Raw genomic sequence first — 287,565 nt, forward strand, 5'->3', positions numbered from 1 at the left:
TCTTTGTTAATGTCTTCCTTAATAATGAGTGATCTTTGCATTTCTGGAATAAACCCCACTTGGATGTTCTGTATTATGTGAAATTAGACTATAGTTTTCATTTTCTGTGTGAACTTAAAAAGTTTGTGATGAACGCTATACTCACTTTATAAAATGAATTGGAGGGGCTCCTTTTTCTGTGCTTTGAAAATTTAAGTTGCATCATGATTCTCTGATATTTAACAGTTTGGTAAAATTTCTTTGTGAAAGTATTTGTGCTTGGTGCCCTTTTGGGGGACATACCTATTCAACTGTTTTTCTATTTTTCTATAGTAATGGTCTGTTTAGACTTTCTGTCTCTACAAGAAGTAATTTGGGTAATGCATTTATAAAATCCACTTCATCTAAAGTTTTTAAATCATTTACTGAGTTGTGTCTTATGATTTTAAAAATGTTTTTCTGTTTTGATAGTTATTTTCTCCCATCAGTTCTAATTTTGTGTATTTTCACTTATTTTCACTCTTCTTGATTAGGATGGTTAGAGGTTTGTCTATTTTGTTGACTTTTCAAATAACCAGCTTTTTTCTTTATTAGTTCTACTTTTAAATAACTCATTTTCTGAGTTTGTCTTTATGAACCCTTCCTTCTTCATTCTTTTTGGCTTATTTTGTTCATTTTCTAACATCTTGAACTGAGTGTTTGATTCGTTATTTGTCATTTTATTAACGGCCTTTTCATCTCTGATTGGAGAAGTATTATTTACCGCATTACCTTATTATGTCTTTTGCCCGTATAAGCGACTTCTCCAATCTTATCTGAGGCTCTGTCGGTTTGTGGGGCTGAAAGCGAGAGGTTCAGAGCCTCAGAGAAGGATGTGGTTAGTGAACCAGTCCCACCGTGCGGAGGGTTTTACAGAGGGTTAATGTGCATCACAGGTGTAGCCTTCCTAATGGCCTTCAATTCCACCCCCAAGGGGGGCGCGATCATAGCCCATGCGCCCTCTTTCCTCGGCGACCAAAACAAACAGCTCTCCATTTGTCCTACCGTCTTCTCTCCCCTCTGGAGCTCATATGGTCTCTATTTTTGCATCCCCCGCATTATACTTTGTGTCTTTCTGGCAGCCCTTTCAAGCGGCAAGAAAAGAGGAAAGGAGGGAGTGAAAATAGGAGAGAAAATATTTCATTCCGTGGTTTTCTAGAGGCGTCAAGGAAGTGACTCCAGACTGATTGGAGCGAAAAGGTCCCAGGACCACCAATAAGGGCTTTCCGTCTAGAATGCAACTTACTCTTTTAGCAAAGCATGTCATAGGACCTAGATTTAGGTTCCAAATTTAAGATTTCGGAAATAAGCGAAATTAGGTAGATTGGACTTTAGCTTGATATTAATTCTTGTAAAACCTACTCAAAATGGCTATGTTGTGTTTTGTATATATTCCCGAGGGCGCAGTTGGAGCGAGGGGGTGTAGCTCAGTGGTAGAGCGCGTGCTTAGCATGCACGAGGCCCCGGGTTCAATCCCCGGCACCTCCACTTTTGAAAGTTCTTGTTTCTCTCCCCATTTTACTTTTTTTCCCTGCTCAAAAAGAAAGTAAACCGATTTCGCAACTATTTGCTATCAGTATTGGCGCTGCCCTGTTTCTACTTCTCGGGTTTGGCAACACCCAGGGTGGCTGTGAAAGGAGGAAAAGATGGAACGAGAAGACAAAGTCTGGGCCCATCCAGCAGCTCGAGATTCCGGAACAAAAAGCACGTCACAGTATTATTAATAAAGCAGGAAAGAAAAGATAAGGATGGGAAAATTTAACAAAGGAAACACATGGTCGCAAGACAATTTTTCTTAGTTTCTTTTGTTTTCTGAGCCGTATTGGCCATGATCAGACTGAAGGTTGAGCAAGAAGAGAGCGTTCCAAAATGGGACCTCGAGAAATTTATTTTCATCAGTGGATGTGGAGAAGTCACACTTAGGCAGCAGTAGCTCCATTGGGAATACATTGAGCAATACCTTGGGCTGAAGATTTCAGAAGTCACAGATTAATTTCCAGTTTTGTTCTGTCTTTACTCTTACCCGAGAATAGGATTTAACTAGATAATTTAGATGATATACAGAAGTAATTTTATCTGAGACTGTTGCACCCTCTAACAGAAAGGAATTTTCCAGACCCAGGGTCAGTGTGGTCCTTGGACCAAAGGAGTTGGTGGTACCTGAGAGCTTGTTAGAAATGCAGGATGTCAGTTCCACCCCAGACTTACTGGACTAGAATCAGCATTGCGACAGGATCCCCAAGTGTGTCCTTTGCACGTGAAAGTTTGAGAATCACTGGTTTGAGTGCTATGATGTGGACTTAAAGGGTATATATTATAAATATATGGTTGTATTATAATTTTTTGCAACTTCCTACTCTAATGTAGAAAAAACAATTGCAAAAAATGTATTTCTATTGTTGAACAATTTTTGTATTCTAATAATTGACACTGTTTCCCCTCTCATGGTAATATGATATTTATTAATATTAATTCTTTGACTCAATATACATAATTGAATTAGATGTGAAGTTTCTTTTTAATAAAAGTTTTGCAAGTTTTGCAATCAAGACGGTGCTAGCTTCCAGTATAAACTAGGAAGTTTGTTTCTGCTCGGCAACATCTTAAATAGGATAAGATCTTTCTCGAGTTAAAATGCCTTCACTTTGGAATTTACCTCTTCAAAGGAAGAATAAGAGCTAGCACTCAGGAGCCGGATTTTCTTTAATAGGAGTAATAGGTCATTTTCGGTTCTGTTGACATATTTTTCTCTCTTGTTTTCAGAGTACAATTTTACAATGTCATTTTGCCACTTGTATCTACTGTGTCAGGAGAAATGTATTCACATGCTCCAACCATAGAAATTCATCAAGTTGCAAAAGGCAAATAGACTAAACTTGAAAAAGAATATCATGAATTCTTACCATTGCTTTTACGTATTATATTAGGGCTCAGGTCCAAATGGAGCTTTTTTTTCCCTTCCAGCCATAGACTTCTCCAAGGAAGTTCACCTCTGAAATTTAAGGGAGAAGAGGATAGAGTGGGAAAGCCAAGAACTTAGTATGAGAAAACCATAGGAAATATAGAGTGGAAATTTCAAAAAAATTATATGCCAATAAAAGCAACATGTGACAAATGGAGGTACTTCTTTGAAGGCTAGCTGTGTCTAACTTTGGCCCAGGACAAAAAGGGCTCATTTTAAAGTACATTGTAGATGAATTCTGGAAATTCAACTATGTTTTATTTAGGGGCTCTATCCTTCAACAAGCTTTTGTTTAGCTTTCTTCGGGGAGGAATCAAAGATTAAGGACCTCTGAGAGGAAAGGGGAGGTGGCCATGTGTGTGACACCCTCTGTGAATGTGTGAGAGGTCACAGTTGGGCAGGACCATTGGCTGCATAGGAATATGGACGCAGACAATATCCACTAGGCCATGCAGTCACTCTGACTCAAAAGGCAGTGATTTATTTTTTTCAAAGACATATTTAATAGGAGAATAAAGAATACTTAATCCTTTACTGCCTACTCTAGGAACAGTTTCTTCATATTCAATCAAGGTGGGGAACTTAGAGCAATATGACTAAACCTCTCTGTCCAGGTCAACAAATCGAGATGTTGTAAACACCAAGCATCATGAGTGTTAATTCAAATTCCAGAGCATTACATAAAATCTTTTTACATGAATACTTTATCCCTTTTGGTCTGTCAACTTTGTGTGTGTGTGTGTTAGCTAACAGCTCTACTGTGTCACATAATTATTCTTCTAGTGGTGGGAACAATTAAGATCTAGTCTCTTAGCAAGTTAAATGTTTACAACACAGTTTTGTGGTCTGTAGTCTCTGGACTGTGTATTAGATCTCCAGGACTTATTTGTCTACTAGTTGCAAGTATGTGCCCTTAAACAACATCTCTCCAATTCCCCACCCCTCAGGCTTTGGTAACCACCATTCTACTCTGTTTTTTTTTGTTGTTGTTGTTGTTTTTAAGATTCCACATATACGGGCTATCATATAGTATTTGTCTTTCTCTGTCTGACATCTCACTTAACACAATGTCTTCAAGACCCATCCATGTTTCTGATATATAACATCTTCTTTACCCTTTCATCCTTGTCTGTCATTAAAAAATGGCACCCAACCAGTTACAATTTTCTCCCTGGTTTTAGATGCATTAGAAAAGCACTTCATACATCTGCTAATTGCTGATTATTTTCACAGAAAATTGATAAACAGTTTTGGTGTTCAGTGTATGTTGGAGTAAACAGAAAAAAACAAAATGAAGCCAAAACTCCTTGTAAGGAACTTCTGTTATTGTAACTGTAGTTAGGCTTCTCCAATTTCAATGACTCTGGAAACTTTCATATTTGTGCTTTCACACTCAAACAGCCTAGTGTAATAATTTCCTACTCATCCTCCTGGACTCTCTCTCTCTCTCTCACACACATACACACACACTCATATACTAGAGCTTGCAGAATTTTGTGGGTGCCTCTTCCCTAGCACTCAATTTCAGTGAAACCTGCCACTTCTGTCTCCTCCTATCTATTCTACCAGCCCCATGAGCCAACTGAGAGAGAAATTCTGCCAAACCAATAATGTCCTCTCAATTCCAAAAGATATTCAATGATATATTTACTAGTATAGGCAAAGACATAAGATGAATGAGGAGGATATAACACATACTAGGAGTCTTTCTGGGCCTTCTGTGGAAGTTTCAAGGCCATGATGCTAACCAGTGCTACTGCTAGGGTTCAAGATCAGACTAAGAAGCATTTTTGTTTGTTTGCTTTTGTTTTTGTTTTTTGGCTTTGCACAACTATCAGTAAAAGAGTTCCTGATCGCTAAATCTCAAAGGACGTTTTCAGTTCTCATTCTGCTCCCTCTCTGTGTGCTGTGTCTTCTGAGCACTGCCACTCCCGTGTATTCATATCAGAGCGCTGAGCTGAGTTCACTGCGCTACACTGACAGGCGGGAACCTATGGATGGATCTGTTAAATTCAGCACGTCCAAAACCATCTCCTCCGCATAATCTCTCTTCCATTCCGAGGAAGGAGGAGGAGGAGGAAGAGGAGGGGAGGAGGAGGGGGAGGAGGGGAGGAGGAGGGGGAGGAGGGGAGGAGGAGGGGGAGGAGGGGAGGAGGAGGGGGAGGAGGGGAGGAGGAGGGGGAGGAGGGGAGGAGGAGGAGGAGGAGGGGGAGGAGGAGCTCCCCAGGGTAAAGGCCTGGTCCGGTGGTTAGGACTCCGAGCTTTTGCTGCCGAGGGCACAAAAGAACAATAGATCTCTTTTTTGCTTTTCTTCCTGTTTCTTGGATGACTGGGTTCTCTTATGTGCCTCCCACTTTGTTTCTTGCTCTGTAAACCCAGTAGGTATCTCCAATCTGTGTCTAGATACCTATTAACTTGCTTTTAATCAACACTTCTTTCCATCCCTGAATCTGCTGTTTAGTGTGTGCCTTGAGCACTATTCTCCTAGACTATTCTATGAACCTTCCTAGTTGCCATCAGGATGTAATCAAGATGAATAGACTGTTGGGAATGAATCGCTGAACGAATTGCCGGTGGTTTTTATTTTCACCTGGGGTTTTCCCATTAAAATCTTGCCCTTAACATTCCTGTGGAGCAAACAGCAAATAGCAAGAAGTGTTTTATCCAAGGAAAAGTTCGTCAATTTTCTGACACACGTTTTCAATATTTTTCGTTCCACTTCAAGTTTTATTTGATAAAGAATCAGTATCACCCACAGCTCCCTGGCCTTCTCTATCTTAAAGCAGTCACAAATCCTGCTCCGACACACAGTACTGCTAAAACAACAAACACGGCAGCTGGGGAGATGGGACCACAGAATACAGTGAGATATTTCTTGAAGGACCTCCACCATCCTCCCAGGAAGGGGGTGTAGCTCAGTGGTAGAGCGCGTGCTTCGCATGTACGAGGCCCCGGGTTCAATCCCCGGCACCTCCAGCTGTGGGCTTTCAGGAAGCTATGAGATTTAACTGTTCTTTTTCCTGATTCCTTTACCCATTGCCTGCTCACAAGAAAAGTAAACATATGATCTAAGACGTTCATTTTAATGCTGCACTATTTAGACTTCATGAGCCTCAAAACCACTCAAGTCAGCCGACAGAGTAGAAGTCTATTAGTTTCCCACGGAGGCTATAACAAATTACCACAAACTTGGTGGTTTAAAACAACAGAAATTTATTCTTTTACCCTTCTGGAAGCCAGAAGTCCAAAATTAATATCACTAGACCGACATCAGGGTGTTGGCAGAGTGCTGCTACCTCCAGAGGCTCTAGGAGGAGAATCCGTTCTTGCCTCTTCCAGCTTCTGATGGCAGCTGGCATTCCTTGGCTTGTGGCAGCAATACCCCAATCTCTGTCTCCGTGGTCACACTGCCTTCTCCTCTGTGTGTGTGAAATCTCCCTCTGCCTCTCTCTTTTAAGGACACTTGTGATTACATCAGGCCTACCCGGATAATCCAAAGTAATCTCTCCATTTCAAGATCTTTAATGTAATTGCATCTGCAAAGACTTTTTCTATATAAGATAACATTCACAGGTTCTGGGGATTGGGACCTGCTATCTTTGGGAGCAATTATTCAGCCTACTATTCATAGGATCCCCTAAACCCAAAACAAGTGTGCCATCGTAACTTTTCACCTTGGCTTCTATTTTCCACTATTACTGAGAGAAGAGAAAAAGGAGAAGAAAATAAGAGGCTTGAGGAAAAATTGCTTTAGGTTCCTTTGTTTTATGTGAAGTTTTAGGATGAGAAACAGAAAGTCTTCCCTCTGATTAGTCTCTCCATCACCAAAAGTTTAGTCCAAAAATAAACTGGAGAATACTAGTTGAACAAGTGGGTGTTGCTACCGGGAAGGACAGCTGTCAAGAAGCTAGAGTCCTGCCAAACATGAACAACAACAAAAAAGAATCAGCTTTACACGACTCAGCTTACACATGCCAAATTGCTATTTTGTACTATCCAATTTCCTTTTATTTTGTCACTCATCCATTGTTCCTTCTTTTCAAATCTCTAAATAAGATTATGCCTGGAAATGTCAGTTAACAACAAATATGCTACCATGAAGAAGTGGCAAGAAAAAAATTCTTTTGGTATGTATGTCAAAATGGAAATTATTCGCTGCCAAAACAAGAAGACATGTAGTTCACAAATGTCTTAGACATTTTCACTGTAGCGAAAAACCAGCCATTTCCTCTACTGTTTCCTGCCCATATAATCACTTCTGCTTTGCATTTTCCAGGCACTCCTCAAAATTTCTAGTCCATTGATGGCCCCGTTAAAGGGCCATTATGGTTACAAATCCATCACTATCTCTGCCCATCTTCACCGCTGAATATTAGAGAGGGAAGGGAATTCTGTCTCCCAGCTTTACTCTTTCTTTCCCTCCTCACCTCTCAGCTCTGAGAAAGAAATTCAATCTCTTTCAAATGTCCTTAGTTGCTTAATTCACAAGCAAGGAGTGTGAAAGGAAAAGAGAGCAAAACACCGCTAAATTCTAATATAAATTGGGAAATTTGCATCTTTGTCTCTGCTTAGCAATGTTTTCAATATGATGGGAACCACTTAAGAAGCACCTACTGTCCAAATCTTGGGATCATTTCAGAACACTGGGTTGCCTCTCCCTCAATAACCAAAACCTGTGGAATATATAATTACTTGGACAAACAATATTTTTCTAAACTATTTGAGAACAATTTGCAGATATTATATCTTTTTCTCCACAAATCTTCTTATTATACACTTCCATCGTAATCTTTTTATTTTATACATTTAATATATATTTCTTAAGAGTAAGGGCATTTCCTTACCACAGCACAATGATCAAATTCAGGAAATTTAACAGTGATAAGAAGTCTTTTCTAATATACAGTGCATATTTAACTAATTTTACCAATAAAATACTTTATAGAAATTTCTCTCCCAAACTAGGGTCCATTCCAGAGTCACATATGAATTTAGTTACTCCTTAGTCTCTAATCTGGAACGGTTTCTCAATCTTGCCTTTTGTGAGATTGATATGTTTTTGAAGAGCACGTGCCAATGATTTTGCAGAATATTCTTCAATTTATGTTTTGATTAGACTAAGCTCAGGTTATGAACATTTGGGAGGAATATCACAGAAATTATGTTTCCCTCTATCACACCAAGGGGCATGTGATGTCAGTTTCTCCCATTGTTAGTGATGTCAGCTTTGATTTCTTGGTTAAAGTTGTGTCTAATAGGTTTCTTTCCCCATAAACTCATTCCCTCATAATTAATAAGTAATCAGTAAGGGATACTCTTGAGACTATATAGATATTCCAATCCTCATCAAAAGTTTACCTATGCTTTTAGCACTGATCTATGAATTTTGCCAGAGTCTATTATTATTCTGATGGTAATTTTATAACTTTGTTACTACCTCTGCATTTATTAGCTGGCATACCACGGTAAGGAAAAATTTCTCTTCTTCCATATTTATTCATTTAAGTATCCAAGGATGGTAATCTTTATTGTCATTATTCATCTCAGACTGCCCCAGATTTGACCAGTGAGAGGCCCCTTAAGTTGGTTTCTGGATCCTTTTGAATTGTCCTCGTGATTTTTTTTGTTTTTGCGGTACGCGGGCCTCTCACTGGTGTGGCCTCTCGCGTTGCGGAGCACAGGCTCTGGACCCGCAGGCCCAGCGGCCATGGCTCACGGGCCTAGCCGCACCGCGGCATGTAGCATCTTCGCGGACAGGGGCACGAACCTGTGTCCCCTGCATCGGCAGGCAGACTCTCAACCACTGCGCCACCAGGGAAGCCCTGTCCTCATGATTTTTGAGCAGTTATATTCTAGCACAGAGAGATCACTTAGGATCATCTTGTACTCTCCCTCATCCAGTCTTAGAGTCTGTGAATCCTACAAGTAGCTGTTTCCTTTTAGTGGGGATTGGTATTCAAAAATCAAGATATGGGACTAGCATTGCTTATTGCTACTGAGGTATTAGTTTTTCTAGGCCCTGTTAGCAGACAGATCTGGAAGGAAAATGACAGATACACAAACAGGTGTGCACGCGTGCACACACACACGCACACACACATATTTCATATCCAGAGCCAACAGGGCTATTCGTTACTTACCTCCTTCTCTTACAGTGAGAGCCCTGAATTCCAACAACAATATATGTGTTCATTTTCCCAACCACACAAAAGTAAATTCACACACACACACGCACTCATAAAAATAAATAAAATTCACACAAAATATCAGAATTGACATACCCTTAACACTACAAAAAATAACCCTGCTACATAGAGGTTATGAGTTGTTTGCTTTTTTTTTCTTGTTTTTACAATTGGGATAAAGTACTGTGTAAAACATTTATTTGGATGTGTTCTTTCTTTTTCTCTTGAATGAGGTTATGTTATCCTTTTGAAATGCAGTTAGATTTTTTTCTATTCATATTCAATTTTGCACTAGTTTCACACACACTTGAGTCAGTTTTATTTTTTGACTATGTAAAACATTAATGTTTCCAAGAGTCAAAAGAATTCAGAGAGTAATATTCAGATAAATTGTGGGAGAATGTTGTGTCCCGTGACTCACCCAAGTGATGGAATGGAAGCACAATCCAAGCAATCTAATCTGATGGGGGCCCAACTTTGTGATCAGATTCTGATCACAAGCTGGCCATGAATCAAGAACAGTGCCTTTCTTTCTACCATTAAGGTTCCTTTCTCCTGGAGTAGCAATGCCTGAGAGACGATAAAGTGTAAGGAGTTTAGAAATAGCAGAATTGAACTTAAGGTGGCTTATTTTGATAACTTGGTCTTCAAAGACACAATGCTGGTCACTAGAAGGTCACAGAGAGTCTTTTGAGAAGCTGATAAGAGTGAGGGGGTATAGCTCAGTGGGAGGGTGTGGGCTTAGCATGTACAAGGTCCTCAGTTCAATCTGTAGGACCTCCACTTTTGTATTTTCTTCTTACCCACATACCCTAAGAACTCTTGCTTCCTGAAATATCTTTGTCAAACTCAGTTGTCTTGGCTATGGCAATTCTTTCTTAACCTTTTTGGGACACAGGGAGGAATTGTGCTCCTTCACTAAAGTTATCTGTTGTTTGCTCTATTACTGACTGCATCTCTCCAAGCACTCTCAGCAATCACTAGCACGTGGGCCACTGTCAATAGGTTTTCCCAACCACCCAATTTCCAGTTGTATGGAATCTGAAAGCCTTAGCAAACGCGGGTCTGTGTGGCCTAGTGGACAAGCCATCTGATTCCTTGTCAGAAAGTTAATCACTTAAGTTCTTCTATGGTTCTTTTATTCTAGCTCCTTCCTAACCAGGATGAAGGAGGCTGAGAAGATTTCACTAAAATATTTCACTAGATTTCACTGCCAGTGGTTGATGACGGTGTGCTGGTGGGCACTTTTTGTCTCAGAGCCCCTCAAACTCTGGAGCTTACATAAAAGTCATTTAACTACAAACAAATGACAAACAAGGAAAAGATAGCAGTCACCTCAGCAGAAATCTGTAAAGGGAAATAGTACTTCTCTGGGTGTTCGAAGAAAGTTTCCAGTCTGAAATGGCAAACATTCTGAACTCTGGGGTCCAAGATCAATCTAGGGGAAAGTTCATTTCTTTGTTTCCCACAAATAGAGAAATAGCTCTTATTCTCCCAATCCCAACAGATCATTTCCAACCTTACTCTACTTACTCTCCAGGGACACCCTCCTTCCAAACTACTGAACAACCTGTATCTCCAGATCAGAGCTCTTTGCACAGCTTCAGATTCTGGTATCACAATGCCTAAGCAGAAATCCACAGGATACACCGTCTTTTTTTTTTTTTTAACATCTTTATTGGAGTATAATTGCTTTACAATGGTGTGTTAGTTTCTGCTTTATAACAAAGTGTATACATATACATATATCCCCATATCTCCTCCCTCTTGTGTCTCCCTCTCACCCTCCCTATCCCACCCCTCTAGGTGGTCACAAAGCACCGAGATGATCTCCCTGTGCTATGTGGCTGCTTCCCATGAGCTATCTATTTTACATTTGGTAGTGTATATATGTCCATGCCACTCTCTCACTTTGTCCCAGCTTACCCTTCCCACTCCCCATGTCTTCAGGTCCATACTCTACATCTTTATTCCTGTCCTGCCCCTAGGTTCGTCACAGCCATTTTTTTTTTTTTTTTAGATTCCACATATATGTGTTAGCATACGGTATTTGTTTTTCTCCTTCTGACTTACTTCACTTTGTATGACAGACTCTAGGTCCATTCACCTCACTACAAATAACTCAATTTCATTTCTTTTTATGGCTGAGTAATATTCCATTGTATATATGTGCCACATCTTCTTTGTCCATTCATCTGTCTATGGACAATTAGGTTGCTTCCATGTCCTGGCTATTGTAAATAGCGCTGCTATGAACATTTTGGTACATGACTCTTTTTGAATTATGGTTTTCTCAGGGTATATGCCCGGTAGTGGGATTGCTGGGTCGTATGATAGTTCTATTTTTAGTTTTTTAAGGAACCTCCATACTCTTCTCTATAGTGGCTGTATCAATTTATATTCCCACCAACAGTGCAAGAGGGTTTCCTTTTCTCCACACCCTCTCCAGCATTTATTGTTTGTAGATATTTTGATGATGGCCATTCTGACTGATGTGAGGTGATACCTCATTGTGGTTTTGATTTGCATTTCTCTAATGATTAGTGATGTTGAGCATCCTTTCATGTGTTTGTTGGCGATCTGTATATCTTCTTTGGAGAAATGTCTATTTAGGTCTTCTGCCCATTTTTGGATTGGGTTGTTTGTTTTTTTGATATTGAGCTGCATGAGCTGCTTGTAAATTTTGGAGATTAATCCTTTGTCAGTTGCTTCATTTGCAAATATTTTCTCCCATTCTGAGGGTTGTCTTTTTGTCTTGTTTATGTTTTCCTTCGCTGTGCAACAGCTTTTAAGTTTCATTAGGTCCCACTTGTTTATTTTTGTTTTTATTTCCATTCCTTTAGGAGGTGGGTCAAAAAGGATCTTTGCTGTGATTTATGTCATAGAGTGTTCTGCCTATGTTTTCCTCTAAGAGTTTTATAGTGTTTAAATGTTTACATTTAGGTCTTTAATCCATTTTGAGTTTATTTTTGTGTATGGTGTTCGGGAGTGTTCTAATTTCATTCTTTTACATGTAGCTGTCCAGTTTTCCCAGCACCACTTATTGAAGAGGCTGTCTTTTCTCCATTGTATATTCTTGCCTCTTTTATCAAAAATAAGGTGACCATATGTGCGTGGGTTTATCTCTGGGCTTTCTATCCTGTTCCATTGATCTGTATTTCTGTTTTTGTGCCAGTACCATACTGTCTTGATTACTGTAAGTTTGTAGTATAGTCTGAAGTCCAGGAGCCTGATTCCTCCAATTCCATTTTTCTTTCTCAAGATTGCTTTGGCTATTCGGGGTCTTTTGTGTTTCCATACAAATTGTGAAATTTTTTGTTCTAGTCCTCTGAAAAATGCCATTGGTAGTTTGATAGGGATTTTTAAAAAAAATCTATTCTTGTTTTCAGCCACCAAAGGGAAAACCAAGCCAGCAAACTGCTAAACATTCAGAAAGCAGAAAAGCAGTCTCTTTCTCCATCTACAGAAGCCAAGAAACCTGGAGGTCTTCCATAATGCATCCTCCCCTTTTTTTATTCTCCAGAAGCTGTAACTGTCCACCAGGCAGTCACAAACCACCTGTACAGCCAATCTTGAGGTCATCCAGTTGACTTGTGAGGGACTCATCTATATTGTTCTGTGCCTGTACTAGGAGTGAAGAGACCATGGCTTCGTCTGTAGGTATCACCGACTGTTCAGTGACAGTGACTTTCCACAACCAGAGTCTTCAGACCCTCCTTTTGAAGCAAGAGCATCGTGTGAGGAGTAAAGGAGCCTGTTGCAAATGCCAGGAAGAGTTTCTTCAGGAGAAAGTTGTGTTTCAATAAGCTTCTAAGAGTTACAAATATGTGCAGCTAGCAAACGGGAACTTTCTCAATTTTTTGCTTTTCAAGCAAAACCTTAAAAAAAATAAGATGCTTCCACAGTCTCGGTTGTGTTCAACCTCAAAGCTGCCGCTTCTACTGTTGACTCTGGTCCCACCGCATCCACGCCCCCAAACCGGGGCATCCCTGCAGCTTCCAAACTACCAGTCCCAGAGGTTCCCGAATTTCAAACGAAATCTCACCCTCACGTTCGTCCCCCAAAGCGCTCAGCCTGTCTATCCAGCAATGGAGAGTTGCGAGGCACTCCCGAAGCCAGAACAGTCCTCGACATAAAGAGCCAAATCCTTTTCTGGGACAAGCCTACCTCCCTTGAGAGAAAAAGATCTCATCTCTTCCCTCATACCCAGACGAAGCCACGGAGAGACGTGGAGCTTAGACACCCCCCCACCACCTCGCCCCATCAACTTCCGCTCACATCCTAATCATTTTGAGGATGCTTTTCCTTTGCCCACTTCCTCTCTGTCCCTTTTCTCCTTTTCTTCCTCCACTTCACCCCACCCCGCCTCTTCCCTCTTTTGGCACTCCTCTCCTCTCTACTGTGTGCTCCGGAATGAAATTTGCACAGTAGCTTAGCGCACTACTAGTCGCATTTACACACATTTTAATCTCTGTATTGAGACACTCGTGTGTAGCTGATATTTTAATTTCCACATTGCTTTCTAATTTCTTTCCTTATGTTCCCAGATCAGCCTTTCCCCAGCATAGGCTGATGCTTGGTCTGGTGGGGGGCTAGGTGCATGGCTGGGGCTAAAGCCCTGGGTAGATAGAGAAATGCTGGGGGGAGAAAGAATCAGTAAGAGAATCTAAAATATTTTTAGTGGAAGTCATCCAAAGACTTGCATCCGAATTTCCACTCACACCAAATTTTGGCTAAAGGCAAAAAGCTCGACCCTTTCAGAATTGGAGATTGAGATTTCAGAACCTGTCCAGATATACACAGGGGTTTATTAAAACTCACTGAGCAGGTGGTTCTTGGGTGCTGTCCTTTCCTCATTCCAGAGATTATTATTTCTGAAATCCTGAAAGCCCCTGAAATTGTTTCTATTTTGTTTAACAAAAGGAGTCCTATGTCCTGGCACTGTTCACTTCTTATAAAAAGTTCCTAATGCTCACAGACAGGTAAAATACAATTCTTAGCCAGGCACCAGTCTGCAGACCACAATCTGAAAAGCACTAATGAGATAAGATGTACTGGAGGTGATGAGGTATCCAAGGAGATCCTTTTTCTTCTTTTCTTGTTATTTAAATTGAGGCTTAATTAATGTAAACAAAAATGCATGAAATTTAATGATTCAGCTTGATGGGTTATTACGTATGCACACACCCATGTAACCAACAGCTCTGGCAAAGATACATGATTTTTCAGCCCCCAGCTGCTTCCTTGTGCCTCATCCCAATCAATGCCACTCTCTGACCTCTATCACCATAGATTACTTTTTCTTGCATTTTGAAATAATATAAGTAGAATCATACAGTATGTACTCATTTGAGTGTGGATTCTTTCACTCAATTTTTAAAAAGTTGGATATATCCATATTATTGCTAGTAGCAGCAGTTCTTTTTCATTGCTTGGTAATATTCCATTGTATGAATACTGTGCATCACAACTTTTTAATTCATTTTACTGTCAACGTACATTTAGAGTGCTTCTAGTTTGGGGCTGAAATGTCTAATGTGGTCACTAGCATTCCTATATTTGTCTTTCAAGGGAAATACTCATGCATTTCTGTTGGGTATAAATGCAGCTGTGGAGTTTTGGGGGCATAGCTTACATGTATATTTAGATTTAGTCAGTATTTCCAAATAGTTTCCCAATGTGTGTGCACCAGTTTACGGTCTCATCAGCAGTTGTGTGAGTGAGTATTCCAGTTGCTCCACGTGCTCAGCAGCACTTGATATTGTCAGTTCTCTTAAGGTAATTGATTCTGGTGAAGAGAAGTATTATTTCATTTGGTTTTTAAATCTACATTTCCCTCATAGCAAATTATGTTGGGCACCTTTTAAATTGCTTATTGGCTATTTTGGGTATCCTCTTTTTGTGAAGTGCATGTTAATTTGCTCTTTCTTAATGAGATTTTAGTCTTTTTCTTAGTGTTTTGTAGAAGTTCTTCACAGATAATCGTCTTTCGTAAAACATGAGTGTTGAAATATCTTCTCTCAGACTGTAGTTCATCTCTTCTTAAGAAGGAGAGGACTTGAAAATTTTTGTAAGAATAGGAAAGAGAAAAAGAGAGAGAGGTTGAAGTCAGAAAAAAAAAAAAGTTCCATCTGGAAATCTTTCCTGGTGGTTGCAGAAAAAACGCCTCCAGGCAGTTTGCTGGGGCGGGAACCTCGGAAAGAGCTGATAGGATTAAATGTGTTAAGAGCAGAAACGGTGCTATTTGGCTTGCGACCCTTACATTTCTCCCAGTGTAGCAGCTTAAGAGGATAGGGTTTAGAGGTTTAAGAAATGAGTAGGATTTGAGGCAGTGGCTTTTCTATCTGGCTAACTAACTACCGTACCTTTGAAGACCCCCCTCAGAAATATGGTTACTATTTCAAAGATGATCTTCACGACCTTTCTGTCGTGAGAGGTGTAGTTCAGTGGTGGTTTATCCTTTCCTTACGAGAGGGCTGGAAACCATACACGTGCATCTATTTTTCTCCCTTTACGCTTTGCTTGCTCACACGGAAATAGACACATTATCCGATGGATTGCCTTTAAATGCTTCCGGTTTCTACTCTCTGTGTCTCCGCACTAACAACCACGTGTCAGCACAAGGAAGACAAGGGAAAGGAAGTGACTAGAAGAAAAGAATTGGTTCCTTCCGGATTTCCTCAAGCCGAAGCAAGAAGCCCGTCTCCATATTAACGTGCCCAATAATCCTTTTAGCCTTGTCATTGAAGAGCAAGACAGAAAAAGAACCGAAAGTCGAGGCTCGATAATTTCATTTTGAATTGCCTTAGTTTTCTGAGCTGTCTTTGAGTAGTGGAGTAGCCGAATCCATTTCTCTCCCTATACTTCCCTCCTCCTCTACCAACCCATCCAGTCTCCTAAAACTGGATCCTATTTTTAGACATGGATTTCAGGGGAGCCCATATACTTTGGGGCGAACGAATGGGTGATGTTGAACAAAATAAGAGTAGACTGGCCCGCACAAATGAAAACTTTAAATTTTGGGAGAACAGCTAAGCCAAGTGTTCCCAGGTGGCCGAAATAGCTCAGTTGGGAGAGCGTTAGACTGAAGATCTAAAGGTCCCTGGTTCGATCCCGGGTTTCGGCAGTAGTGTTTTACTGTGGTGTAATTTATTAACCCGTTACACGACAGTTATGCCCCAATCCCCAAAATCCGTATATAACTACAATTTTTACGGCTTTTTGCAAGCGCGATCAAGGTGTGTGTGTGTGTGTGTGTGTGTGTGTGTGTGTGTGTGTGTGTGTGTGTGTGAAGTGTCTTCCACGAAGTGTTTCCTGACAGCGATATTTTATTTAAAGTTTCAAAACCTAGAAAATTATTTTCCTAGGAGCTAGGAAATTCCAATATGCTACATGGCCTTGCACTTACAATTCATTTCTGCCTTTATGTTGTGTGTGTGCGTGTGATCTTTTTAATCACAAGAATTGTTGTTGGTGGTGGTGGGGAAACCTGCAGAAAAAAGAACTACTACACTGTGTAGGTGTATATATGTGGGTGTGGTATATGCAAGGAAAAATTTCCAATCAGAAAATATGGGTTTGTATTTTGAGTCCACCCCGTTTTTAAACTGCTAGAATAAGGAGCTTTGTTGAACATCATTGAACTTTTAAACAATTACAAGAACATGCAGAGTTTTCTTTTTGACAAGACATTCATTCCTTCAGCCTTCCACCCCTGTCTAGAATTTGCACATCTTAAGTTATTTCTGTTTTGTTATCCAGGAAAGAATGAGAATAAGCACTTCTTTAAGAATTATTCTGTTGAATTTTCACAAGGGAACCTAGAATACTGAAAAATGAAAGCAAATGGACAGTAAAGTCGTCAAGACTCAGGTACCAATACCCCATTTTTTCCTTTTAATTTTGACTTTATTTCTTGAAACTCTTTGTTAGGGATAATAGGTCACTCTTGTGTCATTCTGAATTGTTTTCTTCTTTTCAAATTTCTGTGTCAGTTTCACAGTGTCTGTTTTCCACCGACAACTCTTGGACACTTTGAAAGAAGAAAATAAAACACTATTTCAACATCAGAACTGCATCAAGTTGCAAATGGAAAATTGGTACAAACTGAGAAGCAACGTCAAGGTAGGGACATTCGCTGTACAGGAACTTGGCTTTAGAAACTTATCCATTAACAATCTATCCCTCCTCAATTCAGAAGCTTGCATTTTATTTCATTAAGAAGTATCTGATTGGACAAACAGCATCATTGAGTATTTTATTGCCTAACACAGTAATGATTCTGTTGAAGTGGGAGGTCTAGGGTAGTTCACAAAACATAATTAGCCTCACATTCAATATCTAAAAAATGAGGCTAATGATGTCTATGTAAAAAGGGATACTGTAAATACCAAAGGAGATCATGCAAGTGAATGCTTTCTGTCATGTCCACACATAGTAGGAAACTGGTAGACTGTGCTCTATATTCCTTGGTTCTGGTGTTCCCAGAACAGCATCTAAACATGTCATGTCTTCTGTAGCTAGGGATGTCAAATAGCAATATAATAAAGCCATAAATGAGTCACTTTTGTAACTTTACATTTTCTAGTAGTCACATAAAAAATAAAAATAAGTGGTCTTCATTGAAGAAGAATATTTAAATAACTTGGTGTATCAAAAACATCATTTAAATAAATAGTCAATCAAAAAATTATTAGTGATATAGTTTACATTTTAAATATCATATTAAGTCTTTGAGGCCTGATATATATTTTCCACTTACAGCACATCTCAATTTTTAAGTGTTCAATACTCAAAGTGGCTAGTGGCTACCATTTTGGACAGTACAGGGTTAAACATACACATCATAGATTTTCAGATTTTCTGAATTGAGTATATATGGCATGAGTGTGTTCTGTCACTCAATTTAGAAGTTTAATTCCTGATAAGAATTCTGTATTAAATGAATCCATAGTCTGAAGATGGCTATAGACTTTTAAAAAATTGAAGTATAGTTGATTTACAATATCATATTAGTTTCAGGTGTACAACATAGTTACTCAACAATTTTTATAACTCTAAATATTTAATTTTAAAAATCCCCACTTTGTTCATGGGGCAAAAAGAAAAAAAAAAGGCATACCTTATTATTATGAATTCCTGAGACCCCAATAGACATGCAGTTTTCACCAGGTGTAACACAAAATTATGACCAAGCAGTGGTTCTGAAAACCTTCTTAATATTGGAAAGCATCATAAACCTAATATTTTACAACATCAAACAGTCAAGATATCCTCCTAAGCACTTCATGGGCTAAAAATTTCATGAGCCAACTGAAAGAACAAATCTGTCAGACAAACCATATTCTTTCAGCTCCAAAAGGAACTCAATGTTATTTTATGAATATTGGCAAAAGTCCATAAATGAGCAAACCAGAAGGAGAAAGGGTTAGCCACTGGAAATCTGGTGCCAGGAAATGGGTTCTCTTGCAGTCTTTTTATATATTTCAAAGAACACAGCCTTAACCACAATAAATCCCAGGGTTCAAGAGATGTCCGGGAGCAAATTTATTTTCCTACGAATATCACTAATGAGAATACTTTTCTGTCTTTATCCATCCTCCACATAGTTGTATCTACTGATCACTCACAAATCCAAATCTGGAGGCAGGGGTAATTGTGTGATTTCACCATGTAACATTCTCACAAGTGTGCACCACATAGATCTTGAATTTAACATGAGCAAGGCTTGCCCATCTTCTCCGTCTTCCAAACTTCCTCCCATTTCCAAAAGAATTTTTAAAACCTACCCCTTTTCTGCACTTTCTTCTGTTTGGTAATGACATAGCTTTTTTCCCTCCCTAAATAAATGCATGAACAAACAAACAAACACATAAATAAATACTTTTTTTCCCCTTTATCCCTAATGTCTTGCGGCTATTTGTCTTTGGTCTCGCTCTCATAATTTAATATTCCTCTCCATCCCTGAAGCTGTTGTTTCATTCATGCCTTATGAATGCTTATGAAGAAGAGATTTTGGATTATTGGCGGGGCCTGCTAAATTAGCTGGGTGCCTAGATTAGAAAAGAAAAAGAGCCCCTTACATTGCAATGTTGAATGCATCGTTCTAGGGTTTTTTACTGCGTGTGGCTTTCCTCCATCAAATCTGGTCCTTAATATTCCAATGGAGCAAACAACCAAGATCATGAAGCATTTTAGGCAGGAAAGAAGCTGAATTTCAATGGCCTTGTGTCTCAGGTTAAGACATATCTGGAGGAAATCAAAAGGTCCAAAAACTGGGACTTGATTTGATCTCTTGCCAAGCATAATAGGAGACCCCAACTATGTTTTAAAGCTATGGTGTCAACTTCTTTTGGTTATCTGACACGTGTTTCCAATCTTTTGCCTTCCACTTCAAGTTCTATACTCTAAAGCATCAGTATCCTTCTTTGGTTCCTCTACCACCTAGACACCCAAGGATCCAGAGCCTCAGGAAATAAAATTTATTCCCAAAGAAGCATTATCAGGCAACCTGTCGGGGAGGGGGTGTAGCTCAGTGGAAGAGCGCATGCTTTGCATGCATGAGGCCCCGGGTTCGATCCCCGGCATCTCCAGGCCTTGGTTTCACTTTTCCCTCAAACCTCAAGGAATGCAGCTTTTTTCCCCGTTATATAGTCCTGTACACATACAAAGTAAAAACATAACCCAATGGATTCTGGTGAAGTCCCTCCTCTCTTGCTGTGAGCCTCGACCTCACCAAGACGACTTCAACAAGCAGAAGAAAGACAAAAAGGAAGTAGGAGAAAGAACGGGATGCCAACAGGAACAGTCTCGAAATCTTGGCCCTGAGATTAAAGTCAGGACAACCTACACACCGGAACTATCTAGAGTTCAGACTCTGAAAACCATTTCAAATTAAATATACTTGGTTACTGCCTTACCCCTCTTATCTTCCATGTCTTGCATTCCAAGCTCAACACATTAAACAAACAACAACAACAAAAACACTCACTCCTACGTATAGTTCAGATGGTGAAGTCTAAAGACAAAGGCGGTCCCTGTTTCTACCTTGCGCTCTTCTCCTACCACTAGCACGTGGGGATCCGGACACTGTGGCCTCCCTGCCGCGCGGGCTGAAACCTCCAATACCACCGGGATACACTAAAATCAGAAACTCAACCGCAGGACTTCTCTCAAGTGCTCCAACCACGGAAAGAGCAGCGAGGCTCTCTGAAAACCGCGACAGTCGGACAAAACGAAGGGGATCTTCTTTCGGGAAAGCGGTCTCAGCTCATTTCTTTTACCGGGAATGGGCCTGCTTGTTCCCCACGTACCCAGAGGAAGCGCCGCAGAGACGCGTAACTAACCGCCTCTCCTCCCATCTGAAACTAACGCCAACCTAAGCACTCGTCCACTTTTTCCCTCCTCCACCTTCCTGTGAAGCTGCGGACTCCACGCCTGCCTTTCGTTATCGTTACCTGTATTCTGCTCTCGCACTAATCTCCCTCCTGGTGTTAACTTTCCCAAAGATATCAGCCCACTCGTCTTGGAGTCTCTAAAGCCGAGAACTGCCAAACCTGGCTGACTTTCAGAATCATCGGGGGGAGCTTTTAAACAAGGTCGATTTCTGGCTTAGCCCATCAGAGATAATTCAGAATTTCCTCCAAACCTAGTACCTGAGTTGACTGTCGGAACAAATTTTGGCTGAAGGTGGGAAGCGTCTCCCCTTTCCACAGGGACAATGGGATCTCAAGAACTAATTTGGCAACCGGCGAGCTCATTTTGCACGTCGGGCCCAGCGGCTGAACCTCCCCCCTGGTGTTCTTTCATTCAAGAAAAGGATTCCGTATATACTAAGAGGGGCAAAAATCGATGCAGCATCCTGCTGTCTGTTCTTGTCCCCAACTTGGTCTCTGTGCGTCTCAGAACCAGAGCTGCAAAAGCCCGGGAGACAAACCGATGCCGGATTTCCCAACCATGGTGCTGGCCCAGGCGTTGACAAGGGTATTGTTTTTATTAGTTTCTTCCTTTTGTTTGCCTTAGGTTTCTTCTGCTCTTTTTCCCCTTGGCTATCTCAGTGAAAACTTAGATGACTAACTTGTGATTTTTCTTTTCTTGTATGCACTGAGTGCTATAAATTTCCTTCTCAGTGCTGTTTTAATAAGTATCAGAAATTTTTAGTGCTGTCTTAGTGTATCAGAAATTTTGATACATTGTATTTATATTTCATTCTATTTATTTTTAAATCTCCATTGAGATTCCTCTTTATTCTGTGGGTTATTTAGAGCTGTGCTGTTTAGTTTCCAAGTGTTTGAATATCTGCCTCTTATCTTTCTGTGACTAATGTGCACTGTGGTCAGAGAACACACTGTATCTTTCAATTCTATTAGATTTGTTGAGGGTTATTCTATGTCCCAGGATATGTTCTATCTTGGAATACGTTCTGATGGATTTGAAAAGAATCTATACTCTGCTTGTATTGGATGAACCATTCTATGTTGATTGGATTCCGGTGGCTGATGGCATTTTTCAAGTGGATTTGCATATTTTATCTTTCAGTTTTATCAGATTTTTTTTTTCCTTCACATATTTTGCAGCTCTGTTGTTTGGTGCATACGTATTTTGGATTACTATGCCCTTCTTGGTAGATGGGCACTTGTATCATTATATGATGTCCTTCTCTGCCTCTGATAATTTTCTTTGTTATGAAACTGACTTTATTTGACATTAATATAGCTACTCCTGCTGTCTTTTTATTGATGTTTGCATGACATGCCTTTTTTTTTAATCTTCCTAACTTCAAACTGCCTATATATTTACAGGTTATATTTGAGGTGAATTTTTTTGTAGACAGACAGCATATAGTTTGGTCATGTTTTCTAATCTACCCTGTGGGTTTAATTAGTGCATTTAGGCTATTTACATTTAATGTAATTATTGGTATGTAGGGCTTAAGTCCGGCATTTTATTTTTTTTGTTTTCTGTTTGTTCTCTGTTATTCTTATTGTTCACTTCTCTCTTTTTTTGTTGCCTTTTTATGGACTACTTGTATATATTTTGGAATTCCATATTCATTTATCTATACTATTATTTATTGTATCCTTTTGTGTAGATTTTTAAAAGTCATTACTGTAAGAATTCCATTATAGATATTTAACTTAGACTGTACTGGTGTACCATTTTACCAGTTCATGTGAAATGTAGCAACCTTACCTCCCTTTCTGTCACTTTACTATTCCTCACTTGTAATATGACTGTCTTAACTATTTCTTTCACATACATTTAGGACCACATCAGACAGTGTTATACTTTTGCTTCAACTTTCAAACATAATTTTAAAAGCTCAAGACAAGGAAAGTGTATTGTACTTACCATGTTTTTTTCTTCCATCCTGATATTCAATATTCCTTCTCTATCATTTCCTTTCTGTTTGGAGAACTTACTGTAGTCATTCTTTTAAGGTAGTTCTCTGGCAGCAAATTATCTTAGTTTTCCTTTATCTGAGAATATATTGATTTTCTTTTCATTCCCGAAAGATATTTTCTCTGGATATTGTATTCTGGATTGATAATTCTGTTCTTTTTTTTTTTTTTTTAATAATTCTGTTCTTTAAGCCCTTGGAAAATGTTGTACCACTCTTTCTGACCTCTATGTTTTCTGATGAGATAGATAGCCGCTGTCATTTGAATTGTTTCTCTATACGGGTAAAGTGCCATGTGTCTCTGGTTTCAAGTCCTTTTTCTCCCTTTGTTTTTAAGAGTTCAGAAGTCTTGGCTGATTTTTTTCCCCAGTCAACTGATGAAAGAGACTCTCTTCTAAAAACCACATAAAATCCATATCTTCAGGTCAGCAATCCCTATTCCAAATGACTTCCCAAGACTGTCCCTTGGGGTTGGTAAATTTATCATGTAATCATTTCACACCTATAAAGCAACCACATAAAATCCATATCTTCAGGTCAGCAATCCCTATTCCAAATGACTTCCCAAGACTGTCCCCTGGGGTTGGTAAATTTATCACATAATAATTTCACACCTATAAAGCAATGAGCAAAGTTTCAATCAGTGTAAAATCAGGATATCATTTCCCCCAACTCTTCCTGTATGAATAAAGATATAAAACAGAGGTAGTACGCCTGAACAGGGACTTGAACCCTGGACCCTCAGATTAAAAGTCTGATGCTCTACCGACTGAGCTATCCAGGCCCACAATGTTAGTTTTTCCCGTAGTATCTTATCTATCTTCACACATTTGGACAATTCGTTTTATCCTTCATGTATTAGTTCCCAAGTCAGATTTCTTGGATTTTCCTCATTGCTAAGAAGATTCTGTTTGAGAGAGATGTTATAATCGTTAGGAACATTTTCCTTCCTCTTCTCTTCTTTGTCTTCCTTCTCTAGGTTTTCAGAACCAGAGATGCTGCATCCCCTAGACAAAGCATTGCCAAGTTTCAGACTACATTGCTAGACAAAGAGGGTTTCATTTCTTGCCAAGTACCTCACCTAAATTTCTCCAGGCAACACTCACTATTTCTGTTTCTCTCCCTCTGCATTGTCTTGTACATATTTCTTGCAGCCTTTGTAGACAGAGGGAAAGAGAGTTGAAGGAGGAGGAATTTGAAGATGCAAGAAAGTGTTCCATAATGGGTCCCTTTCTGTTGATGGATGAAATTGCCCCCAAACATTCCTTTGGCAAGGGAGTCTTGGAGCTGGCTGACGGGAGGGTGGGAACCAGGTGGAACAGCTCATGCTGGCCAGGCATTCTGCCCAACGTGGTGTGGATTTACATTCTTCAGCTTCTACAGGAGCCAGTAGCTCTCCAAACAGGAAAACAGCAAGGGACCGTTATCCAATCTATGCTTCTCATTGAACCCATTTCAAGAAGGAAAGGGGTTTAACTAAAACAATTTCATAGGAAACAGCAGAAGGCATTTCCTTGGTCTAACCAGACTCATTCAGTCCAGGCCCTAGCTCTTACCCCCCACTGCTCCTGTTTGAGCTTACAGACTTTTCTCCCTGGAGGATGCGCCATTGTATCTTTGAGATGGAACAGGTCAGAACGTACCAAACTCTGAAGCTCCCTCTCCTTACACTATCATCATCCCTTCATTGCAGACTTTACTTTTTGGCTCATATTTCTCCACTGAACTTGCATCATCATTAACTTGCATCAGACTTAGGTAAGAAAGCCTTCAAAGGCTGTGTCACTTCTGATCGCCTCACCGTTTATTAATTTTAAGTAACTGTTGTCAGGAACTTGATGCAGTTTTATTCCCTTTGGGTCAGGAATGTTATTAATGAGATCTTCTTTCCAATGAAGTTAGAAATTTGAAAACAGAAACCTACCACGTTTCAGCTTTCAGGTTTGAATACAGACATTTACCTACTGGCTACGTGGCCTAATGGATAAGGCATCTGATTCCGGATCAGAAGATTGAGGGTTCGAGTCCCTTCGTGGTCGTTGCTTATTGCTAGGCAAGAAACGGAATCCTTTTCATTTGACTTTCTAAGGGCTGACCTTGAGAAGAAAACCTGAAATGAGGCAAGAGTCTTAAAAAACCAAAATTAGTATGCCCACTAATTACCGATACCTTGCGTTTTGTCACTGGCATCTAATCACCAGATAATACCCAGTAGTGAAATACTAATGCATGTATAGTTATTGATACCATAATGACCCTGGATTTTCTGGCTCAGAATCCTTCTGTAGAACTGGTAGACAGTGGCCAAGAAAAGGATAGGAAGGGGAAGAAAAGTTGACTGCAAACATTCCTCTGGAGAAAGCTGGGTTTCAAAGACTTTCTATCTAGGAGTTAAGAATATGTGCTTGGAGGGCTAGGGGAGATACTAAACCCTGAACATGCACTTGCAGTCTGGACCCTCATAGTGAGAGTCTGATGCTTGTCAACTGAACTATCCAGCTCAGGAATTCAACTTATCCTGAGAATTTATTCAAAGCTAATAAGTGGATTATTCTCTAACCTTTCTACTATTTGCCTTCGTTATAAATACAGGGCACCAATATTTGAGAAATTCACCTGGCAGAGGGATCCTCCTTCTACATTCAGCATAGCTTCCTACTTAGCAAATCTGAACAAACTTGTAACAGGTAGAGATTGAATCAGTAATCAAAAACCTTCCAACAAAGTAAAGTCCAGGAGCACAGGCACATTCAGCTAAACTGCAAGACATAAGATTAACACACAAAAGTAAGTTGTTTTTCCCTACACTAGCAATGAACAATCTGAAAAGGAAATTTAAAAAACAATTCCATTTACAATAGCATCTGAAAAAATAAAATACCTAGGAAAAATTTAACCAAAGAGGTGAAAGACTTGTACACTGAAAACAACAAAACATTGCTGAAAGTAATTGAGGAAGAGGGGTAGGGAATTTCAGTGGGAAGCATCTCTGTTCCTCCATCTACTGTCTATTTCATGACTCAAAAATTATGAGACTCAACAAAAATGTCTGTCAGGTTCTTTATTTTCCCTCTTCTTTCCATCTTTTTTCCCTGTTCTGAAGGTGAACTTCCTCTTAATGTTGGGGTAGGCCTCTTTTTCTTAACTGCTTTTTTTTTTTTTCTTTTTTGGCTTCATAGTGTGGATTGCAGGGATTGACCCTGCATCCTCAGCAGTGAAAGTGCAGAGTCCTAACCATTGGACCACCACGGAATACCTTGGGCCTCTTTTTTTTTTTTTTTTTTGGTGGAGATTTAGGATGGACTCCCCCCCCCACTTTTCCTCTCCCATCCCATCTTCCTTTTACCAAAACAACCACCCTATGTGGAACCAAGGTCTATGGAATAGAACTGGAACAGCTGTAAAGGCAATGCACTGAATCATTGGTTTTCTTTTCGTATGAGCGGGGAAATCATGAGAAAATGAATGAAAAGGTGCAAGAAGGATTGGGTTACAGAGTAAAGAACACACATGGAATTACAGGGGTTTTACTCAAGACCTTGTATGTGGAAGGCACCTGCTTAACACTAAAAATCACCTTGCCCTAGAAATTCTTCATAACATATCAGTGTCATTTTTGGATGGTTTTGAGAAACCTAAAAGTTGGCAAGGGAAAGTCCACTGAGATAAATTTCACCAATGTAAAAATCATTAAACTAGATCCTCTCTTGCATCTCTGGTTCAATATTCTGGAACAGAAAAAGTATATTAGGCAAAACTAAGGAAATCTGAATAGATTGTAGATTCCATTTTTAAAAATGTATCAATTTGAGTTCATTAACTTGGCAAATGTATCATCCTACTGTAAGCTGTTAACAATATGGGAAACTGAGTGCAGGGTATAGGGGAACTCTCTGTAATGTCCTCTCCATTTTTCTCTATATCTACAACTGTTCTAAAGTTAAACTCTTTTTATAAAATAAAATGATCTCTCTTTTAGATATACAAGAGAAGAGAGCATTTAAAAGGATTTAGAACAAAGGTTTTGCTGCAGAGAGTGAATGCATTTCTAACAGGGCTCTTGTACTGGTTAGCGCCCACATTCAACAGGAGGGTGACTTATAGGACCTATGCCACTGTCTGATTTCTATGATGATTTTAAATAACGTTCAACAGAGGCTAAAACAAAAGAATAAGCATGTGATTAGTAACGTGCTCCAAATGAAAGCTGGCTTCAGTAGGCTTTTGTGTATGTATGTATACATGAAATTATGGGGAAAGTGAAAGAGTCCACACCAGAACCGGGTCGTGAATCCTGGGTCCTCAGACTAAGGGCCTGATGCAGGTCCAATTGAGCTACCCAAGAGTACGAAGGTTTCAGTAAGAATCTATTCAAACCAAAAACGTTTAGTCACTGCTTAACCTTTTCCTTCCACTCTTTCCCTTGTATTTTAAAGCCAAACACGCTAAAAACTAGTTGATGGCAGTTGAAATGCCCAAACACAAAACTGCGTTTGGAATTTGTTTCTAAACTCAACGCTGCATCAGGATACTTATAACGTCGACTTTCTAAAATCTCCAATACCGGGGTTTACTGCTCCAGAGATATGCAGCCACAGGTGCGCCCTTGAAAATGCTCAGCCTGTGTTTGCCGTGACAGAAAGTGGAGCAAGGCACTCTCAGAGTCACAAAATCTTGGGCAAAACGGGACGTATCTTTTTGTGGGACACACGCTTTCAAATCACTTACCTTAGGAAGGAGCCTTCTTCTCTTCCCGAGGGCCTGCAGAAAGTGTAGCAGAAATGCCAGGCTTGGTCACTTTCTACCTCCGAGCCTCTCCATTGAGACCCATCTCCAAACTAGTCCTCTTCTATCTTCTTCCTCTGCTGCCTCTTTCTTCCCCTTCATTGGCTTCATCCTTTTCCCTTCCAAGAACCAGGCCACTCTCCCTTCTCCAACACCTCTTCTGCTTATTCCACTTCCCAGCCGCTCGTCTTTCTAGTATGGTGATAGTGTAACCCATCCCGGTCGGTACCTGTCCTCTCCTCCCCATTCCCTCTCCTGACAGAAGGTTTAGGATTTCATCCAAAAATCTTACCTAGCTTAACAGTCGCACCAATGTTTGCCTAAAGGTGGGAGGTGTCGACGTTCTGCGCCCTGGGTACTGATGAAATTTTCAGACTTGTCCAGGCATAGGGAAGGTTTACAGACAGCGAATTGGTTTCGCAGGTTGCGCGCAGCTTCCCTTGCGCTCTCCTCCTTGCGCAAATAATGTGATGCTGTAACAACGGGAGCGCCCACATTTCTACTCTTACCTCTGTCTGCCGCCACTCTTGTGTTGTCTGCAAAACCAGAGCGATAGCGTCGCCGTAACAAAGCTGCTGTCATGTTCCGAGTCCAGATGCCGAATGCAGTGGTTTGCAAGAGCACGCAAGACTGCCTGAGACACATACTTGTCGCTCTTTGTTTCGGTCAAGTATTGTGAATTAATTCACCTCTTGTCTTAACTTCACACCTGGACCTACATTCCCTCGGCTGCACTCACGGAGCGCGCCTTTGTATCCCCAGCGCTACGTTTTGCATTTTTGGCAGCTTCGTGGGCAGAGGAGGACTTTCTAAAGAAGGGAGAATCTAAAGACATAACAGAAGATTCAGTTCTGGGACTCTCCCTCGTGGTGGACTAGAACTGACACAAGAGGCAGTTGGCTAAAAGTTCGTGATGGGGAGGAGGATTGTGGGAAGACCTAAGGGTTTTTCGGTCCAGAATGCATTTCTCTTTTTCCTGACCTAGCTGTGAGACAGGAGTCAGTCCAGAGGTTTCAGAAACAGAGGAACTGAACATAATGGACTTTGGCTTGCCAACACCGTCATACAGTGATAAATAAATAACATGGGATAATAGGAAAATGAACTTACAGTGGTGGGGGGTGTAGCTCAGTGGTAAAGCGCGTGCTTAGCATGCATGAGGCCCTGGGTTCAATCCCCAGCACCTCCATTTGTCCTCAACTCCCTCACAGCTGAGGTCCTCGGTTTTCTCTGTGTAGACCTTAACTTTTGTATCCTTCGGTTAATCATGTGACTATGGGCCTTGACATTCCTTGGATCTCCCAACCTGACTACTTCAGTACAATAAAGCCAGGAACCAAGTTAAGTACGGAAACTGCTCACTCAGAATCAGTCTCCTGAAGGCGGAGCACCGAGTATGCCACGTAGGGTCCATTCTCCTTTGCTGCATTTTTTTCATTATTATTAAGAAGCAGGGAAGAAAAAGACAGACTGAAAGAGAAAAGGGGGAAGGGCGCCTTTGGGAAAATTCTTTTAGATTACCCCTCCCACCTCCCATCCCGTCTTCCTCTCAGCTGGTTTGTGTCAATGGACAGGCTGCGGGCTCCAGAGGAAATTTTCCTTCTCCTTTTCCTTTCCCCACTCGCCCCTGCGCTTTCACCACACACCGAACCTTGGTTGGGCAGCAAAAGGTCGGTCCAATCACCAACCATGGAGCTCTGTGTTCCCAGGTTTTTCTCGGTGAAGGAGTGTTTAAGATACTGTCCATGGGAAAGACGCTTCTCACGAAACTCAGAGGCTTCCAAATCCGTAGTTGAAAAAGTTATTTCCAGTGTTGGAAAGGGCAGCTAGTCTCTCTCAAAGCCAGACTCGGGCAAAAAGGGTTGCTCCTTCCTGTGGCACAAACGCTTTTAAGCCCGCTTCCCTTAGGAGGAAGATAACCTTCTGGTTTCCTGCATCCCTAGAGGGAGCAGAGGAGACAGAGGCAACGCGGGCGCAAATTACCTCCCGGGCCAAACAAATAGTGGGCATCGTAAAGACCTAGTCCCAAGCCTTCTTTCGCCCTTTCCTCTTTTAGTTCCCCCTCCCCAACCGCAGCCACCTGCCTCCTCCTACCCCACCCCACCCCCATCCACTTTCTTCATCACCTGCTGCTTCACCTTCTCCTTCACTTTCCCTTCCCGTCTCTCCTTTCATTCTGTTTCACCACTTCCTCCAGGCTAGTTGTTTCCAAGCAGCTCACTTCAGTTCCCGCAGCTCCACTTTCTTGATTAACAGTTCTCAAACCTGGATGATCAACAAAATCATCTGGGGAGGCATTTCCATCCTATAGATCTCCACCCCACCCCCCGATCCCGTGATTCTGAGTGCACTCAGGAGCTACAAGGTAGAAATGGGCATACGTATATTTACAAAGTTATCCGACGATTTCCCAGGTTCGGGAACATTGCATTCTAGTCTAAAACCTTTTATCTCTGTGTTGGTGAGTCGCTTCAGGCTGCCTATATTATTCATCAAGTTACTTTTAAAAGTCGTTTCGCCTCTAAGCGCCCACTTCAGCGACTTTCCAGAGCCAACTAAGCCTCATTCGGGCTTTTTTTTTTTTTGAAGGGGAGGAGCAGAGGAGGAATGGAAGAGTTGATATATATGTAATTGATTCCGATATTCAGGAAAATACAGATTTCCCACTCGTGAGAAAGAGTAAAAGAGAAAACACAATGATTTAGGATTACTCCTAAAACTCACCTTTGGTCACCACAGATTTTGGCAACAGGAGGAAAGTGTCTATTCCTTGCATCTCTGTGATGGCTGAGGTTTGAGTATTTGTCCAAGAGCATCGGGTTGGAGCGAGAAGGTTCTTATAAAAGTTTAATTTGCTTCGCCGTTCTTGCTTAGCCTCCGAAGTGTCTCCCTTAAGCGTCATTGTGGATCTCAGAAACAGAACTGCACAGTCCCCAAGACAAAGCCACTGAGGTGCAGGGCTCCAGAGTTTGGAGTTTCGCTGGGCTCCAGAGTTTGCTAGAGTGACCTGTTTTCTCTTTCCAGGGAACTTTTCAGGTTCTGCTCCTTTGCACCCTTGTTCTAGCATTTCCAGCTGGGGTTGACAGCCAGAAGCATTAGAGGTGCAGGGCCCCCCCCCCCGATGTGATGACGTGGGATCTGCCTTCTGGTGGAGGCCACCGGGAGAAGGAATTCAGAGTTCCAGCCTGCAGCCACTTGAGTTAACATGGGCTATGCATGGCCATGGCTGAGGGTTCACAGCCCTAGGGTTTAGATACTCCCTTCTCCTGGAAAAACGGATCCAAAATATGTATTCCCTCATGGGTTACAGTGGCCAGAGTACTGTTCTTTATGGGGACTTCTTATGTCTCATGGCTTTTGACAGCTGCCTGAGAGATTCCCTAAGGCAGAAGGAGGGCTCCATGCTAAATACAGTGAGGCTTAAAGAGCAAAAGGAATAATGTCCTGTGAAGCCATGTTTGGCAAAATGGGAAAAGGTGGTCTAAGCTGTTTTTCACTGCTTTGTCTACTCTCCCATGTTAGAAGTCTAGAGAATGAGAGTGAAATAGAAGGAAAACTCATTCACTTAATCTTTGCCCTGAAATGGTTTAGACAGCAGCTTGACAACAACATACTTGGATGGAGGCAGCCCAGAGATAGCCCTGGTAGGAAGAGAGCTTAGTGGCTTGGCTGGTTTGAGCATCTGTCCAGGGTTTGAGTCCCAGAGGAAGCTGAGCTTGTGACTGATCCCTGCTTTCTCTTGATCTTGAAGGACCTAGGAGAAACATGATTTTAGTTTCTCCAAATGAGAGAAAATAGATGTCAGTTTAAAAATTTTGACTTCACGTTTTAAAACATCCTTTTCAAATACAAAAGTTCTCATGCAAAGGTTTTGGTAAAGAAAAATGGAACCGTTTTTGTGCATTCACCCAACACTCGACTTGCACAGAGAACAAAGTGCAGAGCAATGATATTCTGTAGTTTGTACTGATTCTTAAACGAGTTGTTTCTGTTTGTTGTTTCTGTTTGTTTGCTTGTTTTGTTAAATACAAGCAAATTATATATCTATTCTTACTTCCACCCAAACACCTTTGGCCACATCTTCCTCTGGGACATCAGTGTGGTGTTACATGAGGTGTTGTTAATTCATTTAATGATTTAAGAACAGAAAAGTGAAGTTCAGCGAGGAAATGTAGAAGGTAAGGAATCTAAATCCGCTGTTTGCAGGGTTTCTGAGATTTACTTCAGCTAGGTGTTTTGGTTGAGGGGATGGTGGGGAGTTAGTGGGTGTCTTCTAGTATATATTTTGTGTAAATTTCCTGTGGAAGTTGATTTAACATGGAATACAAATGACTGTGCTGCCCAAACCTAGGATCTAACCTTTAAAATCCATTGGTCACTTGCTCATCTAAGCTATTCCAGCGAGCGTGAGCTAGTTCTTCAGTCTTCCAAATCATGTTTTAAACGTTCACGTGGCAAGGCTTTGGTAAATGTCACCTTACCTTGGGCCAACGTCCACCCACCCACTCACCAAAAAATACTTGGGGTCTGTGCCCTGCACCTCCGTTGCTTATCTCAGATTCCCTGCTCCAGGGCCCGTGGAGTAGAAATGGTATAATATCGAAGGGAATCCATTGGACTACGTATTTTTTTAAATGGGAGCAGAGGAAACATGGCAAAATGTATGACAAAAATTAAAGGAGAGGATGAGGAAAAACCTAGATGGAGGAGCCGGGGGTTGAACCCGGGACCTCGTGCATGCGAAGCACGCGCTCTACCACTGAGCTACACCCCCTCCTGCAGGAGCTCCTTGGGGATCATTTATAAAATACTACTTTTATTTTGAGATTGGCTTTATTTTCTAATGGAGAAAATCCACTGGGTTAAATCCCACCATTTGTGAAATTACCAAACTGGATATTGTCTAGCGGCTTCACTCAGGTTACAGTCCGACTGACACAGTCTCTGATTCTAGGACTTTCCTACTTCTGTTAGCCTGCTGCAAGGTCCACTCAGAAGAAACTACGTGAAAATTACTTTCTTTCGCCTGGAAAAGTCACGGATTTCCAACACAAATCTCCAGCAGTACTGGCTCAGATGAAGTGCTTTTCAGCCCAGAGGCAGCCGAATTGAATTCCACATCAGGTTGGGTCGGATGACGGCCAACAAACATCCTTTATCCAACTGACACTCATTGTTTGCTCACGCATCACCACATGTTCTGAGATTGTTTTCAGTTCTGGTTCCACATCTCCCCACCTCTTGAGGATTATGTCTACAAAGGATTTCAGGGGGAAAAAAATCTTTAGTTCTATCAACTAAAAAAAATCTAAAGTTCTATCAACTTAAAAAAAAAGCTGTCATGGGAATTCCCTTGGTGGTCCAGTGGTTAGGACTTCACGCTTTCGCTGCCGAGGGCGCAGTTTCAGTCCTTGGTGGGGGAGTTAGGATCCTGCAAGCCACGCAGCACAGCAAAAGAAAAAAAAAAAGAAAAGAAAAGAAAAAGAAAAAAGTGACATTTTTCTAGACTGGGGGAATGAAAGGACAAACACAAGGCAGCGAAACAACATTGGGGAACCTAGCAACTGTCAAACTGCTTTCCCTGAAGGAACCCATTATCACAGTGGGAAAACCTGCAATTCTTCAGAACATGAAAATTCGAGGAGGTCCTGGCTAACTCAAAGCTGATAGTATTGGCCGCGTGGGAAAGAGCAGAGGTAATAGCTCTTTTCTCGCTGGGATGCTTTCAGCTTTGTGTAAGGCCAATGACCTCCATGAGTCCAAAGCCCTAAACTATACTTCTTTATCATGATCTTCATATGATACTGATGGAAGTAATCCAGGAAGCTTTTCATTTAATGGCTTGAAAATACCGGACTTAAGTGTTTATTGGTGAAGGCAGGGACGACTGGAGGCACGCAATTCCAATTCTTCGTGCCTTAGCCTTCTAAGCCCTTTTCTTGAGAAAGTGAATTCAGAAGCATTTGTATTAGGGTGACATGTTACAGGAAGGAGAATTTGTTTTGACACAAACTGTGGGCTTTTCAAATCATGGGGAGGGAATCCTGATTTTAGTTCAGCCTTTTAGAGCTCTTCCAACTAAGCTATGTTGACCAAATCTCTACTGTCATCATCAGCACTAATAATTTTCTCCACTTTCAAGTTTGGAAAGCACAGCAACCCTTGAGAGATGTTGTTCCCTTTTTCCCTCACTTTGAGAAAGTTGGTGTTTGATATCCTGCCACATGTGGTAATTAGTTTCAACTACTAGCAACAATGGGTGTGGGAGGGAGTGAGGAGAGAAAATCAGTGGGTAGGTTTTCTGTTCCTCAGTCTTCAGTCTTTTAATTGACATAGGCAGAGCCGAGAACACAAAGGAATCCATTAACAAAAATTGACTATGAACCTCTTTTCCTTTCCTTTGTATCTTTTTCTTTCCTTTTCCTGGGTAAACTGTGATATGGAACAAAAGGGAGCATGGGCTCACTCTCTTATTTCTTCTTGTCTTACTTGTGATGCAGTTAGGTTGGTAGATGCCAGAGTCATAGAGTTGAAATAGATCAGCTTAAAAGCAATCTTTTGGGTAATGGATTTACTTTGGATGTGAGCGGGGAAAAAAATGACTAAAGAATTTTTTTTGATGGGGAAATTTGGATGTGTTCTTGAAATATAGTATTCGTGAGGAAAGGGAAAAGCAATAATGGAGTCCAAGATTACCTGGATTCTCCTGCATGCTTAGCTTATGCTCTAACAGTGAGCTACACAACCAGATAGACCCTATACTTCAGTAAATCTATAACTGATGATTGCCCTGCTTCTTATTGAGGAGTCATTTTTCCTTTTCCCCTACATTGTTTCCAACTTTTATTTGGAAGCCAGATGGAACTTGGCTTTCTTCTAGGAAGGTCTTTAGAGCATGTTAGGGTGTTCCTTCACTTCTCACATCCTGCCATTGGCTTCAACTAGCTTCTGAAAAGCAGGACCTTGAGGGGCAAATCCAGGGTAGCAATAGAATGAGAAAGTCATAAATGTATACAATCCAGTGATGTTTTGCTCTGTCTTAATCTAGACTGAAAGACAACTTCGGAGGTGCTTTCAAGGGTCCGCTAGACAAATAAAACAGTGAATTGAATGACGAAAGGCAAGGGAGAAATTTGATGTAACATGGTAGAACAACACAGGATTTGGACTCTTACTGGAGTCCAATACTTAGTACTTAGGTACTTACAGGTAGATTGGATTATGCAGACAGTGATGCCTTTCACAAAGCTAATAAAAACAGGGGAAGTGGTGGGAATTCTGTTTGTTGTTGTTATTGGTTTGTTGATTTATTTTTGCGTCAGGAGCATAAGACGGGGTAATAAAGGGGTAACGTTGAGTTTGGGTTTTGGTATGACATATTTTAAATGCCTACAAGATGGCCTGTTGAGGATGTCTACCTACACACATTATAACCTGAATCTGGAATTCTGTGGACATCTCTGAACCTCAAGTTTGGACAAGTATGTGGCTAGGAGTAGAAAGACTCCGAAGAGTAGGTAGAGTGAGAACTTAAAGTTATGCATTCAGACATGTAGGTAACGGGACTTCCCTGGCGGCCCAGTGGTTAAGACTCGGTGCTTCCGCTGCAGGAGTCACGGGTTCAGTCCCTCGTCGCGGGATTAAAATGCTGCGTGGCACGGCCAAAAAAAAAAAAAAAAAAGACGAATAGATAAGGAGGTTATTGTTAGGGCTTGTGAAAAACAAAGAAATGAGATTGCTCCTAGGCTGATCTCATTCTTCTTTGATTTATACTGGTTATTGTTATGGTCCTAAAGTTTCCTTAGAAGACCAATAAAAGTCCCATTTTCTGCCATCAGCTTCCACGTAAAGTGATTATCTCTGCAGAAATTGTAGATCTCTTAAGCTGTCTGTAAAAGGAAACAGCATCAATTCCACCAGTCCCCAAAGGACAACCTTTGAGCAGAAATACTGTCCACGGGGTCTGGTTTATTGAAAAGGAACGTCTCCTGCCTCCACCGCACCCACTTGCTGCTGAGCGTCTGCTTCTCAACGTTTTGAGAATTCAGTGGAAAGGATGGGAAGGGAACAAAGAGATGGCTGACTTTTTAGAAACCAAGACCTCCCCATTACTTGAATTTATCTGAAAGTCAAGTGTTCTCTAGGGCAGGGGATGAACATCACTTTGTCTCCAAAATTAAAGCAGGTTGGTGGTGGGGCTTTCTTTATTTTGTCTTTTTCTGGGCTCTTACTGGAGAAACAGAAGTCCTTGTTCGAATTCATGTGTTCTATTCCAGGTATGTGATAAAAGTTCATGAATAGTTGTGTGTCTAAGGCATTTGGTTTGCAGTTCAAAGTGTTTTTCCAGGGACGGTTGGAATCCTGCTCACAGCACCCTAATTTTTCACGTGGCTACTGTCTTTAGGATTAGTTATTCTGGCCAAAGAAATTGCACACAAGTTTCTTTCTTTTTCTTTTTTCCCGTCTTTGGATCTTCCTTCTCTTAAGTAGTATGGTAAAATGGTAGTTCAGGTGAAAAAGCTGGTTAAATTGGGGACATTCGCGGATGTGGAATAAGCCTGTTCTTTTTTTTTTTTTCCTTCTCTTGTTTATTCCTTCTGCTGTCCCAGCAATCATGTTTACTTTCCATGTGAGCAGGGGGAAAAAAGTGACGAAAGGTGGAAAAGTAGGAGAGCAGATTCCGCGGGGCTGAAGGAATGTAAAAATATAAAATATATTGGGGAGCAGAAAACAAAGCGCTCGTGGAGGTGCTGGGGATTGAACCCAGGGCCTCATACATGCAAAGCATGCGCTCTACCACTGAGCTACACCCCCAAGTAGTAGTAGATTCTTTTTTTGATATATTAGGAAATATGCCCATTTTCCGTATTCTTTGGCAAAGCTATTTTCTTTTGTCAGAAAATTTATTCTGTTAACTCCACTATTTCTACAGTTTTTAAATTAGATATTTTTGGTGGATGTCTATGCTCAAGAATAGTAAATTCTAAAAAAAAAAAAAAGAATGGTAAATTCTAAACCCAAATTTTTACCTTTCCTGCTCGTGGTTTCTTCTCAGCCGGTTCAGTCCTCTCCAAGACCTTCTCACCTGGGCCAAAAGACAGAGTAGATGGAAGAGCATAAAAGAAAGGAAATTATCACCTTTTATCATCACTCGAAATCATCACAGGAAACAAAAAACTGATCCCACGTTCACAAAAATTAATCTGTTTCTCAGCATCTTTGAAGATTATGCAAGAACGAACAAAAAGAAGAAAAAATAAGGGACTCTAAGAAATTAAATTTTTTTTCTGTAATTTTCTGAGCTGTGTCAGAGTAGCAGAGAGGCTTTCTAATGAATCCCTATTACTTCTCTTCTCTCTCCACCTACCATCCCACATTGCCAGGAATTGGATGCAAGCACCATACATGGGAGACATTCCAAACTTTTGGGGGTGGGTAAATATATTGGACAATTAGCAACACTTGCAGAGTCTGAAACATTCTAAAAACGGGTTGAAAACAATCTCAGTTTTGAAAAATGTGTCAGAGAAGTTTATTCTGAAGGGCCCGAAATAGCTCAGCTGAGAGAGCATTAGACTTAAGATCTAAAGGTCCCAGGTTCAATCCCTGGTTTCGGCAAGTCTGAGTGTTTCAGCCTACAGCCGGTAGGAGGGGCAATCTTAGCAACTCCCGCGACCTAGTACGTGAAACTCCAATCTTTAAATTGAGGTCTTGTAATTGATATCACATGAGCAAAGGAAATGTCCGGCATTTCTTGCTTCTCCCGTATGCGTACGACTGCAATGGCCTGTGAGTTTTGAATTTTGATTCATCTTTAATGAATAGTAAAATTCGTTCTTATAATTTAGAATGCTATTTTCCCTTAATAATAATGACATCAAATGGCAAAGTAAGAAACACCATAACACGTCGAGAGAGCGAGGAAGAAAAAAAGCTAAATTTATGTTTTATTATCTTTACCGGCATCTTTCCCTGTTTTTTGGGTAAGGGACCCAACATTTTCATTTTGCCCTGGTCCCGTACATTATGCAGCCGGCCCTGACCAACATTAAATCGACATTCTATGCTTTCACAAATTTCTTGGGCTAATTACATCTTACCTCCACACCCACTCTCAGTCTTCCCACACACCTATCATTGAATTATAATCTCGAGCACTGGCGAGTTTCGTATTAAAATCCACGCCCAGAGTCTACAGTCCCTCTCTGAATTTCAATTCGTTGTTCTTAATTCTTTACATGAAATTAGGATTGGAATACCTGAGATAACATTGCAAGGAAAATCCCAAGGGAAGATGTGGTTTGTATTTACAATAGGAAACATTAAGAAAATAGGCAGTACACTAAAATCAGTCCTGCTCTTTGCTTTCTTAATATAGTCCTGCATTGTGCGGATGTAACAAAATCAGTTCCATTTTGTTTCCAAAGCCGTTGGAAACTACCTATTAATGGGTGGCTGGTAGGCTGCTGGTAGGAAAAACCCCGCCAAAGTCGAATTTTAAGAGAGCAAAAGATGCATTCGGAGAAACAGACAGGTCACACCTAGAGAGGCCCCGCTGGGATTCGAACCCAGGATCTCCTGTTTACTAGACAGGCGCTTTAACCAACTAAGCCACGGAGCCCACGCTGGGAGTTCGTTAGGGTTTTCTTCTGTCAGAGAATGCATTTGTATTGCTGTATTTCGGAATAGGACCTGAGACGGGAACTATATATTCGTCTCTTTTAATAATAAGACATCTTTTCGTGGACTTTCATACTCTTGGCTTTTGACTGGGGTCAGAGCCACCCAACCAATGAATAACAGCTTTGACCCAAGCGTTATTCATCCGTCTTTTTTCCTTTCGCTCTGTATGACCTCACTGTATTTGGCGTGGAGCCTCGATACTGCCTCAGGGAAACTCAGGCAGAAAAGTTCAAGCAAGATAGAAAGGCAGAGACTATGCGTAGATTTCCTCAGAAAGCACTGGGACACTGACTTTGGTAAACCGCAAGGAAATCAATATTCCGAGTGAACTATTTTCTCCAGGAGACGAAACTAGCAAAACCATAAAGGCTCAAAATCTACCTCGTCCACCTGTGGTCAGGGTTACTTCAACCTCTCCGTGCTGGCGTCTGAGAGTCCCCACGCTTCGCCGCGGGCATCTGGGTTGGTTTCTCCTTCTCTGGAAAAGGCCCTGCGCTACCAGGCCTTTCCCACATCTTTACACCGGTATCCCTGCCCCTCCACTGCTCCTGTCTGGCAGAACCGCGGCTGACAAAGCTGGGCAGAAACTTCGAAGTGGAAAATAAAGTTGCCTCAGGAAATAAAGGTCCAGTTGGAGAGAGGACACAAAACCGCCAGGAGCTAAATGAAGATGAGACAAGGCAAGACAGCCCCTGCTCGCAAATCTCTTGGCCCAGCATGTGATCGGGAACCCTGTGGTGGGATCCTAAAGACCTGGTTCTGAAAACCTCAGAATAGACTGTCCCATCAAATACTGCGACTGTGTTAAGCAGTCTTCTACCAAAAGAAGACAACAGGAGGGGGATGATACATGGCTTGGGGACATGACCTGAAAATGAAAAGCAAATTAACTTTTTGTCACACCCTTCATGCAACTGAACAATTCCCCAAACCTTAAAACCAATAAAGCTCAAAGTAGACGCTATTGCCTTTAGCCAAATTTTGACCTGTCAGTCAACCCAGATACGAATTTAAGATTCTTTTTTTTAATTTTAGGGTAATCCTAAATCATTTCATTTTCTGTCTTACTTTGAAGTTTCATTCCGACCTCTCTTACGGGTGTGAGGTCCTATCTTCCTAAGGACAGAAATAACATAACTAACTCTCCAGTTCCTCTGTACCACAGGTCAGTTCCCCTCTCTGCCCATTAACAAGACAGAAACTCAACTGGCTCTGGGGATGTCACTGGAAATATATATGAAAATATATCAATATTTCTTAATATACACTTAATATTAAATAAAAATTTAAATATATTAACGTTAATGTTATGATAAATAGCAAAGTCAACCACAAGCAACCTTCCAAGGTAGAGAGAAAAAGGTACATAAATGTTGTAGACAAATGTCAGTAGTACCCAGACCTGGGGAATGGCTTGAGAACTTGATGAAAGTATAGATTCCTGGGCCCACCACACAACTCCTAAATGAATTAAAAATAAGGCAGGAATCTTTATAATTTAAAATCTTCTTCATATTTTACAGATGGCCAGCCAGGTTAGAGAACCACCATTGGTCTAGAAATTTAAGTGAGTGGAAGTAAGACAATCTGGTGACAAACTTCATCTGGAAGTGGTGGTTAGGGAGGGAGAGGGGTGGGCAGAATGATTCCTGGGTTCTTGAAGAAAGGTAGGCAACAGAGGTTGAGGGATTTACCATAGTAACTTTTTAAAATAATCAGGCTTGGCTTAGAAACAATAGTAATGAGACAGTTTTTAAAAAGAGAGAATTATAAAATTTTGGGCCGGGGGGGAATGATGATTATTTGCACATGATAAAAAGAAAATGAAATAATGAGCTTTGATTCCAAAAGTTTAATGCTGACTTCCTTGGAAAGTAACCACCAGTCTTCAAAGCTTGTTAATGGTTCCATAAAACTCCTTTTATTTTGGGTCTGTTACCCAGATACCAGATTCTAATATTGTCAGTAGGGTGTTACAATTCATTCTGTTGGCATCTTCCTTATCTGGCCAAAGAATTATCAATGATTAAAAAAAGCTAGCTGATTTGTTGTCTTAAAATTTTGTAACAGAAAGGTTAGTTTTTAACAGTTTAATGCCACAACATGAACTCAACCCCATTGGGCAGCCTGGAATGGAGCCCCACCTATGCTGAATCAGAACTTCCAGCTGTCGCTCATGCACTATCACATTCTGAGATTGTTCTCAGTTCTTACTACACACTTCACCTTGTGAGTTTTGTTCCAAATAGCATCAGAACAAAACTTCAGAAATGCACCTACTCTTCATTTTCGTTTGAAGGAGGGCAATTTTTAAGAACAGATACGGGACAGCAGAGTAAGAGTGGTAGAGAGAACAAAGCCCTCACATTCCTTTCCCTCTGAGAATGCAATGACTGACAGGAAAGATTGGCACAGAAATTCGAAAGAATAAAATTAAATAGCTGAAACCTCTGAGATGGGATCACTTTTGTCTATGCAGCTGATGATGGCCATTTTTCCCCCAAAGCCTTTCAACTTTAGCTGCTGGCTTCTCCAGTGTTTTCTGTGTGATTTTCTGACATGTACCTGGCAGGGTTTCCTTAATATATTTATATATGATGACAAAGCATGGAATTTCGATTCCCCCCATTTCAGCCCCCTAGACAATTCACTTCAAGGATGGAGGAGGGTGTCTGTGGTCAGGAAGCTTCTACATGCGAATTGGGAAAGAATTATTGACTAAACATGACCATCGCCACCATACTATGGGAACAGGTACGAGTACTCTCATGCTAAAGGATCTCTCAATCTAGCTATTTCAGTCACACTAGAAAACTCTACACTCACTGACTCAAACACTCATTTTAATGAATTGAGGTTTGGATAACAACAGCATTCTTATGAGAAGTGGATTTATTGTGCAACGTCTACCCATGCAGGTAGAACTGAGATCTGTAGACTTCAATGTCTGGTGACTGCACTGAGTTGCCCTCAGTGGAGCCTGGAAGATAAGGAGGGAGTGGAAGAAAATTAGTGGGCAGGCTTTCTGCTCCTCAGAAACCTGTCTCTCAAGAAAGGCACAGCTGAGAAAATAGGGGTAGGAAGTTGTGCATGGTCCTCTTATATTTTTCTCTTCCCATTCTCCCCCCCTCCCCCCTCCCATCCTCAATTATTTTTGCAAATGAATCATTTACTGGCTTGTGAATGTGCATTTGGTATGTTTACTGTCCTGGTGAACAGTATCTTCCTTTGTTATCCCACTCCACGCAGCCTTCCTTGTTCTGACACAATCAGGTTCGGTAATGGACTCCAAAGCCCTTGGGGTAGAAATGCTTGAGTGCTTAAAGCAACCAACTAAATTAGATAAGTAGTCTCCCTTGAATGTGAGCAGGAAAAGATGAGTAGAGAAATGCAAAAGCAAAAGTAAGAAAAAACCAAAAAAAAGAGAAGAGGTTCTGACATGGTCAGGAAAATGCAGCTGTGAAATGCGAGCATGGAGATAGGGAAGATTAAACCTAGGACTTCTTCCATGCTCCGTAATCTCGCCACAACTCAGCTACATCCACCCGGACATGTGGCTGCTGAGAAAAAGTTTTTGACTAATTACCTTCCTTTTCTGGATGTCTTCGAGGATCTAATAGTTGGCAGAAGAGTTTAGTCTGTTCAGTTCCTTTATTTTGTGAAGCTCCTACTCTGAATCTGGTCTTGTGGCTACATCAAGAGAAGGGGCACTGCAGCCCAGATGAAAAGACACTTGGTCTTCCCAAAGTTAGCTGGCTCTGAGGTCTGCTTGCCAAGGGACTGCCTGAGTAGCAGTTCCATCCACCCAAAGAGAGAAGCCCATTATGGAACCTACCCTTGTATCTTCAAATGCTCACTCCTTCAACTTTCTTCCCCTCTGCTTACACAGCCGGCAATAAAAATGAGAAACATAATGCAGAGGGATGTGAGGAAGAGTAGCGTGCTTCCTTGAGAATTTAACTGCATATGGGGAAATTAGAGACAAAGGATGAATTCACAATACTTGTGGCGAAATGAAACACTTCCGTTTCAGGCAGTGACATTTTCTAGTGGATGCTACAGCTCTGGTTCTTAAAGACACAGAAGACAGAAAGAAAGGAGGAGGAAAACAAAGTATTCCTGAGAGCTAGCTATTATAGAGTTTTTTCAAATGGAGTTTTCTCTGCAATGAAGAGAATGCAGAGGAGATTTCCACTAGGACAAGATCTACCAAATGAATTAGTTGTTTATATGTGCAGTACCAAGATCTATAAGTTTGGGTAGTTCGCTAGTTAAGCTTTCAAATTTTTAGCTGGGGAAACAACGTTCGAATCCCTAGCAGTTTAGTATTGCAATGTTCGCACTTGTTCTGTAGTTATTGGGGAAGGCGGGGCGGCCGGGATATGACTCCAGTTATTTTTAACTGGCAGAAAGCAACTGAAATCTTGCCTGCTCTTAAAGTTCTGAGTATTTGCATGGGATCCTTTACCCTAGTGGCTGATAAACTATTGCCTGCGAGCTAAGAATGATTTTGGAACGTTTCACGAATTTGCGTGTCACCCTTGCGCAATGGGTCATGCTCACCTTCTCTGTATCTTTCCAATTTTAGTATATGTGCTGCCGAAGTATGTGAGCACCGTTTTTTATTTTAAAAGATTGAAAAATAAAACGAAGGATAGTATTTTGTGACACGTGAAGTTTATATGAAATTCAAATTTCGGTGTCCATATATAATATAAAGTTTTATTCGAATACAGCAACCTCATTCATTTACACATCATCTATGTCTGCTGTCGGGCTACAACAGGAAGTACTTGTGACAGAGACGGTACGTGGTAGCTTTTTCCCTTCCCACTGCTGCTGTGCGCAGTACACATCACAGTGACTCAGTGATCGTTCCTCGTTTTTCAGTGTCGCACACATAATATTTTATTATTATTTTTTAAAGTAGCAGTGCTTACACATCACTTAAAAACAATAAACGTGGGCCTCAACTGCGAGCTCCTGCATGGCTGAACTATGGCCACAGCATTGTGTTTATTGTGCAATTAGGCTTTAACATACTAAAGGAGTATGGTGTATCGTGAGCATCATTTCGTATTCACTAAAATGCTAAGCTTGCCGAAACCCGGGATTGAACCAGGGACCTTTAGATCTTCAGTCTAACACTCCCCCAACTGAGCTACTTCGGCTAACCAAAAAAATGACTTCTTGACTTTTCTTTTTAATATTTAGATTATTTTCAACTTCGGTCTTTGGAAGGTTTCAGGTTTCTTAAGTATGGCTCTCTAGTTGGCCAATATATTTGCCCACCCAGGAAGACTTGGAATAAATTGTCTTCCATGTATGCCAGTTGGATCCAATTCCTGGCAGCGCGGGATGGACAGGTATAAAACAGATTTTAAAGAGAGGTGATAATGAGGGATTCAATGGAAAGCCTTTCTGCTCCCCTGCGTCCTGTGACTTGACCCAGGACACTGTTCAGAAAGTAAGGGAACTTAAAGGCAATATTTTTTTGGATCCCTTATTTATCTCTTCTTTTTGATCCTTTCTCTCTCACAATCTCCAAAAATGCTGAGGTATGGAATCCAATAACGCTATAAATTTGCTTAAAGAATGCAATATACAGGTTCATTACCAGAATGCAATATACAGGTTCACTACCAGTGTATATACAGGTTCATAAACACTCGTCACAGTACTCCAACTGGCAGGACAGCAACTGTCACAAAAATTAGAAATTTTAAAATGGCATATCTCATTGCAATAGAATTTCTTCACACACACAAAAATGTTTTTAATGAAGATGAGGTTGCAACCAAGTCATTCTATAATTGGCTCCTCTGTAAGTCATGCAAGGAAACCATTTATCACGGAGAAGTAATTACAGAGTGTTTACTTGTAGTAGCCAAAGAAATACATCCAGGGAGTTCCCTCGTGGCCTAATGGTTAGGAATCCAGGTTTTCACTGTTGTAGTCCGGGGTTCAACACCTGGTCAGGGAACTGAGACCCTACAAGCCACAGGGTGTGGCCAAAAAATTTTTAAAAAGTCTAGAGAAAAGAAATCTAAGACCCCGCTGACTGAGCCTTGAGGACATCAGGAGCAACATCGAGTTGATTTTAAAAATAAGCAAATGATCTGGCATCATTTTCTTTGACTCTTGATGAGTCAGTCTAACAGATGTTACTGACATTATTCAGTAGTTTATTCAAGGAGTCAATGTCAGTTTGAAGTGACTGAAGAAATAACCTACATGAATAGTCTACATGGAAAAACTCCAGGTGAGACTATTTTGTGAGAAGTTGAACAAAGAGCAATTCATTACAACCTGCCACAATATGTTTCAACCGGTGGTGGTAAAATTATGAAGGGAACAGAAAAAGACTTAGTTGAACAAATTTTAAAACTTGTGAGAAAGATAACCCTACAGGACCTCTTTGAATTTTGGAGGCAATATAGAGTCTTCCAGACCTAATAATGTAATGGTCTTAACAAGTAGCCTGGAAAGCTACCAGTTTTATTTAAAGCCCAGAACAAGAGAAAGTTCTGCAGTAGGTCCAGGCTGTACGAAAGCTACACTATCACTTTACCTGTATGACCCAGCAGAGTACTCAAATGTCTATGTAAGACAGAGATGGTATTTGGAGTTTTTGGCATTCTTCTATTAGTGAATCACAGGGCAAACCTTTGGGATTTGGTGCAAAACTATGACATCCTCCTCAAATTTTTATTCTCTTGTTAAAAAATCGTTTTTGGTCTATGTTATGAGAGAGAATAAATGCTTGGGCATGAGTCACTATGAGACTTGAGCTTCCAGTCGTGACCTACTTGTTCTCTAATCCATCTAGCCATAAAGTTGTGCATGCACAGCATCATTTCATTATTAAGTATAAACAGAATATATGAGCAGGGCCGACACACATGAGTCATTTGCATAGAAAAGTGGCTTATATTCCCATGGCTCCTACACTTGGTACTTTATCTCCTCAACCCCCATTCATAGCCTCATAGTGAGTTCCCTGTAACTGAGGAAGAAAAAAAACAAAACAAAACAGGACTGGTTTATCAGTAATTCTGCACCCTATGCTGACGCCACACATATGTAAGCAGCTACCATAGCACCTGAAGGCCAGTGGTGAAGGTAAATCCCCCCAGTGGGCATGACTTCACGCAGGGCACGTGATTGTTCATTTTACTTGGAAGGACAGATAGAGCAGAGGGATCCACGCTAATTCATGACAAGTGACTAATAGTTTGGCTGGATGATTAGTACTTGGAGGGAAAATTGCTGAAAAGTCATGACAGAGAGGTCTGGGAAAGAAACAGAGGGATAGATTTTACTAAATGGGCAGAAGGATAGATTACTAAATAATCTAAGGATTATTTTCAATGTAGATGCTCTCCAAAGAGCAACCTCCTAAGAGGGGGATCTTAATAGGCAGTTGGACAAGATGACCCGTTCTCTTGATGTTTGGAAGCTTCTCCTTAGCCGTCACTGTCCTGTCCAATGGGATTATGAAAATATTGGCCACGGTGACAAAAATGGAAGTCATATATAGCTCAGTAACATAGACTTCTGTACACTAAAATAGAGCAGATTGAAACCACTGCAAAATGACTAAACTACCAACATACTTAAAACATAAGTAACATTAACATCATAAAATGAAATAAATTCAAAATAAAAAGAGTTCTGTGAAAGGAAGATTGAACTAAAATGTCAATAGGAGTAGATGTTTAATATTTTTCATAATTTCATTAGTGATCCAAGGGATTTTTATAAAATGGCACTTAATTTAAAAAACTATGACTGCCAAGGCATTATGAAAGGTTGCATCAAAGATACTAGCTTGAACCTGTTGCATGAATATATGGCAAAATAAAATAAAAATAAAGTGATTCAGTATTGAGGTCAAGGAATATCAAGAAAGAAGTTTCGACATTAAGAAGAAATTGATTGTCATACCTGAATCTTTATGACCTTACTTTTCTTCTCCTTTCAGTTTTCAGTATTCTAATCTCAGTGGTGAACTAATCCTTCATTTAAGAATGCTTAATATTGTTCTTTCTGGAGCCCTTAACATATGGACATTCCAGACAAGGCAAAACTCTACCAGTGATGGTATGCCAGTTGCAAGGGTATTTTGTCAGTAAGGAAAATGAGAAGGCTTGGGTAGTTATTAAAATGTCCAGTGATGTTCAGGTATTTTCCTCATGTCACCAGGTTAATAAAGCAGTGAAATAAAGATCGCCTAATGTCAAATAGAGTCTCATACATATACACCATACATAGCACATTGACACACACACAGTGGAGAAGTTCTTCCTTTATGGGTCATTTCACAGTGTCTTGTGACTGACCGTAACAATATGCACCCCTCCCCCCAATGCACAGACACACAAAGAAAATCTCAAAGTAGGAATGAATGAAAAATGTGTTGCTGGGCTTCCCTGGTGGCACAGTGGTTGAGAGTCCGCCTGCCCATGCAAGGAGTACGGGTTCGTGCCCCCATCCGGGAAGATCCCACATGCCGCGGAGCAGCTAAAACGTGTTGCTAAGTAGTGTGTTGAAATTTCTTACCCTCCAACATTCCTAGATTTTTCCAAGTAAACTTTAGATTTTCATATTTAAATCTGTAAATTAAATCACAACCAGAATAGATCAGTTAACAAAGCAGAGTTGATTATGATAGTTCCATTTGGATTCCAAGGTTGGAAAAAACAAAACAAAAGCAAAATTTTCTTTATAAGAAAAGGGGATATATTTAAAATCTGGGAAACCAGCTCATTTTGCGGGCACCCTCATGATTATGTGTGTGTGTATTCAAAACAGAACAACAGCTAAAACGCTGAAATCATTGATGATACTGAGGGCAATTAAGGTTGAGAAGCCTGAGCCAGAGACTAAATTCTGCAGTGAAGGGGAAGGAAATGACGATGGGGAAGTGACAGGAACAGGGGAAAATAGAGCGCCAGAGGAAGGTATGTTAGGTATGTTAGGAAGGTATGCGTATCTGAGGACGCTCCAGGGAGGATCTGTAAGCTGCAACTGACTCCTCTACCGGCAGGAAAAATGTCTTTAATACAATTCAATTATACTGTAGATTTCAAGAACATGATCCTAGAACATGTTTGGCTGAATCACCAGATACAAGGGATGGGCAGACGTAGTGGGTCTCAAGTCTCTCTGACAGAGTGGAAGGAGTGTCTTCCGTGGAGACCTCGACTTTACAATGGCTCGAAGTAGCTTGGTGGGGCGCTTCTTTTACGAGACATTTACCTTGGGTGGAGTGCGCCCCCTAGAGTGCATGTAGGTTAATTTCAGAGAACTACTGGAGATTTTGCACGTCTAGTCAGCCAAATTTATCAGGTAAGAGAGATGCAATGTTCCCAAACTGCTGAAATGAAACTTTTACAATGGCCAATCACTTTATGTGACTTGGCTTTTTGAAAGTGGCCAATTGTTTGCAACAAACAGTAAACTAACATAAATCAAACCATTCACCTCTTCTGTGACCAAGAATAGCCTTTCTCTTTCCCTCAAACCTCTTGCTTTGCATTCAGGTCTCCCTCTACATTTTTCCCTGGTTTAGGTGAGACACAAAAACTTTTTTACTTCATAAACTGGATTGTATAATCAAATTCATGTTGATTCATCAAAATCATTGTTATTAATAGGATCACGAAGTTAAAACTACTTGTAGGAAAAGGTGGAATCATCCCACAAGTACCAAGCAACTATCCCAAATTTCTGGAGACCAGTATCCTAAATCTGTGTTCTCTGATGTTTCCAAAAGTGCTTAGGACTCCAGCTGTGTATCTCCTTTAGCAGCCTTTGCAAGAGGTGATGCTCTCCCAAGCATACCCAGAGTGAGAGTTCAGAACAAGTAGAAGGAGAAAAGAAGTTTTCCTATACTCTTTTTACTTCTTTCCTTTGGGATCTAAACAGGACAGGACAGGACAGCAAGTCTGTGTGGTGAATGAGTATCTCCTGCCTTCTCAGCTCAAACCTGGCACTGATGAACATCCACTCTCAAGCTTTTAAGAGAGGGCAAGGACTCAAGAGAGTGGCTTGCTTCTTTGGCTGGAGCGTTCTCTCCTATAGCTGTCATCATGGCCAGCCTCATGTGTCTGTGACCAGTGCATTTCAGAGAGCCTTGTGGCCAGCAAATTATGCAGCCAGTCTGTCCTACGTCTCACTACCGGAGAATCCTGTGCTCTTCATGCCAGAGAAGGAACTTTGTTCCCCAAAGTACTAGAGCAGGTTGACTTCAGGTTTTCTAGCCTCTTCATTTTAAACTTTCTCCAAATCCGGGAAAAACCCCGTTGAACTGATTCCTGATGCTAGTTTGATGAAAGGTGGGGTGGGACCATGGTCAAAGTGATTTTCCCGCTCTCAGAACTCTAATTTTCCCCAGTAGTTAATTTTTGTGTAGTAAAGACTGTAGCCAACATAGGAGTGACTGCTCAGTGACTAGAGTGGATGGCTTTTAAAGGTGGACAAATAAGTTTGAGCAAATCAGCATGAATTATGAGTGACGAAGAAGTTTCAACATGTAAGAAAACCAGGGAATAAGAAGAAAGCCAAGGACCAAAGAAACGCTGAACGAGATGTAAGATATTCCAGCTGGAGGTGCCAGGGATCGAACCTGGGGCCTTGTGCATGCTAAGCACACACTCTACCACTGAGCTACACCCCCTTACACTTTTACAAACTTGGCTGAAGAAAATTTAATGGCAATATCTATCTGCATTGCTTTTTTTGCGAACTTGAAATTGTTATCACAAAAATCCTTTATGCACAACACCATTATTTCTGAAACTCCTTTCTTTCATTCTCTTTCGCGGTGACATGAGGAGGAAAGCAACTTCATGCTAGGCAAAAAGTCACCGTTCCTAGGACTGATTCACGCTTGTCAACCTACCCCCAAAGACCCGGCTACACAAAACTTGAATAGAGGAAGGCAAAGAAGAGCCCTTTCCTGACCCTGTCTCCCAGAAGAGCCTAGAATCAATGACACTCAAAGAACAATGAAAGGAGCTAGTCCCATATCTTAATTTCTTAATACAGATTTCCACTAGAAGGAACCAAAGCTCCTGGAAGAACTTGTTGTCACCAGAGGGCTGGGACAGAAAAAGTACAAGATGAGCCTAGAATATCTTTCTGAGCTAGTATGTAAGAACGTACTCAAAGATAATTGAGCACAGTATTTATGAGTCAAATCTTGGAAACACTGAGCATTAAAATGAGTAATAAACAAAAAGAATATAGTCTGGATGGATAAAATAAGAATACTTGAGTTTATACTGATAAGAAAGGGAAAGAGAAAGAAAGAAAAAAGGAAAGAGAGAGAAAGGAAGAAAGGAAGGAAAAGAAAGTTTACCCTACGTAGTATGCCAATTATTGTGTGGAAGAAATGACAGCACCATCATTTTCCACTGTCCTGTGATGATTGATTCAGGCAAAATTCATCAATCAGTGCCCAAGCTATGGGTGACAGTTTGATAAAGAAAGATGTATTTATCAAAGTGTATTTATCCTCACATATTTCTTATGAAAATGGTAACTTGACCATTAAAAAACTCAGCAGAGAAAACCTTACCCCAAATTATCAGATTACCTTCATCATAATGGGGACACTGACATCATGTACCTCTGATGAGATAAACTGAGAAGGACACAGCAACACTCCTATTGTATTCTGACCAAAATGCATCATCATCTGAATCTAATCAGGCAGTCAAACCGAAAGTGAAACACATTATACAAACCAACTGTAACATGCTCTTTAAAAATGTCAATGAACGAAAATATCATGAAAGACAAAGAAAAGTTGAGAAATGGTCCCAAATTAAAGGAGTCTAAAAATACATTAACATAAATGAAATGTGTCACCCTGGAGAGGTCCTGGATTTGGGAAAAAAAAAATGGAGTAAAGGCTAGTATCGGGACAATTAGCAAAATTTGTGTATGAGGGGTATAGTTTTGTATCAATATTAAATTCTCTACATTTGACAATTTTACTGTGCTTACATAAGGGAGTGCCCTGAAAGGATACAATGAAGTATGTTGGGGTAAAAGGATATGTTTGCCAACACTGTCAAATGGTTTAGGAAAAAATCTGTGTGTGGAGAGAGAGAGCAAGAGAGAGAGCAAGAGAACCAATGAATGTGGCAAAATGTTACAATAGATGAATCTGGATATATAAGATAGATTTGCAACTGTATTTTATGTTTGAAATTATCTCCAAAAAAAGCTTTAAATATTCCTCCTTTTTACAACTTCCTTCCTCATTGTGCCAAAATGCTGCCAGAAAGACATAAAAGGTAACGCATAGTGATTTAAACCATAGTACTGTGTGTGCTACCTCTGGAAGTTTAGACCTTGATGGGGAGATGGGAATGAATTTACAATATCTGACCCAAATGTGGAGGAGGGAAGGTGAAGAACACTTCGTGTTGGCATAGGATTTTGGTGGGTGCATTCTCTTTGACTCTTCCTTTAGGTAAACAGGAAACAAGTTCCCTTTAACCTAAGTGAAGTAGCCTGAAAGTGTTTGTTCCACGTAATACTTGGCTTGTTTTTTCTAAGCATGTCAAGGTTTGCAGAACGTCTCACTGCTCTTTCTTTCAAAACAAGACAAACAGTACATAGGAGGGCATGCGTGCAGTTGAGTTTTTGGTTTTGGCAAATAGTCACTGGTATTTGTGGCGCTAAAGAGAGCAGTAAGAAACCACATTTTCTCGACCCCATTGTAGCTGTGAGGAGACCCTTTTGTTTTAGAAATGGAATCTGCTGACACTTTTGAGCTTCTGTACCTAAGATTTGTCTGGAGTGACTATTTGTTAGCACATTGGGTTTATAAAGCAAAAGAAAGGATAAAAAATATAGGTTAGGCAGAAACCTAAATTCTTTGAATTGCAGAGGTTTTCATAACAAAATGTCTTTAATCCTGGATAATTTGATGGAAAATTAAATTTTCAATTTGATGGTTCAGGATTTAGGTCTTGTTTTAGAGCCTGGTAGTTTTTTGTTTATTTCTTTGTTTCCCTTACTTAGATATGAGCCAAGACTAGTACAACCCAGCTTTGTTCTGGAGAATCTTGTCCATGCATTTACCCTCCTGATATGGAGCTCTTGGCTCAACAGGAATACGAAGAGCTAGAAACCAGAGTAACATCTATTGACTTGCAGTGGTTTATTCTGTTCTACTGTAGGGATATTGTTGATTTAAGGAAGGTTCCTTACAACATTAAAAAAGAAACCTCAGTATTGCTTTTAAGGTTACAAATTTAGAGAAATGTAGAAAGTAACTAGGGAGGAAAAGATATGGCCTGTAAACTGGAAAGTGCCAGTAAGATTTTTATTTTACAAATCATTGATAATTCAGAAATTTGAACAACTTCTTCCTAGACAAGATATTGACTGGTTTACTGGGTGTGAGTGAGGAGGTGGCCAGCATCAAAGGATCCCCAGCTTTTTCTCTGAGGATGGTAAGAATGGTTATGGTGTCTGTCAAAGAACTTGAGGACTTCCAGAACTTCAGTTTGAATTGAGAGGCCAGTGGTTCAAACAGATTACTCAGACACTTGTTGAATTAAAGTTCTAAAATCTCATGTATTTTGGCTAGAGTGAGACTCAATACATTCATTGTGAGCTCATTCATAGAATAATCTAGAGCCATTTTGTGATCATCAATGTTGCCTAAAAGACTGGCGAGCTAGAAGACACAAGAAACCACAAAATCTTGAAAATAGGGCAATTATCTCTTGATTTCTGTCATGGCTCCATTGTTTGAATAGGCAGGAAGCTCTGGGAGGAGGAACTTTTTTTTCCAGAGCACACCAGGAACTGATATCAGCTTCTCTGCCTTCTAGAATATGGTGGGAGAAAAGTTGAGAGAACAAAAATGTGGCCCATGTTTTTAGTAGGATGATGTTTCCTTTAGTTGAAATTACCTCAAAGTTCGATGTTCTTCGCTATAGAGAACATACATTGTTTTACCCCTCAAACTAGAGGAATTAGGATGGGTATTTCCACTTTTTTCTTGTTTAATGCCCTTTAATTTATTGGTTTCAAACTTTTCCCAAATCTAGGAACAAGTGCACTTGAACTGAATCAAGATGCCTTTTCCCACTGTGTGATAGATAATGAGCATCACTTACTGCCAGGTGTAGGAAAGTTTGAGTTTTGAGCATTGAAACTTGGTGGGTTTCCCAAGGGAAACTTGAAATCCTGCTCACAGAACCCTAGGTTGAGTTCAGACTGTGGCCAATATGACACATTTATTTTTTCATACTTTCAAAATAAAAAAAAGGTGCTTGTTTAATGTATCTAAGGGCAAGAAGCAGATAATAGTAATAACAATGGGTTACATTAAATGATTATATCACCTCCTTGATAAACAGACTCCCTAAGAGATGAAGTAATTACTTGGCCACCAGTTCACAGCCAACATGTAACAGGGCAAGTTTCAATGCCAGGCAGATTTGCTTTAGAACACCTACTCCAGGTCTTTTCTTTAGAGATGGAAATTCTGAAGTCAAAAGACCACTTGAGATTAGTGGCTTTTGGATTTATTCCTCTTTGAAAATGTCATTATCACTCATAGGGAAAGAAGTGGTGCCACATAATCATATAATGTTGAGCAGTTTTCAATTCTTTGGGGAAATTGGGAAGAGAGAAACGAATGAACTCATAATACTCACCAGGAAATAAAATACCTTAAGTCCAGCAATATGGTCTGCAAACCCTGCTGTGACATTTTGTAGGGGATGCTACAGCTCTGGTTTTGGACACCTAAAGGAATGGAAGACAGAAAAGAAGGAGGAAAACAAAGTAATCCTGAGAGCTAGTGATTACAGTATCACTTTCAAGTGGAATTTTCTCTGCAATAAAGAGAATGCAAAGGAGATTTGCAACTAGGATAATATCTACCAAATGAGTTAGCTGAATGTATATCCAGTAACTAGATTTATAGATTTGGGTAGCTCACTAGGTACACTTTTGGAGCTTTTAAACCGGGGAAACAAAGTTTGAATCCCTAGGGGCTCAGGTCCTTCTGTTCGAATTTATTCTCCAGTTATTTCTAACTGGCAAAAGGCTACTGAAAGCTTGCCTGTTCTTAAAGTTTGAGTATTTACAAGTTCTGAGACCCTATACTTTGTGGTTGGTAAACTATTGCCTGCGAGCTAAGAATGGTTTGGGAACGTTAAAAGGTTGAAAAAATAAAACGAAAAAGAGTATTAGTTGACATGTGACTAATGACTCTGAAAGGTCAGCAAGGTTCGGTTGTTCCTAGACTAATGCTGAGAAAGGGAGAGTTGAAGGGGGACGGAGAAGAGAGGGGATGAAGAGCGGAGAGTATCCTGTGGGGAGGGGAAGACAGTTGAGTGGGAGAAGCAGCCAAGGAGGACAGGAGAACGAGACGCTAGAAGAAAGTTTGGGAATGAGAATTAAACACGAGTAATATTTGGATGAGGGAGTATGTGGATGTATCCAAGGTCTTTATCTCTTCTGGATTTCTACAGGTCCACCGCAAGAGAAGCTCCATTATTCTAAGCGAAGTAGGTGAAAACGTTATGTCCCACAAGAATCCAGTTTGTTTTGTTCCAGTTATCGTAGTCTGAGAGCTACTAGTTGCTCTTTTCCTCGCGGGTTAAACAAGTTGAGCACTTTGTAGGGCGCTCGTGTGGTTGAATTTTTGTTTGCGGTGCAGTACTGCTGGAATTGATAGCTTTATAAAGAGCAGCTGGAAAGCCACATCTGGATTCCCGTGTGACCGTAGTGGGAGCAATGTTGAGCGTAGAAGCAGGGTCTGCCGGTGTCTTTGGGCTTACGTATCTGAGGCAGCAACTGATTTTTAGCGCATTGGGCTTGGAATGTTAGGGACAAATGAGAAAGAAAGGTAAGCCGGACAACAAACAAATACTTTTGAATAGATGTCCAAGAATACAAGTGTCAGCACCTCGGATAGCGCATCAAACTTTCGACCTGAAAGTCGACCGTTTCAGTCTCTGAGAGCAGGTTCTTTAGTCCTTACATTCTTGTTTCTTACTCATACGCAGAAGTCAGTCCTCGCAAACCCAGTTTTCTTTTGGATATCTTTTAGGACATTTTCAGTGTTCTCCTTTACTGCTTGTATTCTACACTTCTCCCAGCGGGAGTCTGAAGAGCAATAGTTTGAACAGACTTCCTCTGTTCCTCTCCTGTGGATCTTTGCTTTAAGCCCAATGCTATTTCCACCAAAGACACATGAAGATCAGAAGTACCTGGCTTCACTTTGGCTACTTCAGAAGTCATCACACAATACCTAAGAATAGTAAGGGTAGGGGCAGGCATCCCTTATGCTGTGTGTATCCCACGGCATAGCTGTGATTGTTCAAAATGGCTAGAGAGCAAATGGCTAATAAAAACCTGAATAAACGGTTTGAGTAACTCAGCACGAGCATCGTTGTATTCCACAGTGACAAAGAAGATTGTGGCACCAGGACAAGGCAGGAACTTGGATATTCTCTCACTCAGAAAGCCTAAGCCACTCCTGGTTTGCTTGCCGCGGTTCCCAATAAAGAGAGATGCCCAAGTGGAGGTGCCGGGGATTGAACCCGGGGCCTCGTGCATGCTAAGCACGCGCTCTACCACTGAGCTACACCCCCGACAAGGTCGTTCCATTTCATTCATACTAGAAATTGTTCCATGAATTAACTTACATGCGCTCTAGGGAGCGCACTCCACCCAACGTAAATGTCTCTTGCAAGAAGCGCTCCGCCAAGCTATTCCGTGCCACTGTGCTTGACATAGCATCAAAGTCACGGTCTCCCAAGAAGACGCTCCTTCCACTCAGATTTGAGACCCACTATGTCTACCCATCCTTAACATCTGGTGATTCAGCCAAACATATGTTGTAGGATCACCGTCTTGAAATCTACAGTGTAAGTGAATTGTATTAAAGACTTTTTTTTTCCTTCTGGTACAGATGCCAGTTGCTGCTTAGAGGTCCTTTCTGGAGGTTCTTTCCTCTGATAGGCAAACCTTCCTAATATACTATCTTCTGACGCTCTATTTTCCCCTAGTCCTGTCATCTCTCATCATCATTTCCTTCCCCTTCACTGCAGAATTTAGCCTCCGGCTCAGGCTTCTCCAGTCCAAATGCCGTCATTGTTATCAATGATTAGGGGTTTTTGCTGTTATTCTGTTTTGAACACATGCACAGACAACACATATGTAATCATGGGAGTGACATCAAAACTAACCAGTCTCCCAGGTTTCTTAATACATCTCATTTTCTTACAGGAATTTTATATCAAACCTTTGGAATCCAAATGGAACTATCATAATCCAACAACTGTGCTTTGTTAACTGACCTATTTTGGTTGTGATTTCATTTACAGTTTTAAAATAAAAATATAAAGTTTACTTGGAAAAATCTAGGAAAGTTGCAGGATAAGAAATTCCAATATACTTGCTACTCAGCATCACACTTTTAATTTCATTTTACTTTGAGGTTTTATGTGTGTGTGTGCATTGGGGAGTATTGTGAGGTTTAGTCACTGTGAAATGACACATAAAAGAATAATCTCTTTATTGTGTGTGTGTCAGTGCTATATGTATGATATATATGTGTTAGAATTTATGTGACATTTCGTATCTTGATTTCACTGCTTAATTAACCAGTGACATGAGGGAAAGAGATGAACATCCCTGGACATTTTAACAATTACTTGAGCCTTCTCATTTTCCTTATTGACAAAACATCCCTGTAGCTGACATGCCATCACTGGTAGAGTTTTGCCCTTTGTCTGGAATGTCCAAATTTGTCTGGAATGTCCAGGAGATAGTATTAAGCATTCTTAAATGAAGGATAAGTTCACCACTCAGATTAGAGTAGTGAAAACTGAAAGCAGATGAAAGAATAGGGTCATAAAGATTCAGGTTTGACAATCCAATTCTTCTCTAAATCAATAACTTCTTTCTTGATATTCCTTGATATGGATACTAAATCGCTTCATTTAACTTAATTTTGCCATATGTTCATCCAGCATTTCCAAGCCAGCATCTTTGATGCAACCTTTCATTTCTAGCACCTCCATTACTGTCCTATTTCACTCTCTTAAACCATGCTTGCACAGACTTTTCCCACTTTCCTCTCTATATTACCTTACCTTTTCCTGCTCAATAGCAAAGTTAAATTCATAACCCTTTACTCCACTCCAATGGCCTCATCACTGTTGAAGTCTGTCTTCCCAACGAACATTTGGTTGAAAGAAACAAAAAAGAAAAATCTGGCTCATGTAGGATCTCTTGAACCTGAGGCAACAAACACAACAGATTCACATCACCAGGTTTGAGGACTCAGTGCCACTGGCAGTACCACTGAGGAGCATGAAAGAAAAAGAACAGAAAGAGGAAAAAAAGTAAGACATTCTCGGTCAATTATCTTTAAGAAGGCATTATTCTTTCAACTGTGCCTTGGTCAATGCAATAGCTGTGGGCTAAGGAGAAGCAAATCTGCCCAGTGATGATCCCTTCTCTGTGCTTGTCTACTCTTCTACCTCCAAGCATGATTATCTTCTATAGTCAGCAGAAGTAGGGAACAATGGATCATCAGTCTTTCTGAGCAAGTAATCTGGTGTTAAGACATTTACTTTGGGTGGAGTGCACCCGCTAAACCTTGTTAAGTTAATTCACAAAACAATTGGTGATTTTGCGAGACTCACCAAATCCTCACTAATTTCTAATATGAATGAAATAGGCCACCAGCATCGGGGGTGTAGCTCAGTGGTAGAGCGCGTGCTTAGCATGCACGAGGCCCCGGGTTCAATCCCCGGCACTTCCACTTTGGGGTCTCTTTGTTGGGAACCGCTAGAGAATAACATTGATTATTCTTTACAGTGGTTCAGCAGCTCCCAGGGTTGAGAAAAGTGCAGAAAGGTTGCAGGTGGTTAAGTGAATCCACAAGTGTTCTGATTTAGCCAAAATAGTGTCACCCATCCTTATTGGGATTATGAAAAGAGGTCAGATTTTTGTCATGAGGAGTTACGTATCCTTATTGGGATTATGAAAGGAGGTCAGATTTTTGTCGTGAGGAATTATTCCCCTCTCAGTAATTTACACAAATTAGCTGACCACACATTCCTCCCTTCAGTTCCTAAAGTGAATTCATCAGAGTACTGATTTAGTGAAATTAGGGATTTTAGGCTGTCAAGCTTTCTTTGACATCACTCAATAAACCCCCTTTCCACACTGTTTTTATCTTTTTAAATAAAATAATGCCTTTTATTCATAAATTCCAATCACAAAGAGACACCAGAAAAATCACCTAAAGACTTTGGAGTCCAAATAAAAGTTATCAGTGGATTAGAGAGGAAGCAAAATGCCCCTGTGTCTGTTAGCCATAACAGTGAAAAGACCACTTCCTGTCTCTGATTCGTGCATCCATGAGTCCTGATGAGAGAGACACACATTCCCATTATTAGTCACTGATTAAGAATATTCACCATATCCTGGATATCATTACACAGCCCCCCCTCCCCGCTCCAAAGTATTGTCTCTCAGCTCATACAATAACCAAGTATTCAAAAGGTCATTCCACCATCCTATCAGGCCATCTGCTTCAGGGTTAGGGGCTTACGGTGAGGCCAGTGAATTCCAGAACATTAGCCCACTGCCAAATTTTATTTGCTATAAACTGGCTTCTTGTCTCAGAAACAATGCTGTGGATGCTGTTGAATATGACATTCAGTAAATCCATGGTTGGTGGTTTTGGCAGAAGCATTGTGGGAGGTGAAGGAAAATCCACATCCAGGTTAAGTATTTATTCCAGTGAGATATACACTGTCCCCTTAATACAGAATTGGTCAAATATAATGAACCTGACACCAGGGGTTTAGCTGCTTCCCCCATGGAATGATAGCTTGTGAGGGCTCAAAGTTTGTCTGTGATATTGGTAGTTTAGTCACTTAGCAGTGGTTTGAACTACATCATTTCGGTGCATAGAGGTGCATGTTGCTGAACCTGTGTATGACCTCTGTTCCTGTCATCATGGCCAGTTTGTCCATGAGCTCACTGGGCAAGTAGAATGGTGGCTAAAGAGAAGTTTCCAGACATCAACAGAATGGGTCATCGTGTCCAACTGCCTATTAGATCGCCTCTGAGGAGGTTGTTCTCTGGAGGGCATTCACATGGAAACAAATATCCTTAGACTGCACATTTGGGCAATTCTAACTACCCGCCTCTTTCCCAGACCTCTCTGTCACCACTTTTTCAATAATTTTCCTTCCAAGCTCCTAATTACCAGCCAAACTATTAGCCACCTCTCATAAATTAGTGTAGATCCCTACTCTACAAGCAAAATGAACAGTCACGTGCCCTGCTTGAAGTAACGCCCACTGAGGGGGTTTACCTTCACCACCAACATTCAGGTACTATGGAAGCTGCTCACCTTTGTGAGTGGAGTGCACTTTGGGTGGAGTGCACCCGCTAGAGCTCGTTAAGTTAATTCACAGAACAATTGGTGGTTTTGCAAGACTCACCAAATCCTCACTGATTTCTAATATGAATGAAATAAGCCCCCAACGTTGGGGGTGTAGCTCAGCGGTAGAGCGCGTGCTTAGCATGCACGAGGCCCCGGGTTCAATCCCCGGCACTTCCACTTAGGAGTCTCTTTGCTGAGAACTGCTACAGAATAACATTAATTATTCTTTACAGTGGTTTAGCAGCTCCCAGAGTTGAGAAAAGTGCTCACCTCCTCAGAGCTGCTCACCTCTGCTCACCAGTATATGAGCAGAACCACCTATAAACCAAGTCTGGTTCTTTTTTCTTCTTCTTCTTTAGTTGTAGGAACTCCCTATGAAGCTATAGAGGTAGATTGACGAATGGAGGATTGTATCAAGTGTAGGAGCCATGGGAACATAAGCTACTTTCTCATGCAAATTACTCATGTGTGTAGGCCCTGCTCATATATTCTATTTATACTTGAATATGAAATGGTGCTGTGCACTGTTTATTACATCACAATGCTAAATGATTTCCTTGCCTGGCTAACGAAGGAGCCAATCAAAATCTGATTTGGTTGTAGTTTCATTTTCATTTTTGAAGGAATTTTTGTGAAGAAATTCTGTTATGATGAGATATGCCATTTCAAATTTTCTAAATTTTGTGAAAGTTGCTTCCCTGTCAGTTGGGAATATCGTCTCAAGAGTTTAGTCTGGTAATATTTATGTATACGGTATTCTTTTAGCAAATTCACAGCATCATTGGACTCCATTTCTCAGCATTTTTGGAGATTGTGAGAGATGAAAGAATGAAAAGAAGAGAAAAATAAGGGACCCCCCCCAATAATATTTTCTTTAGTTTCCTTTAGATTCTGAGCTGTATCTGGGTCAACTGACAGGATGTAGAGGAGCGGAAAGGCTTTCTATTGAATCCCTCATTATTACTCTTTTCAAATTCTCCCACCTTTACGTGTTCATCCAATACTGCCAGGAATTGGATGCAACTGGCATACGTGGAAGGTATAGATTCCAGGTCTTTCCAGATAGGCAAGTATATTGGACAATTAGGCAGCCACGCTTAAGGAATCTGAAAACGTCTAAAACGGAAGTTGAAAACAATCTAAATATTAAAAAAGAAATGTCAGGAAGAGGGGATTTTCAGGTAGCCGAAATAGCTCAGTTGGGAGAGCGTTAGACTGAAGATCTAAAGGTCCTTGGTTCGATCCCGGGTTTCGGCACACTAAGAGTTTTAGTTGATCCCAGGGGTGAGTTTCCTTTCTGCGCATTAATAAGGAACGTCGTAATGCAGCAGCCCCCAACATTTTTGACACCAGGGACCGGTTTCGTGGAAGACAATTTTTCCACGGACAGGGGTGTGGATGGTTCAGGCGGTAATGCGAGCGATAGAGAGCAGTGGGGAGCGGTGGGGAGCGACGAGCAGCGGCAGATGAAGCTTCGCTCGCTCGTCCGCCGCTCACCTCCTGCTGTGCGGCCTGGTACCTAACAGGCCGTGGACCGGTACCTATTCACTCGGATGATGCCCACGAATGTTGAGTTCCTTTAGCATGCTAAAGCCTAATTGCACAATAAAAACAATGTTGCGCCACAGTTCACACTTTTTGTTTTGTTTTGTTTTCACATGATGTGCAAGCACTACTAATAAAAGTAATAACAATAAAATGTTATGGTTCAGAGATGCACAGGACACTGAAAAACTTGAGGAAAGATCACTGAGTCGCTGCAATGCGTAGTGCGCACAGCAGCAGTGGGAAGGGGAAAGGGTGCCACGTGCTGTCTCTGTTGCAATTACTCTCCGTGATAGCCCTAAAGTAGCCATAGACGACGTGTAAATGAAGTGGCTGTATTCGAATAAAACTTTATATATGGACACCGAAATTTAAATTTCATATAAACTTCACATGTCACCCAATACTATTTTTTGTTTTATTTTTCACCTTTAAAAATAAAAAACGGTACTCCTTTCGGCAACACTTATACTAAAACTGGAAAGGTACAGAGAAAATTCCCATGACCTCTGCGCAAGGATGACATGCACATCCATGAAACTTTCCAAAACCATTCTTAGCTCGAACGCAATAGTTTACCAGCCACTAGGGTAGAAGAGTCCATTGTAAATATTCAGAACATCAAGCAGGCAAGACTTCAGTAGCCTTTTGCCGATTAGAAATAACTGGAGAATAAATGTAAACACATGGAACCTGAACCCCTAGGGATTCAAACTTTGTTTCCCCAGATTAAAAATTCTGAAATTTACCTAGTGAGCTACCCGAATCTACAGGTCTAGCTAGTGGACACGTATTCAACTGATTTATTTGGTAGATATTGTCCTAGTCGCAAACTCCTTGGCATTCTCTTTATTGCAGAGAAAATTCCATTTGAAAGAGATGCTATAATGCCTCACTCTCAGAAATACTTTGTTTTCCTCTCTCCTGTCTTTGTGTCCTCCGTTCCTTGAGGCGTCCAGAACCAGAGCTGTAGCGTCCCCTACAAAATGTCATAGTAGGGTTTGCAGGCCATATTGCTGCATTTAAGGTGTTTTATTTCGTGGTACATATTTATGAATTCATTCCCTTCTTTCTCATTTCCCCACAGCATTGAGAGCTGCTCAACATTAAGAAATTATGTAGGGCCATCCCTTTCCCTGTGAGTGATAATGACATTTTCAAACGGAAATGAATCCAAAAGTCATTCTATCTGTCTTTTGACTTCAGGATTCCTGACTGTAAAGAAGGATCTGGAGCAGGTGTTCTAGGAAATCTGCTTGGCTTTGAAACTTGCCCTGTTACATGTTGGCTGTGAACTAGTGGCCAACTAATTACTTCACCTCTTAGGGAGTCTGTTTATCAAGGAGGTGATATAATCATTTAATGTAACCCATTGTTATTACTATTATCCACTTGTTACCTCCAGCTACATTAAACAAGCACTGTTTTTTATTTTGAAAGTTTGAAAAAATAAATGTGTCACATTGACCACAGTCAGAACTCAACCTAGAGTTCTGTGAGCAGGATTTCAAGTTTCCCTTGGGAAACCCAACAAGTTTCAATGCCTCAAAACTCAAACTCTCCACCACCTGGCAGTAAGTGATGCTCATCATCTATCACTCACTGGGAAGAGGCTTCTTCATTCAGTTCAAGTGCACTGGCTCTTAGATTTGGGAAAAGTTTGAAATCAATAAATTAAAGGGCATAAATAAGAAAAATAAAAAGTGGAAAGACCCATTCCCAATTCCTCAAGTTTGGTGAGGGTCGGGGAAGCAATGTACATTTTCTATAGTGAAGAACATGGGACTTACAGATAATTTCAGTTAAAGGAAACATCATCCTACTAAAAACATGAGTCACATTTTTGTTTCCTTAGCTTTTCCTCCACCGTATTCTAGAAGGTGATAAGCTAGCGATAAGTGCCTGGTGTGTGCTGGGGAAAAAATGCTGCTCCCAGAGCTTCCTGCCTATTCAAGTAATGGAGCCACGACAAAAATCTAGAGAGAAAGCTATAATTGCCTTATTTCAAGGGTTTGGGGGTTTCTTATGTCTTCTAGCCCACTAATCCTTTAGGCATCACTGAAGGTCACAAAATGGCTCTAGATTTTTCTATGAATGAACCCTCAATGAACTTATGGAACCTTACTCTAGCCAAAGTACATGTGATTTTAGAACTTTAATTCAACAAGTGTCTGAGTAATCTGTTTGAGCCACTGGCCTCTCAATTCAGACTGAACTTTTGAAGCCCCCATGTTGTGTAACAGACAACAGAGTCATTCTTACCATCCTCAGAGCAAAGTTGAGGATCCTTTGACGCTGGCTATCTCCTCACTCAGACCTAGTATTTCAGTCAACTCTCTGGTCTAGCAGTCTTATTTCATCCATTACTTTGTATTCCTTTATTGTTTCTTATTCATTTTAATGCTCAGTGTTTCCAAGATTGTCTCGAAGATACTGTAATCTGTTGAGCTTACTATCATCTTTAAGCACTTTCTTACATTCTGACACAGAATGATATTCTAGGTGACAGCAAATTCTTACAATGGGGATCTGTATGAAGAAATTAAGTTGTGGGGCTAGTTCTCCCAGTTGTTCCTTGAGTGTCACTGATTCTAGCTCTTCTTTTCCTTCTTCTATTCACCTTTTGTAGGTTGACAAGTGTGAATAGATCCTAGGAATGTACCTTTCTGCCTAGCATGAAGATGCCTTTCTCTTCATGTAGACTGGAAAGAGAATGCAATAAAGGAATTTCAGAAATAACGGAATCGTACATAAGGGATTTTTGTACTAACAATTTCAGGTTCTGGAAACACAAGGCAGTTAGATATTGACATTAAATTTTATTCCACGAGCAAAAAGAGTAAGGGGGTGTAGCTCAGCGCGTGCTTGGCATGCTCGAGGCCCCGGGTTCAATCCGCGGCACCTCCAACCGCAGGCGAGTGTTTCTCATTCTGCGTGATGAGACCAGCTCCTTGTGAGTGTTCGTATTTCTGCCTAAAACTGGCCTTCGGTTTTTGGAATCACTTCTATCCTCTTCATATTGAGCTACCTCCTTATTTTGCGGGGAGGGGGGTGGGAAAAAAGTGAAATATGGGAATTCCCTGGCGGTCCCGTGGTTAGGACTCCGCGCTTTCACTGCTGAGGGCGTGGGTTAAATCCCTGGTTGGGGAATTAAGATCCTGCAAGCCGCGCGGCGCCGCCAAAAAATAAAATAAAATAAAGTGAAATACATCTAGTTTAGCATTCAGTAAATTAGTTTAAGTAGAAATAATGTAATTTTAAATGGCTTTTTAAACTAATGACATCAAACTGTAAATTTAAAAAGCAACTTAAAAGGATTTAAATATGATAAGATATAGAAAGACATACTCATAATTTCTCAGATCTTCATGCACTTTTGAGTTTAAGTGACAAATTAGCTCTAATATATCACACACTGTAACATGCTCCCTCTGCACATGACTATGTATGAAACCAGATTATGTCACGCAAAATATGCCTCTTTGACATGAAAATTATTTTGAGCTGAAGTTAATTAAGATGCAAAAAGAAAAAAACCCCAAAAAAACCACACACACACAGGAAAGCTCTCTCTACCCTCCCATATCCACCCAAAGGCAGGATATAAATTCTCCTTTTACTGGAGACAAACTCTTATCAGCCCAGAGACGCACCAGAGGAATCTGCAAACAAACCTTACTCCACTAGTTTCTTCCCATATATTTAATTTCCCACAGTTTTCTGCCCTTGGAAGATGAAAACTGCATTCCTCGATCCTGTCATTTGTCTACAAATTTACTGCTCTTTGTTGAATATACTTCATTAGCCGCGGTGCTAAGCCGCCACTTTGAGTTACTTTTTGTTTAGGTTTCTTCTGTGTGATGCCTGTTGCACACATTAACAAGCTCTGTTTTTCTCTTGTTAACCTACCTTTATGTGTAAGTGTGCCAGCTGAAAGCCTAAGTTGAATAAAGTGTTGTCTCTCCCGTTCTAGTATGCTGCCCTCCCCACATTCTATACACCAAGCAATTGGACAGCACCCCATTAGATCTACACACTATTAAAATGAGTCAAGTCCTCTGATCATGAACTTGGGAGTGAAAGCAATTTACAAGATCTTCTAAAATTTCTAAATCCTTGCTTTTCATTTCTACTTATTCTTGGAGAACCAGTAGCAAATAATGGAAATCAGTGGGGACAGGTATTTTTCCGAATTTCTTGGATTATGTGAGAGTAGAGTACACAAAATGAAGTACTGGGTTTGGTTTCTAGCACCTTTGTTCCTGCCCTTTTCTTTTACTCTCTTAAACCATGTTGGCACAAACGTTTCCCACTTTCCTCTTTATATTCCCTAACTCACTTTTTCTTGCTCATAGCACAGTTAACTTCATACCCATTTGCTCCTGATCCCTTTCCACTCTAAGGGCCTCATCATCATTGGTGATGTCTGTCTTCCCAAGGAATATTTAATTGAAGGAAACAAAAAAGAAAGATCTGGCTCATTCAGGATTTCCTGAACCCAAAACGACAAACATGGCAGATTCACAACATCAATCTTGAGCAATCAATTCCATTGGTAGTATTATTGAGGAGCATGAAGGAAAAAGAACAGAAAGAGAGAAAAAGAAAAAAGTAAGACATTCTCAGTCAATTATCTCTTAGAAGGCATTATTCTTTCAACTGTTCCTGGGTTAATTAAATAACTGCAGGCCAGGGAGAAGCCACTAGACTGTATCCAGTTTAGTAATTTCAGAAATAGTGTAATTTAACCTGATAGACCTTCTCCAGAGAACTCTTAGCTTACAAAAAAAAAAAAAAAGACGGAGAAGTAATATTTTATGAAATAGCTAGAAAAAGGTAGAGGTATGGGGGTGTAGCTCAGTGGTAGAGCGCGTGCTTTGCATGTACGAGGTCCCTGGTTCAATCCCTGGCACCTCCACTTAAGTTTTAACCCCTTTTCTCATATCCTCTGCGAAAAGAAGGACAGTGGATTGCTTTTATAGTTTCCCCATTTTTGCTGCCTCTGGCTTATCACCTCCGAGGGCGGGGCAACAGCAAAATAAAGACAAGAAGAAGGAGAGAAAGAGGAAGAGAGGAAGGAAGGAAGGAAGGAAGGGAGGGAGGGAGGGAGGGAGGGAGGGAAGGAGGGAAGGAGGGAAGAAGGGAAGAAAGGAAAAGAAAGACATTCCCATCAGACATTTCACTTCCAAAGCAAGAAGCCTCCCACCACAACTGGCATATGCAAATAAAGACAGAACAGAAAAAGGACAGAATAAAGGGGAAGAGAAACGGCCCTATTCTTTTAGTTCTTTTCGTTGTATGAGCAGTCAGATCTGCGTCATCTAACAGACAAGAGAAAAGCTTTCACCTGCCTCCCCTGCCTCCCCCTTCTCATCCCCACCTCCTTTCCCTCCACCCCTCCATCCATTACTGGATGCAAGCAGTTGAGGTGGGGGAAGTGGGTCCCAAATCTTTCTGAGTGAGTGACTGAGAGAACATTGAACAACCCAAACAGCAGTGCTAAGGAATGATGAGACTGTCAACGCGAACATTGGGAACATAATTGAAAGTTTCAGGGTTGGAAGCTATTAGCTGGCAGGAATAGTTTGCTTTGGGTGGAAATTAGGCTTAAGGCATTAAAAGTTTTTGTTAGAAGCTGGATTTTGGCAGATGATAAATTGGGTCTCATTGGAGATTTTCACAGACCAGGTAGTAGAAAACACCCAACCCCATACACACACTCCTGGCTGAAATAAAGCTGCAAGGATATTGGCGAGTAATGAATTAAAATGTCTTCCCTTCTACGTTTCCTACATTTGCCCATGGAATTCCACTTTCTTGTTTTTAGAATTTTAAATAAAGTCATAAAGTGGAATACATGATTTAACATCACACCAAAGATTTCTGAGATGCAACCAAAGGGGTAGTGTGTGCAGGGTTGGGGAGATGAAGAGGGAGGGATAAAAACAGACGGATGCGTAAATTTCTTGTGTTTCCTAAAATAAACACTATTGGTATAAACAAAGAGCTAATTAAAATTATACAACAACTTTGTTGCTATACATAATTGTACATTAGGTGAATATATCAAAATCAGTTCCATTTTCAGTTTTTTTTTTTGGTTGCTAGTTTGTGTATCAAAAGAGTAGAATAATGTAAAAGCTGAATTTTGCAGAGGGAGGGAAGCTGGTTCATGTGTACAAACAAAAAAGATTTCCATTTAGCCTCTCAAAGGCTAGGAGGGCTGAGAGGGTAGGATTAGCAACTCACAGTGGAAGATGAGAAGACAGGACTCCACAGACACTGGACCTTAGGATGCCCAGTTTACCCAGCAGCTGCTATAAACCCCTAAAGCACAGACATCCAAGGGCATCGTTTTTGGACCCTCCCAGTTGAGAAATGCTTTTACAAAGCAGTGTCTATTTTAGGGCGGATGCCAAGTAGAGACTGCTTTTAAATTCCTTTTTGAGTGAGCTATCTGTTGTCCTCTTTATTTTCCTTCCAGTGGCTCCTAGCAGCTCCTGGCAGAGAACAAAAGCTTGCCCTTGGTGTTTTCCGTGCCAGGAACCCTGATGCATCTTCTCTCTCTTCCTCTTCATACTCACTGGATTAGACATGGAGCCTCCATACAGTCTCAGATAAATGAAGGCAGTGGGCAGAATCATGAAAGACAGAAAGTCTCTGAAGAGCACTGGGACTGTAGACACTGTAGCCCCCAAGGGAATCCATATTCTGGGCACTTTTCCCAGGGAAAGAAAATAACTAATACCTAGGACCTCTGAGGTTCACCTTTGGCTCCCTGATGGTCAGTGTGCCTCAAGTGGCTTCAGCTTGGACCTTGGGATTTGTCACTCCTTCTCTGGTCATCTCCATGGTACCACCGGTTTCCCACATCATCACAGCAGGGGACTGTACCTCCGCTGCTCCTGACTGCCAGAGACCTAGCAAAAAATTCAGGGGAGTGAGTACAAAGAAGGGAACTCAGAAAGTTACCTCTGGAAATTTAGGTCCAGATGGAAAGAGAAGACAGAAAACCTTCAGCTACTAAAGGAAAAGGGGTAAGTGTCTGCCACAGACAATCACTGGTTCTGGCACTGTTTGAACATGAGATGAATTTGAAATGTGTAGGAAGCAACTTCATGATGATGAAGATGTCTGGTAAGCAAGGTCATACCTGAGTCTATAATTCAGCAGATAGCTTGCATCTAGAGACCTGGATTTTCACATGGCTATGGAAGAGAAGGCGCCTGAGATGAGAGTAGCACACGGACTGAAAAAGACCCATTGGAATTGGAGAATTAGGAGTCATTGGTATGCATTGCAGGAAAACAAAAGAATGCCTGGCTTTAGATTGATTTCGGACCTTGCGGCTCTTTGTTTCTGCTTCGGGTATCTTCCCTACTTCTCTCAGCTTGCTTCAAAGTCTGCTCCACAGCTAGCTCTCAGGAAGGCATTTCCATTCCATCACCAAGGAAAGTCCCAGGAATGGGGCATTTTTCTTGTCTTCAAATTCTTCCTTTCCCCCAACTTCATCCTCCTCTGCCTCCAAAGCTGCCTAAAAGACCACAGAGGTAATGCAGAAGAATACAAAGAAGAAAAGTTAAGTATTTTATAGAAAAGTCAAGTATTTCTGGCTCCAGTATTTGTAGCACGTGGGCTCCATAGTTGTGGCTCGCGGGCTTTAGAGCACAGGCTAATCGTGGCACTCGAGTTTAGTTGTTCCGCGGCATCCGGGGATCTTCCTGGACCAGGGCTCAAACCCTTAGTCCCTAGCTTTAGGTAGAGTGAATTCTTAACCACTGCGCCACCAGGGAAATCCTCAGCGTTAAGTATTGCGGATGGGTGGTAGGGACGGGGCGGATAGAGGGGGATTTAGGTCCTTCCGGAAGGAAAGAGATGACAGAGCGGAAAGAATTTACAAAACCTACCAAGAAATGCAGAGCGACAGAGAGTGTCTAGCAAACCTAGGGCAGCAACTCGGTCGGGACCCGGCAACCGCTTTCCTTACTGAGGTTCTGTTTTGAAAGACAGAAGGAGGGAAAAGGGGGGAGGAAACAGAATACACAACCTCTTTCGGACGGAATTCTCTCCGGAATGTGCGAGAGCAGGGAAATGTGTGGGCTGGGAAAGGAACTAGCACTTTGTATGCCTAGAGAGCATCTCACACCTCAGGCAGTCAGGCGCAAAACCACTTTCCGCCTATTTTGTCCGACAGGTAACCCAGATATGAATTTTGGATGAAGTCCGAAAGCATATTTACAAGAGGCCGGACAGTAATTTATACTATTAGAAAGCTCCACAGATTCAAAATCTGGCAGGTTTGGGAAACCCTGACTGGAGTGTCAACAACCCGGAACCTGAATGGAGTGGACTGAGTTATTGGGAAGATCTCACGCAGGAGCTGGCAGAGTGGACCAGAGCGGAAAGGCGAAGCAGTGCGTGAATGGGAAGAGGGAGGAGGCGAGGTTGGAGTTAGCGAAGTAGGGCGAAGAGGGCTCGAATATGAATCTCTAAACATGAATAGGATTTGGGTAGATGGGTAGGAAGGACGTGTCCAAGCTCCACCTCTCTTCTTTGCATCCTATAGGTACAAGAAAATGTTGGCTTTCCGTGATTTTAGGGAAGTGAGCAGCAAACTTTTGTCCCACAAGAAGATCCCCCTCATTTTTACCCAAACTGTTGGCTTTTGAGAGCATCGTGGGGTTCTTTCAATAGCTGAGGTAGCTCCTCAGAGCGCTGGATTTTTGAGGGAAGTCAAATTGTTTCAAACGTGTTGCCTGTTGTGGTGGCAGCTAGTTAGTGTAGAAGTGAGATTCTCCGGCTGCTTTTGGCTTGAGTATGTGAGGTACTTGTGCCGGCGACTTATTTTTTAACGCTTTGAGAACTCAAAATTGAAACCAACCTAACGAACTTACCTTTAATAGGGTGTAAGAAAAGCTGTTGCTTGTGGGCCCGGGTAGCTCAGTCGGCAGAGCATCAGACTTTTAATCTGAGGGTCCAGGGTTCAAGTCCCTGTTCGGGCGGAAAATGAGCTTTTTCTTTCCTAACATTTAAAAAAAAAAAAAAGTCCCTGTTCTGGGCTATGAACTGCCAGAGGCAAGCAGATTAATCCTAAATGTTTCATACCTTCGCCCAAGCAGACAGGAGAAGGGGGTTGGGGTGGGGGTTTTGATTGTGGAATGTGTGCGGAAAAGAATGAATCCCCTTGTACCTCTTGGCAGTCTGTTGTGTTTTTGCTTTGTGGGTGTTAGATCGAGCTTGGAACGAGTAGTAGCTTGGGTTTGAACATGATTAAGATGCCTGTTTAAGAAAATTTAAGCTGGAGTCTTGTAGAGATATTTGGCAACTACAGTGATCCCTAAGATGGCAACTCTGCAGCAATCTGTGATTGGGAGGGGTTTTATTATTATGGAAAAGAGAGACAGTATGTAGAGTGAGAATGTAAAAGGGCTTATTGTGATTTGAAGATTGGGAACTCATTAACGGTATTCCCAGAAAAAAAGGTGTATTAAGCTAGACTAATCTTGGACTCTAGTATAATGTTCCTTGAACTTCCTTAGAAATCCCGGGAAATGCTTAGAAATCTAGGTGAGGTGATTGGTATCTCATCTCCTTTTTGCCCGCTTCTGACCATAGGAGAGTTTTGTTCATGTTCACAGAAATCCCATGAAGTAGATTTTGAACTTGGAAGGACACCATTTGTCGGGAAGAACTTGTCTCTCAGTTTGTCCAATAGATTCATCTGACTGCCAGAATAAGGAATAGGAAACAGAAAAGTGACAGGTCTCAATGAGGGAGAGAAATGTGTGGGGTGGGGAAATTGGGCTGGCTTTAATTTGCCTCTGCGTCTTGGTGTAAAGCATAACTAGGATCATGTCCATTGTCCCTGGTAAATCATTACATTGTGACGGAAGCAAACTGGATTCCAAGTGGGGTCTTGTACATTCCTGATATAAGCAAAAGCACGGTAAATTGGGAAGCACTGCCCAATATAATATGAGGCACAAATGCCAACCACATATATAATTTTAAATTTTCTAGTAGTCACATTGAAAAAAGTAAAAAGAAACAAGTGAAGTTAATAACATTTTATTTAATTCAGTATATCTAAAATATTATCATCTCAATAAATAATCCATATAAAGGCATATTACCTAGATAATTTACATTCTTTTTTCTTCTTACTAAGTCTTTGAAATCTGCTGTGTACTTTACAGTTACAGTACATCTCAAGTTGGACTGGTCATATTTCAATTACTCAAGAATCACATGTGCTAGTGGCTACCATATTGGACAGCAGAGTTCTAAGGATTAATGCATTTGAATAAACAGAAGAAAATATACAGATGTGCAAATTAGAGCAGTTTTGTAACTCAACTCAAAATCTATATGCAAAATTTCACTCATATTTGTGAGGCATGCCAACTAAAAATTGGCACTTGCCATCTGTCTCTACAAGGACTAAATCACTAGCCACTGCAGCCGCTGACCTTCAACACACCCTGAAAGGAGTTTGCAGTGGAGATCAGCAATGAGGCACTCTGTGCTCTGGGAAAAACTGGCACAACAGGCCTTCAAATAGTTAGATATTTTCAGGAGATTTTATGAGCCCATATTCTTACATCTTGTCATATCTAGAAAAGCACTAAAATCATTAACGGTGACATCAGCAAGCCTTTGCCAAAATGTGTGCTTAACTGCACGTACCCGCTGCACCAGAATCTTATATAATACTGGCCTTCCCCCCTACGTCTTCGGAGCCGTTCCTCAGAGCTATCTGAGACACTGTCTCCTGGGCTATAGTCCTCACTTTGCCCCAAATAAAACTTAACTCACAACTCTCACATTGTGGTTTTTTTTTTTTCCAGTCAACATGTGTCAACTGAAATAAAAATGCACAATGCGGGAGCTATGAGTTTCAGTTTTATTTGGGAACTTATTGAGAACTACAGTCCAGTGCAAATACTGGTAAGTTGCCACTATGTAAGGTTACCTGAATTCTTTCTGATAAAGTGCTAATATTTAATATTCACTTACTCCTCTCAGCCCCCAAAGAAGCAGGCGTTTTATTAGCACCATTTCAGTGTTACGTACAAGCTAATCCTTAGTACCTCTCGTGTGCCAAGAGAGGTACTAAGTAAGTGAACTAATCCATGCACAGCGCTGGATTATGGTAATCCATATGGTAATATCCTTTTACCATCCTTTATCTTTCCTATACCTAAAGACTAATATATGTTTTCCTGTGAATGACAGAGATTGTCTTCTACCCAAATCATTCGCTCATAAAAATGCATGTGTTAAGACTTGAGAGGAAACATGCCATTGGATATTTCTGCCAGTGGATATTCCCCCCATTACTTCCTGTATACAGAAAGCCATATTTAAAATTTCTAAGTCAGTGGTCACATTTCCACAAGACTCTGAATCCCTCAGTTTTCAAGAAATTACTTTGGGAGCCACTGGGGAGAGAGATCCTTCTGTTCACAAGAAAGTCAACTTCAAAAGGTTGATATATACTTTAAAAAAGCTATTCAAGTACGTGTATGCTTTGAAAACAGTATGCCACAGTAAAAAGATAAAATATATGTTTGAAAAGAGATTCAGATATACATATTTTCAACAAAGAACTTTATCATAAACAAGGTAAAATTTTCATCTGAAAGGAAATTCAGATACACATTTGAAAAGAAAGAGAGTTACAATATCTTTCAGGGAAAAAAAGAAGGGAGGAGAGTAAAACAAAGAATATTAGTTGGGCTTTAGAGTCTTCTAATTGGTATAATGCTATTTTCATTATGAGGGAACTCTGTTCTCATCAGGAGTTCTATGTGTGTCTGTTAGATAAATTGCACAATTCAAATACTATGTATCCATACTTTATTTCTGACGGTAATTACTGAGCACAATGGGTTATAATCCCCCATTATGGATAAAAATGGACTATTTAATAATTGGTGTGGCAAAAGCTGGGTAGTTACCTGGAAAAAAAGTTTTGACTCCATATCCCACAACTCACAGCAGGATGAATTCTAAATGGTGTTTGAGATTTATGAAAACAAAACTTACTAGTACTTCAAAAACACATGTGAAATTTTTAATAACTTTGGAGTGGGGAAGGCTATTGAATCAATTGTGATTCAAAAATCCAAAATTAGGGCATACCTGGTGGCGCAGTGGTTGAGAGTCCGCCTGCCGATATAGGGCACACGGGTTCGTGCCCCGGTCCGCGAAGATCCCACATGCCGCGGAGTGGCTGGGCCCGTGAGCCATGGCCGCTGAGCCTGCGCGTCCAGAGCATGTGCTCCGCAACGAGAGAGGCCACAACAGTGACAGGCCCGCGTACCGCTAAAAAAAAAAAAAAATTTCCAAAATTATTTAAAGGAAAATTTTAACAAATTTGATTTTTCAAGAGAGCTTCTGAAAGAGTGGTAAGAGTATAGGTAGAGTTTGTTTAGTAGTTTTATCCTTTTCTTACTTTCCAAATTTTCTGCAATAAATATGTATTATTTGAATAATAATAGAGTAAAACAGAACAAAACAAAGCCTCCTGTAAAACAAAGTAAAAATACACAAGCAAAGTCAATGAAAAATTCAGACTGGGAAAATAGAATTGCTATTCATATAACAAAAGGCATAATTTCCCCGTGTCACTCAGCATAGGCTTGATCATGATGTAAAAGAAAACATCCACAAAATCTCAGTGGCTTAAACAATAAAGGCACATTGTATATTTTCCCTCATTGGTTGGCTGTTGGCTCTTCAATATTCTCATTCTGGAATTTAGGATGATAAAGTAGGGTAGAAGAGGGGAAAAAACATCTTTTCCTCTACCCGCCTTAACTTCGTTGATTGGAACTGTGCAAATTAAAGCGACAAAAAACAGATTAACAACAGAGAAACAAACGTTTATTAATGCATGCATCATGCATACACATGGGAGGATTCAATGATAAATGACTCAAAGGGGTAGTTAGCCCTGAGCTTATATAGTGTCTTAGGAAAGAAAAATAAATTTGTAGAGAAGTGATGAGATAAAGGAAAAGGATTTTAAAGGCTTTTGAGGGCAGAAAACTGTGGGTAGGTAGATATCTGAGGGAAACTAATGGAGTAGGGTTCGTACAACTCCCTAGCATTTGGTATTGTCAGTGTTCTGAATTTTGGCTATTCCAATAGGTGTGTAGTAGTATCTCATTGTTGCTTTAATTTACAATTCCCTGATGATGTACGATGTGGAGCATCATTTTATACGGTTATCTGTCATCTATGTTTCTTCTTTGATGAGGTATCTGTTCCGATACGTTGCCTGATTTATAATCGGCTTTTCATTTTCTTGTTGAGTTTTAAGAGTTCTTTGTATATTTTAGATACCATCCCTTTATCAGATTCGTGTTTTGCAAATATTTTCTCCCAGCCCATGGCTTAACAGTGTCTTTCTCAGAGCAGCAGTAATTTTTAATTTTAATGAAGTCCAATTTATCGTCATGAATCGTGCCTTTGGTGTTGCCATTTTCACTTTTGAAGAGTTTCTGTTCTCTGCTGTATGACTTCTGAAGTGAGAGACAAAAATCACTGCATCTGGGTCTGGGGTCAGAAAAGCCTTTTCAGTAGATTGTAGTAGTGCAGCGGGGCTGCGGGTGCAGAAGCGCTCCGGACCCGGATGCTGGTTTAGGACGTCTTGTCCACGTTCATTCTTCCACGGGGTAAAGTAGCCTGCGGAACGAGAAGCTGGCCCCTGGATAAAGGAAAGGGGGAAACAAAGGAATGCGGGCTTCTTTAAATCTAAGATTCTTTATGAAGCCAAAGTTCACAGATAACCACTCCGGTTATCTGTGGTCAGGAGGACTCGAAGGTCTCTGTGGGACAAGCCGTTGCCTCTGGGGACAAATATGAGGGCAGGATTTTCACATTTCATCTATCTGGACAATTTTCTTTTCTTTTTTTCCTCCAAGCGGGATCAAGTTGGAAGACGCAGCTCCAAAGATTCATTTGACCATTCAACTTACTCTGCTGCAAAAAAATTGGGTCTCATTTTCCATGAGCCTTTGTTTTGGCTCGTAGACCATTTTTCAAAGGGTCCTGAAAAATCCCTCAGTTCTTTCCACCGGGGGTTCGATTTGACTGACGGGAGAAAAAACAATTGTGCTGAAACTACTAAAATAAGAATAATTGTGCTGAAGCTGCTAAAATTGGGCTCTGTTCTCAGTAACAATACGAGTTGGATGTTGTCGGCGGGTCTCGGAAGGGGGCTACTTGGATATAATCCGAAAGAGGCTTTAGATGTAATTCGTCTTCAATGACGGCTACTCTCTAGTTGGAAACAAAAAAACCCAAAATTGTTCACAACGCTTTGAGATTATAAAGGGACAGGAATGCTGCCCGGTGACTGACTTCCAGGAGGGGATGTAGCTCAGTGGTAGAGCGCATGCTTCGCATGTATGAGGCCCCGGGTTCGATCCCCGGCATCTCCAGTAGGTCCTCTCGTTTTCGTTGCTGTCAAATTCAGCCTTTGGCCTTACATTATTAAATAAAATATTCTAGCTCTTTCTCATTTTTCTCCCATTATCATTCCCTTTAAATCGAGCTATTTTCCATCTATGTGCTTATTTCTCTTCCGTTTTGTTAAATAACCACCGCCATTTCCCCTGCTTCCTGGAAACTTCCTTGGGGTGTCTTATTACGCAGTGAGTAGTACAAAGCCAAAGGGACAATTCACAAGTAAATTCATCCTATGAATGCACCCAGGAAAAGGGAATACAGCTGCATATCAAAGATTTATTTAGCTCAATTAAAGGAGGTCCTATCCATTCCCACTATCCACTGGAAAATAATCAGTAAAAATAAAATATCTCAGTAATTTTTTTTAAGGGGAGGAGAAGGGAGCATGTTTTTAGTATTGATGTGGTAGTTGCACATCAGTATTCAAGGGTACACCCTATGACCATAGAGGAATTTCTTTATGCATAGTTACTAACCTAGTTACCATTTTATTTATCACTGCATCTTTGGCATTACTCAGCGTTTCTGTGCTGAAAAACTGGTCACAGTCCAGTACAGGAGGTCTGGAAATGCAGTAAAGGTTAGGAATAGCCTGTGGAAATGGAAGGCACCCTTAATAGCATGACTGTTCTCCTAGCAACCAGCCCCTAACTCTAGAAGCAGGCCAAAGCTCACCTCATTAACATAACAAAACACCTTTGTCTCTCTCTTCACTTAGGAAATTCTAAGGATTTTAGGAGCTCTGTGCCAGCAGCAGGGCTGAAGGCCAAATATACATTTCTTATTATAAATCACAATATTAATAATGTATACCCAGATGTGAAATTGCTGCATCATATGGTAGTTCTATTTTTAATGTTTTGAGGAACCACAAAAACCTTTTTTTCTCCTTTCTTAGCTTATCAGTTATAATTCTTTAACTTTTTTTAGTGGTCCCTCTAGAGTTTGTGGTATACATTTACAATTAATCCAAGTTCACCTTCCAATAACCCTATACTTCTTCACAGGTAGTGTAAATACCCTTGTAATAAAAAAAAATCCTACTTTTCCTCCCTCCTAGCTATTGTATCATTGCTATCATTTATTTCAGTTATATATAAGCATACATAAGTATATATACAATATTTGTATAACCATATAATCAAATACATTGTTGCTATTATAATTTTGAACAAACCGTTATCTGTGAGATCAACTAAGGAAAATAAAAGTTTTTATTTACCTTCCCATATCCTTCTTTGATATTCTTCCTTTCCTTATGAAGATTTGACTTTCTGACCTATATTATTTTCCTTGTCTCTAAAAAACTTCATTTAACATGTCTTGCAAGACTGGTCTACAGGGAACACATTCCCTCCATTTTTGTTTGAGAAATTTTTTATTTCTCCCTCACTTTTGAAATTTTACAGGGTACAGAATTCTAGGCTGTGGTTTTTTCTCTCAACACTTTAAATATTTCACTCTAATCTATTCTTGTTTTCATGGTTTCTTAGTAGAAGTGAAATGTGATTCTTACCTTGGTTCCTCTATAGGCTAGATGTTTTGTTTTGTTTTTCCTCTGACTTCTTTCAGGAGTAATTTCTTTCTATTTGATCTTCTGTAGTTTGAAAATGATATGCTTATATATAGTTTTCTGTTTGTTTCTTTTTTCATTTATCCTTCTTGGCACTCTCTGAACTTCCTAGATCTGTGGTTTGCTGTCTGACATTAGTTTGGGGAAATTCTCAGTCATTATTGTTTCAAATATTCTGCTCCTTTCCCTCTTTCTTTTCCTTCTGGTATTCCCATTATACATATGTTACATTTTTTGTGCTTGTCCTAGAGTCCTTGGGTATTCTGTTCTTTTTTTTTTCCCTAGCCTTTGTTTTCTTTGTTTTTCAGTTTTGGAGGTTTCTATTGATATAGCCTCAAGTTCAGAGTCTTTCCTTACTTATGTCCACTCTACTAATAAACCTAACAAAGGCATTCTTCCTTCTATTACTGTGTTTTTAATCTTTCGCATTTCTTTATCCGTTGTTTATTTTAGGATTTTCATCTTTCTCCTTACATTGCCTATCTGTTCTTGCATACTATCTACTTTATTCATTAGATCCTTTAGCATATTAGTCATAGTTGTTTTAAATTTCTGGTCTAATAATTCCAACATCCCTGCAATGTCTGGTTCTCTTCTGGCTCTGCCTTTTCAAATTGTTTTTTGCCTTTTGATATGTTGTGTAATTTTTTCTGTATAGCCTGACATGGTTTACTTGATAAAAGGATATATAGGACTTTAGTAATGTACTGGTGAGATGTTGGGGGAGGAGAAGCTTTCTCTAGTCCAATGATTAGGTCTCAGTCTTTTAATGATCTTTTACCTCTGGGTCGTGAACTTCACAACTGTTTCTCAGTTGTACCCCCCGCCCCCGCAAATTCCCCGACTTAGGTGGGACAACATAGCTAGAGTATACTGGAGTTGGGTTTTTCCCTCTCTCATGTGAAAGTCTAGAGCCAGCTGGAACTGAGTATTTCCCTTCCTTCAGGACAATTAGGCTCTGACAAAACCCCAGCAAGTTAGGGTCTGGTTAAATAGATTCTTTAGTAGGCAGGCCTTGTTAAGAACAGAGTGCTCTGGCATATTTCAACAGGGTTCCTCTTCTCCCCACTCTGCTGGAAGCATGAAGGAATTTCCCCCCAATATTTGCATATTTAATATGAGAATCTGGTCAAACTCCTAGGGGTAAAACTCGCAGAACTGTGGGGATGCCACCTCCACCCTGCCCTGGCCATGACTCAGGGTCCCTGGAGTTTTTAACTATCAGACTTGCTTACATGGATCCTTAAGCAATTTACCAATTACAGTTCAGGTTTTGGTTCTTCCTGTGGTTTCCACTTGTGAGTCACTGCTCAGGTAAGTCATCACTCCCTTTATTCACCTGTCTATCTCTCCATTCTTGGGGGCAGCCGTTTGCCCTGTGTCCACACCTCTCTTACAGATTCAAGAAGAGGTGCTGATTTTTCAGTCTGCTCAGCTTTTTCCTTCTTGATAGAATGGAGTGGTGACTTCCCAGCCTCTTATATATGGAACCAGAAACTGGAAGTCTGTTTGCTAGTTTTTTATACGTTTTTGTCTCTGTACTTATAGTGAAATGGTCCTATAATTTTTCCTTCTTGTATTTTCTCCACTGGGTTTTGGTATCAGTATTATACTAATCTCCTAAAATAATTTATAGTTTTTCAGAATATTTTGTACAACACAGAGGTTAATGCTTCCTTTACGATTTCATAGAACATGCCAGTAAATTGATCTAAGACTGGAAATCAAATTTTATGGAAATTTTGCTTCAATTCCCGATTCAGTTTTTTAAATGGCAATATATTAAATCAGATTTTCTATAACTTTTTATGTTAGCTTTGATAAGTTATACATTTTCCATTTCTTTGAATGGAATTGAGAGGATTGAAGCCAAATTTCATGATTTCTCACTTTTAAAATTTCCTAAGTAGCCACTGAAAATATTCTCCTGTTTATTCATTTATGCAAACATCCATCTCTCTATCCATCCACTCATTTACATTTTAAAAATGATTCAAATATTTACTTACACTGGGTATTGTAATAAGTACTGATATACAATTAAGGATAACACAGTGTCTTAGCTAACCTTCAAGAAGACCCCTTATGATCCTTACCGCCTGGTAATCACACCCTTGTGCAGTCTTCTCCCACTTGAGTCAGTCACCAAGACATGAGGGGGAACTGAGGCTTCCTACCCACATGTGAATGAGCCATCTTGGAAGCAGATCCTCCAGACGCAGTCCAACCTTCGGAGCACTGCATGCACAGTAGACACCCCGAGTTCAACTTCAAGAGACACCTGGTGCCAGAATTACCCAGCCAAGCCACACTGGAGTTCCTGACCCACAGAATCTGAGATAATAAATATTATTTTTTTAACCCTGTACATTTTGGAGTATTATTCAGCAATAGATAACTAATATTCACAGCAAGACTTTTTAACATTTCTCTTAAAGGAATAATCATTATTTACAAAAAATATACAATTTTTATGTTTCTCTCAAGCTTGCAGACTACTATTTGAAAATCAAATAGCAATGCTAAATTAAGATGTGTGGCTCTCCTCACATGTTTCTCTTTTTATCCTGAAAAAAATCCGAAGATTTTAGGCTGATTGCCTAGCGTAACTTATCCATCAGAGGGTATGGATCTACCATTAAAACAATCCCTGGCAAAAAGAAATGGAAAAACCATAATTATTTTAGATGACTCATGTTTTATGTAAACTGTCTGGGACCACCATCTCTACTACATGAATAAAATTTAGGTTCTCTTAGCAAGGTGAAAAGATGAGAAATGCAGGTGTCATCTTGGTCAAGCTGATTTCTCTGCCTTCATCTCCACCTTGCACCTCCCAACTCAAACCGTTCTGAACTACATACAGTTCCACTCCTGTATGCATGTTGTATCCTCAGTTTTCGTTTCCTTTCTATTTGACATTCTTATTCATTCTTCCAGGTTTGCTCACAGGTTACTATATCTGGGGACTTCCCAGAACTAGGCAGGGATAAAACCTTCTTGATTTGTTGAGACCCTTGTTGAGAGTGATCTGAATTCCAAAGGATCACTCCCTCTGCAGAAAAAATAAAGCAACCCGGAAGCAGAGGTTTTGCCTCAATCTTAAAAGTAACACGTTTCTTACTTCCTGGCTTTTCTTTCCAAAGAATCAGAACAAGATCCGAGGATTCGTATTCCTTGGATTTGATTTGTATTCTTTGGATAAAATGAGGATCAGAGGCCTTAGGAAGCAATCCAACATCTTTACCCTTTAGCCCTCCCAGTTGCTAAGAGTGGAAGGAATTTATTTTTCTATCAGAAATACCTTCATTGGCTCCTTGTTTTCTAATAGTTACTTAGCGGTTTCTGGAGTCCGGGACTAGGGTGCAGAATTGGGGAGGGGAATTGGGGATAGATTGGTAGGTTTCATAATTAAAGACAGTCATTGGCAAAGTATTTTTCTTATCCTTCCTGTAAGGAATTTTCCTTTGTTCCACATATCTTTTGGCAAACGAGACAAGCACTCAGAAAAGGAGGGTCTGTGAGACTGTTTCCTACTCAGATTTCCGAGATCAGTGTATTCTCATCAGTCACTGAATGTCTGCAAGATACAGGTTAATAGGAATTCCTTGGTAACAGAGTTCTATAAAATAGCGGGTGAGAATTGTATCGTTTAGAAAAGAACAAAATAATTTTGTTTTAAAAATGTAAATTTGTTTTATTTCATGAAGGTAGTTTAGAAAACAGTTTTCAAGCGCGATGGGGATGTAGCTCAGTGGTAGAGCGCATGCTTAGCATGCATGAGGTCCCGGGTTCGATCCCCAGCATCTCCAAGCTTTTGTTTCCTAGCTCCGGAAACAATTCTCTTCTGCCTTACGATCACAGCCCATTCCTGTAGAATCTGAAGATTAACCGTGTTGCCTCCAGGTACTTAACAGTTTGCTCGGGTTATGCTAGTAACCTTTCCGTTTAAAAATTTTATTCCTTTCCATCCTCAGCAGGGATTAGAGATGGTCTTCCACAAAGTGAAATCAAGAGTGACTTTAGTCCCTGTTCCATGAAAAAACAAAATGACAGTTATTCATGTAAACTCTAAATGGAAGATTTGCGAACGGATTAGTATTTTCACTTAATTTTGCTGCGGGGTTTCGAACGGGAGATGGGACGGTAGGCTGAGCTTCTGTCTCAGGTTTCATACTCTGAGGCTCAATAAGAAAGATGGATTTCACGGGAAGCTCCCCTAGAAAGAAAATACGCTTTTCCCAGTCCGGAGGCTGTGAAAGTATTGGGTAAATTTCACTTCTTAAAACGTGACAGTTCTCTCAGAAATCGAACACAAAGGAGTGAAGTAGAAACATTTCGACGCAGACATGTTTCCCCCTCAGTGCGTTTTGCCAGAGCTCGCAGCGTTCACATCGCTGTGGATTTGATTCCTTCTATACTGATCTGTTTTGTAATCTCTGAATTTGCCTCACTGATTCTAAAGTTACTGACTTTAATTCTCTCCAAAAATCCACTTCTCTTTCTAAACCTAGCCCTTTTACACCATTCATGTGGGTAAGGACTTTCTTTGGCTAGCTCCTTTGTGTGTTTTGTTGAAGTGCTATTCCCCTTTGGAATGCAGCATCTCCTGTATCTTGGTGCTTTTGTCTCAACTTCCAATTTGTGACACCTTGTCACATTAGCAAGGGAAGGAAATTTAGAAAACAGTTTTTTGTTGTTTCGTTTATTTCTCAGCAAGGCCTCCAGCAGCTCCAGGCATCCCTTGCCTGGCTGTAGTTAAGGGCTCCTGAACCTTAGGGGATGGAATGTACCAAATTCTTAGAGGTACAAGAGCCCAGTGTTAAAAAATAATAATGGCTGCGATCCTTTATGTTGGACTCGTTAATGATTTGGTCTGTCATTCATGGGTGGATCTAGTGCTTGTGCCTCTTGACTATTTAAGAAAAACCACAAAATTAAAGTATGGGTCTTAAAATGGGCCTTTGAAAGTGTGGTGCGCTGAAGCTTGCATTCTATTAGCTAAATCATCCTGTGCTGTCATGTATTGAACAATTGGTCTTGCCAATATTTATTACAGATCTACAATAGTTTAACTCTGGTATAGCTCTAAAGATATTAGAACACTTTGAACAAACTTAAAATAGTAGCCATAGCATCTACCAGCTGCGCGGTTAATAAGGAAATAGTTCACAGACTTTATCCTTTCTTGTTCCTCCCATTTTCAATATGCGATATTACCCACACTCAAGTCTAGTAGTGGTGAGATACCAACAGTTCTACCTAGGAACCAGTTTCGAGTTGTAATTATGACTTACCACCTGATTTTTTTGTCACTTCATGTCACCAGACTATGATCAACTTCATCAAAGATTGTTTTTAAGATTTCTCTATTCCAAACCACATGAAAAGACTCACCTTAATTTAACCAATAAAAAAGTTTTAGGTGCAATCCAAGAACAGTGTCCTAACTAAATTATTTTATCTGGTAGGTAAAGTGTGTACTGCGTGATGGGAGGGAAAGATGAAATCAATACAGTTTCCTTGAGCCCACAAATTTCTTTAAAAGTGAAGCGGTGGTTCTACAACTTGGCTGCACATTGGAGTCACCTGGAGAGCTCTAAAATTTTCTGATGCCTGGATCCCACTCTGAGAGATTCTAGTTTAACTTGTCTGGAGTGTGGAATGGACACTAGCGTTTTAAAAATCCCCCTAGGTGATTTGAATATGCAGCTAAGGTTGAGAACCACTGGTCTAGAAATTCTCTATTTAAATTATCTCAAAATATCCACAAAGGTAGGAGGAGGCATAAGAGAGGTATACCTGCAGGCTTATCCCTTTCTCAGTTAGTCTAAGCTTATCTAGAAACACCACTGGTGACTGAGGTAGTCACAGATACAGGAGCAGCCCCCAGACTGGCCAAGTCAAGGGCAGACAGGGGTGATCCATGGGATATAACTTAATTTCACATACCATTCTGCTAAGTAAAGAGAAACACCTCTCTCTCTCTTTATCTTACCACAGTTGTTCAAGGACTGTGAAATGAAAACTGTTACTTCCTGAGATCCCTGTGTTTGCAAAACTGGTCACTGGAAAGAAAGTAGATCACTTAATAATTCAGTGCCTTCCAGGACAGAACAAATATACCCTAAGCTTCCCCCAACCCCAAAGTTTAAATTTGGGGATATCTATCAGTAGTTTGAGATGGCTCTGACCTAGACTTGAAGCAGGAAAGACACTACATTTTCTGAAATAAAATTTCCTCATGAAAAAGGGGAGTTGTTACTGATAACTTGGGGCTAAGACTTTATAATGGAAGGCTTGTTTTTTTTTTAACATCTTTATTGGAGTATAATTGCATTACATTGTTGTGTTAGTTTCTGCTGTATAACAAAGTGAATCAGCTATACGTATACATATATCCCCATATCCCTTTCCTCTCACCATCCCTATCCCACCCCTCTAGGTTGTCACAAAGCACGGAGTGCATTCTAGACAACAGGACCTCAGGAAAATGTTGTAAATCTGGGAGATTTTAAACATTCAGGGAAGGCAATCTGATGATCATTTTTTGAATTCATAGAGTGTGAGGTGATCAAAGGAGAGGAGGGTTGGATAAGGGGGTTGGAATAGCTATTTCACAGTTGCTACCAAATGGCAAAAAAAGGATTAACTTTCTAGTAATGAACAAAGTAACAAATGTGCTAGGTGCATAAAAATGCAATATTCATATCTTTTGGTATTCTAAATAAGCTATTCACCAATAAAAGTTAAAAATGAAAATAAACTGAAGAGACAGAAAAAAGTTATATAGGGGAGAGCTAATTTGCTCACATAGAACTTCCTGTGCTTAATCCTTAAGGGGTCCTACTACTTTTTTCCCCCAAACTTTTCTTTTAGGGTAAATTCTAAGTTATTTTGAATGGTTGTTTCACAAAGTGAGGAAACTTTAGATTGCTATTCCAAGTCATTGCCTTTATTTTTTCCCCTTGTATTAGCTTTCTGGTATGTTTGACATAAAATGTTGGAAGGCTTGCCTTTACTTATGTCACTGTGCTTCAGGGAAAGCCCATTTCCATGTGGCCTAGGTAAAGCTACAGTATCATTACCCATAGATACATTTTGTTTTGTCAACTAACATTTTAGCTACTTAATGGCAAAGATTATGTCTCTGCTCTGTTATTTTCTAGAAACTAGAGAAATTCTGGCAATATCTGTTAAGGGAAGAGGCTCTACTACATGTAAAGCAAATATGTGAATACTTGGGGCTTTGCAAGTGCACTAATCTTTACTTTTACTTTTGTTATTTTTCTAATACGATAATGTGAAAGTTTATGCAAATATATTTTATTTTATTCAACTTAAAATTAATTATGAAATAGTAAAGCATAAATACAGAGAATATTATAATAGATGTCATGTACCCTTTACCCAGATCTTCTTTTTTCCCTAAGGAAATAATTTAGAAGTATGGTTGAAGCATCACCCCTCACTTCCCATTCCCCTTCCTCTCTCCATAAAAGTAACCACCATCCTGAAGTCCATTAGTATCTTTTCAATCTGCATTTTAATCTTTTACTACATGTATGTATATCTATAAAAAATTTATAGTAATTTTTGTTCAGCTTTTTAGTTAGTGTACTTGAGCCCTTCTCACACTTACCTCCCATCACCCCTTATTCATTGGTTCTCTTTTTATTTTAATTTTTATTGAAATACAGTTGATTTACAATGTTTTGTTAATTACTGCTGTACAGCAAAGTGATTCAGATATCTATATAGAAATATATATATTACATAAGAATGTATATATATATACATATTGTTTTATATATATTGTTTTCCATTATGGTTTATCATAGAAAATTGAATATAGTTCTCAACCCTTTTTAAAATAAATTGTCTTCAGTTAAGTTCGGGGCAAAATTTAGGAAAAAACTTAGCTCATACTCAGAGGATGATGCCTAGTGCTACTGTAACAAAATAACACAAACTACATGGTTTAAACCATAGAAGTTTATCATCTCATGATTCTGGAGGCTAGAAATCCAAAATCAAGGTGTTGGCAGGGTAGTTCCTTCTGAGGATTATGAGGGAGAATCTTCTTATGCCTCTCCTGTAGCTTCTGATGGTTTGCTGACCATCTTTGGTATTCCTTGGTTTATGGGTGCATCCCCCTCCCCAATCTCCACTTTCATGTTCACATGTGTGTATGTCTGTTTCCAAATTTCCCCCATTTACAAGAACCGCTGTCATATTGTAACAGAGAGGCCTGCCCTACTCCAGGATGACTTTGTCTTAACTAATTACATTAGTAATGACCCTTTTTCTCGACTACTTCTACAGTCACATTCTGAAGTAGTGGGGATTAGGACTTCAACATATGAATTTTTAGTGGGACAAAATTCAACTGATAACATCTACTAGCTAGTATTATGTTGAATCACCCTATTCTCAACAGAGGAAGCATTCATTAGGGTAATGAGAAATTATTGCAGTTACGAAAAATCCCCTGTTCCACTATCCATATTCATATCCCTCATTTAGTTATTTTGGGTCTAACATTAATCAAGCACTTGTGCATCAAATTGTCCTGGGGTCTCATATGTTATTTGCTCTTTCAGTTCTCATACATATTGTTTACCTGAGTGCAAGGCTATTTCTGGAAGGACCTCATTGGAATAGGTTCCATGGATTCTGACTCTTTCTACTCTCATGATAATTTTATTTCATGCGCCTTGCAGACCTTCCTACTGCTGGGCCTTGGTCAGATTTATTTCATTCCACCTTGGCAGAGATTCCTATTTTGGTTAAATACCTGGGATTAACATGAAAGTTTTAAAGATGTTTCCAAGTACTACTTGTACAGTTATACATTATATATATATGTAAAATATACTTTTTCTACAAAAAATCAAATACATTAAAGAGAAATCATCAAAAAATGTATTGAACTGGGCAGTGTTCATAGTACAGAGTATTACAAGCCCTTGTTAGGTGCTCATCTATCATCTTGTGCTTCTTTTATTATCATATTAAATTTTTATTAAAGTTTCTTGTTCTATTTTCTATCATCTTTGGCCATCTGGTACCTAGTTGTATCCATAGAACTAATTTCAGCCCCTGACACATAGTAGGTACTCAGTAATATCACTCTTGTTGGACAATACTTCAATTGAGCCAATTAGAATTCAGAAGCACCATGATTCCTTGTCCATTATTATTTTGAAGGTGCTGTTTTCCAAACTGTATATTTTCCAAATATACAGTAACCGTACATGGAGTAGTAGCATGACCCTTATCATAGAAATTTGTTAGCATATATTAAATTAAAAAGTGACTATCCTGGTTAGCAAGAAAATAAGTTTATATTCACTATAAAAACATTCTGAATGGGATAGAAAATGTCAGTGCCAGACCATTTGACCCAAGAAAGGAATTAAAAAAGACTTTGGGATTCAAAGGTATTATCAGGCCCAGAGCTCCTTTCAGCCTTTACTTGGTTAAATAAAGAATTTTGGAGTCCTCGCATTTTGTATTTTAACCAGGCAGCAGAAGCTGGTTGGATATGCCGTGGCATCTGCTAATTTGATGAACTCACTCCCTTTTCAGCGCCAGCCTTATTCCAATTACAGGCAGAAAACCAGGAGGCAAGTGTTAACAGTTTAAGAATGGATTCTTAATTTCGTAATTGTACAATCAGTAAATGTTTGTTTAGCTTCTACAAGTTGAGGGTCCATGAGGAAAATACTAAAGAACATCCTTTTGAAGAACCAATAAGAAGAAGGTAGTATAGAAAAGGAGGAATTTCCCGATCTGCGACGCCTCCCAGAGCCTAGGGAGCTGTGGTTTCCATCTGTGCACCTTCCTAAGAGCTGCAGGAACAGAGGTCATTTCCCAGCCCGGGCAGGCAAAGGCTCCTGGGATTTGAATCATAAAACCTTTAAGTGAACTCTGACCGAGCTGCCTCCTGAATGACCATCTCCTACTTCCCCAAGCAGAGCACAAGCGGACAGCTGTTAGCAGAGTCTGAATGTGTTTGGAATTTTGGGTTGTTTGTCTCCGTTTTGTTTGTTTTTCAGTGCACAAGTGTGCCCTCTTCTAACAACAAGGAATGCCATTAATTTGATTGAAATTCTAACTGACCTATTCTGCTATTAAAGCTTTTCACTCTACTTTTAGAATATCCACTTACTTGAGGATTCTAAATTACTACAATCGGATGGAATATAAGAACTTCTTTGGCCTCATTCAGAGAAGTCCCCTCCCCCACAACGAACACTCGGCTAGTATCTACTCTTTCCCATTCCATGGTTGTTCTAAGTACATTTTCTCTGTTACGGTGTGAGTGCGTGTATGCGTTTTGCTAGACTTGATGGGAGTCTTAAGTTCCAGGAGTCTCCATCGCAGGTCTGTCTGCTCTGCAAGGTCGATTTATTCGAGAAGAAAGTGAGCAGTGACTCTAATTAACTCAGGTTTTCACCTAATTGAGTACGATTTGAACAGAAAGGAGGCCTTAACTTTCGAACCGCAGGCTCTGTGGCTAAGTTGGCTAAAGAGCCTGTCACGTAAATAGGATAATCCTGGGTTTGAATCCCAGCAGGGCCTAATGAGGTGTCTGTTTTCCCTCCTAAAAGTCGTTTGTCTGATATTTTCTTTAATCGCAGTGGTTGGAGGTTTTTTTTAACCTCTTCTAATTACACCTGCATTCTCATACACCTGCATTCTCAATCACCCTCAGGCTCTCTACTGATGGTCTATCATATGGTTATATTGTACTGGAATTTAACTACTTAGGTGTTCAATATCAATTATGAATAGAGATTTCCAGAGTAAAATTGGAAAACTTTTTATTCAAATCATTTAAAAATATATTCTGCTCGTTTCTCAAACACCAAGCAATCTTACTTAAATTATACATAGATGAAAAATGGCTGCAATTTATTGAACACTTACTATGTTGCATTTTTGTGTTTCCTCACATACCTTTAAATCCCTAAAAACACTCACAAAAGTAAGCATCATTATGCATATTTTAGAGATGAGAAAACTGAGAATTGGAGAGAAATGAAGTAGCTTGCCCAAATCACAGCTAGGAAATAAATGACCAAATTAGGGTCTAAACCTAATATTTTCCAGTTCAAAGTCATGGTTTAAAATGTCAAATAATCTTATTTATAAAATCAAACAGTATCCAGTATGGTTTAAAATAATAGTTCTTAAAATTGTATGGCACATAAACTCATTAGATTATCTGATGAAAACTTGCCAATGACCACCACGAAAAAATGCTCCAACAGACATATGGATAAATTTTTTATATTCTTTGAAGGTGTTCACTGATCCCCTTAAGATCTTAGGTGTCCATGAACCACTGAAAAAAAAATCCTTGACTTTCATAAACCAATAAAGTAAATCACAAATTGGTATTAAGGAAACATAGCGGTTATAGGGGCATATTTTACTTCTTGATGTTAATTTTTATGGGACTATTATTCCCTCTCCTAGGCTGACTAAAATTGGGCCATTAGAGGCAAACATCTGGTCATCAGTGTCATGACTCTGGGCCAGCATATCAGGTTCAAGAAGTTATATTTCTGGATGTGAGATCACTGAAATGAGTTCTGAAAGAAGATCTGTGCAGACAAACAACTCTTACAGCTGGCCCCAAGCAGCAGAAGATCTACCTTTATCTATTTTAGCTGATAGCTATGAAACTTTCATTCATCGCCTCATTCCAAAAATTATGTATTGTATGCCTACTCATTCAGCATGTGGAAAGGTGAGCTGAACAGGTCTGATCTCCACCTCCAAGGAGTTAAGAGCTTAATAGGAAGGAAGGAGGAGATAGAAATCAATTACATGATCACAGACAGAAATATAATATCATGACTATGATAAATACTACAAAAAAGAATGACTGAGATTTAGGAGAACATATATGAGAAATTCTGTTTAATCTGGGAAGTCACAGAGGGGCACACTTGAGTTGCAAAAAAGGGGAAGAATTATGTAGGAAAGAGAGGCAGAGCATATTGTTTTCTTTTTGGAAGATAGATTTAAAATGAAAAAGAGTAGATTTTAAGCAACTTAACCAGAGGTGCAGAAAACATAAATGTAAAAAATAATAAAAGGGAACTGGCATCAAGTTTTAGGGAGAAAATCCTCCCAAATGAGAAAGAACCTATTTCTACAACTCCAGGGGAAGCATTGCTGACAGTGACTTTTTTCCAAGACAGTTTTAGAGTAAAACTTTGACAGAAATAAAGTAAATGCATCCATTCCTTTTCCTTAATTTTAGATCAATAATTCATAATCCTATCCTTTCTCTCTCTATCTAATGATGATGAATTCACCAATGTTTTAGTGAGAAGGTATTTGTGCTAACAGGGAGTTCTCTTTGGAAATTTTAACTCTCCATTCTGTTTCTTATTGGAAGTTCTTAACTACCAAAATAAGAGAAATCCGAGGTCAGCTCTTCTAAGGTTATTTGAACCCCAAGTGCGGTTTTGTAACGAGGTTTAATGGAGCTTTGTAGTCTCCTCATACTCAGCAAAGAACTCAGTTGGTCTCCTTACAGTGCAAACTCAACAGAAAACTCCTAAGATTCTGCACTGGGGCATAGATTAAAAAGTGAAGTGGCTTTCAATTCAATTCAGAGATGTTTTCTTCCCTCTAAAGAAAGCACTATTCATTCAATGGACCAAACTGTTATTGTAAAAAAACAAAATCTGTCTATATATGAATGCAGAGAAAAGGCTGGCAATAAAGTGACCGACCATGCACAGAAGAGAAAGGAGCATCGAGTTTTAGGTGATAAAGTATCTATCCATTTCCTGGATCTGCCATTCACCAAATGTGGGCTTTTGTTAAGGGATTTGATTATCTGAACTTATATTTTATTCTTATCTTTTCTTTTAACTATTACTTTTAAAGTAATTTTATCTTTACAGAAAAGTTGCAAGAACAGGACAAAGAATTCCTATTTATCATCATTCAAATTTCCCAGATCTGAATATTTAATCTCATTTAATTTATTATATATATATATATATAAAAATCATTGAGAGTTGCAGACATGATGATCTTTTACCTCTACCTACTTCAGTGTATGTTTCCTATAATAGTATTCTCTAATATAACCACAGTACCAAAATCAGAAATTAACATTGATATCGTACTGTTATCTAATATACAGGCCTTATTCAGACTTTGCTAATTGTCCCTGTAATGTCCTTTAAATTTTTAAAAATTTTGTTTTGGCAAAAACACAACATGAAATTCCTTCTTCCCTTCCTTCCTTCCTTCCATCCTTCCATTCTTTCTTTCTAACTTGAAGTATAAAGCTATAAATGGTACTATAAGTTATCAGATTGACTTCAAAATAAGTGCCTATTAGCTAACGGGAGAGTTTTGGGACAAGATATTAAATTCTCTTGTCCAAAGTATTTTAAGTCAAAATAAATGGCACTTGCAGTTCATTTTAGATTGAAACACAGACACCACACACACCCAATTACATATTTCACTGCACGTTAATATATTCAACAATCAAGGTTGCCTTACATAAGTTCCACCTTCATCCAAATTGTTGATTAGATAAGAAAAAATAAACTATTTTATTTATTTTTAATTGGTTTCCTTTGGAAATTGATTTGTAGAAGCTTCTCATTTATTTTTAATAACAATTTTCATCATATGTAGCTTATATAAATATAAATGGTCTATCCTGGTTTATCAGTTTGTCAAAAGGTCATATTAAATTTGACCAAGGCAAGTGAACCAATATTTTTATTTATGTAGTGGTTTCTTTGTGTGTCTTAAGTAGGTCTTCCCTATGCTAAGTTCAATAACTTTAACTGTAATTTTATTTTATTGAAAGACCAGCTTCTGTTTCCTAACCTCGTAACCCCACAATACCTATTTTTAGCTTCTATATTCAAAATATTAAATAAATCACGATTGTTCAATCTTAACATGTAAAAGGCTAATTTAATCCTTGCTCAAGAAAGGGAGGATTGAGAGATTGGAACCAAGATGGCAGAGTAGAAGGACGTGCTCTCACTCCCTCTTGCAAGAACACCAGAATCACAACTAACTACTGGAAAATCATCAACAGGAAGACACTGGAACTCACCAAATAAGATACCCCACATTCAAAGACAAAGGAGAAACCACAATGAGACGGTACGAGGGGCGCAATCACAGTAAAATCAAATCCTGTAACTGCTGGGTGGGTGACTCACAGACTGGAAAACACTTATACCACAGAAGTCCACCCACTGGAGTGAACGATCTGAGCCCCACATCAGGCTTCCCAACCTGGGGCTCTGGCAACAGGAGGAGGAATTCCTAGAGAATCAGACTTTGAAGGCTACTGGGATTTGATTGCAGGACTTCGACATAACTGGGGGAAAAAGAGACTCCACTCTTGGAGGGCACACACAAAGTAGTGTGCACATCGGAACCCAGGGGAAGGAGCAGTGACCACAGGGGAGACTGAACCAGACCTGCCTGCTAGTGTTGGGGGTTCTCCTGAAGAGGCGGGGGGGTGGCTGTGGCTCACCGTGGGGACAAGGATACTGGCAGCAGAAGTTCTGGGAAGGACTCCTTGGCCTGAGCCCTCTCAGAGTCTGCCATTAGCCCTACCAAAGAGCCCAGGTAGTCTCCATTGTTGGGTTGCCTCAGGCCAAACAACCAACAGGGAGGGAACCCAGCCCCACCCAACAGCAGTCAAGCGGATTAAAGTTTTATTGAGCTCTGCCCACCAGAGCAACAGTCAGCTCTACCCACCACCAGTCCCTCCCACCAGGAAACTTGCATAAGCCTCTTAGATAGCCTCATCCACCAGAGGGCAGACAGCAGAAACAAGAAGAACTACAATCCTGCAGCCTGTGGAACAAAAACCACATTCACAGACAGAGAGACAGGATGAAAAGGCAGAGGGCTATGTACCAGATGAAGGAACAAGATAAAAGCCCAGAAAAACAACTAAATGAAGTGGAGATAGGCAACCTTCCAGAAAAAGAATTCAGAATAATGATAGTGAAGATGATCCAGGACCTCGGAAAAAGAATGGAGGCAAAGATCCAGAAGATGCAAGAAATGTTTAACAAAGACCTAGAAGAATTAAAGAACTAACAAACAGAGATGAACAGTACAATAACTGAAATGAAAACTACACTAGAAGGAATCAATAGCAGAATAACTGAGGCAGAAAAATCGGTAAGTAACCTGGAAGACAGAATGGTGGAATTCACTGCTGCGGAACAGAATAACGAAAAAAGAATGAAAAGAAATGAAGACAGCCTACAAGACCTCTGGGACAACATTAAACGCAACAACATTCGCATTATAGGGGTCCCAGAAGGAGAAGAGAGAGAGAGAACGGACCCAAGAAAATATTTGATGAGATTATAGTTGAAAAGTTCCCTAACATGGGAAATAGCCACCCAAGTCCAGGAAGCATAGAATCCCATACAGGATAAACCCAAGGAGAAACATGCCGAGACACATAGTAATCAAATTGGCAAAAATTAAAGACAAAGAAAAAGTATTGAAAGCAGCAAGGGAAAAATGACAAATAACATACAAGGGAACTCCCATAAGGTTAACAGCTGATTTCTCAGCAGAAACTCTACAAGCCAGAAGGGAGTGGCACAATATATTTAAAGTGATGAAAGGGAAGAACCTACAACCAAGATTACTCTACCCGGCAAGGATCTCATTCAGAGTGGATGGAGAAATCAACAGCTTTACAGACAAGCAAAAGCTAAGAGAATTCAGCACCACAAAACCAGCTCTACAACAAATGCTAAAGGAACTTCTCTAAGTGGGAAACACAAGAGAAGAAAAGGACCTACAAAAACAAACCCATAACAATTAAGAAAATGATAATAGGAATATACATATCAAAAATTACCTTAAATGTGAATGGATTAAATGCTCCAACCAAAAGACACAGGCTTGCTGAATGGATACAAAAACAAGACCCCTATATATGCTATCTACAAGACACCCACTTCAGCCCTACGGACACATTCAGACTCAAAGTGAGGGGATGGAAAAAGATAGTCCATGCAAATGGAAATCAAAAGAAAGCTGGAGTAACAATACTCATATCAGATAAAATAGACTTTAAGAATGTTACAAGAGACAAGGAAGGACACTACATAATGATCAAGGGATCAATCCAAGAAGAAGATATAACAATTATAAATATATATGCACCCAACATAGGAGCACCTCAATACATAAGGCAAATGCTAACAGCTAAGAAAGAGGAAATCGACAGTAACACAGTAATAGTGGGGGACTTTAACACCTCATTTACACCAATGGACAGATCATCCAAAATGAAAATAAATAAGGAAACAGAAGCTTTAAATGACACAGTAGACCAGATAGATTTAATTGATATTTATGGGACACTCCATCCAAAAACAGCAGATTACACTTTCTTCTCAAGTGCACATGGAACATTCTCCAGGATAGATAACATCTTGGGTCATAAATCAAGCCTCAGTAAATTTAAGAAAACTGAAATCATATCAAGCATCTTTTCTGACCACAATGCTATGAGATTAGAAATGAATTACAGGGAAAAAACCATAAAAAACACAAACACATGGAGGCTAAACAATACGTTACTAAATAACCAAGAGATCACTGAAGAAATCAAAGAGGAAATCAAAAATACCTAGAGACAAATGACAATGAAAACACAATGATCCAAAAATCTATGGGATGTAGTAAAAGCTGTTCTAAGAGGGAAGTTTATAGCAATACAATCTTACCTCAAGAAACAAGAAAAATCTCAAATGAACAATCTAACCTTACACCTAAAGGAACTAGAGAAAGAAGAAAAAACAAAAAAGAAATAGAAGCCATTCTTTGATGAAAATAAAAATTTAAATATATTTAATATACAATATAAAGCATATTATATATATAAAGTATTAAATTTTTAGCTTTTTGTTTTGGACATTTTAAAACAAAGTAGAAATCATACTATAATGAATACCCATGTACTTACCACCCAACTTTGGCATTTATCATAGTTTTGTTGTTATTCTTTGTCTCTTTTTGTGCTTTTTATTCCCCTCCTGGAATAAAAATCAAGTTCCAGATATTAATCTCAACTATAAATATTTTCCCATGTACAACTAATAGTTATAAACTTTCTTTTTTAACACTGCCACAATAACATCACAACCAGCAAAAATAATAAAACTTCTTAATACAATCAGATCCTCAGTATGTGTTTGATTGTTTCTTTTTCCAATTACTTTGTTTGAATCAGGATCCAGATATGTTGCATTTGTCTATTATTCTCCTTACATGTCATTTAATCTGTATCAGTTCCACCTCCCTTTATCCCCCATGCCATTTCTTTCTTGAGGGTCAGTTTGTCCAGAATGTCCCACATTCTGGATTTGACTGATTGCATTTTTGTAATGTTATTAAATATATTCCTATATTCCCAATATTTACTGTAAACAGATGGTTCCATCTATTAGACTAGACAAAGCACTGATTTTTTAATAAAAGTATTTCATTGGTGGTCCCGGGCATGTTCTATTTCACTGTGTCAAGAGGCACATGTTGTGTAGCAGTCTCACTTTTAGAGAGGAATTGATCGGGTATGTCAGCCCGCTCCATCTGTTCTAGAGCTCCCCTATCCAATTTCACCTCATGGTTGTAGCAACCACTGATGATTGTGACCAGGATGCATTATAGCAATATCAGTTGCAAAATGTTGACTCTATTTTATCGTTCCTCCTGCATGTATTAGCTGTCATTCTTCTAAAGAAAAAAAATTTTCCTCATCAACTGTATGTTTATCCTGACATACATTCCGTATGAGAGGTAGTATAAGTGCTTGATTCTTTTCCTTCATTTGTCAGCTTTCAAAATAATGAATCAATAACCAAAACCCTCCAAAGTCTGGATGTAGGAAGACTTGTGTGTGTGTGTGTGTGTGTGTGTGTGTGTATTAATTTTACAACCAGGTTCTTTACTAAATTGTCCATTTGTAGTAGCTTTTCTGTTCTGAGGAGTAGCTTCTAGATATATAACCCTACCAAGATATATAGAGAGAGCTTTATCCCTTTCTATCCACTACCTACTCCTCTAATTACTTTTTTATGCTAAATTCCTTGATTAGTACCTCCATTATAGCATTAAAATAGTAACGATAGTGGATATCCTTATCTTGTCATGAAGAAATTAAATCTCTGTGACCACAGATATACTTAAAGTGACTTAAATAGGTGGTACAGATGATAAAAACTTACTAAAAATATATATTGTACAGAATTATTTTCCAGAATAAAAACTAATTCCTAGAAATCAATATATTCAAAAGGGACAACTTATTTTTTTTCCCTCTTATATTATGAAACCAATGTTTCAGACTAGGTGGGCCTAAGCAAATCAGCTTTGATTTTTAGATTGGTTAAGACATATTGTTATTGTGGGATACTTGTTTGTGTTGGCAAAGTGGAAGTGGTCGTTCACTCAGATTTATTTCTGAAATGAGCCCATGTCATTTATTTTGATTGAAATTTTCTTGAACAGGAGATATTTAGATGCTTGATCTCTCACACTCCCAATAAGTTATCTCAGCAAAGCGGCAATGGTCTGGATTCACTGAAGCAGCCAGTCTTCATTCACTCTGTATCATTCAGTTTAGACTTGGAAGGCGTCACGTACAATGACAGACAGTGCTTTATTGTTTCTCTGTGCATAGAACCTTGTGGTTATGACTGGAGCCCACTGCTTCCATATCTAGTGATTTAAGAAAACTAAGTATGGGGTGGTTGGACATTCATAAGGAAGAAATCATAAGATATTTTTCTGCTATTCCACCTCCAGTTTGGTTTTTGCTCTAAGAACTCTTCAGAATTCAGAAGAAAGTGAATGAAACCGAGAGTCTGTTGTTTTCTGTTTTCTTCTTTTCTGTTTTTAACTTGGTATCCAAGGAAATCAGGCCAATTATCTTTCAAAAACGCTTGTCACGTAGGATTTAGGACATTTCTGGTGGTGGCAACGCTCTCGGGGCGAAACTGGGTACTACAAAGGCAGTACAGGTAGGCAGAAAATTGAATGAAAGAAGACACCAGGTTTAAAGGGAGAGATGAAAGGAAAAGTGGTTTGATCACAAATGCATCCTCTCAAAACTGGTGGAGGTGCCGGGGATTGAACCCGGGACCTCGTACATGCTAAGCACGCGCTCTACCACTGAGCTACACCCCCAACTGCAACCGGTTTTCTTCGGATTCCTTTCGTGATTTATAATCATTATTTCTTTGCTTCTCAAAGATTTAGTAAATTGCAGAGGAAACGTGAATGTAAAATTCTCCATTTGCGTAAAATTCTCCATTTGCGAAACAGACTGAGCAGCGGCCTCATAAGAAAGCAACAGAATGAGACTCCAAAGGAAGGAGGCTGAAAAGAGGCAATCTGTTGTCTCGACAATCTGTTGTCTCTCACTCTCTCCAGCCTCCCTCCATTCCTGCCCTCTCCACATGTAAGGCTTCAGGTAGCTGGGCAGCCGGGGTACCCACTGAGGAGGTGGCGTTGGGAAGGGAGCAGAGGTGGAGTCAAAGCGGATCCGCGCCTGCAGAGCTCCAGTTCCCGCGTCCAGCACCAACTCCCTTGGAACAAAGACCCTCAAATCATCTCCATTTCCGGAAGCCAGAAAAATCCACTGAGTGTTTCGTGGTGATGGCAGGGAACATCCCAGCGAGCTCACGATGTCCTGGACTGTAGGCGCCCAGATCGTCCAATTTAGCAACACTTACCTCCGGCAAAACCCTGGAGTCCCCTTGCCTTGCGGAGCTAGTCGAGGGTGGGCTGGGCTGGGCTGGGATGTTATTTAGATAAAAGGTGAGCAAGCAAGGCAGGACTGGCTTCTGTTTCTCCGCGACCAATCCCTTGGGAACCAGGGAGCTATGAAGAATTATTAGTACCTCGGAAGGTTTGGGAAGGGGGGAAGATTCCTATACTTTAAAGAGTTGGCCCGGGCCCAATTCACATGCATTGATTTCTCCGGCACGTCCAGTGCAGTCTCTCTTTTTCTCCCTCTGAATTTCAAACTTATTAAAATTTTGAAAAAAATAAAAATATTACCCCAAATAACCATATACCTTTTACCCAGACTTAGCTATTGTTAATATTTTACCCCATGTCCTCCCTCTCTCTCCCATGTGAGAGTAAGCTGCAGTATATCATGTTCACTTACCCTTAAATACTTGACTACATAACCACTGTACGATCATGAACTTCAGTGAATTTAACATTAAATAAATAGCTGTATTTAATCTACAGTCTGCATTCCAATTTGACCAATTACCCCCTAGAGTACAGGATCTAGTCTAGTGTCAGGTATTGTATTTAGATGACATGCCTTTAGTTTTCTTTAATCTGGGACATTTCCTCAGCCTTTCTTTTTTTTTCATGACATTAATGTGCCATTTCAATAATAGTGTATTTTTTCTTTTATTTTTAAAAATAGAATGTCTTTCACTTTGGTTTTTGACTGATGTTTTCTCCCGATTAGATTCAGACTATGCATTCCCAGGTGGATTACTACGTAGATAATGCTGTGTGCTTCTCAAAGTACCATACCTGGAGACAGGTAAGGACTATCTGTCACTCACTGCTGAGGTTAATTTTGATCCCTGCTTTGTAGGACAGTGATTTCAGACTGCAAATATCCTGTTCCTCATCAAAATCTCCCCCAAGATTTAACATGCACAGTCTGAGCAAATCTTTATTATGATTGTTACAGAATTATGATTTTCCAACTCCAGTCCTTCCACCATATTTACAGTCAGTGCTTGGCATGTTACTAAACAATCATTTGTATGGATTTCTAGTTTTTTGATGCTTTATAATTGATTATGATACTTAACTACTTTGGTGCACAAATAGTCCCAGATTTGGCCACTGGGAGTCCCTTCAAACTGGCTTCCTTTGTCTGTTTGAAATGTCTCCATCATTTTTTTGAGTCCTTTTTACTTTCTAAGCCACTGTCTTGTTCACACTCTCCTAGACTGAGTCTGTCCTCATGTCCAGTAAATAAACACCCAACACTGGGATTCTGCTCAACAGAAGTGGATGAGGGAGCTGATGATCAGGATGAGAATTTGGGCTGGGGAATTTGTTTTTGTTTTTTTAACTGAGTCCTAGCTCCTCTGATATACCCAAAGCAAATGGGGGGGGGGAAATCACAAACATAAACTTGTTGCATGAAAGAAACTAACAGAGTGTATGATTCCTTTTGTATGAAATTTTAAAACTGCCCAAACTAATGTATGGTATAAGAAATTAAGTCATTTCCTGTCTTGTGGGTAGTGGCTAGAAGAGGATAGGAGAAGAGCTTCTGGGATACTGGGAATGTTCTCTTTCTTCATCTGGGTGTTGGTTACACAAATGGGTTCACTGTATGAAAAGTTGCCAAGTATAATTTGTGTAGTTTTTCTGTATGTTTGTTATACTTCAATATGAAGTTTTCAAACACAAGAGCAGTGTTCAGAGATATGTTATTTCAGTCGCTGGGGGGTTCCTCTTCCTGTTTCTGCCTGGGGTTTATCTCCACAAGAGATTTCCCTTCCACGGTAAAGTGCTTACCAAGGATATCATGATTAACCTTGAAGTAAAAGAAAAGAGCAATTCGTTATTGTTTCCTAAGACATGATGTATAGTGGCTAACACAGCATCAAGATGCACTATCAAAGTTCAACAAGAATCTTTTTATGTGGGAAAAGGAAAATTAAATGAACTAGTTTTTGGTAAGCTTTTATCTTCAGAGTACTAGAGAATTGTATGTGACCTGAATCCCCTGATTTAGTGTTTCTACACTTAAGTGGGAGTTCTCTTTTTTCTCTTTCTGTTTTTTTTTGGTTTTGTTTGTTGTTGTTGTTTTTGTTTTTCCATTTTGTTCTTAGGCAGACAAGGCAATGAGAAGTGATATCTGGATCATTTTATTGGCATTTCCCCTCCTAAAATACTCTCAAATCCAATGGTGGAGTCTTGCCTCTGTCCCTCCAACTTGCAGCTCCTTCTGGAGATGCCCAAACATCCTCAAGATCAGTACTGACAGGGCCAGATTTCAGGTCCATACTCTCCACAGGGCAATGCTCTATAGCATATATTTCTTCTTCTTCAATTTATACTCATTTTAACATCTCCTCAGAAAGTTTTTTAGAAGGTTTTAAGAAACCACAAAAGAGGCCTAAGGAGCAAATTAGCAAGATCCCTTTACCCTCCCCAGAGGTCATGCTGGGCAATTCTGCTTTCTGAATGAGAAAGTCCAGTGAAACCTAATGTGAGACAGACATTTTTTCAGGAGCAAACACCACTTGGATTTTGCAATAGAGAACACTGGCCTAGGGAGAAAACGGAAACAGTATTATCTATTTGTTTACAGAGCCTTGCAACCTGCCAGATTTGGGGGTTGAAATGGCCTTGGAGATGTCTCAGGTGCCTGGGTTGGATATGTTATTTAATCTCTCTAAATCTCAGTTTCTTCACATGTAAACTGAAAATGATAATACCTATATTTCATGACTGTTGTGAGGTTTAAAGAAGAAATGTACAAAACTTTTATCCACTGGGACCTAGAACAGAGTGTGCTTTTACTATTTGGTGGCTATTCTTATTGTTGTTGGTATTAAACTGGAACTTCTCAGCCTGGAGTAATCTAGTTGTATCCCTTTGATAACCGCCATCTTCCCCAGCTCAGGAATTCCCCATGTCTTTGGGACTGTATATTATCTCTAAGGATCTCTGAAGATACAAGGGGAACCACAGGGAAAAATATGACCCCTCTGTGAAATCAATCATATTACAGAAAAATGTTCTTTAAATACTTTTTCTCAGAAAACATGGTCTGGATAACAGGCTCACTGCTGTTAGAGAAAATAAGGATCCAGGTAATTTTTCGACGGGAAAAAAGGTTTTTTGTTACCTATGGAAGTAGAAATTTCCAAAACCTACTTTAGGTTAAATTGTTCTTTATGGATTTTTGGCAGGAGAAGGGAAAGAGGAAAAAGCTATGAGAGTGGAAAAATAGTGTTCAAGAAGGATTGAAAATAAAAACTAGGGATCACACCAAGCCCAAATACTCTGGCTTTTCTGTGGGAGAACTCACACATTAATAATATTTAGAATGAGAAGAGTAGAGAAGAGAAAAGAGGAGGACTAATGACTAGATTGAAGACAAAATTAGATGCTGTGCCTGTTTACAGTAAGCATCGTTGTAAAGTTTTCCCTAAATGTCTCGGAGATATGCCCAGGAGTTATATCACTGGGCTCAAAAATATATGTACTGTGTAAGCCAAATTACAGCCGTCAAAGATATCTAGGTCCTAAACCCTGGAACCTGTAAATGTTACCTTATTTGGTAAAGGAGAGTGAAGATATGAATAAATCAAGGGTCTTGGTATGGGAAAATTATCCTGGATTATCTGGATGGGTCCTAAATATAATCACAACTGTCTTTATAAGAGGGAAGCAAAGAAGAAGAAGGCAATGTGTGGACTGAAGCTAGATGCTACACTGAAGGCTTTGAAGATGGAGGAAGCAGCCACAAGTCAAGTAATGCAAAGAATGCAGCTCTAAAAACTGGAAAATTAAAGGAAATGTTCACCAATTATGACTGACTAGAAGCTCTGATGGACCTCCTACTTCCCAAAAATTAGCCCCTAGATAGTGCACTCTTTGTGACATTTCTGGTCTCACAAAGAGTTGGAGAATTCTCTAGGGAGGTCACTCAAAACAAACAAATATGATATTATATGGGGCCTAAAGTCATTCAGGAGCACGTGGAGCACAGGTCAGGGTGACTAGTGATAAAGCTCTAGATGTGGGAGCCCTGCCTAGGGTGCCTGGGAATCCGAGCAGTTGGGAACAAGAACTGCAGGAAGCCGACCTGGATCAGCAGAGGAGCAGGTTATCTTGAAGCCAAACGGCAATAGAAATACAACTGTGGGGCTGAATATTTAACATCAGAAGAGCAGAGAGGTGGAGGAACTGAGCCTGGACTTCTCCTTATGGGCCAAAACCTGTAGTGGGAAAGAAGTGGTTCAGGGTATGTTGTATGTTGAAGGTGAGTTTATGAAATTCAGTAAAAGAACATGAGAGGGAAAGAAGAGGGTCACTCTTGCCAAAGTTGAGAACCGAAGTAGAGATTTCATAGGAAGGAAGGAGCTACAGCATTTGGGCATGTGAGAGTCTTTTCAAATTTCTCTCCAAAAGTCTGCACTAAATGTATACAAGCAGTTGAACCCTAGCGAGTGACAGGGGTTTATTGATGCTGAGTTTATCTGAAGTTGTCAAGTTCATCTTCCTCCTGGGGGTGGGGAGGGTGGGGAAGAATGGTGGTGGTGGTGGAATTGTGGAGGCGAGAGGGAAGGAGTGGATATGGAACTGGTGAAGTGGCCTGCCCGAGGTCACACGGTGAGTGGGACAGAACCACAACAGGACCCAGGCGTCCTGGCTTCTGCACTAGTGAAGATTTCCCCACCTGGCCCTTCTCGGTGGGGAAGGGCCACCAATCTGCTCTAAGACGCCAATCTGCTCTAGAAACAAAACGGCCCGGTCAGGACAGTTGCGGGTTTTCTGCTGATACTTTTTTTCAGCCACGTTTTCATCCGTTGCTGTGTGTCTCAGACTGATGAATCCCAAGCCCCAGAGAAGGTAACAAGACCGAAATGAAGGAGTCTTTCAGCAGTCCAGCATATTTCAGAAGCAAATATAAGAACTACAGAGCCAGGTTTTGATGTTTCCTGGTCTCTCCCAGAAAACAGGAATCCCGGTACGTGTTCTAATCTGGACGTAGGGAATTCGGCCCCTCGAATGCAGAGTGCAGCGGCAGAGGCACCCTACTCTCTGGGAGAACACAGGGCAGCTGACTGGAGCCGCGTCAGCAAATCAGGGTTGAAATCCTGGCTATGTTCATTCATTCATGTGTTCAACAAGGACCTATGTATTTAAATACCGACGTGTACTGGTTTTACCCGTTCATTTTGTATGTGCCAAGTAATCGAACCACTCTAAGTGTCATTTTCAGTTTTATGGTTGCTGTGAAATGTATATAAAAAAATATCTGATTGTGAGGATTGAGTCAGGATTAAACCAGAAAAGAAAGGCAATTAGATATAGTACGACAGAACGGAACTGCAGTAATGAAGGACATGATTTTGTCCCAACATCATCAGACGAGGTGGCCGAGTGGTTAAGGCGATGGACTGCTAATCCATTGTGCTCTGCACGCGTGGGTTCGAATCCCACCCTCGTCGTGAGGTTCTCTGGACCTTGGCGCCTTCAGGGCGGCCACTGTGTGAGCAGGGTGTTCTTCACTGACTCACTTCCTACTTGTCATGTGGATAGTGCCTATGAACATCTATAGCAACTTGCCTTAGACCGGGAGGTGTACTTATATTCACACGGACTTTTTCGAGGAAGAGCGATATAATAAAACATTGCCTAGATATACACAACGAATTATTATATGTTGTGTTACACTTGCAGGGTATTTTCAGCCTATTTTTAACTGTACTGCAATTTTCACCAAGTTTGTTAAAGAGACAAAACTGAAAATATATCCCACATGACATTTCCTATTAGATCCAAGGATTCCTCCTTTAGCAGAACAGAAGAATATCAGTATTGTGTAGTTTCTGCTGTGATCTCCAACTTGTCAGAACTTTGGGGCAAAATATTTTTATATGTATATAAAATATTTTATAAAATAAATTTATTTAAGTATTTTATACATAAAATATAGTTTAATTTAAAATTATTTAAATATTTATTAAAATATCATATATATAAAGCTATACAGAAAACTCTTGCATCCTTTCTTATTTTCCAACCACCTAATTACATTCGCCACAGATAGCCATTGTTATTAATTCCTTCCAGAATCATATTAAGCATATATGAATATGTACCACGTGCAATAAATATATCTTTTTATCTCAAAAAGGGGTAACACAAATGATAACATACTATGCATATTGGTCTGTACCTTACCCTTTTCCCCTAAGCAATATATCTTTCCATATCATAAAAAAAAGTGACAGTTTATGCTTTTCCAAGGACACATAGTATTCCAACATATGGGTTACTGCATATTATTTAACCAGCCCTCTATTGGACATTTAGGTTTTTCCCCCATCTTTTGCTTTTACAAACTATGCTGCAACGAATAACTTTATACATTTATATATAATATTATACAGAGAGATATTATACAGAGAGAGATTATACAGAGAGAATATTATACATAAATAACATTTATGTATAAAGTTATTCATATATATGTATATGTAATTTTGAATATGTGCATTTGTAATACTGCAAGATAAATTTCTAGAAAGGAGTTTGCTGAGTCCTAAGATATGTGCATTTGAAATATTCACACCTACTGCCAAACTGCCCTCCAAAGGAATTTTATTAATCTATACTCCCAGCCAGTGATGACTGAGGTTCTTTCTCCCTTCACCCTCCCCAATATGCTATGTCGTCAACTTTGGCTTCTCTGTTATTTTAGTAGGTGATAGTGATACTGCAGGGCAATTTAATTTTCATTTCTTTTACTACAACAAAATATTTGTTACATTTATAAAGATAGAATATTTTTTGCTTTATTTTATCTTATTTTTTTAAGGTGAGAGCAGTATTTGAAGTATGATCTCTAGGCTGCTTCAAGTGCTTGTTGTGAATGAAGAATTCTGGGCCTCACTCTTGATCTATTAAATTATGATCTCAGGGAGTGTGCTCTGGAATCTGTAATTTAATAAAGCATCCAGATGCTTCTCATGCTGATCTTAAAGCTTTGTGTCTGGCTGAGGTATCTATGTATTACATCCAATCACCCAGAATGCTCTTTATTTCTATAAATGTTCAGCCCAGGAAATCTGCTCCTGCCTTCAATTTTACCAGCCACATCCTCATATCTTGGACAAATTTTAAAATCTGTTTTTATATCCTCAGGAAATTGGCTACCATTAATTAATTCAGTCATCTACATTGGACACACATTCTCTACATTTATTGCACCCTCAAATCCTGAGTTAGCTCTCTTTTCTGAAAAAGCAGTTTCCCCAGGATGTGTCTATCAGTTCTTTGAGGAAACTGTGAAAGAAAAATTGCACCAGATGGAGTCAAACAGACAAGGAAGACTTTAAGACTATTGCAATCAGGAAGATTAAACTCCATTCGGAATGCAACAGAGGCAGCTGAGGATTTTTAACCAAAGGGGCAGAGTAAGGAGTCATTGGGTGGAAAATTACTGAAAGAAACTTGATTAAATATCAAGAGTGAAGGAAGGGGAACTTGACTGGACATCAAGGGTGTTGGGGGGATTCTAGATAAACTGGCTTAGCGGGATTCTTGCCCAGACTGGAATCAACAGGATTCTTTACTAAAACTGGGCTGGGCAGGCCAAAGATGGTTTGTAAGAGGGCTCAGAGGAGCTTGACACAAGTTTGGTCAAGGAGGGAGTCCTTGTTAATATCCACAGGGATTCCTTCAGCTTCCTTAAAGAATGGGAGATCCACAGACCAGATAAGGTCCCTACAGAAGTGTCCACATGCTCTCCCAGCCTCTCATGCATCGGTTACTGGTTCTGCCTCCCTATATCAGCTGTTCCTTGGCCTTCTCTCCAGCCCTGGGTCACTTGAGTGCAGGTACCTCCTCCAGCCAGGTACGTTTCATTACTGTAATTTAGAGGCTTGGAATAATGTCTGATTTACTGAATTTGAGCTAGGACAAATGGGTCCTTGACGCTAAATATGACCATAATGATTATGTCATTAATTGTCCTTCAGTATTTGAGATGAAGTGGTTCTCCCTTTTGTTACGTCATTTCCTAAAGTTCCAGGAGGGTGGTTGGAACTCTGGAGTCTATTTGAGGTTTTGGCTTTGGGTTAGGATGTTAGTGCTGCAGATGTCTGAGAACCACAGGCTGGAGGTGGCATTGGTTGGAGAGAATGCAGTTAGAAACTCCCCACCCCGGGACGGCTATCAGGTCAGTTCAGAAAAGAGAGGATACTTTGGAGGATACTTTTGATCATACTAGCATCAACAAGGTTGAAAGAAGACAGGACCACACCTGCTAAGGCAACACTCCAAGCAGAAAATGTTATTTCCCCCTGCAATTAGCATCATCACAGACCATCTAGGTAGAGATACAATCAAGTGCTCATAGTGGGAAACAAAAGAATCTGTTTTCATAAAGTTAGTAACCTTACTTTGTTACAAAGTCTCTGTGTAACCAATGGTAAATCATAATATGAGTCAATGAAATATTTATAGTTTAGTGAGTTACTGGAATTGGTGAGAGTAGGACTTGATTTACTTTTTGGTTACATATGAGAACATTAAAATGTTGAAGCAAGAAGGAACCTGAAAATAGATCACTGGATTTAAGGGTTGCCTATTATGACATAGAAGAGATTAATTTGTACAGAACATAGATACCTGTCTCCTCCTAATTTAGTTCCTGTCCAGCTGAAGGAAATCTTTCTTGCCACTCGCCTACGTTTCTCATTCTAATGGCAAATGAGTGGCTATCTAGAACTAACTGGACTTTCTACGTTTGATCAGCTTTGTCTCCAACGTGATCTCTGTCTACACACAGAGTACTTTTTCAGGGGGACATTTCTTGACCCTGAGCCTCAGCTCCATAGAACCGTTTCCCGGGTGCTTCGGGTGCAGGTGTTTGGCACTTTCTGAGGAGGTCGCGTTCAGAGGTTCGCTCCATTTCCCGCGGGCCCGAGCGGCGGGAAAGGGGAGACGCGGGGAGAGACGTGAGTTTTTCTGCTTGGACGGCAGGAACTGCGCGCTCCGCGGCTGCAGGCTTTCGAGGAGTTTCCAAGCCGGCTTCGCATTTGGGGTGGGTGATGAGAACGAGAAGAAGGAATGAGAGAAGGCAGAGGAGAGTGAACTGTCTCGGTGAAATGGGAATGGGAAGAGGAGGTGAGAAGTGACCCTGGACGGAGAAAGCGCGCTCCCGGCCGAGGCTCGGCGACTCGGCACGTGGCGTTTTAGGCTTAGGAGCGGGCGCGGCGAGGAGGCCTTGGTACCTTGGAGGTTTTGAGATGCGGTCTCCATCAAGGAATTGCGCTGCTGGAGCTGTTCCGCCCGAGCCCTGAAAAGTTCATGAGGTTGCTGGGAGGCTGACCATTTCTAGTCAGCCTCCTTGCTATTGAACTTTGTGCGATTGGAAAGCTTAATTTTAAAGAATTCGTTAGTTCCCAGGAGAAGTATTCTGTCCTTTTGTTTGAACAGAGTCGTAGAAGCCAAGACTATTGCACACGACCACAAATGTGTGAAGCAGAGGAACGCTTTCTTACCGGTTCAGATATGATCCCAAGAACTATAAAATGTTCCCCTGAGAGAGGTCCCACCGAGATTCGAACTCGGATTGCTGGATTCAAAGTCCAGAGTGCTGACCATTACACCATGGGACCAACCGAAAAGGTAAACCTCCGTCTGTAATCATAGTTAAATATTTCCTTCATAAGTTTTCAATAGCTCTAACCCAGAAGAGTTAGGTCAAGCTTCAGTGAGACCACGCTGATAATGAAATCTGACGCTTTACTGTCGCTGGGGAAGAGGCATTGGGCAAAATATCATTCAGGGCAATCCGGGCACTCTCTCTTCTGCTTCTGTTGGGAGCATAAATTAATTTGCGGAAGACCAGCAGAGGCGGATCCAGATTTTGTGAAGTCTGAAACTTACACAAGTTTCTTAAAAAGGACACAAGGGGGTCCTTTTTAAGAAAAAGAATAGACATTCTCAACAGATACAGCTACTCTAAAGCATATATAACGTATCTGAGGAAAAATTGGAATAAAAAGAGGTCGCAGTCTTAACTAATTTCCATTATAATATACTTCTGCAAGTTTTACAAAAACATATGTTCATACAGGGCGACCCCTTCCAGGGCCTTGGAGAGCAGTCTTGACACACTTAGTGAAACTCATGATAAATACCCCTCCAAAGAGCAGTTTGGCAATATCTATCAAAATAATCTCTACTCAGCAATTTTTCTTTAAAAAAGCCATCCTACAGAAATACAAAAAATTAAAAAGTTAAAATATATGTCTAAGGTTGTTCACTGTAATATTTTGCAATATCAGAAATTTGAAAATATGCCCATCCATTCAACGGAAATAATATACTAAAAAGAATGGGATAGATGTAGGTACCCACATGTTGGTTTGGCAGTTTCTGGAGAGGATTTAATCTAAGTTTAAAACAAATAAACACAACCTAGAAATTTGCTGAATTGTAATATATAGCATGAACTAATTTTTGTAAGTCATAGTTTGTGAGTTTATATATACATTTTTAAATAGCTTAAGAAGCGGAATTGGGAATCAAGGAGCTTCTCACTTTTTGTCTGTTCACTTTTGTGAGATATAGTCACTTTAGTAATTAAAAGTGCAAAATCTACAAAAAAAATTAATGCCCTTCAGTAGAGGACTTAGAAGTCATGTTTACTCCATGCTGACTGCCTCCTGTGCTCAGTATGGCGGTGATCACAGAATGCAGAAAATGAAAAATGTAGAAGATAGAATCCCTGACTGCAAAGGGTTAACAGTTGGTTAGGGGGAAACCACAAAAGATAAGTGCAACATGTTAATAGTGGCTAGGAAAATGAATGGGGAGCTCCATCTCAGTCCTTTTGATGATCTGATGACTCGCGCACATAGACAAAGATTGTATATACAATTTCACTGGGTTTAGCGACTCACTCAAGACCATTTACAGACCTCAAAGGTAAAAATTTTTGATTTAGAGATCTCTAAAAAAGACCTTCTGATCCTTCAAAGTCTCTTGAATCAGAAATGCCAAAATGTGAGTAATAACAGGGAACAAAGTAGAAGCAGAGAGAGAATGGGGAAAAGGAGGCATTCAGCAATTCAACAAATATTCCTCAGACATCTATTATTTATTGAGCGCTCTTAACAAGGCCGTGGGGGCAGGCTGGGTGGGGAGGAGGAAGAGGAATTAAGGCTGACACTTGCAATGATTCCTAGGCTTCTAGACCTCCAGCAGAATCCACCCGTGCCACAGTCTTTTCCTCTTGAAACAGCGTTTTCTCTTTGCTTACCTGCATCCACTCTAGCACTGCCTGCTCCGTGCATCTTCGAATACCTTGCCTGGCAGAGCACACTGCCTTGAAGGAGCATGAGCCAGGTGGGAATTTCCTGGTTGCCCACCTGTAATGACTTGTTAGACTCTGAAAACACGTCCAGATTTTCCTTCTTAGGTTTCTGGGGCCAGTTTCACAGGACTGTTTACAGCATGGCTCACAGGAATAGCTACTCCTGCCGTTAGGGGGGAAGCTCACTATATGGATCTTGATTTTTCCCATCTATAAAATGGAAAGAAGGAACTGGATCTTACATTTCTTTTTTCGAGTCTGATTTACGGTGAATGGGAAAGGAGACAGTGGCCCAGATCTAACGAGAAAAGGCCGGTTGAAGCCTACAAATTCGCTGACTTGGCATTCGCTCAGGGATGCTCTTCTACGTCTGTTTTAGGACGCGGCGGTGAGTTCTGCGGGTCTGAGTGCAGCGACGGCTTATCACCGTGACAAAAAAACCAACAACCCAGAGTAGCCTCTACACTAGCGCTACTCACACCGTGAAACTCTTTTCACCCGGGAACTGGGTAACTCGGGAGTTAAGTCTCTGTACAGTTTACTGAGCACTTGCCTCCGGGTGCTCACCAATGTTACCACGACCACCGAGATGACTGCACCACCTGGAATCCTAGAGCGGACCGGAAGTGAGCGCTGCTCCCCCGGCCTGGCGGGAACGTGGGAAGAGCTGCGTCGACCAGGAGTGCAGCCCGCGGCCCATCTCTCTGGCGTGGCGCGAGAGGGTCCGAGCTTCTCTGAAGGGAAGTGCAGGCGGAGGGAAGGTTGTGTCTGCGCGGCGACAATCGGGCCTCCTCCGCAGACGGCTAGCCGTGTGGCAGGAGCCCTTCGCCCTCTCCACGCGGGCCTGAGCCACAGGGAGCGCCGGTTTCGGAGAGACCTGTCTGGTTTCCTTGGTGGAGCTCGTATATCTAGGCTTTATTTAGGGCCAAAGTCTCCCCAGTTTTCTGTCTTGCAAGTAACCTGCCGCTCAATCTGTGGTCCTGGAGCTTTAGTGAGTGCAGTGAAGAAGCTTTAGTGAGAAACTGTGAAACTTTAGTGAGAAACTGTGCTCACAGTTTCCCGTCTTGTCAGAGAATGGCTTCACTTTCAATGGAATTGCTCGAGTAACTGCCCTGTTGTCGCCTAAACAAAATTTTTTTAGCTGCGTCTGTAATTTTTCTGGTCAACAGGGTTTTCTTATATCGAAAACTTTCCTGACCAAGAATTGACTGGGGCCTTCAAGGAAAATCTGCCTAGACCCTTGTTGGAGCGAGCCTTTCTCTAAGCTAAGCTAAGGATGGCGGCAGCCCCGGGGGCCCTACCAGCCTTGGTTGGCCAGGCTTCAGAGGAACAAGGGGAGATTATCAAAGTAAAGGTTAAAGAAGAAGACCCTATTTGGGATCAGGAATCCTGCCTACAGAAGGATTTGTCTCATACCAGGGAACTCTCTCGTCAACGCTTCCGGCAGTTCTGCTATCAGGAGACTCCCGGACCCAGGGAAGCTCTGAGCCAACTCAGGGAACTTTGCCGTCAGTGGCTGAGCCCAGAGATGCACACCAAGGAGCAGATCCTGGAGTTGTTGGTGTTGGAGCAGCTCCTGACCATCCTGCCTGAGGAGCTCCAGGCTTGGGTGCGGGAGCATCATCCTGAGAGTGGAGAGGAGGTGGTGACTGTGCTGGAAGATTTGGAGAGGGAGCTTGATGAACCTAGACAGCAGGTGAGAAATTGGAGGGGCCATCTTCTGTGAAGAATTTGAGTGCGTGGGTCCAAGGTAGAGTAAGTGGGGTTAACTTCACACTGACGGCTGCAAATTCTGGTTCTGGGCATTATTATTTGATCAGTGGTGTAGACGAATAGATTCATGCTTCTGGGATAACAATTTGCATGTCAGTGATAGCTGATCCTAACAAGGAGATGGTTTAACTAAATGGGAAACCTTGGTCTATTGCTTGCAAATGGAAAATATCTCTTATTTAGTGACTGTGAGATTAAGGTAGCTATCTCTTCTTACGATCCCCGCTACTTTTACCATATATGAAAGCACATCAGTGCAGGAATATAAGGAATACCTTCTAGGAGAGACAAATAGAAAAGTAGTCTAATTTAATGGAAATATCAGGAAATGGTGAATCATAAGATCTGGGTTCTATGATAGGCTCTGTCACTAATTAGCTGTATAATCTTGGGCACACACACTTTCTCTGGACTTTGATGACTTCATCTGTACAGTGAAGAGATTAATTGCATCATTTTCTAGATACTTTTCAGTACTTGCAGTTGTTGGTATGTGAGCCAGTATTCTGTCTTTTCCCATCACACTAGAGGTTATTTAAATAAAGAGAATATACTTGCTTTCTATGACTGTAATTTTAGAACATTATGGATATTGCCAAACACTGTTACATTTCTATAATGTTACTATCTATACATTTATCTGAATTCTTTTTGAGTATGAACATTGTATGTATACAGTCTGATCTGTTAAAATATGTTTTTCTGGAATGCAGAATCTTTCATATGAGATTGGTAAATAGGAAAATAAGTCAATATAATGCTGAGTTTGTGTCGGCTCATATATGAGTTTTCCCAGAAAGTTGATGTTTTGGGCCACCAAGTAAGAGCAGCTGAATACAAAGTATATGACTATAGCTGAGTGCAGCAAGCTGTGAAGACATACAGTGCATAATGTCCATCCACTTCCATATCCTTCCTCTTGGCTCTCTTGGCCCCAGTCTCTGTTTTGGAAGCCCTCATGTGCATAGTTCCCTCCCATTTTGGTGCATTTTTTGCTAAACTTTTTTGTATTCCAGAAAATGAGCAAGGAAGGGGGTTTGCAAGTGCCATAGAAGCATGCTGGTGATAAAATTTATGCTAGTGAGCACAAAAGAAGAAAAGATTTAACAATTGAAGAAAAGCTCGAAATTATAAAATGTTTTGAAATAAATGAAAGAACATGTGACACTGGGTGTGCAACTGAAATAAGAGTCAACTTTACGAACAATTAGAGACAATGCTGGGAAAATAAAGTTATCTAGCTGGAACAACTTCCATTGCTACAAAATTTATTGGAGGAAGGCATAAGGAAATGGTAGAAATGGAACATTTGTTTGGATTTTATACCAAAGAAAGAAGCAATCAGAGGTAACCTTTCTCAAAATTAAAGAGAAGACTTTAGCAATACATGAAGACCTTAAGAAGAAAGTGGAAGATCCTGCAGAAGTGCCTTCATTTAATGCAAATAGTGGCTGGTTTAGTGGCTTCAAGAACTGCTATGGTTTCCACATTATTAGGATCTCTGGTGAAGCTGTGAGTGCAGAGAAGCTGCAAAGACATTTCCCCGAGTGTTAAGAAATTTGATAAAGAAGGCTATAACCTGGATCAGATTTTTAATTTTGATGAAACTAGTCTATTGGAAGCAAATGGCCTCAAGGGCCTGTATCTTGAAGGAGAAATCATAAGATCTGGTGTTTAAGGCTACAAAAGGTCTACTGACTGTGATGCTGGGTGGGAATGCCAGTGGGAATTTAAAGCTAAAGCTTGTGTGATTTATCACTCTGCCAACCCATAAGCTTTAAAAGGAATTGTAAAGACTAGCCTGGGTGACTGCTATAAGTCTAGCAAGAGAGGCTGGATGACAGGGCAGGTATTTACTTATTGTCAAGGTGATGTTTTGTAGATGATTTCTTAAAATATTGCAAGAAGAACAATTTGTCTTTCAAAATTCTTGTAATTCTCAGTAATACACCAAGCCATCCTCCAACAGTTGCTGAACTTTCTTCAAATATTAAAGTTCTCTTTTTATCTCCTCATACAACTACTTTACTCCCTGATCAGGGTGTGATCACAGTTTTTAAAGCTTATTATTTAATGATAACATTCAAGATGTTTATTGGATCAACAGGGGGTGACAATGCACACACAGTTTTTGAATTCTGGAATTGATAGAGTATTAAACCTGCAATTGATAGTCTTGTAGAGGCCTGGAATGATGTCACCAAAGCCTGTTTGCGTGGGGTGTGGTGTAAGATTCTCCCTGATTTAATTTATGATTCTAAAGGCTTTGAACCTTCAGAAGAGCTCCCTCAAATCAAAGCAAGCTGTATTGCTCTTGCAAAGGAGGTTGGATTTGAAGAAGTTGAGAGTGAAGATATTGAGGAACTGCTGCAATCTCATGCAGAGGCTCTCTCTACACAAGAGCCACAACAATTAGATGCTGAGGCTCAAATGGAAGCGTTTAAGAGGATGGTGCAGTTCAACAAGCTACCCCATAAGAGCATTTCACTTCTCAGTTATCTTCTGCTCTAAGTATGATAGAAAAGCAGTTACAGTGGGTAGAAGATAATGATGCAGAACACAGCAGGGTTTTACTTCGTGGCATGAGGTCCTGTTTGGAGCCATGTTAGCAGCTTCTTTATGAAAGAAAGAAAATATTTAAGCAGCAAAAACTACATATCTTTTTATAAGCCAATATCAAAGAAATAAAAACAAGATGATGAGCCAGAACCGTCATTATATTTTTTGTAATATCACTACATTTCTTGGAAAGTGTGCAAATGCTTGTCCATCTGAACTTATGATGATATCCTCTACCCTTGCCTCACCCTTTCCTTACACCTCTTTCTAACAAGATACCATCACCTTTCAAAGTAAAATCCTATACTTAATGTAACATTTCTTTATTTAATGTCTTTTTAACTATACTTGAACTTTTATTGGAATTTCTGTAGTTTTATTAATGCTCTCCTGACAAAGTTGTGTAGACTTTAAATAGTCTACCCTACAACTTTATTTTCTCCATAAATCCTGTTATTTTTTGTGCAGTTTTGCAGAAAGCATGTTTTTTCATGAGTTCATATGTTACCACATAGATGCCTGTACAGGCAGTCTCTTATCTCTAGCCAGCACACCTTTTCTCTTTGTTTCGAATAAACAATATTAGTTTTTTCCCTTAGGATGTACCTGTTACTTTAAAATTTTCCTCTTCTAGCTTTGTTGAAAAATGCAACCATTGGTAGGACTTGGTGTTTTGTCAATCCTGGGTAATGTTCAGGGTTATGCTCTGCTCATACTTGATAGTTTTTCATGTGACTCAGGGTTATAGAAATCTCCTAGTCTTATTGAATGTCAAGTTTGCATAAATGTTTCTCATTTTTCTTGTTTCTGTGTGATTTCTGAAGGGAGGGGGAAATGCCATTGTTGCAGACACTTTTAGCTGCCAACCCAGTATCTGTTGTACACCCCTTCTTTCTTGCTTAAAAAATGTTGATTTTGTTCATGTTGGCTATGTACCTAACTAAATAATTTTCAGCTTTCCTTGTGCTAGAGTTAGCCATGCATCATAGTCTGGCCAGAGAGAAATAAGCATATTTTCTGGGAATTTCTGTAGAAGCTTTAATTTTCCTTATAAAATGGCACAGATGTGTTTAGTTCTGCCTTTTCCCACTTCCTGTCTTGAACGTGGATGTGATATCTGGAGCTGTGGTAGCCATCTTGTGACCATGACATGATGATAAGCATGAGGATGAATACCAATATGTTATGAATGGCAGAGCAGAAATATAAAGACAACTCGGGTCCCTTACAGAACTGTTAGGTATGTGAATCAATGCCAGCAACTGCCCTCCTCTGGATTTCTTAGCATATGACAAAAATAAACCCCTATTTGTTTAAGCCACTATAAGTTAGGTGTTTTAATTAATTGGGAAATACATGCATTTCTAATGAATACAGTCATATTTACTCCACTATTTTATGACCAAAATTTCTTATTAGATATCTTAAAAAATCAAATCTGGGAATCATATAGTGAAAGACAAATGACTTTCATAACCAGTTTGAAGTAATTTCAGCTTTGTAATTTGTTTTTGCCATCCAGAGGCACCCTTTACACTTTTGTGGTAAAGGCAGAGTGGAATTCCTCCTATTCCTTCCAAGACCAGGCCCACCTACCTTGGACTAGTCCCTCTAATGGAAGTAAGAAGAAGTAAGCAAGCAGAACCCAGGGAAGCTGAGGAACACAGCCAACCAGCCAATGTCCATAGAAGCGAATTCTAAGGGGATTATCTTAATAGGTAATAACAATGAGATATTACTATATTATAGGTTCATCTATAGCCAGGGAGGATATCTGTGTTGCTTAGAACCCAAAACTTGAAAACAATAGAAAATGAATTTCTATCTACTGTGTTAGGAGAAAACAAAACTAATTGCTTACTTTTGAAAAGGATTAAAACACTGAACTGTATTCATATGTGTAAATAAGCCTGAGAGAATCGGTAGGAAAAACTTGAAGAGTGAAGAAGAGAGCAATAGTCTCATTCGATACTAACATACCATAAAGCCTCTTTAGGTAAAATTGTGGTACTGACACATGAATAGCTGGATCAATGAAACCATAGAAAGTATGAAAGTGGACTGGAGCACATATGAAAACTGAGTACACAATATATGTGCCATCTCAAATCACAGTGGGGAAAATGGTGTTTTAAGTAAATGGTGTTGGGACAAAGAGATAGCCATTTCAAAAAGAAACACATGAAACCCATACCTCATACCATATTCCAGAACCAGAATAAACTTTAAATGTGTCAGAGATCAATATATAAAATTTTAAACATCCAGGAACTAGGAGAAAACAAGCATGACTTCTAAGATAATCTGAATGTATAGAATTACTCAAAATCTAGAAGTAATATCAAAATTCTACATGAAACATATTTTTTAAATGCAGGACAAAAAACCCCCACAAGCAAATCAATATAACAAATTAGTGAAGATATTTGCAAAATATGTCATAGGTATAAGTGAATCTCCTTAACAGAAATGCAATAAAAATAATCACGAGACATGAGCAGTTTTTTTTTTTTTTTTACAAACAAACAAATGGCTATGAGAAGATACTCGACTTCAATCATAAAAAGAGCAAATCAGAACTATACTGAGGTGCCATTTGTCACCTATCAGACTGGCAAAAATTCAAAAGCTTGGCAACACAATCTGTTGGCCTGACTGGGGAAACAGTTCCTCTCAAATGTTGCTGGTAGAAGTGCAAAATGGTACCATCCCTATGGAGGGGATTTTGGCACCATCTAACACATATTTATGCATTTACGATTTGACCCAGCAATACTGCTTCTGGGAATTTACTTGGAAAATACAAGTAAGAAACAACATAGACACAGTTTTTCATTGCAGCATTATTTGTAAAAGCAAAATATTGTAAACAACCTAAATGCCCATTCGTATAAGGGTGATTGAATAAACTATGGTGCATCAATATAATGGTACTATGTACACAAAAAAAAGCATAAGCAAGATATCTATGAACTGGTATGAACTGATTTCCAGATAATATTTTTATATTAAGTGAAAAAAAAGGAGGTGTAAACTACTATACAATATGAAAAAATAAGTATACACACATTTGCATTTAATTTGTATATGTATTATATACACACAAATATATACATGCAGATGTGTGTATATACGTATGTATAATGTTTTTACTTATTTTTGCAAAAAAAACACCAGAGGGTAAAGCATCAACAACAAAAAATGGTTTCTTATGGGAGTGGGGGAGAGTAGAATGCAGGCTATTTGAATATGAGCAAGACTTCTCTGGATACATATTTCGTTTTTTTTTACATCACGTAAATGTTCTCAGTATTTAAGAAATAATACTAAATTCAAAATGATAAAAACAGAAACAAATGAACTCAACAATATATCAAATTAACATAGTAATACAGAGGAAAATAATAATTCAGGTGGCTTGACCACAGTACTCTGACCATATACTTGTAGCGGGATACTGTCTATGGGCCTGTAAAGCTGCAAAGGTATATTGAACTTTACTTAGTAGGTATGTTGTTGGAAGTGTTCTACAACACAAAGCATGCTGATTCTGAAACTCTTTTGTATTATTGTAGTTTAGAGCCAATGAGTAAATAATATATATACATTGTTATGAACTGCTTTTTTTTTAACTGTGGGAGAAGGAAGATATTAATATGGAATATGGAAAGGTGAGGAAAATTCTATAGGTATTGAAGTTGAGTTGAATTCATGTTATTTTATAAAATATATTTACCAGTTTTATCCTTGAAAGGGCCTAGAGGAGATGACACCTATTAAAAATGAGCCTACTACTACTCAATCTTTGCTACTAAACATTGTTGTCCTCTAAAATGAATAAAAATTTCTTGGGAAAAAAAAACAGTTGAACTAGATCTAGGACAGGGAGAATACAATGTGGTCCTTGTATTGTTTATTCTAGAAAGCTTGGATGTGCCAAAACCAAAACCAAAACAAAACAAAAACTAGTGGGGTCATGTCAAAAGGTTGCAGGTGCCAGATCAAGGGGGCTCCCACTGGCCAAATTTGAGACAGTTTGAGCATCAAAGTGAGTGAGGATGGAATGGATTATAAAATAAGTCTATAGTGATACTCAGAAAGAGAGACAGACACCAAAGTAGGATGGACAGAAAGCTTTTTACAGAAAATTGCTAGCTATTAAATGTGGAAGGAATTGTAAAAGTAGGAAGTCACCATTTTGCAACCCCCAGTATAACAAGCAGAAATCAATGAATGTTAAAACCATTGGGGAATAAGATATTTGCATAGTTCCAAATTATTACCAATTATTATTTATTACAGTTGGAGAAAGTGTATTTTTGAATGGATAGATCTGGTAGTTACCACCTTAACTAAAGTAATCAAATTTAGCATTATCTACAATAAAATAATTTGACAACTTAATGTAACCTGTGATGTGACACAGTAAGTACACATTACTTACGTAGTATTCTTCCAAAAATGTTCTTTCCCTGCCGCCAAGCAGTCGCGTGGAGGCTGAGGCTCGGGTGCTTTCAAGATTCGGCTCCATCCGTAACCCACCTCCTTGGCCGAGGAAGGCATTGCTGCTGGAGGTATAATGGACGTTAATACTGCTCTGCAAGAAAAAAAGTGATCAAATTAAAAATACTGGGTTTTTGTTCCTCAAAAAACAAAGAAAGAAAAAAAAGTTTAACCAGTATCTACTTGTGAAGAAACAATTAGGCAAGTCCCTAATGCGCGATATTCTATAAGACAAGTAGCCCTGACTTTTCAAAATTTAATGTCATAAAAAAGCCAGGAAAAAAAAAAGTCAGAAAATGATTTTAGATTAAAAGAAGCAAAAGAGATATAATAACCAAAAACAATGTATAAATATTGAACGGATCATGGACTTAAAAAAAGCAAACATAAAATGCAGGTGACCCTTGAACACCTATGGGGGTGAGGGGTTAGGGGCATCGACTTTCTGCACAGTTGAAAATAGTCCTCCCTATACATGGTTCTTCCATATCTGTTTCTGCATATGCAGATTCAACCAACCAGGGATCGTGTAGTATTTACTGTAGTAGTTACTATTGAAAAAAATCCGCCTATAGATAGTCACCCAAGGGTTAAACCAATGTTGTTCAAGGGTTAACTGTATGTATGGGGACAATTGGGTAGATTTAATTATAAACCGAGTACTAGATCATTGGTGTAAGGAAGAGATAAATGTTTTCTTTTCACCCAACAGTTATCCACTTTGATTGGCTTTTTTTTTCTCCCATCCATAACACACTGGGCTAATGTTTTCCACATTTGGTCTAAAACAACTATCAGATTTCTTCCTGAGTTTAACAGTTCAGTTAGTTCCTATTAGATAATTTGCATACCCCCCAAATATTTACTTTTAATTGCTCACACTGAAACCCATTTACAATTTTCTTCTGGTTAGGAGGAAAATTAGGAAAGATTCCTTTAATGTGCTTCCATTGTTATTCCCCAAAACAGAAACCACGAGGATGCATATCAACTCCTGTTCAATGCAGACAGTTTCTGTTGTATGGCTCTGGCTTTATTCGTCCCAGCATTTTTTATTTCTCTCCTTATTCTATCTTGCACTCCTCTTAAGAATTCAATGAAGACTTTTTTTTCTTCTTATATCCATTCTGTTTCAGTAGAAGAATGTTTTGAAGTTTAGCTATGGTTTGTGCAGTGATGTGATTAATATTATATTAGTTTCCAAATGTACCTGTTTATCCCCAGGTCCCACAGGACACATATGGGCAGGAAGTTCCTATTGAAGAAATGACTCTTCTAGATACTGCAAAGGCGTCCTTAGGTACCCATCTCCAGACTATAGAGGACGGAATGGAATGTGAATCTCCAGAGCCACATGCGCTTCAAGATAATGGTGAGGATAAGTTAGTCTTTGGAAGGAGGATGAGATGTGGGAGGAGGGAAGGGTCCATTCATGGAAATCTTATCAAATTTTATTCCATTGCAGCTTCTACTGAATATGGCTGAAGGAAGGGTCAACGAGTGTAGTGGAATGCTATTAAAGAAGTTGAATTAAGCAGTCATGCAATAATGTAAAAAATAGTTGAACACAAGATTTTTCATGGATATTTTGCAATGGAATTAAGTACCTATGGATAGATAAATCAGAGATGCCTCTGTATGTAAATGCTGATCACTTGTCAATGTAGACATGGGTCCCATTTCTGTAGCCTCTGCCCCCAATTCTTGTTACATATGACTGTTTAAGACTTGGAAATACTACTTCAATATTCTACTGAAGAAAATGGAATTTCTGAAGTCTATGTCCACTAGAGATCTAAGGACTATTAACAGTGTAATGTGTGGTGGAGGCAGCAGCACAGGCTGGCCTAGTTATGGAGTAGCTGTCTTTTCCCAAAGGCTTAAGTATAATTGATATAATTTTCTTCTTTTCTTTTCTTATAACCCTAGCAACTCCTTATTCTCTGCTTATCCTAGACCTACTAACATTGATTGTACTAATTTCTGAAGCTCATATTCTCAGATTACATATTCTGAAGCTCTGGTTCTCATTTACGTTGCCCTGTATTTCTTTCCTCCCCCCAGTTTATCCTTGTTTACCTTCTGTTATGTTCATGGCTCCATAGCATGATGCAAAATGTATCAGTGTGGAAAGAAATACTATCTATATAATGGTCTTTTCAGTCACATTTTGAAATACCACTTATCGTGAGCGTTGTCATCCTCATTATAAAGTTAACAAATTTTTATCCAACACTTTTTTTTTTTGTGGCCACACCCAAGGCTTGGCTTGCAGGATTTTAGTTCCCCGACCAGGGGTTGAACCTGGACCACACAGCAATGAAACCACCTGAGTCCTAGTCACTGGACCACCAGGGAATTCCCTATCTGACACTTTTCTATGTAGTAATGTGTTAGATAATGGAAAAGATACTGGAGGAAAAAGTGATCCCTGCTTCTTTAGAAACTTACAATCTTGTTAGTTCTATGAAACAGTTAAAGAAGAAAGTGCTACAGTGCTAGTTTGTGTTGTGAATAAATTATGTCTTCAAGAAAGGAGAACTCACTGTAAGCTTAAATTAAATGATCAAGGAAGTCTTGTTGGAACCATTGAGACTTAAGTGAGGCCAAAACACACAGTAACATATTAATTTGAAGTTTTGGAAGTTATGAACATTTGAGAATGATTTAAATTTACCAATTCAACATTTGTTATGCAAATTGGTAGTATAAACAACGTTGACTTGAGAGAAAGTATTTTTTCCAAGCAGCTGTAAGAATTTAGAGGTGATATGCTAATTCCAAATTATTCTTTTTGATTTTTTCAAAATAGTTTCCTTAAGACTAGCCAAATTTGATTTATTCTAAGTGTTTCTGTTATTATGAATATTCTAAACACTTATTTTAATATGCTATATTACGTCAGAGTGTTTTCACTACTTCAGGTTCATCTGCTACTCTTTCTTTATTAAAATCAGTAATAAGATTATTGGTATTGGGTTTATAGTTTCACAAGCACCAAAAAGGAGCTCATGCAAATATATGATGTTGAAACTTCAGCCCCAAATGTTGCTATAACAGCTAACCTGACTGAATAAAACAAAATGTGGTATAGTCTGGGGCTTTAAAAATATCTATGACTGTATTTCTGAGACTTCTCTAGCCAAAAAAAATGTTCTTGTGTAATTAATAAATAAATGAAAAAATAATAACATCAGTTTGCTCCCTGTTTTACATAAAACAGTGCTTTACTTTAAGGCTAACCCTGGATACTGCTCTGGAAAGTCACATCCTGGCTTTCTACTCTTTACTATATCAGAACTCTTTGTTCCTGGGTTGAGTTCTTCATTTACCCTCTCTATTCCTCCAAAGGTAGACTCCTTAACCAAAATTGTATTCCCCCTCTTGTGTGTCCATAGCATCTACTTGTACTCCCAGCTCTCTCTAGTGGCTACTTTAGCAATATACATATTTTAAATTATATTCCCAAATAGTCTAACTGATTTTTTTCTTTATATTTTAGGGTCATTTTTGTGGCTTTCCATGATGTCTCAAACCATGGGTGATGATAACTTTAGTAGCTTAGATACTAATGAAGCAGAAATCGAACCAGAAAACATGAGAGAAAAGTTCTTCAGAAACTTAGCAGTGTTACTGGAAAACAAGAGTAATAATACCAAGATATTTTCTAAAGCAAAGTACTGTCAATTAATAAGGGAAGTGAAAGAGGCTAAGGCCAAGGCAAAAAAAGAATCAGTTGACTACCGTCGCTTGGCTAGATTTGATGTGATCCTGGTACAAGGACATGAGAAGCTGATTGAGGCTGTAAATGGGGAAACAGATAAAGTACGGTATTATTTACACAGTGAGGATTTATTTGACATACTGCATGATACACATCTCAGCATTGGACATGGTGGACGTACCCGCATGGAAAAAGAGTTACAAGCAAAATACAAGAACATCACAAAAGAAGTTATAATGCTATACTTGACACTCTGCAAACCATGCCAACAGAAAAATTCGAAACTCAAGAAAGTTCTAACATCGAAGCCAATTAAGGAAGTTAACTCAAGATGCCAAGTAGATCTTATAGACATGCAGTTGAATCCTGATGGGGAGTATAAATTTATCATGCATTATCAAGACCTTCGTACAAAGTTGAGTTTTTTGCGGTCATTAAAATCTAAAAGGCCTAAAGAGGTTGCACATGCTCTTTTAGATATTTTTACAATTATTGGAGCACCCAGTGTTCTACAGTCTGACAATGGGAGGGAATTTTCAAGGCAGATTGTCAGTGAACTTAGTTATATTTGGCCAGAACTGAAAATTGTCCATGGGAAACCTCAGCCCTGCCAAAGTCTAAATTCTATAAATCAAACTAATGAGGATATCCAAAATCGGATTATCTCCTGGATGCAAACTAACAATTCATCACACTGGGCTGAATTTTTGTGGTTTATTCAGATGACCCAAAATCAACCCTATCACAGAGGCATGCAACAGACTCCATGTGAGGGTACATTTAGCTCTGAAGCTAAACTGGGCTTGTCTCATTCTCAGCTAACTGAAGAACTTATTGCCAGCCTGAACACAGAAAATGAATTGGAACAGGCCGACAAGGAATTAGAAAATACTCTAAGAGCCCAGTATGAAGAAAATATTGAGACTGGAACAGATAGTAGTGATATTGAAGAAAATCTTTCTATTTCTCCTAAGATAGCCCAAAAAACTCCTCCTGAAAGCAGACTGAATTTTTTATCTTGTGTAGTTTGTGAAAAAGAATGCACAGGTGTTAATAATTGTGTATCGTGTGATAGAAACGTCCATGCAATCTGTGGAGTGCCCTCTCAACATGAGACTGATGGTTATCACCATAGAATAACTTGTAGTCTTTGCTGTGAGACCACTACAATGAAAAGGAAACATGATGAGATTCCAAGAAGTTTGACTGTTCAACCCTCCAAAATGTTAAAGCCATCGGAGACACCATTTTCATCAGACAAAGTAGGAGACTGGGTAAGAGTTTGAGTGTCTGCTGTAGATCAAAGCAGGGGAAGAGCCTCATACTTTACTGTGACCATGATGAGTGAGAAATTTTTGACGTGGCATACTAAAGCACAATTATGGCCATCTTGTATATATTTTCTCCAAAGAAAGGCCAATTACGTTTAATGTCCTCCCTCCACTCCTTTTTTCAAGTTGGAAGTTATAACCTTGGATGCTGCTTTGTTTATTGTTCTGGGGTGAAAAACAGTAGTATCTCTTACTTATTTCTGATGTCAGGCATTTCTTAGCAGAATGAGAAAGCTAGGGGATAAATGGTATGCATGATGGTATGTTTCTATAGAAGGATAAATTTGGGGACAGATGAATTTAATGTTACTTGGTTTTAATTATATGTGAGTTTGGGTTGAGGGGTAAGCTAAGAAAGGGCATCTCAGGTCAAGTGAAGAAATATTTAGGAAGGGCAGGGGATGATAAATTTGGTTGGGAGATATGGATTTGTGTTGGGAAAGAGTTTGGTTTTCTGATTTAAATGCAGAGTGTGAAATAAGACCAATGAGGCTAATATGTGTTCAGGTAAGTGTTTTGAAATGTGAAGCTTACACATGATTTGGGCCAGTGGTACTCAGAGTTTGTTCTTCAGACTAGTGCTGGTCTGCAAACTGTTTATACTAGTCCATAATTAGGTAAGTACACAAATTTGAGAGTATTTGGAAAGTTACATCAATTTGACATTGCTGCAATGCCCAAGCACGTGACTAATGAACTCATCTTTTCAAATAGAATATTCAGTTTGGGTGTTAAACTCTCAAGGTGAGTCACATGTGGTAGCAGCTCTACATTAGTCAAGCACAATAGGTTCATATTAAAATGTGTGATATAGGGGTTCCCTGGTGGCGCAGTGGTTGAGAGATCGCTTGCTGATGCGGGGGAAACGGGTTCGTGCCCTGGTCCGGGAAGATCCCACGGGCCGCGGAGCGGCTAGGCCCGTGAGCCATGGCCGCTGAGCCTGCGCGTCCGGATCCTGTGCTCCGCAACGGGAGAGGCCACAACAGTGAGAGGCCCGCATACCGCAAAAAAAAAAAAAAAGTATGTGATATGCTATGATTAGCTTGTCGGCTGTAACCCAAAAGTGTATAAAACTCTGAGAAAATGTAAGTATTTATTTATCTTTATAACTTAATTTAAAAATCATTTTATATTTTTAATCAAGCCTAGTTTTGGGGTTTTTAAAATTTTTTTAAAGTATAGTTGATTTACAATATCATGTTAGTTTCAGGCATACAGAACAGTGATTCAGTTCTATATATATTTTCTTTTTTCTTCTTTTCCCTTGTAGGTTATTATAAAATATTGAGTATAGTTCCCTGTGCTATACAGTAGGACCTTGTTGGTTATCTATTTTATATATAGTAGTGTATATATATTAATCCCAACCTCCTAATTTATCCCTCCCCTCCTCTTTCCCCTTTGATAACCATAAGTTTGTTTTCTATGTCTGTGAGTCTCTTTCTGTTTTGGATATAAGTTCATTTGTATCTTTTTTTTTTTTCAGATTCCACATATAAGTGATATCATGTATTTGTCTTTCTCTGGCTTATTTCACTTAGTATGATAATCTCTAGGTGCATCCATGTTGATATATATATATATATATATATACACACACATACATACATACATCACATCTTCTTTATCCTTTCATCTTTTGATGGACATTTAGGTTGCTTCTATATCTTGGCTATTGTAAATAGTGCTGCAATGAACAGTGGAGTGCATATATCTTTTTGAATTAGAGTTTTCTCTGGATATATGCCCAGAAGTGGGATTGCAGAATCATATGTTATTTTTAGTGTTTTGAGGAACCTCTATACTGTTCTCCATAGTGGCTGTACCAATTTACATTCCTACCAACAGTGTAGGAGAATTCCTTTTTCTCTACACCTCTCCAGTATTTATTATTTGTAGGCTTTTTGATGATGCGAGCCTAGTTTTTGATTTCTAGTTTAACATTATTAAAGACAAAAGTAAAATTTGTATTACTTATTTTTAATTCTAATTTGCAGATGGAAAAACAAGCTTCACTGGACTTTTTTGTGAAGAAAAGACATACCTTTTCTGAATATGACAGTAGTAGTAAAAGAATTGGTAACAATGGAAGTCATCCTGAGGAAGTGAAAACCAAAAGAGTTCATACTAGCTTTACTCGGAAGTATGATCCCTCATATATTGAATTTGGTTTTGTAGCTGTAATTGATGGTGAAGTGCTGAAACCACAGTGTATTATTTGTGGAGATGTACTGGCTAATGAAGCAATGAAACCATCGAAACTTAAGCGGCATCTATATTCAAAACATAAAGAAATAAGTTCACAGCCAAAAGAATTCTTTGAAAGAAAGAGTACTGAATTGAAAAGCCAACCAAAGCAGGTGTTCAATGTTTCTCACATAAACATTAGTGCTTTGCGGGCTTCTTATAAAGTAGCACTTCCGGTTGCTAAGTCTAAAACACCATACACAATTGCTGAGACACTAGTGAAGGACTGCATCAAAGAAGTTTGCTTAGAAATGTTGGGTGAATCTGCAGCAAAGAAGGTAGCTCAAGTGCCACTTTCCAATGACACCATAGCACGACGTATTCAGGAACTGGCGAATGATATGGAAGACCAACTCATAGAACAAATAAAACTAGCCAAGTATTTTTCACTGCAACTTGATGAATGCAGAGATATTGCTAACATGATAATTCTTTTAGTATATGTGAGGTTTGAACATGATGATGATATAAAGGAAGAATTCTTTTTTTCAGCCTCTTTACCAACAAACACAACTAGCTCAGAACTGTATGAAGCTGTGAAGAATTATGTTATCAATAAATGTGGTTTGGAATTTAAGTTTTGTGTAGGAGTGTGTTCTGATGGTGCAGCTTCAATGACAGGAAAACATTCTGAAGTGGTTACCCATATTAAAGAACTCGCACCAGAATGTAAAATAACACATTGTTTCATTCATCGAGAAAGTCTTGCTATGAAAAAAATATCACCTGAACTAAATAGTGTGCTTACTGACATAGTAAAAATTGTGAATTATGTAAAATCTAATACGTTAAATTCAAGATTATTCTCTTTATTATGTGATAATATGGAAGCTGATCATAAGCAACTGTTATTGCATGCTGAGATACGGTGGTTATCACGGGGAAAAGTTCTATCAAGAATGTTTGAAATACGAAATGAACTCTTAGTATTTCTGCAAAGCAAGAAACCAGTTTGGTCCCAACTTTTCAAAGATGTGAATTGGACAGCCAAACTTGCTTATTTATCTGATATCTTCAGTATTTTTAATGATCTTAATGTTTGCATGCAAGGAAAGAATGCAACATGTTTTTCAATGGCAGATAAGATTGAAGGACAAAAACAAAAGTTAGAAGCTTGGAAAAAAAGAGTTTCTACAGATTGTTATGACATGTTCCATAACTTAACAACAGTTATCAGTGAAGTAGGTAATGATCTTGATATTGTATATCTGCGAAAAGTTGTCAATGAACATCTTACAAATTTGTTAGATTGTTTTGAATTGTATTTTCCATCAAAAGAAGATCCACGCATAGGAAATTCATGGATACAAAATCCATTTCTTTCATCAAAAGATAATTTAAATTTAACTATAACCCAACAGGATAAGTTGTTGAAACTGGCTACTGATGAAGGATTGAAAATGAATTTTGAAAATACAGCATCACTTGCTTCATTTTGGATAAAAGTTAAAAATGAATATCCTGAGCTTGCTGAGATTGCTTTAAAATCTCTTCTTCTGTTCCCCTCAACATACCTCTGTGAGACTGGGTTCTCTACATTAAGTGTTATTAAAACAAAACATAGAAACAGTTTAAATATACATTATCCCCTGAGAGTAGCGTTGTCATCAATCCAACCTAGATTAGACAAATTAACAAGCAAGAAGCAAGCTCACTTATCACATTAAATTTTTAAAATACTGATTTATAAGGTTTTAATTCAAAGTATACATATAGGCATTATGGAAGTGTGAAAAGTTATGATTAAATTGACAATTCTCTATATAAATTGCCTATATGTAAACAAAAGTGTACAGTTTTTATAATTCTCTTATTTTTCCCCGTTATATTTGTTATATTTATTAAGATGTAATTTTAAATCTGTTCATTCTAATATTAAAAAAATTTGTCTTGTATTTTGTATGTCTTTTCATTATTGCATTTTATTAGGATATTAAGATGGTAGGATGACTTCAGGAGGGGAATAATTTCTTTAAAATGACAGACTTCATCAGTGAAGGGAAGTGAATTCAAGGGGTGGAATTGGAATTTGAATGCAAGGGAGGGGGTTAGTAAGATGTTAGGTTTGTTAAACTGATCCTGGGTGGTTTGGTTGGAAGTTGATAATAAGTTTGTTTTGTTGGTGCGTGTTCAGATGCAGTATTTAAGTGGGTAAGGTGGGGGAAAGCCATCAATGCTTATAAAAGCTCAAATGGGAAAAAACCCAAATGTCTGTTCACAGAATAAAATGTACTGTGTTTATTCAACAGCTAGAATACAGTAGTAAAAATGAGTTATTGTGGAGGGAATTCTGGGGTGTGATGAAATGTTCCATCTTGATTGTGGTGGTATTTACTATTAGCCATATGCAAAGTTGTCAATCAGGGTCCCAGATGAGTGTTATCTGGGTATACAGGAGACTGCTGTCAAGAACTACCTTGTTCTTACTCCTCTTAATTGATTGCAATTTCATCTTTCATCCTTTCTCCTACTTCTCATCCCAAATACATAGCAACAATAGATTATATTGACTGAATTTCCACAGCGCCCACACTAGCCCAGCTTATCTTTACCAAAATTGATACTCATGTTTCCCAAACTATGAGCTTAAAAGCCACAAAATTGAATATTTTCAACACAGACAAGGAGGAGATGAACAAATAAATTTTTTAAAAGAAAAATCCCGAGTTTGGCAAATGAGAAACAATATTGGATGGTAGTTGTGATAAATTATTATTATTCAAAAGTATTTACTGCCTCTTCCTGGGGTAAGATTATACTGCCCCACTCCACAGATATCAGATTTGACTCATTTACTTCACTCTGGATAATGAAATGTGAGCAGACCTGACATGTTACTTTTGGGCACAAACAAGAAACAGTCCTTGATTTGCCATATCTTTTTTCTTCCTCTGTCAAGACGCCATCAGTGTTTCAAGTTGAGGTGGCTCCATTATCCTGGGCGGAGTCATGATGGACAAATAGCAGGAACAGGGTATCTGTTATGGTAAGCCACTTTTATTCTTGGGGTTGTTTCTGCAGCGCTGCGAAAATGCTGTACTGACAATGTGATTGAATTAGCACCGGAAAATGATTTCTTCTTAACTCCAGTGGTTCTTTGTCTGAACAAACTTGAACAAGTCCTTAAAAATTTTTGGAGTTGAATATAAAATAAAGATGGTAATATGCTCAGCATTTGGGGTTGTCACCGTTGTTCAAAGAAGAAATAAATTCAGAAGCTTTTGGCAAATTCTAAAGTACTAGAGAAATGTAAGGTATTACAATATTTTCACTCAAAGTCTGGACTCAGACGTGGTGTCTATGGCATCATTTTAGCTTCTGTGTTGCTGTGAGGCATAGTAATCATCACATTGTCAGGCCCTTTGTTCAGTCACTGAAATGTGCACAAACTGCATATGAATAAGACAGAAAAAGAAGATATGAGGATATTTTTCAAAAGAACAAAGAAAAATGATGAATTCAATAAAAGTTACTTTTGAAACCCACTCATTGCTAGGTTCTGTGGCTTAGTTGGTTAAAGTGCCTGTCTTGTAAACAGTGATAGATCCTGGGTTCGAATCCCATTAGGGTCTCCTTTGCACATTTCTTTAGCCCTGAGAAGGGATGAGGAAATTGTCCGTATAAAAGTACTACAGTACCTCCTGCCTCCTCCTGACTCCGGAAAAAGTCAGAACCCTAAAAATTAGTTTAAACTTCTGCAACTCTCTTCTTCCCATCACAAAAAGGCAAGTGAACTTGTGAGGGCCATTTTCTGGGGAAATACAGATAGTTGTCCCAGGAGGGGTTCAGAGAGGTGTCGAATATGCACATTCTTGCCATTTGCGACAACATGGATTGACCATGGCTATCAGAGGGGAGGGTAGTGGAAGGATGAGTGAAATAGGGAGATTAAGAGGTACAAAATTCCAGTTACAAAATGAATGAGTCATGGAGGTGAAATGTATAGCATGGGGAATATAGTCAAAAATATTGCAATATCTTTGTATGGTGACAGATGGTAACTCGAGTTATCATGGTAATCATTTCATAATGAAAATATCAAATCACTGCATTGTGCAACTGAAACTAATATAGTGTTGTAGGTCAAATATACTTCAATTAAAAAAAAACTTTCCATAAATAAAAGAAAACGTGAATCAACATAAAAAATATTTCATTAGCCCCACTGGCACTAGCATTTCTACAGTGTTGAAATAGAGTCTTGCATTTAACAAGTTAAATGAGTTTGTTGGGTTATAGATGATGGTTTTTCATCTATCTTTTTATCTAGTTTGTTATATTTTTTTTCCCATTTTCAGTTTGTCCATTTATTTTACATGTAATTCCAGATATGTGGAAATCACATATGCTGCTTGCAAAAGTGTTTGTAGTAAAGTCACTTGCTGTGACTCAGTTAAGTCCACTCCTAAGTACACATCTGTCTTGCAGTCATTCAGCTGAAATGAAATGGTCACTGTACCCAAATGATTCAAATGGCAAGACTGATAATGCTACACATGCACCAAGAGGATATGAAAATGTTTATCACTCACATAATGGCGCTTCCTGGGAGAGCAGGGGAGGCTCACAGGTAAGTCCAAAAACAGCTTGGAAGAGCAAGGAAGGGTGATGGGCTTTGACTTTTATTGGGTTAGAGGGTGGGCTGGCGGGTGAAGATTCCTGAGAACCAGGACTAGTGTGGTTTGATCTTTCCTCTGAGAGAGCTTAAGCACTTTCTTATGGGCTGGGTTAGATGTGAGTGAGAGTGATGGGTCTTGAAAGCTGTCAGTAAATATCAAAAATGGAGTCAACCTCTTAATTACAATACTCAATAGGAATTTGTGCACAGGTCCACAAAAAAGCATATACAACAGTGTTCCTAACAGCCCTATTCATGATATGCCCAAACTGGAAACAACCCATACATCCACCACTAGAATGGATAAATTGTGGCATATTCATACAATATGACTATATATATGGCAACAAAAAATATTGTTAAATGCAAAAACATGGATGAATCTCATAGTGCTGCACAAAAGTAGCCAGGCATAAAAGAGTACTTATTATATAATTCTACTTATATGTTATTAAAATGTGCAAACCTAACAGATGATATCAGAGTCAAAAGACTGGTTACCCTTATGAGGAAAGTCATTAGGAGGCACGTGAGAGGGGCTTCTGGTGTGCTGGTAATGTTCTATTTCTTGACACAGACAGCCTAAGTGACAAAACTTAATTCTGGATCCCATTTGATGGAAATAGTGGCAATAAGTTGGAACAAAAGATCTGAGTGAGAGTTCATAGATATATTCTCTTTGTAAATATTCAGTGATACATTAATACATATATATTCAGATACATACCTACATAAATATAAGTATTCTATATATGCTCATGTTTGGGCACTTTCCTGAATGTTTGTTACACTTCAATTAAAAAAAGTAGTTTGCTTTAAAAAGAAAAACAAAGTCACCAATTAGGAAAGAGAACATTGCCATTATTTTAGAAGTTCCATTTGCCCCACTCCACTTTGCATCTCTCTCTCATCTAAGATAACCACAGTATTAATGCTTGTGATAATCACTCCCTTGATTTTACTTAATAGCTTTACTACTTATATATGTATCCATAAAACAATAGATTATTTAGTATGCTTAGTTTGTGATTTCTATAGATGATACCATGTATTTGTTTTGGAATGTTTTTTTGTTATTGAAATATTATATTAACATCTCATTCTGTGTGATTTCTAGATTTTTCTTTATTGCATATAATTGTTTTTGTAAATTTTTATAGCTGTCATGAAAATGTGTTAAAACTGACACTATAATAAGCATACGATCTGTTTAAAAAAGAAAAGATTTCTGTTTCTTCCTTTCTTTCTTCCTTACACCTTTTTTTACTCTCCTTTTGTCTAGTAGGGAATAGAAGTGGCAGTTCCTGGTTTACTCCATGTGTTCCCAATTTCAAACAGAATGTTTTGAATTTTTTGCCCTTAAGTATTGTTTTCTGCAGACTATTTTTGTATTTTAAAAATCAGGTTAAAGAACTTTCCTTCTATTTCCAAATTGCTGTACCATTAGTGGACACTGAAATTTATTAAATGCTTTTTTCTGTCTGTACGGAGGTGAACAAAACTTTTTCCCTTTAATTTCTTGATATGCTGGTTTTGATATTAGGATGAAAGTAGGCTTATAAAATGAGACGGAAAGGCTTCCCTCTGTTACTATATTTGGAAGTATTTGTGTCCAGTTGAAATTATTGTCTCTGGAATGTTTTATAGAACTTCCAGATTAAAATATCTGGGTTTGGAGTTTTCTCTGTGGAAAAAATTTTGACTATTTATTCAATACATTTAATGGTTTAGGACTATTCATATTTGCTATTTCTTCTTTAGCGAAATTTTTTATTTGTTTTTTGCAGAATTGCTGTTTCATTTAAAATTTCAAATTAATTGGGCAAAATTCTTTACACCATTGCACATTCTGATCCACCTTCAGGAATACTCTTCTAATGCGTTTTTTTTTTTTTTGATTAACCTTTCGCATCTTGTAGATTTCAGTTCCTGGAAGGCTTACTGAAGGCTGGGTTAAGGATAGACCCCAGACAGTCTGTCACTTTGGCCTGATGTGGCCCAGAGAACCGGGGTGGTGCTTTCCTGGAAAGCAAGAGAAAGAGCGCAGCCTCCTCAGGGTGCAGTCGCTGCTCAGAAGCGCTTTTGAGAAAACACTGTTTCTCCAGCACCTCTAAATTGTGCAAAACCTATGTAACCGACTTTGGGGGGCTGGGAGCCAGAATGTGCTGAGAAGGCAGGTTGGATAAAGACCAAAATCCGACCCTCCCAGTTCCTAATAATGGGGGATGAAGTCCCCCAGATGCCTCGGATTCCAACCGGGTTGCTTTCACCACGCCCACAGCACCCCCAGGAAGAGGGTCCAAAGCAGGCGGTGTTGAGTAACCCGGCCAGCCTCGAGCGCGCCTTCCCACCACCCGTGTGCTCTCCTCGCCCGCGCCATCACTAGTGGGGGATCGAGATCCACTGAGATGAGGGCGGCTGGGGAAAATGAGGTGCCGGAAAGAAAATATACGAGCACAAATTGACTCAAAACCACTCTTTTCTAACCTGAAGTCTGTCTCCTTACCTCTGAGCTACACAACACCGCAACCCAGTGGCTGCACAAGAGGAGGGCCATTTTCTAATTGCTCGCTAAGTGCAACTGTTGGGCTTTTTAACATAGGTCTCCCTGGAGGGTATTCAGCGGGTCTATTCATCGTGGTTTCCAAAAGGGGCCAGGCCTAGGAAGACGCTTCTCGATTCAATCCTAATTGAAGCAGTCTTGGCAGGATTGGGCGCCCAGCTGAGAGGGTGGCAGGAGGGGTCTTTCTTGTGATTTTCATTTATTCCCGGAGGGTCTTAATTCTGACTCTGTATTCATTCTGAAGGTAAACCGAGCGTTTGTAGCCGTGATTACAGAGGGACATTCAGTCCTTTTCTCCTTCTATTTCTTTACAAGTTAATGCAACCGACTGAGAGAGGCATCACAATGCAAGTGTAAAATTTTGTTCAGAGAAGAAATTTGGTGTCAAACTAAGGGCAGGAGTTTGGAGAAAAGCGAAATTTCCATTTTGTCTTAGCCTCTTACCATAATTTCTTGGAGAAGTTACTTGGCTTTTGTATCAATGACACCATCTTTTAAATAAGATTAATAAGGAAGGCCTCTCTTCGTAAGAATTATATGAATACTAAATAATACAGAAATAGTCCAGAGTCTCAACACTTGTAATATTTTTCACAGCTGGAACGTTGCAGGACCACGTGGCCTAATGGATAAGGCGTCTGACTTCGGATCAGAAGATTGAGGGTTCGAATCCCTTCGTGGTTGTAAGTCCCTTTTTCACGCTCCGGTTCGCTTTTCCCAGGCATCACTATCCCAGCTCTCAGATTCCAAATTATAACATCCGAGCACTCCAGAGATCTCCCCTCTGGTATGATTGATTCAGTAAGTGGGGTCGGCGCCAGCCCCCTGCATCCAGCCGCTCGTACTTTAGAAGTCCTTGGCCAGACAGGCACACAGGTGTGGGAATAGGGAAAAGCGCCAGCCCTGGTCTTCCTGACCCTCTTGTAGTGCGTTGGGTGAGCACAGTGAGCGAGGTGGGTGCGACAGGTTACGAATGTCAAGGAATTTTGCTCGCTGGTCAGGCAGTGCCGGGACGTCTCTGTTATTTTAGCGTGAGACGACCCTCACTCTTTCATTGGTTTTCAGTTGGTTCTCGGCAATTTGACGCTGAAAACGCGTCTTTATGTTGAGAGATTTGTTTTTTTGAAGTCAGTTTAAATGTCGCCCCCTTGCGAAAGGAAAACTTGCCACATTTTAGAGGCGCTAGAGAAACGATGTTCTAAAACCCGCCCCTGATTCAGTTGGCTGCCTCCCGAGAGGCGCGCGGTCCTTCTCTGGCCTCTGCAGAGACCTCGTGTGGGTTCTCCCGCACGGTGCTGGATGAATTAGTTGGACTTTCAGCAATATCTGAGGAACCAGGGTTAAAACAGAGACCTGAAACTATGAGAAGAGGCCAGTCACGCAAACTAGGATGAAGAGGGAGCAGCCTCTACACAAGTGGAAAGAATGTGGCCAAATACATTTAAATATTTAGATGTAATGGACAAATTAATAGAACAATATGACGTATCAAAGTAGATTCAAGAAGGAATCGCAATTTTAAATAGTCTTAAACTATGAAATATTTTGAATTAGTTGTCAACTCTTCCTTCTGAGAAAATTCCACATCCTTTCATTTACCAGGGGCTTCTTTAAAATATTCAAAGAAGAAATAAATCTAATTAGACTCTTCCACAGTATAGGACAAGAAAAGAGAGAAAGAAAAAAAAAATATATCCACGGGCTTTCCTGGTGGCGCAGTGGTTGAGAGCCTGCCTGCTGATGTAGGGGACGTGGGTTCGTGCCCCGGTCCGGGAAGATCCCACATGCGGCGGAGCGGCTGGGCCCGTAAGCCATGGCCGCTGAGCCTGCGTGTCCGGAGCCTGTGCTCTGCAACAGGAGAGGCCACAGCAGTGAGAGGCCCGCGTACTGCAAAAAAAAAAAAAAAAAAAAAAAATCCACAACTACTCTTGCCGAATGCCGTAATGAGCTTTTTCCCATGAATGTACCTCTTAAACAGCTTTATTGAGGCATTATTTTCTTAAAATAAACTGCATATATTTAAACTTACAGTTTGACATATTTATAACTCATGAAACCATCACTACAATAAAGATAATGAACATAGACATCACCCCCAAACGTTTCCTCGTGCCCTTTTGTAATCCCTGTTTATATGTTGCTGGACTTTGTTTGCTAATATTTTGTTGAGTACTTTTGTGTCCATGTTTATAAGAGATATTGATCTATAGTTTTCTTATCTCATTATATCTTTGTCTGGTTTTAGCATCAGGGTAATTTGACCTTCTTTTCCAAATTTTAAAGAGTTTGTGAAGAATTAATATCAATTAAAAAATGTTTGGGAGAATTCAGCAGTGAAGATGTCTGGGCTTTTCTTTGTGGGTAATTTTTACTTAATCAATCTGTTTGCTTGTTATAGACTCTTATTCCACGCTAAATGCCTTTATCAGTCATCTACATCTTTGTAACAAACCTCACCTAAATTTAGTGGCTTAAAACAATAATTATTTATTTTGTTTGCAATTTTGAAGTTCAACCACTTGGGCTGTGCTTAACCAGGCAATTCTTTTGCTGGTTTTGCTTGTGGTCACTCATTGATTGCAGTCATCTGGCAGCTTGACTGGGACCAGATGGTCCAAAATGTTCCCACTCACAGTCTGGGGAGTGCGGCTGGGATGGCTGGGATGGCAGGGACTCACTCTCGACATGATTTTCCATCCTCTAGGAAGTTACGTGGGATTTCTTCACATGGTGTCTCAGGGTCCCAAGACAACAAGAGGAGAAGTTGTAAGACTCTTGAGGCCATCTTGGAACTCTCACAACCTCACTTCCACAACACCATTACCACAGCATTCTATTGGCCAAAGCACAAGTTCAGCTCACATACAAGAGGGAGGGAAATAGACTCCGCCTCTTAATGGTAGCTGCTGCACAACCACATTGCAAAGGGACATGTATAATGGGAGGAATTTGTGGCTATTAATCAATCAATAATTTATTATCTCATTTAACACTAAAAACAACACTCTGAATAGCCCCTATAGATATGTCTATTGTATATCTTGGTAAGTAAGTTATCCACGATCACTTCTTTACCTGCGTTAATCTAAATTGGTCTGTGAGTCTTATTTCGAACCCACATGTACCTGGTGGGCAGCTCAGGGTAGGGCCGGGGAGAACATAAGCACTCCAAAACGTAGCAGCAGATGAAAAAGAACTGATAGTGCTGAGCACTTGCGCACGGGCAATTATAAATCTTTTGTAAAGCCGGAGAGCTCCATGTCCGTGTCTCAGGATGACTCTGATAATGTTTAAGATCCAGGTAAGATTAAGTGACCCACACATAGGCTCCTGACTCAACTCATTTTCTGAGACTGAATACCTGTGTCTGCGATATATCTACAGGCAGCATGGACTTATAAAGAGTAATAAGCATCCTAGAGGAAGCCAGAGGAGTGGAGAAACGGGGGAAAGCAGGTTCAAGGACAGGACATTTTCCGCTGAAAGACTTGTAAGAAAAACCAAGATCGTCCGCATTTCGCATAATTGACAAATCAGACGTAGTTGAATACTGAACAGTCGTCTTGGCAAGTGTCAAATGATAAATTGCCAAAGTGTTGGAAGAAGGCAGGAACCATACTCAGCAGGATGGTACTTGTTATGCATGACTTTAAGAGAGAATTTTAAGACAAATCACAAGCAAGATGTAGGACAGAAATCACAACAGTTGATCTCTTCGGGGGTGGCCTCATATTTGGCCTGTCTCGTTGTATGGGCTGGAGAGTAGTAAAAGTTGCTCCAGGTGAGGCTCGAACTCACAACCTCGGCATCGCTCACAAGTGTACTGTCTTATAAGTACCGCGCGCTAACCGATTGCGCCACTGGAGCTACGTTAGGGAGATATAAGTGAATATACTTTCACAGATGAAGACGGTATTTTTGTTGAAGATATTAAATGTTATGAACAAAATGGCACCTTCTGATATGGGGCTTCCACAAATGGGATTAAAAGCAGCAAAGGCATCCCTGGTATTTGCCAATCTGCAGCCGTTTCCTCCCCTGTACAGAGATGCTGCCGGGGCTGAGCGTCGCAGTTATCTCTATCTTGATTTTCCGCTCAGATTCCCACGGCTTCTCTAAATTCAGACTGTTATTTGAAAGCATTTGAATGAAAAAAAAATTACATTGATTCCACAAAGGCAGGAAGCTTTCCACTTAGGAGTGTGTATTTCATCTGTAAGAAACCAGTGCATTTTCATTGCTTCCGGATTCCCGCGGACTTTCCATCTCAGCGGTTCTACTTTCTTGAGTTTCCCGTCTCCACTCTGAGCTCCGCTCGACTGACCTTTCATCTGCTTCAGATGCCACCTATCCCACCCCGACCCGATCACTCGCTGTTTTTTAACCTAAGAATGTTAAAATACGTTGTTATCCTGAAACATTCAGAGCTAATATTTCCTTTCGAAAAACCACTGTTATAAATGTGCAGATGCAATACATACAAAGGGAATGCAGAAAAACAAAAAGATAACTTGAACATTTTCTGAAGTCTCATACTCAGAGAAATCTATTGTTTATATTTGTTGTAGTTCTTTTCAAGCTTTTAGTGGGCACGCTGTGAACCAGACCTGAGCCACAGCTCCATTTGTTACCTGGTCCCTATTACCTCCATTTTAACAGGGGGGCCATGATGACACTTTGGGTCTTTCCGTATCAATATCAACTTGGACCTTGTTTCCAACAGTCCTTGAAATGTGAGGGTATTTCTCTTTCTTGAGTTTATGCTTATTGAGTAAATGCTCATAAGTCCCTTTAGGAAAGGAATGGGGGAATTATATTCTACATATTTGCAGTGGCACTGCAGGGTCCTCAGGACTTGGCTTCTCCTTTAGTCAAAAATTTCAGGTCTGAAAACTGGTTTAAGATCAGAAATTGAGCAAGGTATTGTGATTTTATTTTTAACTGGTGTAGCTGCCCTCAGTCTCCTGATTCTCTATCCTCAATTTCTTCTAATTGTGTAGACAGTGATATGCTTGTTGACTGCCCATCTGTATTGCTTCTAGGGATGCTGTATTTTATTAATTATCTCAAACACTCTGCAAAGTTGGCTACCACTCTGAAATTGTCTCTCATTACAGTGATTTTGCCCACCCACTCCTGGGGCATGCACACACGCACACACACACACACACACACACTCACGGATTCTGATGGTTGAGTGCTGCTATCTCTGGCCTGAATTATTTCAGGATCCTATAGTCCCCATTGCTGTCAGTGAAGTTACTTCTGTAGCAGAATCTCATACCATCAGCCCAGCGCCAATAGAGGACACTCATTATAGAACTTCTCAGTGAGGCTGGTGCCCCTCTCCTCAGCATATTACTTTTTTTTTTCCAAACAGAATGTCCTTTGGCCCTCTTGTGACACATTCACCTAGTGGGTTTTCCAGCATTACATGGTAAATCCAATAAATCCACTCTAGCATGCCCAGTTTTCTGAGATTTTGATCCCTCCTTTCTGCCATAATCACGAGAGTCCTGGCATTCTTACCACATTTAGTGAGAGCCATTTCTTTTTCAAGCAGGAGAATCCTAATAGTATGTTGAGTTCTTGCCAGTGTGTAAAAATTCTATACTTTTGGAGAATACTCCAGTATCAGTAAACTCTACTTCAGCTAACTTTGAGTTCTCTTCTTGATCCAGAACCCTTAGAATTTAGTTCTATATGGGAAAGACGCTGAGTGAGTGGCAGAGGCACATGTTTGGCAGAGGAGAGGTCTCTGCATTGTCTTCAAGGAAGAAGAGGACTGGGCTACTTTTAAAAGGCTCAAAGGATCTTGGGAAATCTGGAGATTTAGATGTTCTAATGCATCCCACCAGATGTCTCCATTCAATGTCTCAAGGTTCTATTCTTTTCCAATCAAGGCCATGACCTAGGCATAGAAGATAATCTAGTTTGAGAATTTAACCCACTTTGGAGTTCTACTATTCTTATGATTAAACCTTGGATCTGAACCTTAGTTTTTTATGCTCTTGAGTTGCAGGATATGAGAGGTTCTTTATATCCTATTATGGAGACACTCTGGCTTTCACAGTTAGCCTTTATTTGATGAGATATCATCCTCAGCCTTTAATCATCTTTTTCCAAGGCATCAGTTTCTTCTAATAACAACGATACAATTCTATTATTATTACCAGCTCTCCCATATTTATCAAGCACCTGATACATCACATCTTCTTGTGCATATCCAGCAGTATAGCATCTCAGTTCAGGTCTGGTGAAAGTTTTAAAAACTGCTACTTTGTGCCAGTGGCTGTTTGTGCTCCACCAATCCCCTCACTACCAACCAGATGGTGGGTAATTCAGCTTCAAAAATCTCATCTTATCATCCTCTTTCTCAGATCACTTTTGGTACTAACTATTGTAGGTTGAGTTCCCCGGAAAGACTCCAAGATGGGGATTTGCATTCAGAAAGTTTACTGGGGCACTACCTCAGGGTCAACACCTGAGAAGCAATGAAGAGAATCAGAATTTGTCAGAGGGAAAAATTGGGCTGCAGTACAAGTGCAAAAGGGCAATTGCCTACTCCTTGGGGGTCTCCACCACTGGAATGGGTCCTTCAGAGTTGTCCTAAATTGAGAAGCCAGGTCGTGGCTGTTATACCTCTCGTTGACCAATAATTGCATACAGGCTGCCCCTGGAAATGAAATGTGACCCTTGACCTGAGACAATTCCTAAAGAGGGATGAGAGTTGAGAGCCAACAGGTAACAACCTTTCAAGGACCTGGGATGGTAAATCCTTCTGTACAGGGGGTTCAGGTAATTTGGTCAATCCACCATCTGTGACAGTCACAGTGAGGAAGAAGAGAAAGGTATGACGAGTTTGAGCACAGGATAGGATTTAAAAACCACCACACTGATCCCAGTTGCTGCAGAAAAGATTTTATTGGAGATAGGGTCAGGGCTGGTTCTGAAGCTGAGGAATCTAAGGTTGAGAGAGGAAAGCCTGTCCTTCAAAGGGTGCTCTGCCCAAGTGTCACAATCTGAATACAGTAAAGATCAGACATAGGAAAGTTTTTGTAGGGTCCAAATTAGAAAGAGGCTCCAGGTCCCACTATCGTGAAGATGCCCTTCCCTTCATGTGAGGCAATTTCCTGCTCCCACTAGACCTAGGGCTCCTACAGAAGAGTGACAGATCAGTGGGAGCAGGGGTGGGCTGGGTGTCACAGATAAAGACTGATCCGAAAATGTTTGGAAATTGACATTACATGTTTCTCCTGGGGAAGGAAATATGTTATGAAGTGGAACCTAGATTGTATGGCTATACACCCCATTGCTATTTCTACACCTTTAGGGTAGAGAGAGAAGTAGAAATCAGAATGTATAGCAACGTTCTTTTTCAGGATATTGTGACAAACTGAACCTTCCTCATGGAAGGATGATTTCCCTTTGATGGATATGCATTATTAAATTTGTAACGGATGTCTGAGGATTTAGGGTTTCCATTCTGTTTTTTCTTCACCCACTTACTCTTGCAAGGGGAAATAGCAGTAGCCTTCTGAATATAAATCTACTTGGTAGAGAGTGGGAATTTTGGCACTATAGAGGTGATTTAGTCAAGTGGAGACCATTTAGGAAGAGAGTATAGTGAAAAGATGGATTTTTTTTTTTTGAACAGGTCTTCAGGTAAGAAGCAGAATGGCTCCTGCCCCCAACTTGGTCTTCCTATTTGATTTTGAGCTGTTTCAGGTCTGCCAGAATATCTGACTTGACTGTACTGACTGGAGCCTGATGGAACCAGCGCATGACAGGGACTCCATCAGGTCCCACCAGGAACTTTTCAAAATTCCAGCGGATGTCATGGGCCATGATGGGTTCCCAGGATATATGTTTGATTGAGCCCATAAGTTCAGAAGGGTGAGGACAGGATTGCTGCAGCAGAGAGATGGAAAAGAGAAATGACTGTATCATTTCTGCTCTTGGATGATTCAGGCTATTCTCACCCACAGGTAATCTACTCCCTCTTATATCAAGATATTTTCATTTCCTCTGATTACTAATATATTCTCTGAATCGCTAAAATACCAACTACCAAGAATGTTGTAGATATTATAGCAAAAGTCTATTCCCTCTTTCTGTTTCTCCCTGTGACCACATCACAAAATCCTGCTGCTATGAATAAGATATATCACCTCTCTAGCTTTCAGTTTCCTTTTCTGCAAAGTGAATGGTTTAGATTAGAATGTGGTTTCCCAGGTCTTGATGCTCCATGGGCCAGTAACATTTCAAAAATATCTTTTGGGACCAGTAGGAGTTCCAACATTTTGTTTTGTCAAATAAGAGAAAATTTTAAAAACATCATTGCTTCACCATTTAGTTTTAAAAAGATAATTATATAAAAAAAAAATAATTATAAGGCGACTTCTCTGGCCCCTTTCTCTCGGACCAGTGAACCTCGCCCTGGAGCGCTCCCTAATAAAGCTCACTTGAAGCTTTAAAAAAAAAAAAAGATAATTATAAGAATAAATTACATATACATACTAATCTTAGAATAAAGGGTAGCCCTATAAATCAGTTGAGTTTATGAAATCCTCCTTATATTGTCCTATTTTTTCAATTTACTGAGAATATATAAAAATCTCAACATAGGCCAGCTTTGGCCCACAGTTCAGCATCTAAGAACACTGAACTCTGATGATCTTTAGAGCCCCGTTCAGCTCTCACATTCTCTATATCTAAGAGTCAGTGTTTCATATAAAGCACTTACTACATTGTATTATATCTGATTTCTATGTCATCCTCTCCAGTATGAAATCATCAAGGAATAGGGACTGTTTCTATTCATCTTTATACCCTTATTATTTAGAAAACTGCCTTATAGATAGCAGGCACTCAACAAGTATACCTTGAATGTATGAATGAATGAATGTCAATGAACAAAAGAGAGTGGTCCCAGTGAAAGGTGACACTCTACACAACTCTCTCCACCACACAAAGCCAGAGCATCATAGATACTAACAAATTAAACCCCAATCCCTATGCTAATCTGGAGATCTCTTCCAAAGAGTCCAATCCCACCTCCAGGCAGGTGCCCTTGGATCCATTTCTACCACACCAAGTTTATACTAGGAATATTTGGGAAGAAGAGACTTAGGTCAGTGATTAACTCACCTTCAAGAAGATGAAGACTTTCTGCTCTTTTTCGCCATTTACATCCCCTTTCTCAAAAAGCTGGAAATTAGGTACATATCCTCCTCCTGGACGGACATACCTGCAATGAACCATAATGTTCCCAGGAAGCTCCGGAATATATGAAAGAAAGTTATAATGGGGTATCAGAATTTGAGGTCATGAGAAAGGGGAGAGAGAGGTGGAGATATGGAAAACAGGGCTGGGAAGGGGAAATAAGGCCATTTTTAAACTTTGGGCTCCCTGATTCACTTTATTTTTCTCTATTCCACATCCTATCACTGTCTCCCCCTGCACTGTTTCTGTAGCAGCAATACCAGGAGCTATTTCTGTGCTCCTGGTCCTCCGTGGTCCGTCCAGTTCTCACTTCCCAGAGAGGGAGAGAGAGTGTCTGACACTGCCAGACTCATATCAGCAGAGGCCAAAGTTAAAATCAGTTTGCAGATGCCCCTAAGCCTATTAACCCACTACCCATCCCAGAAGTCCCTAATATGGAAGTGCCTCTGGAAACAGAGGAAAGGTAGACAGAGACCCCTATAGGGTTTCAAGCAGGCACTTACTTCAGTCCCGGAAGGATCTCTGAGTTCTCTCCTGGTTCTTGCTTTCCAAATTGGTTTCAGGGAAAGCCCAACACAACTAGGTCAAAGGGCTTCAGCTCCGCCTGAAGTGCGCTCAGTTCTATGGGTAGAGAAGGGACAATATGGCGGCCTGGCTAGAGATCCTCCTTGTGTAGAGAAAGATCCTTAGAGATACCCATTTTACAGAGGAAAAAACCAGAGGCCCAGGGAAGGAAAAAAAAAATATCTAGGTCAGAAAGACTCTTTGTGGCAGGGCTGAAATTAGATACTGGATCTCTAAACATGTATTCAAAATGTTATAGTGCAGTATTTCCCAAATCTGCAGCACATCAGAATCAGGTGGGGGCCTTCCTTTAAAAATAGGGATACCCAGGTTCCATTCCAGAAAAATTTCTGATTACATTCTTTTGAGATGGCTCCCCAGTCACCTTTATTATTCTAAAGCTCACCAGATCACTGCTGGTGGGATTGTAAAATGGTTTAAGTGCTATGGAAAATAGTATGGAGGTTTCCCAAAAAATTAAAAATAGAACTACCATAGATCAGCATTCCCATTTCTGGGTATATATGCAAAGAATTGAAAATAGGGCCTCAAAGAGATATTTGCACATCCATGTTCATAGGAGCACTATTCATAAAAATCAAGAAGTGGAAGCAACCTAAATGTCCATCAATGGATGAATGGATAAACAAATGATTGAAGAACTGGCCTTCAAACAAATTCAGCCTTAAAATGGAAGGAAATTCTGTCACATGCTACAACATGGATGAACCTTGACGACATTATGCTAAGTGAAGTAGACTAGTCATGAAAAAGACAAATACTGCAGGTAAGACAAATACATTTGGTATCTAAAGTGGTCAAATTTATAGAAACAGAAGGTAGAATGGTGGTTACTAGGGGCTGGGGGGAAGGGGAAAAGGAGAGCTATTATTTAATGGGTACAGAATTTCAGTTTTGCAAGATGGAAAAGTTCTGGAGATTTGTTTCACAAGAATGAATATTTTTAACACTACTGAACAGTATTCTTAAAAATGGTTTAAACGGTAAATTTTATATTATGTCTTTTTGTACCACAATTAAAAAATGAAAAGCTCATCAGGTGATTTTTAAAGAAAACTGCGTTTAAACATCACTGCTCATCAGTTTGCCTTCCCTGGTTGGTTAATTGGTAGATTGAATCTTTCTTTTAAAAAGGAAAAGACACACACAATGAGAATGTGCTTCTCTCCTCTGCACAAGCTGGTTCACCCTGGGTGGAGTGTGGGTCTGACAGGGGCAAAGAGAACCAGAGAAATTCCAGGTTGAGCTTCCTGGTGTTCTTCAACAGTCTTCAGGATGTTAAAGATGCATTCTACCTAAAAACCCTCATTGATATGCCAAACACAAGCTTCCAACTGCCTTCTTCCCCAAGTTTTCCAATTTGTCTCCTCAGACTTTTATAATTGTCTTCTTTGTTCACCCTTTCTGAGCTAGATATTTTCAGTCCCCTAGCAAACACTAACCAGTCCCACTCAGATTCTGCTCAGCCAACGGGGTCAACTGATATCTCCTCTTAGTCCTTTATTTATTTTTATTTATTTACTTTTGCAATATGAGATTGCTTTCCTGTTTCCAAATGGTTCCTTAGTACCTTTCCCCACATCCTCCACTCTTGTCTTTAGTCACTGTAGGTAATCACTTCCTCTAGGAAAGAGACAATAAATTAGGAAACATGTCTACCAGTCCTTGAGTAGCTATTTCTCAGTTTCCTCATCTGTTATGTACAGAGTGGGAACTGAATAAATTGATTTTTAAAGTCCCTATAAACTGGTAAAATGAAGTATGGTCCAATAGAATATTCTTCAGTCTTAAAAAAGAGGGAGGAAATGGTCTGAACTCCAAGGTACCTTATTAATTTTAAAAAGCAAATTGGCAAATAGTATTTACAATATGTTATCAACTGGGGGAAAAGAAAAAAAAGAATACCCATATATTTTGTAAACATGATAATATTGGTCATCTGAAGGGAGGGGAAAGAGATGAAAAAACTTTTCACTCTAAACTTCTTTATTCCTTTAATTTTGAGCCTTGTGAATATATTACCTTGTCGAAATATAACATAATCAAAAATTTTAAATCAAAGTTCTTATTAGTTCAAATATAAGAAGTACATCTCTTTCTGAAAGAAAATAACCCTGTTTATTATTTATTGGCTTTCAAACAACAAGGCCTAAGATATGAGAAAGATAAAAATCTGCTCTGAGTCATGTACGGAGAGGGAAAAACTACACTTAAAGGAGGCATTGAGGTTGGAGAGGGAGTGTTTGCCTCTATTATGGCCTCCTCTACCAGCCCTTGCTCCAGTCAAATGTGCTCCAGGTATAAAGCCCCTTTCCCCTTTTCCCTGTCTTTGTAAGTTACATGTAAAACCCTGGAAAAGTCTCAAAAACATCAATCCTACCTCCTGTATTTACCAAGGAGACTTGAATCTTCAGAGAGGCTCCTAGCTGTCAGATACATTATTGATTCTCCTGGAAATCTCAGGAGCAAAGCAGAGGCAGGACATAGGAAGGGGTCAACAAACATTTTCTGTGAAGGTCCAGATAGTAATTTCAGATGGTCTCTGACACCATCACTTATACAACCACTGAACTCTGCCTTGTAGCTTAACATCCATCACAGACAATCTGTAAATAAATGAGCATAGCTATGTTCAATAAAACTTTGTTTACAAAAGTAGGCTGGCCAGATTTGCCCTGTGGACCATAGTTTACTGACTCCTGACATCAGGGAATAAAGTCACTTGATCATGAGTATTTATTTTGATACATAGAATTAGAATTAGAATATAATTCCAACATGACTTAGAATATAATGAGCTGGAAAGTTTAGTCCCAAGGAGATTTGGTTATGAACTCTTACCAGGGTATTGAGCTGTCAGACCACAATAGGTGGCCACATTGACAAAAAGGACATGCTTGCCTGCATACTGCAAAGAGGGAGAAAGCAGAGGTCAGAGTCTTACAAGAAGGACTGAGGGCAAGATTTGGGAGCAGGACAGAAGGCTCCACCTTTGAGCCCTGTCCCACCCTCTCTGGTGGTCACTCACCTTCTCCAGCTTAGAATTTGACTGCACGAAGCCAGCTAGGAAAAGGGGGGAAAGATAGGAGGCCCTTAACTATACAGTCATGACTAGTATCTGTAGATCACTAGTCTGAGAGTCTGAGGTTGTCGGGTACCTGGCAGCCTTTTGATACCCTGGCAGGGACTAGCCCAAGCCTATGCAGGCCAGTTGCAGGGTGGCAAGGATTTCTGGGGCGTGAGTAGGGCAAGAGGACGTAGAATTCAAACCACGTCCTCACCTACACACACCTCCGTGAGCACTCAGCGCTCACTAGTGCGATGAGGATCCAGGACTCACATAAATTCTGGCAGAATTATGAAAAGGTGAGAGCAAGCGCTCCACAGTCCTTGAAGACTATTGTCTATTTTTTCTGAGTGGACAGCCGTATCTAGGTGCAGACATCTCAGTAAAGTCACTGCAAAAAGGCATGACAGGGCTTCCCTGGTGGTGCAGTGGTTGAGGGTCCGCTTGCCGATGCAGGGGACGCGGGTTCATGCCCCAGACCAGGAGGATCCCACATGCCGCGGAGTGGCTGGGCCCATGAGCCATGGCTGCTGGGCCTGCGCGTCCGGAGCCTGTGCTCCGCAACGGGCGAGGCCACAACAGTGAGAGGCCTGCGTACCGCAAAAAAAAGGCATGACTTAGACATTCCAAATACTAATCCTAATATTATTATGTAAGTTTAAAAAAAATCAAATAATGGACCACATGTGATCCATTAGAAGGAAACTGGGCCTGAGGAAGGGAAAAATATTTTCACGTTAATATGTTCACTGTACAAATGTTTACAAATGCTTTCATGTGCTTACTAGTCAGTAAGAAAAACCAAGCAGCCCAAGAGAAACACGGGCACCAGACAGTAAACCAAGTGGCATCTGTAGTAGGATACAATGTTCTCCCTTACCAAGAATTAAAGAGGTATAAAGAAGAATAGTTGCATTTTGCATTTATCAGATTGGCCAAAGTTCAAAAGAACGGAGGTGCCCAGTCTCGGTGTCAGTCTGGTATAGGAGGCTCTTACACACGAGGTGGGGGCAGGGAGGACTACTAATAGCCAACAACTTTCTGGAGGATAATCTGCCATTTTGAATGCGATGCTTTTTTTTTAAGTAAATAACTTAAATTGTTTTTTGAAATAATTATAAATGTATAGGAAGTTGCAAACACTCCTCTTAATCTCCTGGAAGCCCGAAGGCCCAAGAAGGATAATGGAAATGAGACTCAAGTTCCTCTTAGGATAAAAATGCTTTGCCTCTCAACCGTCATAAGAACCCCCATCCATTCAGCAACAGTTTCCAGCCACTGCTCAATAGTCTCAGCCAAAAGTTTAGAATAGATGAGTTGATGATGCAGACCTGGAGCCCTAGGAATTGCTGAGTTTCTCACATAAATAACATATTTAAATCCCACCAACTTCATGGGGGGTGGGGGGGCTGACCAGTAACTTTCTCTTGTCTACAATACAGTTTTACTTTCTGGACCTCAAGTGCTAAGGTTTGAGTTAATCATACTCCTAAATTCATGATTATTTGTCCTTGTAAGATTCCTCTCTTGTTTTATTTATTATTCATACCCAAACTTCAATGATTTTTGATTCCTCTCTGCCTATAGGTAAAATATGTTTAATGTGCATAGTGTTCTTATTCTTGAAACAGTTGTATATTCCTCATCAGATTATTAGCTCCTTGAAGTTTAAAAAATTATTTTGGTTTTTTTTCCATTTAAATCTCAGATTTAAAGGGTAGAATTAATCAAACTTTTAAATTTATGGCACTTTATCATCATTAGGCTATGCAATGATTCTCTTCTTATATTAATTAAAAAAATTTTTTGTCCCCTATCCACTCCCATTTTCCTACCTCTCAGAGAGGAGGAGTGGCAAGGAAACAGTTACTACAAAATGGAAAGTTGGCAACATTTGTTCTGTTGCAACAAAACATTTGGTAAAACTGTTGCCTGATGACTTAGAAGGCAAAATGACTAAAACAAGGATGAATGCGGTTCCTAGGGCTTTGGAATTACAAGGGGTGAATTCAGCAACTAACTGTGCTGTAACGAGATAACTAACAAAGAGATGTTGAAAAATATTTGGATTAGTTGAAGAGTATCGGGTTTGTTTGCCTTTACCACTCTTCCCACACTCTTCTTCCTCCTCCCACAGGATTTGGGCTGACAGCTCAGCTTTACTCCCACGTTTATTGAAAAGATAAATTCTTCCCCTCCGATTCTCAGTTCCTTTCCAACCAGCCCCCTCCTTCTTCCAGGTTCACGTAAAAAGCTGCCTCCCCTTCCTTAAAACTGAAGTCAGAGTAGGGTTTAATTCTTGCTTCTGGTGGAATCTGGGTATTCATTAATTCTCTTGGAAAACAGAAGATATTTGTTATCCCAGATTTCTGATCTCTTCTCAGAGGCCTCTAATCTAGAGGGAGGAGCCCAAAACAATGACTGCTGGTCCAGCCGCAAAGCTCCCAAAGCCCTTTAGGGCAGCTATACAGGTTTTCTGCTTTGTGGCCCCTTCCCACCCACAGATACTTTGCCCAGCCACAGTTCAAGAACTATGGAGATTAAAATATCAAGCCTCAAAAATAGTGTACTTCAATTCCTTCATCCTTCCCAGGATGTGTGACTTTGGGCAAGTTACCCTCTGTGCCTCTGGTCCCATTTGTGAAATTGGGAGAATAATATGAACTTTGTCGGACTAATTTAAAAAATAAAGGAGATAATTCATTTAAACTCGTAGCACTGGACTTAGCCCAAGGTAAACACCCATCGTTAATTTAACAGATGAGGAAACTGATGCTCAAATAGAAAAACTGACTTATCCAAAGTTACATGGAATAACACACTGCTTCTCCCTTGCTGTTATAAATTCCTTACTTTCTTAGTCACTTTATCTTTGCTCATCACACAATAACTAACTCCTAAAGTAGAAGAGAAAATTTCATCAGGTCAAGTGGCCTAAAATCTCTGCCTTCCCAAGTCTCTGTGTCCCATTGTCTTAGTTTCCCTGGAAACAAAAGCTCTGACCTGGAGAAGAAAAGGTTTAGGAGCTCATGCTCAGCAAGGGGCTACATGGGGCCACTTCCTGTCATGGTCTACCTGACTGTATCATATAACTGCTGCCTTCTCTTCATACCTTCTACCAGAGCCACATGTCAAATTCCTGTTATTTCCCTTCTGGAATGCTGAAATAATTTCCTACTTGTCATGTGTTCTCTCTTCCAAGTTCTTCCCCTTCAATGCTTTTTTTCCTTCACCTGCTGCCACTGGAGCTGCTGAACACTTGTCTGATGATATCCCTCCACCGATAGTGAGCCAATAAGGCTAACTAATTTATTATAGCATCAAATCCAGAATCTCCAGCATGGTATCCAAATTGCTCCTGATGCGACCTCAGCCTCCTTCTCAATCTTCACTCTCAGTACCTCCTCCTGTGAACTCATTCTTCAGACAAGCTAAATACTCTCCATTCCTTGAAACACTTTGGATTTAGGTTCTTGGTCTTGGAGGTCAGTTACACTGATTACTTGGGGATTCCTCCTTCCCTGCCCCAAATTATCTATATATTTATTTCCATTGAAAGGACAGGGAATGCAATTTTAACAATTTTTACGAAACAAGATTTTAGGTTTGAAATGTTTGTCACCTGAGCCATAGATTAAGTCTGAAAACCAGTCCAGATTTAAATTAAACAATAAGAACTGTCGCTTCCTGACTTTAAAAATCCTGTAATTGCTAATCGTCCATAATCTTAAATAGAATGGCAAAAATCAACATGTCTCAAGCACTGCCTATTTTCCCCAGTTGGACTCCAGTTTTTCCTCGAGGTAGGTTTCTCATGAGGATAACTTTCTTGCTCATAGCTAGTGGGTGGCAGTTTAAAGTCAAATAAAGCCTTTCAGATTCTCTGTCTTAGCCTCTGTTAATGACTTAATCCTACCTAAAAATCAGCACCAAGTTTCTTGTGTTAGTTCCTTTGATCATAGAGGAAACAGGTTCAGTTTTTTTCTGAGATGTAGTCCACCTCTTCATCCCAGATTCAATCACAGCCTCTGCAACCACCCAAATATGATTTAGAGATTTTTGTCCACCATTTAGTTTTACTTGGATATTTTCCCTGAATTTGATAATCTCCATTGGCATCTGTGATCCCCATTCATGTCTCCAGGATTTTCCTGTGTTGCAAGTGTGGGTTACAAATGTGAAATTTAGGATCTACTCCTAAGTCTGCCATTTTAAAGTTATATTGCTTATGTTTACATAGAATTTGTAGTTGACAAATCTCCTTCACATCAAGGATTTCATTTAGCCTTCACAATCAGCCAGTTAAAAAGGTAGAACAGGCACTATTTGCTCAGATTTTCAATGGAAAAGTGAGGTTCAGAGAGGGGAAGTGACAAGCAAAGTCTCATTAATAGTGTAGACCTAGACCATAAACCAGAGTTTTTATTTCAAATCCATTTGCCTCTCTACTCTAGGTTCAACTCCCAATCAAATATACATTTGGAAATGAAGGGAATTTCTAGAGAGACCACTGTCCTTTTGCATTTAATTTTCATCCTCATGTGTTCTTAACCTTCTGACCTCCTTCCCCAAACATGATAAGGAAGCTCACTTCTGGTCCAGGCTGATTTCTGGCCCTGAGCCTTCACTGAAACAGCTGGTCCTGACTCACAGATTTTCTGAAGTGTCTGTCACTCATGCCAAGCTTTCCTCCTCCAACCTGCTACAGGAAGAATTCTGCTTCTTGGAGGTTGGGGAGGGGGACAGGGGGAGGCAGTGAGAGGAAGGATGTGTACTCCCTTAGGCAGTGTTCTTGTCTGTTCAGTCTTAATGGGCTGGGGGAGGGCGTGGGAGAGAGAGCTCTGTGTCCATGCACAACCACAGGAATTTGAGTAACCCACACCATTCAAACCCAGATGCCCTCCCACCTGGAAATTCTCCAGTCTGTGTCTCAGGCCCTTGCTGCTCCCAGAGAAAGAATAAATATGCCCATTTCACCAATACACACTACAAGCCATCACCAACTCAATACAACTGTGGGACATTGAGAAAATATCAAAATCACCAAAGTCCCTTCTAAGGCTGACATTCTTAGTTTATTTTATCAGTTTTGAACAATTCTGGTCACCTTTAAAACTGATTTGATCAGTTATTACTCCTAGAAGATTGGGAAACAAGAGTAGGAAGCCAGAAATTTTACAAATTTTAAGCTCTAATGTGTCTTATGGTTCGTATTTCCCAGGCCACAACTGTATACATGAGAAGAAGATGCTCAGTAAAGTGGAGAGACTGCCTCATCCAAGTCACAAGGCCAGGGCTAGACACATCCACAACTCTGCCCCTACAACAGCCTCTATCCCTGTTACAGTCAGATCAGATTTAGAACAACTAATTTATCCAATAGTTCCTAAACTGACTTTATAACTTCTCTTTCAAACCTGGGTTCATTCAACGTTCATGTTTTGATATTGATTATGTCTTTTTTGTATCTTTTATTTTAAATCTAGAACAATCCCACTGTTTCTCTTTTATGGCATTTTTGAAGTTATAAGTCCAGTTGTCCTGATAAATATCCCACATTTTAGTTGTCTCATTTTTTCCTCACAGTGTCATTCTTCCCCTACACAGACAAACCTTGTTTTATTGCACTTCACTTTACTGCACTTTTATAAATTGAAGGTTTGTGGCAAACCTGAGTTGAGCAAGTCTACTGGCACCATTTTTCCAACAGCATTATTTTTTTTAATTAATTAATTATTTTTTAAAATTTTTGGCTGCATTAGGTCTTTGTTGCTGCATGCGGGACTTCTCTACTTGCAGTGAGTGGGGGTTACTTTTCCTTGCGGTGCGCTGGCTTCTCATTGCGGTGGCTTCTCTTGTTGCGCAGCATGGGCTCTAGGCGCACGGCCTTCAGTAGTTGTGGCACATGGGCTCAGTAGTTGTGACTTGTGGGCTCTAGAGCGCAGGCTCAGTAGTTGTGGTGCACGGGCTTAGTTGCTCCGAGGCACGTGGGATCTTTCCGGACCAGGGCTTGAACCCATGTTCCCTGCATTGGCAGGCGGATTCTTAACCACTGCACCACCAGGGAAGTCCTGGAATTATTTTTTAATTAAGGCATGTACATTGGTTTTTTAGACATAATGCTATATTAAACACTTAATAGCATAGTATAAACATAACTTTTATACCCACTGGGAAACCAAAAAAAAGAAAGTGTGTGACTCACTTTATTGCAGTGGTCTGGAAGGAACCAAACCCACAGTATCTCCAAGGTGTGCCTATATTTCTTGTTTTGGAAGTGAGGTCAAAGACTTGGATGGACTAGAATTTTGTGAATGTTATAGTCATCCCTGAGTATCTGCCAGGGATTGGTTCCAGGAGCCCCTATGGATACCCAAATCTGCGGATGCTCAATCCCTTATATAAAATAGCACAATACAACGGATACAGTCAGCCCTTTATATCCACGTGTTTCGTATCCATCGATTTAACCAACTGCAGATGGCTGACTGTATAAGGTAGGAGTAAAGTTTTAATTTCTTTTCCCATGGATATCCAATTGAATCATCACTATTTATTTAAAAGACCATCCTTTATTTTTCTATTACCTTGCATTGTACTTTGTCATAAATCAAGAGTCCTTATATATACAAGTCTATTTCTGAGCTCTGTATTTCTTTCCATTGTTCTATTTGTTTATTCTTAAAACAGACAACGTTTAATATACTTTTTTTTCATTGAACAACTTTTTATTGAGCTTCTACTATGTGCCACACATGGTTAAAAAACAAAGACTTTATAAACATGAAAGCTTAGTTTGTTCTTTTTCAATAAACTGAATCAATTGAAAGCAAGCTCTTTGTTCCCAAGAGTGAGTTATAATTTAGCTGCTTCATTTTTGTCAGTAGAATGCCCACTGAAGTAAAAAATCCCGAAATAAAAGGAACCAATGATGAAATTATTTCTGTCACTGATGATAGTGAAAAAGAATTTGTAGATATTGATGAGGATCTTTTAGAAGTAGAAACATTTACACAGGAGGAAATGGATATATACCCATCAGACTATGAAGGTCAGTTCATTTAGCTAATCTTTTTGTTTGACCTTACTAATTTGATATTGGTGACTGATTATCTGAGATAACTCAGTCTTAAATCTGAATTGGCATGTTTATAATAACCTAAAGCCAAATATTTAAAGAGAACTTAATATTTACGAAATGCTAAGCATGTTTAATGTAGATTTTAACATATAGTTTTAAAAATGAATTTTGATATTTTATGAAGCAAGTTCTCCCACCTTCTTCAAAAGTGTCTTGACTATTTTTGTCCATTTGCATTTACACTTAAGTTTCTTAAACACATTTTCCAAATTCCTCAGGAATGTCTGTTAGGATTTTGGTTGAGATTGCATTGAATCTATAGAATAGTTTAGGTAGAATTGACATTTTTACAATGTTTACTCTTCTAATCCATTAAGATAATATACCTCAGAATTAATTTAGAGCTCTTCAAAACTGTGCCAGTTAAAACACATTTCTCATCATAAAGATCTAGTACATCTTTTGCTGAGTTTACTGCTAGGTATTTGATTATTTTATGTAATTTTTAAATTAAGTTTAATTTTTAATGGTTTCTGAAAATATATAGATATAATAAAATTTGTATTGATTCTTTTATCTAGCAACTTTGCTAAATCCACATAATTGTAGTAATTTATTGCTAGTTTCTTTCTAAATTATATGTTCATAAGGTATGCTAATGGTAGTTTCATTTGTTTCTAATCTTTGTACATTTAATTTCCTTTTTGTGCCTTCAATTCACTGGCCAGGTTTGCCAATACAATACTGAATTGAATTGAAGTAGTAGCAGAGACATTCTTTTCTTGAATATTATTTCAAGGGGTAATGATTAAATATTTCACCATTAAGTATGATATTTGCTGTAGATTTGTGTTAGATACTGTTTATCAGGTTGAAAAGGTCTCTTGTATTCTTAGTTTGCTGTGAGTTTAAAATATGAGTTGTTGATCTGAAACAAATAGGCTGCCAGATATTTCTCCAGCAAAGATGAGTTTATTCAGGATGAGCAGAGAATTGCTTTTCAGGGTCTGCAACCGTGGTGAGCCACGTGTAAGTCCCCACAGGCAAGGAAAGAGACCACTTTTACAGAGAGGAAAAGGAAGTTGGGAGGGCTACAGTAAACAAAGAATCCATGGCTTTTCATTGGTTGAGTTCAATTGCCAAAAAAGAAGTTTTTCTTCTTCCTGTTGGGCTCTGCTATGGTCACAAACTGTGAGAGCTCCCCCTTCTGGTCGCCTAACTCTATTGAGGTTTCTGTTTATTACTTTTTTATAGATTATATAATTATATGTTATATCACTGGCATATTTAAACATAAATAGATATTACCTATATAAATATATAAAGAGAAAGATGTTTACATGGTCAATCTTAGTAATACATTTACTGTGATGGTTAATTTTATGTGTCAATTTGATTGGACCATGCATTGCCCAGCAAGCAAGAAATCTCTCTCTTTCTGCCTGTCTTTGAATTGGTCTTCTGTCTTTGGATTCAGACTCAGAGTGGAACTTATACCATCAGCTCTCCTGGTTCTCTCAAGCCTTCAGACTCAGACTAGAACTATACAATTGACTATCCTGGGTCTCCAGCTTGATGACTGCAGCTTCCTGACTTGGGACTTCTCAGTCTATAACATGTGAGCCAGTTCCCTATAATAAATCCTTTTAGATAGAGAGCTAGATAGATAGAGAGCTAGATAGATAGATCTAGTATCTATTTATCTCTAGAAAAAAGAACCAATAGGGATAGCTCTACCTCCTTATCTATCTCTCTCCTATGGGTTCTGTTTTTCTGGAGAACCCTGACTAATTTCCTTGCATATGCTTGTCGTTGGGTGGATTGGTGTTTTCTAGTTTGTCCTTACCAAGAGGTAAGGACAAGCTGTTTATGCTGTTCAGACCATAGCTTAAGGTAGGCAGACTCTTACTGAATGGACCCTAGGACTTGGTGTCTGACCCTTGTGGTAGAATAAAAATTAAATATTTTCCCTTTGTCCCCACTTCCTGGCACAGAGCTTCTTAAAGCTGTTGAAATCTCCTGAGTGGGATGCGTGCTAATGAGAAGACTGGTGGCTGGGGGCTCCTGCATAACTTCAGGATGCAAGCTGCTAGTCAGGAAGACCAAGTCATAATTAGAGAATTGGAGCTTCCAGCCCCGCCCTCTCTCCAGGGAATGGAGAAGGCCTGGAGATTGAATTCAATCACCAGTGGTCATTGATTTCATCAATCATGCCTTTGTAAGGAAACCTCCATAAAAAACTCTAAGTGACAGGGTTTGAGAGCTTCCTGGTTGATAAACACTGGAAGCATTGGGAGGGTGACATACCTGGAGAGGGCATGGAAATTCCATATCCGCACATCCCCCCATACCTTGCCTTGCTTTCTTCCATTTGGCTGTCTCTGAGTTACATCCTTTATAATGTACCAGTAAATGTACGTAAAGTGATTTCCCGAATTCTGTGAGTCATTCTAGTAAATTATCAAAAGTGAAGAGAGGGTCGTGGGAACCCTCAATTTATAGTTAATCAATTAGTAGATGGGTGCCCCCATGCTGGGATTTACAACTGGTCCCTGAAGTGGGGGCAATCTTGTGAAACTGAGCCCTTAAACTGAGAAGAATTGGGAGTTGGTGTCAGAATTGAATTGAACTGTTGAACACCAAGTTGGTGTCTGGAGAATCACATACCCTCTACACGCAAGAGGCCTTCAAATCAGAAATTCAACTCTACCTGGAGAGATATTAGCCCTTCATGAGAAAAAAATGTTATTAGTGTTCAGTTTCTTTTTCTGCACAATTGGCTTGGTAGTGTGTTACCGTCTTGTCAGTTCTTAAGTGCTCTATGAGAAAGATTAGACTACAGACAGAAAGAGAGAAGGCAATATGACCATGAAGGCAAAGATTACAGTGATGCAGCCACAAACCAAGGAGAGCCAGAAACACAAGAAACTGGATGAGGTAAGAAACAGATTCTCCCCTAGGGCTGCCACTTGATTTGGTCCAGTGAAACTGACTTTGGACTTCTGATCTCTAGAGCTATGAGAGAATAAAGGTTTGTTCTTTTAAATCACCAGGTTTGTTTGTGGTAACTTGTTACAGCAGCCAAAGGAAACTAATATGGATTTCGGTACCTAAAAGCAGGTGCTACTGTAACAAATACCTAAAAATATTGATGTGGCTTTGGAATTGGATAATGGGTTGAGGCTGGAATAATCTTGAAGGACATGATAGGAAAAGCCTAGAATGCCTTGAACTAACTGTTGGTAGAAATACGATATTAAAGGATGCTTCTGTTAAGGGATCAGAAGGAAATAAGGAACACATTATGGAAAATATAAAAAGAGGTTTGTGACTCCTTCCTGGTATCACTCCAACCTCTAGCTTCAATTGTTATATCTCCCCTGTCTTCTATAGTAAAATCTCCATCTGCTTTCCTCTTATAAGAATACACGTGATTGTATTTAGGGCCCACCCAGATAATCCAGGATAATCCATTCATCTCAAAATCCTTTACTTAGTCATATAAGCAAAATCTTTGACATATAAGATAACATTTACAGGTTCCAGGGATTAAAATATGATATCTTTGGATGTTATCATTTAGGCTACTACAGACTTTGGATTTTGGATCAGAACACACTTGAATGTGAGTCCCAGTTTGACACAGATCTGTAACTTAGGGGAATTATTTCTACTTTGTATTCATAACATTAGTTATAAAATGGAGAAAATATTAACCTTATGGCTATTTTGGTAATGATTAAGAAAATCTATAGAAATATGCCTGATACAGAGTAAGAAGGGAGTCAATACGTGTTAGTTCTCCTCCTTCATACTTTGTTCTTTATCTCCCATCTCCCTTTATCACTACCTTATTTCTTCTCTATTTCCTCCCCCATTCTACCTCTGGGAGCAAATTCCTCCTAGCATCACTTGTTTCTACTGACTTATCCTCTTGAGGTCGTTGTCCAGAGAATACAGAGTTGGCCCTGAGATCTGTTGAGAAGTGCAGGAACCTACCAGCTGGTGTTGAACCATTCGAAGTAAGGATCATCTAAACTGCTTCTGAGTTTCCACTGCAGGGAACACTGGTTCTAAGATCCCGCTTGACACATGGCGTGGCCAAAAATAAATAAATAAATAAATCAAGTGGGAGAAGTCAAACTTGACCCACTTCTGTCAGTTGCCCCTAACTTGATTTGCTTGGTCCAGTGACAGAGGCTTTCCAAGGTCAGAAGTGTCGATTACTCCACTTTCTGGGCCTCTGCCTTTCCATACATGAATTAAGGAAGCTGCAATACTTGAGCACTACAATTTTAGAGTTTGCTGAGTCAATACTCTCACTTCTCAGTCTTCTCAAGGTGAAAATTGGTCAAATTAGATAACCAAGAGATCTGAACGTATTAAAAGATGAGGAAATATTAAAAGATTATTAAATGTGAAAGGACTTAAAGCAGTCATCCTTTAGTCCAAACTCCTACCCCCCAGGTTAATTGTTGGATTGTGGTTTGCAGTATTTGATGAGATGGTATAGTCTTTCCTTCTGAGGGAGGAGCAAGGCCTGAGTCACAGAAACTTTGGGACTATGCCTTATTGGGGGATGTCTGGTTCTGTGGCCAAATAAATTGCTTAGCTCTTGCAGGTGCTGTGGGTGTCTCAGATGCCTGTGGCTGTGCATGGACACAGTGGCACTTCCCTGGTACATTAAGGTGGAAATAATAGATATGGGCCCTACCTGGGAAAGTATACATTCTTCTTTACACATTATCCCTTTTGTCTCACCAAACCCTAGAATTATTTCTTGGAGCAGATGAGGATGGAAACTTTGGCAATAGTGGCAGAGCCTACAGGAATACTTTACTTCAGGGCAAGTTGCCTTAAGGAAGACATTAAGGGCCACAGCCAGCCTGGATCTGAGGTGTCCTCAAGGATGAGGCAATAGTAGACACAAACATGGATAAAAATGTTACAAAAAAGGAAACTACACCATACATCATTCACCTTGTTACCAAGTCCAAGCTCATACTGCTTGTCACACAACAGGCCAATAAGTCGAGAAACAAGGTGTTGGGGCAAGGAATAGAGACTTTATTCAGAAAACCTGCAAACCAAGAAGATGGCAGACTAATGCCCTAAAGAACTATCTTGTTTGGGTTTGAATACAAGCTTCTGTTATGCTACAAAGAGAGGGAAATGGGAGGAAGTGAGGTCAAGAGGTGACGAGTTGTTGCAGACTTCCTGGTGCCAGCCAGATCTTGGAGGGGACGTGGTCATCATTTGTTCTTGAGTTGTTCACTGTAGGGTTGGCCATGATGCTCCTGTAAATCTTCAACAAGACAGATGTTATTTCCTGTTCTGCAACTCCTTATCTCTATGTGGATGAGTGGTCACCAAGCAAGGGAAAATTATCTTTCTAATGATTAGTATACCTACAAGCTAAGCAAAAGTAGTTTAGCTTTAAAGGTTAAGCATGGGAGGTGGAGCTTCTGGAAGGGGACTATTCTGTATACTTCAAGCTACAGGCCACATTCAATTTATGATTAACATGCCTATGTACAGAGTTAGCAAGGCTGGGCAGGAGGCAATTAGCTATAGAGCACAAAGGCTAGAACTTAAAGAAATAGATTCAATATGGAGTCAGGTTAGTTCTTCCCTGTTACAGACTCAAATTCCCACTATGTGTCGTTAATGGATTTAAGGAAGTCAAAGGCGATTTTAAAACAAACAAAAAAAGTTAGATTTGAAGTCAAGTGACTCTCTGGCAGTCCAGCGGTTAAGACTCTGCATTCCCAGTGCAGGGGGCACGGGTCGGGGAACTAAGATCTCACATGCTGCATGGTGCAGGGGGGGAAAAATCTTACTCTCCTGAGTTATTTCTACTCTGGTAGTGAGGGCAAAATGAAAAATATCATTTACAGTATGGAATGGCATTACAAAATTGTGGCAGATCTGCAATTAAAGTCTATGTCTTTCCTTTGCAAAACAGAGAAGAAAATCCCTGGAGTCCAGAGAAGAAAATCCTGGAGTCCTGAGAGGAGGGTCCATGTACCTAGGGAGATAGATTAAATCCGAAAAATATTTCAGTTAGAATCAAGCAGAGGCTTGAATCTCTAAGTTGAGGTTCAGGTAAATAAAGAAATAGTTTCATTCTGGAACTAAGATGAAGGCCTGTATGGACGCAATAAAGAATTTTGTTTCCTTTACAATCAAAGAAACTGAGAATGAAAGAACTTTATGGTGAATGTGGGGTAGACATAAGGCAATGGAAGAAACTTGTCGGAAATCAGAGAGGACCCAGTTCTTATCTCTGAACTGAGACTTATTTACAGGGATTAGTTTCCTAGGGCTGCCATGACAAAGTGCCACAAACTAAGTGGCTTAGAACTATGGAACTATTGTTTCACAGTTTGGGGGGCTAAAGTCTGAACTCAAAGTGTCACCATGGCCATGCTCCCTCTGAAACCTGTAGGGAAGGATCCTTCCTTGCCTCTTCCAGCTTCTGGTAAGCCCAAATATCCCCTGGCTTGTGGCAGCACAACTCCAATCTCTTTACGTCCTTTACAAGGCCATCTTTTTATGAGGATATCAGTCATATTGGATTAGGTGTCCATCCTACTCCAGTTATGACGTCATCTTAACTAATTACATTGGCAAAGATCCTACTTTCAAATAAAGTCACATTCTGAGGTCCTGCAGGTTAGGATTTCAATATACCTTTTGGGGGGGAATATAACTCAGCCCATAACATCCTGTGACCTTGTACAAACCATTTCTCTTCTTAGGAGTCCTGTCTATGTCATCTAAACTGCTTGGGTCAAAGAATTGGGTCAAAGAAATAGTGATTGAGACAAATTGATATGAGTCTCCTATCCTCTTCTGCCCTAGCCCTAGGCTATTTGAGAAAGGCAGGGAGACTGACTCTATGGCTTAAGTTCAAGCCCTCATCAAGCTCACTAGACCCCTGATTTGTGACTTAGGCCTCAGAGAGTTACCTCTGAGGTCTTGTTTGATAATTGTATCCCATCATTTTGAACAAAAACATGCAATTAATGTCAAAAAATCTTTCAGGAATGATCCCAAAGTACTGGCCAGATTTTACCTAAAATGTCAAGAATCAATACCTAGATAGGTGGATTTTGAGTGATGAAGACAGTCCAATCTGCCAGAAACATAACATTTATGGAGGGAAGGGTACACCTGAAAATTTAACTAATGTCAAATCAGGAAAGATGAGTGCCCCATGGGAGAATTTCAGATTGAAAGTGTAAGAATTAGGGAGGAATCAAAGTATTTTAAATATGAGCGATGTCAACGAAACTGACCTTTAGAAAAGTCATAGAATAGAAGCAAAGTGTGGAGGAAGAGAGACTGGAGAAGATCTGGGAAGTATGGGAAGGAGGAAATTTCCCCCTATCCCTCTTGAGTTATTGTGGCTGGACTCATAATAAAATCAACACAAGACAGATTAACAGGAGAAAAAGAAACAAATTTTAATTTGTGTTCATGGAGGTCTTATAGAAATGGGTCCCCAGAAGTGGTCAAAGCAGGCAACTTTTATACTTTCTAGACAAAGACCAATAAATATGTGAGGACTTGACAAGACAAAGAAACTTAGGCTTTGGGTGCTTAATTAGTGAAAAATCTAAACAGAGTTTGGGCTTGGGGTAGTAAATTGAAGAAGTAACAGGGTTTGTTTATACAGGCTTCTCTGCCCAAATTCCCTTTCTCTGGTGATAAGCATGTCCTGATGCCTCGAGGCGCAGGGAATGTACCTTTCACGTGGGAGATTTATTTCCTGCTTTCAGGGAGACAGAGAGGAGGGTCAAAGTGTCTCTCTTGCGTCAATCATTTCTTAAGTAACTAATTCAAAATAATCAACATGCCATTAAGGCATATAAATATATATATATTTTAAACAACAGCAATTTATTTTTGGCTGCGTTGGGTCTTTGTTGCTGTGTGCGGGCTTTCTCTGGTTGCAGCGAGCAGGGGCTACTCTTCATTGTGGAGTGCAGCCTTCTCATTGCGGTGGCTTCTCTCATTGCGGAGCGCAGGCTCTAGGTGCCCGGGCTGCAGTAGTTGTGGCATGTGGGCTCAGTAGTTGTAGCTCGCGGGCCCTAGAGCGCAGGCTCAGCAGTTGTGGCGCAGGGGTTTTGTTGCTCTGCGGCGTGTGGGATCTTCCCTGACCAGGGCTCGAACCCGTCTGCCCTGCATTGGCAGGCGGATTCTTAACCACTGCACCACCAGGAAAGTCTGCCATTAAGGCATATTTTGGGGTGGCCCGCCCTGGCCTCAACGGAAGTGAAGAGACAAACTAAGGGGTGAAAACAAAGCTCCTGGAAGGAGCTAATAGGGATGTGAACTATGGCTCCGGAGGAGGAGGAGTGAAGGGGAATTGTAGCCCTGAAATACCTTCTGGGGGATCAGGGACATGAGATGTCTGCCCCTTTCCTCCTGCTCAGTGTGTGCTCTGTACCTTCACTTCTCATCACTGGAGGCCAGGACCCAGGGTGCTCAAAAACTTAGGAATATTGGAATAGGAACATGGGAAGTTGGGGTTTTAGACTATTTAACTTACTGATAAGGTCTATTCAGAAGTGTCTCCTCACCACTCAAGGGCTAGTTATTGCAAGATGAGCAAAAGTAAATCGCCTCAGACATTGAAGATTTAGTCACAACAACTGATGATCCATGTGGAACCAGAGCAAGGGTTCTATGGTAAGAATCAGGAATTTGCTTTCACTTCACCATTACTAACCTGTGACCTTTGGGATGTCTCTTCTCTCTGTGGGCTTCAATTTTCTGATGCATAAAGATGAACATGTGGATGATAAATAGACTTCCAGTTGCTTACATGTTTCAGGCCCTGGGCTGAGTTCTTTTCCATCCTCAAAGCAGCCCTAGGAGGTAGACACTATTATTACCCTGATTTTACAGATAAGAAAACTAAGGTACAGAGACATTAGCTTTTTCTGAGATAAGGAGCTAGTCAATACCCTTATCATGGGTATTGAACTCAATGGTCGCTATAGCTTCAGTCTAAGGTTCAGCCATTTTAAAAAATGAGAATGGCAAGAGGCCAAGGAGCTTGGGAATGTGTGTAGGTCTGTGCCAAAAGAGGGACGCCTTCTGCATGACTGCTCTAAATGCCTCGAGGACCTGCTTGGCTGGATCAGATATCAGCCGTCAGGCCATAGATTATAGGCCTTTGAGAAGAAATCTGAGATAACAGAAAGCTTATCTTCCAACAGAGTTCATGAGAATTCAACCCCATCCAGACTTCAGTTTCAGGAGCAGAGAAAGGCTTTTGTGCAAACCTGGAAGAGGCAGGGCGGATGGAGGGGACTGGTTGTCAAGGGGCTTAGAACTGAAAAGGAAGAAGTTATCACTTCAATAAACAAGGGAGTTTAGTAAAGCTGAGCTGGCAGTGAAAAGCCGGAAGGGAGCAGATGGGAGGGAGGAGGGGTGGGAGAAACAACTCTGACTCTTCACCCATTCAAATACTTTGCAACAACTTTCAGATTGTTACCTTATTAGGACCTCACAGTAAATAGTTTTATGGAGTAAGTGGGGTAGAGATGATTACAATAATTTACAGAGAATGAAGCTCAGTCGAGCCCAAGGCAGTTCCCTAATGCACAGTTTAGATCTTTCTCCTGGATAACTTCCCCCTGTGAATGTGTATCCATCATCTGTGTTACTCCTGCATTAACAAGCCCTTCTCCAGGGGACAGATCTCAGGGCGAAGGGTCTGAGACATGCAGGTCCCCACATCTGGACTTCATAATTAGAAAATACAGTGTGCTGTTGACTAAGTGATGAAAGTCTGAGGGGACAGTACAAAGGATTAATAGTCATCTGGACGATGCTTCTCAAACTTTAGCTTGTGTGTAAATTACATGAGGATCTTAATTTTTAAAAGCAGATTCTGATTCAGTGGTGGTGGCTTTACTTCCTGGATGCAGAGCCAGCACCTAGGAACTGCCTGGAGAAGGTAAAGACAGTACTTCAAGTTCCAAAGAGGGAAGCCTCCGCCTTCACCTGCCAGAGCACGGGGTGCCAGAACACCAGCGGGTGGCCTGACCCGGAGGCACTGGGTGCTCTGAGCCTTCAGGGCTTGCTGGAGTGGGCGGAGGAGTGAGGGGGAGGGGGAGGGGGAGGGGAAGGTTGGAGAGAGGGAAGAAGAAAGGGGAGGGAGAGCGGGGTGGCAGGGAAGGGGCGGTTGCCCATGTGCTAATGCTGCTCTGCGATTGGAGGGCGCATCTTCAAACTGGTCCCTGCCAGGGGCTCAAAAGGAGCCGAGATCCCTGGGGACCTGAGGCTCGCCTACAACTCCTAGTTCCAGCCATGATCCCGCAGTTCTGGGCCTACTGTCTTTTCTCACTGTTCCAGGTCGGCTTCGCTCAGCCGACCCCGAAGCAGCAATAGATGAAGGTGAGTGTCCCGCAGGGAATTTAGTCAATTTAGTGATGACTAAATTGGCCGCCAAGGATGCAAGGAGTTCTCCCTTCTCCCCCTCTACGAAGGACGAGATCCATCTTACCAGCCCTTCCAAACTGACATCTGCCACTGCCACTGCCGTCCTGTGAGGCAGAGGCTCTCCTAAACTCTCTTTACGTGGATCGTCTCCCCTGAGCCTGCTGGGTCACCGGGCCGAAAGTGGGCCAAGGACGCAGGCTGCTCTTGCTGCGTTCCTCTTTGCCACTCCCCCTGGTGGCCACTTGATACCCCAGAGCCCGTACCCTCCACTCTGGTCTGGAACCTCAGGCACTATTGCGGGTCCGGGAAAGAGGACATGACGTAGCAACTGGATTAGAGGGAGGCTGAACTGGTTGCTCTTGGGGAGGGTGAAACCTCGGGGCAGGTGGAAAAGAAGTTGGTGCTGAAATGTGCCCTAAGGAGTTTTAGGGTTGGGAGAGGGTTTTTTTCTTTTTCAGGGAATAATAAAACACAAAAGGCCCAGAGAGTTGCTGGCCAATTTTAATTTCAGGGGAGGTGATGTGGCATCCTGGAAACAAAGCTTGGATCACAGGGTGATACCCATGTGTGAAACAGACAGCTGGAAGCTGTTGAGCCCAGAGCTAAGGCAGCATGAAGACAAGGAAAATGGAGGCACACAAATGACAGCTCACAGGATGATTTCCACTTTTTTAAAAAAAATTGTACTAGAAAGAAAGGCAAATGCTAGAAACTCTTCAGCAGAGAGCTGAGGTAGCATGAACGCAAAAGAGAATGCAGGCACATAGATGACAACCCTTTCTTGGTGGCTTTCTTAGGCTAATACTCTCAAATATTTGGATTAATGTCTGTGCACAGATGTGTATGGATGTATGGAACACAGGGAACGTGCCTGCCCTACGTCAGCCTCCTTCTCTCCAAGGATAGTGAAGGGGAAGCTATGCCTGCTATCCTAGTGACAGAACTAACAGGCTTAGAAAATGATAAAAGAGTTTTCTGCCCCACTCTCCCCACAGGAGCTGACCCACAAACAATTCCTTCACTGCATGGGGCAGACATTTATGTACATAGAATTTTAGAGTAATTGAAACTCACTTAAATTACTCTAAAATTCTATGCCTTTTCTCCACATCTCCAGGAGTCCCTCTCCTCAGATAACAGCATTTTAGCTTTTTGCTCCAGGTCCTGTTCGCTCTTTCCCTTGGCATACTTGTGCGTAGGAAGTCTTTTCCCTTTGCTTCCTGTTTCACATAGAGATAAGAAGAAAGGGGTGTCGAGAATGAATTCTGTAGGTACCAGTGAGCTCCCACCAACAAAACTCTGGAAAGTGCCTTCAGTGGGATCCAGAGGAGGAAGAAGTTATTTGCTGGGCTCTGGGGGAAGGAAATTACAATGTAAGAATATATAGATGAGAAATTTATGTAAAACATATTTCTGTTATGAGAAACTCTACCAAAATCTGTTAAGAATATTTGCGAAGGGGTGGGATGACTGGAATGTGGTGTTAGGCTGTGGAGGAGAGTGCAGGTAAATTGTAGATCGGAGAATGGAGGGAAATTGTGTTCCTATTCCAGGAATGGGAAGAGGATTATAAAGTGCTGTCCCACCGTTAAAAAAAAAAGATTGTAAGTTTAGAAGATATAAGTTCTACCTGTGGCATTAGCCATAACTAAAAATATCACTTTGAAAATTCTCTTCAGTTCTTAGAGTTTAAAAAAAGTCCACAGATATTGGGGATTATCGTTTGTCTTATCATTGCATCATTATGGTTATTTGTGTCACATTCCAGATGGATTGCTATAAGGGGGTGACAGGCACCATCTGTGAGTATGGAGCCCTCACCCTCAATGGCGAGGAGTATATCCAGTTCAAGCAGTATGCAGGCAAGCACGTCCTCTTTGTCAACGTGGCCACCTATTGAGGCTTGGCAGCTCAGTATCCTGGTAAGAATGCATGTTTCACCTCTCTTGGAACTAGCTTTGTCAGAAGACCATATTCTAAGTCCAGAAGGTTTTGCTACTTTGTTATTAGGAGGAAGCAGGGGGATGCGGGGGGGATAGCTGATCATCATGTGACTCTATTCCCCTAAATCCTGCCACTGCTCTCTGCTCCTTAGAATGCCAGGAGAATTACCTCCAGATGTGAGAATGAAGATTCTCCCAAAGATTTAGTCAAAGACCACCAGGAACATATCTGTAGTTGAGTTTGTTCCTCGATGTTCTGAGGGAAGACATATACTGTAGACAACCATGGGGCTCTCAGTAAGAAGATGTTAGAACGGACTTGAGGACTTGGATCTCGGCTTGTGTTAGGTGATTTGGGGGAAGCCAATGACTGGGTATCTTAATAAATCATATCTACAGAGTAGGAGGAATAAAGCAAGGGTAAAGAAACAGCAGTCACTTAGATTGGTAAGAATAGGATGATGCTTGGTCATTTTTGTGATCTGGATAATGTTCATGTATTGTGTGGTTAAAATATGATTAAGGGGCTTCCCTGGTGGCGCAGTGGCTAAGAATCTGCCTGCTAATGCAGGGGACATGGGTTGGAGCCCTGGTCCGGGAAGATCCCACATGCTGTGGAGCATCTAAGCCCGTGTGCCACAACTACCGAGCCTGCGCTCTAGAGCCCATGAGCCACGACTATGGAGCCCACGTGCCTAGAGCCCGTACTCTGCAACAAGAGAAACCACTACAATGAGAAGCCCGCACACCGCAACGAAGAGTAGCCTCCGCTCGCCACAACTAGAGAAAGCCTGTGCGTAGCAACGAAAACCCAACGCAGCCAAAAAAGAAAAACAAAAACCCAAACATGATTATGGAGTGGTCCTTGTTTTTGCCTTGATTCATCATGGTCACTTGTATGATATTGATCTTCTGTGAAACTGTTTATGTTCAACAGGAGAACACCAAACCCTAGCTGTGACTCCCAGGCCAGAATCTAGCTTTCAGGGGCTGATTTTATCTTTCTCACTGGTGACTTCTGGTAACAGGAAAGACGATTGATCTTTGATATTTTGGAAAACACCGTTGGGTTCTGCAGGCACCTCCAGATGGCAGAGAAGAGGAAATGTAGTTTACTATCTACATAGTATTTAACTGGAGTGAGAGCTATTTGGGAAAATGCTTCATCTCTCCAAACTTGGCTCAACCTTTCGTGGCTGAGGTGGATTTTCCATTTTATTTGTGCACTCATGGGAAAGAGTTTGGAATTCCTGCTGATCCAGAAAAGGTTAAAGTTTTAGATGGATTATACTAGAGATAGATGCAGTTTTTGACATGCCAAGAACTTTATTTTCAGCTTTTTTTAAAAGTTCAAGATAAATTCGAAAGATTAATTATACCAGTGCCACCAAAAAATGGATCAAAATAATACATGAATGAATTTTAAGAAATTTTTTCACATATTGACATCAGTATCTAGTCAACTGATCAAAAATATAAAGTCCTATCAATTTGTCTTAATGGCCCTCCAATAATAAGAAATCCAACAATTTTCTCCTTTTTAAACACCACTTAAATTTAGGCATATTGCAATCTCACTTCTAAGATATATGGTTCACCAAATTTTTTAAAATTAATTAATTTATTTTGGCTGCGCCAGGTCTTAGTTGCGGCCCGCGGAATCTTCATTGCAGCATTCGGACCCTTAGTTGCAGCAGGTGGGCTCCTTAGTTGTGGCATGCTTGCGGGATCTATTTCCCCGACCAGGGATCGAACGCGGGGCCCCCTGCAATGGAAGCGCAGCGTCTTATCCACTGGACTACCAGGGAAGTCCCAGTTCACCAAATTTTGATATTTGAAAATTAACATTCAGCGGTGCTACAGCTTGAATATTCGTGTCCCCCCACAATTCATATATTGAAACTAATGCCCAGTGTGATGGCAATAGGAAGTGGGGCTTTTGGGAGGTGCTTAGGTCATGAGGGTAAAACCGTCACGAATGGGTTTAATGCTCAAAAGATACCCTACAGGGCTCCCCAGTTCCTTCCACCATGTGAGGACACAGGAAGAAGTTGGCAGTCTGCACCCTGGAGGAGGGTCTTGTTCAGAACCCTACCGTACTGGCACCGTGATCTTGGACTTCCAAGTTTCAGAGCCGTGAGAAATAAATTTCTCATTTATTTATTTACAAGCCACCCAGTCTGATATTTTGTTTTAGCAGCCTGAATGGACTAAGACAGTGGGGCTGCTTGATTCAGGCAAAAATTATATTAAAATACCCCCTCCACCAAAGCACAACAAAAACCAAATGATTCACATTTACCAAAAGAAGCTAAAGACCTTTTCAATTTAATGTTGAAATTGTGCATAAAAAGATACTCTCAAATTACAGATTTTGAAAAGATCAAGACAGTTAAAAGAATTTAGGAGTCACATTATATTTATTATTTTTATGTACAATCAACTCTAGGGAAAACCTGAAAAGCTAAAGACTACTTTTTTAATTTTTATAAAAATCTCAGGATCTAATTATAAGAGGCTAAACAACAATTTAGTATCATTTAGCAAGTGGGGATTTTCCTCCCTTCAAAAAGTTAAGCTTGAAAAATATGGTAAGCTTAAAAAGTTGTGAGGTGTAAACAGAAGTTCCATGGAATGTAAATCTGCTTTTATATCTGTTTTAGTTTAAACTTATTGAATAGGTAATACAGTCACAAGATTCAAAATTTAAAAGGTACAAAAGGGCTTTACAGTGAAATCTTCCACAGTCCCTTCCCTTTGGGCAACGAGTGTTATCAGTTTGTGGTGTACATTTCCATAAATCTTTTTTTTTAATATTTATTTTATTATTTATTTATTTATTTGGTTGTGCCAGGCCTTAGTTGCAGCAGGCAGCCTCCTTAGTTGAGACACGTGGGCTCCTTAGTTGCAGCATGTGAACTCTTAGTTGCAGCAGGCATGTGGGATCTAGTTCCCTGACCAGGGATCAAACCTGAGCCCCCCTACATTGGGAGCTCTGAGTCTTAACCACTGCACCACCAGGGAAGTCCCTGCATAAATCTTTAATGCATATGCAAGAAATCAGTTTTTCTGTCTCCTCTCTCTCTTTCTCTCTCTCTTTCTCACACACACACACACACACACACAAATGATTCTGCACAGTGCATTTTAACATAATAAAATATCTTTGACATTATTCCGTGTCACCACATGATGAGTTTCCTCATTCATTTTAAGATATAGTTTTCCAGGGAATTACCTGGTGGTCCAGTGGTTAGGACTTTGTGCTTCCATTGCAGGGGGCACAGGTTCCATCCCTGGATGGGGAATTAAGATCCCACATTCCATGTGATGCAGCCAAAAAACGAGCAAGACCAAAAAAAGAAAAAAAAAAAGGATATAGTTTTCCATTGTATTGCTGTGCTATAATTTATTAAACCAGTTCATGAGAATTATAAATAGCATCTCATTCAAATTTTACTCCAGATGAACCAAAGTTTGCTAAGTATTTCCGCAACAGGAAGGAAATACTCTTTTTTTTTTTTTTTTTTGCGGCACGCGGGCATCTCACTGTTGTGGCCTCTCCCGTTGCGGAGCACAGGCTCCGGACGTGCAGGCTCAGCAGCCATGGCTCACGCGCCCACCCGCTCCGCGGCATGTGGGATCTTCCTGGACCAGGGCACGAACCCGTGTCCCCTGCATCGACAGGCAGACTCTCAACCACTGCGCCACCAGGGAAGCTCAAGAAGGAAATATTCTTGATGGTTAAAGATAAAAGGGATAGTAACTGAATAAATATATAAAGAGAAGAAAGCACTTCCTTTTAAGAAGAGGTCCTTGGGGGAGATGCCTGCAGATAGAGCTGAGTCTGAATAGGACTGGCTGGTGCTGGTCATGGAATCAGTAAATCTGAACTGAAAATGGCTAAAGTTGGAAATAATGGTACAAGTCCAGACAGAGAGTTGGAAAGCTTCCTGGCAGTGGTAAAGAGCAGTTTGGAGTTTGTAGCCTAGAATCCCAGTGAGTGTTCCAGGGAAATGACATCAGTTATGTCACTGGAACTGACAAAAAGGTAGAGAATGCTTTGGAGCTAAGCTTAGCATCTCACTGATTCCCTCAACAACTCCCAGGTTAGAGCACCAAAGAGTGCTCCTGGGAAGGTGACTGGAGTGTCAGGTTGTGTCATCATGGGGCATAGTGAGAGGAAGGGGGTAGCATGTCCATTTTGTTTGCCTTTCCTTAAAACATTTTTGATCAATCAATCCATCAACTAAGGAAGGCAATGGCATTTAAATCTGACCTCTCTTCAGAATCAAGCAGAACCCCGCCTCCCCCCAACACGCACACACAGAGTACTAACCAATCTGTGCTTTTAAAGGAGGGCTCCTATTGGATGATGAAGAGCCATTTATGGGAGCTATTGCACAAGAAAAATGGCCGCTATCGGGATGCGCTTCTGGATACCTATGTTCTAGCTTTTTGCTCTGTTTCCTCAATGTCTGTAATCTTGAACCTTCCCCTTCATCGTCCTCAGCTTACTCATGTGATAAGTGGATAAATCAGTGGTCTTTTACTGCTCAAGGTAGGGCTGCTGGCCGGGCTATCCATGCAGTTCACTCTCTACTTACAGAACTGAATGCACTACAGGAGGAGCTGAAGCCTTTTGGTGTAGTTGTGTTGGACTTTCCCTGCAACCAATTTGGAAAACAAGAACCAGCAAAAAACTCAGAGATCCTTTTGGGGCTCAAGTAAGTGACTACTTGGGACCCTGCAAGACCCTGTCAGGATTTTCCTTCCACATTCTACCTAGAGGCTTCTTATTCTGGAGACTTCTGGGGTGACTGACAGATTAATGGGTTCAAGAACATCATTATGATGCTTTGAATTCAGTCTTGCCCTACTGGCAGTGCTCAATAATTCTCTCTACCTTTCAGTACTTTAATGGTAAGACTACAGGAAATCTAATGGAAAAGCAGCACAGGAAAAAGGAGAAGATACAGGAAATAGAAATGAATCAAGAATCCTAACCTTCCAATTTTCTTTTTTAAAAATTTTTATTGGAGCATAGTTGATTTAAAATGTTGTGTTAGTTGCTGCTGTACAGCAAAGTGAATCAGTTACACATACACATATATCCACTCTTTTTAGATTCTTTTCCTATATAGGTCATTACAGAGTACTGAGTAGAGTTCCCTGTGCTATACAGTAGCTCCTTATTACTTATCTATTTTATATATAGTAGTGTATATATGTCAATCCCAATCCCCCCCCAGTTACCATGAGATTGCTTTCTACATCTGTGACTCTATTTCTGTTTTGTAAATAAGTTCATTTGTATAATTGTTTTCTAGATTCCACAGATAAGCAATATCATATGATATTTGTCCTTCTCTGTCTGACTTACTTCACTCAGTATGACAATCTCTAGGTCCATCCATTGCTGCAAATGGCATTATTTCATTCTTTTTATGGCTGAGTAATATTTTGCCTTCTAATTTTCTTGGAATTCTCCATTGGTTCCCTAAAGCCTGTGCATGAAGTCCTGATTCCCAAAGACCTCTTTCCTCACCTTCCCTGTCTATGGCCTCTCTTTCTTTACCTCTAATTTCGTTTTGTGGTTAAGTTGTGGTGGCCATTATTATCCATCCTTTTCTTAATTTGGATCCTTTCAGGAACACTCTGGTTCATTGCAGGTATGTACGTCCAGGTGGTGGCTTTGTTCCCAATTTTCAGCTCTTTGAGAAAGGGGATGTGAATGGAGAAAAAGAACAGGAGGTCTTCAGCTTCCTGAAGGTAAGCAAACATAAACCTGGCAAGGATTGGTCAGGTAGGTAGAGATGCCCTAAAAGTGTGGGGCTCAAGTCTAGGATTGAGTTTGGACTCCTTGGAAAGAAATGCTCAGTTCACAGATCATGGCAATATCTGTTGTGAGGCTTTAGCTTCAAGCAGAGGAAACATATAATATATGATTGCTCTAACATAGACTGACCTTCCCTACAGAATGGTAATGATTCATTCATTCAACAAACATTTATAAAATCCCTGGTTGTGTGCAAGAAATGTGGTACACAATGAGTTAACATATATTAATAGGGCATAATCTCTTCCCTGAAGGAATTCATATCTAATCAGAGAGACAAACATAGAAGCAGATATGTAGAGTGTCATGTGATAATTAACTTTAGAGTCACAGAGTGTTAGAACCACATAAGCCCAGAATGGAAGGACCCCTTTTTTTCAGCTAAAGAAACTGAAGCTAAAGAAATGTTATGACTTACCAAAGAAAACAGAAGATAGTCTTTCATTGAAGCACTATGATATGATCATGGGAGTGAGGGAGAGACAGGGAAAGGAGGAAATTTTTCTATTTGCTATCATACTCTCTAGCTCTTGGTTGTTTGATTGTACTGGTAGTGATGTATTGAAATGTCTGTGGTTTGTTAGGAGCATGTCAAGTAGTTAATATACTGAGATACATAATGGTGAGTAGAATTTCTAGGGGTAGGTATAAGACTGGACCACACAGAAGCAGAAAAAAACTGTCTTGCTGTTCCCATATCTCTGCTCCAGAACTCCTGCCCTCCAATCTCTGATTTTTTTTGGCTCATCAAGCCAACTCTTCTGGGAGCCCATGAAGGTCCATGACATCCGCTGGAACTTTGAGAAGTTCCTGGTGGGGCCTGATGGAGTCCCTGTCATGCGCTGGTTCCACCGGGCTTCCATCAGCACAGTCAAGTCAGACATCCTGGAGTACATGAAGCAGTTCAAAAGCAAATAGGAAGGGCCAGACATCATCAGAAGTTGCCTCCTACCTAAAGAACATGTTTAAGGATCCATCTTTGCTCCAGATTCCATCCTAACCAGCTTCCACATGACCAAAACATCCTGTACGGCCCAAATACGTGTGTGTGTGTGTGTGTGTGTGTGTGTGTGTGTGTGTAGATTAAGGAAAAGAAAACCTAACTCCCAACTGTCTGATCCCAAAGTATCAAGTTTATTCCACTCCATTCCAAAGGAAAATCATATTATAGGTAGATGGTTCAGACTACCCATGTCCCTAAAAAAGTAATCCCCAGCAGTCCTGACACCCTCCTTCCACATCCTGAAGGTTTAAAGAAAACAGAAACTGGCAGCAAGACTCTCAAGATCTCCTTAATAGCCTCTTCCCTCCTCCAAAACAGGCATGCAACGTTAAACTCTGCTCTCCCTGGTTAGTTTTCCTTTAGTTCCCTGACACCTGTAGTTCTCTTGTAGGATCTCTGAAGGCAGAGTGAGAGCAGAAACCTCAACTCACATGAAAGGAGGGGCATCTCCATGATGGTGGATCCCAAAGCCCCTGTGGGTCGGACCCTACCAGAAAGCTTCCTTGGTGCCTGTCCTTTAGTGCATTCAGGTCATGGCACCTGGGCAGGGATGTTCCTTCTTTCTGAATGATGGGCTTTTTCCTCACCCTTTAAACTCATCATTATCACTATCTCAAATTTTAAAAAATTCTGCAGCGTCTGGCTTCCCGTTGGTGTTTTCCCAGTCCCATATTTTGTGTGGAGTAATATCACTTCCTCTCTCACTTTGTTTCCGTTTCCTTGACTACCTCACCTAGCTCTTTAGTATTTTTGTTTTCTCAAAAGTGCTCTAGTCCTTTTTTTGGCCCATCCAAGAACACTGGGTGGGACTGGCTGCTCATAGAGTTGCTGTGACATGAACACAGACCTCTTGGAGTCAGCCCCCTGTACCCCTCCCCCCATTCAGGTCTCCTGGGGAGCCCCTATGTGAGAGGAATCCTTGCTTCTTAAAAAATCTCTCTCTCTCCTCTCTCTCTCAACAAATATGCATATATTTCTGTTTACAAAATTAATTTCTGTTCACTGTTAAAAATCTAAAATCACATTAAATTAGAAGAAAAGCATAACAAAACGCACTCCTAATCACAGGAGTAAAGAACATGCTGGCAGCCTTATCTAGCCCATGCTGTTTTCTAATTAAAGTTCAGTCTTTTATATGAAGACAGATTTCAGAATATCAGAAACAGGAAAGAGAAGATTGCATGAGGAATAAAATACGTGTTTTTCTTTTCCTTTTCACAAATTACTATGAACATAGGTACTTGCACTTAAAGTTTTTTTGCACTAAAAACAGTACACAGAATTTAAATATCGGTGAGTAATATCAAACATTATAATCCTGTTTAGTACCTAAACAGAAATGTGGCCCCTGACAATCTTTATACAGCAACATGAAAATTGACAGACTAAGCCAGAAATGACCAGGAAAGTGATTCTTAAGACTCTAAAAATTCATAGGTGATAGACACACATTAGAAATGGAAAATATTTGGATGTTTTGTCTTCTTGAACTCAAAATCTAGTAAGAAAAAAATGGATTAAAAAAAAAAAGAAGCCTGGCTGTCCTTGGCCATAACCCACAGGATCTGAGACGTCATAAGTCTTTTACTAGGCACTATGGCAGTTAGGGCAGTGAGGGGATTACAGAACCAGCTACAGTGGTGTTGAGAAATGCGTGTTTCATTTTTTAGTTTCTTTGAAATCTCTGCAGTTCTTGAGAACCTCCAGGAACCTTAACAGTCCTCAGAAGGGTTCCAAATCTGTTACTATTTTCAGATCAGAATACTCAAGGTGCAGGAAGTGGGTGGAGGAGAATGGGATGACACAATGTATAGAATTCTCTCAAGATACTGGTTCAGCCCAAACCAGGAAACTGTAATTGCTGGAGAAAAGTGAATTCTCCAGGGGAACAATATCACTTGTTCCATAGTAAAGACCTAAAGTGATGAAGGTGGAGGACTGTGGCTTCAACCTGAGTGCATTATGCCTGAGTGTCAGGAGAGATCTCAGTCCTGCCACTGCTCTGGAAAATCCAGGTGTCATATTCCTGGTGCTCTCCAGTGGCTGCCCTGAAGAGAAAAGAAAGGTTGTTCTGGGGAGAGCCAAGAACAGAGAAATGAAAAACAAATTTCCTTGCACTGGGAGGTGAGTGCAGGTAAGGGGCAGGTGTGGAAGCAGCAGTCCTAATCAGAATGTTGCAGATTATGATGATGATGATGATAAAGTCTTTATAAAGAGAAGATCAAGGGATACAGCTTTCCATTTCTCCCTTCCTCACCAATTCATGTAACAGACTTTAGTCCCCAAGGAAAATCACAGACAGAACATTCTGGGAGGGGCAGACTGCCCAGGAGGGTCTCAGGAGTGCTAGTCTGTTATAGCAGTTAAAACTTTACTATGAGGGAGTTCCCCGGAGGTCGAGTGATTAAGATTCCAGGCTTTCAATGTTGTGGCCCTGGGTTCAATTCCCGGTCTCAATCCCTGGTTGGAGAACTAAGATCCTACAAGCCATGCAGCGCGACCAAATAAATAAATTAATTTAATTAAATTGATGGCTGATTTTTTTTTTTTTAATTTTTGGCTGCATTTGGTCTTCGTTGCTGTGTGCGGGCTTTCTCTAATTGTGGCCAGTATTCTTCATTGCGGTGCGCGGGCTTCTCTTGTTTCAGAGCACGGACTCTAGGCTCGTGGGCTTCAGTAGTTGTAGCTCACGGGCTCAATAGTTGTGGCTTGCGGGCTCTAGAGTACAGGCTCAGTAGTTGTGGCATCCGGGCTTAGTTGCTCCGTGGCATGTGGGATCTTCCCGGACCAGGAATCGAACCCGTGTCCCCTGAATTGGCAGGCGGATTCTTAACCACTGCACCACCAGGGAAACCCCGCAGTTTTTTTTTTGTTTTTTTGTTTTTTTTTAAATCTTTACAGTGGCTATCATGGTGATCATCATCATCATTACTGGCACTACTATTGCTGCAAATTTTTTCCTCGAACCAGAGGTTGCCACAATTTATCATTTAAATTAGATAGACTTGAGCTAATTGAATCTAAGACTAGTGTTGTTGCATAAATCTACTACCCCAACAAACCACCTAGTAGGCATCTAAAATCACTAAGGCTCCACTAATCACAAAACCTTTGAGGAGAGCCCCTGGACAGGACAGGGATGTTCTAAAGTTCAGAGAACCAGTACTCAGACCTTCTCTAATCATCCTACTCCCAGTTTGTTAAGCAGCCCATCCCTGGAAGTAAGGCCCCAATACTGTCTCCCCCATGACAGTTATTGCATAGATGTAGTATCTTCCCTGTAGACTGCATGGACGCTGGTGGTTGTTGGACTTTGAGAGTGCCCGTGTTCGTTCTGGAAGCTGGATTCCCCAAATCTGATAAAGAGTAGCCAAAGTCCCTCCCATAGCCAGCACATTGAATCTTGCTCTGTGGTCTCGTGAATACTCTTTGACTTGGCTTCAGGTCTCAGAAAACAGAAGCTGTGACTAGCAGTCAGGTACACATAATTTACTGAGAGAGTGGTCTCAGAAGAGGAAATCAGTGAAGCAGAATAGGGCAGGGTAAAGACAGAAGTAAGGATGCAATTTCTGATGGAATTTAGCTTCAGGTAAATTGCACTATAATTATTTCCATCTTGAAGGAAGAGAGATGGCCTTTTGTAACTCATGTCTGTCAATCTCTAGCTATGGGCTCACCCTCGAGCCCCAGGGGCATAACCGATGTGAGACAGCTCCCTTTGGCTGAAGGAAATTCTCTGAAGAATATGGCAGCTGAAGGTAATACTCTGAAAAAGGGGCAGCTATGGGCCATTAGGAGCCAACACTCAGAGCAGGTAGGGATGGATGGACAATCCTTCAAGCACATCTGAATCAGGCCATGGAGACCATCTACTACCCTGCATGAACAACTCATTATTCGGAGCAATCCCCGGTAGAGGCCCTCACTCAGTCAACATTTTCTCTTTCTTGCCTTCTATCTCTAGGGAATTGATTCTCAAAGCATGGTCCCCTGACCAGCAGCCAACAGCATCCCTTGAGAACTTGTTAGAAATGCAGTTTTTTAGATCACTCTCAGACTTACTGAATCATAAATGAGGGTTGGGGAGGGTGGGGATGCCAGGGTGTGGGTGGGAACAGCAATCTGTGGTTTAAAAAGCCTTCCAGGTGATACTAGTACAGGCTAAAATTTGAAGACCACTGCTCTAGGGAATGGAGAAGCAGCAGAAGGTATTGAAATTTTGACAAAGGATGAATGAGGAAAATCTGTCTAGTATTCCATGTGGCTACCATGTCTTCTGCATGACCACGGCTACAGTGCCTCCCCCACTCAGCCATTAGGTGTTCCTAGGACCCCAGGGCTGACATGGACAATTCAGCCCCTTGGTTTTCTGTTTCCTCAGTCTCTGACCCCTGTGGTTTCCACCTGGGTCCAAACTCAAGGTGTATTATCTGACAGACTTCCTTTTTGACCAAACTTTAGTCAGGCTTCTCTGAGCCCTCTTCCCTACTAGTCCTCTACCTTGGCCTGTCTTTAGCAAAAATCCCGTTCTTTATGTTTCCCTGGAATCACTCCAAGATATTAGAAGTGATTAAGGTGCACAAGAGTGTGTTTGACACTCTCATTGAGTAAAAAGTGGGTTAATGCTATATGCATGCACTTGTCCTTGGAAGGAAACACAAAAATGAGTATGTGCGTCTGTAAGGCTGTAAGGCTCCCTCTCTGGGAGGTGGAGATGAGGTGGGAGACTGGGAAGCAGGGAGCAGGGGCACGGTGGTGAGGGGTAAGGAGGGTCTGTTTGATGCTTTTTCAGGTTTGGGACTTGCCAAAATGTTACATATACAACATAAAATCTTTTTACAGAAAGAAAAGTCTATCCTTTTGGACTACAAGTCTTGACCAAAGATCTGAAAAATGAGGGGAATATGGGGAAAGTTTTTTTTTTTAACTGAACCTTAATTTATTATGGTAAAGATAAAGTTCTTCCCTGAACACGTCTCTGCCAAATTATCAACTCCCAAAAAAGCGACTGGAAGGGCTCTCTCCCCTTTATGGAAAGGTCTGTAGAAAAATGATTGGCAGGGGTGAGATTTGAATCTCTGTATCCCGAGAGACTAGCGCCCTCCCCCAACGCTTTGGATCGCTTAGGCAATTTACCTCTATGTACATGGGGAAAAAAAGCAAATTACTTTACAGCTATTTCTAATGCTCAGAAGACATATAAGGAAAGTAAATTCAGTGTGAACTTCGTGTATATTACCTTCTCCACTCCCTTTCAACAGACACTCGTCGGGAACTTCACGTCCTTCAAGCAGGCAAAATTAGAGTTAAAATTGTATGCTCAGACTACTCCTAGATTCCCACGCACCAAATATCAGGTGCTCCATCCTCCCTGATTCTCTGCGCTGTAATGAATCTTCCCAGCTACCGAGAAAGAGCAAAATTTGGTTTCGGGTGGTCGCCCCTCTGTCCGTCCAACCCGGACCCAGCACCCCCGAGTTTCGCCTCTGGTGCGGTCTCTCATGAGAACGACGAGGTAGACAGAATAAATCCATTAGAGTCTAGAAAAATCAACCATTCAGAAAACGTTTGAAAATCACCATGGCCGACCTGGCTTTGGAACTGTGACGACCCTGAGATGAGTCTCAGATTTGCCGGCCGAGTTTAGGCGTCGGCGGAGAGAAGTTATATTTCTTGTCCGCAACTGGAAAGCAGACGAACTCCCCTCCCCACTCACTGCCCCCGCATCCCTAACCACCTGGACTTCGAGCCCCGACCTTTTAATAAAGACCCTGTTGTAAAAGACTATGGAAAGAAACATCTGTGCGATAGACCCACATTTTTGCTGAATATGTTTTTATGGCCTGAATTCCCAAAGTTCAGGGCTGGGATGCGTGATGCGCGTCTTCGTACCCACCCGGGTCCTGCGGGTTCTGACCCTGCGAACGCAGTCTGAACTGGTCCTCGGGTCTCCCCTCTCCCGTCCCGGCCTCCCTGTCCGCATCACCTCAGTGATCCCAGTTCCCGCCTGTCCTGGGGCGGGGCGGGGCGGGGCGGGAACTGGGACTCATCCCGACTCCCACGGCCCTTCCCCCACCCACGCGGGGCCTTCTGGGGGCGCGCAGCCGCGAAGTGGTCCAGAGCCCTCCAGCTTTGCTCTCTGCTCGTCCCCGAGGGGATGCGACTGGGAGCTGCGGGGAAGGTGGGTCACCGTGGGGTGCAGGGACCGAGTTAGAGGGGAGAAGGCGTTACCTCTTCTACGAACTGATTTTCAGAAGTACCTGAGTGTGAAAACCTAGTCCGAGAGGAACAGAGGAGGACAAAAATTGGGGGGAACTGAAGTAAACAGCCTTTTTCCTGGTTGGATTTTTTCAGATGCTCACCAAATTTCCTGAGGCGGAAGCTGCAGAGGTTCCTGGCTCCCTGTCCGCACTCCCACCTCCACACCCCTCCTGAGAGGCTCCAGGTGGAAGGTTGTTACAACAGATCTTGACCGTGCTCTTGAGAATGACAGCACGGGATTTGGAGGGAAACTAAACGGGCTGACACCTGTAGTTGAAGGAAGATGGCCTTAACGCCCAGCCTCCTCGGCTCCACCCGAGAGATGCACGTTCCTCCTCTCACCAATCCCGCACCTTCAGGTACCTCAAATGACTTACTTTGTCACATATGGCCAGTTATTTCATGCAAATCCTTGAAGGTTTTTTAAAAATTACATATAGTTTTTAAAAGGCATATTTCCTTGTAAAAATCTTTACCACTTATTTCCTAGCCTCGACTTTCTGTAACGCTTTTCCTTGGGATAACAGAAAAATCCTTTGTCTAACGCTACACCTACCTATTACTTTTCCTTTCGTATTTTTCTGTCTCTAGCGCGTTCTGAGGAAGTGAAGCATCTCCCTGGAGTTGGCATATTTTCTAAAGGCAACAGATTAACACTAGACAGTGTAAGGTCATTTTTTTCACCCAATCGAAGTAAAATGGGGTAGATTCGGCTGTCCCCTCACCTTTCAGGTGGCTCTATGGCTTAGTTGGTTAAAGCGCCTGTCTCGTAAACAGGAGATCCTGGGTTCGACTCCCAGTAGGGCCTTGCTTTTTACCCAGAAGTCAGCTCTTCCTGAAAATTTATTTTATATTGGCGAGTTAATTGTGTCTTCCTACTAATCCCCCACAAATTCTCACCAAACTTACAGCGCTAGAACTCAATCAGATACATTACAAGTTATTCGACTGCAATTTGCTCAGATTCCTTACTTCTGAAGAGAAGTAGATCCTTAGGGAGATGACAATTCAAATGCAAACCACCTCCAAAGAATACTGCATGTGACTTTACCTCAATCACTTTTCAAATAGGTTTTGCATTGAACTGTGGTAAAGTGTTTCTGAGCGCCTACAATGTGTTACAGTTTAAAGTACCCAAACAGGAAGATATGTATAATCTCTCTAGAGTCTAACAATCTCCAGCTCTAAAATTGATTTCATTAAATAAGGTAAATTAATGAACAATGAATCCACTACTAGCTATAAAGGAAAATTAGGATGTTTGCAGGGGCATGCTTGCCATTTTGAACAGTATATTCCCATGTTACTTCTCTTAAGGAAAACACTAGAGTACTTCAGGAATGATGATCAACTGGAAGGAAAAATGTCCTAAACACAAACATTCTATAGCTAGGACAAAGTTGCTGTGAGAAAAGAGCAAGTTGGACAATTCTGCCAGATATCTAAAGCAATTGAGTTTCAGCCCTAAAGATTTATGGAACTTCTGTGTCTTTTTGTCTCCCATTAATTCATCAATTAATTCAACAGCGTAAACTGCTGGTCTTTTATGTACCAGGCGTATTTCTGTCTTTCTTCTTTCTTTCTTTCCTTTTATTTTCAGTTACATTTTTTCCCCCATGTTATGGGAACTTTGAAGATCTACTCTCTTAGCAACTTTTAAATATGCAATTCAGTATCATTAACTATAGTCACCAACCTGTGCATTACAACTTCAGGACTTATTTATCTCATAAGTGGAAGTTTGTACCTTTAACCACCTTCACTCATTTTGCCCGCCACCCCCAATCCCTGCCTCTGGTAACCACCCCAGGCATATTTCTAAGGGCAGGAAATACAGCAGCGAACAAAGCTAACAAAAAGCACTACTCTTATGTATCTTACATTCTGGTGGGGGGGTGACACGGAAAATAAAGAAATGAGTGTGTAAAATAAGTAAGCATATAAGATACTGATGAAGTCTGCAGAGAAAAATAAAGCAATGAAAGAATATGGGGAGAGTATAGGGTGGAGGTATAGTAACCAAAGAGTGTCATCCTGTCCTTTGGTAAAATCACTGGCAAATGTTAAAAAATTATTTTTTAACTTTTTAATGAGAAATAGTTACCAAGTGGCTACTATTATTACTCTAAGAACCATGAGTAGCAATATTGAATAATCAGAAAACTGACTCCCAACAATGCCTGGATCTCACCTCCATTCATTTTGATTAGGGCTTTATTGAACTAGTTCACACTGCCTGTATTCAAACCTCAGCTGCTCCACTTACTAGCTAAGGGACCTCTGGCAACTTGCTTTATCTCAATGGTCATCACTGTGCTCCTGTGTGAAATGGAAATAGTAATAGGACTACCTAATAGAGTTAATGGGAGGACTTGAGGAGTAAATACACATAAAATATTTTAGAAGGATATCTAGCACATAAATAAGCAATCAATAAAGTAAAAATTGTGCCCAGAATTGATTATACACAGAGCCTCACTCATTCCAAATTTAGGTGATGATATTTGCAATTTTTGAACTGACGAAATTTAGATGTGTTGATGCTGAAAATGAGTTAAGACTTGGGGGGAACTTGGAATGGGGTTAATATTTTTCCATGTGGGATGGGTGTGAATCTTTGGGGACCAGCAGGTAGACTAAGATGTCCTTTTCCTAATCTCTAAAACTTGTGAATATGCTATCTTGCAAGGCAAAAGGGATGTGATTAAGTTAAGAATCTCAAGATAGGGAGATTATCTTGGATATTTGGATTGGTTCAATGTAATCATAAGGTCCTTATAAGAGGGTGGTAGGAGGGTCAGAGTAAGAGAAGGAGATGAGACAACAGAAGCAGAGGTCAGAGTGATGTGAACATGAGCCAGGGAATAGGGGCATCATCTACAAGCTGGAAAAAAGCAATGATTTCTCTTCAGGGCCTCTAGAAAGAAGGCAGCTCTGCCACACCTTGATTTTAGCCCCTTAAGGTCCATTTCAGACTTCTGACCTCCAGAACTGATAAATAATAAATTTTGCTATTTTAAGGTGGTAAGTTTTTGCTAATTTTCTAGGGCAGCAAATAGTTAATACAGATTTATGGTATGGGTGTGCACTGTAGTCAACGTATTGAAAAACTGTCTTGCTGCCAAAGGAAACTGGTACCAAAGAAACCTGCTGAATTTCTTAAAGGACTACAGCCCCAAGTATAATCACATCAGATTGACTGACTGGGAGTTAGTCCTAGTACCTACATTTCACACCGCAGAGCTCGATTAATGGGATAATTTTGTTTACTACCCTGTTTCTTTCTCAAACGAGAGTGTGTAGGAGTGACAAAACTCTTTTGCCTTCTCTGAGGCTCGAACTCAGGACCTTCAGATTATGAGACTGACGCGCTGCCTACTGCGCTAAGAAGGCACTGGCTTGTCTTATTTTCATTGGAACTATCGATTCTCTTTCATGTTTATACGGACTTTCTAGGAAGTTATATTTTTTGAATAGAGTGAAAAATAAGAGTATGTGCTAGGGCATATGTTTACCGTTGCTCCGAGTATGTCACAATGATTGACCAAAAGTATTTCAGGATTTTATCCTTGATTAAATATGCCACATGGTGAATTTTTTTTCATTATGCCTTAAACACCACTTACTGCTGGGGGACATTAGACTTCATTAGATTTCACACTGCCCCATTCACAACATGTGTAGAAAGTGACATACAGATACGAGGGGCCTGAGCTGGGTCCACAGGCGTGAAGATTTCCAGACTGCAACAATGAAGGACACACAAAAATGTTTAGCTCTGCTGAGGGCGAAGCTGCTGTCTCCTTATCTAGCTCTGGAACTTCCTTGCCTGCCAATGTTCCTCTTACAATCGATGTCTTTGATCACGACCATGACCATGACCTGAAGGCCCTTCTCTTCTGGCTAGAAGTCCAGAATAATGTAAACAGAGGTGAGATAAGGTGGAAGAGATGAGGTGAGATGATTGAGAATGGAGAAAGAATATACTGGATTTCAATCCGGCAAAGTAGAAACGGTCCCAAAATGGAAACTGTAGGACTGAAGTATAAATCTTGTATGTGCCATCTATTAAGTCAGGAAAAATAATTCACTTGGTTTTCTTGGGAATATGTCAATTTTAAAAATTCATTATCTGTAAAATGGGATAATATTTCACAGTATTATTTAAAAGACTGAACACTTGACACACACAAAAATGTTGTTCAATGAATACTAGTAAGTGATACAAATGATGATAGCAAGCTGTATTAAGTGCTTATTATGGGCGAGGTACTCTTTTAAGCAATTTATATGTATCTTACATGTATTGACCATCTATCTATCTATCTATCTATCTACCTATCTATCTATCTACCTATCTATCACTTTAGGCAAGTCTTATTATTGTCTCCAGTTTACATATGAGAAAAGTAAGACCCAATAAGTTTAAGTGACTTGCCAGTGGGCTTGTGGCTATGCAGTCGATGTGAAACAGTGGCACTAGGGCTCACTTAAACGGTGCAGCATATAATGGATCAGGCCGGTCAGCGAGAGGGTGAGCCGGGAAAAAAGACCAAGGGACTCGCCCAGTTCGCGTTGGTGGGGTTGGAGCAGGTAGAATGCGTCCTCTCTGGGCCTGGAGAGGATAAGACGCCCCGCACCAAAAGCAAACTAATTCCCTTCCTGAACTTTGTAAATTAAGACCATGATCACATTCAGCAAAAAGTAGGTCTGCTTGCGCAGTTGTTTCCTTCAATGAGAAATCACACACAGACATACAAACCCTGACTCAAGTTCCGAGTGAGTGGGAAGGGGAGCTTCCTTTTTCTAGATGAGGACATTAAAAGTAACTTCCCGCTGCTGACCCCCAAACGCAGTTGACAAATTGGAGACTCCTGATCTCTGCGTCCTCAGAGTTCGGTGCTGCATCGGCGGTGATGATTTCTAATCATTTTTTGTAACTACTGATTTTCTTCGTTTGAAGGATATTATGCATTGGCTGCTTCTCCCTTTACTTTCGAGTATCACAAACATAGTATAGGAGGCAAAAATGTGTCTCCCGAAGTAGGAATCTATTTGCAGATTTTATTGGTAGTGGGATGACAGTTGTCTGGGGCGGGGCGGGGGGTGTGCTGGTGGTGGTGGCAAATGCTCTAGAAAAAAAAACACGCAAGAGAACAGACTTGTGTCTTTTAAAGTGTTAAGGAGAGCTTTAAAGTGTTTGCTCGTGTGGTAGCGTGGCCGAGCGGTCTAAGGCGCTGGATTAAGGCTCCAGTCTCTTCGGGGGCGTGGGTTCGAATCCCACCGCTGCCAGCCTTGTTATCAAACCTGCTTCTTTGAAGAAATTGCTTGAGGTTAGGAAAACATTTTCTTCCAACTTCAGGGGTAATTAAGGGAAAAACAAAAAAAGTCTGACTGCCAATTGTTTGTATCAAAGAACACGATTTAGTATCTAGGGAATTCTTTTGAATGTTTTTTAAATGTTCGTAAAGAAATAAGTAAAACTTCCACATGGTTCAAAATTACTAAAATAGATATACAGTAAAAGTCTACCCTCATCCCACTTCATTTCCCCCCAGCACTCGTTTCTGGGTCCTCACGCAAACATGTCAGAGCCTGGAGTTACCTTAAAGGTATACTTTTTGCATGCAAGCCAGGAGAAGTCTATTATTTTCCTCACATTTTGCACTTTTCAGACCTATTCTACTGCATCTTGCCTTTATTACTTCTCGTATTTTGCCGTGGTTTTCATATCAACATAGAAAGAGCTTATTTTCTTTTTCTTTTGTCTCAAAAGTATTCCATGTTATGGATATATCTTAAATTTAACCAGCCACATTTAACAATATAAACAATGTTGAAATAAATAATATCTGCATTTCATAAGGGTGTGTACTAGAGAACTTTCTAAAAGTGCAATTGCTAAATCAAATCATATGTGTGATGGTAATTTCAGTGGTTCCTGTCTTAGTCTTCCCTAAATGTTACTAATTTATCCTCTTATAGAGCCAAGGAAGGGCCTGTTTCCTTGACACCCTGGCCAGCACAGAGCATTCCTGTGACAATGAGAATTAACAGCCATTTAGTTCTTACTAAGCCCCAGATATTGTTATAGTTCTTCACATTGTCATATTATATTCTCAGTAATATATAAGAAAGTTCATATTATTATTCCCATTTTACAGAGAAATAAACTGAAGTTATAACCAGTTAATCTCTTGCTTGTGGGTGGAGGAATCAATATGTTAATACTGTAGGGTAGACTAAAAAATGATCTTCCAAAAGATATCTCCATCCTAATTCCTGGAAGCTGGAAGCTGTAAATATTACCTTATACGGCCAAAAAAAAAAACCCACCAAAAAACAAAAGGTGGAGTCTTTGTAGAAGAGATTAAGTTAAGGATCTCAAAATGGGGACTTTATCCTTCATTATCCAGGTGGAGCTTAAATGCCATTGCAAGTGTCCTAGAGAGGCATAGGGAGAGTACAGAGACAGAACAGGAGAAGACAATGTGAATACAGAGGCAAAGATAGGAGTAATGCAACTACAAAGCAAGGAAGGCTGGCTGCCACCAGAAGCTGGAAGAGGCAAGGACAGATTCTTCCCTACAGCCTCAACAGGGAGTATGACCCTGTCAACACCTTGATTTCTGCCCAGTGATACTGACTTTTTGGACTTCTGGCCTCTAGAACTGTGGGAAAATAAATTTCTGTTGTTTGAAGCCACTGAGCTCTGGTAATTTGTTACAGAAGCCACAGGAAACTCATACAATGTCTTCAAGTGCTAATAGGCAACGCTACCACAAACAATTTTTGTTTGTTTGTTTACCAGTCTGTTAGGTAGAAAATATTATTTCATTGTAGTTCTGTAGTTTGGATGTCTCTGAGAAACTCACGAATTGGAAAGAGGAAAGGACTGGATTAGGAGAGTTTCCCACACCCTTAGGTTCTTGCCCTCGGTGAAAGAACTCTTCTCACCTAAACTAATTCCCTGAAGTGTGAATTTTCTGTTAGCTTTTAAGGAAGAGCTTGTTTACTGGGGTTCCACTTGCCGACCTGAGGGGGCTGGGATGTGGCGGTGGGATTTGAACCCATGTTTCTAAAGAAATTAGAGACTTAATGCTGCATCCTAGAAGGCTCCCACACTACCTCCAAACGTTTTAATCAAACGTTTTTCTCATTTCCAAAAAATATTAAGGAAGTTCTGTGCTTTCTTTGTACAAAATAGGAGCTTCGATTCCTACCCCTGGGACTATCAGAGGCGCATCTTGCGAGCGTCACCTGCTTTATCCTACCACGATCCCCCCAGTCAGCTCCCCGTAAAGCCTTCTGGGCGTTCAGGTGGCCCGCAGTCGCGATCAGGGGACCGCCCTCAGACCTAGCTCTCTGCTCATCCCCACGGGGGATGCGACAGGGGGGGAAAGAGCGAGTCATCGCGGGGTGAAGGAACCGGATTATAAGGAAGAAGGTGTCGCCCTCTTTGCGAGCTGACGACCTATTGCACTGGAAATCAGGCGCTTGGTGGGCAGGGAGTGGTCAACGGGTGGTTCTCTGGAACCGTAAGGCTCTTCACCTAAGGAGGATTGTACCTGGATCCAGGGAACACCTTGTGGCCAGCAGGGGACCATTCTGCCTCTCCCCGTCCCCCACTCCAAGGGGCTCTACCCCTGTGGTTTTCTGATCGGAGTCTTTACAGCGACCTTGACATTGGTGTTTTAGGATTTTGAGAGCGATGTGACTAACTGTGTAGCTGAACTCTACACTCCCAGCCCCCTCTTCTCCGCTCCCTATTCTTCCCCTCCAAGTCACTGCTTGCTAAGTGCAAGTGACGTGTAGGGACACTAGGTGCCCTAGCCCGGCTGTCTAAGAGTCTTCTAGTGGAGTTCCATTTTTAGAGTTTCTCACTTAGTTTATTGGAATGAAGAATCTTAGTTACAGAAGACGAGGTGCAGTAACAGCAAATTTTGCTTTTAGAAGACTTTATCCTAATTGGAAAAAGTGAGTAGCCTCGACTTTTACTGATGGTTATATCCTTCGACTAAATGAAGTGCTATCGGTCCCAACATTCAAGCTGCCCAAACTTTTTCCACTTGTATTAGCTCTGCAGCGCATCTAAGTAAGCAAAACGTCTTCTTGGAGTTTGTCTCTTTTCTCACAATAAGCTGCACTGAATCACAAAAACTATGTCAGGAATATTTAATCTCACAGTAAGGACAGATCTAGAACAAAGTCAGGCTCATGTGTGGGCTCCATGGCTTAGTTGGTTAAAGCACCTGTCTTGTAAACAGGCGATCCTGGGTTCGAGTCCCAGTGGGGCCTTGGCTTTTGCCCTCTCCCTAAGAAGCCAAATTCTTCAGTAAACCCTCATTACTACTAATTCTCCACCGTACTCAGTATTACTGTGAATTCTGATCCACTCATTCAAAAGCAGCTGTGACTACAAAAATTCTCACTCCTAAGGAAAAGGTGGTGGGTCTCTTTATGGAAACAGAAAGAAAATGACCTTCTGTTTTTCATCTTTGCTGAAGTTCCCTGTCCTCTATTTTTTAATTGGGGGAGGGGGCAACAAAACTGTACCAACTCTTAATGCTTTTTTCTGAATTCCCATGTAATTTATTAGTGATTCTAGGAAACTCAGCATTATGTTATCTCTTTTATATATGATTTTCCAAATATTACTAAATTATAATAACAGTAATTTACATTTGCTTATACGCCCTCAGTCTTCAAGGAAGGGCTTTAGTCCCAAAGGGAATACATATATTGACCCCACTAAAAACTGAACTTTAATTCTGCAATTTAAAAAATGGAATGATCCTATAATGCAATGATTCCCAAGCTTAGTAGACATTTAAATCACCTAGGGAACTAGTTAAAACACAGTTTCTTGGGACTCATCCCCAGAGGTTTTAATTCTATTTTGGTGAAAGGCCCAGAAATGTGTGTTTTTAACAAGCACTCCAAGTGATTTTGAAGCAAGTGAATCACATTTGCAAAAATCCTGCTTAAAATATTACACACAAAGCAGAACTGAAAGTGAGGTCCAGCTATGCTATTAGCACGTTTGTACTAATTCATGAACATCTACTTACCCTCTTTATCATCTAGTTAGCATTATTGGAAGTCTACTACATTCCAAGAGTTTCCAGACATGCTGTCATTTAATCAGCCCAACAATCCTGTCAAATATGTGTTATGATCAGCTCTTTGAAGATGAGGAAATAGGTTCAATAATATTCACAGTAACAGAGTAAGTGAGAAAGTTCAATTTCAAACTCAGGTCTGTCTGATTCTGGAATCCATGCTTTTCTCATTATATCTGTCTTCTATTTGATTAGAGTCAAGAATGAAGTTTTTGGCCACAGAGCTAAATAAAATTAAGCAACTTAGACTGATCTCAAACCTTAGTCCTAAGGGTTAGGGATCCTGAGATAACTGTCTTTTTTCTGCTAGAAGATAATCAGTCCAGTGAACAGCTGCTTAACTCATTTAACTTAGGGAGGAGGAAAATATAAAATAAAACCTCAGAAATCTATGTAGGAGGTTCTCCACAAAAAAATGAGCAGGCCATATAACTAACAAACTGAAATAATCTTCTTCATCTCCTAGGCTCTGTTTGGTTGGTTGGTTGTGATTTTTTGTTTTGTTTTGTTTTTTTGCCTTGGACATGCTGTCTTCATGCCCTGATTCTTTAGATTTAAACACAGTGTATTAGCTAGGGCTGCCATAAAATATCACAGACTCAGTGGCTGAAATAACAGAAGTTTATTTTCTCATAGTTCTGGAACTAGAAGTCCAAAATCAAGGTGCCATCAGACTTGGTTTCTGGTGAGACCTCTCTTCGTGCCTTGTAGAAGGCCCCCTCTGACTGTGTCCTCACATGGCTTTCCTCTGTACGTGCAAGGGAAGAATGGGAGTGAGAGCGAGGGCAGAAGGTAGCTCTGGTGTCTCTTCCTCTTCTTATAAGGACACCAGTCTTATTGGATTAGGGCCCCACCCTTATGACCTCATTTAACCATAAATTACCTCCTTAGAGGCCCTGTCTCAAAATGTAGTCACATTAGGGGTTAGGGCTTCCAAATATGAATTTTGGAAGAACACATCCAGTCTATAACAAGTAGGAAGAGGGAGGACTGTATGGCCTAGCTCTGAGTAACAACTCAGTCATGACAGCATCTAATAACTTTGGAAGTTCAGCCTGAAAAGGGAGTTTTTGGATGTGAAGAAAGTGTTGAGATAAAAGTTTTGTCAGACACTTTGTATCAGGTAATAAGATTTAAATGTAAAAATATGTAATATTTATGTAAAAACAGAAAATACTGTTATAAAATATTTAAAGTAAAACCATAAAATATTACACAAAATGTAGGTAATATTTATAACATCTTGAGGTGGAGAAGGCCATTCTCAACATGGCACCAAAGGTACAAACTATTTTTTTTAAAAGAGTGAACGATTTCATGAATAAAAATAATTTTTATTGTAAAATTAACATCCCCCCAAATTAAAATACAAAGTATTAAAAAGGAGGAAAAAAAGCATTGTCAGACAATTAGGCAAGGATTTGTCCTTTAAAGTACTTATTCAGTTGCTTCTTTAGTTCTACCTTGTTCTGAGGAGTGACCTGCTCTGAGATGGTCTTCTTGTGATGGAGATGTGGATATTATACCTGCATTCATAAGAAATAAAAGGAGGATCTTAATTTGATCAGCACTGCGCTTTAGCCGGTTGAAAAAGAGGGCATAAACCTTGCCCCCATGGAGCTTGCAATATGGTTGAAAAGACCAAATAAGCATGTACCCCAAACACTACAGATATTTTAAAAACCTATGTTTGCTCATGACATTTGCAGAGCATCCATTTGGTGTGTGAATTCTGGAAGTGTGTGAGCCTTATGAACCTTGGACAAATTACTTACCTTTTTTAAGCTTTAAGTCCCTCAACTATAAAATGAGGACAATAATAGTACCTACCTCAAGGAGTTGTTAGGACACAATTCATATAAGTTGCCTAGAATGTGTTAAGCCATTATTATCATCATTATTTTTTTTTAACATCTTTATTGGGGTATAATTGCTTTACAATGGTGTGTTAGTTTCTGCTTTATAACAAAGTGAATCAGTCATACATAAACATATGTTCCCACATCATTATTGTTAATAGCACAATATTTGTTTTCTTTCTGAAAATTATTGGGGTAAATCCTGCTCTCCCTTGCTATTAAGATGGGATTAATGAGTGGAAGAACTGATGCAATCTATAATCACAACCAAAAGTATAAATAAAAGATAGATATTGTCTCCAGGGAGATTAATTCACCAGTGACAGCCCCTATGGGATCACTGGCACACTGGGTGTGAACTTGTTTTATCTGCCTTTGAATCAGATTTGGAACCAGGAGAGATTATCCAATGCCTCCAGAATCACATTCACCCTACCTGCCATATTAAGACCTTTGGTGGCTTTTACTGAAGTGCTGACCTGATCATACTTGCTTCCCTCTCTCAGGACTGTTGGAATCCAACCCTTCTGCAACCTTTCTCCTGACTAAGCTTCTATAGCTAAACACATCTGCTTAATACAGATTCAAATAAGAAGAGGTAAGTTCTAGTGATGTCTCTTTCTATTCACACCAGCCTAGATGGTATTGTGTTTTGTTTTGAGACAGAAAATGAAGGTTCTGAGTTTTGGCAATATCAGGCAGGGTAAGATGCCTCCATGAGCTAAATGAATTCTCGTTATGCCAAACAAATGGTTGTCACTTGTTCAAAATTATGTTGATCCCAGAATTATGTCCAAAAAATCCAATTATCTAGGAGATGGGGAGGAATGAGAAAGCAGGTCATGTCACTAAAAATCAATTCTCTAAAACCAATACTCTGTCATTTTTGTCACATCCCTATGTGAAGACCAGCAAGAATTTCCCAGTAATAAAGTTTTTATCTTTTTGCTTTAAAGTGAATGAATGAATGAATGAATGAGTAAATGCCAATACTCTGAAGATAAATTTGAGGATCAAACAATATAAAGAATAACCAATGATAAAATATTGAGGATTTGCAAGGTGGGGTGGGGGGCAATGGGATCTTGTTTTACTCTTTTCCTCAGCCATTTTATACACAAATGCATGAACTTCCTGGCAGATGCAGGTGATTTCTTTTCTGTTTTTGGAGACATACTCCCTTGCCTCTCCCTCTTTCTGTCCCCGTCCCTGTCCTTGGTGGTTAAATAGCTGCAACAAACCATCCTAGCCATGAATTCAAGTGGTTGTATGTAAATGTGTAGTTTGTCAAATTGACCTAGAGGTGTCTGGATGAAGCAGGAATCCATACTCTGGTGAATGGACCCTCAGAGCCAATTGTTATAAGTCAAGCTTTAAATTTATCTCTTTTGGGAGGTCTTTTTTGGTTAAATCACGTATTCCGATCAATCCTCATATACATGCTTCTTTCTCTTAATTGAATTTCCATTCTTTCAGCACCTCAGATTAAAACTTCAAATGTTCTTTCAGCTCCTTCCTCTCTCCTACATTCGTACCTTGCTCTTGATTCCCACTGCCACTCTCCGAGCTAACGTTCTCAGCCTCTCTCCCATAGACTCTTGCAGTAGCCTCCCCACTGAGTTCCCAACTTCCAGTCTCTTCTTGAATCCCTCGTTATTCAGCCATAATAAATGTTTTTAAATGCTGCTCCAATCATTTCACACCTCTTCTGAAAAAAAAAATCTTCATTTGATCAGACTCCTTAACCTAGTATTCAAGATTTTCCATATCCTGGACCCAAGTTACTTTTGCAACCTGTTTTTCCACTACACCATGTTATGCACTCTATGCTGCAGTAAGTGATGATGTGTGCTTTCCACACTTTCAAACAATGTGTACAACTCTAATGCCTTCACCATCATTGACAAATATTCAGATCCCTTCCATTCCTTCTTATTTAATTTTCATTTATATTAAAGACATATGCGTTCAAAGTTAAAAAAATAAAATAATACTACGGGCTTATAATGAAAAATAGCAGTTCCCTTCTTCATCATTCCTCACTCTCAATTCCTGGTCTCCCAAGGTAACACATCTTTAATAATTTCAGTGTTTTACCCATACTTCTTAATAACAAGTCTTTACTCTATTTGTGTTTTTTTAGTTTTAAATATGACTTATTTATCACTTACTATAAAAAATGAGAACTTTTAACCCTTACATAACAAAGAGAAAGAGTGAGGACAAAAGACAGACACAGAGAGAGAGAGAGAGAGAGAGAGTGAGAGAATGTCTATGTCTTACTCTCCAGATACTCTTATATCATACTTTTTGGTTATATCAGCATGAAGAGTTTACACTTTCACGACTGCATAAACATTAGTCACAGTGGAATCATTTAGTGAACTATGGTTACCTAAAAAAAAAAATCTCTTCTCAATTCTCACAGATGGTCAGATGGTACAATTCCTGTTGTTTTTGTTTGTTTGTTTTTGGAGACATGACAAGGGATCTTGTCCTCAACACCAGTCTGTTCTTATTACATAATCCACACACATCTTCAGGGTCCTTCTACTATATGCTAAGGGATTCTCACAAATCAACATCATTTAGATGGGTCACTTTAAAGTGACCAGGTTTTAGTGTTGACTAAAACAACAGAAAAAAAAAAAACCCAATGAAAACCATACTCATGGCTCCAGCCAGTAAATTGAAACAAGTCTCTCTGGTAGAGGTAACAATTACGACAAATTCATATCTAATTTCTTGGGTCAAACACTCTCAGAATTCATTCCCGTATACGGTCTCCAAATTTCTGCCCCAAATTAGCAAGGACCTGTAATGTTTCTTGCCCTGGCAGAGCCTGCAGCAATCGAACCCTGTTTATCTGATGGGTATGGAGAGGGCCATCAGGAGAATTGTTCCTTTTACTCTGCATCCCACTCAGTAAGGAAGTATCACAATTTTCTTAAGATTTTATTTTTAGAACAGTTTCACATCACAGCAAAACTCAGCAAGAGTACAGGGATTTCCCATATAACCCCTGCCCCTACGCATGCATAGCCTCCCCCTTTACCTTCATCCCTCACCAAAGTGGCACAATTGTTAGAGCTGATGAGCTTACCCAGACATATCATAATCACCCAAAGTCCATAGTTACATTATGGTTCACTCTTCATATTGTACATTCTATGGGTTTGGAAAAATGTATAATGACATGTATATACCGTTATAATATCATACAGAGGAGGCTCACTGCCTAAAAATCCTCTGTGCTCTACTTAGTCATCCCTCCCTCCTAAACATTGGCAACCACTGATCTTTTTACTGTCTTCATAGTTTTGCATTTTCCAAACATACTGTATGATAGTTGGAATCATACAGTATATTGCCTTTTCAGATTGGCTTCTTTCAGTTAGTAATTAGCATTCAAGGTTCTTCTACGTCTTTTCATAGCTTGACAGCTTGTTTCTCTTTAGCGCTGAATAGTACTCCATTGTCTGGATGTACCACAGTTTATTTATCCATTCACCTTCGGAAGGACATCTTGGTTGCTTCCAAATTTTGGCAATTATGAGTAAAACTGTTGCAAACATCTTTGTGCAGGCTTTTGTGTGGATGTAAGTTTTCAGTTCATGTGAGTAAATACCCAGGAGTGTGATTACTGGATCATATGGTAAGAGTATGTTTAGTTGTGTAAGAAACTGCCAGACTGTCTTCCAAAGTGGCCCTACCATTTTGTATTCCCACCAGCAAATGAGAGTTCCTATTGTGCCACAGCCTTGCTAGCGTTTGGTGTCATTGTTCTCGATTTTGGCCACTCTAATAGGTGTGTAGTAGAATCTGATTGTTGTTCTAATTTGTATTTCCCTGATGACATATGTCTTAGTCCATTTGGGCTGCTATAACAAAATGCTGGAGACCAGGAGACCTATTGCAACATTTATCTCACTGATCTGGAGGCTGGGAAATCCAAGATCATGGCACTGGCAGTTTCAGTGTCTGGTAAAAGCCCACTTTTTGGTTAATAGATAGCACCTTGTAGCTGTAACTTCACATGGTGGAAAGGACAGGAATCGCTGTGGGTTCTTTTATAAGAGCACTAAGCCCATACATGAAGGCTCTACCTTCATTACCTAAGCACCTACCCAAGACCCCACCTCTTAGGTCACACACTCCCTTAGCTGCAAGGTAGCTGGGAGAAGACCACCTCCCAATGACTTCTTTAATCATACAGAAGAGCCATGACAAATAATGAATGTCCACTAACCCATCACATAGGGCTTTGATTTAGGGGGAAAAAATGAAACCACTTTCTCTACTGAAAGGATTTTTCAAATGTGACTTATTAATTATTATATTCATTAATGTTGTTATGATTTCTACTGAGGGTGTACCCCATTGCTCCCCCATAAAAGTATTTTTTCCTGTTATCGTCAAAACTTCTGACAACTCAGGGTTTTTAAAATCACCCTTCTCTTCCTTGATTTTAGCAGATGTCTCCCATCAAAATTCAATGAAGCACATGAATGAAAGTTTTCCAGAGGATTTCATTCTCATAGGCTTTACCAAATATCCATGGTTGGATCTTCCTCTCTTCTTTGCCCTCCTAATCTCCTACATGTTCACACTGTTGGGAAACATTGCTATTATTCTGGTCTCTCAAATAGATTCCCAACTCCAAAGTCCTATGTACTTCTTCCTCACAAGCCTCTCTTTTTTTGGACCTCTGTTTCACCAGCACAACTCTACCCCAAAAGCTGTTCAACCTGGGGCGGGGGGGCCAACAAGAACATCACTTATACAGGCTGTATGACCCAGGCCTATGTATTTCACTGGCTAGGCTGTACTGAATGTGTCCTGCTTGGCACCATGGCCTTACACCACTATGTGGCTGTGTGTAAGCCTCTGAGATACTCTGTAATCATGAACCACAAGCTCTGCTGGCAGCTCTCCAGCACTGCTTGGCTCATTGGTCTGGCCAATTCACTACTGCAGTCCACACTCACAGTCCAGCTGCCCCTGTGTGGGAACCAGGAATTGGACCACTTCTTTTGTGAGCTGCCCAGTCTAATTAAGATGGCTTGCGTGGACACCACAGTCAGCGAGCTTACAGTGATGGCCACCTTCCTGATAATGGGTCCCCTCTCCATGATTCTTGTCTCTTACTGTTATATTGCTCAAGCTGTATTTCAAATCCCTTCTGCTGATGGGAGACTTACGGCCTTCAACACTTGTTCATCACACCTACTGGTGGTGTCTTTATTCTATGGCTCTGGCATCTACATCTATATACAGCCCTCAGGGGACAGCCCTCAAGATGTCATCAAAGTTCTGATGCTATTTTACTGCGTTATTACTCCCATGGCCAACCCATTCATCTACACCTTGAGGAACAAGGATGTTAAAGGAGCTTTGAGGAGACTTCTGAAGAGGGCCATTTTGTCCAAGAGAATGTGAGAAAATGATGCTTTATTCTGAATGGGAAAGCCCAACAATAACCTGAAATATATCCTCCTTTAAATAGACGTTCCATCAAAATCATGCTCAAAAGTCAATTCAAGAAAACCTTTGTGTGTTGTTTACCACTTCTGACACCGAGTGTGTTGGGTTTTTTCCCCACAACAACCAATTCTCTGAAACAAACTGGGTGTCCTACTTTCAATTCAATTCTGACACTGACTACCCAGAGTTATCATAGGCCCCACAGGTTAAGGGCTCAATTCCACAAAACTGCCTCTGTTACTGGAGAGTAGGTTCTTGTCTCATCCCAGAGATATTTCAGAGACGAGACACAGAGGCTAAGGAAGCAAAGCGAGGATTTATTAATTGATAGTACACTCTCAGGAGGGAGAGCAGGCAGGCTCAGGTGAGAAGCTGCTCTGAGTTCCTTCGGCAAGCTGGTTATATAGGGTGTGAAAATGATTGGGCAGAAAATATTCATTGAGGAGGGCGGGGTTTGGGGTCAAATTTCCTGATTTTCATCCCAGCTCCACCTTCCCCGGGGGAGGAGGAATTTTTTCCCTTTCTTGGTCTTAATTGTAAGTGTCATGGTATCGGTGCATCATGGGTACTTCTTCTCTGCAAGGCTAATTTTATTGTAAAGAGGGCGTAACAAGCAAAAGGTTACATTCGGAAGCCAGAGATTCCCACCTTTTGCCGCCTTTCTTTGCCTCTAGGACCCGTGTCGCCTCAAGATGTAAGGTTTCCTGTCACCTGACCCGTGCCCCCCACCCCCTTTCTCTGCTCATATCTAGCTACCTGCCTGCTCTAATACCTCCGCTTCAGGTGCCAATCACAAGTTCAGGCCACCTGTACTTCTGACCAACCAGCTACAAAGTCAGGGTTCCTAGAAGAGCTCACTAAACTCAAGAAAACATTTTTTAAAATATTTATTTATTTGCCTGTGCCGGGTCTTAGCTGCGGCACTTGGGATCTTCGTTGCAGAGTACAGGATATTTTAGTTGCAGCATGTGGGATCTAATTCCCTGACCAGGGATGGAACCTGGGCCCCCTGTGTTGGGAGCGCGGAGACTTAGCCTCTAGACCACCAGGAAAGCCCCTCAAGGGAACATTTCACATATTTTTACCAATGTATTGTAATTATAATGCCGGCTGCCGTGAGCTGGTCTCCTAGAGTGACCCCTGACGTGGGAGACTGGGCTTTGTGCCCGGACCCGGACCCGACCCCAGATTTCTTACCCTGACCGGGCCCCAGAGGTTTCAGAGAAGCAGAGGACTCCTGAGTGTCTGCTCAGGAGAGAGGGGTGGCTTTTTTTGGAATCTGGTGAGTCTTTGACGCATAGAAAGCAGGCACTTTTCTTTAGTCCTTGGGGTCAGAAGTGTTTTCGAAATCAGATTGAGGAATTTTTTTAAAAACATGGTGCGTATATAGTATATTGAATGCATAACACCCCAGGAGCCTGGGGCAGTCCCATATTTTATTACAGAAAGTAGTATCAATATTTCTGTAACAAAATATGAATTTCACTCTAAAACTATAAATAACTTCATGTCATTTCAAGCCAAGCTGTTACAAAATGAATTTATGTCACTTTGAGTATTGCCATCAAATGACTTATGAAAATACTCTTGGTTTTCAGAACTCTGGGGGACGTCAGAATTGTGGAGGAGGGGTTGTGGAGCCGTTCTAGTTAATATTTTCACTGCCTTATTTCTCTAATCTTGTTTGTTTATGTATCACACAGTATTAAAGCAAACAATTCCTGAGCAAGCTGTTGAAAAAGTCTTAGAGTTAATACCTTTTGTTAGTCATTATTTTTTTCAACAGATAGTTAATTGATGATTTATATGTCCCAGACATTCTTTTGGCACTTAGAATGGTGCAGTGTACCAAACTGATAGATAAAACCCCTGTTCTTATGGCATTTATATTATTGTGGAGTAACAAACAAAAGGCAAATAAAGATATGTTGTCAGTTGGTGGTGAGTGTTACAAAGAAAGTAGAGTAAGAGGGTGGATAATGGTAGGAAAACTTTTATATACAATGAGCTAGAAATGTCTCTTTGAGAAGATGATTTTTGAGCATACTTTAAAGAAACAAGGGAATGCCCTATGCTAATATCTGGGTAAGAGCATTCCACGCAGGTGTGAAGGGCCTCAGGTAGACTGCATTTAACATGTCTAAAATAGAAAAGGGTTGGAGTAGAGTGAGTATAGGAAAAAGATTACTCTTTTCATTTCTAAAATAATCATATGAATTTCCATTACCAGGAATGTCAAATCCTCAAATCATCTACATCACTGTTAGGCAGATTTCAAAAACCTTTTCTGTTGTGTTTTTCTTCAAGTGGTATAGGCAGTGTTTAATAATAATACATGTGGATTTTTAAAAACTGATGGGTACTTTCTATATTTTGCAAAGGGGAGTCTCCCTGGAGTATGAACCTATCTGCAGGGACCCCTCTCCTGAGAGAAAATGAATACAGATCTTATTATTCAGAATGAAAAAAACCCAGGAGGAACCTTTAATAGTAAAGGGGGAGGAAGAGACTTTTTTGTACAAGAAATTGACTTGCAGCAGAATAGCCAGTCCAGCCAGGAAGTCTTCTGCCAACATTTTAGACGGTTCTGCTACCAGGAGACACTTGGACCCAGGGAGGCTCTGAGCCAACTCCAGGAACTTTGCTGTCAGTGGTTGAGCCCAGAGAATCATAAAAAGGAGCAGATCCTGCAGTTACTGGTGTTGGAGCAGTTCGTGGCCATCCTGCCTGAGGAGCTCCAGGCTTGGGTGCGGGAGCATCATCCATTGAATGGAGATGAGGCTGTGTCTTTGCTGGGAGATTTGGAGAGAGAACTTGATGGTCCAGAATTTCGGGTGGGAAGAGGAAGCATGTTCTGCTGTGGCAATCAGACCATTAAATTAACCACATTTAATAGTTTGGTCAATAGGAAAGCAGTGAGGGTAACTGAGCTTTTGTCCCTGTCAGGAGTCATTGCTTCTGTCAGTTCATTTTTCTGTCTCATCTCTCCTGCTAAGCCCATTCAGTCCTTTTTCCTAATCCTGTTTCCATGGGAGTTGTTTCCTAAGGTTTTAGCTCTGGTTTTCACAGTAGTTTCCTCCTAAGCCCAATGGTCCCTGATTGTCTCCAGGGCACATCTCAAGCAGGTGGACAGGAAGTGCTCTGGCAGGAGGTGATATCTCTGGTTGCTGCACAGCAGTCACCAAGTTGTCAGCTCTGGCACGTGGAGACCCTGCTCAAGCACGACTCTATATTCACAAAATATAGAAAGTATTAAGATGAAAACCCCATTTCCTACGAGAGAGGTGAGGAGGAGAGGGAGAAATGTATCTGGGAAGGTGGGTTAGGGTAGCAGGCACCTACTTGGCCAACCAAAGCTATCCTTTACAACTTAATCAATAGTGTTTCTAACCCTAACTCTCACCTGAAATCCTCCCTGGCTCATATACTCTCTCTTTACAAAGTACAACCTTTATTCTTGGTCTTTTAAGCAAAAGATTTTTATTTTATTTGTTTTCATATACCATGTTGGTTTTCATTAAAGCATTAAACTATCACATCATTCTGTTGCTTTTTATACCACCTCTGTTTTACAGTCTCCTTTACAATGACCTTCTAAATGTCCTATCCTACCCTGTATCTGTAAGTTTTCTATACCCATCAGTGATAAAGTCATCTTTTAAGCCTTTCACTTTGACTACATTTCTCCTGTCCTCTTCCACATTAAGTTCTCTTGTCTTTTCATGTCAGTAGCTTCCCCTACATGTCACTCCAGTCTAGGTTTGTTACATGTTTTCCTTTCCACATTCTCTACATGCTAAATGTGCTTTCCGTTTACTAAGCATCTCCCTTTTTACATCCTGATCCCCTTTAGAATCTGTCTCCAGAAAAATAGCAATAAAGTGACCAGAAGAGTCAAGAAATCAGTCCTTTTCCAGTATTTCCTTTGAGTTCAAGTGGAATCTCCATTTTAATGAGCTCGATGGGACATTTAATTTATTTCCTTCAGGCCAAATTTCACTAAAAATGTGTATTTTAGTGTATTCATAAAGCAATACTGATGTTAGTTTGTTTGAAGGAATTATTGGTTTACACTGAATCTTCAAGCAATGTTCTATGTGGGGGAGGATTAAGATAAAGGGTTTTCTCTCCAAGCAATAGAGGAAATACACTTTTGCCTTTCTGCTATATAGTGGGCCCTTTGTATCTGTGGGTTGCACATCCTCCTATTCAACCAAGTGTGGATCGAAAATATTCAGGAAAAAAAATTCCAGAACATTCCAAAAAGTAAAGCTTGAATTTGCAGCACACTGGCAACTATTTCCATAGCATTTACATTGTATTAGGTATTATAAGTAATCTGGAGATGATTTAAAGTATATGGGAGGATGTACATAGGTTATATGCAAATACTATGCTATTTTATATAAGGGATTTAAGCATCTTCAGATTTTGGTGTGGAGGCATGGGTCGTGGAACCAATCCCCTGCAGATACCAATGGACAACTGTACTTGTATTTGAATGCAATTTAAAGTACTCTTTACACACTTAGACTTTAACAAATTAGTGCCCCTTTTTGGTGTTAAAGATTATTCTCAGTCCTACCTTAGTAATTATTACATAGGTTATTTATGCCTAGGGTATGTCTATTTCAACTTTCCTTTCTAGCATTTTCCTTAATTGAACATAAGACCTATTTATTAATTGTTGGAGGAGCATGACTAGAAAAGAGATAAATGATCCCTTGGGAGTTTAATATTTCATCAGTTCAAAAAGGTGACATTTCTATTGTTTACTTTTACATATGTTTAAAATCTTCCATAATAAAAAGCTTAAAAAGAAAGTGACATTTAAATGATCCATTTCCTATTTCTGAAAGTGAGACCAAACCTTAGACTGGGAAGTTGACTGCAAAGCAGGAAGTGTCCAAAGGAATGGAATCACAGAAGATGATACTCAACAGAATCTTCAGAGGCAGGAACATTTTCTTGGGGGCTTATTTTGGAGACCTTTGAGAATGCAAGGACAGGTTTGGAGGGCATCACGGAAACGCAGAGGAAGGGAAAGAACACAAATGTGATCAGTGTGGGAAAAGCTTCATGCACATCATGAATCTTATTGGACATCAGAGAATCACAGGAAAAACCCTTTCAGTGTAAAGAATGTGGAAGAGCCTTCTGTCAAAATACAACCCTTTTAAATCACCTCATAATTCACTCTGGCAAAAAACCTTATCAGTGTAATCATTGTGGCAAAAGTTTTAGTTAAGGCTCAGTCCTTATTAAACATCAAAGAAGTCACACTGGGGAGGGGCCTTATGAGTGCAATGAATGTGGCAAAACCTTCAGTAACAGCACAGGACTTAGCATCAGAGGTACCATACCTTAATGAAATGTTACCAGTGCAATGACTGTGGGAAGGCTTTCAGAGAAAGTTCAAACCTTACTAAACATCAGCGAATTCATACAGGAGAAAAGCCCTACGAATGTGATGAATGTGGAAAAGCCTTCAGTGGAAGTTCTGACCTTACTAGACATCACAGAATTCACACTGGGGAGAAACCCTAAGAATGTGACAAGTGTGGGAAGGCCTTCCGACTGAGCTTACATCTTACTGAACACCAGAGAATCCACAACAAAGAAAAACCCTATGTGTAGTAAGTATGTAAGAGCCTTTAAACAGAGATCAGGTCTTTTTCAACATAAAAAAAAAAAGCACAACTAATCAAAATCACTTTGGGAATTCCCTGGTGATCTGGTGGTTAGGACTCTGAGCTCTCATTGCTGAGGGCTCAGGTTCGATTCCTGGTCAGGGAACTAAAATCCCGCAAGTGGCGCGGCAAAAAAAATCACATTGCTTTAATTACTGTAGTAAGAATGTTAAGCAGCATTTGTTCTCGTAGAATTCAGAGAAGCTACATGAGCACTCTCCATATCTGTCACCGTCTCAATTTCTCTGACATCAAAGTATCTACAGACTAGATTCTCTCTCAGAGTGAGCTAAGCCAGAGTTTCTATTTCTAGGCCTCAAGGCTGACTAATTTAAAATGTAAAGCTTCAGAATAGCCTGTTTCATCCTATCCATAATGAAATTTAGAGAAAAATGCACACCCATAACCCAGAGTTGAAAGTACCACAACATTTCTCAAGTGAGTAGTTAAAGGTTTAGGCATTGCTTTTCTTCCTCACTTTTTCTTCCTTTGCTTTATGTGTGGTGATCAAGACCTTAGTAACTTGTTAGATGTTGCTTTAAAAGGGGGTTGACATGGGGTGAGGAAAGATACTAGGTTCTAGTATCCACTACGCCACTGTGATCTTAGGCGAGTCCTCCACACATTCTAGGCCTTAGATTCCTCATCTGTGAATTATGGGATTAGAATATATATTCTCTCAAAGATCCCTTGAACCTCTACAATTGATTTTTGTGAATGCCTTCAAGCTTCTGTATTTAATTCCTCAACCTGACATTCAAGAGGCTCCTCTACAAATTAGTCCCAGTAAGAAATGTTGTTTTCTTCACTATCCTACAAGAGCTCTCTGCTCTTATTGTATTGGTCTCACTTTCCCCAGCTCCCCCCAGTACACTCCAGCTTCCATGTCTTTGTCTTCCATTCTAACCCCCTTCGTGCCCTCTTTATCTTTGTTGTTTCTCCAATTAAATTTGATATATGTCTTACTGTAACTCCACTTAGAATAAACAAGTTTTCTGAGCACTGAAACTCCCAGAGGCTGTATGCAGTACTCCTAAGGTGTCACTTAAAAATGGGCTTGGGTTAAATAGTATTGACCCTCTTGGGAATCTCTCTTCCCTTTTTTTCAGACCACTTATGATACCATAGGCGTCATTTCTTTCTAATTCTCTGCCTTCCCTCCAAACTTGCCTTTCCTAAGTATCATTGTTTCAGAGGAGGAAGCAGAGATAGTGGGTTCAATCAGAGATGATGGCATCACATTTAAGGGAAAAAAAAGGAAAAGAAAACCCTAGATAGGGAGTCAAAGTACAGACACCTATATCAGAATTTATGATCAGCTACTGGTAATAAAGATCTGAAAAATACACAAACTGTATTCTTCTTGAGTAAAAGAAGTCTAAAGGTAGATAGTTTAGGGTTGTTGCTTTTACTCCATGGAATCATCAGGGATCCAGGTCCCTTCCAGTTTTCACCATCCTCTGCATGGCTGCTGAAGCACCAGCCATCAATTCTACATTCCAGTCAGCAGGAAGGGCCAAAAAGGACTCCCAAATCAGTCAGCATCTTTCACGGAGCCTTCTCAGGACAGTATATTTCTTCTTATATTGAATTAGCCAGAACTTAGTCACATGACCACAACTCAGCTTCAAGGGTAGCCGAGAAATGTAATCTTTATTCCAGGTGCCAAAGGACACAAATAAAAAATTAGATTTCTGGGGCTTCCCTGGTGGCGCAGTGGATGAGAGTCCGCCTGCCGATGCAGGAGACACGGGTTCGTGACCTGGTCCGGGAGGATCCTACACACCGCGGAGCGGCTGGGCCCGTGAGCCATGGCCGCTGAGCCTGCACGTCCAGAGCCTGTGCTCCGCAACGGGAGAGGCCACAACAGTCAGAGGCCCGAGTATCGCAAAAAAAAAAAAAAAAAAAAAAGATTTCTGTTACCTAATAAAAAGGAGCTACTTATTTAGTAGGCAATCAACAGCCTGCCACAGTCCGAAATAAAGTCATGGCATTTTGAGTTCTAAAGTGCAGGTACTAACTCGTGTGTGTGTGTGTGTGTGTGTGTGTGTGTGTGTGTGTGTGTGTGTGTGTGCTGTCAGCAACCATCTACTTTTACTTACAGCAGCTCTGGTCATGGATTATTTGTGAAGGGTTTTTCTTTTTTGTTTTTTTAACTTTATCTTTTTATTTTATTTTTGAAGTATCCTTTTTTTTGAATTTTATTTTATTTTATTTTCATACAGCAGGTTCTTATTTGTTATCTATTTTATACATACTAGTGTATATATGTCAATCCCAATCTCCCAATTCATCCCACCACCCCCCCCAACCCTGCTTTTCCTCCTTGGTGTCCATACGTTTGCTCTCTACATCCATGTCTCTAAACCGGTTCATCTGTACCATTGTTCTAGATTCCACATATATGCATTGATATAGAATATTTGTTTTTCTCTTTCTGACCTACTTGACTCTGTATGACAGTCTCTAGGTCCATCCACGTCTCTACAAGTGACCCAATTTTGTTCCTTTTTATGGCTGAGTAATATTCCATTGTATATATGTACCACGTCTTCTTTATCCATTCCTCTGTTGGTGGGTATTTAGGTTGCTTCCATGACCTGGCTATTGTAAATAGTGCTGCAATGAACACTGGGGTGCATGTGTCTTTTTGAATTATGGTTTTCTCTGGATATATGCCCAGTAGTGGGATTGCTGGGTCATAAGGTAATTCTATTTTTAGTTTTTTAAGGAAACTCCATACTGTTCTCCATAATGGCTGTATCAATTTACATTGCCACCAACAGTTCAAGAGGGTTCCTTTTTCTCCACACCCTCTCCAGCATTTGTTGTTTGTAGATTTTCTGATGATGCCCATTCTAACTGGTGTGAGGTGATATCTCATTGTAGTTTTGATTTGCATTTCTCTAATAATTAGTGATTTGAGCAGCTTTTCATGTGCTTCTTGGCCACCTGTATGTCTTCTTTGGTGAAATGTCTATTTAGGTCTTCTGCCCATTTTTGTATTGGGCTGTTTGTTTTTTTAATATTGAACTGCATGAGCTGTTTATATATTTTGGAGATTAATCCTTGGTCCATTGTTTCATTTGCAAATATTTTCTCCCATTCTGAGGGTTGTATTTTTGTCCTGTTTATAGTTTCCTTTGCTGTGCAAAAGCTTTTAAGTTTCATTAGGTCTCATTTGTTTATTTTTGTTTTTATTTCCATTACTCTAGAAGATGGGTCAAAAAAGGTCTTGTGATTTATGTCAAAGAGTGTTCTTCCTATGTTTTCCTCTAAGAATTTTATAGTGTCCAGTCTTACATTTAGGTCTTTAATCCATTTTGAGTTTATTTTTGTGTATGGTGTTAGGAGTGTTCTAATTTCATTCTTTTACATGTAGCTGTCCAGTTTTCCCAGCACCAGTTATTGAAGAGACTGTCTTTTCTCCATTGTATATCCTTGCCTCCTTTGTCATAGATTAGTTGACCATAGGTGCGTGGGTTTACGTCTGGGCTTTCTGTCCTGTTCCATTGATCTGTATTTCTGTTTTTGTGCCAGTACCCTATTGTCTTGATTACTGTAGCTTTGTAGTATAGTCTGAAGTCAGGGAGTCTGATTCCTCCAGCTCCGGTTTTTTCCCCTCAAGACTGCTTTGGCTATTCAGAGTCTTCTGTGTCTCCATACAAATTTTAAGATTTTTTGTTCTAGTTCTGTAAAAAAATGCCATTGGTAATTTGATAGGGATTGCATTGATTCTCTAGATTGCTTTGGGTAGTATAGTCATTTTCACAATATTGATTCTTCCAATCCGAGAACGTGGTGTATCTCTCCATCTGTTTGTGTCATCTTTGATTTCTTTCATCAGTGTCTTATAGTTTTCTGAGTACAGGTCTTTTATCTCTTTAGGTAGGTTTATTCCTAGGTATTTTATTCTTTTTGTTGCAGTGGTGAATGGGATTGTTTCCTTAATTTCTCTTTTTGGTATTTCATTGTTAGTGTATAAGAATGCAAGAGATTTCTGTGCATTAATTTTGTATCCTGCAACTTTACCAAATTCATTGATTAGCTCTAGTAGTTTTCTGGTGGCATCTTTAGGATTCTCTATGTATAGTATCATGTCATCTGCAAACAGTGACAGTTTTACTTCTTCTTTTCCGATTTGTATTCCTTTTATTTCTTTTTCTTCTCTGATTGCCATGGCTAGGACTTCCAAAACTATGCCGAATCATAGTGGTGAGAGTGGACATCCTTGTCTTGTTCCTGATCTTAGAGGAAATGCTTTCAGTTTTTCACCATTGAGAATGATGTTTGCTGTGGGTTTGTCATTTATGGCCTTTATTATGTTGAGGTAGGTTCCCTCTATGCCCACTTTCTGGAGGGTATTTATCATAGATGGGTGTTGAATTTTGTCAAAAGCTTTTTCTGCATCTATTGAGATGATCATATGGTTTTTATTCTTCAGTTTGTTAATATGGTATATCACATTGATTGATTTGCATATATTGAAGAATCCTTGCATCCCTGGGATAAATCCCACTTGATCATGGTGTATGATCCTTTTAATGTGCTGTTGGATTCTGTTTGCTAGTAGTTTTTGAGATTTTTGCATCTATATTCATCAGTGATATTCATCTCTAATTTTCTTTTTTTGTAGTATCTCTGTCTGGTTTTGGTATCAGGGTGATGGTGGCCTCATAGAATGAGCTTGGGAGTGTTTCTTCCTCTGCAATTTTTGGAAGAGTTTGAGAAGGACGGGTGTTAGTTCTTATCTAAATGTTTGATAGAATTCACCTGTGAAGCCATCTGGTCCTAGACTTTTGTTTGTTGGAAGATTTTTAATCACAGTTTCAATTTCAGTGCTTGTGATTGGTCTGTTTATATTTTCTATTTCTTTCTGGTTCAGTCTTGGACGTTTGTATCTTTCTAAGAATTTGGCCATTTCTTCCATGTTGTCCATTTTATTGCCATAGAGTTGCTTGTAGTAGTCTCTTATGATGCTTTGTATTTCTGCAGTGTCCGTTGTAACTTCTCCTTTTTCATTTCTAATTTTATTGATTTGAGTCCTCTCCCTCTTTTTCTTGATGAGTCTGGCTAAAGGTTTATCAATTTTGTTTATCTTCGCAAAGAACCAGCTTTTAGTTTTATTGATCTTTGCTATTGTTTTCTTTGTTTCTATTTCATTTATTTCTGCTCTGATCTTATCTTATTCTTAATAGAATTTTGGGTTGTTTCCAGTTTAGAGCTATAAAAAATGCTGCTAAAGTGTGTCTTTAGATGTAAATATATATGCATTTCTGGCAGCAATATAACTAGAAGTGAAACTCTTGGGTCATAGAATATGCATATGTTCAACTTCAGCAGATATACCAAAGAATTTCCCAAAAATGTTGTTGCCAATTTACACTCTCATCAACAGTGTATGAAAATTTCCATTGCTCCATAATCCTTGCCAACACTTCACACTGTGAATTCATTTTTAACAGGGATTTCAGCTTTCAGTTTGCGGTTTCTTAACAAATACCTAATGACCTATCATATTGGCAACATTCAAAAGCCTGAAAACATACAGTTGGGGAGGCAGTGTGAAAACAGGCACTATCTCGCATTGCTGTTGAAAGTGCAAAATGACACAACCCTTACAAAGACACTTCTCTCCTCTCCTCTCTTCATTGTTCATTGCAGCATTATTTGTTAAAGCAAAATATTGGAAACAATCCAAATACCCATCCCTAAGAGACTGGTTGAAAAAATAATGGTACATCTACGCAATGGAGTACTATACCACTGTAAAGAGAAAAAGAGGAATATTTCTATGAACATATTTAGAATAATTTCCAGGTTATTCTATTAAGTTATAAAGCAAGATGCAAAAGAGTGTGTATAATATAATTTACAGTGGTAAAAGGGTAAACGCATATTTTTGTAAAAGAAAGGAAGGAAGGGAAGGGATGAGAGAAGGAAGTAGGAAGGAAAGGATAAATTTAAAACTAATGAAAATGGAACAAGAGTATATATAAGATAAAGGAATTAGGGATGGAAGCAAAACTCTGAATATATCTTTTTATATAATTTTGATTTTGAACTGTTTTGCATATTCAGAAAGGACATGAAAAAGATGAAAGGAAAGCAAATCTTGAAATTAAAACAGAAGCAAATGACTAACTGTATATCAAGTTTATAACATAACTACACAGAGAAAAGAATTCAAATAAGGTATGTATATGTACTCTGAACTATGCTCCCTTAATGGGATACAATTCAAGAACAAATAAAGCAAGCAAAGAAATTTTGAACTGTACATAGGTGTGTTGTTGCTAGTGATGTTGATATTTTAATTTTGAAAATTAAAAAAAAAAGATTGTAAGAGAAAATTGAGTGAATATATTGATGCTGCTGGGAGCCAGGGTGTTCACTGTGGAAGAAAGGAAAATCAAATGTGCAATGGTGAAAATGAAAAAAAAAAATCTGTGAAGTTGTATTTGAATTGGAAATATCTTATAAAATCCCTATCATATGTATATTTTATTCCAGCTCTAAGGTCCACTGATAGGGCCTAGAAGCAATGACCTATCCCAGTAGCAATGGGCTTATCTATTTTTCAAAATCTAGATCCTGGTCTCTGTATATTATTCTCCATTAAAAGGAACCATGGCTTCATGGAGCAATGGTGGATTCCAGGTCTAAGGCAGAAAAAGTGTAAAATGAGCCTGGAATATCTCGTGCGAGAAAGTAAAGTGCACAAAAACTTTCTTTGCAGGAAACTTTCTTTGCAACTGATAAATGTAGAAGGAATGTGCCTTAGGTTCCTCATCTGCTAAATGGGGATAATTATACCGAACTCACAGGACTGTTAATGTAGAGTGAGTTAGCATGTGTAAATGAGTTAGTATGCGTAAAACATTATATTAGCTGTTATTACTGTATATTAACCCCCTTGGAAGAGACTATAACACTTAGCGCCTCACTACGCCTGGAGGGGGATTCAGCGTGGCGACCACAGAGGTGTGAAAACCTCCGGGCTTACTAGAAGGAACGCGGCCTGAACCGCTGTTCCCCCGAAGAGAGGCGGTGTGACGCACTTCCGGCCTTTGTAGTCTATCATTATCCGGGCTGCGGTTGTCAAGGATTCAGAGGTGGTGCCACGGCTACCCGGTGAGCTTCGGAGTCCGGTTGCTGCAGGGCCTTCGGGAGGTCCGGGCTGTGCGCTGCGACTCTGGACTGGGCGTGGGGAGGAGGCAGCGGGTCTTCTTGGCCAGAGCTTGGCCGGACAGTTGAGGGGCAGAGGAGGCTGCCCCTGAAACTAGAAGGGCCCCGTTAACCGAGTCAGCGTCCTTGCCCCCACCTCCATCCCCTTGTTCTGTTCCTGAGCCCTTCAACCACTCCGTCCTAGCCCCCGTGCCCCTCGGAACTCTCCTTCCCCGCATCTAAGGATAAGGGTAGATTCGGATATCCAGGATGGTTTCTATTTTCCCGTCTACCATTCTCGACTGGGGGCTTATTTTAAACAACGAGCAAGGATAGTTTTATAACATGCCACAGGCACTCTTAGTCTGATTCACTCAAGAGTGTACAGGCTCTTGCCACCTGTTGATTTAAAAAAAAACACGAATATTTAAATAGCACTTATGTGTCAGCCAGCACTGTTCAAAGCACTTTCCAAATATTAACTTATTTGTTTTTCATAACTCTATGAGGTAGGCACTGGTAGTATGGAACTTCTCCCTCCTCCCCCCTTTATTTAAGGTCCAGGAAGAAAATGAGATTAAGTAACTCACCCCAGTTGATACAGCTGGTAAGGGGTGTAGTCAAGATTCAAATCCAGGGAGTCTGGCTTCAGAGTCTATTTTCTTAAACCCTTTGCTATGCTGACTCTTTCTTTTTCTCTGTATTATCTTTACAGTCACAACCCAGGAAGTGAGTTCCCTTATTTGAATCTGGTCCTACCCCTTTTCTACCTTAGTAATCCTGAACTTCTAGTTAGGATTTAAGATTAGAGAGAGGTATATACCTGAAGACATGTAAGTCTGTCAGAGCGTGTCTGCAAACCTGATGAAACAGCCATTTCTTTTGTGTGTGTACATGTGTTTCCCCACCCACTCACTGGTGTGGTGCTTTGAGCAATAGAAAAGATGAGTCTTGGCCCTAAAGGTAGGTAGCAGCTGTTGATCAAGCCACCCTTGTACCAAAAATTGTACATTAAATTGTACATTATCTCATTAAAAGGTGGTTAATTGGCATGTTTCATATGTGCTGTGCCCTTTGTGCAAAACCACCTTATAAGCATTATTTAATTCTCTCAAAGACTTTGCAAGGTAGTTGTCCTCATTGCATACATGAGGAGATTGAGGCTCAGAAAAATCAATCAGGTAACTTGCCCAAGATCACACTGTTAGTAAGTCAGAATTCACAACCAGATCTGCCTATCTATGTTCTCTGCTGCCTCATACTATCTTCTACTTAGCTTAGTTAATAGGAAAAATATGAGCTATGTCGTGTGTGTGTGTGTGATTGCAGATACATAGAAAGGATACATTCCAATTTTTAACAGTGTCTGTTTCTCAGGAGTAGAACTTGGTGAAGGAATTCTAAATTCTGTACTTTTGGGGTTTCTTTGTTTGTTTTAATAAGAGTAGACTGGGATGGATGAGGAAGACGTCAGGGAGGATGTGAGATTTTAATCAAACTGCAGAGATCGGGTAGGGTTTGAATAATGCAGAAGGCAAGACCAGTGACATGGAACAGGGACGAGAAAAGCCTGGTTAAAGAAACGCCTAAGTAGAGCTGGCAGTTTCTGCATGTGGAATATAGGAAAACGAGAGTGGGGCCAGACAGTGGAAGCTAGAAGTGTAATTGGTCTTTAGCCAGGCTTGAGAGTTTGGGATAGGTAGTGAGGAGCCACAGATGGTGACATCAGAAGTGAGGGTAGGGGGATGTATTACGATGAAGGCACCTTTGCATTGCGTGCTGCTTTGTCTTCACTACATGCATATCCTTGGTAAAGAGCATTGCTCCACAGGAATGACGTAGATTTAAGGGTGTTGAGCTTGCCAAGGCTCTAGGAGACACCAGCTTTAAAATGCAGATGTATTTTTTAAGGTAGGGGAGATTATTATGTTAATTATATACCTGGCATATACAATGGGGTGGTGATCCTGGATGGGAGATTAGTAGCTGTATGCTTGTGACCAGGAGGGCAGGGTTATTAAAAAAAAACTTGGGAAGCCTTTCAGAGACAGTGGCTTCAAAGAACTAAGATAAGCTGGTGTGAGGACCTGGGTATTCAGGCCACCAGATAAAAGCAAATTCAGGGCAGGGAAAGCAAAAGGGAACCTAGGATATACAGAGAATGGAGGGAAATTGATCTTAGTGAAACTGAGTAAAGATTTGAAACACCATATACCAGAAATGATTTTCTATTGGCAGAGCTCAAAGCTTTAGCTGCATTGTCTGTGAACAGAAAAACTTTGACTTGAAACCAAGGTTGTTAGGCAGCAGATAGGAAGAAGACATTTTTCAGGGGCCTGGAAGGTTGAGAAAACAAGTGGTTGTTTAATTCTTTGAACCCATGCTGGGTTAACCGAGTAATGTGAGAGCACATATTCTTAATTTACCTATTTGATATTTGTACCCCCCAAATTTCTCACCCTAGAACAAGCTCAGCAGACCATGGTTCATGCTACCATCATATCTCCCCTAGGTTATTACCGTAGCTTCTCTTCTTGCATCTGCTTTTCCCAATGGTCTATTGTCACAGCAGCCAGTTATGTTTTTATATTAAAATTGAATAAAATTTTATCACCCCTCTGCTCAAAACCTCCTCCTCATCTCTTAGAGTATGAGGCAGAGCCCTTATGATGGCTTTTCATGGTCTGTTCCTAACTTGACTTCATCTGTTCCTGTCCTGTTTGCTTCCTCTATTCTAGCCACATTGGTCAACTTACTGTCCCTTGAAAAATGCAGGCATGCTTCTACCTCCAAGAACTCAGTGTTCCCTTTGCATGGAACAGTCTTTCTCCAGATAGTCATGTGACTTGCTTCTCACTTCCTTCAGGTCTCTGCTCAAATAACGGTTTGTCAACAAGGCTTTCCTTGACTACCCCACATAAAATAGAGACCTTTCTTCCCCCTTACTGCCTATCTCCTTTACTTTTATTTTTCTATATAGCATTTATCACTACTTGACATATAATTATTGTCTGTTTCCTATGGCCCCCTTTCCTCATCCTGTCCCCTTCTTACCCCCACATAGAGGAGAGAGAGTGGTGTAGTGATTGAGACTATAAATTCTAGAGTTAGCTTTGCTGGGTTTGAATTGCAGCCTCACCACTTACTACCTGTGAAGCACTGCATGAATGACTTAAACTCTTTGTGCCTCAGTTTTCTCATCTGCAATATGGGGGTAATAATAGTACCTTACTCATAGTTGCCTTGAGGATTAATTGAGTTAATATATGTAAAGCGTCCAAAACAGTGTCTGGTAAATTAAAAGCACTATAAATGTCAGCTATTATTATATTGCTATAAAAATGTAAATTCTTTGAGATGAGAAAATTTTTTTGTTTGTAGCCTAGAACAGTACCTGGAATGTGGTGGGCTCTGAGTAAATATTTGCTCAATGAATGAGTGGAATATGAAAAGTTCTGACAGAAGAAGATAATGTGGTGGTCAGAGTGGTGGTGAGTTGGGGGAAAACATGAACTCAGGGATCCTATCTTTTGAGTAAAAACCCTCTCCATTCTTCCTAGGGTAGTCTGTAGAAGTCAAGCAAGCCAAAGATGTTAGAAATTTGTGAGAGGATAATGTTCACAGGTTATCCAGAAGGATGCTGTCCCACACCAATGTGGGTTTTTTTGTCTTTGATAATTACAACCAATAATGTCAATATGAATTTAACTTTTCTTCTAGTTGTAGTATGATCAGTGTTCACTTATAATTTAAATAATCTACCCTTGGTTTTTTAAATTTTGCGATGTATGCCAATACTTAAGAATAGTGTAGGGTTATTTTTACAGTGAATTACAATAATTTTACTTAAAATTAAAACAAAAACATTTTAAAACTATAGGTCATGATCCCTTTGTGGGTCGTGAAATCTATGTAGTGGGCTATGACCAGGGTTTTTTTGTTTTTTCATTTTATGAAATAGGATTTAAAAAATAAGAGTATATATCACATAATGTAAGGGTACCTAGTATTTTGTAAAAAAAATTATTTGTATATGTGTATCTCACACATGCACAAACGTATTCATAAGCACATGTATGTGTGTTCTGGTCACAATATACAATGTTTCTTACTGAGGGTCCTGGTCAAATAAGTTTGAAAGCCTCTGCCCAAAAATAGTGCTTGGCAGCTCATGCAGCTCAATATCAAAAAAACAAACGACCCAATCCAAAAATGGGCAGAAGACCTAAACAGACATTTCTCCAAAGAAGACATACAGATTGCCAACAAACACATGAAAGGATGCTCAATATCACTAATCATTAGAGAAATGCAAATCAAAACTACAGTGAGGGGGCTTCCCTGGTGGCGCAGTGGTTGGGAGTCCGCCTGCCGAAGCAGGGGACACGGGTTCGTGCCCCGGTCCAGGAGGATCCCACATGCCGCGGAGCGGCTGGGCCCGTGAGCCATGGCCACTGAGCCTGCGCATCTGGAGCCTGTGCTCCGCAACAGGAGAGGCCACAACGGTGAGAGGCCTGCGTACCGCAAAACAACAACAACAACAAAAAACTACAATGAGGTATCACTTCACACCGGTCAGAATGGCCATCATCAAAAAATCTACAAACAAGAAATGCTGGAGAGGGTGTGGAGAAAAGGGAACCCTCATACACTGTTGGTGGCAATGTAAATTGATACAGCCACTATGGAGAACAGTATGGAGGTTCCTTAAAAAACTAAAAATAGAACTACCATATGACTCAGCAATCCCACTACTGGGCATATACCCTGAGAAAACCGTAATTCAAAAAGAGTCATGTACCGCAATGTTCACGGCAGTGCTATTTACAATAGCCAGGATGTGGAAGCAACCTAAGTGTCCATCGACAGATGAATTGATAAAGAAGATGTGGCACATATATACAATGGAATATTACTCAGCCATAAAAAGAAACAAAGTTGAATTATTTGTAGTAGGGTGGATGGACCTAGAGTCTGTCATACAGAGTGAAGTAAGTCAGAAAGAGAAAATCATATGCTAACACATATATATGGAATCTAAAAAAAAATGGTTCTGATGAACCTAGGGTCAGAACAGGAATAACAGACACAGACGTAGAGAATGGACTTGAGGACAAGGGGCTAAGCTGGGACGAAGTGAGAGAGTAGCATTGACATATATACACTACCAAAAGTAAAATAGATAGCTAGTGGGGAGCAGCCGCATAGCACAGGGAGATCAGCTCGGTGCTTTATGACCACCTAGAGGGGTGGGATAGGGAGGGTGGGAGGGAGACGCAAGAGGGAGGGGATATGGGGATATACGTATGCATATAGCTGATTCACTTTGTTATACAGCAGAAACTAACACAACATTGTAAAGCAATTATACTCCAATAAAGATGTTTAAAAATAGATAAAGTATGTACTAGAAAAAAATGGTGCTTGGAAATCATTAGGTCACATAATTATTTTTCTTTCAGAAAATTGCCTTCATTAATTTCTATCTTGATTAAGATTTAAGTGGTCATAGACGTTTGTCTCTTTATTAGCGCTTATTTTATTTTACATACTATTGCCCACTCTCCATCCTCAAGGAACTTCAAAGAGAAACAATTTCCAAGAAATTGAAGAGCAGGAAAGAGCTACAGTTCTGTGTTTTAAAAATATTAGAACTAATATTTCCTTCATTTTAATATCTATGGACCAAGACCACTCCAGTTGACTACTTCCTGATTCTTTCACCTTAGTGTTTAGATCACTAGGATATTCATTTAATCTGTCAATAAAATTTATAAGAAAAATAACAGTAGTGGTAATTTATAATACTTTCGAGTTTACCAGACTGCCAGCTTCTTTGTGCTCTTTATCTGTGATCTTATTTTATTTCTATATCAACCTAGACAGGTAGACAAGGTTGGCTTTAGGATCCGTATTTTACAGATTGAGTGGACTAAGGCTCAAAAGATGAAGCCCAAGACTGTGCAGGGAGTACCTGGAAGATCAGTCTCAATCCCAGATCTTCCCCACTCCAAGCATACATCTCTTTCCTCCACACCTCACCTGATGTGAAGGACTCTGCTTCTCTTCCCCAAGCACATTTTTTTGCTCCTCATTGTGTCTTTTTATCTTCTTTACTTTCCCTTCCACCTCCTTTTTCTTTCCTTTCTCTCCTTGATTCCTGGGTCTTCTGTGACCACTTGGGCCCAAAGTGTTTGTTTACCCCCATTCAACTAAAAACTGACTATGAGTCCAGTATCTTGGCATTCAAATGGAAACCCAGTATATCCAAGCTGATTTATTTGAGCTGATTCATTCAGGATGATAAAAATGGTCCCTTCCTTCAATAAAACTCGGGGGGGGGGCAGTGTTGTTTTGGTTTTGTTTGCCTTCCTATATTCATCAGTATTTGAATAGTCCTTATTAATCATGCATTTATATTCTTCATTAGACGAAGTTACTGATTTTAGTATAAATACTCCCAGTGCCTACCAGCAGACAAGATTTTCTACATTTTAATACTTTTTTTTCCTGCAAATTATTTTTTAGATTTTGGGATTTCCAGAAGAAAAGATCAAGGGGGAATTATCAAGAATAGATTCATTTTCTGAATAGTTAAACCTCAAATGACCACAGCCTTGGCCCTTCAGACTCCAGAGATGCAGGGGGGACTTATAGCAGTGAAGGTAAAAGAGGAAGAGGGAGACCATGCCTATGGGCAAGAATCTGGCCTGTCAAGAGATAACCCTCACACCAGAGAGATCTTTCGTAGACGCTTCAGGCAATTCTGCTACCAGGAGACACCTGGGCCCCGAGAGGCTCTTCGAAGACTCCGGGAACTCTGCCATCAGTGGCTGAGACCAGAGATGCACACCAAGGAGCAGATCCTGGAGCTGCTGGTGCTGGAGCAGTTCCTGACCATCCTGCCCGAGGAGCTCCAGGCCTGGATGAGAGAGCACCGCCCAGTGAGTGGAGAGGAGGCGGTAACTGTGCTGGAGGATTTGGAGAGAGAGCTGGATGAACCAGGAGAGCAGGTGGGAAGATGGGAGAACAGGGGTTTGTACTTGTATGATCAAGCATGGGGTTTCGGTGCAGTAAGAGGAGGAAGAGGAAAAGATGGATTTCTTTATGCCTAACTTGATCTGTAATAGGCTCTTAATCTCTCTGCCTTTTTTTCTTTGCCAGTTTGTTGAGCCTTCTTTTCCTATCCACTGGTCTTGAGAAGGCCTTGCAATGTCTTCTCTGATATTTCGTTCCTAACTGTCCTTGATTTTTACCAGGTCCCAGTCCATGATCATGAACAGGAAGAGCTTGTGAAGGAGAAAGCAACTCTAGGAGCAGCCCAGGAGTCGTCTGGTGGCCAGCTCCAAACCTTGGAAGAGCAGCCTCAGTGGAACTTGCGAGGCGTGTGCCCGGTTCAGGAGATTGGTGAGAATTAGAATTTCCTCAGGAAGCCTAACTCATTCCCTGAATGGTCATTGATTCAGCACATTTACTTAGTGTCTGCTGTGTGCCAGGCACTGAGCTGGGTATGGGGGAAGCAGTGATGAGGAAGGTAGATGTGATTCCTGCCCTCAGGAAGTTTACAGTCTGGTGGGAGACGCAGACAGTAAGCAAGCGGTTACGATACACGGCATCTTCTCCTGAAGTCCTGGTATAATTGTTGAGAGTGGGAAAGTAAACAGAAAATGTGTTGCTTGTCCCTTTCCACCCACTCTCCTGACCAGTTTTTTTATTTCTTCTTTGGAAACATAACATTCATGCCATCCATTTACTATTTCAGATGATGAGGCTGGGACTTGGAATGTGGAGTTAGCCCCAGAGAGGGATCTGTCTAAAGAAACGAAATCTCGTGTGGAAGTACCTGAAAAATTGAATGGTAATATTATTCCAGTGCCTGAGTGTGGAGAGACCTGTGACCACGAAGGCAGATGGGAAAGGCAACGGGTAAGCTCTTCAGTGGAGAGACCCTATATCTGTGGTGAATGTGGGAAAAGCTTCACCCAGAATTCCATCCTCATCGAGCACCAGAGAACGCACACGGGCGAGAAGCCCTATGAGTGTGATGAATGTGGGCGGGCCTTCAGCCAGCGGTCAGGCCTCTTCCAGCACCAGAGGCTCCACACTGGGGAGAAGCGCTACCAGTGCAGCGTTTGTGGTAAAGCCTTCAGCCAGAACGCTGGGCTTTTCCATCACCTCAGGATCCACACGGGGGAGAAACCTTACCAGTGCAGTCAGTGCAGTAAGAGCTTTAGTCGACGTTCTGTCCTCATTAAGCATCAGAGAATTCACACTGGAGAAAGACCTTATGAATGTGAGGAATGTGGCAAGAACTTCAGTTACCACTGCAACCTTGTCCAGCATCGGAAAGTCCACCCTGTGGCTGAATCCAGCTAGCTCCTTGGAACAGGTAGGGCAAAATTTCATGATGTCAGACCACTAGGCATGGTAGCAAGGGTCCTGGTTCTTACTTTGTCTCTGAGAGAACAATAAGAGATTAATCCTCTAGTATAGGAAGCTCCAAGGAAGACCAGTGAAAACGTTCTTATTTTTATGCTGAGAGATGCATAATATCTTAAATATATCTGTCGGAATCTCTTTGGTCAGTGACATCCATACTTTGCAATACTGAATATTGTGTTGACTTCATCAACATAGTCTCACACACATCTGTCCCAAAAGTCTTCTACATGTACTTCAGGAAAACTCCTTCATCCTAGTTTTTAAAAACTTTAAAAAAAAAGTCTTAAAAATTATATGCAGCCTGAATACAAAATGTCAAAGGTAGTTCACTGAGTATTTAAAAATTAATTTAAAAATAATTGCAGTAAAATCTGTAATGTAAACTATTAGATTAGTTTCCATTCACATAAGATAGGATAATTTGCTTTTAACCTACAAAAGGGGGCAGATGAATCCTCCCATAAATATACAGAAGGCTTCTCCCTGTAGAGGTTTAGTAATTCAGCCTTCAGTTTAGGAACCAAGGTATTGAAGCAACCATATATTATTAGTAGCTCAATGGCTAGTCATAACAAATATTGCTCATGATTTTAAATTTTGCAAAGACCAAGACACTTAGCTAAAAATCTGATATCTCACTTCAGATATTTATTGTGAAAATATAGGCCTCATTGTATTTTTCCTGTGCCTTATGAGCATTTTGGGGTTTTTCTTTATTTAAACTTTTGTTATAGAAAATTTCAAACATATACAAAAGTAGACAGAAAAGTATGATCAGTCTTGCATGCTGATTGCTTTTTATAACCTCCATGCCTCTCAGCACTACCTATTGATTATTATCAAGGTCATACATAAAAAGATTTCTTTCCCTTAACACTGACTGAGTGTTAAAAAACTTTATACTAAGGCCAGGAGACCAAAAAAATGAAAAATCTATGGTGATAACAGTCTGGATTGGAATACCAAATACACACACAGGTAACTTAAGAGTAATAGAAACGCTCTAAGGGACCTCAGAGATCACTTCTGCGTGCCCTTATTTGACAGATATGGAAACAGAAGCTCTAGGAAGTGACTGTGTAAGATCATACAGCTAGTTAAGGGAGCTGGAACTAAAACCCTCTGTCCTAATTCCTAGTGCAGTGCTCTTTCTACTAAGCCACTTGAAGCACTGTGTTGCCATATAGAATTTAGAGCACTTATAAGGCACTGAGGTTTTGCTTTTTAGTCAACAAACCCTCCCATCTATATGTTTCAATAAATGTACAGCCTATTTAATTTACAGTGGAGTTCCAGGAAAGATTCCTTCCACTTATCTCTCATTTGAGGCATTTTATTTTTTTTTTGTAGTGAGTGATTATTTTTAACTTTAAATTTTAATTTACTTAGAAGGAGTTTTTTAACAAAATTCTTTCTTGACCTGGTTCTAATATCGAAACAACACTGAAAAAAGGTCGCTATCTTTCCCTTATAGGTAGTCATTTACTAGTTTCTTATGTATCTTTCAGTGTTTCTTTATATAAGTACAAGAAAATATGAATATATAATCTTATTCCCTTGTTACACAGAACGATGGCATACTATTTATATTCTTCTACACCTTATTTTCATGAAACAATATAATCTTTCGAGATTTCTGCATTATAACAGAGGACTTCCTTATTCTATTTACAAGTTGACAATATCTCATTTGTTGGTGCTCCATAGTTCAACATACTCCTACAGATGAAAAATCACTACTTCAAAATGTTATATATTGTTTCATTCTTCTCCCCAGTTTAGTCCAAGTCAAACACTTTCTATTTAAAAGCTAACAACATCCACATGAGCTAGGAAACAAGGTTTGGATGACTAGAATTACACATAATGCTTCTGTGGAGAATGGAGAAGTGATAGGTGGTATTTTTCAGTTTCAGGTATTTTGTTCTGTTTTATATTCTTAGACCTAACATTTGAAACTATTTGTGTCACTACTTGTGACTAATTGTAGGTATTATCAACAATCTTAGAAGAAAAAAAGTCTTAAATGTCCTCAAGAGTATATTTTATTGTCTTGAGGTTTAAATTATATCCAAGAGAAATACATAGGGATTTTAGGCTGAAGTTAAGGAAAATATAGTAGATATAAGTTTGAAATAAAATCAACTTCTCAAAAAAACTCAACTTCTTAAGTTAAATATATATTCCATATAGTGATATAGTACATATACTATTACAATCTGAGTTCATAAGTATTTTAAATGTTTCTCCAATATGCTGAAGCAGTATGTTTGGATAATTCAATTATATCAGCTCTTAAAAGGTTTAAAATATGAGCAGATTAGTATTTTAGAGGATGAATTTCTAATGGACTGAGTTTTTACACTTGCAGTTAAAGGTTGGATATTTGGTTTGTTCTGTGCCTGTTTTTTTGTTTTGTTTTGTTTACAGCTTCTCAAACATTCTCAATTTTCTCAACAACTGGTAAAATGCCAAGAAACAAAATACATTATATATGCTGTAGAGACAGATGTACTGCTTAGAATGCAATGATGGTTAACACAATTAAAATGACTGACAGTTCACCAAACTAACTTTCCTTGTTTTCTGATACTAATTGTACTAATTCTCTCATGCTAATTCTTTTATCTAGGATGCACATTCCTCATTATGTGAGAAATAATATTTGTCTCAACCTATAGACAGTGGCATGTAGACTTTGACTTCTTCTGTGATTATTCCAGTCTTCCTGGCCAGAAGTCCTTAGTTGTCTCCCTTTTGCATTTCTAAATTTCCCTCACTTCTCCTCTCTCTTCCACCCTGGCTCCTTTTATTCAGCCTATGAAGTCTCTAGTATTGATCTCATTTCAGGTGTTCCCTGGACCAGTATCCATCCCTCCCTATCCCTCTGAAAAGTTCAGTCTGAGAGAGCAGATTTTGGGTTTATGGTTGAGCAAGGTGTAAGAAATATTGATTCAAATCCAATTAAATAACCTTACTGGTTCTTGAAGGATAGTCCAGCACCCCTTTGAGCACTGTTAAGACAGTGGACACTGCATCAAAAAATGGCTAAGTATCTTGCAACCAAAACCTGCCTAGAGCTGTAGATAGAGCCCTGAAGATTCTCTTTCACTATAATTTTGAGTTGAAGGTCAGGATAACAGGAGAATCAAGTCTCTGTCCATATTTTATATTTGGAAATGACTCCTATTTTCTATATCTGACAATACTTTTCTTTTAAAAAACATAGTTATAATTTATAGTAGAAGATTGTTTTATCTTTTTTTAGTAAGACAAAAATTATCTTAGGAAATTTTTAAATAAAAATAGGTGAAAATTATTATAAAATATAAGTATTTTCTGTGGAAGAATTTTGAAATATAAAATATATATGAATATACATGTGTCATTGGTTAAATGTTGAATTAGTAATTGAGAGAAACGTAGATTCTTTGCAGAGGGAGGTGGAGGACAGAGGAAAGTGTTTTTGGCACAGAGAATAGGGTGAGGCAAGACCCCCATTTTAAGATATGCTCAAGAGCCAGGGGTTTTCCAGTTTGGGTCACGGAGTTCCTGCAAAGAAGTGCGGGAGTGGGAGATTGTAGGTGAGGGCCAGATTGAGAGAGCCTTGAACACTTTCCTAATGCATTGAGTCTTTGTTTGATAAGCAGTATAGAATCATCAAAAGTATTTTGTGTGTGTGACGGGAGCTTTTTACTATAGAATCAGAGAATATTGAGCTTTAAAAAGAAAATTTGGAGTTTCGCTCACTTCATACCTACATGAGAAAAGTGAAACCCAAGTGGTTAAGTACTTATAGTGATCTTTCTAGTTTTTAATCACATTGTTTTTTTAAAACAAAACTATGAACAAAGATCATCGTGAATTATATGTAGTTTCATGGACACTTAGACTTGGAGCCCTGAGACACATTTTAGGCATCTGCAAAAAACAAATGGGATGGAAAGAGAAAAAGGATGGACAAAATGTGAGAACATAAAAAGGAATCAGACAGAAAGCAAAATGAGACACCAAAACTCTGGCCAACAATGGTGACCAAAGAGAAGGAAAAATAAGATAGATGCAGAGACAGCATTACCAAGATAAGTGCTTCATCTTCACAGTACTTATTAGAAATTCCTCCATCTCAGTTCCAAGTGTCTTAGGTACAGGAGTCTCAAGCAGTGAAAACAGTCTCACTGCCTTCGCTCCTCACTCATTTTAGTACTTTCCATAAAAAGGAGAACAGGGAGAAGAGCACAGTCTATAAATTACTCTGTGATGTTTTTAGGTCTCTCTGGACCCACATCCAGATTTCCATGCCAGCTACCTTAGCTTTATGATGAAGCCACTGTTTCTTGGTGTATACCTGCATTAGAATCACCTGGGCTGTTTGAAGTGCAGTTGCCTGGGCCCCACCCCAGACTGACTAAATCAGTGGTTAGGTTACTCAGAGGGACCCGATTATGCAAAGATTTAAAACAGTGGGGAGCAAGCCGACTTCTGCCCCTCTTGTTGGCGCTTTCCTTAGGTGGATGTTCATTATTGCTTCTGACGCTGGAAGTTAACTGACAGTTGGTACCTTAAGAGACTGCAGGAGAGGGACCCTGAAGGCTCGGACGTCAGAGGACCGGGTCCTAAGGGAACCTAGGGTTGCGAGAATCCGGTGAGAGTGGCCAGGTGTCCTCAGTGGAGTAGAAAGATATTAGCCCTGACTGAGTGGCTGCTGGACCCTAGAGGTTACAAGCCCTCGTCGATTTTCCTGCCTGAGCCATTAAGAGGAAGCCAAGCACGCGAAGGCGTGCCAGGTTGCCAGATCAACCACTGAGATAACAGGTCCTCCAAGTTTCCTAGAGAGGCGGCTGAGGAGCCAGCGGAGATGCGGTCAAGCGTTGTGACTTATTTCCAGTTCCTGGTGTGAACTGTAGCCCAAATATCCCGTTTCCGTTGATGCTTCCCGACTCTTCCCGTCAGGTATAGGTGGGTATCTGGCTCCTCCCCACGCAGGACGCTCTGTACCTCTGCAAAGACCTTGGGGTTGGAGTTTGGGGTGTTGCCCCCTTTCTCCAGGACTGGCTTGGGTTCTTCCCCCTTGCCTTACATAGATCCCTCAGGATCCGACTCCCTTTTCCATGTCGGTGCTTCCGGACGTTTCAGAGATGCAGAGAACTGAACACAAATGCTGTACAGAGCCTGGTCTGTGCAGACTGCTTGCTTCTCGAAGGAGAGAGACATAGGTTCACCAGCGGGGAGCACCCTCCGGTGTCCATCGGCTGACGGATCCTTAAGGCTAAAAGATGGTTTCTTATACCTTACCTTAATTTATCTGAGCAGTTTTTCAATTTTCATTAAAATCCGTTATAGTAATGGTCATGATTACATATTTGTACCGTAGAAGCTTAGCTCTTTTAAAAAGTATTTTACTATAATGTGATCCTCGCAATTTTGCAAAACAAAGCTAAGTGCCACGTGAATTTCTGTGGCTAAGAAAACCTTAAAGAGTGTGGTAGGGGAAGGTAGCACCTCATTACTGCCAGATAGAGGTAGAAGTCCAGGTTCCCCACCTGATTTACATTGAGCTCCTCCTTACTGTTGGGTAGGGGTAGGAGTTCTGGATTCCGCATGGTCACCACAGACACTGTGTGAGTGCAGATTTGTTATTGCTGGGTGATGGTGAAAGTCCTGACTCTCTACTGGCCCTTTTCTGGCATTGCCTCAGTGTCACCCTCCCCTACTTCCCCTGCCACAGTAGTTTCAGAGAAAACCAGCTGAAACCTAAGGTTTAATTAAGATCCAGTCTCATAACAATACAAAATGTCCACATTTTAATAAAAAATCAGTCAAATACCAAAAACCAGGAAGATCTCAAACTGAATGAAAAAGGAAAATTAAAAGATGCCAACACCAAGCTGACAGAGATGTTAGAATTAATCTGACAAAGCAACCACGATTAAAAAAAAAAGTTTCAATGAGAAATTGTGAACACATGTAAAAAAAATGAAAATATAGACAATGAACGTACAGAAAGCCTCGGTCAGGAAATAGAAAGTCCTAGCAAATAAATAGAAGATATAAAGAAAAACCAAATGGAAATTTGAGAACTGAAAAATACGTTCTCAACAACAGAATGGAGAAAAAGCATCTGTGAGGTAGAAGATAGAACAACAGAAATAACTCCATCAGAACAACAGAGAGAAAATAGACTGGAGAAAAAAATATATAAGGGAACAGAATGTAGTAGGCTGAAAAAACAGCCCCTCAAAGGTATGTTCACTTCCTAATCACCAGAACCTATAACTATTACCTTATGTTGCAGAACAGTGAATATTATTTTATATGGCAAAATAAGTGATTGAGTTAAGGATCTTGAGACAGGGGATTATCCAGGGTGGTCCAGAATGCTATAATAAATATCATTATAAGAGAGAGGCAAAGGGAGATTAGACACAGAGAAAAAGGTGATGGAAAGATGGAGGCAGAGATTGGAGTGATGTGGCCTCGAGCCCAAGGAACACCGAGGCATGACCAGCAAGCAGCTCCAGGAGATGGAAGAGACAAGAAACAGGGTCTGTACCCCAGAGTCTCTGGAGGGAACACAGCCCTGACAACACCTTGAGTTCAGACTTCTGACCTCTAAAATTGTGAGAGAATAAATTTCTGTTGTGTTTAAGACACAAGTTTGTGGTAATTTGTTATAGAAGCCGAAAGAAACTAATACAAAGAACTTCAGGGACCTGTGCAACTATAGAAAAGATGTAATGTTCATGTCATTGAAGTCCCAAAGAGGATGGGGCTGAAAAAGTACTTGAAAAGGTAGTGGCTGAGAACTTCCCAGTTTTGGCAAGAGACGTAAACCTGCAGATTCAAGAAGCTGATCAAAATGAAAACAGGATAAACCCAAAGAAATCCATTCAAAACCATGTCACGTCAAACTTCCCAAACACAAAGGCAAAAGATTTGAAAGCAGAGAAAAATGACATCTTACTTATAGGAGAAAATTTAAATGACAGTGGATTTCTTATGAGTAATAATGGAGACCAGAAGGAATTGACATAGTATTTTTAAAGAACTGAAAGAAAGGAACTGCCAAGCCAGAATCCTATACTTGGTGAAAATATCCTTCTGGAGTAAAGGAGAAAATCAAGACATCCTTGGATGAGTAAAACATAGAATTTGTCACTAGGAAACCTACCTTTAAAAAAGGGCAAAAGGAATTTCTCTAAATAGAAGAATCAGGAAAGAAGAAGGAATATGGGTAAATCCAATAAGCTTCCTTCTCTTGATTTTTCTAAATTATGTTTAACTGTTGAAGCAAAAATTATAACATTGTCTAATGTGGTGCTAAATACATTTAGAGGAAATATTTAAAAGAATTATAAATGGGGAGGGTAAGGGATGTAAAGGGAAGTAAGGTTTCTATATTTCACTCAAGCTGGTAAAATGATGACACCAATAGAATGTGCTAAGTTGTGTCTATATGATATGAAACCTAGAGCAACTACTAAAAAAGCTATACAAAGAGATACACCAAAAATGTTATAGATAAATTAAAATACAATTTAAAAAACATTCAAGTAACCTACAAGAAGGCAAGAGAAGAAAACAAAGATGAAAAAACCAAATATGAAATGGCAAAATTATAGAAGCAGAGAAGAGTCCTGGTTGCCAGTAGTTAATGAGAAGATGGGAGTGAGCAGGAAGTGGGTGTGTTCATAAAAGGGATTGTAGTGGTGGAAATGTTGTGTATCTTGACTGTAACAATGTAAATATTCCAGTTGTGACATTGTACTATAGTTCTGCAACATATTACTATTTGTGGAAACTTGGTAAAGAGTAAATGAGATCTCTGCATTATTTCTTACACTGCATATGAATCTACAATTATATTAAAATAAAATTTAATTAAAAAAACCAAAAGAAGTGTAGTGTTTTGTGATATGAGAAGGCTATATTGAATTCAAACTTCAGTGTCCAGAAATCAAGCTTTATTAGAACAAAACAAGTTGGTTCTCAACTAAGAAAACCTACCTTAAGACCAGTTGAATAGAATTAGATTAATTTGATCTGCAACCTGAATTCCCCCTTGTCATGTAACATAATAAATTCACACGTTCTGGAGATTAGGTGAGGAGTAAACATCTTGGGGGAGGGGTGTCATTATTCTGTCTACCACAGGTAGTATGCTATCAGCACCTGTCAGTCATTCCATAGCAGTACATCATGATTTCTCATTTCTTTTTATAGCTGCCTAGGTAGTTATGCCACAGTTTATTCAATGAGTCACCTATTGATGGACATTAGGTTTGTTTCCAGTCGTTTAGCTTGAATACTTGAACGAATAACCTTGTATGCATGTCATTTCATATATTTGTTAATATGTCTTTGGGATGGATTTCTATAAGTGGTATTGCAGGGGCAAAGGGTAAACTTACATAAGTGCTTTTGCTACATTTTCTTATTTTTCCAAATAGGGGTTGTATTATTTTGTGTTCCCACTGAGAATGCATAAGAGTTCCTCTTTCCTCATAAATAGAGTATATTGTCAAACTTCTGGATTTGAGCCAATCAGATAAAATGACTAATGGCACCTCGGTGTAGTTTTTAGTTTGTATGTTTATATTTTGAATGAAGCTGAGCATCTTTACAGACATTTGAGGGCTGCTACAATTTCTTATTCTGTCAACTGTTCATTTCTTTTGCCCATGTTATCTATTGGGTTATTGGCTATTTTCTTTTTAGGAGCTATTTTAGGAATCTTTTATATATTAGGGATATTAGTCCTTTGTGATATGTTGCAAACATTTTTCCAGCGTGTCATTTGTCTTCTGACTTTTCTTTATGGTGTTTTTTGATAACCAATTCATTTGATTTTTATTTAGTCAGATTTATCTGATTAAATTTAATTTTTTATTGCTTTTGGAAATTGAGGCACTATTAGGCAAGGTTTCCCTGTTCCCAGGGAATTAGAATTATTATTCATGTTTCTTCTAATACATGTATAGGTACATTTTTTTACATTTGGTTTTTGGATCCATTTGGAATTTATCCTGACTGTGCCGTGTGATGGGAGATATTAATTCAATTTTATTTTTGACCAAATGGCTATCAGTTGTCCCAACACAACTTATTTACAAGTCTGTCATTTCCCCTGTTAATTTGAGATGCCACCATCATTTACTAAATATCCATAGGTACCTAGGTCTATTTCTGTTTTTACACAGTATCACACTCCTAATTGTAGAGGCTTTATAACATGTGCTAATATCCGATTAGGCTGTCCCTCACCGTTCTTTTTTCAGAGGGTATTGTGGCTATTCTTATTTTCCCGTATCAACTTTATAACCAACTTGTCTAATTCTAGAACAATATGTGTCGATACTTTTATTTTAGAAGACTGACTTCTTCATTGAGTCTTTCGAGCCAAAACTCTTATTAGTCTTGTTGGCATATGGCTTTCTATTTGTCTAAGTATACACTTGGCCTTTCAGGAGGTTTTCCCCATACAGGTTTTGCATATTTTTTCCTAAGCTTATTCCCAGTTATTCTTTCTTTCTTTCTTCTTGTTTTTTGTTTTGTTTGTTTGCTTGCTTTTTGGTTGTTGCTATTGTAAATTCAGTATTCTCTTCCATTATATCTTGTAACTTTATCACTGGTTATTTGCATATAGGAAGGCTCTTGATTTTAGTGTGTTAATTTTATATCTTGCTACTTTACTAAATGATCTTTTAGTTTTCCCATTGAACCCTATGGGTTTTCAGATGTATAATTATCGTCAGCGCATAAGAGAGAACCGAAGAAGGTGAAAAAGCAGGCAGAAAGCACCAGGTTGACCCTTGAGAAGTGTGTGTGGAAGAGGTCCCTTCCTGAGTCGGGAAGGACCTCGGGAAAACATCCTTTTGAGGCATCTTGAACATCAAAGGTGCAGAAACCCAAATAAAAGTGAGAGTGGAAAAAGCATGGGATTTCCCTAGCACAGGTAGGCTCGCCAAGCCTCGACCGCCCATCGGGTCGGGGGAAGTGGAGATATTAGCCAGGCGAAGAGGAGCAGGAGAAAACAATGTCGCGAAACCGCAGGCCTGGGAGTCTTCAATTGTCCTCTCACATGGGCGCGCGGGAGATCTACCAATTTGCGAGCCCCTCCCGTCCCCTTCCTAGAGCGGCGGCGGAAGTGAACCGGTCTTCCGCACTTCGCGGCCGCTTCCGGCCTCTATGGGTCGCTGCTGGTGGGTTCTGGTTTCGAAGCGGTTCGAGGCATCAACCCCTTGTCCCCGGAGAGAAACCGCTGCTGGCGTCCAGGGGCTGCGGGTGAGCGGTCCTGTGCTGCGGACGCGGCAGGCGGGGGTGCTACGGCCTTCTCGGCCCCGGCTGGAGTGGGGCGGCCTCCGGGCCTCACTTGCCTAGGTGGATCCGCGAGAAGCTCCTTGACGCAGAAGCTAGCCCCGACCCCCAATCCCTCGGAGAGTGGGTCGGAGCCCGGGGATGAAGGAGAGACCCGGCTGTGCGCTCCATTCCTCCCGGGCTTGTCTCGCGCGGTGTACCCTTCTTGAACTATGCGCCTGCTGACATTTCTGAACAGTCTTGGGTCACAGACGCTGACTGGCGTCCTAGGGCCTCTTTCCTGGGCCTGCCTTTAGATTTAAAATCACAGAACGCGAGGGTAGAAGAAAGTCTTAAAGACCAATGTCTTCAGCCTTTTCGCTTGATAAATGAAGAATGAGGAGCAGAGAGATTAGGCTCCTGAGGGAATAAATTCATGTGACTTTGCTGCTTTTATGACTAAATGATTTACACCAGACATCTGGGTATTTAAAAAATTTAAAAAGCAGCTAATCAAGGATGTCTCAACTTTTTATTATTATTTGCCGTAAATGTTTGTTTATTCCGTTTAATTGTTCTTTTTTCTATCGTCAAGTGGAAATGTTTCCTACCAAGTCTTACTTTTCTTTCTTAGAGTCCTGAAACAACTTAGCACCTTTTACTTAATATTTCTCTTTAAATTAGTCTATTCTTGAGTCTTTTTTTTATCAGAGTATTTTCCTGCGTATAGAAAATTAACCTGGAGGCGGCTTTCAAAGTGCATTTTTAAATTCTTAGAATTTGCAGTTTTTGTTTTTGGTGTAGTTTGTGTTAATGATGATGGCTTCTTCTTCAGTTCCAGCCAGAAAGAGACGGCACAGGAGATCTTGCTTGAAGCATTCATAAGCATTTGCACAGCTATGATGGCATCTACTTGGTCCATCCAGGCCAACAAGGAGCAAGATGAACTTTTGGAAATAAAGATAGAGGAAGAGGAGGTGGAGGAGGAAAATAAGTGTACCGCCAGACAGGATCAGAACATGCAAAAGAACACCACCCACAGCAGGGAGGTCTTCCGACAGTACTTCAGGCAGTTCTGCTACCAGGAAACATCTGGACCCCGTGAGGCTTTGAGCCAACTCCGGGAACTTTGCCATCAGTGGCTGAGGCCAGAGACACACACAAAAGAGCAGATTCTGGAACTGCTGGTGTTGGAGCAATTCCTAACCATCCTGCCTGAGGAGCTCCAAGCTTGGGTCCAGGAACAGCATCCACAGAGTGGGGAAGAGGTGGTGACTGTGCTGGAGGATTTAGAGAGAGAGTTGGATGAGCCAGGATATCAGGTGAGAACAAAGATGTAGTTTCTGTTTGAGAAAAGATGAATTAGGGATTTCTAGGCCAGAATGAAGTCTAACGTTATTTCACAAAACGTATTCTCGACACTTTGGTGCATCAGAAAGGGGCCTGAGTGTCGTAGAACATTGGTTAACATAATCCTAACTTATTTATATTTTTTCTGTAGAAGGATCATGTATTTCTGCATTAAGCTACAAAATTCTGTTTGATGAAATGCTGCCCAGAAACATTAGAAACAGAAGACTTGTAGGACAGAGAGAAAATGTTAGAGAGATGATGGTAACAAAGTGGGCAGCAGCCTCTTGAAAGGGGCATCACTTCTGCTGAACAATACAAATAATTAAGAAATCAGGTTTTGCAGATATATCCACTGCCTTGTCTCCATTAAAGGATTAAAAGATAGGGGCTTCCCTGGTGGCACAGTGGTTGAGGGTCCGCCTGCTGATGCCGGGGACACGGGTTCGTGCCCCGGTCCGGGAAGATCCCACATGCCGCGGAGCGGCTGGGCCCGTGAGCGATGGCCGCTGAGCCTGCGCGTCCGGAGCCTGTGCTCCGCAATGGGAGAGGCCACAACAGTGAGAGGCCTGCGTACCGCAAAAAAAAAAAAAAAAGAATTAAAAGATGGAGAAATCAAAGTCACCATCTCAGAGGAATGAGATGTAGGAGCAGAGTGGAAAGTTAGGAGGGAGGGGCAGGTTATGGGACCCATGTTTCTTTGAGTAGTTGAAAGCCCAGTTAAGTTGGAAAGGTGAGTAGAAGAGTTGAGCACAGAGAGTCCAGGACCTTGAATACCAACCTCTTGAGTTTAGATTTTATTCTGTAGGACAGAAGCTCCTAATCTGTTCTGAGTCTAAATGAATTTTACTAACGCCAAGATATAAAAAAGAACCAAATTACATAGGACTATTTTGTTTTGTTTTAGCGTTGATAAAAGACAGTGGTTTTCACCCGGTGACAATTTTGTACTGCAGAGGGCATTTGGCAATGTCATGGAACATTTTTGGTTGTCTTAACGGCGGGAGGTACTCCTGGCATCTAGTGGCTAAAGGACAGGGATGCTGCTAGATATCTCACAGTGGAAAGAACAGCCTTATACAACAAAAAATTATTTGACCCAGCATGTCAGTAGAATCAAGGCTAAGAAAGCTTGGTATAGAGAGTGTAAACGGTGAAATAATAAAAAGGAAATATAATCTAGCATTGAAGTACAAAGATTGAAGAGGAAAGGAGCATGTGGCAAGAAGATCTAAGTTTAAAATAGGGTCATGAAAGTGTGACTGCGAAGGAAGGGCATGTCTTAGGTAAGAATTAATTGAAAATGATGACAGAGTAGAGGTGTAAAGAAGGAAGAAAGAATTGAGAACTCTTTACTGAGTAGTCTATTCTAGGCTAAGCAGTAGGGATTTCAAGCTTGAAAGACGAGCATAACGGAGACACTTCTAACAGAGTGCAAGATTGTAGGCGAAGGTGGATTGGGAAAAGTTCATTCATTCAGCAGATATTTATTGACTATTGTTTACTAGGCACTGGGAATGCACCAGTGAACAAAGTGTAGAGGGTTGCTGCTCTTACGTTGATAGATTTTAGTCTACTGAGAGGAGACAGTAAACAAAAAAATCAACAAATGTGTAATACATCAGGTGGTCATAAATTCTATATTTAAAGAAGCAACAGTAAAGCAGAGAAAAGGAATAGTGAATGAAATGAAGATTGTGTAGTTTTCAATAGACTGGTCAGGGAAGGATTTTCAGGTAGGGTGACATTTAGAGCGGAGATCTGAATTAAAAGAGCAAGCCATGCAGCCATCTAGGATAAGAGTGTTCAGGCAGGGGAAATATCAGTAGTAAATGGATAGGTCCTAAGGTGAGAATGTGCTTGTCATGGTAGAGATGTATTTGTCAAGGAGGAGATGAAATCAGATAGTTACAAGAAGATCAAACCATACAAGGGACTTGTAGGCCATTATAAGGAATTCGGATTTTATTCTGAGATGGAAAGTCGTTGGAGAATTTTGAGCAGAAGAGAGATTTAATCTGACTTAAATTTTAACATAATTACTACCTGCTATTTTGGAAAAGTTCTGCATTGGGGCTCATGGTGGGACTAGGGGAGGCATAGGGGACAAAGTTAGAAGCAGGGAAACCAGTTTAGGAGGCTGTGGCTATAAGCAATAATCCAGGCAAGAGGTGCTGGTGGCCTGGACTAGGATAGTAGCAGTGGAAGTGGTGAGATGTGATTGGATTCTGGATACCTTTTGAAGGTAGAGCTTGAGAGGATTTGTTTCTGTATAGGTTGCGGGATGTGAGAGAACTTGAGTTAAAGATTATGCCAAGGGTTTTAGTCTGAACATCAGGTAGAATGGGTTTGTCATTCACTGAGATGGTAAAAGGAATCAAGAGTTAGGTTTTGGATTTGTAAATTTTGAGATTCTTATTAGAATCCAAGTGGAAAGTTTGAGCAAGCAACTGGATATAAAAAGTTGGAATTCAGTGGGGGGAAATCTGTGCTAGAAATATAAAATTGGGACTTGCCAGAATATGGGTGGTATTTAAAGCCATGAGACAAAAAGGGATCATCAGGGGAGTAACCATCAGTGGAAACTGGGGAGTGGCCGGGAAGGTAGGAAGAGAACCAAAAGAAAGAATGGGATTTTCAGGTGCAGGCAAAAGTAATTTGGTTTTAGTCATGTTGAGTTTGTATTGCCAACCAGTCCTTTCCCTTGAGGGCTGCTGAGAGTAGCTAGTGGAGTTTACAGCTTGATTTATGAGGCCTAACTGAAGATCCAGGGACAGAAGGCACAGTTCACTCTACTGGCCTTTTTTTGCTTTCCCCTCCCCAAAATTTGAAGTATCAAAACAACTTTTTCTGTACATCTGAGATAGTACCTGCTGATTTTGGCTCTCATTCTGAGGGAGAGATTACAAAATGAAACTATGTCAGGGAAATAGAGCCAGTGTATGGTGATTGCTTATTTACAAAATTTAACCATTGAAGGGAATGGGGAAGTAACTTGAGGGCCTGTCATATGCCAAGTCCTTGTGCGAAGTGCTTTACATGGCATGGTGTCATAATCTCAGAGTAATTTCTAGCCCATGGTGACAGAGCTACTAAACTAAGGATCAGAGTAAGTAACTAGAGTGATTCCAGATCCCTGCTTTTTATAAGACCATGCTGGGGGAGCCTATTACTTTTAAATGCAAGAGGAAATGGGCCCGTGGAGTAGTGGAAGCTACAGAGTGGCTGAAATTGCTGAGTAAATGAGTTAATTGAAGGAGCAGGGGTCAAAGGGAAGTGGAAAAGGATGAGATTGAAGGCAAAAGTAGATACAAGCCTTGAAAAAGAAAAGACATCTTCCTTTAAGATACAAGGGAAGGAGAAGAATATGAGCGTGGAGATAGATAAAGTGAAGGGGAGATGATTTTTTGAGATGATTGTGATCTTAGATAAATAGAAAATAAGATCATCTCCCAGAAAGAAGTGGGGTGGGGACCTCAGAAGAGCAGAGTCTATTAGGAACAGCTTTTGGGGTAAATATGGAAGAGATTTCTCTCCTTTTCCTTTTTTCCCTTCCTTTCTTTACTTTCACTTTTACTTTCTCCCTTTACTTTTCCCCTTTCCTTTCCTTCTTTCTCACTTCTGTTTTATTTCCCCCTAAGTTCTTTTCCCCTCCTTTCTGCCTCTTTTTACCTTCTTTTCCTTCTCTCTTTTCTTTTTTTTTTTTTTCTCTTTTATTTCTCCATTTCTTTGAGCATAGACAAAGAAGTAAAAGGGGGCACAGTCAACATTCTTTAACTGTTAAGAATAGGGGAAATTACTTCCAGCTGGGGAAGGGAAGGTTTCTCAGAGGAGGTGACATTTATGTTGGCCTTGAAGAATGAGTAGGATTATGGTAAGCTGATATCTGGAAAGAAGTTTATTTCAAGTTTCAGAGGGCTGGGTGCCACTGCCATGAATAGTATACTGTTCTGTTTAATGTTATCAGAGTGAGTATCTCAGTTATATCTCATCTACCTCAGGTCTCAGTCCACACTGAGGAACAGGAAATGTTCTTGCAGGAGATGGTAGCTCTAAGAACAGAACAAGAACCCAGAATGTCCCTCCCGTCTGTGAAAGCCCAGCTAAAGTGTGAATCTCCAGAACTTGAAGCCCAGAAGAAGCAAGGTAAAGAAGAAAGACCCACCTTGGGAGGAAGGGGAAGATGGGGCTAACACAGGGCACTGGGGCTCTTTTGTACTTTGTGCTGTTTCTGATCATTAAAGTCAGGAAAGTCTCTCTAGAAATCAGACGGCTCATGTGTAGACCTCAGGCAGCCTGGTTTGTCACTCTACAGCTCTTTTTTTCTCTTTATATTAATATTTTTTAAATTCTGGCTGTATTTTATTTGAAATCACTTAGTTTAGTTCTTCTGACAGTTATTTTCCTCTGTACTGACCTCCCTGCTATTTTTAGCCTTTATCCTAGCAGACAGTACCATTATCTTCCAATTCGACTATCTCCTGCCTCCTTCACTTAAATAAACCTTTGCTCCATGATGTCTGCAGCTAACTCTCAGGTGGTGCAGGGAAAGAAAAAGTGTGTGTGTGTGTGTGTGTGTGTGTGTGTGTGTGTGTGTGTGTGTGTGTGTGTGTGTGTGTGTGTGTGTGTGTGTGTGTGTGTGTGTGTGTATGTATTACTCTTATAAAGAGAAGGAGTAATAAAGCAAATGGGGTAGAATGTTCAAAGTTAGTGAAGGGGTGAAAGACTCAGTACCTTCCTTATTTCTATTTCCTCTATTTTTTTTTCATTTATTTTTTTTAAATAGGTGAAAATTCACAGGGTCCAAAAAATAATAATTTAAAGTTACCCAGTGAAAAGTTTTCATTCCACTCAATTTCCCTAGCCATTTGGTCTCCTTACCCCTATTCTGAAATAGGTTGTCACTGTTACTAGTTTCTTGTGTGTCCTTCTAGAGATTTTTTAATCATATATGTATGTTTTCCATATTCAAATATATTTTCCCCTCTTTATCACTAAGATTGTAGAAGCTTGCATTTTTTATTTCTTAACAGGTGTTTAATATTAAAATGTATGGATATATCATGCAGTTAACTTCCCCTGCTGATGACACTTAAGTTGGCCCAGCTCTTTTACTGTAACAAATAGTGCTGTGGTAAATAACTGTATGTGTGAGTATATCTGTAGCATAAATTCTTCTGTGCGGAATTACTAGGTCAAAGGTTTTATATATATAGTTGTAATGTTTATATATATTGTCAACTTGCCCTCTGTAAAGCTTGGGTCAGTTTACACTCTCACTGGCAATGTATGATATCCATGTCGTGAACATAGTGTTATATCAAGCTATTGGCAAATCTGATGGGTGAAAATTATACTCAATATTGTTTAAATTTGCTTTTCTCTTATTGTGAGGTGGAGCATCTTTTCTTGTGTTTAAGAACTATTGTATTTCTTTTCCTGGAAACCATCAGTTTTTTTCTTTGCCAAGTTTTCTATTGGGTTATTGCTTTTCTCCTTAACAGTTTTTGGAATGCTTTGTTTATTAGTCTGTTGTATATTCTAGTGCCATTTTATAGTCATGCAGGAACTCTAGGTTCTTATGTAATTTTTCACTTGAATAAGTTTATGTTGCCTAGTGAAGTTGCTATTTGCTATCACAAGAAACTAGTTAACATTTATGATCCATTTTTAGTTTCAGATGTTGAGACTGGAAATGAGTATAGGAATTTAAAGCAAGAAGTTTCTGAAGAAATGAAACCATATGGGAATATATCTAGCAAATTTGAAAATGAAATGTCTCAGTCAGCTAGGTATGAAAAAACTTATGAACCTGAAGAAAAAATAGGAGAGTCTTCTGGATACTCCAGGGAAGATAAACAACATACATGTGATGAAAATGGAGTAAGTTTGACTGAGAACTCAGACCTTTCTGAACACCAGAGAGTCTGTCCAGGAGAAAAGCCTTATGAATGTGATGACTGTGGAAGAGCTTTTAGTCAACACTCATGCTTCGTAGAACATCAGAGGATCCATACTGGAGACAGGCCCTACAAATGCGAAGAATGTGGAAAAACTTTCCGTGGGAGAACTGTGCTTATTCGACACAAAATAATACACACGGGAGAGAAACCATATAAATGTAATGAGTGTGGCAAAGCCTTTGGCCGGTGGTCAGCTCTTAATCAACATCAGAGACTTCACACAGGAGAGAAACACTACCACTGTAATGAATGTGGCAAAGCCTTTAGCCAGAAAGCAGGTCTCTTTCACCATCTCAAAATCCACACAAGAGACAAACCTTATCATTGTACTCAGTGTAATAAAAGTTTTAGTCGGCGTTCAATTCTTACCCAGCATCAAGGAGTCCATACTGGGGCAAAGCCCTATGAGTGCAGCGAGTGTGGAAAGGCCTTTGTTTATAACTCCTCCCTTGTTTCCCATCAGGAGATCCACCACAAAGAAAAATGCTATCAGTGTAAGGAATGTGGGAAGTCCTTCAGTCAGAGTGGCCTTATTCAGCATCAGAGAATCCACACTGGGGAGAAACCCTACAAATGTGATGTATGTGGAAAAGCCTTTATTCAGAGGACAAGTCTTACAGAACATCAACGAATTCACACTGGAGAGAGACCCTATAAATGTGATAAGTGTGGAAAGGCTTTCACTCAAAGATCAGTCCTCACGGAACATCAGAGAATCCACACCGGAGAGAAGCCCTACAAATGCGATGAGTGTGGGAATGCCTTCCGAGGAATCACCAGTCTCATTCAGCATCAGAGAATCCACACTGGGGAGAAACCCTACCAATGTGACGAATGTGGCAAAGCCTTCAGACAGAGGTCAGATCTTAGTAAACACCAGAGAATCCATAATAGAGGTGGTCCCTATAAATGTAAAGAGTGTGGGGAGTCGTTTAGGCAGAACTCAGCTCTTACTCAACAGCAGACTACCCACAAAGCAGAAAACTCTGGTTCTGTGTGAAGACTGCAGGGAAGCTGTCTCACAGAGTGCAGGCTGGAGAGAAATACTAGCTTTGAGATGATTTAGGACAAAATGTTAGTCACTATTGCTATAAGGTAACTTCGGATATTTCATAAAAAATACACTCTGCTGCCCATTTCATTAGGTGCTGTGGAGAACAAGGAGCATAACACCAGATTCCTTTTCTCAAAGAGTTTACAACCTAGTTTGGGATATATAAGGTCCACTGTTTAGTCAAGACTATAGGACAATAGAATTGATGCTCAAAGTAGTGTAGAATTAAGTGGCACTTGGCAAGCTATAAATTCTGAAGGACAGATCACTGTTACCTGAAGTGGTCAGGAAAGACTTTATTTAAGATAAAGTTTTGATGGGGATATTTGGAAGGCAAAAGGGAGAAAACATTTAGGGTAGAACAAATGTAAGCAGAGTGCATGTAGTTTGGAAGCATCAATGACAAGACTAGCCAGCCTAAAGTAGAGTTCATTCAGACTGGGCAGTTGATGGCACTATGTTGGAAACAGCTTGAGGACAGACTCTGGGAGGGTTAGAATGCCAATAATTTCACCTAATGCTTTGACACTTACAAAGCACTTTTCTCATTGAATTCCTAAAATATTTCTATAAATTAAAATTATTCTCCATTTTAAAAATGAGGATACTCTTGCTTATGGAGATGGTGACACAGCTACAATATCACACAAAGGAAAAGACCAGCAGCGTAAGTGCAGTTTTGTGACTTCAAGTCCTGTTCGTTACACTAGTGATTCCTCAACATCAGTGAACATCAGAATCACCTGTGGAGCTTGTTTAACATACCTGAGTCCCAGTCAGATACTGTGCTTCATTAGGTCTGAGATGGGGATTGAGAATCTTCATTTTTATAGCTCCACAGTCACCTGATGTACTCTAAATTTTGAGAAACGTTGCGCTGAATCACTGCTACCTTCGTGGTTGCCAGTGAAGTGAGGAAGCATGAACACAGGCCGCTGCAGAGTTTTAGCATGAGGAAAGCCCTTTAGGGGACATGAGCCACCAGGTCTTTACAATGAACAGGGAATTAGACCACCATCATGCCTAAAAACTAGGTCTTCAAGATGGCCTTTCTGTCCCTTCAAATTTAAATGTTTCAAAAAAGACTGACCTATATTCCAAGGCTCCCAAGGTTCTTCTGAGTGCAAGGCTTGTGTGTATGTGTGTTTTAGGGGCGGGGTGCTGGTGGTGTTCCCTGTTTTACGCTTCCCTTTTTTCCCACCTCTGTAGTGACCATTGTGTTCTGAATCCCCTAATAATTTCTTGAGAGAACTGGCTTATAATTTTTTGGTTTGTATACCTTCTTGAGCACATAAAAGAGCCAAAGATTAGTGATTCTTTGCCTTGGGGCTTCAGAAAACAACAAATCAACCAAAAACTGGTTGACATTACCCGTATATTACTGAGTAAACAATTCTGTTTTTGATGAGAACCTGTGATGATCATTGTAGTGGATAGCAGGCAAGCCACAAAGAAGTACACACAGCTCCTGGTCTGTTTATCTTTTTATTTACAGAAGTCATATTTGATCTCTACTGAGATATCCTTTTATTTCCCTTTCTACGTTGCTGCAGCAAACTCCACAATTTCTAGGACTGCCTTCCCACCTCACCCCACACAACTTCAGTCCCCTCATCTCCCTTCACCTCTAGCTGGTCAGTGGGTTTGAAGTGGTAGGATAGTGACAAAAGAGGAAGGAGAGGAAAAAGAAGGGTAATCACCATTCTTTAACTATTCCTAACTACCTTTCTGCCCAGCCCTGTCTTTATCCCGTCTCTCTACTCCTATAATATACTCTACCCCCATTTCCCTAGTGCCCTAGTCTCTTGCCCCTCCGTCCGTAATCCCTATATAGGACATAGGAATATCACTGGCTTGGAACTAGTAGAGTCCCTAGTCCTATAGAAATATATATGTTCCTAGCTTTCTAAATTGTAATTGTGAGCACATTTTCCCATGAAAATGATAATGGTGTTAGTGCTATAACTTAGGCATATTATGTGTCACATTGGCTTTTGGGATTAGATTTACGTTGACTGTGGGAAAACTCTGAGTTCACAACATAGGAAAGCAAATGAACATTTAAAAAACAACTCATTCACAAGTTGAGGACTGCTTAGGCTTTTTCATAAGACCAACACTGGAGTTGTGCACCAGGCATTGAGGCAGCTAGGATTGGAAACCTAATTTTTTTTATGTCTGGGAAACGAACAAGGATCCTAGAACTGAGCCCTGAGAGCTCTGTAGCTGTAAGTATATGAGGCCTATTCCCTACCTAAGGTTTCCCTGTCTCAAATTTCTCTCATGTAAATTCGTCTCTTTGGAGGGGACTTGACTTAGTAACAAGAGCCTTCATGAGAACATCTCTTTACCAAACTGATGCTGTCCATACTTGTCATCTAATCTGATTTCACAAACATGTTTTCCAAACTGAAATTGCTCCTCATAATTTCAGAGCCTCTCTCTTTAATCTGACTGCTCGATGGAATGCAATCCTTATTTTAAACTTGCTGTCTACTCTCCATGCTGTTACTTGCAGTCTCTCCAGTTCAGCCTCTGCTTAACATGTCCTCTCAGTGCACATAGGTTCCTTCATTTGCCTATAACTCTCTTAAGTAATATTATAAAGGAACCATAAACAAAGACCCAGAACAATAGAATATGCCTATTACGTAGAAGAATACAGTTCGTAACTTATTTAAAAATAAATGGGGTTTTGTTCTGGTGGTTTCTTGTGCTTAAATACAGTTGTAGAACCAAAAAAAAGGGCAGAGTGGCATGGGGTTTCCAGGTGGGCATCAAAGGGGGTCAAACTAGTCCTAGAAAAGGAGAAGATATAAGGTTACTATCTGGAACTAAATTGGCCACGCAGCGAAGTTGAAGGCCCTGAGGGGCAAGTGGAGGACATGACGTGTTAGATATGGAATTGGGGAGTGCGGTGAACAGAAAATGCCTTGAGATGAAGTCAGGAGTACATCTTTATAAAAGATGTGGTGTGACAATGACAGTACCTAGGAAATCAGGGTCCCTTGAAGCAGTTCATCTATGTGGATTTTCAAGTCATCAATAACAGGAGGCAGGATGGAAAGAAAAGAGTATGAAAGTGAAGCAAGTCCACAAGAGAAGTAATGGCAGCCAGTAATACAATAGCCAGGTAGAACAACTGGTATAAAACTCAAATGAATCATGAAGCAGCAGCTTAGAAATAACATTAAGGATGAGAATAAGATTGACTAGCCTCTGTTTTCTGATTGATTGAAGGTAAACAAAATATTGAGCGTTTAAGGCAAAAAGCACCTGGAGAGGTTGGGGGAGAATCAAATTTCTAAAGCAGTGAAAAGTAAAATGAGCTTAAACATGGGCTTTGGATGAAAAAGTAACCTGACAATCACAAAAGGGTTCCAGAGAGTGTAATAGAAAGGGACTGTGAAGGGAAGGAAGATGGGCCCCTTTTGAAAAAAAACAAAAGCAAACAAAAAAACAAGGGTGCTGAGCAGGGCTCTGGGATTGAGAAATCTCATGGGCATGGTGATGGAGGATGGAGGAATCCTCACCATGGGGCATGGTGAGGATGGAGGAATCAGATAGAAGCACTTAGAAAAACTCTGCACTCCTATACTCAGAACAGAAGTAGCCTCTTTCGTTAATATCCAGTGATTGTAAAGTTGTTAACAGTCAAAGTCTTATTATTGGCAATCTTTAGGAGTAGAGGAAAGGATTTATTAACAGTATTATGTAATTGTTAACTGCTTACTAAGGGCCGGACATTAGTAAATGCTTTACTCACATTGTTTCATTTTTAGCTGGGGAAACAAATCAATAAAGCTGCTTGAGGTCACAAAGTTAGTATGTGGTGGGACCAAGATACTAACTAAGCAGTTTCAGAGCCCACTCTTCCTCTGTTTATTTCAGATGAACGAACTGCATGTTGCAGTGGTATTCAGTGCTTTGAGTTATTACCCATAGAAAAATTTCAATTCCTATCAGTATTCTGGAAAATACTTAAGAAACTACAGAGTCCTGGGTCCAAACACCAAAGGTAATAATATCCCCATCCTCTTGCATACTAAATCTTGGATGAAGTTTGGGCCAGCATAAATATCAGCCCTAATTCTTGTTGCCTGCACAATGAGGGTGTCTGCGGGAGACATTTCACTTTAAAGATGAGCTCTTTATAGGAAAGGATCACATTCCTAGCTTAGAACCATTATTCTCTGCATTATTCTGACAGAATAAGGGATATCTGACTAATATAAAGATTAGAGAGATGTCCCCATTGTGGATCTATGCAATAACTCACTATGGATATACCTTTGATGAGGGTTTTTAAAAGTTTTTATATTTGTAGCTAGTACCACTTCTTGGATTAAAAAAAACATAGATAAGTATATATTATATAAAATAGTTCTTTCAGATGCCCCTCCTGACTCCACAAGCACAGAATTTATTTGAGCAACAAGTGTTTGTTTAATATAGGGTTAATCATTTTGATAACTTTAATTGAACTTTCTCAACTTTCAACCTTTCACACTGAAAATATTACATTTTAAAGCCCCTCCAGCAGTTCATCATTTTATTAGAATTTCTTTGGGTCCTCTCTCCTTCCGATGTTTCTGGGTATAACTGGTAAGGAGTTCTTGCACCTTATTTCTTATACATAGTATTTTTATATCATATTTGTATATAAAAAGTAGGTATGGATATATTTTATATAAAATGTTTCTAATTTTTACTTTATACATATACTTTTATATACATATAATTTGATTTTGACAAAGCCAACCACGGTAAGTGTCTGAAACTTCTCAGTTGCTTAGCTCCCTAGCCCACATTGTGAGATCATTATTGAGAGCCAGCCTTTATCCCTTGATTTCTTGTAAACAGTTGATTCTTTTCCCACACTTATGAAAGACCTTTTCCAGGTCTGAAAACCCATCAGTCAAGGCTCCCAGAGTTTTCACCCATCACAGTTCAAGGTGATCTTTGGGGAATATATGTTTGCTTTACCAATCATCTTCTTAAGCCCAAATGGCCTGGTCCTGGGTGTCCCGAGGATTCCTAAGAGGAGGCCATTTGTCACCTCTGATTTATGCAGATCGTCATTATTCCTGTCTAAGCTTGATATGCGTATCTTACTTTTTGATCTAGCGCCTCAGCTCAGCCTACTTAAGTGAAATATTTAAGAGTAGGTATATCACTATTTCATCCCTGATAAAGGAGGAGGAAATTTAGGAACTCTTCAGCTTGCTGTAGCCAAACTCTAGCTCAATGACTTTGAGCAAGCGACTTAATCTCATTTCCTCATAATGTAAAATATCGATAATAGTACCTACTTCTGCCTGGGGAGCTGCAGACCTAGGGAGGATAATTGTTATACGGATAAATGGGGGGTTTATATAAAGTGCTTAGAACAGTGGTTAGCACCTAAGTGCATTATAGCCGTTTGCTATTGTTCTATTGCCGTGGGCTCTCTCAATGAGCTCTCTCAAATGCGTTGCCTCTAGATGCTCCAGCCCCAGGCCAGAAATTACCTGTAACTGCGCTGCATTTTTCCCAGGACTGCTGCGTTGTTGCCGCTGGGATTAAAGCTCCTGCTCAGGTCTACTTTTACTTTCTTACCTTGGGAACTAATGAACAGTGGCTGGCAGGAGATAAACATTGCCTAAACTGGCAAGGAAAGATTTTCCTATCTTTTGTCTCCACCCCTGTTAAAGATAATTAGCAGCTAAGGAGTTTCCCTTTTTGTCTTGAGTTGCTCTTCTTAAGTTCTGCGTACGGTGCGGGGTGGGGGGGGGCGGGGCGGGGGGATGCGGACCCTGGGCGGAGTCTGCCTTGCCCCAGCCTCAGAGCGCAGGCCCTTGGAGTTACCTGACCTAGCTGCCCGAGCCTGCGCTACTCAGCAGGGGCGGGGATGCTGCCGGGCAACCACAGAGAGGAGAGAACCTCCAGATTCCTAGAGGAGACCTGAGGGTGAGGCATTGTTGACAGCCTCAGGCCTAGAACTGCGAGTTCTTTTGGCTTTTGGGTCGTAAGTGGTGGTGCTAGAGGGATCGTGGACTCCGGCTTCGACTCAGTGTGTGATTCGGCCCTTTAGGGACTCCGGTGAAGTTCAGTCGGACGAATTGAGTTGCAGGCGAAAGTTAAAGATGGCTTCCAAGTCCTGAGTTGTCTTAGGTTATTGGGGCTGTTGAGAAAAAGAGGAAGGTCTGGAATCCCAATTTGGTAAAAGGGAAGTTGGGTTCCTTTGAGATGATCCCACTCATGACTCCCTAGAATAAGTCGGAATACAAGGAACGACATAGAATCCACTTGTTTGACTTTTAGCAAATTACTTAATCCTTCTGTGCTTCAGTATCATTGATCTGTCAGTGGAATGATAAAATCTGCTTAGATGAGTAAATTCACAGTCAATTTTCAATAAATATTAGCCATTATTTTCTGATCTCTAATGTTCTTTACTATTTGGGATTCTTAGAAGGGGAGAACCAAAGGAAGGAGGGTCATGGTCTTTCTCTCAAGCTTTATTAACTTAAACTAGGAAGTAAGAGATTATAGCAGATAGTGTTTACTAATAATTTGCAGTCACTCCCACTCTGTCTTCTAATTTTTTTAGCTTTCTGACAGAGTTCCTTTTTTATTTCAGTGCGTTGTCAGGTAAGTGAGTTCTTGGGTAAGAGCTAAATAAAATTTAGAGTTTCTGTTAACAGTGTTGTTCTATGCCTCAGGAAGAAGACTAGCTACAAGGATATACTTCTGAAAAATCAGTGTGAACCCCAAGCTGGAGTGAATCTTCTCCTGAGCTCGCTTATTCCAGAATGGCATTCTTCTTGCAGGAAAGATCTCTAATAGTGACTGATGGTAGAGGGAGAGGGCTGTGCCTGGGACCAAGAATCAGACTGGCAAAACAAAATCTGTCTTCCAACTTTAAGTTGTTGCTACCAGGAAAGAGATATTTGGACCTCACAGGGCTGCCAGAAGACTCGGGGAGCTCTCCCCACAGATGCTGAGACCAGAAATACAGACCAAGGAGCAGGCGCTGAAGCAGGTCCTGACCTCTGCCTGTAGAGCTGCAGACCTAAGGAGGATAATATCATTCAGAACGTAGAGAAGAGGCATCAGTTATGCTAGAGAGGTTGAAGAGACAGCTTGAAGGACAAGCCGTCAGGTGGGAAGGGTTGGGAGGATCATTTATGGCTTGACTAGTGAAAGGCTTCAGGAATAGAACAGAAAGCAGCAAAACAACTTTAGGATCCACCAGATGTCTCTGGAGCCATAACCCAGTATCTCCCTCATGGGCTTTAATTCCACCGGGTATTCATGTACACCTCTGAAGCCTTCTCTGCCTATATTGGGGTTTTTTTGTTATTTGGGTGTTTTTACTGAAGGACAGCTTCAAATTCAATTTTCCAAGACCATCTTCATCCCATTGCTTTTAGGGCCCAGATAGAACAAGGTATGCTTATGGCAAGATAGTACCCTGGAATCAAGAGGTGTCAGGTCCAGTCTGTTAAGACCCTATCTTAGTTTAACTCTCACGTTATTGCCTTATGAAATGGAAAGCAGATGAGAAAGAATGTCTGCAGAGAAAGAAGACATCCTTGAAAAGAAGGTTTTTAGAACTCTTGTTAGTGTCCTTTCCCTGGAAACCTTGCCCCTACCGGTCTCTTTGCCCAATTCTTTAGGTAGAAACTCTGGGTAATATTTGGGAGGTGTCTGTGTTTTGTTTTGTTATTGTTTTGACCTATTCAACTCCTTTAGCTTAAAAATGTTTTTCTTATCTTTTAATCCTGCATATTAACTGAAAAAATTATTTTCCCTACTGTTATTTTTCCAGTTTACTGATTTCCCCACATCAAAATAGTATGCATTTTGAAACTGATCTGCCTGTTGTTTCAAGTTAACTTTTATTATGTGCCATTGTTTGTTGATCCATTTAACAAACATTTATGGAGCATTTTGTCTATACTAGTGGCCTAGGTACATTCATTTGGTGTAAATGGTACTTTTAACTACCCTTTAGCAAATTAAAATTTCTCTTGGTTTCATGATATTCCCTTTTTTTCACCTCCAGATTGAAACTGATCTCTTCTTAACTTTTTTGATTATACCTTTCTTATTCTTTGTCACATTTTGTGAGAAAATTCTGTATGCTCTTCCAGTCTCTTTCTGACGGTCCAGCTGTCTCTTCTCAAACTGGAACTTCACATGCCTTCTTGCGTGCTTTTCAAAATTGAATTGGTAGTTTAGGGATACTTAAAAGGCATGCACTTTAGATAAAACTGGGTTTTATTTTTATCGCTGTTTCTCATCATAAGTCTCATGATCTCAGCGGAAGAGACAACTGACATTTGAATTGTCTGTGCATTTTTTTTAGATGGTGTTACTGAGAATGAAAATAAGGACTTGTCTCCAACACAAAAAAATTTCTGAAGATGCTAAATCATGTGGGGGGAATCTGTAAAATTACAGCATCAATGCAGTAAGTTAGTAAAAGCTTTAGTTACTGATGAGTCATTATTCAGCATTAGGAAGTACATACCAAAGAGAATGTCTCTGAGAGCAACACTTTTGGAAAAGCTTTTGTTTACAGTGGGTCCCTCCTTTCCCACTAGGAAATCCATCACAGGGGAAAATGCTATCAGTATAAGGAATGTGGGAAAGTTGTATTTGACATCAGCCAAAGCAGCCTTATTTGATATCAGAAAATCCACACGAGCAAGAGACTGCATAAAATGTGATGACTGTAAGGATGCCTTTATTCAGCATGGAAACCTTATAGAACCGTATGTGAAGGGAGTAGGAAGGAAGGCCTTCACCCAGAAGTCAGGACTGACTGCACTAGAGAATCCACATAGGAGATAGATCTTACAAACGTGATGAACGTGGAAATGTTTTCCACGGGATCACCAGCATTATTCAGCATTGGAGAAATCACACTAAAGAAAAACTGACAGTGTGATGAGTATGGAAAAGTCTTCAGATAGAGGTTGGGCCTTAGTAAACAGCAGTGAGTCCATATTAGGGAGGCTCTTTTAAATGAGAATATTGTGGGAAGTTGTATGGACAGACATCAAGCCTCAACAATAGTCTCCATGATATTGGAAAATTAATATAATTAATGTAAATGGGTAAGATGTATGGGGAATGGATATCTTAAATTTCCCATTGTAGCCACTAAAAACATTCAATGAACGTCTCAAGTCAAGAAATGGAAAAGTCAGAAGTTCTTTTCGCTTCTCAAAGGAGTCTGTAAACATAAGCAACCAGGACTTTTGAAATTAAGTTGTTTACCTGCATCCCTGGACTTGTGACACTATCTCTGAGATGATTATCTCTTTACTGGGGACATGTTATTTTCCCATGTCCACTCTAATCTCATATCTTAAATTCATTCAAGTGTAAACAATATTGTTTACTGTTTATTGTAACTATATATATATACACATATATATATTATTTTTATGGGCTAAATAGGCTTGTATGAGTACATCAGGGCACAAAAATGACATTATTAAAGTTTCAGTAAACATAATGAAAGGAACCACGTCACTGAATTGTTGGACGTTGGCTGCTTTCCTAAATTTGGCACTGCCTCTGTGTTCTCGCAACAGAAGTCCATACAGGTGTCATTCACAGAGTATATATTTCTCAGATTTGGTGTTTTTGTTTTTGTTTTTGTTTTTTTAAAGATAGAAAAAGAGGGCTTCCCTGGGGGCGCAGTGGTTAAGAATCCGCCTGCCAATGCAGGGGGCATGGGTTCGAGCCCTGGTCCGGGATGATCCCACATACTGCGGAGCAGCTAAGCCCGGCCACCACAACTACTGAGCCTGTGCTCTAGAGCCCGTGTGCCGCAACTACTGAAGCCCGTGTGCCTAGAGCCCGTGCTCCGCAACAAGAGAAGCCATTGCAATGAGAAGCCCGTGCACTGCAACGAAGAGTAGCCTCCGCTCACCACAACTAGAGAAAGCCCGTGCACAGCAACAAAAGACCCAACGCAGCCAAGATAAATAAATAATAAAATAAATAAATTTATTTTAAAAAAGATATTTCACATATAACTTATTGACAGATAATAATAGAGGTATTTTCCCTTATAGATAACACATAATATCCTGAAGGCTAATACTTTAAGTAATTTGTTTATTATTCTTTTCAGTTCTAAAACCTACAGGCTAAAAGAGGAAAGAATTCTTTAGAAGAATCCTTTAGAAGCTCCAATTCAGCAAATTGGCAGTGTAGCCCAATCTCTATGAAAATGAGGCTTATGGATTTTATAGTAGGTCACTGCATATAGGAACCACAGATTTCAAAACTTTGCAATGATTATTTCACAATTAGGAGTTTATATCTGCTGTATATGCCTAAATTTTCTGAATAGGCATTACGGTCACTATTTTAAAAGATGGATTCTGTTCTATAAAAGGGTTTTTCAGCATCCATAGAAATGACATTATTTTTTTCCCTTAATTTTATTGTTTTCTTGTATTACATGACGGGCTTTCCTGACATTGAGCCAATCTTGCATTCCTGGAATAAATTTCACTTAGGCATGGTGTTTTCTTAATGTGTTTATGGGTTCTACTTGCTAATATTTTATTTAGTACATTTTTATTCAATATTTATGTAAAACTGGTCTGTAATTTTCTGTATTTTTCAGGTTCAGGTTTTGATTTTACTTGCATCATAAAAAGGGCTAAGTTTTTATTTTTTAATGTTCTAGAACAATTTGTAAAGCATTGAAATTATCTGGTTTTTGAATGTTTAATTCTGACGTGAAACCATCTGGGCTGGGTACTTTTTTGTGGGATAGTTCCATGGTAACTTTTTTCTATTTCTTCTACAAAAATGGTCTATTTAGGCTATTTATAATGGGGGTCAATTTTGATAATCTATTATTTGTTTATAAAACTCTCCATTTTGTCTAGACTTTCAAGTTATTTGCCTAAAATCTGCAGTATAATCTGTTATGACTTTTTAAACAGTTTTATTGAGGGAAATTGATACACAGTAAACTGCACAAGTATATGATTGAACATGACAGGTTTTGGGGTTTTTTTTGGTTAAGGTAACATTGGTTTATAACATTGTATGTTTCATGATTACAACATTCTATTTCTACTTCTGTATACCCTACAGCATGCTCACCACCAAAAATTTAGTTTCCATCCATCACCATATTGTTGATCCCCTTTACCCATTTCACCCTCTTGTCAGCCCCTTCCCCTCTGGTAACCACTATTCTGTTCTCCATATTTACATGTTTGATTTTGTTTGGTTTGGTTCATTTATTTTGTGTTTTGGGGTTTCTTCGTTTTTTATATTTCACAGATGAGTGAAATCATATGATATTTGTCTTTTTCCATCTGGCTTATTTCACTTAGCATATTACAAATGACAAGATTTCATCTTTTTCAATAGCTGAGTTATAGTCTATCATGTAGATATATACCACATCTTCCTTATCCATTCATCTGTTGAGCTCTTAGGTTGTTTCCATATCTTGACTAAATAAATGCTACAATGAACGTAGGGGTGCATATATCTTTTCAAATTAGTGTTTTCATATTCTTTGGGTAAATAACCAGAAGTGGGATAGCTGGATCATATGGTGGTTCTGTTAATATTTTGAAGAGTCTTCATACTCTCTTCCATAGGGGCTGCACCAATTTACATTCCCACCGACAGAGCACAAGGGCTCCCTTTTCTCCACATCCTTGCCAACACTTGTTATTTCTTGTCTCTTTAATAATAGCCATCCTGGGGCTTCCCTAGTGGTGCAGTGGTTAAGAATCCGCCTGCCAATGCACGGGACATGGGTTCGAGCCCTGGTCTGGGAAGATCCCACGTGCCGCAGGGCAGCTAAGCCCTTGCGCCACAACTACTGAGCCTGCACTCTAGAGGCCGCGTGCCACAACTACTGGAGCCCGTGCTCCGCAACAAGAGAAGCACCGCAATGAGCAGCCTGCACGCCACAGCGAAGAGTAGCCCCTGCTCGACGCAACTAAAGAAAGCCCGCGTGCAGCAATGAAGACCTAATGCAGCCAAAAATAGATAAATAAATTTATTTAAAAGATAATAATGATAGCCATCCTAACAGGCATGACGTGATAGCTCACTGTGGTTTTGATTTGCATTTCCCTAATAATTAGTGATGTTGAACATCTTTTCATGTACCTATTGGCCATTTATATTATGTTTTCTTTGGGAAAATGGCTACACAGCTCCTCTGCCCATTTTTTAATCAGTCAAAGGTACGACAGTTGAATGTCAGGCCAATAGGGGTAAAGCAGTACCTTATTTAACAAATACAAATTACCTGTCCCTAGATGCTATAGATGTAAAAGTCCGGTAATGTCAGCAACCAACCATATATGAAGTGTCAGAATTTTACAGATAAAGGGAATTGAGTCCATGGCCATAACAATCAATACTGGACATTGCCAGATAGGGGGTACAGAGTGTCTCCTTCAGCAAGGAAAGGGAAGTCCAGCTTAGAGAAGAGGTCCATTCAGTCTGTGTGGCCTAGGGTCCTTCAAACTTCTCAAGAGCAACGGAGTTTGGAGGCCTTCCTACAATCCTACAATGGACCCAGAAGTGCATCCAGAAGGAGGGAAGTGCCAGTTTGCTTGCAAAGAGAGTCTTCTAGGGCTACAGGAAAGAAAGGACCGCTAAATTTAAAAAAAAAAAAAAGTATAGTATACATAGGAAATAACCATATGGCTAGCAGTGGCAGAAAATGCTGTTTATGTAATTGAAATCATACAGAGTATATTCTCTGATCACAATGAAACCAAACTAAAGAGAAAAATCTCCAAATATTCGGAAACTAAGGAAAGCATTTCTAAATAATGCCCAGGTTAAGGAGGAAGTCTCAAAGGAATTTTTTTTTAATACATAGATTGAAGGAAAATAAATACAACAATCACAGTATGTGAGACACAGCTAAAGAAATGCTGACGGGGAAAATTATAGCACTAAATACTTATATTAGAAAAGTGGAATAGTCTGAAATCAATAATTGAAGTTCCTGCCTCAAGAAACTAAAGATCAAGAGCAAGATAAACCCAAGACATCAGAAAGAAGAAAATAATAAAGATAATAGCAGAAATCAATGAGATTGAAAATAGGAAAACAATAGAAAAAAGTTAATGAAACAAAGCTGTTTCTTAAAAAAATTTTCCAATAAAACATAAACCTGTAGTAAAACCGACAAGATAAAAAGAGAAAAGATACAAATCACTAGTAACAGGAATGAATTGGGGATATTACTACAGATCCTGCATTTATTAAAAGCTTTGTAAGCGCAGACAATGAACAATTTTGCACTTATAATCATAACTTTGACTACTTAGAAGAAATGGACCAATTCTTCAAAAAGTGCAAGCAACCAAAATCCAACCAAGATGAAATAGATAATCTGAATAGTCCTTTAGCCATTAAAGAAGTTGAATTCATAATTTAAAAGTTCCCAGATCTTCAGGTCTAGAGGGCTTCACTGGAGAATTCTACCAAACATTAGAGGCAGGATTATCAACAATTTTACACAATTTCTTCCAGAAAATAGATGGGTTATATTTTCCAATTCTTTTTTTTTTAACATCTTTATTGGAGTATAATTGCTTTACAATGGTGTGTTAGTTTCTGCTTTATAACAAAGTGAATGAGCTATACATATACATATATCCCCATATCTCCTCCCTCTTGCATCTCCCTCCCACCCCCCCTAGGTCCCACCCCTCTAGGTGGTCACAAAGCACCTATCTGATCTCCCTGTGCTATGCGGCTGTTTCCCACTAGCTATCTATTTTACATTTGGTAGTATATATAAGTCCTTGCCACTCTTCCAACTCTTTTCATGTTGCTAAGATTACTCTGATAGGCAAAAAACAAAAAGAAAAACAACTCAGCCTAAACCACACACCTTATACAAAAATCAGCTGAAAACAGATCATGGGGCTAAAACATAAGACATAACTTAAAACTTCAAAGAAAACATAAGAGGAAATCATCAGGACCTAGAGTTAGGCAAAGATTCTGAGAACTGACATCAAAAGCATGATTCATTAAAGGAAAAATTAATAATTTTGTCTTCATCAAAATTTAAAACTTTTGATCTGTGACAGACTCTATTAAGAGGATTAAAAGACAAGCTACAGACGGGGGAAATATTTTTATACCATATATCTGACAGAGGACTTGTATCTAGAATATAAAAAGAACTCACCTAATCGCAACAGTTAAACAACAAACAATTCAATTAGCTATGGGCAAAACTCATGAACAGACATTTTACTGAAGAGTACCTAAAAATGGAGGCACTGTGTCATTCACCATTTCATGCCCCCATATCACCTCCCAGTCACCCTCACTCCCAAGGTTACTTTAACTTTTTTCTCTTCATTGTAGATTTTCTTAAATTCCATAAGTTGAATTTAGACACTTTTTTTTTAAACAAAAATGTGGAGAAAGAAGTGTAATACAGACACTTCAAGGGTTACAACACCAACTACCAGGAGAGTATTGTCTGCTTGACTGGGAGCTCAGGGAGTAATGTGGAGTCCATCCTACAGAGATGGCTAGAGCGTTGGGAACCCTTTTTTCCTTAAAGTAACTGAGGTTGGGAAGAGATCAGGAGGCACAGAGGATCAGCTCCACACCAGTAAGCGTAGATTTGCACTGACTTTCGTTTTTCAGTGGCCGTCTACTCAGCCTCAAGAAACAAACTTTTAATAACTAAGGCATTAGAAAGCTGGATTCAATCCTACCTTCAGGGACTTAACTCCTAAACATTCATCAGCAGGTAGCATATGCTATTGAGTCTCAGAGACTCTTTTCTGTTACAACAGAAAAACTGTTATTTCTGGAAATAGGTATGTGAACACTTTGGTCTCAAGCAGTAGGTGCCGGGGGGATTTTATGTTGCAGTGAAAGAGCAGGTAGAATCAACCAATCTTCAGAATCATTCATTCATCAGGAACTCTGCTAGGTGCTGAGGATACAGTAGTAAGCCAGTCATTATCTCTTGTCACTCAGCCTCATACCAGCCCTTCTTTATCCCGATCTGTAAGCAGGGTAAGGAGGCTACAAACATTATTTCCTAGGCTCCTACTGTCACTTGTAAGAACTAGAGATCAACAGTGGGGGAGCATGGTTAAGAGTTGTAATACTTAGCTAGTACCTGAAACTACAGTATTGTGATGGTTAATTTTGTGTCAACTTGACTGAGCCACAGGATACCCAGATATTTTTTTTTCATTGAAAAATATCACAACTTTTACTGTAATGTTTTTAAACGTTTTTATTGGAGTATAATTGCTTTACAATGGTGTGTTAGTTTCTGCTTTATAACAAAGTGAATCAGCTATGCATATACATATGTTCCCATATCTCTTCCCTCTTGCATCTCCCCCCCTCGCACCCTCACTATCCCACCCCTCTAGGTGGCCACAAAGCACCAAGCTGATCTCCCTGTGCTATGCGGCTGCTTCCCACTAGCTATATATTTTACGTTTGGTAGTGTATATATGTCCATGCAACTCTCTCACTTCATCCCAGCTTACCCTTCCCCCTCCTCCTATCCTCAAGTCCATTCTCTAGTAGGTCTGCATCTTTATTCCCATCTTGCCCCTAGGTTCTTCATGACCATTTTTTAAAAATTCCATATATATGTGTTAGCATACAGTATTTGTTTTTCTCTTTCTGACTTACTTCACTCTGTATGACAGTCTCTAGGTCCATCCACCTCACTACAAATAACTCAGTTTCGTTTCTTTTTATGGCTGAGTAATATTCCATTGTATATATGTGCCACATCTTCTTTATCCATTCATCTGTTGATGGACATTTCGGTTGCTTCCATGTCCTGGCTATTGTAAATAGAGCTGCAATGAACATTGTGGTACATGACTCTTTTTGAATTATGGTTTTCTCAGGGTATATGGCCGGTAGTGGGATTGCTGGATCATATGGTAGTTCTATTTTTAGTTTTTTAAGGAACCTCCATACTGTTCTCCATAGCGGCTGTATCAATTTACATTCCCACCAACAGTGTATGAGGGTTCCTTTTTCTCCACGCCCTCTCCAGCGTTTATTGTTTGTAGAAATTTTGATGATGGCCATTCTGACCTGTGTGAGATGATATCTCATTGTAGTTTTGATTTGTATTTCCTCTAATGATTAATGATGTTGAGCATTCTTTCATGTGTTTGTTGGCAATCTGTATATCTTCTTTGGAGAAATGTCTATTTAGGTCTTCTGCCCATTTTTGGATTGGGTTTTTGTTTTTTTGATTTTGAGCTGCATGAGCTGCTTGTAAATTTTGGAGATTAATCCTTTGTCAGTTGCTTCATTTGCAAATATTTTCTGCCATTCTGAGGGTTGTCTTTTGGTCTTGTTTATGGTTTCCTTTACTGTGCAAAAGCTTTTAAGTTTCATTAGGTCCCATTTGTTTATTTTTGTTTTTATTTCCATTTCTCTAGGAGGTGGATACCCAGATATTTGGTCAAACATTTTTCTGGGTGTGTCTGTGAAGGTGTTTGGGGATGAGATTAACATTTGAATTGGTCGACTTCGTAAAGCAGATCACTCTCCCTAATGTGGATGGTCCTCATCCAATCAGGTGAAGAAGACCTGAATAGAACAAGAAAGGCTGATCCTCTCTGGAGTAATAGGGAACTCCTCCTGCCTCACTTCATTGAACTGCCTTCAGACTTGTCTTTTCCTGCCTTCAGACTTGACCTGAAACATCATTGGCTCTTCTTGGTTCTCAAGCCTACTGGGTTTTGGACTGGAGCTACGCCATCAGCTTCCCTGGGTCTCCAGCTTGCCAACTGCAGATCTTGAGACTTCTCAACCTCCATAATCATGTGAGTCAATTTCTTATAATAAATCTCTTTACATGTACATCCTATAGGTTCTGTTTGTCTGAAGGACCCAGACTAATATGAGTATGTTCAGGAAGTTCAGAAATCATACAGCAGATTTTTATTGGTTTAAGAATTCACTTAAACAAAATAAATAACTATATTGTTTGCTACTGTAATACAAATAATTTACATAATGATTTGTTAGATTTGTGTCCCCTGAAAACTATGAAGTACCAAGGCTTGGAAACTGGCATAAAAACAGGGACTTAGGTCTGCAAAGGATTTTGGATAAGCAAGAGAGAATATATCACAATGGTGAAACCATTAATTGTGAAAAGTGGCCAGAAAACCTTGCTATATGAATTCCTGAGTCTTAGAATGATATTGTAAATTTTGTAAATGATATTGTATATAGTCTTAGAATGATATTGTAAATAGGGAAGAGATTGCTGGTGCCAGAAGCCAAGTGAGAAGTGTGAGTAGATGCAAAAGCAAAAGCATATTTCTGTAATAAAGAGAAGTGATACACTAACAAATAAAGTTTGCAGGAAAGTAGTCATCCTGAAATACTTTTTTAAAAGCAATTCCATTTGAAATATACATAATATATACTTCTTGCATAATGCTGACTAAAAAAACTTTTGTCACTTGAATTCGTAAGACTGCAATTTTGACTATCAGGAAGAAAAAAAAGATGGTTTACAAAGTGTGTTTAAAGAAAAGTAGATAGCCTGAGGAGTTAACTTAATGCTTAAAGTTCTCATCATGAATAGTGGAGGAAGAGGTACCACACAGCTTGTTTGGGATTCAATATATAAGAAGACCAAGATGGTCAACACTAAAAATGGAGTTTTGAAACCGTAAGTGATACTTGTTGTAAATATCTGGTGTGAATCCACTGACCCAGAGAAAGTTTGAACTTAGTAAGTATAAGTCTTGATGTAGTCTATGATACAGTTGGGGGGAGGGAGAAAGTTTGTGGGCAGGATAGTGCCAGGAGCTTTAGGGAGCACTTGGTCAGGCCCAAGAGAACTAAAAGGTGAGAACCATGATGCTGAGCTTTAGAGAATCTATTATTTTATCCTGATGTGATAACTGATTTTCACACTGCCTGCATAGGAACAATTTTCTCCTTCAAAAGTAGCAAAATTAGCGTCAGGGAAACATTAATAAAAGAATGTAATTCGATGGTTGACATATATTCACATTGATTTAATGATAAAGAAGCTGTTTCAGGCATTCATATTAGAATTCCTAGGCTGGTAAAGAAATTTGGATTCCTTCTGTCGCAGTAACCCTACCGTAACCCTACTCTGCCCTTCCTGTGTGCTTGACAAGACATGCACTACCACTAACTCAGAACCTAGTACCTCAAAATTAGGCACAAGCACAAATGGTCTTGGTGACAAATTTTTCAGAAATCTAGACATCAGATTTTCAGAGCTATGAAGGTAATCTCACTGGTACAGTGTAGGTGTGTGTGGGGGGGGATGGGTGTATAAGAGTTCATGAATCTGACAAACCATGGAGGTTTCATTATAAGCAAGATGAATAGTCAGCACAGCAGCCCCCAAATCACAGCCTTCTACTCATCATAAAGTGCTGGCTGAGGGTAATTAATTAGCCAGTTTGGGAGCCCTTTTAAGTTCAGTAGGTCAGAACAAACCATTTCAGGGCCGACCTCTTCCAGACAACTCTCCCATAGCCTCCTAGCAAACAAAAAAAATTTTTCAATCACCTAGAACGTAGAAGATAATTCACCTCAGCCAGTCTCTGTTTTCTAACAAACACCTGATGATGTGTGGGAGTAAATAAAGCCCAGCTCACAATTTTCTAGTCAGCAAGGGCTCCAGGGTGGCTTCAGTTCAACGAGGAGTGAGCACCAACTCTGGCATATAAGACATGGGTCATGGAGACAGAATTTTTTTCCCAACGTGGCTTCTCTGATGTTGAATAAGGTATGAAGTTCGGGTGAAGCCTTTTCTGCATGTATCACACTGACAGGGTTTCTCACCAGTGTGGATTTTTTGGTGCTCAATAAGGCTTCTATTCCTAGTGAAACTTCTCTCACACTCATTACATTTATAAGACACGAGAGCCTCAACATTTTCCCACTGGCTTTCCATCCTCCCCTGACTCTCCCAGGTCTCTCCACGGTCAGGATTCTGAATGTTTTTATCGCCGTGGATCCTCTGATGTCTCAGGAGATATGAATTGCGCCTAAAGGCTTTGCCGCACACATTGCACTGGTATGGCTTCTCCCCAGTGTGGATCTTGCGATGTTCAAGGAGGCTGCAGCTCTGGCTAAAGGTTTTCCCGCAGTCATCACACTCGTAGGGCTTCTCCCCGGTGTGAGTTCTCTGGTGTTTGATAAGGTTTGAACTGTGACTGAAGACTTTGCCACATTCCTCACACTCATATGGTTTCTCCCCAGTGTGGACTCTCTGATGAATGACGAGGGCAGAGCTCCCGATGAAGGTCTTGCCACACTCCTCACATTCATAGGGTTTCTCCCCAGTGTGGATTCTCCTGTGCTTAGTCAGGCCTGAACTCTGAGCAAAAGTCTTCCCACATTCATGGCAATAGTGCCGCCTCCTCCCAGAGGCATTTTCCTGCTTTCTTTGTAACCTGCCTTCCTGTGCACCAGCTTCTGCACATGTAGAAATCTGGGCAGTGTCTTCACTCAGGTGGCATGGCATCTACCCAGCCTCCTGTTCTGGATGGTCCTCATCTGGAGGCAGGTCCCTGATCTTAGTCCATATCTCACCACCTGAAATAACAAATGACTAGCAACTGTCAATTATGTCCTGCCACGGGGGAAAGCTTTGTGATGACTCCCAGGGAGGCAAGAATTATAGAGGTCTATACATGGCAAGGATGAGGAGTTAAGTACAAAAATAAGGATGAAAATAAGAGGGAGAACAGAGTACTGGGGAGGAAAGAGACAAGGATAGGAATGGGTCCATCGGATGAACGATACAAACTGGCAAGGTTGTGAGGACTGTGCTAGGGATACGTGCAGTGGCTCTAAATTCTAAGAACAGTAAGGCAGGCTCGTGCACCTAGGATTAAATACTAAAAGGGTTGCACAGAAGGCAACAGTAAGCAAGGCAAGTGAAAGAACTTCTGAAGCATTTAGTAAGAAAACAGGGGAAGTGGGGACTCAAAAATTGATCACCAAACAATGACAACGGCAGCCATCTCTCCTATTATTCCAGGTAATGGCAGGATCCCCAAACAAAACTGGCTTCAACCTTCAACACTAGGAGATCTGAGTTGGAGTGGCACCCCTGCAATCTTGTGCACCTCTGCACCACATGCTTATCTCTAAGGCCAGGCTCTGCAGTCAATCTCTGGGTCCCTTCTAGCTCTCACTCTATGGTCCCATGGCCCACTTCCTGAAGATACCCCCTCAGCTCTCCTCTACCATCAGGGCTAGCAACAGGAAGGGAAGGGGAAGAAATAAGCATTTACTGAGCATCTACTATGAGCTGGACCTGTACTAGAGGTTGTAAGTGCTTCATCCCACTTAACCTTACTACAGGGCAGAGGAGAAGGCAAGATCAGAAGGGTTAAGGAACTGGTCAGTAGCAGAGTTTAGAAATGGTGATTCTGATCCAAACGTAAGGGGGTTCGATGGCTTCTAACAGCCTGGTAGGTTCTAATTCACAAAGGCAGTCAAGAAACCTTATGAGAAATCAGTGCCCATCAGTCTTACCCAAGGAGGTCAGGCTGCCACAGTTCTCTTGCTTTTCAGCTCTGCAGAAGTTCACCTGAGCTGAATCCAGCTGTGTCCATTCAGGGGAAAGAGTCAGGGCCACATCTTCCATTTTCAGCGGCCCCTAAAACAATAGAGGCCAAAGAGTCATGCTTGAGTAGAGCCTTCATCAGCTGGAACTGGCTGCTTTGTGAACCCCAGGATGGTGTCAACAGTGCCATCTTGCAGCAGAGCAATTCTTGCCCCTGGTTACCACCTAGGACCTAGAAGTTATTCATTTATTTTCATTTTCATTTATTTATCAAACACTTCTATAGCACTTTCTATGTGCCTGGCACTGTTTCCAAGAGCACTAAAACAATTAACTCATTTAATATAGACAACAACCACCTTAAGGTTGGGACTATTATTAACCCATTTCACTGATGGGGAAACTGAGGGACAGAGAGTTTAGGAAGTTTGCCTGGGGTCACCCAGCTAATAAGTGGCAATGCTTAGGATGGGAGCTCAGGGAGAGTGAGTCCAGAGCCCATGCTCTTATCCATTACTCTGTGCTCCCTCATTACATATATGTGTGCTTTTATGAAAACTCTTTGAGAATTGGTGCTAAGTTCTTAGAATACTAATATCTTTTCTTACTGAAAACAATGAGGATAATATTTTCTAGCTTACAGGATTTGGGGGACCAGCAAATAAGATCACATTATGTGAAATTACCTAACACAGGACCCTGCACATGTGTCCCTGTTAAATGCAGGCTTCTGTCCAGACATTTATAGTTAAATTACAGTTTTCAAGTTTTACTTTCTCATGTGCGACTCAGAATTCCCCACATCCTCTGTAAGGAATGAAGAGCCTGAAGCTAAGAGACCTGAAATCACTTTTCAGTGTTACAGGGTACAATAGATTCCAGTGAAGAACCTTGGTGTTTTGGTCACTGGTTAGAAGGCTCTGGCTACACATCCTCTGAAGGAACATTCACAAGGACACAAAATAATGCAAAGAGGAAACAATCTCATAATACAGGCAAGAAGATGCCAGTAAAATCAACCCATTTTCTGTGATCCATGGGCTCCTTTCCAAGTGGTCCATGAACCTGGATGGAAAAAACTATTTTAATTTTTACTAGCCTCCAGGAGAAGTTTAGCATTTCCTTCCACTATAAATGGGAGCAAAAACCACAATATGGAATAAGCATATCCCGGACTTTGTCAGCAATAGAAACTGCAGATGTTTTCACATCACATTACATTACCACCAGGCAAATATTGTCAGAGTCATTCGTGCTTAGAGCAACTTTGAAATTGCCAGTTATTAGGCCTGTCCCTAGGTCTTATTATTTAGTGCACCAATAAAAAAGCATATATAACTTTATCACAAATTTGTTTAATGTGATTCCTGGTGATATCATTAGCCCCATTTTACAAAGCAGTAAAATGAGGCACAGAGAGGTTAAGATGTTGGCCAAAAGTCACACAGCAAATAAGTGGCAGGAATAAGGCAGGAGTTGAACGAGGCAGTCTGACTCCAAAATCCAGGCTCTTGTCCAGTACCACAGAGTAATTTAAAGACCCTGGTACTGACCTGGTCTCCAGGCGGAGCAAAAATGTAACGACTCCCATTTGCAAGGCTCGTCTGTGAAAGCAACCCAAGAATCCTGTCTTCAGATGCCCTGAGGCACGGACCCAGGCTCCTAGAAACAGCCCTAGACAAGAGATACGGGAGTGGGACCTAGGTGGGGAGCCCTACACCACAGCAGAGCACCCTGCGGTCGGTTCCACACAGCCTCTCCCAGGGTCTCTTCCAGGGACTGCAGGGGACTGGTGAGGGCGGGGCTTCTCGACACACACAGGTAACACAGAAGAACGGTGGGTGTGCCAGAGGAGAGCCTGGAAAGGAGACCTAAACTTGCACTGGGATGTGGGTGCCCAGCGGGCATACCGCGCTCACCCCACACTCACCACGTGTCCAAACTGGCAAACCACCGCTACCAGGCCTCTGTAGCTACCTCCACCTCCCAGACAGACACTCAGTCTTTTACTAGCTCCCTGCCCCGTCAGCTCCCCTCCCCTCTGGCTACTGAAGAGGCTTTTAGTAAATGACTTTTTCAGTTGTAACAAAGGGAGGAAAGAAAGGTGCAGGTCTCTGTCTATAGTTTGCTACATTTGCGAATTGAAGTGTGAAATAAAATTCATACTTTATGGCAAGACAAGAAAAATTTTAACATAAAAAATTTTCTCTGCCCTTTGGCCTCCTCTCTCCCCTCCACTGTGCATTGTGTACCCGCACGATGCATCGACCAAAGCTGCTCAACCATACAGAGCAACGTTCTCCCAGCACCAAGACAACTCCTTAAAAGATAGCATTCCTCCTTAATCTTGTAAGGGACTGCAATGACTCATGACCCACTACTGGCTAGATTGTATAAATTGTCAATAATATGTCATTTAATGTATAGCCCTCTGTCTCAAACACTTACACGACTGCTTTGACCTATAATGGGAGAACAGTTCTTGGAGCTTTCTGAGAGGCTGTTCCCAGGTTATAATTCTCAGTTTGGCTCAAATAAAATTTCCCATTTCTTTCTTAGATCATCTGATTAATTTTTCATTGATTGTATAGTCAGAAAGAAACTCTGGAAAAACACGTAAGAAAATTAATAATAGTGGTTGCCTGTAAGAGGTGAATGGTGTCAACTACAAACTGGCACTAGCCATCTACCTCTACAAGGATTAAATTATGACCTTCAACACCCCCTGAAAGGAGTTCAGGGTAGAGATCAGGCATGAGGCACTCTGTACTCTGGGGAAAACTGGCGGAACAAGTCTTCAGACAGTTAAATATTTTCAGGAGAAGATTTTACAAGCCCAATTCTTGCATCTCCTCATATCTAGAAAAGCACTAAAATCCTTCATGGTGACGTCTGCTCCTCATGACTAGTAGCAACCTTCTGCAAAAAGTATGTGCTTGATTGCATGTACTCCCTCTTCACCAAAATCACATATATATTGACCTTCCCCCCTACCTCTTTGGAGCAGTTTCTCAGAGCTATCTGAAATGCTGTCTCCCGGCCATTTTGCCCCAAATAAAACTTAACTCATGACTCTCATGTTGTGCATTTTTTTTTCCAGTCAACGATGGTTAGAAACTCAGTGAAAAGGAGGACAAGTGTGAGAAGAAGATTGTTACTCTAAGTATTTTAAATATATTGTAAATTTTAGAGCTGATCGTATTACCTAATTAAAACATTAATTATAAATATTGTTGACTGAGAGAAAAACACATAATGTAAAAGGTGTGAGTTAAGCTTTATTTAGGGACCTGAGGACTAGGGCCTGGGGAACCAGCCTCTCAGTAGTAGGGAAGGTAGAGGAGGAGCCAGTATATATGATTTTTCCCCCCCTGGGAAATACAAGTAGTCAACATACATTTTGGTAAAAGATCACTGCTAATCACGAAGAATAAGTGTCTCAAGTTAATGATTTTAGTGCTTTTCTATGCACAGGAAGATGCAAGAATCTGGGGGATCATTGAAATTCTTCCTTAGATTTGCATCTTAACTATCTAGGGGCTCCTTTATCCAAAGCCCAGAATCTTCATTCTGTGGGCAACTGCAGTGGGTTGTGACTTAACCCTTTGTATAACTGGATGATGAGCAACACTCCTTGTTCTTTTTTACAGTGCATGACTTTTATAAGGAACATGCTGAATTGTTTAAGGAGAAAGTCCAAGATAATTGAACACTCAAATTATGATGATTAATAAAAGAGTTTAGCAAGCTTGTAGAATTTTTTAAAATTCATATTCATAATTGCATTTCCCATCACCAGCACAAGTTAAAAATGTAATTTTTAAGACAGAAATTACAGGAGCAAAGAAATACAGTACTTGAAAGGAAACATACATGTTTCCATGGAGATATATAAGATGGAGATACTGTGTCTGTGTATGGGAGAACTCAAACTCATAAAGTTGTTTGCTGCCTCTTCCATGACGTATGTTCTATGAAGGGCTTTAACTTGTAGTACAATGATCTTCAGACTTTCTGCTCACTCTCAAAAGTCCATTCAGACGCCTCTTCCTCAGACCTCGTTTTTGATTTTTCAAACTTTTTCTTTCCAGGCCCCCACAAACTAGCCATGACATTCATCATTGCCCTGAATGTATGTGACCTTATTTGGAGATAGAGTCACTGTAGATGTCATTAGTTAAGATGAAGTCATACTGGGGTACGTTTGGCCCCTAATCCAGTATGAGTAAAAGAGGGAAATTTGGACACAGAGACAAGCACACAGGAAGAACACCAGGAGAAGATGAAGGCAGAGCTCAACAAGCCAAGGAATGCCAAAGATTGCCAGCAAACCACCACAAGCTAGGAGATATACTTGGAAGATTCTTCCCTCACCAGAAGAATCCAGAAGAAACCAACCCTGCTAGCACCTTGATCTGGGACCTCCACAACTGTGAGACAATACGTTTCTGTAGGTTAAGCCACCTAGTTTGTGGTACCATGCCTAGAAAACTAATATTCCTACTGTCAGCCCTGGTCTCCAGCAGACACTCACCACAGACCTCAGTGATGCTGGTACATCTTTCATCAGCATATTCTTATCAGTTTGGTTAATAGAGGATTCTTCATCAACCCCACAGAATGTAGTCAGCTTATGGGCTTTCTAGCTTTACGTGCTGTGTCCAGTCTGGTGCGCACACTTCTCTGAACTGTTTGATCCCTGCCTCCACCGTTTGCAGTAGCAGTTCTGCATTTCTACTTCACTTGCTGTGAACCTTTGCTCCTTTCCCCTAACATTCTATTGTGAACACCTTCAAACATTCAGAAAGTTTGAAAAATTTTACAGTGCATATGATATTTGTCCACAACTGAGATTCTACAATTATCATCTTACTATATTTGCTTTTCCACATCTCTATTCCCGTATCTATTCATTTTTCTTAATATGTTTATATTTTCTTAATATATCAAAGTAAATTGCAAACATCAAGCAGTATACTTCCCCCTAAATATAATACTTCAGTGTGCATGTCATTAGCTAGATTTCAATATTTGTTTATAGCTCTTTTCTTCTGAGGTAAACTTATGTATAATAAAATATATTACTTTAATTGTACATTCTTTGAGTTTTCATAAATGCATGTCCCTGTGTAATCCAAACCTCTATCGAGGTTAGAAATAAGTCATTTTATCTGCAGTTTGGAAAGACATTTTGATATGATTTAAGGAACAAATGATAAATTTTGAAATAAAGATTATTAAAGAACAGAGAAAATTCAAATTAAAAGGATGTAATGTGAGAAACAAAAGGAATAAAGATATTGAATGAAATAAACAGATTTTTGTTCTGATATAAAGAAGCAAGTTATAACAAAACAAATTTCAGATTACATGAAAACAGTAATTCAATAAGAGGAAAGCTAAATATTAAATAAAATAATAAATCAGCTCTTGAATTGTTCAATAATCTAGTTAATGAAGAACAGTGTATCTCTGAACACAGTGAAAAGAGATTTAAATTTCTTGCACATTTGACATAAAATACTGACACTGACGATGTCTGCTACTGACAATGAGGACATCAAAACAATCTAGTTAATGTGTCATCGATATGAGATTCTCAGATTAGTCCTCAAAAAACTTAAAACATCCTAAAATCTTGTAGCTCAAAATTGAAAGAAATTTGGGCTTCCCTGGTGGTGCAGTGGTTGAGAATCTGCCTGCCAATGCAGGGCACACGGGTTCGAGCCCTGGTCGGGGAAGATCCCAGAATGCCACGGAGCAACTAGGCCCATAAGCCACAACTACTGAGCCTGCACGTCTGGAGCTTGCGCTCTGAAACACGAGAGGCCGCGACAGTGAGAGGCCCGCGTACCGCGATGAAGAGAGGCCCCCGCTTGCCACAACTAGAGAAAGCCCTCGCACAGAAACGAAGACCCAACACAGCCATAAATAAATAAATAAGCTTTCATTTAAAAAAAAGAAAGAAACTTGATAGAGGTTTACCCAAATAACAACTTAAAATGTTTTTTTTTTAATTAATTAAGTTTCGGCTGCATTGGTTCTTCATTGGTGCATGCGGGCTTTTCTCTAGTTGTGGCGAGCGGGGGCTACTCTTCGTTGCGGTGTGCGGCCTTCTCATTGCGGTGGCTTCTCTTGTTGTGGAGCACAGGCTCTAGGCACGTGGGCTTCAGTAGTTGTGGCTCGCGGGCTTAGTTGCTCTGCGGCATGTGGGATCTTCCCGGACCAGGGCTCGGACCCATGTTCCCTGTATTGGCAGGCGGATTCTCAACCACTGCGCCACCAGGGAAGCCCTAAAACGTTTTTGATGAGTTATGCTAGAGGATAGATTTTGCTACATTATCTTTTCATTCTTTTTAGAAAAATTTAAATTACAAAATTAACATTAAAAGACAGTCTAAGAATATAAAGACACCAATTTAGGAGAAAATTATTATAGAAGTGCATCAGGCAGTTAATAAAAATATTTTATTATTTTTCTGACTTTCATGTTTGTGATGCTTTTAAGACTTTAAAATTTGTAATATGTGATTTTCCATTCCAAATCTCCATTTTCATACCTATGTTTCACCCAAATTATATATATTAGATCTCGCACTGTCTATATTTCTCTTTTAAGCTTCTTGAGGGTCAAGATCTGTGTTCATTATTATTATATCCAGTCCTTAGAGGAAACCCTTGGCACAAAGAATGCATTCAAAGAGAATTTGTTAAATGAATGGATAAAAAATAAATTCAACTTCTTAACATATATTATCTATCCCCTTCTCTCCACTACTGTGGCTACTGCCTTGATTAAGGCCCTCACTATATCTACCCTGGATTCTTGCAGTTGTCTCCTAACTGGTCTACCTGCCTGTAATCTCAAATCCTTCCAGTCTACTCTCCACACTGCTGCCATTGTAACATTTCTAGGGACAAATCTGATCATATCAGCCCAAACTCTCTGGTTAGGGATCCAGGAACAGTAACTGCAGGTGCCCCCTGCTGTATATTCTCTTCTCCAGCCATCGTGATTTGCCCAATTTTCTGGATGACCAAAGTATCTCACCCCATTTCTGATTTTATTCTTTTATTCCATCTCCGGAAATTCCTTTCTCTTGTTCTATTTCCCTTGTATTAAATACAAGGGCAAACTCCTACAGTTTCCTGATCTGCTCCATTAGTTTTCCTCTTTGGCCTAATACATACATTTATCTTCTAAATACTTACACGGCATTTACTATGGTCCAGGGACTATCCTAATCTATTTACAAACATTTACTTCATTTTTATTTCATTTCACATACAAATCAGCTGTATATAGTTACTTGTTTCTGTGCCCGTGTCTCCTTCTAGACTGCGATTCTAGAAAACAGAGGTTGAGAGTTAAAAATGAACAAACAAAAACCCCCAACCACAACTACCATCTCTCCTTTGTGGTGTCAAAGGGACCAGAGTTAGGAGAGCGCCTCAGGAAGCAATGGGCAGTTAAGTACCAGACTAGAGGAACTATGAAGTCCCTTTCGGCCCTAACATTTTGCATTGCTATGACCATCTGATTCCCAGATGCCGGGAGCCACTCCGTACAAAAATCTCGCTGGGTTTCCCCGCCTCGGGCTGGATTTCTGGTTCCGAGCCTTGTAATGAGGCAGTCATAAAGTGCATCAACCTCCGGAGCTCCTAGAGAGAACAAGATCGCGGAAAGGGCTGCTCGGCTTCAGCAACGGGGCTCAGAACGATGACGCACTTCCGGCCTTTGTGGTTTGTGGGTTTTACGGGCGCTGCCACCCTCGCCACGGATCCGAAGCTCCCGGGACCCCGAAGGTGAGTCCTAGGCCCCTCGTCCCGATCCTCCCGCCCCGGGAAGATTAAAGTCGGTGACTTGGGGTAGACCGGGAGGGGACGTCTGCGCGGGCGTGGCCTTGTCATCCTCTCGCCGTCGCCTCGACACAGGGCTGAAGCCCCAGTGGAGTAGAAGGAGGTCCCGCCCCTGCCCAGGCGGGGCTTTGTGGTCTTGAGCGGATGTGGGGAGGTGGAGGAGGAGCGTCCGACTGGGAGTCTCGCTCTGTCAAAAGCCCGACTCCGTATATACCCATCACTTTTATTTAACAAGTGTTAACATTATACAGTATTTATCGGATCTATTTTTCTTTAAATGTTTCGAAATAAATTACAAGCATCATGACTTGTCACCCCTAAATAGTTTCGTATGTGCATCTCTGAAAATTAAGGACATTTTACATACATAAATCATAACCCCAATATCAACACACCCAACTAAACCTAAGCGCATTCCCTAGTATTACCTGACACCTACTTCATATTCAGATTTCCCCTCGTTGTCCTACAAATGTTTTTTGCAGTTGGTTTGTACCAACTAGGATCCAATTAAAGACCATTCGAAGCATGTAGTTAAGTCTCTTAATTTAAAACAGTCCTGTCCTTCCCCTACCTTCTTCCCATCCTATTGCCTGGTTGAAGGACTTGCCAGTCGTCCCGTAGAGTATCTTAATTTCCGGATTTGCCTATTTCCTTGTGGTATTTAAGTTGTTCCTCTTTTCCTTGCCTTTGTGATCAGTTTTCCTTTGGAATTTATTTTGCGACACAGGTGGTTTATGATTTTCATTATATCTTCGTTGTGCTGATATGCTAATATGCTGAAGTTAATAACAAAAACGTTCGGGAATTCCCTGGCAGTCCAGTGTTTAGGACTCCGCGCTTCCATCGGAGGGGTCGCGGGTTCGATCCTTGGTCAGGGAACTAAGATCCCGCAAACCGCGGGGCCCTGCCGGGGAAAGAAAGGAAAACGCTCTTTACGCCACGTCATGTTTTAATTTTTTTAGTTCAATTAGGGAGATGAGAACACATCAAATTCTGCAATTGTATCACTCTTTTATCATGTATTTGCTGCCTGACACGTAATAGGCACTTAGTAAATATTTTTGAAGTGAATTCCTTTGCGGGTTACAGGTAATGCACTGAATTTAGGATGAGTTGTCCTACTTCCTCCAGGAGTGTACCTTATGCACATCTTCGAGATTATGGCTTTTATTTCATTCTATTATAATTTTATCTCCATGAGTTATAAACTCCTGTGTATACCCAGCTCTTAGCACAACTCCATAAATATCTGTCCAAAGACTGAAGCACTTTTTTCAAACAAAAGTTAAGCTGTTTTTCCTTTCAGTTGTATTTTTCAAAGTTAAATTAATTTGATGAATACATTAACATTATACCTAAGTGGCAGTCTTTTGGATCCAGTTCAATAGCCTCCACCACCACGCTTTCAACTTTTGCCTTTTCTGCTTCCACTCTCTTGCCTCCACCTTCATTCCCTCAGCTCGCCTACCATACAGTAGCAGAGCTTCTTAAAACCTAAACCCAGTCTTGTCACTTACCTTCCTAAAAGCCTTTAGTGGCTTTTCAGTGTAATTAGAATTAAAAAATAAACTCCTGTGCCCTGCATGATCTGCCTTATCTTACCAGCCTAATTTTTTCTTTCTTTCTTTTTTTGCGGTATGCGGGCCTTCTCACTGCTGTGGCCTCTCCCGTTGCGGAGCACAGGCTCCGGATGCGCAGGCTCAGCGGTCATGGCTCACGGGCCTAGCCGCTCCGCGGCATGTGGGATCTTCCCGGACTGGGGCACGAACCCGTGTCCCCTACATCGGCAGGCGGACTCTCAACCACTGCGCCACCAGCCTAATTTTTGCCACTCTCCTCTCACATGGCTGTAGGCACTCTGCCTCCTTTCATTGTTTTGACCACACCATGCCCTGCCTCAGGGCTTTTGAACGGGGCTCACTCCTTTTTGTTCTTAAGGGCTCACCTCTCACCATCCCATCTTAATAGGTCCTCCATTTATTTGATAACTCAGTGTCTTCCCCATTAGAATGAAAGCTCTAGCAACACAGAGACTGGTTCTCTTTGGAACACAGCCAGGAGGCAGGACAGCAGAGGAAATCAAATAGGAAATCTTTGGTTAATATAAATGGCACTAAATTTACTGACTGTGTTTTAAAAATACAAGAGTCTTAAGCCATTTATAGAATTTAATTTCTTTCAGTTGTAGAACTGAAGTCCCTGGTAGAACCAAGGTCTCCCTTTCCTTGCTGGCTGCCACTGTGGGACTGGTCTCAGCTTCTTGAGGCTGCCTGCATTCCTTTACTGGTGGCTCCCTCCATCAGCAAGTCAGCAATTGTGTATCTAATCCTCATGCTTCAAATCTCTGACTTCGTCTTCTGCTACCAGCCAGAGAAAACTCTGCTGTTAAAGGAGTTATGTAGTAGGTTAGGCCCACCTAGAGATCTCCTAAGGTCAACTGATTGGTACCTTAATTACATCTTAATTACACCTTTTATCATGTAAACTAACAATCTTAAGTGACATGATGACAATCATAGAGGACGGAGATCATGTGGCGATCTTAGAATTCTGCCTACCACAGTTCCACTGTTTGTTTATCCTGCAGTTGATGGACATTTGGGTTGTTTCTAATTTGGAGCTATTTTGAATAAAGCTGCTCTGAACATTCCTGTAGTTTTAGCTTTTAGTGGACGAAAGCACTTGTTTCTTTCGGGTACATATCCGGGAGTGGAATTACTAGGTCATGGCGTACACATATGTTCAGCTTGTCAAAGAATGATGAGACCATCACTCAATATCTGAAATGAAAAGAGAGCTGGAGAGATCCTGACTAGGAACACCTCACTAGGTACAGAAGAGATTGCTGCTCTTACACAGGCATTTTGAGAAGCATGGAGTTCGGTGGGCTGACATCATCTCTGGGGGCTTGGTTTCATGGGACAAACTGTTGTTGATTAGTTGGCTCTCAGAGCTGTGTTTATTGGAACGAGTCATTACAGATTGGCTGATTTTCAGAAGCTATGGGTTGCCACTAATTGATGGACTTACAAAAACATGTTCTCTGAAGTGAATTGTTGATTGATTGAACAGACCAGTTCAGGGCTATTTTTTTAAATTAATTTTTATTGGAGTATAGTTGCTTTACAATGTTTTAGTTTCTCCTGTGCAGCAAAATGAATCAGCTGTACGTATACATATATCCCCTCTTTTTTGGATTTCCTTCCCATTTAGGTCAGTTCTGGGCTACTTGATACCACAGCTGCAGAACTTTTTTTATTCTCAAGCTTTAAGAGATAGTTCTAAAGAATTTTCCAAAGTGGTTGTACCCATTAAATTATCATATTAATGTATGAGAGTTCCATTTGCTCCAATTCCTTGCTGATTTACCCTTAAATTATAAGATGTGTATTTACTTTTAGAATTTTTTAAAATGAGGTCTGTTCAGTATTTCTATTCTCCTGACAACAAGGGCCTTAATACACTCTTTCTACTGAACTGACCATCTACCACATCTTGTTATTATAAAGAATTTTAGTCTTATATTCTTCCCCTTTTGCGTAGTAAAACATTCTCATGTAAAAAAATGTAATAGGGGGCTTCCCTGGTGGCGCAGTGGTTGAGAGTCCGCCTGCTGATGCAGGGGACACGGGTTCGTGCCCCGGTCTGGGAAGATCCCACATGCCGCGGAGCGGCTGGGCCCGTGAGCCATGGCCGCTGAGCCTGCGCGTCGGGAGCCTGTGCTCCGCAACGGGAGAGGCCACAACAGTGAGAGGCCCATGTACCGCCGGGAAAAAAAAAAAAAAAAAAAGAAAGAAGGAAAAAAAAAAAATGTAATAGGGGTTATCCATTGAAAAATTCCACATCATGCCTGCTCCCTCTGGGATGTTTCCCATCCCCAGAGACAGGTAATGTTGCTTGGGTATCCAATATATATATATTTTTTTCCCTTTTTTAAATACAACTGATAATATTTTTCACAGTGGTTCTTCACCATGCTTTTTTCACTAAATGTATCTTGCCAGTGCTTTCATATCTGTACATAAAGAGCTTCCTCATTTATAAAAACTGCATCGTAGTAGTCCAATATATGGATTACTCTAATTTATTTAACCAGTCCCATATTGGTGGACATTTAGGTTGTTTCCAACTTTTTGCCTCACAAACAGTGCTACAGTAAATAACCTTTTATGTACATCATTTTACATGTGAATGAATATATTACTTTACAGGAGGTTTTTTTTTCCATGATCATTTAAATTTATTGCCATATTTTGTCAGTTTTTGGACTTATGTTGTTTCCTCTGTTTCATACCTTCTCTCTGAGTTCACTTTTGTTTGCTGAACTACATCCTTCAGTTACTCTCTTAGGAAGGGTTCGTGGGTTGTAAATGGCTTCAGTTTGCTCTATTTATTTATATTTGGCTGGGAGTAAATTCTGTGTTCACAGTCATTTCCCCACTCTGATTGCCTTCTGGACTCCATTAATAAGCACTTTGCTGTGTTTCCTTTGTAGGTAATCTGTCTCTTTTCCTCTGGCAGGTTTTAAGATTGTCTCTTTATCCTCAATAGGCTGCAGTTTCACTATATTATGTCTAGGTGTGCACTCTTGATCTGAGAAGTCAGGCCTTCATTTCTGGAAAATTCTTCATTTATTTTCTCAACTATTATTTCTCGGTCATTCACTACACTCTCATCTTCTGAAGCTCCTGTATATTAATGTTGTATTTTCTTAACATTTTATATATATAGTATGTATATATATTTATTATATATGTGTATATATATGAAAGAGCAGTTAAGAAGATATATATATGAAATATTCTCTCTTTCTTCTTAACTGCTCTTTCATATTTTTCATCTCTGCTGCATTCAGAGTAAAGCCTTCAGTATTGTCTTAAAAATCACTGTTGTTCTTCAGCTGTGTCCGTTCTGTTGTTTATCCTCTAATGCATTTTAAATGTCAAAGTTTTTTCTTAAATCCTAAGATTTCTCATTAGTCCTTTTTTATATCTACCCAATGTTGCATTTTTTGCCTGTTTTGGTTTAATTATCTCATGTATTTCTCAAAATCACTTATTTAAAAAACTCCTTGGACTATAAAATGAATTTTATAGTCCAAGTGAATTTCTATTCTGATTTGTTGATTATTTTTCTTAGGGTTAGAGTTATTTATGCATTTTGGAATTTAGTTTGTAGGTTTATTTTGTGTGGGCAGCTTTCTGTTTTAGATTTCTCTCTCTTCTTCATTCAGCGTTATAATTATTATATTTAAGACCCTTTCTGGGACTTACACCCAGTGTTTGAGTGTTGCTGCCCCAAGAAGTTCTTAGGGCGGGCAGACCTAGTATGGGGCCAGGAGCTTCAGGGCTTAGTTACTGCAGATGAGACTGGTCCTGTCCCTTGGCCCCTGGGTCCATAGTTTCTGATAAAGCCATAGCCTGAGTCAGTAGCCTACAGTCTTTTTTTTTTTCCTATCCCCTTTCATGAGTGTGGAAGTCCACTGAAGCCTCTAGCATCAGAAAATATTTCTTCCAAGATTTTCAACTGTCTACTGAATTTGGCCTGTGAATTCAATGGTTTATTTTGTTGGGTCTATTTCCTCTATAAAAAGAGGATATTCAACTTATTAGTACTGCTTTGCTAATAATACCTGGTATTTTTTAACGTTTAGCAATTGCTATGGGCCAGGTACCATGCTAAGCTTTTTATATGCATTACCTTATATAATTATCACAGTTCTGTGAGAGGGGTGCTTTGGTCAGTCCCATTTTAGAGAGGCCACATGATTTGAACATTAGTCTCTACCTTGCAGTGCTTCTCTAAAGATGATTTTAAAAAACTCAGTCCATTCAGTTTATCAGAGGTGTATCAAGTACAAGAGGCGTCTGGGATCTGTAGCAGGTTGGGACATGGGTGGGAGAGGAGACAGGAGACAAGGGAGGACTAGCTGGTAACATAGGGTAACACATACAGATCCTGGGAGCAGTGGTGGCATAGGGGAGAATAGGAAGAGTGCATTTTCTCTGCCTTCTCCCTTCCCTGCCCTTGCCATGGCTTGATGAAAGGAAAAGGGACGTAGATAGGGAGAATTCACTTATTTATCCAGAAAATAGGGATAAAGACAGAGTTCATGGTGGCACAAGATCAGGACGTAAATCCTAAGTCCACCAACTGTGGGGAGAGCAGCACAGCGAATGCAGAGGCTGCCCCACCTGGGGCTTTGGGTCTGTGAGGGGTTGCCTGTGGTACTCAAGAGAAAAACCTGATCACCATGGTTTCTCAGTAGCGTTCAGGTTCAGAGCCTATAGTCACAGAACAATTTTTGCCACATTTTTAATAATAGTGGAATCCAATGTAAATTCATAAGAATTCTCAGGCTTACAAATCTTCCTGGACTGAAGACTCAACAAACCTGATACCCAGATGTTGCAGTAAGGAGTAAAAAATTAGAGTTGATGCTGGACGTGGACAAAAAATAAGACCCACAATCTTTGTAACGCTCTCTATTCTTAACACTACAACATAAGTTGATGTGAATATTGTACTAAAGTCTGTCTCTCCCACTGCAAATCCCATAAAGGCAAGGACCAGGTCTGTTCCCTTTCACTGCTTTGACCTAAGTGCCCACACTATGCCAGGCATTTAGTAGGCACGTGATATTTGAATGAATGGGATAAATACATTTTCCCCCAATAAAGTATAACTGAGAAACTTTTCTCAGTTCTCTCAGACCTTAATGATTCTATTAAAACAGGACTAAAGGGCTTCCCTGGTGGCGCGGTGGTTGAGAGTCCGCCTGCCGATGCAGGGGACGTGGGTTCGTGCCCCGGTCTGGGAAGATCCCACATGCCGCGGAGCGGCTGGGCTCGTGAGCCATGGCCACTGAGCCTGCGCGTCCGGAGCCTGTGCTCCGCAACGGGAGAGGCCACAATGGTGAGAGGCCCATGTACTGCAAACAAAACAAAACAAAACAAAACAGGACTAAAGTCATATATAAAACTTAAATTCCACCGCTAAAGTAAACATTGTATCAGTGTAACCACCATTAAACCTGCCAACTTAAACTGCCACTACCCTACAGCATATTCTTACCATTTCCCTCCTGAATCTTACTCAATATTCCTTTAAAATACAGCTCTAACTCTATGACAGTGAAATAAAAACCTTGATGACCCTCGGTTTTCCATATCGTAAAGTCTAAACATCTTAGCCTAGAGTTCAGGGTTGTTCTCTATTCCGATGAAATGCATCTTTCCAACCTTATCTCTTGTCATGCATTTTCTCCCCACACGCTATACTCTGTAGTTCAGCCACCAGGACCCCCTGCCTGTCCTTAGAGTCACTGTGCCGTGTAACCTTAAATACCTTTGATTCTGTTGTTTGCTTGGCCTGTCATGTTGAATCTCCTCCTATCACCCTTTCTCTGCTTGACAACTTTCTGTTCGTTATTTTAGGCCTAATTCAAATGTACTTGCCCCTAAGCCACATTCTTTCACTGCTCCATACCCTGTCAGAATTATGTTTTTCCTGCTCATCACTCCCTAGATATTCTGTTGAAGCCTCTATATAGCACTCATCATTTGATATTATGGCTAGTTTTCTATGTCCTGTTCTTCCCCTAAAGCTACCATATATTGACTATGAGGCTTTTAAATCACTACAATTTATTTATTTGTTTATTTTCTTGGAATAAGTACTTTATTTGAAATGGCTCAACAATCAGAAAAAATACAGTATTATTTTCCTTCCTGTCTTATTCTGAGTTACCTAGTTCCCTCCCCAGAGGCCACCACTCTGTATTAGTTTTTCATTGGTGTAATAATGTGGTGTAACAATTACAAATCTTTGGCAGCATATAGCAATAAACATTTATTTAGCACATGAGTCTGGGGTTCAGCTGATAGGGGTAGGGCTTACTTGTATATCTGCAGTCAGCTGTGAATCCTCCAGGCAGCTCTGCAAATCTCAGCTAGGCTCACTTACATGTCTGGGGATTAGCTGGCTGTTAGCTGACCTAGGATGGTCTCATCTGCCCCTCTGGGGTGATTTGGCTCTGTTCTGCATGTTTCTTATCATCTGAAAGCCAGCATATCCTCCTAGTAATTAGCAGGCAAGGGCAAGCAAGCCCAATCACACAAGTACTTTTCAAGTCTAGCTTGTATCACACTTGCTAGTAACACACTGGCCAAGTCAAGTCACATGGCTGAGCCCAGAATCACAGTGGGAGGGCACAACAAAGTACATGTCTACAGGGAAGGGTGAAGAATTGGGGTCAGTAATGTATTCTGCCATATGCCTTTTCTTCCAATTTCTAAACGTACAGAAGTAAAATACTGTATATACCTTTTATTAACATAAATGATAGCATAATATTTATTGTTCTTATACTTTGTTTTTTTTCCCCATTACTTTTTAATTTCTATTAAGACATATTTTTCTCATCAGGTACATCCTCCTAAAGAAGGTTAAATCAGGGGATCTTAAATCAGTTACCCCTCTGCCTCAGGCTGGAGTGAGCCCTTCTAAGTTAATCCGAGAATGGCTTCAACAGGGGAACAGGATGGACTTAAGATTGTGAAGGTGGAGGAAGACCCTATCTGGGACCAAGGAACCTACCTTAAGAAGAACAGCTTTTCCGGCCAGGAGGCCTCCCGCCAACTTTTTAGGCACTTTTGTTACCAAGAGACTCCTGGTCCCCGAGAAGCACTGAGCCGGCTCCGGGAACTCTGTCATCAGTGGCTGAGGCCAGACACACATACCAAGGAGCAAATCCTGGAGCTCCTGGTGCTGGAGCAGTTCCTGACCATCCTGCCCGAGGAGCTCCAGGCCTGGGTGCAGAAGCACCATCCTGAGAGTGGGGAGGAGGCAGTGGCTGCAGTTGAAGATCTGGAGCAAGAGCTAAGTGAGCCAGAGAACCAGGTGAGAGGAGGAAGATAGGCTCCTGGACACAGAATATTAAATGAAGGGTGAAGTTTGGTGACCCAGGTTGGTTGGCCATAGCCTCATGTATTAGTTCTCTGTTGCTGGGTAACAAATTACCTGCCTCCCTAAGCTTTAATGGCTTGAAAAAACAAATATTATCTCCCAGTTTCTGAGTCAGGGTTTTGGGAGCCACTTAGGAGGACCTCTCATGAGGTTGCTGTGAAGATGTCAACCAAGACTATAGTCCTCTGAAGACCTGACTACGGCGGGTGGACCCACTTCCAAGATGGCTCACTCCCATGGTTGTTGGTAGGGGGCCTTGGTTCTTCACTGGCTGTTGGCGGGAGGTCTTTACCATATGGGTTTCTCCTTAGGGCTCATTGAGTGTCCTCACAACATGTCAGTTGGCTTCCCCAAGAGACAGACAGAGAAATAGAGAAAGAGAGAATAAGGATGAAACCACATCCTTTTTACTACTTGGTCTCAGAAGTTATATACCGTCACTTCTGCCTTACATTCTATTCAGTAGAAATGAGTCATTTTAAGTACAGCTCTCACTCAAGGAGAGAGGAATTAATAGAAGGAGCATCAAAGAACTTATAAACATATTTTAAACCACCATATCACGTTGGGCCACTCTTGTTCTCCCCCTTCTGCTTTTGGGTGTGGATTTAAACTCTGGGTCTTCCACTGTGCCATTGCTCTGCAAAATGTCTCATATGGTTCCATATGATCTCTTTCATTGAGTATTAGCCTGGATTCCTGTAATCCTCCTCTTATGAACCCAAATATACCTACCTGCCTTCAGGCCCCAGACTGTGAACATGGACATTCTGAAGTGCTCTCAGGGGATGCAGTGCATTTGAAGGCCAAGCAGGAATCAACAGCTCTCCAGGTTCAGTCCATGGTGACACAGCTCAAATGTGAATCTTTTGGGTCCCACAAATTTGGAGAACAAGGTAAGGACTTTCACAGGTCCCTTCAGGGGATCTCTGGTGGTTCAGTATAGGGTAGTAAAGACTGTGGACTCTGGCACCAAATTGCCTGGGTTGGAATTTAAGCACTGCCACTTAGAAGCTGTGTGACATTGGGCAGGTCAAGTAACCTTCCTGTGCCTTCAGTTTATGCATTTGTAAAAATGGAGATAATCATAGTATGGAGTCAAAGAGTCATTTGAAGATTTAATAAATTAATATACATAAAACACTTAGAACAGTTCCTGCTTCCTAGTAAGCATTCCACAGTGCCTGCTTGAGTACATCCTCTCTGGAAGCCTCGCCTTCTCTGGGTGACCCCCTCCAGCCATTTCAGCAGGTGCTGATGACCCCTTACTCTGTTGGTCTCAATATCTCCATTTAGGTCTTCTTTGGATTCCTAGAATATGTGTGCTTGATATGGATCTTCCTGTTCCCCATCCTGTGGTTATACTCTTTCATAAAGGAAAGAGATAACATTGTTTGATCTATTTATTATTCTAGATGATGAAACTGTACTTGAAAACCAGGACTTGGCATCGAAACAAGAAGTCTTAAAAGAAATGGGACATTTTGAGAATAGCAGACTCCAAAGAGATGTTCCTTTAGAGTCTAAGTACAGAGAAACTTGTAAACGTGAGAGCAAGGTAGAAAAGCAGAGGGGACATCCCACTGGAGACAGACGTCACAGGTGCAATGAATGTGGGAAAAGCTTTACTCAGAGTTCAGTTCTCATTCAGCACCAGAGAATCCACACTGGGGAGAAGCCATATGAATGTGAAGAATGTGGAAAGACCTTCAGCCAGAGGTCAGGCCTGGTTGAACATCAGCGGAGCCACTCTGGAGAGAAACCCTATCAATGTAAGGATTGTGGGAAAGCCTTCAGTGCCAGCAATGGCCTCATTAGACACAGAAGGATCCACACAGGGGAAAAACCATATGAATGTGAAGAGTGTGGGAGAGCCTTCCGCCTGAGCTCATACCTTGTTCAGCATCAGAGGATACACACTGGAGAGAAGCGCTATCGCTGTAACGAGTGTGGTAAAGCCTTCAGCCAGAATGCGGGGCTTTTCCAGCACCTCCGAATCCACACTGGTGAGAAACCCTATCAATGCAGTCAGTGCAGTAAAAGCTTTAGTAGGCGAACACTCCTTATAAAGCATCAGAGAAGCCACACTGGAGAGAGACCGTATGAGTGTGATGAGTGTGGAAAAGCCTTCAGTCATCATTGCAACCTCATTAGGCATTTTAGAATCCATACTGTTGCCAAACTGGACTAATCCCATGGACCACCAGGGCCCCTAAATGAGGTGATCTTGGAAAGTAAGATTTTCAAGTGGCTAATTTTGCTCTTATGAAATTTATTTTGCTTTGGAGTGTGTGGCTTTTCTGCAGACCAAGTGCTGCTGTCTCCTGGGTGGATGACTGTTGGCAGTTGCTTGGCAACCTCCTTCTTCCCTATCCATTGGTTCATTTCTAACAATTTCTCTTAAAGGGACAAAATCTTACCTGGAGATAAATTGGTATGGAGGGGCTGTTATTGAGTAATATTTAATATTGAATAACTCTAAATGACTAGCAATTGTGTATACTTTTTTTTAAGATTGGGTATATTCAAAAGATATTCAGAGATGAGCCTTTTTTTTTGTAAAAGTGACATTTTAAACACAATTATGATTTGGGGGAATAAGAGTCATTCCCATTCTCATAGGAAATCATTGCCACAGTCTCCCCAGGAATTTAATGGATGATTTCTTTGTTGCTTTCATCGGAATGGGTGGCAAACTCATTTATTAAGCAGCATAACCCATGGTGTGAAACCTATAGATTTGATGGTTTAGAAATCCATGTCCCATTTTGATATCTAACTCCAAATTCCCAGTGCAGGTCATTACCATATTAAGGTTTCCATTTTTGTTATAAACAACGAATAAGATGATACTTTAAAACCTTTGCAGTGAGCCGGTTTTATTCATAGCCTTTTCTGCCACTGCCTTTTGAAGGCTAGTCAGCAACTTGGAGGGCCATTGCGAGCAGCATCATTGAGACTCTATCAAGAAAAGGAGCCTCTGACCTCGGGCAGCTTGCTGCTTAACTGGGGAGTCCAGCTTTCTCAGGCCATTTACTGTCAGGGTTAAACACACAAATCTGGCACCACACTGTGTAGGTTCATTACCTGCCTTTCCATCTGTGAGCTGTGTGACTTCGGGCAGTTTAATTAAATGCCCCTATGCTACAGTCTCCCTGTCTGTAAGATAGGGGATAAGAGTACCTTTCTCATAGGGAACATAAGAATAAATTAATACAAACTTGTAAAGCACTGAAAACATAACTCTCAATAAACGTGCACTATGATTTACATAAAGAAATAATACCATCTAATGAATGTAGGTGGAATTGTAAGTATCATGCTTGAACGAAATAGAATGTTAAACGCCTCTGCTGACAGTCTCATTATACTTTTCTCCACAGTCAAAATCTGAATCAGAATTTCAAAAGAAAGGAAATAAAAGTTCAACCTAAAAGTATACTGTACTAAATATGTCTTCAAAGTCTATTTTTAAAAAGTTAAAGAAGTCTATATATGTGTGTATATATGTATATGCATATGTACATATATTTGGTTTTCCTTATAGCTTAGGGACCATAACAACAACCAAAAACTCTAAAATTCCTTGACCCTTTCATTTGTAAATAGAACAATGGCTAAATGCAGACTACCTAGAATAGTGCTTATTGAATTTGTTTTGTTTGGTTTTTTTTTTTTTGGCTGCACTGCGTGACACGTGGGATCTTAGTTCCCCAGCCAGGAATCAAACCCATGCACCCTTCAGTGGAAGTATGGAGTCTTAACCACTGGACCACCAGGGAAGGTCCTAGAATAGTGCTTACTGAATTTTAGAGTATCTACAAATCACCCGAGATCTTGTTAAAATACAGATTCTAATTCAGAAGGTAGCCCAGGAATCTGCATTTTCAGTACGCTCCCAGTGATGCTGATGCTGTTGGTTCATGGAACACACTTTGAGTATCAAGGCCCCAGACAGTCCTGATGGTCCTTGTAATCAGTTAGAGGTGCCAGCAAATCCATTTCCTTCCCATCCTTCTTCCACCTGCAACCTCTGCCTCAGCATGTTGCCCCTATACCTGTGCTCCCCACTGCCTACCCCACCCTCAGAGGAGTGAGATGCCCCAGAAGTGCAATGGGCAGGTGGGCTGAGGTGGGTTTGGGAAACCAGGCAGTGTTCTCTGCTCTAGCATAGGCACATTCAGCCAAATCTTTATCTGGGAAGTCTAAGCAGTTCCTGTAAACGTTTGCTTTAGGAAAAAGCCGCTGCTACAGAGCTTCCGCTCTGCCTCCTCCCTCCCCTTCACGTGAGCTCCCAGGGTGAGGGGAAAGCAGCTGTTGCATGTTCAGAGCATAGTGCAGACCTGCAGTCCTCCCTGTGCTCCCTGAGCATCTCAGGACACAGGGACAAAATCTCAGCCCCCGTGTCCTTATCTAGGCTGCTACTACAGACCACACTCACCTTCAACACTGAATTTCAGTTTGGTCTCTCTGAGACTCCAACCCCAGTGCTCAGACAGCCCCTTCCTCTCTCACCTACCCAGAAAGGCAAAGAAAAGCTCACAGAGGAGAAAGCAGTCACAAAAGAGGCCCAAGGAGTAAAGGAGAAAAGCAAAGGGGAGGAGAGGCCTCGAGACGGGAAGGGAGAGACGGGGGAGAAGAGAGGGCCTGATAGGGTAAGCCTGCAGCAAAGAGAAAGTTGAAGGGAGAATTTGGGAATGTTGCAGGTTTTTTTCAGTTTCTCTTTCATCAATCTAGACCAAAGTGTTATAGGCGCTGATACCACTCCCTTCCATTCAGCCTCATTGACAGTGTCATGAAGGATTTTCAGTGCCTGTGATCAGCGGAGCACCTAGAGAAGAAGGGAAGTTCAGGCAGTGAACAGGGCACTCAGCCACTCGGCAGGGATTTGGGACACAGCAGAGAACCCTGCCTGAGAAAAACAATAAGTATAATACATAAACGATATAGTGTAATATATAGGTGATACAGTGCTTTGGAAACAGAAGAAAGTGGAGCAGGTTAAAGGAGTGAGGTTTCATTATCTAGGGTGGTCAGGGGCGGCTTCGTTAAGAGGCATTTGAGCTAAGATACAGAGCAGATGAGGGAGTCAGCTCAGTGCTACCTGGGAGGGTAATCCAGGAAGTGGGACCAGCTGGTGAAAAGGCCTCAAGGTATAGACTAAAGAGCTTTCCCATGGTGTTTCTCAGATGCTCCTCACAATCACCCAGAGAAGAGCAAGGCGTGGGTATTTACCATTCACACTTACAGTTGAGTAAACTGAGCTTGGTGACATGAAGTGATTGCCCAACGTCGCATGCCTGGGAGGTGACAGTTGTCTGTATTTGAGACTGACTCTCTGTCTAGTGCTCTTTCCTATTAAGCATCCAGAAACTTTGTTTCCCTACCTGGAAAGTTATTATTCTTCCTTATCTAGAAAACATAGGTGTTGCCACATAACTAGTTGTCAAGTAATTATTTTGTGTGACTAGCTGTGTCCTGAAAGTATTGGGAGAGGGGGTGGTGCACATACCCTGTTGGTGCACAAGAGGAAGAAATGGAGAGACTCCTGGAGGTCAGGTGATGTTAATGTGGGGTGGGAGACACGGGGAGTGAGGGTGGCCAGGTGCAGGCACTCCGCAGGCAGCTAGAGCCTGATGGGAAGGAAGGGCGGGGAAAGCCGCGGGGTGGGAGATTGAGTGTCTTGGTAGCAGGGCGCTGCTGTGGTTTGTCCCTGTCCACTAGTGTTGCTGTGGACGAGTTACTTCACCTCTCTGTGCCCAAGTGGAAAGACAAGAAGGCCAGGCGGGTGTGTGGAGCTCTCAGGGGTAAGGCAATGCAGGCGACCCTTTCTCTGGGTCTCTCGGTGCTGCTCCTCAGATCGCCAAATGAAATTCACTTGTGGGGCAAGTCGGGGGCAGGATGGGGTGGGGCTAGGAAATGGAAGGGAAGAGCCAGGCTTGTATGGAACAGGAACAGGAGGTCCCAGGATTTGGGGGCAGCGGGGCAAGGGGGACAGTTTCCTATTGGCCTCTTTGCACTGGATGGGCCCAAAGCATGGAGGCCGACAACATGAAACAGCTTCCGAGCGGCCTAAAGAGACAGCGGAAGTGTCAGCCTAGCGGAGCGGAGAGAGGGTCCGCGGTGCTCCTTCGGCCCAAGTCCCAAGGCCCCACCGGCGTTTCAAGAGTCTCGGTCGCGGGTCGGCGGGTTCAGGTGAGTACCTGGGCGAGCGGGACGGGCGGGGGCGGTGCATCGGGCTCCAGGTTAAAATCCAGGAAAGAGGGCGCGCAGTGCGGGTTGCGCCAAGAACGAAGGCCGGCCTTCCAGGAATAGATATACCACGACTACTAATAGACACTTCTGTAGCGCTTACCACGAGCCTGGCACTGTTCTAATCGCTTAACAGGTAGTAACTCATTTAATCGTCAAAAAATGGTCTGTATACGGGAATTCCCTGGCGGTCCAGTGGTTAGGACTCCGCACTTTCACTGCCGAGGGCCTGGGTTCAATCCCTAGTCGGGAAACTAAAATCCCGCAAACCGAGGGGCGTGGCCAAAAAAAATCTATATGATTATTATCAACTCCATGTTAAAGAGGGTGAAACTGAGGCACGGAGAGGTTAAGTCACTCGCTCAAGGTCACACAGCTTGAAGGCCCCCTTTGTGCTCTTGACCCCATTTCAGTAAGAAGCTATAAAGTATTACATCAGTGCTGTCAAGGCTGTACTGGATTCCGTTTTAACTGCTACCCTAGTTAGAATTGAGAGCCCCGTTTCTTTAGCAGTTCTACTGATAGACATTGAGGTTGTGTCCTGTTTTCACTATTAGAAACAACACTGCAGTGCCAGGTCGTGCACTTGCCTCCTTGAGCACAAGTGTTAAGCACAGAACCATAGCATATGCACATGTTTTAAAAGCTTTTTTTTTTTAATTACAAAGAATTTAAAACGTTGACAAAGACTGAAAGAATAATATAATGAACCCTTACATGCTCACCCACCTTCAACAGTTAGCAGCTCTTGACCAGTCTTGTATCATGTGTGTCCCCATCCACCCACTCCCTTCCCTTGTTATTTTGAAGCAAAAACATATACTGTTTTACCTGTAAATATTCCAGTATGTATCTCTAACAAATACTTTTTAAAACATAGGCATAATACCTTTATCTCATAAAAGCTTAATAGTTATTCCTTATGTCATTACATATCCAGTAAGTGCTTACATTCCAATTTTTATTATCGTATATATATGTTTAGTTATATATATCATATATATATAAATGTTTAGTTGAATCAGGTTCCCCATTATGTCTACAAAATGTGTTTGGTAGGTCTTGTCTATTTTTTTGTTTTTGGCTGCGTTGGGTCTTGGTTGCTACCAGCGGGCTTTCTCTAGCTGCGGCGGGCGGGGCTACTCTTTGTTGCGGTGAGTGGGCTTATTGCGGTGGCTTCTCTTGTTGTGGAGCACGGGCTCTAGACGCGCAGGCTTCACTAGTTGCGGCGCGTGGGCTCGGTAGTTGTGGCTCGCAGGCTTAGTTGCTTCACGGCATGTGGGATCTTCCCGGATCAGGGCTCGAACCTGTGTCCCCTGCATTGGCAGGCGGATTCTTAACCACTGCGCCACCAGGGAAGTCCCTCTTGTCTCTTTTAATTGGATTTCTGCTCCATTTCTTTCTTCCCATTGCATTGTATTTCCTGGGCGTGGGGGTTGTTTATCCTGTAGTTGCCCCCCAGTATGCATTTTGACAAATGCTTCCCTGTAGTGTACTTTCACATCTTTCTCTGTTTCTACTTCCTGGGAGTTGGTAGTTCAGTCTGGAGGCTTGAACGTATTCAGGTTCAGCCTTTCTGGCAAGACCACTTAATCCTGGTGTCACTTTCTTCCATCAAGAAAGAATGTCTGGTTTCTCTTTGTGATGTTAGCAGCCACTGATGAATAGTGTCTCTATCCACTAATTCATAATTGGTGGCAAAATCACAATATTCTAATTATATCATTCCTTCTTTATTCACTCGAAGAATACTTTTTTTTTGGCTGCACGGCCTGGCTTGCGGGAGTTTTCAGTTCCCTGACCAGTGATCGAACCCGGGACCTTGGCAGGGAAAGCATGGAGTCCTAACCACTGGACCGTCAGGGAATTCCCTAGAAGAATACATTTATTAAAAGAAACTTTTTCTTATCATCTATTTGATTACCAAGTGTTATAATTCACATGGAAAAGGCAGGATAAATCCTTGATTGTTTCCTTTTATTTACCAGTTTTCAGAATAGTTAGTTGGTGACCAATCCAGTTTTTTAAAATAAGAGTAATTATGAATTCATGGATGTAAACATCCTTAAAGTGTTTCAATCCACTGCTGTCATTATCTTTACTGATGCTCAAATTTTCCCATCTTCAAGTGGGAAGTTCTTCAAGTTGGCTTCTGACATTAGACCCTCATAGTCAGGAACTTCCTTGCTTTATGGTGACAAGATGTTTCAGGCTTATGTCATATAATTCCTGCCTCAGATCTGTATTCAGCCATTTCTCCAAGGAGCCTTGGTTTCTTCTTGGGGAAACAGAATTTCAAGACCACAAATTGGATGCCAGGGGATGTTCACTGTTTCTAAGCCTTTTTAGTAGAAAGACCTAGGGCATCTATATTTTATTGATACTTCCAATTAAAATTCAGGACTATAGGGTGTTTACTTCTCTTACATTTGTATCTCCTTTTGTGTTAGTTATTTCTATTTCAAAACTTAGTAGTTTAAAACAACACACATTATCTCATAGTTTTCATGTGTCAGGAATCCAGGTATGGCTCAACTGGGTCCTCTGCTTCAGAGTCTCTCAAGACTGAAATCAAGGTGTTAAACAGGGCTAGTGTCTCATCAGAAGGCTTGACTGGGGAAGGATCTGCTTCCAAGTTCACGTGGTTGTTGACAGGATTCTGTTCCTTGAGGGTTCTTGGACTGAGGGCCTTATTTACTCAGTTACTTGCTGGCTGTTGACAAGAGGGCCACGTAGGCCTCTTTAACATGGCTGCCTTTATATACTTTAAAATTTTTATTGAAATATAGTTGATTTATAATGTGTTAATTTTTGCTGTACAGCAAAGTGATTCGGTTATATATATATATTCTTTTTCATATTCTTTTCCATTATGGTTTATCAGAGGATATTGAATATAGTTCCCTGTGCTATAAATAGGACTTTGTTTCTGGGTTGTTGTTGTTTATTGTTTTATTTTTATTTATTTATTTTTAGATTTCAGTTTCCTATGGATTTTTAAAAAAATTTTTATTTTATATTGGAGTATAGTTGATTAACAATGTTGTGTTGGTTTTAGGTGTACAGCAAAGTGATTCAGTTATACATATACATGTATCTATTCTTTTTCAAATTCTTTTCCCATTTAGTTTATTACAGAGTATTGAGCAGAGTTCCTTTTGCTATATGGTAGGTCCTTGTTGGTTATCTATTTTAAATATAACAGTGTGTACATGTATATCTCTAAACTCCCAGTCTATCCTTCCCCCCCACCCATCCCCCCGGTAACCATAAGTTCATTCTCTAAGTCTGTGACTCTATTTCCGTTTTATAAATAAGTTCATTTGTATCAATTTTTTTTTAGATTCTGCATATCAGTGATATCATATGATGTTTGTTTTTCTCTGACTTACTTCACTTAGTATGATAATCTACAAGTCTATCCATGTTGCTGCAAATGGCATTATTTCATTCTCTTTAATAGCTGAGTAATATTCCATTGTATATATGTACCACATCTTGTTTATCCATTCATCTGTTGATGGACATTTAGGTTGTTTCCATGACCTGACTATTGTAAATAGTGCTGCAATGAACACTGGGGTGCATGTATCCTTTTGAACCATGTTTTTCTCCAGATATATGCCCAGGATTGGGATTGCAGGATCATATGATAGTTCTATTTTTAGTTTCTTAAGGAACCTCCATACTGTTCTCCACAGTAGCTGTACCAATTTACATTCCCACCAACAGCATAGGAGGGTTCCCTTTTCTCCACACCCTCTCCAGCATTTATTGTTTGTAGACTTTTTGATGATGGCCATTCTGACTGGTGTGAGGTGATATCTCATAGTTTTTTGGGTTTTTTTTCTGGCCATGCTGTGCAGCTTGCAGGATCTTAGTTCCCCAACCAGGGATGGAACCCGGGCCCCCAGCATTGGAAGCACGGGGTCCTAACCACTGGACCACCAGGGAATTCCCTCATTGTAGTTTCTTTTTTTAAAAAAATATTTATTTATTTATTTGGCTATGCTGGGTCTTAGTTGCGGTACATGGGATCTTTTTTAGTTGCGGCATGTGGGATCTTTAGCTGCAGCATGCAAACTCTTAGTTGCAGCATGTGGGATCTAGTTCCCTGACCAGCGATCGAACCCTGGCCCCCTGCATTGGGAGCATGGAGTCCCAGACACTGGATCAAAGGGAAGTCCCTCTCATTGTAGTTTTTTGTTTATTTTGTTTTGTTTTGCCGTGCAGCCTGCAGGATCTTAGTTCCCCAACCAGGGATGGACCTGGGCCCTCAGCAGTGACAGCGTGGAGTCCTAACCACTGGACCACCAGGGAATTCCCTCATTGTAGTTTTGATTTGCATTTCTCTAATAATTAGCGATGTTGAGCATCTTTTCAGGTACCCCTTGGCCATCTGTATGTCTTCTTTGAAGAAATGTCTATTTAGGTCTTTTGCCATTTTTTGATTGGGTTGTTGTTTATTTTTTCATATTGAGGCACATGAGCTGTTTGTAAATTTTAGAGATTAATCCCTTGTCTGTCACACTGTTTGCAAATATTTTCTCCCATTCTGTAGGTTGTCATTTCATTTTGTTTATGATTTCCTTTGCTATACACAAGCTTTTGAGTTTAATTAGGTCCCATTTGTTTATTTTTGGTTTTATTTCCATTACTCTAGGAGATGGATCAAAAAAGATATTGCTTTGATTTATATGAAAGAGTGCTCTGCTTATGTTTTCCTCTAAGAGTTTTACAGTATCCAGTCTTACATTTAGGTCTTTAACCCATTTTGAGTTTATTTTTGTCTATGGTGTTTAAGAATGTTCTAATTTTATTTTTTTACATATAGCTGTCCAGTTTTCCCAGAGCCATTTATTGAAGAGACTGACTTTTCTCCATTGTATAGTCTTGCCTCCTTTGTCATAGATTAATTGACCATAGGTGCATGGGTTTATTTCTGGGCTTTCTGTCCTGTTCCAGTGATCTATATTTCTGTTTTTGTGCCAGTACCATACTGTTTTGATGACTGTAGCTTTTTAGTGTAGTCTGAAGTCCGGGAGCTTGATTCCTCCAGCTCCATTTTTCTTTCTCAATATTGCTTTGGCTATTCGGGGTCTTTTGTGTCTCCATACAAATTTTAAGATTTTTTTGTTCTAGTTTTGTGAAAAATGCCATTGATAATTTGATAGGGATTGCACTGAATCTGTAGATTGCCTTGGATAGTAAAGTCATTTCGATAATACTGATTCTTCCAATCTAAGAACATGGTATATCTTTCCATCTATTTGTGTCATCTTCCATTTCTTTCATCAGCGTCTTATAGTTTTCAGAGTACAGGTCTTTTGCCTCAGGGAGGTTTATTCCTAGGTATTTTATTCTTTTTGATGCGATGGCAAATGGGATTGTTTCTTTAATTTGTTTCTGAACTTTCATTGTTATTGTATAGAAATGTGACAGATTTCTGTGTATTAATTTTGTATCCTGCAACTTTACTGAATTCATTGATGAGCTCTAGCAGTTTTCTGGTAGCATCTTTAGGGTTTTCCATGTATAGTATCATGTCATCTGCAAACAGTGACAGTTTTTGTTTTTTCTTTTTAATTTTATTATTATTTGGCTGCGTCGGGTCTAGTTGTGGCATGTGGGATCTTTGTTGCAGCATACGGGATCTTTGTTGCAGTATGCGGGATCTATTGTTGTGGTGCGTAGGCTTCTCTAGTTGCAGTGCGCAGGCTTCTCTCTGGTTGTGGTGCACAGGCTAAGTAGTTGTGGTGCATGGGCTCTCTAGTTGCAGCATGTGGGCTTCTCTCTAGTTGTGGCATGCGGGCTTCAGAGCGTGCGGGCTCAGTAGTTGCAGTGTATGGGCTCACTAATTGTGGCATGTGGGCTCTACAGCACGTGAGCTTAGTTGCCCCGCAGCATGTGGGATCTTAGTTCCCTGATCAGGGATTGAACCTGCGTCTCCTGCATTGGAAGGCGGATTCTTAACCATGGGACCACCAGGGAAGTCCCAAATAGTGACAGTTTTACTTATTCTTTTCCAAATTGGAATTCCCTTTATTTCTTTTTCTTCTCTGCCATGGCTAGGACTGCCAAAACTATGTTGCATAATAGCATTGAGAGTGGACATCCTTGTCTTTTTCCTGATCTTAAAGGAAATGCCTTCACCTTTTCACTGTTGAGTATGATGTTAGCTGTAGGTTTATCATTTATGGCCTTAATTATGTTGAGGTATGTTCACTGTATGCCCACTTTCTGGAGAGTTTTTATCATAATTGGATGTTGAATTTTGTCAAAAGCTTTTTCTGCATCTATTGAATGATCATATAGTTTTTATTCTTCAATTTGTTGATGTGGTGTATCACACTGATTGATTTGCAGATACTGAAAAATCCTTGCATCCCTAGGATATATCCCAGTTGATCATGGCGTATGATCCATTTAAAGTATTGTTGGATTCAGTTTGCTAGTATTTTGTTGAGCATTTTTGCATCTATGTTCATCAGTGATATTAGCCTGTAATTTTCTTTTTTTCCTTCCTTCCTTCCTTTGGTGTCCTTTTCTGGTTTTGATATCAGGGTGATGGTGGCCTCATAGAATGAGTTTGGGAGTGTTCCTTCCTCTGCACTTTTTGGGAGTAGTTTCAGAAGGATAGGTGTTAACTCTTCTCTAAATGTTTGATAGGATTCACCTGTGAAGACATCTGGTCCTGGACTTCTGTTTGTTAGGAGTTTTTTTTTTAATTTATTTTTGGCTGCATTGGGTCTTCGTTGTTGTGCATGGGCTTTCTCTAGTTGCAGTGAGCAGGGCTACTCTTCCTTGCAGTGCACAGGCTTCTAGTTGCGGTGGCTTCTCTTGTTGTGGAGCATGGGGTCTAGGTGCGCAGGCTTCAGTAGTTGTAGCATGTGGGCTCAGCAGTTGTGGCTCGTGGGCTCTAGAGTGCAAGCTCAGTAGTTGTGGTGCATGGGCTTAGTTGCTCCATGGCCTGTGGGATCTTCCTGGACCAGGGCTCGAACCTGTGTCCCCTGCATTGGCAGGTGGAACCCCAACCACTGCACCACCAGGGAAACCCCTGTTAGGAGTTTTTAAATCATATTTTCAACTTCAGTACTTGTGATTGGTCTGTTCATATTTTCTATTTCTTCTCTTCATATTTTCTGTTTTTTCCTGGTTCAGTCTTGGGAGATTGTACCTTTCTAAAAAATTGTTCATTTCTTCTACGTTTTCCATTTTATCAGCATACAGTTGCTTGTAGTAGTCTCTCGTGATCCTTTGTATTCCTCTGGTGTCCGTTGTTGTAACTTCTCCTTTTTCATTTCTAATTTTATTGAGTTGAGCCCTCTCTCTCTTTTTCTTGTTGAGTCTGGATAAAGGTTTATCCATTTTGTTTATCTTTTCAAAGAACCAGCTTTTAGTTTCATTGATCTTTTGTGTTGTTTTCTTCATCTCTATTTCATTTATTTCTGCTCTAAGCTTTATGGTTTCTTTCCTTCTACTAACTTTGGGGTTTGTTTGTTGTTCTTTCTCTAGTTCCTTTAGGTGTAAGTTTAGGTTATTTATTTGAGATTTGTCTTGTTTCTTGAGGTAAGATTGTATTGCTATATATTTCCCTTTTAGAACTGCTTTTGCTGCATCCAGAAGGTTTTGGATCATCATGCTTTCATTTTCATTTGTCTCTAGGTATGTTTTTATTTCCTCTTTGATTTCTTCAGTGATCCATTGGTTGGTTAGTAACATATTGTTTAGCCCCCACATGTTTGTGTTTTTTAGTTATTTTCCTATAGTTGATTTCTAGTCTCATTACATTGTAGTCAGAAAAGTTGCTTGATATGATTTCAATTTTCTTAAATTTACTGAGGCTCTCTTTGTGGCCCAGCATGTGATCAATCCTGGAGAATGTTTAGGTGCACTGGAGAAGAACGTGTATTCTGCTACTTTTGGATGGAATGCTCTATAAATATCAATTAAGTCCATCTGATCTAATGTGTTATTTAAGGCCTGTGTTTCCTTATTGATTTTCTGTCTGGATGATCTGTCCATGATGAAAGTGGGGTGTTAAACTCCCCACTGTTATTGTGTTTCTGTCTATTTCTCCTTTTATGGCTGTTGGTATTTGCCTTATCTATTGAGGTGCTTCTATGTTGGGTGCATATATATTTACAATTGTTACATCTTCTTCTTGGATTGCTCCCTTGATCATTATGTAGTGTCCTTCTTTGTCTCTTGTAACAGTCTTTATTTTAAAGTCTATTTTGGGGACTTCCCTGGAGGTCCAATGGTTAAAACTCCACACTTCCATTGCAGGGGTCATGGGTTTAATCCCTGGTTGGGCATCTAAGATCCCGCATGCTGCATGGTGCGGCCAAAAAAAAGAAGTCTGTTTTGTCTGATATGAGTATTGTTACTCCAGCTTTCTTTTGATTTCCATTTGTATGGAATTCCTTTTTCCATCTGCCCACTTTCAGTCTGTATGTATTGCTAGATCTGAAGTGGGTCTCTTATACAGAACATATATATGGGTCTTGTTTTTTTAATCCATTCAGTGAGTCTGTTTCTTTTGGTTGGAGCATTTAATCCGCTTGCATTTAAGGTAATTATCAATATATATGTTTGTATGGCCATTTTGGATTTGCTTTTATAGGTGTTTTTTTTTTCCCTTCCTCTCTTGTTCTCTTCTCTTGTGATTTGATGACTAACTTTAGTGTTGTGTTTGGATTCCTTTTTCTTTTTTGTGTGTGTATCTATAGTAGATTTTTGTTCATGGTTACAATGAGGTTTTGGTATAGCAGACTATATATAAACAAGGTTGTTTTAAGTTGCTGGTCTTTTAATTTCAAATGCATTTCTAATATCCTGCATTTGTGCTCTCCTCTTCTCACAGATGCTGGTTTTGATGTCATATTTGTGTGCAGATGATTTCCACCTTTACTGTATGTTTGCCTTTACCAGTGAGCTTTTCTATTCATAATTTTCTTGTTTCTAGTGGTGGCCTTTTCTTTTCTGCCTAGAGAAGTTCCTTTAGCATTTGCTGCAAACCTGGTCTGGTGGTGCTGAATTCTCTTAGCTTTTGCTTGTCTGTAAATCTTTTGATTTCTCTGTCAAATCTGAATTAGAGCCTTGCTGGGTACAGTATTCTTGGTTGTAGGTTCTTCTTCCCTTTCATCACTTTAAATATATTGTGCCATTCCCTTCTGGCCTGCAGAGATACTTCTGAGAAATCAGCTGATAACCTTATGGGAGTTCCCTTGTGTGTTATTTGTTGCTTTTCCCTCATTGCTTTTAATTTTTTTTCTTAGTCTTTAATTTTTCTCAATTTGATTACTATGTGTCTCAGCATGTTCCTCCTTGGGTTTATCCTGCCTGGGACTCTCTGCACTTCCTGGACTTGGGTGACTGTTTCCTTTTCCATGTTGAGGAAGTTTTCAGCTATTATCTCTTCAAATATTTTCTCAGATCCTTTCTCTCTCTCTTCTTCCTCTGGGACCCCTGTAATGTGAGTGTTGGCACATTTAATGTTGTCCCAGAGTTCTCTTATACTGTTCTTATTTCTTTTCATTCCTTTTTCTTTATTCTGTTCCATGGAAGTGATTTCCACCATTGTCTTCCAGCTCACTTATCTGTTCTTCTGCCTCAGTTATCCTGCTATTGATTCCTTCTAGTGTATTTTTCATTTCAGTTATTGTATTGTTCACCTTTGTTTGTTCATTCTTTAGTTCTTATAGGTCTTTGTTAAACATTTCTTGTATCTTCTTGATCTGTGCCTCCATTCTGTTTTGAGATCTTGGATCATCTTTACTCTCATTATTCTGAATTCTTTTTCAGGTAGATTGCCTATCTCCAATTCACTTAGTTTTTCTTCTTGGGTTTTTATCTTGGTCCTTCATCTGGGACATATTCCTCTGCCATCTCATTTTGTCTAACTTTCTGTGATTGTGATTTCCATTCTGCAGGATTGTAGTTCTTCTTGCTTCTGCTCTCTGCTCCCTGGTGGATGAGGCTGTCTAAGAGGCTTGTGCAGGCTTCCTGGTGGGAGGGACTGGTTCCTGCCCACTGGTATGTGGAGCTGGGTCTTGTACCTCTGGTGGGCAGGGCCCTGCCAGGGAGTGTGTTTATCAGGAATCTGTGTGCTCAGGAAGACTTTAAGCAGCCCGTCTACTGATGGGTGGGGTTGTGTTCTCGCCCTGTTGGTTGTCTGGCCTGAGGCATCCCATCACTGGAGCCTACAGGCTGTTGGGTGGGGCCACATCTTGGTGAGAAGATGGTGCCCTCCAGGTGGGCTCATACCAATGAGTACTCCCTAGAACTGCTGCCACCAGTGTCCCTGTCCCTGCAGTGAGCCACAGCTACCCCCTGCCTCTTCAGGAGACCCTCCAATACTAGCAGGTTAAGTCTGGCCCAGTCTTTTATGAGGTCACCGCTTTTTCCCCTGGATCCTGGTGCACACAAGACCCTGTGTGTGCCCTCTAAGAGTGGACTTTCTGTTTTCCCCAGTCCTGTGGAATTCCTGTGATCAAACCCCACTGGCTTTCAAAGCCAGATTCTCTGGGGGCTCCTCCTCCCATTGCCAGACCCCCAGGCTGGGGAGCCTGATGTGAGGCTCAGAGGTTTCACTCCTGTGGGAGAACTTCTGTGGTATAATTAGTTTCCAGTTTGTGGGTCGCCTAACCGGCATGCGTGGGACTTGATTTTATCATGATTGTACCCCTCCTACTATCTTGTTGTGGCTTCTTCTTTATCTTTGGACGTAGGGTATCTTTTTTGTAGGTTCCAGCATTTTTTTGTTGATGGTTGTTCAGTAGTTAGTTGTAATTTTGGTGTTTATGTAAGAGGTGAGCTCACGTCCTTCTACTCTGCCATCTTGTCTCCCAATCAAGATTAGGTTTTCCCCACAACTGAGTTGCAGAGTTTTGAGGACATTGTTGTTTATCTGTTCTATACATAATAGTCTGCATCTGCTAATCCCAAACTCCCAATCCTTCCCTCCATCCCTCCTCCCGCAACCACAAGTCTGTTCTGTATATCTGTGTGTCTGTTTTGTAGATACGTTCATTTGTGTTGTATTTTAGATTCCATATATAAGTGATATCATATGGTATTTGTCTTTCTCTTTCTGACTTACTACACTTAGTATGATAATTTCTAGGTCCACGTTGCTGCAAATGGCATTATTTCATTTTTATGGCTCAGTAAGATTCCACTGTATATATATACACCACATCTTCTTTTTCCATTCATCTGTTGATGGACATTTAAGCTATTTCCATGTTTTGGCTCTTGTAAGTAGTGCTACTATGAACATAGGGGTACATGTATCTTTTTGAATTATAGTTTTGTTTGGGTATATGCCCAGGAGTGGGATTGCTGGATCATATGGCAACTCTAGTTTTTTGAGGAACCTCCCAACTGTTTTCCATAGTGACTGCTCCAATTTACATTCCCACTAACAG

The 287,565-nt window shown here is 40.3% G+C and overlaps 6 protein-coding genes, 32 non-coding genes and 2 pseudogenes across 38 annotated transcripts; 27 read left to right on the forward strand and 13 right to left on the reverse strand.

Annotated features, from left to right (window-relative positions):
• Positions 1-1,434: 1,434 nt before the first annotated feature.
• Positions 1,435-1,506, forward strand: TRNAA-AGC (transfer RNA alanine (anticodon AGC)). The gene has a single exon. It is a non-coding gene; the product is annotated as a tRNA-Ala (tRNA).
• A 4,378-nt stretch (positions 1,507-5,884) lies between these two features.
• TRNAA-CGC (transfer RNA alanine (anticodon CGC)) lies at positions 5,885-5,956 on the forward strand. The gene has a single exon. It is a non-coding gene; the product is annotated as a tRNA-Ala (tRNA).
• Positions 5,957-16,218: 10,262 nt separating this feature from the next.
• Positions 16,219-16,291, forward strand: TRNAF-GAA (transfer RNA phenylalanine (anticodon GAA)). The gene has a single exon. It is a non-coding gene; the product is annotated as a tRNA-Phe (tRNA).
• Positions 16,292-19,685: 3,394 nt separating this feature from the next.
• Positions 19,686-19,757, forward strand: TRNAA-UGC (transfer RNA alanine (anticodon UGC)). The gene has a single exon. It is a non-coding gene; the product is annotated as a tRNA-Ala (tRNA).
• A 3,518-nt stretch (positions 19,758-23,275) lies between these two features.
• Positions 23,276-23,348, reverse strand: TRNAK-UUU (transfer RNA lysine (anticodon UUU)). Its single transcript has one exon. It is a non-coding gene; the product is annotated as a tRNA-Lys (tRNA).
• Positions 23,349-24,530: 1,182 nt separating this feature from the next.
• Positions 24,531-24,603, forward strand: TRNAR-CCG (transfer RNA arginine (anticodon CCG)). Its single transcript has one exon. It is a non-coding gene; the product is annotated as a tRNA-Arg (tRNA).
• Positions 24,604-28,466: 3,863 nt separating this feature from the next.
• Positions 28,467-28,538, forward strand: TRNAA-AGC (transfer RNA alanine (anticodon AGC)). The gene has a single exon. It is a non-coding gene; the product is annotated as a tRNA-Ala (tRNA).
• A 3,513-nt stretch (positions 28,539-32,051) lies between these two features.
• On the reverse strand, positions 32,052-32,123 carry TRNAA-CGC (transfer RNA alanine (anticodon CGC)). Its single transcript has one exon. It is a non-coding gene; the product is annotated as a tRNA-Ala (tRNA).
• Positions 32,124-36,091: 3,968 nt separating this feature from the next.
• On the reverse strand, positions 36,092-36,163 carry TRNAA-UGC (transfer RNA alanine (anticodon UGC)). The gene has a single exon. It is a non-coding gene; the product is annotated as a tRNA-Ala (tRNA).
• A 730-nt stretch (positions 36,164-36,893) lies between these two features.
• TRNAL-UAA (transfer RNA leucine (anticodon UAA)) lies at positions 36,894-36,967 on the forward strand. The gene has a single exon. It is a non-coding gene; the product is annotated as a tRNA-Leu (tRNA).
• Positions 36,968-37,896: 929 nt separating this feature from the next.
• Positions 37,897-37,970, reverse strand: TRNAT-AGU (transfer RNA threonine (anticodon AGU)). Its single transcript has one exon. It is a non-coding gene; the product is annotated as a tRNA-Thr (tRNA).
• A 4,566-nt stretch (positions 37,971-42,536) lies between these two features.
• Positions 42,537-42,648, reverse strand: LOC132528354 (U6 spliceosomal RNA). Its single transcript, XR_009543223.1, has one exon. It is a non-coding gene; the product is annotated as a U6 spliceosomal RNA (small nuclear RNA).
• A 482-nt stretch (positions 42,649-43,130) lies between these two features.
• On the reverse strand, positions 43,131-43,203 carry TRNAF-GAA (transfer RNA phenylalanine (anticodon GAA)). Its single transcript has one exon. It is a non-coding gene; the product is annotated as a tRNA-Phe (tRNA).
• A 5,438-nt stretch (positions 43,204-48,641) lies between these two features.
• On the reverse strand, positions 48,642-48,713 carry TRNAA-AGC (transfer RNA alanine (anticodon AGC)). Its single transcript has one exon. It is a non-coding gene; the product is annotated as a tRNA-Ala (tRNA).
• A 5,884-nt stretch (positions 48,714-54,597) lies between these two features.
• On the reverse strand, positions 54,598-54,669 carry TRNAA-AGC (transfer RNA alanine (anticodon AGC)). The gene has a single exon. It is a non-coding gene; the product is annotated as a tRNA-Ala (tRNA).
• Positions 54,670-56,777: 2,108 nt separating this feature from the next.
• TRNAA-AGC (transfer RNA alanine (anticodon AGC)) lies at positions 56,778-56,849 on the forward strand. Its single transcript has one exon. It is a non-coding gene; the product is annotated as a tRNA-Ala (tRNA).
• A 1,743-nt stretch (positions 56,850-58,592) lies between these two features.
• Positions 58,593-58,664, forward strand: TRNAA-AGC (transfer RNA alanine (anticodon AGC)). The gene has a single exon. It is a non-coding gene; the product is annotated as a tRNA-Ala (tRNA).
• A 1,007-nt stretch (positions 58,665-59,671) lies between these two features.
• Positions 59,672-59,744, forward strand: TRNAF-GAA (transfer RNA phenylalanine (anticodon GAA)). Its single transcript has one exon. It is a non-coding gene; the product is annotated as a tRNA-Phe (tRNA).
• A 735-nt stretch (positions 59,745-60,479) lies between these two features.
• LOC132528280 (U6 spliceosomal RNA) lies at positions 60,480-60,586 on the forward strand. Its single transcript, XR_009543163.1, has one exon. It is a non-coding gene; the product is annotated as a U6 spliceosomal RNA (small nuclear RNA).
• Positions 60,587-64,878: 4,292 nt separating this feature from the next.
• On the forward strand, positions 64,879-64,950 carry TRNAA-UGC (transfer RNA alanine (anticodon UGC)). The gene has a single exon. It is a non-coding gene; the product is annotated as a tRNA-Ala (tRNA).
• A 4,011-nt stretch (positions 64,951-68,961) lies between these two features.
• Positions 68,962-69,034, forward strand: TRNAK-UUU (transfer RNA lysine (anticodon UUU)). Its single transcript has one exon. It is a non-coding gene; the product is annotated as a tRNA-Lys (tRNA).
• Positions 69,035-74,410: 5,376 nt separating this feature from the next.
• TRNAA-CGC (transfer RNA alanine (anticodon CGC)) lies at positions 74,411-74,482 on the forward strand. Its single transcript has one exon. It is a non-coding gene; the product is annotated as a tRNA-Ala (tRNA).
• A 5,341-nt stretch (positions 74,483-79,823) lies between these two features.
• TRNAA-AGC (transfer RNA alanine (anticodon AGC)) lies at positions 79,824-79,895 on the forward strand. The gene has a single exon. It is a non-coding gene; the product is annotated as a tRNA-Ala (tRNA).
• Positions 79,896-95,247: 15,352 nt separating this feature from the next.
• Positions 95,248-95,319, reverse strand: TRNAA-AGC (transfer RNA alanine (anticodon AGC)). The gene has a single exon. It is a non-coding gene; the product is annotated as a tRNA-Ala (tRNA).
• Positions 95,320-101,287: 5,968 nt separating this feature from the next.
• On the forward strand, positions 101,288-101,369 carry TRNAS-GCU (transfer RNA serine (anticodon GCU)). Its single transcript has one exon. It is a non-coding gene; the product is annotated as a tRNA-Ser (tRNA).
• A 4,107-nt stretch (positions 101,370-105,476) lies between these two features.
• Positions 105,477-105,548, reverse strand: TRNAQ-UUG (transfer RNA glutamine (anticodon UUG)). The gene has a single exon. It is a non-coding gene; the product is annotated as a tRNA-Gln (tRNA).
• A 2,979-nt stretch (positions 105,549-108,527) lies between these two features.
• Positions 108,528-125,283, forward strand: SCAND3 (SCAN domain containing 3). Its single transcript, XM_060163439.1, has 4 exons — positions 108,528-108,947; positions 117,311-117,458; positions 119,589-121,084; positions 123,139-125,283. The coding sequence occupies exons 1-4, from the start codon at positions 108,528-108,530 to the stop codon at positions 125,053-125,055; spliced, it is 3,981 nt and encodes a 1,326-aa protein (XP_060019422.1). The 3' UTR covers positions 125,056-125,283.
• A 5,897-nt stretch (positions 125,284-131,180) lies between these two features.
• On the forward strand, positions 131,181-131,253 carry TRNAR-UCG (transfer RNA arginine (anticodon UCG)). Its single transcript has one exon. It is a non-coding gene; the product is annotated as a tRNA-Arg (tRNA).
• Positions 131,254-134,342: 3,089 nt separating this feature from the next.
• TRNAI-UAU (transfer RNA isoleucine (anticodon UAU)) lies at positions 134,343-134,436 on the reverse strand. Its single transcript has 2 exons — positions 134,399-134,436; positions 134,343-134,378 (listed from the first exon to the last, which is right to left on the reverse strand). It is a non-coding gene; the product is annotated as a tRNA-Ile (tRNA).
• A 3,837-nt stretch (positions 134,437-138,273) lies between these two features.
• On the reverse strand, positions 138,274-143,488 carry LOC132527591 (epididymal secretory glutathione peroxidase-like; annotated as a pseudogene).
• Positions 143,489-160,853: 17,365 nt separating this feature from the next.
• On the forward strand, positions 160,854-169,685 carry GPX6 (glutathione peroxidase 6). Its single transcript, XM_060163492.1, is given in 6 exon segments — positions 160,854-160,940; positions 162,754-162,907; positions 167,538-167,655; positions 168,601-168,700; positions 169,478-169,501; positions 169,503-169,685. Coding segments are annotated over 6 exon segments (666 nt in total).
• A 7,080-nt stretch (positions 169,686-176,765) lies between these two features.
• TRNAT-CGU (transfer RNA threonine (anticodon CGU)) lies at positions 176,766-176,839 on the forward strand. The gene has a single exon. It is a non-coding gene; the product is annotated as a tRNA-Thr (tRNA).
• A 2,512-nt stretch (positions 176,840-179,351) lies between these two features.
• TRNAM-CAU (transfer RNA methionine (anticodon CAU)) lies at positions 179,352-179,424 on the reverse strand. Its single transcript has one exon. It is a non-coding gene; the product is annotated as a tRNA-Met (tRNA).
• Positions 179,425-181,241: 1,817 nt separating this feature from the next.
• Positions 181,242-181,323, forward strand: TRNAL-AAG (transfer RNA leucine (anticodon AAG)). The gene has a single exon. It is a non-coding gene; the product is annotated as a tRNA-Leu (tRNA).
• A 2,932-nt stretch (positions 181,324-184,255) lies between these two features.
• TRNAT-UGU (transfer RNA threonine (anticodon UGU)) lies at positions 184,256-184,329 on the forward strand. The gene has a single exon. It is a non-coding gene; the product is annotated as a tRNA-Thr (tRNA).
• A 7,178-nt stretch (positions 184,330-191,507) lies between these two features.
• Positions 191,508-192,451, forward strand: LOC132527581 (olfactory receptor 2B11-like). The gene is given in 3 exon segments (XM_060163480.1): positions 191,508-191,708; positions 191,710-191,763; positions 191,765-192,451. Coding segments are annotated over 3 exon segments (942 nt in total).
• A 2,480-nt stretch (positions 192,452-194,931) lies between these two features.
• Positions 194,932-198,200, forward strand: LOC132527932 (zinc finger and SCAN domain-containing protein 31-like; annotated as a pseudogene).
• A 13,758-nt stretch (positions 198,201-211,958) lies between these two features.
• ZSCAN23 (zinc finger and SCAN domain containing 23) lies at positions 211,959-213,729 on the forward strand. The gene is made up of 3 exons (XM_060163466.1): positions 211,959-212,366; positions 212,613-212,760; positions 213,116-213,729. Exons 1-3 carry the CDS (start codon positions 211,959-211,961, stop codon positions 213,727-213,729), a joined length of 1,170 nt encoding a protein of 389 aa, XP_060019449.1.
• Positions 213,730-223,991: 10,262 nt separating this feature from the next.
• On the forward strand, positions 223,992-239,296 carry ZSCAN12 (zinc finger and SCAN domain containing 12). Its single transcript, XM_060163448.1, has 5 exons — positions 223,992-224,079; positions 224,927-225,413; positions 229,443-229,587; positions 231,116-232,262; positions 239,163-239,296. The coding sequence occupies exons 2-5, from the start codon at positions 224,991-224,993 to the stop codon at positions 239,281-239,283; spliced, it is 1,836 nt and encodes a 611-aa protein (XP_060019431.1). The 5' UTR covers positions 223,992-224,079; positions 224,927-224,990; the 3' UTR covers positions 239,284-239,296.
• Positions 239,297-249,165: 9,869 nt separating this feature from the next.
• LOC132527569 (zinc finger and SCAN domain-containing protein 31-like) lies at positions 249,166-273,305 on the forward strand. The gene is made up of 6 exons (XM_060163459.1): positions 249,166-249,302; positions 260,600-260,857; positions 267,651-267,829; positions 269,342-269,815; positions 270,627-270,777; positions 271,297-273,305. Exons 4-6 carry the CDS (start codon positions 269,435-269,437, stop codon positions 272,070-272,072), a joined length of 1,308 nt encoding a protein of 435 aa, XP_060019442.1. The 5' UTR covers positions 249,166-249,302; positions 260,600-260,857; positions 267,651-267,829; positions 269,342-269,434; the 3' UTR covers positions 272,073-273,305.
• The last annotated feature ends 14,260 nt before the right edge of the window (positions 273,306-287,565 follow it).

This window comes from Lagenorhynchus albirostris, chromosome 10 (genome assembly GCF_949774975.1).
Source record: "Lagenorhynchus albirostris chromosome 10, mLagAlb1.1, whole genome shotgun sequence".
Taxonomy (NCBI): Eukaryota; Metazoa; Chordata; class Mammalia; order Artiodactyla; family Delphinidae; genus Lagenorhynchus; species Lagenorhynchus albirostris.

Excerpts from the sequence above, each read along its gene's own strand:
- SCAND3 (XM_060163439.1), top strand. The coding sequence starts at position 108,528 with ATGGCGGCAGCCCCGGGGGCCCTACCAGCCTTGGTTGGCCAGGCTTCA. Across the intron at positions 117,459-119,588 it reads ACATGCGCTTCAAGATAATG|GGTCATTTTTGTGGCTTTCC; the intron begins GTGAGGATAAGT and ends TTTATATTTTAG. Across the intron at positions 121,085-123,138 it reads CAGACAAAGTAGGAGACTGG|ATGGAAAAACAAGCTTCACT; the intron begins GTAAGAGTTTGA and ends TCTAATTTGCAG.
- ZSCAN23 (XM_060163466.1), top strand. The coding sequence starts at position 211,959 with ATGACCACAGCCTTGGCCCTTCAGACTCCAGAGATGCAGGGGGGACTT. Across the intron at positions 212,367-212,612 it reads TGGATGAACCAGGAGAGCAG|GTCCCAGTCCATGATCATGA; the intron begins GTGGGAAGATGG and ends GATTTTTACCAG. Across the intron at positions 212,761-213,115 it reads GTGCCCGGTTCAGGAGATTG|ATGATGAGGCTGGGACTTGG; the intron begins GTGAGAATTAGA and ends TTACTATTTCAG.
- ZSCAN12 (XM_060163448.1), top strand. The coding sequence starts at position 224,991 with ATGATGGCATCTACTTGGTCCATCCAGGCCAACAAGGAGCAAGATGAA. Across the intron at positions 229,588-231,115 it reads TGAAGCCCAGAAGAAGCAAG|TTTCAGATGTTGAGACTGGA; the intron begins GTAAAGAAGAAA and ends ATCCATTTTTAG. Across the intron at positions 232,263-239,162 it reads GGCAAAGCCTTCAGACAGAG|GAAGAAGACTAGCTACAAGG; the intron begins GTCAGATCTTAG and ends TCTATGCCTCAG.
- LOC132527569 (XM_060163459.1), top strand. The coding sequence starts at position 269,435 with ATGGCTTCAACAGGGGAACAGGATGGACTTAAGATTGTGAAGGTGGAG. Across the intron at positions 269,816-270,626 it reads TAAGTGAGCCAGAGAACCAG|GCCCCAGACTGTGAACATGG; the intron begins GTGAGAGGAGGA and ends ACCTGCCTTCAG. Across the intron at positions 270,778-271,296 it reads CCACAAATTTGGAGAACAAG|ATGATGAAACTGTACTTGAA; the intron begins GTAAGGACTTTC and ends TTATTATTCTAG.